Below are 288,358 nucleotides of genomic sequence, written 5' to 3'. Positions count from 1 at the left end.
CAGTGCCTTTTGTGCCCTACATCCTGCACGAAGATTGATCTCTTGCAAGCCACTCCAAGCGCCTTGGAGGTTGCAAAGTACTGGGCACATGTAATATAAATAGAATTTGTATACAGGGTGAGTCACCTAACATTACCGCTGGATATATTTCGTAGACCACATCAAATACTGACGAATCGATTCCACAGACCGAACGTGAGGAGAGGGGCTAGTGTAATTGGTTAATACAAACCATAAAAAATGCACGGAAGTATGTTTTTTTAACACAAAATTACGTTTTTTTAAATGGAACTCCGTTAGTTTTGTTAGCACATCTGAACATATAAACAAATACGTAATCAGTGCCGTTTGTTGCATTGTAAAATGTTGACTACATCCATAATTACTGTAACCTAAAGTTGACGTTTGAGTACCACTCCTCCGCTGTTCGATCGTGTGTATCGGAGAGCACCGAATTACGTAGGGATCCAAAGGGAACGGTGATGGACCTTAGGTACAGAAGAGAGTCGAACAGCACATTACGTCCACATGCTAACACCTTTTTATTGGTCTTTTTCACCGACGCACATGTACATTACCATGAGGGGTGAGGTACACGTACACACATAGTTCCCGTTTTCAATTACGGAGTGGAATAGTGTGTGTCCTGACATGTCAGGCCAATAGATGTTCAATGTGGTGGCCATATTTTGCTGCACACAATTGCAATCTCTGGTGTAATGAATGTCGTACACGCCGCAGGACATCTGGTGTAATGTCGCCGCAGGCTGCCGCAATACGTAGTTTCATATCCTCTGGGGTTGTCGGCACATCACGGTACACATTCTCCTTTAACGTACCCCACAGCCGGCCGGAGTGGCCGAGCGGTCCTAGGCGCTACAGTCAGGAACCGTGAGACCGCTGCGGTCGCAGCTTCGAATCCTGCCTCGGGCATGGATGTGTGTGATGTCCCTAGGTTAGTTAGGTTTAAGTAGTTCTAAGTTTTAGGGGACTGATGACCTCAGAAGTTGAGTCCCATAATGCTCAGAGCAATTTGAACCATTTGAACGTATACCACGGAAATAAGTCCAGAGGTGTAAGATCAGGAGAACGGGCTGGCCAATTTATGCGTCCTCCACGTCCTATGAAACGCCCGTCGAACATCCTGTCAAGGGTCAGTCTAGTGTTAATTGCGGAATGTGCAGTTGCACCATCATGCTGATACCACATACGTCGACGCGTTTCCAGTGGGACATTTTCGAGCAACGTTGGCAGATCATTCTGTAGAAATGCGATGTATGTTGCAGCTGTTTGGGCCCCTGCAATGAAGTGAGGACCAATGAGGTGGTCGCCAATGATTCCACACCATACATTTACAGTCCACAGTCGCTGTCGCTCTACCTGTCTGAGCCAGCGAGGATTGTCCACGGACCAGTAATGCATGTTCCGTATGTGGTGTCACCGCCAGACACCACACTTGCTAGGTGGTAGCCTTTAAATCGGCTGCGGTCCGTTAGTATACGTCGGACCCGCGTGTCGCCACTGTCAGTGATTGCAGACCGAGCGCCGCCACACGGCAGGTCTAGAAAGACTTCCTAGCACTCGCCCCAGTTGTACAGCCGACTTTGCTAGCGATGGTTGACTGACAAATTACGCTCTCATTTGCCGAGACGATAGTTAGCATAGCCTTCAGCTACGTCATTTGCTATGACCTAGCAAGGCGCCATTATCATTTGCTATTTATCTTGTGATGCAAGTACCGTCAGACCGATGTTCACCAATTATGGATTAAAGTTAAGTATTCCAGAAGCTACGTACCTTTTTTGCTAGTCTCTATTCCTTTAACTGTTCCAGAGCTCACGCCAGCCTGCGTGAGCTTAAACGCGTGCCTTTCGGCTACCTCATAGTGGCTTGGCTGTCTTGCCAAGTCACAACAGTTTGGCGACGAGGATTGGCGACGAGCCAATTCGCGTTTGTACCAATACTCCCCTGATTTACTTGTGTAATGGCTTCGCCACCATCTCCAGATGTACTGTCCGAATTTTACCGCTTACAGAATCAGCAGACGGAGGCCTTACTGGATGCCCTTGGACAGCTCGTCCAGGGTCAACTTGCACTGCAAAACGATGCGGCAGCCGCCGCTTCACCGCTACCGCCACCACAACACACAGTTGCACCACCTTTTCGTCCTTTTGATGCGGCACTGGAAAGCTGGACGGAGTGGTCACGCCAATTTGGATTCCATCTCGCCGCCTACGGAATTCAAGGTAACGAGCGGCAGCATTTTTTGTTGGCATCCGTCGGCGTCCAAACGTACCATGTGATAGTCAAATTGTTTCCCCGACGCGATGTAGCAACTCTGTCCTACGAAGAAATTTTGTCTGCATTAGATGCATATTTCAAAGAATCAGTCAATTTAGTTGCCAAACGGTATGCGTTCTTTCGTACAAAACGTACGGCCGGTCAGACTAATCGGGAGTGGGTTGCAACCTTGCAAGGCCTTACTAGGGATTGTGCTTTTGAGTGTCAATGTTGACTCCCTTATTCAGATACTATGGTACGTGATGCAATTGCACAGAATGTTTCTGATGTTCGTATATGGGAACAGATTTTGAAACTAGTAAATCCCTCCCTTCAACAAGTGATGGACATATTGGATCGGCAGGACACACTTGACTTTGCTCAGGCATCACTTGAAACTTCGCCACCCGTGTGTCACGTTAACCGGCCAGCCGGTCGAGCTGCACGGAACAGTAAACAGTACTCGCGCCCGGACACGCCAAAGCCGCCTGGCTCTCAGCCACGTGTCCCCCGTCGGCAAGCAAATGCAGTGAAATCATGCCCGTGGTGTGCTACTAGACATTCGCGTGAGAATTGCCCATCACGCCAGGCTATTTGCTTTTTCTGTAATAAAAAAGGACATGTTCAAAGTGTTTGCCAGAAAAAGCTCCGATCGGAAGCTGAAAACCATTCCAGGCCCTTTGCTTCGCGCCGGAATCGGAATCGAACCAAGGATACTCAGGCTCGTGAGACTTCACCCATGGAAATTCATGTAGTTCATTCCACTCCGCCCAGTGCCACTCTCTCTAACAGTGACTGTGTTCGTCCCACAAATAGTGTGCGTCGCCATCGCCGGAAATCCCGTCAAATCGCAAGTGATTCTGTACCAGAGTCAGTTCACGTTGCACGAGACAGTCGCTCTTGTCGTCAGCAGGACAATAAACTTTTTGTAGATTTGGACATTAACGGCACAGTGATACCTTTCCAGCTCGATACCGGAGCTGCAGTTTCACTGATCAATCAAGACACGTACAAACAGCTGGGCACACCTCCGTTGCGTGCCGCAAATGTTAAGCTAACTACATATTCAGGTCACGGGCTCCCTGTGTTAGGACAATGCAGCCTTCTTGCAACATACAAGGGACAAACAAAACTTGTGTCATTGTACGTCCTTCGTTCTTCTTCTGCAGTGAACTAGTTTGGTTTCGATTTATTTCAGTTGTTTAAGGGGCCCCGGAAAGGCTCAAAATCGTGAAAAGTTCAATTTTTACTTTTTTGCGTTTTCTGAATCTACAGACTATTACCTTTTAATAGATATATAATTTATTCAATTCCGAAGACTACAACTATTTTTAAAAAAATTTTAAATGTGTTCTACATGGGCGTGACCCACTGTGGCGCTGTTAAACTGCTGTCAAATGGTGTTATTATTAACGTCCGTGTTAATCAGGTACATTTTAGTGATGTGAGATAAAGTATGTGTTGTGGCTAACCTGTGATGGTTCAATATATATCGCTGGTGTGATTGTCGATTGTTTCATGTTTATTTACTCTGTCGTTATCTCGAAAATATTCGTAATTAATTCTGTTTCTTGAGTCTCTGTTTTGTTGAAGTATAATAATGAGTAAAAGTAAAGTTATTAGAAATCCTCTGAAGGCTTTTAAGAAAAGGAGAAATGTTGGAAAGCCAAAGGTATGTGTTATTACTGTAAACAATAAAGGGGACTAGTGCAGCAGGGGATACAACCCGTCGGCTTTGAACAATGACGTCACAAGTCGCCAGAGAGCATGTATTACAGAGATGAAAGAGCTGAGGAGAATGTTGAGAAACAAAGGAATGCGAGAGAGATAAACATTGATCTTGTCAAAAGCATAAGTGTTTTTTGACTTTTAAAAAAAAAAATCTCTCGAGATAGAATAAACTGATCCTACTTTATTAAGCAATATCTTGTCAAAAGCCGAGAAGCGATTGTTCTTAATGTTCTAGCTCCCTTCAGTACGTAATAAGTGTTTTTTGACTTTAAAAAAAAAATCTCACGAGATAGAATAAACTGATCCTACTTTATTAAGCAGCTCCCTTCAGTACCTAATAACTGTTTTTTGCCTTTTAAAAAAAAATCTCACGAGATAGAATAAACTGATCCTACTTTATTAAGCAATATCTTGTCAAAAGCCGAGAAGCGATTCTTCTTAGTGTTCTAGCTCCCTTCAGTACGTAATAAGAGTTTTTTGGCTTTTTAAAAAAAAAAATCTCACGAGATAGAATAAACTGATCCTACTTTATTAAGCAATAGTGTTATTTGGCTTTTAAAAAAAAAAATCTCACGAGATAGAATAAACTGATCCTACTTTATTAAGCAATATCTTGTCAGAAGCCGAGAAGCGATTCTTCGTAGTGTTGTAGCTGCCTTCAGTAGCTGATAAGTGTTTTTTGGCTTTAAAAAAAAAATCTCACGAGATAGAATAAACTGATCCTACTTTATTAAGCAATCAGTAAAAAAAACGAAATGGAAAGATAACAGCAAAAGCTGTTATGTTTTAGTTTAGTTTTTTTTATTGATTGCTGAATAAAGTAGGATCAGTTTATTCTATCTTGTGAGATTTTTTTAAAAAAAAAAGCCAAAAAACACAATCCACATTACCTCAATATCATTACGAAAAATATTAAGTACCGGACGAATAAAAAACAAACAATTAAGTTAATTAAATCACACATTTAATGATGCACCGAATATCAAGCGATCGCTTTTAGATTAACATTCAATTATTGTAATGATAGTGCTTATTAGAACACAGAACTGCTTTATTATCTATGCCTCGAAGTGAAGACATTACGATCTATGACTAAGGAATGACGTCATTGTTCAAAGCCGACGGGTTGTATCCCCTGCTGCACTAGACCCCAATAAAGACGATAACCAAGTGAGTGAACCTAACCTCTCAAGTACACCTGCCCATAGCAGTCAAAGTGGGGAAGAAAATACTTCACAGAAGAAGCTTGGTTCAATGAGTGAAAACTATGAATGTTTTATGGGCGAATCGGATGTGAATGAAATATTTGATATGTCGGTTCTCAAAGGAATTTTTTCAAACTGTGTAAGATGTATTCATTGTAGTGAAGTTGGTCTGGAACTCTCCATAATAAAGCACGTAGGACTTGCTAGTGAAATACAACTGAAATGTGATAAGTATTCATACATGACCACCTTTTGGAACAGTGTTGCAGTAACTGCAACTGAAGAAAATGGTAGCAAAATCTACGAACACAACATTAGATTTGTTTATTCCTTGCGTTCAGTTGGTAAGGGTGCTATTGCAGGTGCAATTCTCTGTGGCATCATGAATCTTCCAAATCCCCCAACCAAGTTTACGACCTATAATAAATTAATAGGGTCTAAAGTAGAAGATGTCTATATAGAATCTATGAAGAACGCTGTGGAAGAGGCAGTAATGGAAAATAATGGTAACAGGGATTTGACTGCAGCGTTCGATGGTACCTGGCATAAACGGGGACACACATCTCTTCATGGTGTAGTATCTGCCACCAGTATGTATACAGGGAAAGTTTTAGATGTAGCAGTAATATCAAAGTATTGTAGATGTCCACAAAAATATAAAGGTACACATGAAAATAATTGCAAAGCTAACTATAGTGGCAGTAGTGGAGGAATGGAAGTGGCTGGTGTTGCTAGTATATTCCAGCGTTCTGAGGCGTGTGATAAAGTGCGATATGTTAATTACCTTGATGACGGTGATTCTAAAAGTTTCAAACATGTTCAAGGACTGAAGCCCTATGGTGATGATGTTGTAGTGCAGAAATTTGAGTGTATTGGACACGTAGAGAAGCGAATGGGAACAAGACTTCGGCGACTGAAAGCTTCGTACAAAAAACAAAAACTCAGTGATGGTAAAGGGTTGGATGGGAAGGGAAGGTTAACTGACAGTGTAATTGACAAAATACAGAACTATTATGGAATGGCTATTAGGCAAAATACACAAAGTGTCGACGAAATGAAGAAGGCTGTTTGGGCTCTTTTTTTTTTTCATACTTCTTCAACCGATGAAAATCCCCAACATAGCTTGTGTCCCAAAGAAGAAGACAGTTGGTGTAAATATAACAAAGGATTGCTAACTGGTGAAGTGTACACTCATAAGCATAGTCTGCCTCATGCAATAATGGAGGTGATAAAACCTATTTTCAGAGACTTAGCAGCACCTGAACTGTTGAAAAAGTGTATTCACGGAAAAACTCAAAACCCCAATGAAAGTGTAAATAGTGTTATATGGTCGAGAATCCCCAAGACTGTATTTGTTGGAATAGAAACACTTCACTTTGGTGTGTATGATGCTGTTGCGACTTTCAATGATGGCAACATTGTAAGGTGCAAGGTATTTAGAAATATGGAAATGAAGATAGGTTCTAACAAGGTACGAGCGATGCTTGCTTTAGACAAGGAACGCCTTCGGGCTGCAGACAGGGCTGTAAAGAGTCTAGAAATACAAGCAAGAGTAAACAGGAGGAGGAACAAGAGGAAGCTGGAGGAGGAGTTTGCAGAGGATGAAGATAATCCATCCTATGGACCTGGAATGCACTAAAAAGTTAATCCAATCTTTGTCGCTCGATTCCCAAAACTTTTATTTTCTCATACTAATTACATGTTTTCTAAGGATCTTCCAAACATATTTGTTTCAAACTTTCAGTAAATGTTACACAGTACCTTCTGCATAATTTAACACAGCCTTTTTTCCAAAAAACTATATATTTTTGAATATATAAATAAAAAATTGCAAAAAATGTTGTGAATTTTCATTACAATTGAAAAAAAATCATCTTTAATAACTGAACTAAAATTTTGCAAAATCTCTGTGTTAAGTTGTAGCCCATATTCCAATAAATAATCTGTAAAAAGTTCAACTTCCTACCTCAAATACTTTGTGAGGAAAGATGTAATTTATAAGCGTTATTTTAACATTGCAAGTATAGGGCGTTCCGGAGCCCCTTAACTTGTCTATAGTAAATCAGGTCCTATCAGTGAACCAGACTGTGCCTTGAGACAGTGTTTCTCATCTATGTGAAGAGTTTGCAGACATTTTTGCACCGGGCCTTGGTTGCGCTAAGAACTATGAAGCACATTTGGAACTGAAAGTGAACGCGCAACCGAAATTTTTCAGAGCGCGCAATGTTCCCCACGCATTGCGTGATGAGGTCACAAGAACATTACACGATTTGGAATCACAAAGTGTAATTGAACGTGTGCAGGCTTCTCTCTGGGCATCACCCTTAGTAATTTTGCAAAAGCCTTCCGGAAAATTGAGATTTTGTGTGTACTTCAAGGCAACAGTGAATCCCCAACTAGAGACTGCAACTTTTCCTTTACCCCGCCCGGAAGATCTTTTTGACAAACTGTGCCCGGGTAAATATTTTTCGAAGTTGGACCTAGCAGATGCGTACTTGCAAATACCGGTGGACGAAGAATCCCAGCGCGTGTTGGTGGTTAACACGCATCTTGGTTTGTACCGATTCAAACGACTGCCATTCGGGTGTGCATCCGCCCCTGCATTGTTTCAGCAATATCTACAAACTGTTCGTGCGTCGGTCCCTACTGCAGCAAACTATCTGGACGATATTGTGATCTCCGGAAAGACGGAAGAAGAACATTTAGTCAATCTCAGAACATTATTTCAGGTCTTGCGACAAAATGGTCTTCGCTTGCGGAAGGACGGCAGGTCTAGAGAGACTTCCTAGCACTCGTCCCAGTTGTACAGCCGACTTTGCTAGCGATGGTTCACTGACAAATTACGCTCTCATTTGCCGAGACGATAGTTAGCATAGCCTTCAGCTACGTCATTTGCTACGACCTAGCAAGGCGCCATTATCATTTGCTATTTATCTTGTGATGCATGTACCGTCAGACCGATATTCACCAATTATGGATTAAAGTTACGTATTCCAGAAGCTACGTACCTTTTTTGCTAGTCTCTATTCCTTTAACTGTTCCAGAGCTCACGCCAGCCTGCGTGAGCTTAAACGCGTGCCTTTCGGCTACCTCATAGTGGCTTGGCTGTCTTGCCAAGTCACAACACCGTAGATTCACTTCCCCGTGGTTTGTGAAACCCGCTTCATCGGTAAACAGGTAGAACTGCAACGCATTCTCTGTTAATGCCCATTGACAGAATTGCACTCGATGATTAAACTCATCACCATGTAATTGCTGATGTAGCGACACATGAAACGGGTGAAAGCGGTGACGATGTAGTATGCGCATGGCACTACTTTGATTCAGTCCATCGGCTCTCGCAATGTCCCGTGTACTCATGTGTGGGTTCATGGCAACAGCAGGTAACACACCAACTGCACCCGCTTCTCCTCTGACGGGCCTGTTACGGACCCGTTTGCGTGCTACGACCATACCTGTTGCATACAGTTGGCGGTAGATGTTTTGCAATGTGCGGCACGTTGGGTGCTCTCTGTCCGGGTACCGTTCTGCATACACCCTGCAGGCTTCAGCTGCATTTCGTCGACACTCGCCATAGATGAGTATCATCTCCGCCTTTTCAGGGTTGGAATACACCATGGTCACAGGTCCTACAACACTACACTATCACAGACGTCTGGTAACACGGTGTAGTACAGTTGGTCTGCGTGCGGAGACGAACGCAGAATAAGAATAGCAGCAAGCGCTACATGCGGACACTGCGACAGCTAGACCAAACCACAACAGTGCACTACAGCCACACTCGTAAACACGGTCGTCATCGTAAACATGTCCCTGCAGATGCTGCTCGCCGACCGTGGCCCGTGTTTGTTACAACACGCAACTGTACGTCGGAGGTTTCAAGCGTCAAATTTAGGTTACAATATCTCCGGATGTAATTAACATTTTACAATTGAACAAACGGCACTGATTACGTATTTCTTTATATGTTCAGATGTGCTAACAAAACTAACGTGGTTCCATTTAAAAAAACGTAGGTTTGTGTTAAAAAAACATACTTCCGTGCATTTTTGTGTGGCTTGTATTAAACAATTACACTAGCCCCTCTCCTCACGTTAGGTCTGTGGAATCGGTTCGTCAGTATTTGATGTGGTTTACGAAATATATCCAGCGGTAACGTTAGGTGATTTACCCATATAACCCTATATATATATATATATATATATATATATATATATATATATATATATATATATATATATATATATATATATATTGCTGTGTATGGCTTCTGTAAATTTGTATGTTTCTGAGTCGAGAGTAATAAAGCAGACAGACGTGGAGAGACAAAGAAAAGAACTGTAAATAGTGGATGTGTGTATTAATGGTTATATATATTGAAAGCACGCACAGAAACTACGGTGAGGAACATAATTGTCCGTTAGCATAAATTAACAAAAGATTTGTTACTGGGTGTTTCTGTCTTGAAGCAATTTGCTACATTACCATTTCACTGGAATTACACTAAATATCTAGTAATTCAAAGAATTGTTCTCTACGAAGGTAACATATTTTAACTCTTATACCGTGGGGACCAAGACAGCAATGTTTCAGCCAATAATTACGTGTTTGTTCCGTTAAGAAGAACTGCAGTTAATTTCGCACTATGATAACCAATTTCCGGATTACGTAATGGACGTTCTTTACCGAATTGACTTCAGGATGAAGCTTGAAGAGTACCATTTGTAAGAAGACTAAAATGAAATATGATCTATCTGTTATTACACTTCATACAGTATGACCCACAGAGTGCTTACAAGTCGTTAATTCGAAAACCAATACTATTCACTCAGAACAGAGTATACTACCTAGTCTCCTTATTCAAAAAACATATTTTGCGACTCTGTTGAAATTCAAACAATAATTAACAATTAGGATTGTTCTTGGGGAAGCCATTTCACATAAAATAAAACTAAGAAAAACAAACACCGTCCGAACACGCCTTGGAGTGCGGCCTTACCGACCGGCCGCCGTCTCATCCTCAAACCTTAGGCGCCACCAGATGCGGATGCGGGTGGGGAGGGGGTGGAGATGGGGGGGGGGGGCATGTGGCCAGCATACAACTATCACGGCCGTTGTCAGCTTTCGTGACTGGTGCCGCAATTTCTCAATCAAGTAGCTCCTCAATTGGATTCACAAGGGCTGAGTGCACCCTGCTTGCCAACAGGACTCGGCAGACCTGGACGATGACCCAGCCAAGTTCTAGCCAAGCCCTACAGCGGTGACCTGACGAGAACGGTTCTACCAGTGCAGCAAGGCCTTTCCACATAAAATCCATGTACAGATAAATGCCTATACATTTCATATTGACTCGTTTAACAAATTATCACAGACGCTGAAATAAGAGAGATCGCGTTCAATTCTAAAAGTCGTTGATTATTCGTCTGACTTTCTATGCTGTACTCATGTCGATTAATAGCGTGAAGGTTACAATCACATTGTAATTAAAACTTAGTATAATAACAGTTGCCAGATTCTGCGGCACGCAACCACTATCGAGCATCAAACGTCAGTCATTTCTTCCATCAGAGTTAGCAACTGTTGAAAGCAAATTTCCTGACCTCTTTCGCGGTCCAGTGTTCCATCAGCCAAGAGATCGGCCCTGCTGCATGTCCACAAGCAAGACAACAGAGAACAGTCCATGGTTCTTGAGCTTATAATAATGGTCCGTCCATATTACCTACTGAACTCATTCGAAACACTCATGTAGACTTAAGAAAGGGAAAGACAAGCGGTAACTATCACATAATCAGCTCAACAACTCATTAATCGAAGACAAGATTAATGTAGAAAAAAATGGAAAATAAAAATCGAGAATGTATTAGATGACGATCAGTTGGGCTTTAGGAAAGATAAAGGGAACAGAGAGGTAGTTCTGACATTGCGCTTGATAATAAAGACTTATGAAAAATTAAGAGAAGTTTGTGGAATTTGTCGACCTGGAGAAAGCCTTAGACAATGGAAAGTGTTCCAAAACCGTAATTCTGAGAAAAATAGCTGTACGCTCTAGAAAAAGACGGGAATATACAATATGTACAAGAACCAAGACGGGAGAATAATGGTGGGAGACGAAGAACGAAGTACTCGGATTAAAAAGGGTGTAAGGCAGTTACATTAAACCTATACGTCGAAGAAGCAATAACGGAAATAAAAGGGAAGTTCAACAACGGAACTGAAATTCAGGGTGAAAGGATATCAGTGATAGGATTCGATGACTACATTGCTATCTTCAGTGAAAATGAAGAAGAATTATAGGTCAACTAAATCTCTCGTCGGTTCTTGGTAGGACACCGGTCAGTCAGGCAGTGACGTAGCAACTAGGCTGGCTGAACATGAGCGCAGCTGGAGGTTGCAGAATTCTGACTTCGCATTGGCTGAGCATGTACTGAGTGAGGGCCAGGGTCCCATGTCCTTCACTTAGCAAACAAAGGACATAAACTCAACCTGCTGGAAGTCCTGGAAGTCAAAAATCAACTAGCTCAGAGTCCGTATCTAAACTTAAATGACCAGACACAACTTACTACCTTTCCTCTCCTAAACTTCACATAATCCTCTCTGTTTCTCATTACTTCTCACATTGTCTGTTCCCACATACTCCCTCATTTTCCTGTATTCATTCAGTTATTTTATTTTAATAAAATTGTCTATGTAATATATATTGGCTGCAGTTACAATTTTTAAGTGTTTCTTTTAACTGGTACTTGTATTACTTTCCATATTTAATACCTCTTGAAGTTGTTTCATGATGTACTGTTTTTGTTTAACCTGATTCAGTTATTCAGTGCAAACTGTTACATAGATGCAATTTTGAGTATAATGTTAATGTTTTTCATGTTTGCTTCTTTTATATTCGTATATTGTTCAACTTTTTAATTTGAAAAATGCAGTACTGCCACACTCTCAAAGATGGAATTTACTGTATGTTCCCTCACACTCCTCCATTTTCCTGCATTTTTTCATCTCTGTTTATATTAAGTACTGCTTAAGTTCCTATTTTCTGTAGTTACATTGATAATTCATTCTTTTAATTCGTTTGTATATCGCTCTCCATGTTTTATACTTCCTGAAGTAGCCTTATCAACGACTAATTTTATTTTATTTTATTGGTTTTATATATTTATATAATCTGCTATGCAGGCTTACTGTTCCAGTCTTCTGTTAAAGTTTTTCTGTTTAATCTCTTTGTATATATTTATTGTCCGACTTCATACTTTTTACGTTGCATTACCACCACACTCTCAAAGATGTTATGCACTGCACGTTTCAGTTTCAGTCTAAATATGCAACTTCTTTTCCAACGTCGTTTATAAACACACTAACTTCTTTGGAGACAATGCCAGTAGACGTCTCAAGATGGCCGAAAACCGGTTAACAGAATAAAAGTTATACTGTAGAACAAAAGCAAACTAGCGCTTTTCATTTATTAAGAATAACGAGATCTGCTGAATGGAATGAGCAGTATAATGAGCACAGAATATGGATGAAGAGTGAAACAAAGGAAGATTAATGGGAATAATTTGAAACCGAAATAAGCAATAAATTTAACGTCATAACCACGTTGTTGGCAGAATGAAGGAATTCTCGTACCTTAGAAGCAAAGTAACGTCCTGCTAGTCGACCCAAAGCAGGCCAAAGAGGGCATTCATCGATAAAAGAGGTCCACTAGAGTCAAACAAGCCGACCGATGTGGCCGAGCGGTTCCAGGCGCTTCAGTCCGGAACCGCGCGACCGCTACGGTCGCAGGTTCGAATTCTGCCTCGGACATGGATGTTTGTGATGTCCTTACGTTAGTTAGGTTTAAGTAGTTCTAAGTTCTAGGGGACTGAAGACCTCAGATGTTAAGTCCCATAGTGCTCAGAGCCATTTAGAATCAAACATGGGCCTTAATTTGTGGTAGAAATTTTGTGGAACAGAATTGTATAGATGTGAATCATGGGCTGTGAGAAATCCAGAAGGCAAGAGAATCGAAACGTTTGAGATGTTTTGTTATAAAAGAATAGCGATAATTAATGACACTAAAGAGATAACAAACTAAGTTATTCGCAGAATCGGTGAGGAGAGAAAACGAGGGAAACACTGACAAGAGGAAGGGACAAGATGACAGGATATGTGTTAACACATCACCAAGTGACTTCCACGGTATTAGAGACGAAAGCTGTACGTTATGATTCGAATATACCAAACAAATAAGTGAGGAAGTTGGGTGAAAAGCTGCGCTGTAATGAATAGGCAGCAGTCTGATGACTTATACAGGGTGGAGCAAATAAAAGTGGCCCTGAGAACAGAGTTTCAGGGTACAAAGATACACAGCAGAGGGAAGGAAACGCAGTACTAACCTAATTATAGGAAATGCTGAAAGTGACCACCATTCATCTCTTAGCACTTTTGGGCCCTGGTCAGCAAGTTGCTGAAGGCGATTCGAAGGTGGACTGCTGGAAATGGTGCAGTCTTACCCGAAATGTTCTGCTGCAGTTCTCAAAGACAATGAGGGTTGTTGCGATACTCTTTAGACTTGAGGCCTCTCCAGACAAAGTAATTTGCACACTGACAAATCAGTTATCTGGGTGGTAGGGCCACGACCACACTGACCTCTGCTAACAACTCGGTCAGGCGTGAAGATTATGTAAATATGCTCCAAATTTCGGCCTGCTGTATGGGTTCTCATTTCATCCTATTGCAAGTAACTGTAGGTCTGTTCTTTCTCCATTAACGCTGCCACCCGGCTGAGCCACTTTTATTTGCGGCATTCTGTAAAAAGAGTGATTTAAATGAAATATTTTCATTGATAATCAGCTGCAGAATAGCGCAACAAAGGAGAGATGCTGCTTGGTGAGGATTCGACAAATCCTTGGTAGATTTCCGTATTTATGTGGCACCAGATGTCTACATACAGGTCAGCAGATTGCCATACGTTACTTGTCGATAGGTTCTCTGCGAGGAGCAAGCGCCAGATAACGTCCTGCATCTATCGGGTTCAAATCAGGAAAATTTGGTGGTCGAGATATTGGCGTGAATTCACTGTAATATTCCTCAGATTACTGTATCACTATTTGACCTTGTGACACGGACAGTTATCCTGCTGGAAGATGGCATCCGTAATAATGTTCATGTCGACCACAGCAGTCCTGGTGTTTCCTATTATAACCAAGGGTCCCATGGCAGCCCAGGTGAGGGTCCCCATAGCATGCGGCCTGCGACCGTGGTGCAGTGAGTGTTCCGAATAGCCGTTCGCTCGGATGACGGCGTATCAGGACGCGGCTGTCCATCTGATGTAACAAGAAGCATGACTCATCGGAAGAGGTGACAAGTTTCCAAAGATCCACTGTCCTATCTCGATATTCTCCGGCCCACTGCGATCGTAGCTGACGAAGTCGTTGGGTCAACATGCGAGTACTTGAGATGCGCCTGTTGTGAAGCACCATGTTTAATAATGTGCGGCGAACGGTGTGCATCGAAACGCTTGTGCCCGCGCCAGCATCATTCACACATCGCCGTCCACACCGCGTTACTGAGAGGACAAGTTTCGTAGCCGCATATTCTCTGCTGAGCCGTGGACGCTGTGTTCCTCACTAGCGTCGTCTGCACTATCATATATATTATATCAGCCCTCGGGAACTCAGTGATAGTGATAGCAGACTGTACCATAAATGTTACAGACTCTACACAGAAATTACGAAACATTCATTTTCCACAAGCAATACACTGAAGTGACAAATGTCATGGGATAACGATGTGCACATATACAGAGGGCGTTATTATAGCGTACACCAGGAATAAAACGGCTGCGCATTCGGAAAGTTGCCACTTGTATTCAGGTGGTTCATGTGAATCGGTTTCCGAGGTGATTATGGCTGCAGCACGGGAATTACTACACTTTGAACACGGATGGCTAGATGGAGCTAGACGCATGGACGACCATTCTTCGCCCACTATTATTTTCGATTATTCCCTTTTGAGGGAGCGATTGAACTTGAGTAGTCATTATTTCTTCTCCTTTCTTCGTTCTTCCCAAACTCTCTTCATACATTCACTGTGTTCTCTCTTGGGTTCTTCCGACCATCTTTTTCCCGTTCTGTTCTCCGTATGTTCTTGTTTAAGTGTGTGTTTCTGTATATGTTTCTAGCCTGTTGTCTATTGTTTATGTTGCCTTGTATGATCCCCAGTTATTTAATGTCTTCTTCTGCTTCAGTGATCCACTTTGTCTTGTTTTTGCTCTGGTTTACTATCTCAAAGATTTGTCTTGTGAGCCTGATTTTATTCATCCCGCTGATATGTCCATAAAATTTCATCCTTCTCTTTCTAATGGTGTCTGGTATCGTTTCTATGTCTTTGTAAATCTCTCTAGTTGGCTTCTTCATCCAAATTCCTTCCCGAAACACTGGTCCATATACTTTCCTCAGAATTTTTCTTTCCTACTTTTCAGTCTCTCTGATCTTCGTATGACAATGAATCACTGTAGACTCTGCAACATAAAGTGCTTCTGGTAGGACTACTGTGTTGTAATGCCTTAGTGTCGCACTGACAGAAATAGATTTCTTATTATAGTGATTCCAAGTTTGCTTTTTGTAATCTGGAGATTCTATGTTATTGACTATTGAGTTCAGTCCCGATGGTTGGATTATTTCTCCCAGATATCTGAAGTGGGCAACTTGTGCCACTTTCCTTTATTGAGTAGTAAAGGGGAGATTATCTACAGGTTTGTTTTCCATATACTGTAATTTGGCGTAGGACATTAGTAGCCCAGTTTTCTGTGAGATTTCGTGTAGTTTTTCCAATGCAAGTTTGGCTTCCTCTCCATTGTTCGCTAGAATGGCAAGATCATCCGCGAAAGCCAGACACTTCACCCTAATTCTCTGCTTTTCTAATCCCAAGCTGAATATATATATATATATATATATATATATATATATATATATATATGGCCACATGATTTTACAGCAGCCTAGACGTTTCCTTCCGTGATGACTAGGTGTTGTGTGATGTCCTTAGGTTAGTTAGGTTTAAGTAGTTCTAAGTTCTAGGGGACTGATGACCATAGATGTTAAGTCCCATAGTGCTCAGAGCCATTTGAACCATTTGAACGTTTCCTCCAGATCAGTTGCCTCATTCATCAATCCACTCTGACAAGCTGGGAGATCCTTCCTCGCCCATGTACTTCTATAATATATTAAACAAATCGAATTAATTCGCACTGTATAAAATTAGTCACAGTTCATCTAATTTAAACAAAGAAATTACACATTGGTAGTCAGCGTGACATTTAGTTTTACGTAAGTTGGTGATATATCTTTCCTATATGATGCATTACGCTTACTTTGGCCTCCACAGTGTCCAACATCTTATCATCTATTCGTCATTTCATCGTACTTCAACCACATTCTAGTAGATTCTTACGACAATAGCACACGAACAGATGAGTAGCTTCACCGTTGCCTAGACGCTTATATCCATAACAACTACTCTTTTGGTGCGTGCAGTCTACTGAGCCTTGCTCATTACCGACTGCGCTGTTTGTTCGGGCACGAGTTAAGTAGCCATGCGGGTTAATACTGAGCGATGCATCCGGCTAGGAGTGATGTCAGCTCTCTGCACGACTGGTGCATAGGACGAGGCGGGACGGAGCCGCGTGGCCGTTGCTGGTAGCCTCTGAGAAAGGCCGCTGGCTTCAACCTAATGTAGACCAGGCCCTCGAGCTGCTGTGACGGAAGGGTAGATCACTTGGCAGGGGTAATAGTATGGGATAGATCCCTCCAGGTAAGGGAGAGAGGAGAAACATCTTCTTCTTCTACTACTACTTCTTCTTTGCCTGCTACAGAACCGGAGAACGATTCCACTTCTGTTCCCGCCTCTGAGCCATCCCCAATTGGCTCTGCCACCATCGATTCAGGTTGTGACAGAGTGTTGGCGATGGTAAACTCCTTTGGTTCTGTGACTACCTCCTTCCCTTCCAGGGAAAACGCAATGACATCACCTGAAACTGAAGCGAAGCATAAATTGGTGAAGGAAAAATGTTTCCACAGGTGCTCATAACTGATCCAAATATTCGCATCGACTATCCTTGTCTGCCTTCAGTACAACATACAACATATTGCCCAGTCGACACTACATCTACATCTACATGACTACTCTGCAATTCACATTTAAGTGCTTGGCAGAGGGTTCATCGAACCACATTCATACTATCTCTCTACCATTCCACTCCCGAACAGCGCGCGGGAAAAACGAACACCTAAACCTTTCTGTTCGAGCTCTGATTTCTCTTATTTTATTTTGATGATCATTCCTACCTATGTAGGTTGGGCTCAACAAAATATTTTCGCATTCGGAAGAGAAAGTTGGTGACTGAAATTTCGTAAATAGATCTCGCCGCGGCGAAAAACGTCTTTGGTTTAATTAATGACTTCCATCCCAACTCGCGTATCATATCTGCCACATTCTCTCACCTATTACGTGATAATATAAAACGAGCTGCCCTTTTTTGCACCCTTTCGATGTCCTCCGTCAATCCCACCTGGTAAGGATCCCACACCGCGCAGCAATATTCTAACAGAGGACGAACGAGTGTAGTGTAAGCTGTCTCTTTAGTGGACTTGTTGCATCTTCTAAGTGTCCTGCCAATGAAACGCAACCTTTGGCTCGCCTTCCCCACAATATTATCTATGTGGTCTTTCCAACTGAAGTTGTTCGTAATTTTAACACCCAGGTACTTAGTTGAATTGTCAGCTTTGAGAATTGTACTATTTATCGAGTAATCGAATTCCAACAGATTTCTTTTGGAACTCATGTGGATCACCTCACACGTTTCGTTATTTAGGTTCAACTGCCACCTGCCACACCATACAGCAATCTTTTCTAAATCGCTTTGCAACTGATACTGGTCTTCGGATGACCTTACTGGACGGCAAATTACAGCATCATCTGCGAACAACCTAAGAGAACTGCTCACCCAGGTCATTTATATAGATCAGGAACAGCTGAGGTCCCAGGTCGCTTCCCTGGGGAGCACCTGATATCACTTCTGTTTTACTCGATGATTTGTCGTCTATTACTGCAATCTGCGACCTTCCTGACAGGAAATCACGAATCCAGTCGCACAACTGAGACGATAACCCATAGGCCCGCAGCTTGATTAGAAGTCGCTTGTGCGGAACGGTGTCAAAATCTTTCCGAAAATCTAGAAATACGGAATCAACTTGAGATCCCCTGTCGATAGCGGCCATTACTTCGTGCGAATAAAGAGCTAGCTGCGTTGCACAAGAACGATGTTTTCTGAAACCATGCTGATTACGTATCAATAGATGGTTCCCTTCGAGGGGATTCATAATGTTTGAATACAGTATATGTTCCAAAACCCTACTGCAAACCGACGTCAATGATATAGGTCTGTAGTTCGATGGATTACTCCTACTACCCTTCTTAAATACTGGTGCGACCTGCGCAATTTTCCAATCTGTAGGTACAGATCTATCGGTGAGCGAGCGGTTGTATATGATTGCTAAGTAGGGAGCTATTTTATCAGCGTAATCTGAAAGGAACCTAATCGGTATACAATCTGGACTTGAAGACTTGCCCGTATCAAGCGATTTGAGTTGCTTCGCAATCCGTAAGGTATCTACTTCTAAGAAACTCATGCTAGCAGCTGTTCGTGTTTCAAATTCTGGAACATTATATTCGTCTTCCCTGGTGAAGGAATTTCGGAAAACGGCGTTCAATAACTCCGCTTTAGCGGCACAGTCGTCGGTAACAGTACCATCGGCACTGCGCAGCGAGGGTATTGACTGCGTCTTGCCGCTTGTATACTTTACATACGACCAGAATTTCTTCGGGTTTTCTACCAAATTTCGAGACAATGTTTCGTTGTGGAACCTATTAAAGGCATCTCGCATTGAAGTCCGTGCCAAATTTCGCTCGTCTGTAAATTTTAGCCAGTCTTCGGGATTTCGCGTTCTTCTGAACTTCGCATGCTTTTTCCGTTGCCTCTGCAACAGCGTTCGGACCTGTTTTGTGTACCATGGGGGATCAGTTCCATTTCTTACCAATTTATGAGGTATGAATCTCTCAATTGCTGTTGCTACTCCATCCCTTCGTGCCGTACTGTACCTCAGTATAGGAAACCTCAGTAATTTGGCTCAAAGTCAGCAATCTTCTGAATGGTGTGACGTGGCCCATCATGAATTTCATTTCATGCCAAACTCCATATCTCAGAGTAGCACTTGCACCCTTAGTCCTCAATTACATATTCCAATGTCCTCCCACAACTCCTCTAATACCATGGTAGTTATTCCGCGATGTCTTAACACATGTCTTATCATACTGTCCCTTCTTCTTGTGAGTGTTTTACACATCTACTTTCTTAGCAGAGTGTGTGGAGAACCTCTTCATTACTTATAGGCCCACCTTATTTTCAACATTCTTCTGTAGCAGCACATCTCAAACGCTTCGATTTCCTTGTGTTTCAGTTTTCTTACCGTCCATGATACATCATTCAATGATGAGCTACAAAAGTATAATCTCAGAAGTTTCCTCCACAGATTAATGCCTTCGTTTGATTCCTGTAGACTTCTTGCTACCAGGAATGCCCTCTTTGCCCGTGATAGTCTGCTTTTTAAGTCCTCCTTGCTTCATCTGTCAGGGTTTATTTTGTTTCCAATATAGCTGAATCAGTTCCCTTTGTCAACTTTGTGATCAACAATTTTGACGTTAAGTTTCTCGCTATTTCTGCTATTTCTCATTAGATTTGCTTTTTCTAGTTATATTATCAACCCATACTCTATCTCTCTATTTCCAAGCAATTATCCCGACTAGCGGGGTCTGTTGTTATGGTCAACCGGATTGGCGTGTTAATTTTAAGGGGCGGCCGGATGCCCGTCCTGTGGCCACCTGTACACCACCCCCCCCTCCCCCGGGACAAAATGTGTCTACCTCAACTCCCCAACTGCCTGCATCTAATGTAATTCATGGAATAGTGCGAATGTGTTACAAGTGTCTGCGAGTCGTGTAACTGAGGTTAACTGAGGTGGTAAGTGGGTACCAGCCCAGTATTCACCTAGCAGGATATAGAAAACCGCCTAAAAACCACATCCATGCTGGCCAGCACACCGGCTCTCATCGTTAGTCCGCCAGGCGGATTCGATCCGGGGCCGGCGCGCTTACTCGAGTCCAGGAAGCAGTGCTCTCGGCTATCCTGCTATCCTGGCGGGTATCAACCCATACTCTATACTGCCGGCCGGAGTGGCCAGGAGGTTCTAGGCGCTACAGTCTGGAGCCGAGCGACGGCTACGGTCGCAGGTTCGAATCCTGCCTCGGGCATGGATGTGTGTGATGTCCTTAGGTTAGTTAGGTTTATTAGTTCTAAGTTTTAGGCGACTGATGACCTCAGAAGTTAAGTCGCATAGTGCTCAGAACCATTTGAACCATATACTCTGTACTCATTAGGTAACTATTTTCCATAGATCCTGCAATTCTTCTTCACTTTCATTGAGAATAGCAATATAATCATTGGATCTAATCACTGATACACTTTCACCCCGAATTGCAAGCCCCCTCTTGAATCTTTCTTTTATATTCGTCAAAGTTTCTTCGGTGTACAGTTTGAACAGTCGGGGTGAAAGAATACATCCCTGTCTTACACCCTATCTGATCCGAGCACTTCAGTCTTGGTCATCCATTGTTATTGTTCTCTCTATGTTCTTGTATTCTTGCATATTACTCGTCTTTCCCTACTCCTTACTCCTATATTTTATCAGAATTTCGAACGTCTTTCACCGTTTTACAGTGTCGAACGATTTTCGTAGGTCGACAAATCCTGTCACCGTGTCTAGACTTTTTCCACAGAAAAGCAGAACTGCTTGTCTGGTGTCTTTATCCATCCTAAAGCCAACCTGATCGTCATCTAACAGATCCTCAACTTTATTTTCCATTCTTGTATATACTACTGTTGTCAGCAGCTTGGTTGCAAGAGCTCTTAAGCTGAATGTGCGGTAGTTCTCGCACTTATCAGCCCTTTCCATCTTCGGAATTTTGTTGATGATATTTTTCCGAAAATGTGATGGTACGTTGCCAGCCTTATAGCTTCTACATGCCAACTTGGACAGTCGTTTAGTTGCCACTTTCTCCTATTATTTTAGGAATTCCTATGGCATGTTATCTACCCCTTCTGCCTTTTTTTACCTTGCGATTACAAAGCTTTTCTTACTCTAATACTCAATCTCCTATATCTCCCACATCGACTCCAATTTCTTATTCTGTCACATCTTAGGACAAGTCATCCCCGTCATTGAGGCATTTAAGGTACTCGTTTACCGAGGCTGTTATGATTTTGCTACACGCTGAACCAATCCGTCCGACGGTCTTTTTTTTTTCAATTTGTTCACATTGTTCCTGCATTCCTTTCGCCTTGCTTGCCTTGCACTGTATTTATTACATACTAAGTGATTTATATTGGTGTATTCCCGTCTTTCCCTGAACACTGTAGTACTTCTTCTGTCGTTGATGAATTGAAGTATTTCTTGTGTTACCTTCCTTCTACCTACGTTCGCCTGGCAACATCTGTCATTGCCGTTGTTACAAATCTCCATTTCTTTTCACCTAAACTGCGTCATCTGGTATTCATTTTCGCAGTATCCACATTCTTAGCGAACTTGAAACGTTTCTCATCAGTCCTTGGTATTTCACGATCCCATTTTCTTCTGCAATGATGATCCTAGACTATTCTATTATTCTGCAGTCTACTCTTCATCAGTACTACATTGTGATCTGAGTCTATATCTGCTCCTGCAAACGCCTTACAATCAATATCTGACTGCGGAATCTCTGTCTCATTATGCTGTAAACCACCTGGAATCTTTCTGTGTCTCCAGGTCTTATCCAAGTTTACCTCCTCCTCTTCTTAACCTCGAACAGAATATTTGTTAATAGCAGCTAAAATTTATTGCAGACGCAATTAGCCTTTCTCCTCTCTCATTCCTAATTCCAAGTCATACTCTTTCGTAACATTTCTTTTATTCTTTCTTCTACAATACTGTTCCAATCTCTTATCAATATTAGACTTTCATCTCCATTTATATACTGAATTACCTACTTAATACTCTCATATACTTTTTTCGTATTCTGCTTGTAACATCGGCATGTATTACTGAACTATTGTTGTCGGCGTTGGTTTGTCGAATCTGATAACAACCTTTTCACTTAACTGCTCGTAGTAGCTCATTCTCTGACCTACGTTACTATTCACGCCACTTTCTGCTGCTATTGATATTACTCGTATATTCGTGTGGCCTGAAATCCTTATCTTCTTTCCATTTTAATACACTCACACTCACTAAATCTGGACTGAACCTTCTTTTTTTACATTACTTTACGACACTGGATTTTTCTGTCTTTGCTAAATTTATTTCTCATTGTTCTATTGGTTGCTCCCCACACTTGATATCTCTGTAGTTTGTTGTGAAAGTTGAGTTCATTCTGGTAACTTGTAATATTTCCCAGGTAACTGAAGTGATTTACTTGTTCAATTGTTTTTTTCCTTGCTCCTTAGCGGTTTTATCCCTTTGAAAGAATCACTTTCTTTAGAATGGATACTTACATATTATGCATATTATTTTGAAATTTGGTTAATCTATACATAGATCTTTGTAGTGAAGTGTAGGTGCTCTGTACGACTGCAGGGTCATCAGCAACATGTGATAATATCAAGCATAGATCAATTTATTGCCTCCATGCCTCACTCATATAGCTATTGCATGCATTAAAAAGTCTGGATGATAAACTATACCTTGGTGGCCGCTTTGGTATAAAGGTAATTCGATAAATCGTGGTTAGTCTTCATTCTCACTTTTGCCCTCCTGTTTGTGCTTCCTATCACCTTTATTATGTGCTGAGGATATGCTTTCCTACCTAACATGTTTCATAAGATTTTCCTATGTACGTGGTCGAAGGATTTCTCTATGTTTTTCAGGTAATAGATTTTCAGCAATAATCTGTGGATATCGATTTATTATCTAAGCGTAAATCTTATACGGTGTGAACGCAAATTTTTTATAGCACGCTTATTTCTCTATTCACTTCATTTATCTTTTTTAAATACTAACATGAGATCTGCAAATACCCCTGGGTATGGGATTAGATGTGTTTTCCAGCACATATTGTATAAGTGTAAATAATCACCCATATTCAAGTAACTCTACATTCATGCTGTCAACTTCTGTCGCTTTTCGTTTTTCTGTTTCATTCAGGGCCTCGTTTAGGTCTTGGATAGTTTTGACATCGCCGTTGTATGGTGTATAGTTTATCCATCATTTCAGAATCGGAAGGGTTGGGGGGGGGGAGAGGGGGGATCGTCCTCTAACGCTTGGTTTTCATTATACACGAACAGACCAGACCTCATCGCCGGTGTCAGTGTTGACACAGGGATTAGTGATCATGATGTTGTCATTACGACTATGGTTACAAAAGTTAAAAAGTCGGTCAAGAAGGCTAGGAGAGTATTCATACTGGAAAGAGCAGATAAGCAGTTGTTAGTATTCCACTTAGTAAATGAATCGACTTCATTTACTTACGCTACGATGGACGTGGAAGAATTATGGGCAAATTTCAAACACATAGTAAATCACGCATTGGACAAGTATGTGCCGTAAAAGTGGGTTACGGACGGAAAAGACGCACCGTGGTTCAACGGCACAATTCGGAGATTGCTCAGGAAGCAAAGGCAGTTGAACTCGCGGTACAAGAAAGATCGGGAGGATGAGGACAGGCAAAAGTTAGTAGAGATTCGTGCTGCTGTAAAAAGAGCGATGCGCGAACCATTCAACCACAACCACCGTCATACCTTAGCAAAAGATCTTGCTGAAAACCCAAGGAAATTCTGGTCTTACGTAAAATCGGTAAGCGGATCGAAGGCTTCCATCTAGTCACTCACTGATCAGTCTGGCCTGGCAACGGAAGACAGCAAAACGAAAGCTGAAATTTTAAATTTAGCATTTGAGAAATCTTTCACGCAGCAGGATCGTACAAACATACCGCCGTGTGAGTCTCGTACAGATTCCCGTATGGAGGACATAGTGATAGACATCCCTGGGATTGTGAAGCAGCTGAATCGGTTGAAAATAAATAAATCGTCAGATCCTGATGGGATTCAATTCGGTGTTACAGAGAGTACTCTACTGCATGGGCTCCTTACTTAGCTTGCATTTATCTCGAATCTCTTGCACAACGTAAAGTCCCGAGCGACTGGAAAAAAAGCGCAGGTGACGCCTGTATATAAGAAGGGTAGAAGGACGGATCCTCAAAATTACAGACCAATATCCTTAACATCGGTTTGTTGCAGGATTTTCGAACATATTCTCAGTTCGAATATAATGAATTTCCTTGAGACAGAGAAGTTGCTGTCAATGCATCAGCACGGCTTTAGAAAGCATCGCTCCTGCGAAACGCAACTCGCCCTTTTTTCACATGATATCTTGCGAACCATGGATGAAGGGTATCAGACGGATGCCATATTCCTTGACTTCCGGAAAGCGTTTGACTCGGTGCCCCACTGCAGACTCCTAACTAAGGTACGAGCATATGGGATTGGTTCCCAAGTATGTGAGTGGCTCGAAGACTTCTTAAGTAATAGAACTCCTCGATGGTGAGTGTTTATCGGAGGTGATGGTATCATCTGGAGTGCCCCAGGGAAGTGTGGTAGGTCCGCTGTTGTTTTCTCTATACATAAATAATCTTTTGGATAGGTTGGATAACAAAGTGCTTCTGTTTGCTGATGATGCTGTGGTGTATGGGAAGGTGTCGTCGTTGAGTGACTGTAGGAGGATACAAGATGACTTGGACAGGATTTGTGATTCGTGTAAAGAATGGCAGCTAACTCTAAATATAGATAAATGTAAATTAATGCAGATGAATAGGAAAAAGAATCCCGTAATGTTTGAATACTCCATTAGTAGTGTAGCGCTTGACACAGACACGTCGATTAAATATTTGGGCGCAACATTGCAGAGCGATATGAAGTGGGACAAGCATGTAATGGCAGTTGTGGGGAAGGCGGAAAGTCGTCTTCGGTTCATTGGTAGAATTTTGGGAAGATGTGGTTCATCTGTAAAGGAGACCGCTTATAAAACGCTAATACGACCTATTCTTGAGTACTGCTGGAGCGTTTGGGATCCCTATGAGGTCGGATTGAGGGAGGACATAGAAGCAATTCAGAGGCGGGCTGCTAGATTTATTACTGGTAGGTTCGATCATCACGCGAGTGTTACGGAAATGCTTCAGGATCTCGGGTGGGAGTCTCTAGAGGAAAGGAGGCGTTCTTTTCGTGAATCTCTACTGAGCAAATTTAGAGAACTAGCATCTGAGGCCCACTACAGTACAATTTTACTGCCGTCAACTTACATTTCGCGGAAAGACTACAAAGATAAGATAAGAGAGATTAGGGCTCGTACAGAGGCATATAGGCAGTCATTTTTCCCTCGTTCTGTTTGGGAGTGGAACAGGGAGAGAAGATGCTAGTTGTGGTACGAGGTACCCTCCGCCACGCACCGTATGGTGGATTGCGGAATATGTATGTAGATGTAGATACCAGGTCTGTTTGTAGCGTACTATCTATTTACCTTCTGCTTCAGTGTCATATAAGCTATAGACTATAAGATATCGTGTTCAATTACGATCAAAAAATTGTCCAAGATACGTTATTTATTTTCCTGACAATGGTTTAACCTCTTTTGTTTCTTGTTTATATTCTCGTTTGGCTGGATCTGTTATATACTAGTCTCTTTCCCTCATCTGCTCTAGCGGTATCTTCGTTCTATACAGTAAGTCCCTTCTCATTTCTTCTCTTTTTCTGTTTACCTAGTGACTCATTTGTAATTTGTTCAAATACATACCTTTATGAAACTTTCTGGCAGATTAAAACTGTGTGCCGGACCGAGACTCGAACTCGGGACGTTTGCCTTTCACGGGCAAGTGCTCTACCAACTGAGCTACCCAAGCATGACTCACGATTCCTCCTCACAGCTTTACTTCTGCCAGTACCTCGTCTCCTACCTTCCAAACATTACAGAAGCTCTCCTGCGAACCTTTTTTGTTAGCAGCAGAGCTTCTGTAAAATTTTGAAGGTAGGAGACGAGGTACTGGCAGAAGTAAAGCTTTGAGGACGGGGCGTGAGACGTGCTTGGGTAGCTCAGTTATTAGAGCACTTGCCCGCGAAAGGCAAAGGTCCAGAGTTCGAGTCTCGGTCCGTCACACAGTTTTAATCTGCCAGGAAGTTTCATATCAGCGCACACTCCGCTGCAGAGTGAAAATCTCATTCTGGCATACCTTTATGCTTTGCCATTCGGTTTCTAAATTTTCAGTTGTGCCCGTGTCGTAAGAGCAAAGATTCAGTCTGTTTTGTTATAGATGCTTTTCATTCTCGTCCTGTAATAAGTAGATCTTAAACTCTCAACTCTTTTTGTTTTCTTCCGCCTAGCAAGCATAGCTATTGTTGACAAACTGCCTATTGGCTTCTGTCTCGGGTTCTTCGGCCGACGTTCATCTAATGATTTTTCTGACGTTTCGCCAGCACGAGTGGCTGGCATTGTCAAAGCTTCACCCTCCATTGCCGGTGGTGAACTGAGGGCGAGCTCGCGGCCGCAGACTATATGTACCTGGCGCGCCAACGTCCGAGGGGTTCTCCGCGGTCATTTCCGGTGCGGTTCTCCTCTTGCTACCTGCGACGGTCGTTCGCTGCAGTACGGGAAGCCAGGATCCGTTTACCTTAAGGCTTTCCTCTTTCTTGTTGAAACTGTTCGCGTGTTTTTGGATTTCTACAGCTTCTCTGAACAAGCGCGTGTGATAGTGCTTCTCTACAGCCAGAACTTCCGTGTCGGCGAATTTTATTACGTGGTCGGTCTCATTCAGTGCGTGCTCTGCCACGGCCGATATCTCCACCTGCCCCAACCTGCAATGTCGCTTATGCTCTTTGATCCTGGTGTTAATGGATCGTCCAGTCATTCCGACATAAACTTTTCCGCATGTGCAAGGTATACGGTATATTCCCGACATTGCAAGTGGGTCTCTTTTCTGCTTCGCCGATCTAAGACACTCTTTGATCTTCCTTGTCGGTTTGAAAATCGTCTTTACGCCGTGTTTGCGCAATATACGGCCGATTCTGTCCGTCACTCTGGAAATGAATGGCAGAAAGGCCGTACCCGACATTTCTTTTTCTGGTTCCTTGCTTCGCCGAGTGTTTGGCTCTGTTACACTTCTAATGTAATTTGTGGAGTACCCATTGCTCCTCAGAACGGTTTCCAGGTGTTGCATTTCTCGATTGAGGTGTTGAGGCTCACATATTCGTCCTGCTCTCGTTACGAGCGTACTAATCATGCCTCTTTTCTGGCTCGGGTGGTGGTTTGACAGTTTGTGCAGGTATCGGTCCGTGTGTGTCGGTTTTCGATACACGCTGTGTCCCAGGTTTTCGCCGTCCCTTGTGACCAACACATAGAAAAATCATTAGATGAACGTCGGCCGAAGAACCCGAGACAGAAGCCAATAGGCAGTTTGTCAACAAGTGGCCACGAAAGCCTTAACAATTTTGTATTACGCCTCTACGGGGAGGAGATTTGCAGATTGTACCGACGCCTTGACCAACGACGGAAGAAGAAAGCGCGACTGATGTCCTCTCTCGCCTTTCTGTCACGGTGCCGAGATGAATGTGCTACACCGAAGTTCTTGAGATGCAAGCGCTTATTCACCACCGCCCAAGCACATCGTATCTACGACAGAATGGAACGAGCTTTTCTTCGTGAGCGAATACATACAACACGGAGAGACTTGACAAGAACGGATCAGGAACTTCTGGACATTTTCTATCAACTAAGTAGCAGAATGCATCGAGACGACTGGGACAAGATCGACAGCATCACTCACAGGAGCATGCAGAACGAACTCGAGCGCTGCACCGAGCGGCAAAAGAAAAAGTTTGAAAGATGCCGGAAGCAGACCGACAAGGCGATTCCCGACATGTCACACACAGTGGTCAACCTCACTGAACGACAATTGACCGAAGAGGAAGTGTCAGTTCTTCAAAAAGGAGGGAATTTCGCTATCATACCGAGAACTATACCTATGGAGGACATCATTGCCAACACCGAAGCAGCCATTCGGACCCTTCCTTGTGAAAGGGCAGAGGAAATACGCACTGAAACAGCCAGGATACTGCGCCGAGCAAAACCACCAGCTTGCAACCTGAAGAAAGAAGAGGTACAAGCCATTAAGAACCTCAACGCCGACAAGAGTATATTGGCACTGCCTGCCGATAAGGGGAATGCGACCGTCGTAATGAAGACCGAAGATTATGAGCAAAAGATCCGAGACCTATTAGATCCGACGACGTACCGAAAACTAAGCGCAGATCCGACGCAGCGTATCACTCGGAATACGAATCGATTAATCAAGGCGTCTTCTCTGCCGGCGGACATACAGAGAAACCTGCGCAACACAGAAGCCCCACCACCTCGGCTGTATGGATTACCCAAGATCCATAAGAACAACGTTCCACTGAGACCGATCGTTAGCGCTCCTGGCTCACCAACGTATAAACTGGCGAAACACGTGGCCTCTCTGCTCCAGCCACACGTGGGAAAGACCGACACATACATTAAGGACTCAGGACATTTCATTGAGAAGCTGAAGAAACTGAAACTTGCGCCAAACGACATCCTGGTCAGTTTTGATGTTGTTTCGTTATTTACGAAAGTGCCACTCAGCGACGCTCTGGAGCACATCGGTTCCATGTTCCCGCAAGACATCAAAAAGCTCTTCCATGCATGTCTCACCACGAGCTATTTCACGTGGAATGGCGATTTCTACGAACAGCTGGAAGGCGTCGCCATGGGAAGTCCTCTCAGTCCAGTGGTGGCCAACTTCTTCATGGAACAATTCGAAGCACAGGCACTGGACTCGGCGACTTGCAAACCTAAGGTGTGGTACAGGTACGTCGATGATACTTTCGTGGTGTGGAGCCATGGTGAAGAACAGCTCGGTGAATTCCTGAGACACTTGAACAGCCTCCACGCCAACATAACATTTACCATGGAAGTAGAAAAGGATAAGAAACTGCCATTTCTAGATGTGCTGGTCACAAGAGGCATGGTCACAAGAGGCTGGTCACAAGAGGCATGATTAGTACGCTCGTAACGAGAGCAGGACGAATATGTGAGCCTCAACACCTCAATCGAGAAATGCAACACCTGGAAACCGTTCTGAGGAGCAATGGGTACTCCACAAATTACATTAGAAGTGTAACAGAGCCAAACACTCGGCGAAGCAAGGAACCAGAAAAAGAAATGTCGGGTACGGCCTTTCTGCCATTCATTTCCAGAGTGACGGACAGAATCGGCCGTATATTGCGCAAACACGGCGTAAAGACGATTTTCAAACCGACAAGGAAGATCAAAGAGTGTCTTAGATCGGCGAAGCAGAAAAGAGACCCACTTGCAATGTCGGGAATATACCGTATACCTTGCACATGCGGAAAAGTTTATGTCGGAATGACTGGACGATCCATTAACACCAGGATCAAAGAGCATAAGCGACATTGCAGGTTGGGGCAGGTGGAGATATCGGCCGTGGCAGAGCACGCACTGAATGAGACCGACCACGTAATAAAATTCGCCGACACGGAAGTTCTGGCTGTAGAGAAGCACTATCACACGCGCTTGTTCAGAGAAGCTGTAGAAATCCAAAAACACGCGAACAGTTTCAACAAGAAAGAGGAAAGCCTTAAGGTAAACGGATCCTGGCTTCCCGTACTGCAGCGAACGACCGTCGCAGGTAGCAAGAGGAGAACCGCACCGGAAATGACCGCGGAGAACCCCTCGGACGTTGGCGCGCCAGGTACATATAGTCTGCGGCCGCGAGCTCGCCTCCAGTTCACCACCGGCAATGGAGGGTGAAGCTTTGACAATGCCAGCCACTCGTGCTGGCGAAACGTCAGAAAAATCATTAGATGAACGTCGGCCGAAGAACCCGAGACAGAAGCCAATAGGCAGTTTGTCAACAAGTGGCCACGAAAGCCTTAACAATTTTGTATAGCTATTGTTGCTACCACTAAGTAGTGATCCGAGTAAATGCCACTACCTTTGAAAACACGAATGTCCTGAGCCTGTCGACACATTTTATTGTTGGCAGTGACATAATCTGTCTCCTCGATCTCCAAATGTATTCGTATATATCCACTCCTTAAAAACAGAATTAGTGATTTTCAGTCCGTTACTTGAGGTACAGTGTATAACAGAATGTTCATTATCATTTACGTATTGCTCACAAAAAGTTCCCACTATCAGAGGCAACCAGTTATTTCCTACTCTGGTATTTAATAGGTGGTGCGTGTTGGTGTATTATCTACATCTGTTTGTGCGTTTAGATGAAAAATCCTCAGTCTCTTCTTTTTTCCCATTTTAAAGAGGGTACACTCAAATCACTATTAGATGCCCTCGATGTAATTTGAATCTCGGTGTCATGACTGTGTCACTTTTCCGATTTTATATGTCAGTTTATTATTTACTAGTAACTAATTTCCTATGGAGTTGTAAATAATTATGTATCCACCTACACCTACAATTCCTCTCAGCTTTTTCTTTATTTCTGTGATTGTTGCAATATCAATATTTCTTTGTTTCAGTTCTTTAAATTTTTCTGTTTCTTTTAAACATAGGCTTCTCGCTTTCCAAGTCACAATGTTGAGCTTTTCCATTATGGAAACCGTTTATCATTTATTTGCTTGGGCATCTTCTATATAATCCACGTGGCTAGGTCCTTCGAACATTATGAGTGAATTAAAGTTCCCGGTACGGAACGCCACCTTATAGCGAAGCTGGACGTGTGGTGGGGCAACCTCCTTTTGGCCTATCTCTTACCAGTAATTTTTGTCCGAGGTTTACTTCCTCTAGCGTGTGATAAGCCAGTCACCTAACTCAAGGCAAGAGTTGCTTAATTATTCTTCACGATTAGTTGCTATAGGAACGTTGACTTCAGCAATTCTAAGAGCACTTCCTGTCCCATATCTGAGTCATCCTGAAAGCAATTTAAACTGAAGCCTTTATGGGTCTCGTTGTGCACTGCTCTTTGTCTAGGATTAAACCTTCGATCTGTCTTCCTTGAGTGTCCCTGCAAGGATCTTAAACTCCCACCAGTATATCTGTCAGGATGTAATGGCACACTCAAACCTCTTCACCATGGTAAGGTGACAGTCCTTGAGGCGCCTCTTGATTTTCACATTTGAATTTGCAATCCCTAGTGAGACCTTGCAACATGGCCCCGCATTCGATAAGCGACTGTCAAGGTACTTAATGTGTCCTATAGAATATATGGCGCACCTTTGCGACTAGAGTCACACTTTCAAAATATTCAATTAACTTGTCCTTCAGTTTCCCTATAGTCTGGCAGACATGGATCCTTACCCAGAAATAAGTGTTGCCCCAGTTAATAGATACTAGCACCAGCACTGAATAATAAGAAATCACGTTTGATAACACCAGATGTTGTCCTGTGTGCTGTAAGGTGTTCCTCCAGCCTAACTACGTAGCTCAACAAAAGGATCCTTCGCCAGGTCAAGTTTATGCAACGCCGGTGGCGTCTGCCTGGTATCATCTTCCCGTTGTCCCCTTCCACTTGCTTTTGTAGTAGCTTTTCCTGGGTAGCTCCAACGCCAAGCGATAGAGGGCACGAATGACAGTTACAACAAGAAAAACAGCACAGATTTCCAGAGCTCGTGAAAGATAATGATATCGAGATCCACGATGACCGCTAAATGACTTGCAGTCAACACTCTCAATCAGCAAAAGTAGAATAATCCACTGTATTGTGCACCATCGAAAATTTGAAATACCCCGTCGACATGACACGTGTCGAGCACCACCGAACTATGTGTTCGTCAAACCCTGCTGGGCAGTATGCTAGACGGTTGCAAGAACCTGACAGAAGGTGTTGCGTGGGCTTGAAATTCCGAACGACTGCTCCAGTATCGCGTTGTGTGCAGTCGGCTGAATCATGTTCGTAAACGACTGTGCCACTGTTGCATAGCAGCTTGTTTCCCGTCACCGCCACAGATGTGTCACTGGATCCTGGGACATGTAATGAAACTGGTCTGACTACTTCATGTTCTATGTACCAGGTGTAATTTCCGATGCAACATATTTTATCACGCATTTTCGATACCCTTTGTTTATTGTCATACATTTTTTAAATATTTCTTATAAAAAATTGTGTTGATTATTTTGATGAATGTAAATGTCAGAGAGGTATGTAAGCATGGAAAAATTTAATAATATCAGTAGTTCTTCCAATTAGGCATTGCTTTATTTTACTTCGTACACAACCTCAAGGAGAGGTGGGTTACAGAGTGGTGGGGCAGGCTATCTTCGTAGGGAAGCTGGGCAGGAGGAGAAGTGATTAGCGACGAATATACACTATGTGATCAAAAGTATCCGGACACCTGGCTGAAAACGACTTACAAGTTCGCGGCGCCCTCCATCTGTAATACTAGAGTTCAATGTGGTGCTGGCTCACCGTTAGCCTTGATGACAGCTTCCACTCTCGCAGGCATACGTTCAGTCAGGTGCTGGAAGGTTTCTTGGGGAATGGCAGCTCAGTCTTCACTGAATTCTGCACTGAGGAGAGGTGTTGATGTCGGTCGGTGAGGCCTAGCACGAAGTCGGCGTGCCAAAACATCCCAAAGGTGTTGTATAAGATTCAGGTCAGGAATATGCGCACGCCAGTCCATTACAGGAATGTTACTGTCGTGTAACCACTCCGCGACAGGCAGTGCACTATGAACAGGTGCTCAATCGTGTTGAAGGATGCAGTCTCCAACCCCCTAATTGATTTTCAATAGTGGGAAGCAAGAGCCGGCCGTGGTAGCCAAGCGGTTAAAGGCGCTACAGTCTGGAACCGCGCGGCCGCTACGGTCGCAGGTTCGAATCCTGCCTCGGGCATGGATGTGTGTGATGTCCTTAGGTTAGTTAGGTTTAAGTAGTTCTAAGTTCTAGGGGACTGATGACCTTAGAAGGTAAGTCCCATAGTGCTCAGAGCCATTTGAACCTTTCTGGGAAGCAAGAAAGTGCTTAAAACATCAATGTAGGCCTGTGCAGTGATAGTGGCACGCAAAACAACTAGGGGTGCAAGCCCCCTGCATGAAAAACACGACCACACCATAACAACACCCTCCGAATTTTATTGTTGGCAATACACACGCTGGCAGATGACGTTCACCGGGCATTTGCCATACCATGCCCTCTGCTCGCCACATTGTGTACCGTGATGCATCACTCCACACAAGGTTTTTCCACTGTTCAATAATCTAGTGTTTACGCTCCTTCCACTAAGCGAGGCGTGCTGCGTGGCTTATGAGCATCAGCTCGACCATGAAATCCTAGTTTTCTCACCTCCCGCCTAACTGTCGTAGTACTTGCAGTGGATCCTGATGCAGTTTGGAATTCCTGTGTGATGGTCTGGATAGACGTCTGCCTATTACACATTACGAGCCTTTGCGACTGTAGGCGATCTCTGTCGGTCAACAGACGAGATCGGCCTGTACGCTTTTGTGCTGTGTGTCCCTCCACGTTTCCACTTCACTATCACATCGGAAAGAGTGAAACTAGACATGTTTAGGAGTGTAGAAATCTCGCGTACAGACATATGACCCAAGTGACACCCAATCACCTGACCACGTTCGAAGACCGTGAGTTCCATGGAACGCCCCATTCTGCTCTCTCACGATGTAAAATGAGTACTGAGGTTGCTGATCTGGAGTACCTGGCAGCAGGTGGCAGCACAATGCGCCTAATATTTTGGGGTGTCCGGATACTTTTGATCACATAGTGTATCAGATTAAACAGAAGATTTAATTAAGTTGTATTTCTCCAAACAGACGATGAATTGTTACAGATAATGCGACAAGAAACATAGTCCAGTTATCATAGTGTCAACAACGGGAAGTCTCTGTGTACTACAGCACGATAGATGAAGATGGGGCCGCGACCAAGCAGCAACTGTGTAGCAACCCGTGGTGTCGTGGCTTCGAGCGCGCATGGAGTGATTCGCAGCCGCCAGCCGTCCTATATCGCGACAGCAGAGGGTATCCTTGGTACAGAGCCGCTGGAGATGTTGTTCAGTCGCGCACCATTGAGTCCGCCAGATCCAGCGCGTCCGATACCGACGTCAGATGGAATCTTGCTATTCCGTTGCTCTGACGCCCGTGCGGGTGGTATTGATATGTGATACCACACAAATTAGCATTTATCAAACACTACATAAAAAACTGACAAAAACATTTACTTTAGGTTTAGTGTGTACTAGAGGCTGTGCCGTTATAACGTCTGCTGAGTGACGTAACGGGTCGTCATGTGGGTCACACGCCATCATTTTCCTTTATTCTTCACCTCTAACATCCAAAGTGTTCTAGTGAAGAGTTGCTATTTGCTGGCTGGGTCTTGACGTACATCATTCCTCTTGAGGATCTCACCTGTCTGCCACATACACGGCCTAAATTTGAGGCAGTTAGTGCCTGTAAGACATGGGCTGTCTTGGAATAGAGATTTTTCTCTTCTTTGGAAATAATACCTGCCTTTCGTCATACAGCACATTGTCTCACTTGCAAAATTACCGGGTGGTGATGTGGAATAGGAGAATTTTGTCGAGATCTTTCGAGGTAAGTTTTCTTAATAAAATTTTAAGGAAATGATGAAGATGAAGGGCTTAAGTTACTTTAATAGGTCTCTGACATATTTGGCGCATTAAGATGTAATTCATAACGAAATTAATGCCCAGTCCAACCATTACCATTAATGTTGAAGCGAATTTCAGCGTTTCAGAATAGACGTGGCAATAAATGACTTATACAAATAAGTATTGCTGAAGTATCTACTTTAGCTAGATTGTGATGTTATTTAAGAAAACTTATTGCAGGAATAAGGAAGCTAATACTGTCATCAACACAGCAGGTGAAGACACAGTGTATTACATACTTTATTATATTCCTTTCGCTGTTCTGATGGCTGTTGTAATGTCAGATTTGATCTGAGATTGGCTAGCACGCAGTGCATTTCGTGGCTCTGTCTTGCGGGATAACAGTTATTCCCTCCAAGTGGTAAACTGACTGAAACCATACTAGACGAAGCAGAACGCAGTATCCCGCCATACTGTACGTTAGCCCCGGAGTGGATGTTCTTAAGACGTTTACATTATAGCCAAAGACGCACGAAAGAGTGATGAGAAGATTTCATTAATTCAGCACGTGACGATGGCTGCGGCGTACTCAGCCGCAAGATTTGGGAAAATTAATCACTTGATGTTGCTGGAAACCCGACTGGATTTTACAGATAACTGCAGTTATTCAACTGCTCTTTTATCCATTGCATATAGGATCTGTGCGATATTGTTCGGTCCAAAGACAATCCTAAAGTTTTCGTGCCATAAAAACTAGTCAAAGAAAGGCTTGCGGCTCCTGAAAATGTGCCAAGCGTGTTTGGGCAAAGATTGGAGTGGAACAGGATATGAAACATGATTATGATGGCGAGTAATCTATTCTCTACGACATCACCAAAGGGTTCGTTCTTCACGTCCCCAGCTAGTAAGGGGTCGGCACCGAAAACATCAAATTATCCCAACGGCTACCTGCTGCAGTGATGCCACAAATCCAATACTTCAGGTTTCCCCTCCCTTTCTTCCACACGCATTATCAAGAACTATTGAAACTGCAGAGTACAAGACGAATACTAGTCATATGCAGTAACACGATACACTATCACATCTTTCATATCATAGAATGCTAGTGGCAAACTATTAGTGTAAATCAAATATTTTATAATGTCAGTGACCATTTCTTTCCAAGTTCACAAGCAAATTACAGTTTCCACGCGTTTTCGACCTGTCTATTCTGGTACGTAAGACGGCGCGTTTCATTGAACCGTGTCACAACCTACTAATTTTTACCCTGTTGATTCTGTACTGAGTAACTGGTCTTCATGATTTGCACATTCTTTCATCATCTGGAAGTTCCATAGGATTTTCACACGTTATGAACGTGCTGCATCTTCAAATCCACGTTTTCTCAGGAAATGCACCATCTGGATTATGTTGCTACTCGATAGGCGACCAACAGGTCAGGTTATAGTGTTGGTTCAAACAGCTGCTGGCAGTGAAGTACTTATTGGAGTTCCTGCAAATACAGAATTTACGAGACAAATGACAAAAATAAGTTATTTATTTGCAGTTAACAGTTTTAGACATCACCCAATGAAATAATAATGACTCATGAAAACGTCTCCTGCCAGCATCATTATGAACATATTTTTATTACTTATATGCATTATGTTTGTACGAGGTGTCATTAAGCTAGGCAGCGTTACGCAAGTACGTCATAGCCTACGCATTTTGCTCACATGAGTGTGGAATATGACTTGTACCTTAAACATGAGGCAATGTGATTGTATGAGGATAAGGTCAAGAATTTTTCGTATGCTGTGGATTGCATGGTTGTAAAGAATAAAGCCAATAAATAATTAAAAAACATCTTCAGCGTCTGTGACTCTAATTCATCAACGGAGCTGCGTCTGCTATATTTTATTCTTATTGCTGGCCCGTATGTACTAAAGAAGGAAATACGCTGTTTGCTAGAAGACTTTTTCCGACTGACTTGGCCAATAAGGGTCGGTGAGTGATTGGGGGGGGGGGGGGAGGAGGGTGGAGGATGTGTTTGTCGAGAAATCCTGTAGAAAAAGTGAAGGGGACATCTTTCATAGTCACCCTCATGCCACCATATTATTTGTCGCCAGTATAACATATACTGATCGTAAGTGAATTGGTAAGTCTACACTACAGAGATGAAGTCGACAGTTTGACCTCAGAATATTTATCTTTGTGAATATACCTATTATTTACTAAATTCTGAGTCGCAGACAGGAACAACGAAACACTGCTATATATTTAAGCTTTCCGCTAAAACTCACACACACACACAAACACTGTCTCGCTACGGCAGCCGGAACAGTGGTCACGTGTGTGTGAGTTCTGTGAAAGTTAGTGTATGTTTTCTATTTCGGAAGAAAGCGTTTTGGCCGAAAGCTTAAATGTGTAGCATCATTTCATTGTGTCTGTCCGCGACATAGCGTCTCATCTCCATACTGAGAAGCAACCTAACATCTTTGCAATATTTTTCTTATTCGACCCTCGACTTACCGTTGTTTTGCTTGGTAGATTTGGTGGATTTAACTAACAAAGCAGTCTGTTTACTGGACGAAGTTGCTGCTGTTGACTGATTTCCGACAGCTCAGCTCAAGCTGGTTACCCCAACGATGTCGGCAAATCGTCAGTCGAAGGTGAAGTGCCCTCTATAGTCCGGCTAAAATTACTTGATAGTTGACATCCTGTCACTTACCGCTACAGTGTTGACACATAGGCAGCCTGCTACCGCTCGGTTACAGACGACACACAAACACGGCAGGTCACTTCACAAATGCCGATAACGTCGAAATTCCGAGATGTCCCGTCGACAGCTAATTTTAAGTGACCAGTGACTGAATAGTGGCAGAAGACGCGTTTTGTAGCCCTAAATTTAAAGTCGTGTCCTGAACTAATCACAATGTATCCGAGAAAACAGCGGTCACCATTCTGCGGCAATCGCTTTGGCCATGGCGATTAAAGTTCAGCTCTACCAGCACACTCAAAACAGAAAAGAATCCGTTTTAGAGCTAAAAGCAAATTGTAATTTCTCACTACCATTGGTCACCTGAAAATATCCTCACACTGACTACGGGAGCTGCCGCGATTTCAACCGAAGAGCCGTACACAATGGCACATGGTTACAGATTATAGGCGACACATGCAGATTTCAAACGAAAAAAGAATGTTCCGAAGAAAAATGAGCAAATAAAAAACTCAATACGATGATGGAGATGACACGGCAAATAATTAGAAATAAAAAAAATTCGATTTATGACAGTTAACTGAACAAAGATAATAATCAAATTTCTTTGCAAACTTAAAAATAAAAAAAAATCGCTACACTTGACGAGATTCGAACCCATGGCTTTCTACACGTTATGCTGACTTGCTAACCGTTGTGCTATGTCACAACAGTTCGTAAAATAGTTATATTAATGACTGTGGTGACTCAATCGCCAGGATGAATCAATCGCCTTCAAAAATGCATCTTCATGTAAAGTCGTGCGAAACTTACCCAATGTAAGTCGATCTCTGAGATTGTGTTAGGTTTATATGTAACACTGAAGCGCGTCTTGTGCAGAAGTATCCAGCTCCAGCTGTTTGTGTATGTATGTATTTATGTATGTATGTGTGCGTGTGTGTGTGTGTGTGTGTGTGTGTGTGTGTGTGTGTGTGTGTGAGAGAGAGAGACAGAGACAGAGAGAGAGAGAGACAGAGAGAGAGAGAGAGAGCGTGTAGTTTCTGGTGTGATTATCATGTGTGATGAAATACGAAACAAAATTGGCAGACCCATGATTTTGGATCCAAATGCATCAAGATGGAATGCAAGACAAGGCATTGGAAATGAACTGACCACTTGTGGTGGTATTTTGGCAACGGTGAACGGTTCGGACGTGACGTTGAGCGCTCTGACTGGAGGAAACCAGCTTCAACCGGTGAAGTTTACACTGTCAAGTAATTCTACCAGTAAACCGAAGTTTACTATCTGCTTTACCCACGGCTGTACCTAGGTGATCATTCCATTTCGTATTCCTACAGAGTGTTATACCAAGGTATTTGTACGGGTTGGCCGTTTTCAACAGTGATTCATTGATGTTATAATCATAGGATACTATGTTTTTTCGTTTTGTGAAGTGCAAAATTTAACATTTCTGAACATTTAGAGCAAGTTGAAAATCTCTACATCACTTTCCAATCTGATCAAGGTCTGACTGGATATTTATGCAGCTTCTTTCAGGTAGTACTTCGTTATAGATCTGCAAAAAGCCTGATTTTACTGTCAATATTAATATTGTCTGCAAGGTCATTGTCCATCAATGTAGTTTTAACCTGTTTCATGACCATGAATTGTACTAGCCGATGAAAATGTTCTGAAAGTATTTATATCGCGAGAAACGGGGAACATAATAAACATTCCATACAACTACCTCATAGTTGTTAAAAAGTGGTCAAAGTATGTTACATAACGTACTAGAAAGGACTAGCAGGCGATATTGAACGTATACAGAGAAGGATAGCACGAACGGTCACAGGTTTGTTTAATCCGTGGGACAGTGTCACAGAGATACTGCACTGGAAGACTCTTGAAGATAGACGTAAACTAATCCTAGAAAGCCTATTAACGAAGTTCCAAGAACCTGCTATAAATGATTACTCAAGGAATATACTACAATCCCCTAAGTATCGTTCACATAGAGATTGTGAGGATAAGATTAGAATAATTACTGCCCGCACAGAGGCATTCAAACAATCATTCTTCCTGCACTCCATACGTGAATGGAACAGGAAGACACCCTAATAGCTGGTACAATCGGACGTATCCTTTGCCATGCATCTGAAGTTGGTTTGCAGAGTATAGATTTAGATGTAGACAATGGCAGGACCATTTTATTACCATATTAATTATAGATCTATTCCTGACAGTGATTCATATGCTATACAAAAAATTATTAACTACAAATTTTAATTTAAATCCGAAAACACACAGTTGCTACCACTAATACAAAAAGGTAATTATCTCTTTCGTCTGAAATAACAAATCTTATTTGTTCCTCACTCAGTCGGTCCCCTCCTTATTTCCGACCCTAGTTTACAACATCGCTTATACTAACACAGGCGCACCTCCAAACTTGTATCGTGTACCTACATACGCTGCAAATCCAGTGTCTAAATTTTCCCTTCTTACCACTCCCAATAAAGCCGTCCCCATCCTTTCTTACATCAGTTTTTCCTCTTGGTATTTCGTTTTCTGTCCTCTCCATGGTTCGGTCTTCATCAAAGTTACATCTGCCTCAAATATGACATTTTTCTACCATTGAACTATCCACATTACACGATGTTTTTGTTGTGGTCTTCAGTCCTGAGACTGGTTTGATGCAGCTCTCTATGCTACTCCATCCTGTGCAAGCTTCTTCATCTCCCAGTACCTACTGCAACCTACATCCTTCTGAATCTGCTTAGTGTATTCATCTCTTGGTCTCCCTCTACGATTTTTACCCTCCACGCTGCCCTCCAATGCTAAATTTGTGATCCCTTGATGCCTCAAAACATGTCCTACCAACCGATCCCTTCTTCTAGTCAAGTTGTGCCACAAACTCCTCTTCTCCCCAATCCTATTCAGTACCTCCTCATTAGTTATGTGATCTACCCATCTAATCTTCAGCATTCTTCTGTAGCACCACATTTCGAAAACTTCTATTCTCTTCTTCTCCAAACTATTTACCATCCATGTTTCACTTCCATACATGGCTACACTCCATACAAATACTTTCAGAAATGACTTCCTGACACTTAAATCTATACTCGATGTTAACAAATTTCTCTTCTTCAGAAACGCTTTCTTTGCCATTGCCAGTCTACATTTTATATCCTCTCTACTTCGACCATCATCAGTTATTTTGCTCCCCAAATAGCAAAACTCCTTTACTACTTTAAGTGTCTCATTTCCTAATCTAATACCCTCAGCATCACCCGACTTAATTAGACTACATTTCATTAACCTCGTTTTGCTTTTGTTGATGTTCATCTTATATCCTCCCTTCAAGACACCATCCATTCCATTCAATTGCTCTTCCAAGTCCTTTGGAGTCTCTGACAGAATTACAATGTCATCGGCGAACCTCAAAGTTTTTATTTCTTCTCCATGGATTTTAATACCTACTCCGAATTTCTCTTTTGTTTCTTTTACTGCTTGCTCAATATACAGATTGAATAACATCGGGGAGAGGCTACAACCCTGTCTCACTCCCTTCCCAACCACTGCTTCCCTTTCATGTCCCTCGACTCTTATAACTGCCATCTGGTTTCTGTACAAATTGTAAATAGCCTTTCGCTCCCTGTATTTTATCCCTGCCACCTTTAGAATTTGAAACAGAGTATTCCAGTCAACATTTTCAAAAGCTTCCTCTAAGTCTACAAATGCTAGAAACGTAGGTTTGCCTTTCCTTAATCTTTCTTCTAAGATAAGTCGTAAGGTCAGTATTGCCTCACGTGTTCCAGTATTTCTACGGAATCTGTCCCCATATCCCAAACCAACATTTCGCTTTCAACCTCTCTGCTCTTCCTAGTATAGTTCCTTCCTATTCAGTCTTGCGTAGTTCTTTTCTCCAATTTTATCAGCTTGATTGTTCTCTAAAGACAATAGAAAATTTATACAGTTCTCAATCTTATTAATGTAAATCACCATTTTTAGAGCACGCATATACTAGAACCTCCTTACTAATGTTTAGAATGCGTCTTTGTTACTTAATCTACTTATGTCAGGAAAGAGGCATGCTGTACTATTCCCAGGTCTCCCTTGTGAGGGAATGAAACAAGGAGAACAACCTCTCTGGCCGCACGTATTGTCTTACTCGAACGAGACAGCCGACTACAGCTTATCCACTGATCTTCGCACTGCTTGACCGCAGAACGAAACAGTTACTCGTATAATTAAGGTTTCGAAAGCAGCTTGCAGAGAACGAAGGAGGAAGAGGTACTGCAATCGAGGACGACTATGAATGTTTTCCTGTTGCGCGAAACTGCTGTGAAATGCTTCTGGGAAGTGTTGCGTAACAGGGGAACCACATACATTTTTTGCTTGAGCTCCGTTCGCCGTCATCAGAGATGTTACGAATTCTGTTCTGAGAATCATGTTGAGGGATGGGCTGGTAATCACACTGCATTTCTGCTGCGGTGACTCAAGAACCATACCAAACAGCAAATCACAATGAATACTGTGGCGTTTTAACTCACATCCGTGAGACCTTCTTGTAATGTCATAAGTCTCTGAGGCTCGATGGTCTTAAATACGTAGAAGGGCAAAGTGAAGAAAATTCGCATCATAGTCCGCATCATCTCTAGATTCTCCGTTGAAGTTTCTCTGACTCATGGACATCATTTCCATCCACGAAAGCTTCGGCAAATTTACGTGTAGTCAATGCTCCTAATATCTGCTGGTTAGAACCAAGCACATGTCCTGAAGCACAATTTAAGAAACAAGATGAAACAAGAATATCTACAATTGGAAGCTGGTAGATCATCGACTAGAAAGCTAAGGATGGAACCTGTTACACTGCTTTGGATTCCATGCAGCAATAGTAATAACATCACTCGATCACAATAACATGTTTTTCGTATAATACTGAATATAAAACATATCGGTTTCTTCCCAATTTTCAAGCAACTTTATCAAATGCATCTTTGTTCGTATGAACAAACAGACAATTTATGTTACCTTAATGTAGGAATTTTATTTTCTCGACTAATTCTACCTTAGCATAAATAATTCTTTCGTGAATTTCTGTTCGTTCAAAATTTATCCATATTTGTACCACACACACACATACACACACACACTACACACCTCGCCTAAGCAAGGATTACTCAGTACAATAAACTATCCTTAGCTTTTCGTTACAATCATACTCTGCAATATTTTGGAGGTTCTGGGTATCGTTATGAAACTCCCAATATAGTGCGCAGTCCCTGTTAAGCGACCACTTTCCGAAAAACACACAGCTGCTACTTATTGCCGTCTCCGGAGTACTAATACAGTTCCTTATCATCGCCCATCAATATTCATGACTCCCTCGAGCAGTCACTTCCACCATTTCTTTCATAAACGTCAGCAACACAGTGAGAACTCTCACTTATCCTCTTCCACATACACTTCATGCTTCATTAATTCCTTTCTATCGACATTCATTATTTCTGCAAAGCAACAAAATACTCGAATTCATTGATACTTTTCTCCAATCTCATACAACCTAAATTGAAATTACGCATATGTCGCACACTACCATAGCAGTTTTGCACTTTATCAAAGTATTGGAAATTCTTACACTGAGCTGTTCACAAATGTATATGTTATTCTTGCTATTTTCTAACCCATTAACTTTTCATTTTGTCGTAAGCACGAATTATGTCACCTCTAGGGATGTTGTCCAGGTCCCGATTTTTCAGATATGCACACCTCATAGATTGATATTTGAAGAGCGATGCTCAGGAGGATGTCCAACAAGTTTGTCAGTCAATCCCAAGCCGAATAACTGTTTGCATAACTGCCAGAGGTGGACCAGCGCGTTATTGACTTTCTTAGTTTTTGAAGCTCTTTCTCTTGAACATATAATACAATTTCTGTGAAATTGTTATCATTTGTTTTTACATGTACACCACATCTACTGATTTCTGCCCCTTTTGGATAATTCCGTAGTAGGAACGAAACTTGTGTAGCTTCAAGAGGGAAACTATATATATATATATATATATATATATATATATATATATATATATATATATATATAGTCAAACGAAAAACTACTAAGAACGAAACTTGTCTAGCTTCAAGAGGGAAACAAGATGGCGATATGGTTGACCCGCTAGATGGCGCTGCCATAGGACAAACGTATATCAACAGCGTTTTTTTTAAATACGAAACCCCATTTTTATTACACATTCGTGTAGTACGTAAAGAAATATGAATGTTTTTGTTGGACCACTTTTTTCGCTTTGTGATAGTTGGCGCCGTAATAGTCACAAACATATGGCTCACAATTTTAGACGAGCAGTTCGTAACAGGTAGGTTTTTTAAATTACAATACAGAACGTAGGTACGTTTGAACATTTTATTTCGGTTGTTCCAATGTGATACATGTACCTTTGTGAACTTATCATTTCTGAGAACGCATGCTGTTACAGCGTGATTACCTGTAAATACCACATTAATGCAATGAATGCTCAAAATTATGTCCGGCAACCTCAATGCATTTGGCAATACGTGTAACGACGTGATACCACGTACTTACGCGTTTGTGACTATTACAGCGCCATCTATCACAAAGCGAAAAAAGTGGTCCAACTAAAACATTCATATTTTTTTACGTACTACACGAATATGTAATAAAAATGGGGGTTCCTATTTTTAAAAAACGCAGTTGATATCCATTTGACCTATGGCAGCGCCATCTAGCGGGCCTACCATAGCGCCATCTGGTTTCCCCCTTCCAGATAGGCAAGTTTCCTTTTTTGTAGTGTTTTCGTTGAGGCTTATTTCGTGAGATATTTGGCACGGTCACGATCAATGGACCACCATATATACAGGGTGTTTCAAAAATGGCCGGTATATTTGAAACAGCAATAAAAACTAAACGAGCAGCGATATAAATACACCGTTTTTTGCAATATGCTTGGGACAACAGTACATTTTCAGGCAGACAAACTTTCGAAATTACAGTACTTACAATTTACAACAACAGATGGCGCTGCGGTCTGGGAAACTCTATAGTACGATATTTTCCACATATCCACCATGCGTAGCAATAATACGGCGTAGTCTCTGAATGAAATTACCCGAAACCTTTGACAACGTGTCTGGCGGAATGGCTTCACATGCAGATGAGATGTACTGCTTCAGCTGTTCAATTGTTTCTGGATTCTGGCGGTACACCTGGTCTTTCAAGTGTCCCCACAGAAAGGAGTCACAGGGGTTCATGTCTGGCGAATAGGGAGGCCAATCCACGCCGCCTCCTGTATGTTTCGGATAGCCCAAAGCAATCACACGATCATCGAAATATTCATTCAGGAAATTAAAGACGTCGGCCGTGCGATGTGGCCGGGCACCATCTTGCATAAACCACGAGGTGTTCGCAGTGTCGTCTAAGGCAGTTTGTACCGCCACAAATTCACGAAGAATGTCCAGATAGCGTGATGCAGTAATCGTTTCAGATCTGAAAAATGGGCCAATGATTCCTTTGGAAGAGATGGCGGCCCAGACCAGTACTTTTTGAGGATGCAGGGACGATGGGACTGCAACATGGGGCTTTTCGGTTCCCCATATGCGCCAGTTCTGTTTATTGACGAAGCCGACCAGGTAGAAATAAGCTTCGTCAGTAAACCAAATGCTGCCCACATGCATATCGCCGTCATCAATCCTGTGCACTATATCGTTAGCGAATGTCTCTCGTGCAGCAATGGTAGCGGCGCTGAGGGGTTGCCACGTTTGAATTTTGTATGGATAGAGGTGTAAACTCTGGCGCATGAGACGATACGTGGACGTTGGCGTCATTTGGACCGCAGCTGCAACACGGCGAACGGAAACCCGAGGCCGCTGTTGGATCACCTGCTGCACTAGCTGCGCGTTGCCCTCTGTGGTTGCCGTACGCGATCGCCCTACCTTTCCAGCACGTTCATCCGTCACGTTCCCAGTCCGTTGAAATTTTTCAAACAGATCCTTTATTGTATCGCTTTTCGGTCCTTTGGTTACATTAAACCTCCGTTGAAAACTTCGTCTTGTTGCAACAACACTGTGTTCTAGGCGGTGGAATTCCAACACCAGAAAAATCCTCTGTTCTAAGGAATAAACCATGTTGTCTACAGCACACTTGCACGTTGTGAACAGCACACGCTTACAGCAGAAAGACGACGTACAGAATGGCGCACCCACAGACTGCGTTGTCTTCTATATCTTTCACATCACTTGCAGCGCCATCTGTTGTTGAAAATTGTAACTACTGTAATTTCGAAAGTTAGTCCGCCTGAAAATGTACTGTTGTCCCAAGCGTATTTCTATCGCTGCTCGTTTAGTTTTTATTGCCGTTTCAAATATACCGGTCATTTTTTAAACACCCTGTATATCCCCACAGGATGCAGGTAGCCAACAACAACGATTACGTAGTCAACAGGTGTCATGCTGCCTCTGATGCGTGCTAAGCAAACCTAGGTGACTGCCCCTCATATCATAATACTGCACCCATCGGCCTGTGGCAGTCGTACGGTACATGTTTCGAGCAACAGTTCATCTGGATGATAGAATGTCCGCACACTTCCATCGACCTGGTGTAACTATAAACGTGAATCACCTTAATAGTCGACATGTTTCCATTCTTCCAACACGTATCGATTCCGTGTTCGTTGGATGCTTAACTAATGAGTAGTTAGACAACTTGGAAAGACGGAGAATCGTCTCTTCCGGAGCCTCGTGTTCAACAACATGCGCCGAATGGCGCGGACTGAAGTACTCGTGCCTGCTGCAGCACTGTGCTCGGCTCAGTTGTCAGATCTGCCGCAGATAACTGTCCTGCTTCACGCAAGTGTCAAGCCTACTCCCACTTTGTGTGACGATGTACAACATCTTGTTGCCTACTCGTGGTTTAGTCGATTCTCAACCACTATCTACAGAGGGCCTCAACAGCAGCACACGAGAAGCGAATCAGCTTTAGCGTTCCCGACATGCACGTTCCAGGGATGTGGAACTTAACAATCTTACCTCCCTAAAAGTCTCTTATGTCAGTGGATTTCCCCATATGCGGCCTGGTCGTCGTTAGCAAATTCCCACTAGGTCCTACTGCACTTATGTGTAGGGGATTGACAAAAATACAGAGACACCAAAATCACTCTACGCTACCCTTCTTGGTACTGTGTACGAAACCAAATGACGTCGAAAACCCAATCGTCAAGGGATGGATAAATACAGATCATTTATAGTTTTGAATGGTATGTTAAACCATTCTTCCTGCACAGCAGTGGCAAGTTCACTTAACGATGATGGTGGTGAAAAGCTATCACGCAACACAATGGCTCAATAATATTGACATCTCGTGACTGTTGTGGCCAGGGAAGATGCGACAATTCATACTGGTGATCACAAAACCAATCAACTGCGCCATTTTGTTCTATCAACATAACACGAAGGGAGCTCCTTTACAAAGCTGTGTGAATTGGGACGCTGACGTCTTGGAACACAGCATCATCATTGGAGAACAAGTACTGTACCATGGTATGGACCTTATGAGCCAAAATGATGACATAACCTCTAGCAGTAATAAGACTTTACAGAGTTAGCATTGAGCCAGTAAGTTCCACAATATGACTGCCCAAAACATCACCGAAACCCCGCCATAATTCTATCTTGGGAGGTAAACTCGGTCAGGAGTTCTAAACAATGTGCAACAAATTCATTTGACCAGATTACTTTCTTCCCTTCCTCCGTAATACAGTTTTATGGCTTCGGCACCACGTTTTTCTGTTACGGGCGTTTCCATTGCTGGCGAGTGTTTTCGGAATTCCAGTTCATATTGCAATTCTGTACTTCTTCAGGTCCCTTTGAGTCACTTTGGAGCTGACAGAATTCGCAAGTGCGACACTATTCTGCAGTGACTTTTGCAGGTGTCGTTCTCTTACTTGTAGTGACAACGTTCTTCAATAACATTCCGTCACGATCTCTCAACATACAAATTCGTCTGCATTGTGAGCTGATGGATGATGTTTTCCCGCTTTCTCCGTAAGCAGTATAAATCTTCCAACTGTGGCTCATGTAACGCCAAACACAGCGGCAACCTTGATCATAGAAGCATCCAATATACGAGCACCAACAATTTGCCACTTTCGATTTCACTTAGCTCCCGCGTAGTGCAGTCACACCTACACAGAACCCTGTTCTGACCACGACTTGCAACGTAATCTGGGTATTGTACGGGTGCCATTCGCGGTCAAATACAACAGAACCACCTGCAGGTTTTGCTAGCATCTGCTTCCATGTGCAAAAATACGTTTGTAATTGGTTTCATATTTTTGTCCAGTCTCCGGTTGTGAATTCGACTATAAAGGGATAACGACATTCTGTTCATGCTGTTCTGGCTGAATTTAATGTAACACACTTCAGTACTGTAGAGATGAAACGGAAACTCCAAGAGATTAACAGAGAAGCAAGTGACTACCACGCGTCGTGAAATCACGTAGTAATTTCAGGAGTGTAGCTGGCGTTCGGAGGGACGACACTGCTTGCGCCATTCATTGTTTTGCGATTCGTTTAACTGTCTCCATAGGAAGGCAGTTTCGGATTATTCTACTGAGAATAATGGTGGAATGCAGGTTGGCACAGAACTATACGACAATCGAAAAACGTTATGTTGAACAGGCGTTTGGCGTGCTATGGGATAGCGAATGGCCTGTGTAGATCTCTTTGGAGTAGAATTAGTGTAAATATTTCGGCTGAGGCATTGTGATCTTAAGCCAGCGGCTTTGCTGTTGTGGTAACACTGGTTCCCATCAGATCACCAAAGTTAAGCGCTGTCGAACTGGGCTAGAACTTGGATGGGTGACAATCCGGTCTGCAGAGCGCTGTTGGCAAGCGGGGTGAGGGAAGCTGAGGAGCACCTGATTGAGCAGTTGCGGCTCCGGTCTCGTAAACGGACAGACGGCCGGGAGAGCGGTGTGCCGACCACATGCCTCTCCATATCCGTATCCAGTGACGTCTGTGGGCTGAGGGTGACACGGCGGCCGGTCGTTACCGTTGAGCCATCATGGCCTCATCGGGCGGAGTTAGCCTGCCCAATGGTTTGGCGAAGTATGATGACCAACCTGAAGCAATGAGGTTTAACCATTTCATGGTTGATAGGACACGCATGACCCACTACGGAAATACGTATTTTTCTGCGTTGGCACGTCTGTATCTCATATCTGTCTAGTGCCAACAAGTAGCGAGATGCTTTTGGTACTTGGAGAAAAATTCTACGGACCATGGGTTGAGGTACACAGGGTGTTACAAAAAGGTGTGAGGAATGTTTCCTGAAAGTTTGGCCGTACCTTTTTGTAACACCCTGTATAGAAGGCTCTGAGTGATAAAATGGAGCAGCGTGTGTTTGTAGTGTGTATGATGAAAATCAAATCGAATCACCACCTTCTCCATCCCAAGAATGTGCGAAATAACTAATTGTATTTTCTTATAAATTATAGACATTGTTTTGAAATAACAATGCACACCTTAGTAATTTTGCTGTTCGTACGTAACTTACATGATGTGGGAGAATACTTCAAACACTGTACCAAACAGTGGTGTGGGGTATGAAAAGCCATATTCAATGTTATGTTGAAAACTTGTACGCGGTATTTTTCGGTACTGATATGTTTTACTTTCTGACGTAATTACCATCCTGATAAAATCATTCTATAATTAAAAATTTAACTCTGAAAATCCTAGATTCACATTAAATCATGGATCTAGGTAGATTCGTGGATCCCATATGTCCCACTTTACCGATTTTTAAAACAGGTCAGCTTAAAAGGTATTTTGGGAGTGAACGTGTATTATTTACCACAAAGGAAGGCAGTTTTGGACCTCTTATTTGTCAAATTATTCGTATTAAATTTTAACAATTGGAGGGTTAAATCCCAGTCCACATCTAAATTAATCTCTCAATTGTTTCCGCAAATCGCTTCTAAAAAATGCGGGGATGGTTCCCTCATTTACGCCGACCACTTTGCTCATCCTTGCCATCTGAGTTACTGGTACATTTCTAATGATTTTAGTATCTACAAAATGCTAAATTGCAACCTTTCTCGATACTACCCTCGAAGCACAAATACCATTCATAATCTGCTAGTAATACGGATTTGGCCATTTTCAACAGCAATACCATATAGGCATTCTCCTTGACACATGATACCGACATAACAGGACTGAAAGAAAAGCGCTGATGAACCAACAACCCTCAACTTAAGGATACTAGCAGTTGGATGCAGCGCTTGGTGGCGATACTAGATATCCCCATTGTTTACATAGCTTCTCGTTATCCTACAGAAGAAGTGGGAGAAAATATTCCGGGTATTCCGGGACATTCACAGAACATAGTGAACTTCAATCTGAACTACGAGACTTGATAGAAATTGAATTCGCAGAAGTTGATACAGATCCGCACTGAGAGAATATGTTTGTGCTAAGCAGACGGAAAAGATAAATTACGCTCAAATGCGTATGCGTGTCAAAGTCTGATTATGGAAAGAGAATTAATTAAGATACACTGAAGAAAAATAAAATAAAATAAAACACTGCTTTGCGTCAATGAATGTTGTATCTAGAGAGCACAAAACATGAAATACTACTATATAAACACTCTCACTAGGTCAAAGATTTCGCTATGATTTAATCGCACCATGATTCGCATACTATCTGAATACTTAGTAATCATAGCTGAGATATCGTAAACACTATAGAAAAAGATGAGACGCAAATAACGTCAGAGTTTCCAGATATAATTTTTATGTAGTAAGGAATTATGCAAGATTCCTCGTACACTTTTGAGACCTCTGAGACATAACTGATATTTTATGAACTTCATTTGCCTGAAAAATGCCGTGTCTTTCAAAGAAATTCTAAAATGTTATTTCATAAATGCATCCGGTCGTCACAGTTGTCAAGATTACATATAAGGTCAGCGATAAGAGCATCTTAAACTTACAAGACAAATGCAAAATTACATACTTCACAGCCGGCGTGTTACGCCTGCAGAATAACTTATGATAGCTTTATTTATCTTCGTTGAGACTTTGGTACTGCATGACGTCAATGCCCAACCACTCCCGCCAAGACATCTCTAGGGATCGTCCGCCATGTTGCGAGAGTCCCTTCCCTACCCACTGTCGCCACAGTGCAGGTAGTTCCTAAGATTCTCTGTGGATATTCAAATTAGAGTACTTTGCGTGCCAATCCACAAAGGCGACACCTACACCATCATGAGTGCTCGGTAAGCCTCTGTGTAAGTAATACATAGTTACTTCTGGTGATATGTATAGCACTTTCTTAGGACCTGCACTCGGCGTTACCTTACCTTGTTGTTCCATAAGTAATGACCAGTCATTGTAAAAGTTTTCGTCAAGATGCCTCGCCGTCGTTCTGTTCATCTCGTGTATAGGCGGGGTCCTACAATTTCTAAATAACATTATTATGTTGAAATTGACTGTAGTATTTCTACAGACGCTGTTAAATACTAGCAAATTCCTCAGGGAGACGTCGTATCTTACAAGACCTTAATGTTGTCCGAGACTGTGTGTTTGTTTTCTCCCGGTGCTAGTACATCCGCTGCTATTGATGGACCTTTGTTGTATTCTCTCTCAGGGTATGTGATGCAGAGCCTACCAGAGGAAATTTTGTAACGACCAATACGCAAAAGTTACATTTTAGAGCCCTTTTCCAATTCGAAATCTACAACGCAGCTTTTGTGCATTGCGTAATTTAAGATTGAGGGGGCAGAAAGGAGAGGTACTAGTAATGTCAGCTGCATCGGGACTCTATGCAGAATCAGCTGCCACGGGTGAAAATACGTGCTGGGCCGGGATTCGACCCCGGAACCTTGTGCTTAGATGGCAGGTGCGTCAGCCACTGCGCCACACGGACGCAATGTTTATTGGAATCACAGACTATCTCGGTAGCCTCTCGGCTGACCCACATTCCCAGCCAGCGCCACCTATTCGCAGTCCTTGTCCACGACCACCAAGCGATTACTTGTGCTGCTCTGCAGTGTGGGGTGCAGCCCGCATGCTAGTGTAATAGTTATGTTTTGATTAACTTTTTGAAGTTGTTTCCAGTTGGTAGTACTACAGTTTATTATAACGACTTAAAAAGTTTCACACACACACGCACGCACACACACACACACACAGATGGTAACATACACTGTTTTTTGAAACACATTTGCTTATCGGAATTCTCAATATCCCGCTAAATCTTTCGCGGATGTTCTCGGAGGTTGCTCGAACGGAAAGACTTTGTTGTTCCTTTTACCTACGCGCCATTCGGGAGTGGAATGGTAGAGAAGTAGTATGAAAATTATGAAAATGGTTCGAAGAACCCTCTGCCAGGCACTTAAGTGTGAATTGCAGAGTAACCATGTAGACGTAGATGTAAATGTAGATGTACATCATGAGTCACCCAACTGTCTGGCAGACATCTAGTACCTTGTACATTTCCTACAATATCTCATTAAACAAACAAACAGGTTCAAGAAAAGGATCCACGTCCAGCGAGAGTAAATGAAGACAATTATGGAACCTACTTCGGATGAAATAAGGTACGAAAAGAGTCAGACATTCGCGAAATAGAACATGCTTCAAACTGCCAAATGTACACTTGACAGCAAAAAAAGTGGGTCACTGCTGAATACAACCAACATAACGTAGCTGTGTTGCAGGTCCTCTAAACACCAAAACCCCGTGGGGTACAGTCGTTTGACTACACACAATGGGCACTGCAAGAGACTACTAGAGACCAAAGGTCTTTATGGCAATCTAAGTGTCAACTAATATCGTCATACGAAACCTATTAGAAAACACGTTCTTAGCGATGAGACACCCCATAACACTCATAAACTAACCTTAATTACAACAAGTGACATTCCAAAAGTGCTGAGAAAACCGATTATTTTACACATATCGTACAGTAATCCTTAGTCAAAATTAAATACTTGAGACAATATATGGAGTTACAAAGTTGTACGGCAATTGGAAAAAAGTTTTTCGCTCTCAAAAAGGTTTTCCATCCACTTGCTGAACGTCGCTCAACGGCGAGTGGTTCTGGAAACTGGATATTCGACGAACCAGTAAAAAAAACGCGATTAACAGCAACAAGCACACTACGAAAATCTCAACATTGACAACGAATCACCAGTAATATCATTGTTCTTGTAACACATAAACAGCTACGTGTACACAAATTTGAACTTTAAATGACATGACCAACCTCGTTGTTCTGGACCTGGATTCAAACCCAGCATCTACAGCCATTGCTAACTAAGCTAAGATTTGTTTGTGCCTTATTGAGACTCTATCACTAGGCATAAAGAGACGTGTAGTATAGCCGTATGCACCAGTATCAGTTATCAATTCAGATACTGAAAATAAATGACGAAAATGTTTATACTGAAGTGGGAATCCTGTCATAACAGTTACCTTCGTGGGAACTGTCCCCAACGACGTTTAATATGGCGTAATTCACATGGAACAAGGTATGCTAATGTTTAAAATTGAAATGCCACCATGTAAAGCTTGTGACAGGGATGCGAACCCAGCGCCTAATCGGATTGTTAACAAAGCACGTAAAATCAGAAGTCAAATATCAAATGTTTTCACCAACAGCGAGATGTTGGAACCTTAAATGACGATAGAATTATTTTTGCCTGTCTGGGATTCGAACCTAGCATCTAGCGCAGTCGTTTTCTAGCCAGGAACAGACGATAAATAGCTATTGTTGGTTCACCAGTAGCGAGACGTGCGCATCTTTAGCTAGACATCAGGCGACGAAAAGTTCTTTGCTGAATGGAATTCAAACCCCGCACACATGGTCATGAAGACACTTTAACTATCAAATTCTTTTCCAATAATAGCTAGGAGTGGCATGTTTGTGCTTTCAATGATGTGATGGAAAATACTCTGCTGGCTAGAAGTTGAATCGACAACATATCGTCTCTTCTCAACAGCACTTTGCAAGGCATCCCAGGAATGCTCAATAACGTTCACGTCTGGGCAGTTTGGTGGCCAGCGGAAGGGTCAAAACTCATAAGAGTGCTCCTGGAGCCACTCTGTAGCAGTTCTGGACGTGTGGGGTGTCGCATTGTCCTGATGGAACTATACAAGTCCGTGGGAATGCACAATGCACATGAATGGATGCAGGTGATCAGTCAGCATGCTTACGTACGTATCACCTGTCAGAGTCGTATTGAGACGTATCAGGAGTCCCATATCACTTCAACTGCACATGCCTCACACCATTATAGAGCATCCACCAGCTTGAACAGTCCCCTGCTGACATGCAGGGTCCATGGACTCATGAGGTTGTCTCCACACACGTCAATCCAATCGATACAATTTGAAACGAGACTCGTCCAACCAGGCAACTTGTTTCCATTCGGTATTCACGGGGAGAGACGAGGCGTAAACCTTTATATCGCGCAGTAATCAAGGATACAAAAGTGGGCCTTCGGCTCCGAAAGCCCATACCGATGATGTTTCGTTAAATGGTTTGCTCGCTGACATTTGTTGATGGCCTAGAAATCTGCAGCAATTTGCGGAAGGGTTGCACTTCGGTCACGTAGAATAATTCTCTTCAGTCGTCGTTGGTCCCGTTCTTGCAGGATCTTCTTCCGGCCGCAGCGATGTTGGAGATTTGATGTTTTACTGGATACCTGATATTCACGGTACACGTCTCGTGAAATGGCCGCAAGGGAAAATCCCCACTTCATCGCTACCTCCGAGATGCTGTCTCCCATCGCCAGTGCGCTCACTAAAACACCACGTCCAAACTCACTTAAATCTTGATTTCCTGCCATTGTAGGAGCAGTAACCGATCTAACAAAGGTACCATACACTTGTTGTCTTATATAGGCATTGCCGACAGCAGCGCCGTATTCTGTCTCTTTACATATCTCTGTATTTGAATACGCTTGTGGCTCAAAATGGCTCTGAGCACTAAGGTACTTAACATATGAGGTCATTAGTCCCCTAGAACTTAGAACTACTTAAACCTAACTAACTAAGGACATTGCACACATCCATGCCCAAGGCAGGATTCGAACCTGCGACCGTAGAGGTCGCGCAGTTCCAGACTGAAGCGCCTAGAACCGCTCGGCCAATACGCTTGTGTATATAAGTTTCTTTGGCGCTTCAGTGTATTTAGCAAATCTTTCCATCATTTCAACTGGAATTCTACTTGGTGTTAGTAACTTTTCAAATCATCTCTTGCCCATAAATATTCTCTTCCTTATTTCTTCCGTACAGCTTCTGTTCCATGTCATTAAGCTTCCTAGCGATGTAAATGAATGTATTTTTACTATCTCCTTTCCGCCTAAGAATATGTAAACTGGAGGTTATTCTCGCCAATTTCGTCTTTCCTGTGTACGAGGGTAATCCCAAAAGTAAGATCTCCTATATTTTTATAAGTACACAGACCTATTTATTTCTACAACGGTTTACATCAGTTTACGGCTTGAACATTTAGCTACTTTTGACATAATCAACATTTCTATCGATGCAGGTACTGTGAGACCCTGACAAAACTTAAACGGGCAATTCAGATCCGGAGAAGAGGTATGTTGAGCATGGGCGTACACATTCTCCATGACAACGCTCGTCCACACATCGCTCGGCAAACCGTTGCTCTCTTGCAACAGTTTCAGTGGAACATAATCACCCACCCAACCTATAGTCCTGACTTGGCGCCCAGTGACTTGTTCCCTAGGTTAAAAGAAAGCAATTCAGCTCCGGGGACGAGGTGAAAGAAGAGGTTCATAACTTTCTGAACAGCATGGCGGCGAGCTGGTATGACATGGGTATACAAAAACTGCCACAGCGTCTACAAAAATGCATCGACAGAAATGGTGATTATGTCAAAAATAGCTAAATGTTCAAGCTGTAAACCGATATAAACCATTGTAGAAATAAGCAGGTCTATGTAATTATAAAAAAATAGGAGTTCTTACTTTTTGGATTACCCTCGTATTCACTGCAGACTTCTCGCAATACTCTTCAATATCCTCTGCAGTTCCTTTTCTGATTCTCTCAGTACTGCTCAAGCATCCACGTATTTTGTAGCTTTTAACCATTCTCCTCCTATTACAATGCCTCTTTCATTCTTTACGGTCTTACCTATCAATTCCTCCTCGTATATTTTGAATATCTTCAATTACAGTGAGCATCCGCGTCTTAAATCCCTTCCAATACTCATATCTTGCGTCTCTTCATTCCGTACTCTGTCACTTTTTGCTGTGTACAATCCTCCTTTATTAAACTTCTTTCTTTCCAGTTTATATCAATATCTTTTACAATTCTCAGCAGTGTACTCCATCTGACTCTATCGAAAGCCTTCTTCTAGTCGATAAAACAAATATACACCTCGTTATTCATTTCTATCATTCTTCCTCCAGTCATCCTCAGACAACCAATAGCATCTCTTCTTCCTTTACCCTTTCCGAACCCGAAGTAGTCTTCCCCAGTATTTTCCTAAATTTTATTTTCGGTTCTCCTTGGCATGGCTCTCGTTACAGCCTTTTTAACATGACTGATGAATCTATTTGTCCTATAGTCTTCGCGTTCTTTTGCGTTGCTCTTTTTAGGTAAAGGTATGAGAAAGATCTTGAGTAGATCTTGAAGGCAATTTACTATGTCATAAATTACATTTACTGTCTCAGTCAATCTGACTATTGAATTAGACCTAAGACTTTCAGTGCCTCAGAGACTTTCTCTGTAACCGGACGAGTTTGAAAGAAAGAAGGAACAACGGTTCAAAAAAACAAAAAAAAGAGGTTCAAATGGCTCTGAGCACTATGGGACTTAACATCTATGGTCATCAGTCCCCTAGAACTTAGAACTACTTAAGCCTAACTAACCTAAGGACAACACACAACACCCAATCATCACGAGGCAGAGAAAATCCCTGACCCCGCCGGGAATCGAACCCGGGAACCCGGGCGTAGGAAGCGAGAACGCTACCGCACGACCACGAGCTGCTGACGAACAACGGTTCAGAGACAAAATTAGAAAATATTTATTTGCAATGCGAGTCCATCTAAAAGATGCGTTTCAAAAAGAACTGAGCAGAGCGTGCAATGAACTTGTGATGCAAACACTACTACGTTGAAAGATGAATTATTATTAGAACTGACACATTACATTGCTACCTGTTGTGACTTCCTTGTTGGCCAGGATGTCAACCACTTCCCCGATATCTGAAGAATAATACACGTGCATCTACACACCGCTTCCTGTATGTGGTTCTGGTATCGCTATAGTTTCCTTCGTTTCCTCTTCGCGGAATCGTGCGGTATGAAATCCCATTAAGCATCCGTATTAGCTCCAATTTCCGTGATTTTCTCGTCGTGGTATTTCCAGAGGTTTGTGTGGGAGAAAGTAATACACTGCCTGACAAAAAAAGTGAAGAACACTGGAAGGGAGGAGGAAACGAGACGAAACTGCACCGGGTGAGAGGGTACGTGATTTGGATGCAGAGATAACGAAATCCAATCAAATTTTCAAGAAGCTTCTCAATATGTGCAGAAGTTACTCCTCTTCTGGCCTTGTTGGATGGACTGATTGGATTGGTGAGGTGGTCTTAAAGCCGCTGTATCCCCTCCTGAGGCAAGCTGGCCCACAGCTGTTGTAACTGGACCTCGATGTCCTGGACACTGAGAGTGGGATGGAATTGACGTACGAGCTACTCCCAACATTTTATATGAGGGCAAAATCTGGTGCTCTTGAGGGCAACGGAAGTACGTCACCATCACGCAGACAGATTATAGTGATATCGGAGACAAATCTTGTGGTCTTGAGGGCTACGGAAGTACCTGAACATCATGCAGACAGATTACAGAGATACAAGCTGTTTGGACGAACATTGTCCTGTTGAAAATGGCAACACGATACTGTCGCATGAGAGGTAACACACGGATGTACGTGACGTACTGTTGTGACGTCAGGATTCTCTCAATCACTGTCAGAGGTGAATTGAATCATACATCCCCACACTAAGGCACCAGGAGTAATAGCGTTCTGATCCACCGAAACATTGGAAGAATGGAAGCTCTCCCCTGATTGTCGCCGTAATCGCTGACGATGGTCATCCAGGACAGTGCTGGACCGCAAATCATCGCTGAACGCAACGCGACGCCATTCATCGACGTCTGTGCTTTCTGGTCATGGTTGGTTGGTTGGTTGGTGGAGGGGGAGCCGCGCGGAGTGGCCGCACGGTCAGAGGCACCATGTCACGAATTACGCTGCCCCTCCCGCCGGAGGTTCGAGTCCTCCCTCGTGCATAGGTGTGTGTTGTTCTTAACATAAGTTAGTTAAAGTTAGTTTCAGTAGTGTGTAAGTCTAGGAACCGATGACGTCAGCAGTTTGGTCCCTTAGCAATTCACACACATCTGAACATTTGAACATTGAGAACACTTGAGGGCCGCGAGGGAGGGGGCCAAACAGCAAGGTCATCGGTCCCATGGAATTGGGGAAGGAAGTCCACCGCGCGCTTTCAAAGGAACCATCTCAGCATTTGCCTTAAACGAATCAAGGAAATCACGGAAAACCTAAATCAGGATAGCTGGACACGAGTTGGAACCGCCGTCCTCCCGAATGCGAGTCTAGTGTCCTAACCACTGCGCCACCTCCGTCGCTTCCGGTCATGAGACCACTCCAAACGGAGCCATCTGTTCTGTGTGTTAACGGCAGCCTATGTCTGGGATGGTAATTCCCTAGTCTGTGTGCTTGGTTCACAAAACGGCGGCCCTCCTCCGTAGTTTTCAGAGGTAGCCGAAAGTAATCATGACGGCGAGTGTGCCAGACCTCTCGTTCTCACGCAGTCCAACATCGGACCGCAGTCACTTTCGAATGCCCCATAAATCTGGATATAGCACAATTCGACAAGGCGGCTGAATGAAGACCCACAATGAGGGTCCTTTCAGACTCTGTTAGGTACTGATAACGCCGTCTCACAAGAGAACGCGGCATGTCTGTGTAGTTCGCAGTGGTTACTCCACATCTAACACCGTTCATGCCCATTATATACCCAACCGGGCCTGATAACAACAGTAAACACAAACAACATTAAAGCACACTGCTAGCCGCTTTAAGGGACACAGAAAATTTCATTTCTAAGTCATTTACACACCAGTCGATGGCGCGTATTTGTACGAAGTTACATTGATATCCGACCATTTCTTTTGGGTGCTACACCTTTTCTGTCAGGTAGAGTATGTTTACAGATGCATTTAGGAAGTACGCTCTCGGAATAGTAACAGTAAACTCTCTGTGATGCACAATACCTTTCTCGTAGCGTCAGCAACTGCCGTGTGATGGGCACATCCGTAACGATCTCGCCGTTAGTGGTAGAACCCCTAACGAAACTGGCCGCTCTTCGTTGGATACTCCATATTAGACCAACCTGCAAGGGTCATCCACTGAAGACGAACACTCAAGAAGCACTCACACATTTTTTTTTTACTTTGTATATTTTCCTGTAAATTAAACTATATCGCCGGCCGCCGTAGCCGAGCGGTTCTAGGCGCTTCAGTGTGGAACCGCGCGACCGCTACGGTAGCAGGTTCGAATCTTGCCTCGGGCATGGATGTGTGTGATGTCCTTAGGTTAGTTAGGTTTAAGTAGTTCTAAGTTCTAGGGGACTAATGACCTCAGATGTTAAATCCCATAGTGCTCAGAGCCATTTGAAACAATTTAAACTATACAAGTTCTTGCAAACACTGGGATTTGGATGCTCTCTGTTTACGCTGATAATCACAAGGAGGTGTTTACACAGCAACTGTGTGACTACAACAGTAACTACATCTACACTGACATGATTAATCTGCAATTTACGCTTCAGTGTTTGGCAGATGGTTCATAGAATTACTTTGAGACTATTTCTCGACCATTCCACTCTCGAACAGCGCTTGGGAAAAATGAATATATTTCCATGGGAGCTCTGATTCCTCTTCTTTTATTACGTTGGCCATTTCTCCCTACGTAGTTGTGAATCAAGAAAATGGAAGTTGGTGACTGAAATTCCGTGAAAAGATCTTGTGTGACGAATGTCTTTGTTGTAATTGTTGCTTCCCGAACGTACTTACCATATCGTAGTGGATCTTTTCTCCGACACAGGGCATTTTCACTGATTAAATGCACTTGTAATGATAACTGTATATATTTTGTACACCCTTGATCATTTATTTTTATTATTTTGTACTTCAGTGTAAATGAAACTTAACGTTTCCTATTAATTTTATGTACTGCTTCATGTACCTTCAGTTGCATGCAGATTATATGTATGCATGATCATGTTTTATCTGTAGAAAATTTTGTTAACAGTGGGGTGATACGTGGAAGGTGTTCCTTGGTGCAGCGGCTTGGTAACATAATGACGGGCGGACGAGTATGTGCGTTTAACAGGTGATAAGAGCGGAAATTTCGTGGAGAGAAGGGCGGTTTTGTTTCTGGCGAAAGTCAGATGGTTGTATATGGAAGGCATAATTATAGTAATCAGTCTCAGGAAGCAGTCTGAATACGGAGAATGAAGCGAACGCGGAACTTTCTAGAAAATCATCATCACAGTATTACTGCAGTAAAAGGTGAGGTTTCGGGAATAAATACGACTTTTATAGTTACGACGAAGAAGAGGATTTCCAAAAGGAGAAGTTTACAAGAAGAGAAGACGCAAGAGGCAAGATTTCGAGACCTTATAATCTGGCTGAGGACGGACACAGAAGGTCAAAAGATTTTCGAGGTATCAAAGGTAAAGAAGAACAATTCATCGTCATAGATGGGTACATGGTGACTTCGCTGAGTCAATGTCTGTAACAGACATCAGCTTCATTATTCTTGGACAGGAACTGCGAACTACGGGGCAATAATACAGATGGAGGTGTGAAAAGTGATTATTATTCATTATTTGGCATTCGGAAGAATGCGCTGTGAACAGATTTGCAATTGTTAAATTATTTCATGAGAGTACCAAAGTGCATGTTACCTGAAAACCGAGATACGCAGATAAAACTGACGCTACACTGCTAAAATACATATTTGCGCGGGTGCCATTGTTGTGTGCATACAATAGTGTCTATACTTTAACCGCAGCACATTCTAGTAACACACCCCTTCTACAACAACTTAAAATTTTTCGCCTTGAGAATTCTATGAGGGGGTAGCGCATCAGAGAGGCAGCGGGAACTACTTTAGAGCAATTTTCTAAAATAATTGATTCATTGACAAGATAGCAACCTGCCACCTTGTCTTTTTCCTGTGGACCACCGGACGTCTACCACATGACAACTCCAGCAATAGTCAGATACAGTGGTAGCATCCCAGGAGAGCCAAAAAAAAAAAAAAAAAAAATTCTGATTCATATTCGGGGCCAGACATTGTTTTCCACATCTCCATAAACAATTATCTAACAACAGACTTCTCTTGCGAGGGAAGGTATGGCATTCCAGGTGACTGTTATTGGTAGTGGCATCGGGTAGTCATTCTGGCATACATCTGAGGTATTCTAGCGTATGAATGTGGTATTGCAGGGTGCATAGGCGACGTTAGTAGCAGTAAAATACCTTATCATCATGGTTTAAAATTTTTATTTGCTATCAATAATGACAGAGTAGTAAGTGGCCCTTTTTTACGAGAGTCATTTAGTCGGACTTTTAAGACATAATTTGGTCACGGTGTTTTTAAGATAGACAATGATGATATTTCATTACAATGGATACGTATATATGAATTGTTTTAATACGTGTGACACTGTATTCCCTATTTCCGGATTGGAAAAAAAATGATCTTCCATTTTTTGAACTTTTTCGGTGTCCTCGTGAACCCTATGCGATATGTCTGTTGTTAACGCTGTGAGCTTACTCCCTAGAACTAGCACATTAATACTATTCAGAAAACCAGTCTGCATTTGGATCGCACCTCCTTGACCCCTGGGCACAAAAGCGCATAATATTATGTTGTATGTTTGTACGTATGTATTAAAAACCGAGGACCTAGACACGACGGAGAAGCTTCGTCCCGCCGTAGCCCTCAGTGGCCCCAACTCCACAACAGCCCACAGCAGTCCACCCACCCCACCGCCGACCCACACCGAACCTGGCGTTATTGTGCGGTTCTATCCCCAGTGGATCCCCCGGGATCGTCTCTCACCAGAACAGTGTAACCCCAAATGTTTGCGTGGTAATTGTGATGCACGCGTGCGTGGAAACGGCGCAGCAATAGCCGATACAGTGTAACTGAGGCGGAATAAGGGGAACCAGCCCGCATTCGCCGAGGTGGATGGAAAACCACCTGAAAAACCATCCACAGGCTGGCTGGAGCACCGGGCCTCGACGCTAGTCCGCCGTGCGGATTCGTGCCGGGGACCGGCACGCCTTACCTCTCTGGAAGCAGCGCGTTAGACCGTGCGGCTAGCCGAGCGGGCAATATTCTGTTGCTTTAATTTTCAGTAAGCTATCACAAGAATTAAAATGTTTTAGCAGTCTAAACTTGAGGTTTTCCTCGTCCTAGTAGGAATGACCAATAGTCAGGGATATGACAGAAACGATAGAAACAAAAATTCTAGTAAACGTGGGCTTTAAAATGCGTACCTAGATAGCTATGAGCACTTGTTCAACTTCGAAATAGCCGTAAAATAAATCTCTTGTACTGCAAGCTGTTTGCTTTCCATATTTTGGGATAGATAATATGAACCAAAATAAGAAAAAAAGTCTGGTCTACATGTCTCTAAAATGCCTGCCTTAAGTGCTACGAGCATTCGTTCAATAGAAGAGACGTTTTTCACAGATGAGCAAGAGCCCTTAGCTCTTGAAGTACGCATTTTAGAGCATATGTTTACTGGATATTGTTCTTTCGTTTTAGTCCAAAGTGCTTGCAGTAAAAGAGACATGTTTCACAGTATCTTTGATGTCGTCATAGCTCTTAAGGTATGCATTTTACAGCCGATGTTTACTTGACTTTTCGCTTCAAGTGATCGTTCCTGTCATGCCGTTGAATATTGACCATTGCTACTGGAGCACCCTGTTTACTCAGGAGCTTGTTGTCTGCATACGACTCGTGTAAATTTTATTTTATCTATTATTAGCTTTTGCAATATTAATTCCATGTACTGACTTGTTCCGTGACCATGGACATTTGCTCCTCAACTTGGTCATACGGTACTAGTCTAGTAAAAAAAAGAAAAAAATCCCATACTGCTACCAATATTGCTGAAGAGGATTAAAAGCCGCAGAGTAGACAGTCCCTCCAGAAGCTTTGTTATATCTTGTACATGTGTACCTGGCAATGAAAAGCCGTCTTTAGTTCGACTTCCCCACAACATTTTGCTTGTGATGGGACAGATTTACGTTGTTCGCAATCGTTCTTAGTTATTTAGCTGAATCAATAACTTATATGTTTGTTTGATTTATCGTATAACTGAAATTCATCGCCATTTTGTTTTGTATTCATGTATAAGATCAGAGGCTGTTTATTGTTTAAGGTCAAATCTTACTTTCTCGCATCATCCAAGCACCTTGTCTGAAACATTTCTCAGTTCATTTTGACCTTCTTATGACTATACCAGGCTATACACAGAAACGTCATCTGCAAACACTGTAAGACGGCTGCTCAGTTTGTACCCTAAATCGTTTGTATAGCTAAGAGAACAGCAGAGTCTATAACATTTCCTTGAGGAACAGCAGATATCACTTTCGTTTCAGTACGAACAGTGACGTTTCTGACAGGAGTCTACGAATCGAGTCGCACGATTCGGAGGCTACTCCATAAACATGCTGTTTGATTGGACGCCGCTTGTGAGGAACTGTGCCAAAAGCCTCCTAAAAATTTGGAAATGTTGAATCAACCTGAGATTTTCTGTTCATAGCACTCATTTCGTCGGGCGAATAAAGAGACAGTTGCGTTTCGCATGAACGGTACACAGAGTGTACCAGTTCCGTTGCGACTGCTTGTGTGAAATTCCAAACTGCAATGCTGTCTCGTGGCGATTTGTGGCGTTACGATCCTCCAAGTTTCTACAGCAGCTGTATGGATGGTTGAAATACAGCAGGCGTCCTAACCGCAGATGTAGCGGTAGGAGTCTGATATTGGTCAGAAAAAGGCGGTGGAGCAGTGAGGCAACATCAAGCTTTCTCCATCCGTTGTGGGCGAGAATTCGTTGAATTCGACCCAAACATTGAGAGCCAGGTTCCTCCACGACAGTTACCTAGTTCACAAAGCGAAGATTGTCATTTATTTCCCAGCAAATGGATAACAGCCCTAGATCACCCTCCATATACGCCGGATCTGGCCCCAGCCAACTTCTGGTTGTTCCCCGGCTTGAAGCTAGGAATCTTCTTGTTGTTGTCTTCAGTCCTAAGACTGGTTTGATGCAGTCCTCAATGCCACTCCATCCAGTGCAAGCCTCTTCATCTCCGAGTAATTACTGCAACCTACATCCTCCTGAATCTGCTTATTGTATTCATCTCTGTGTCTCGCTCTACGATTTTACTCCTCCCCACTTCCCTCCAGTACTAAACTGGTGATCCCTTGATGTCTCAGAATGTGTGCTACCAATCGAACCCTTATTGTAGTCAGGTTGTGCCACAAATTTCTCTTCTTCCCAACTATATACAGTACCTCATTAACGACGTGACCTATCCATTTAATCTTCAGCCATTTCTTCTGTAGCACCATATTTCAAAAGCTTCTATTCTCTTCTTGTCTAATGCTTGACTTCCGTGCATGACTGCACTCCATACAAATATTTTTAGGAAAGACATCCTGACACCTAAATTTATTTTCGATGTTTACAAATTTCTCTTCTTCAGAAACGTTTTTCTTGCTATTGTCTGTCTACATTTTATATCCTCGCAATTCAAACATCATCAGCTATCTTCCTGTCCAAGTAGCAAAACTAACCTACTACTTTAACTGTCTCAATTCCTAATCTAGTTCCCTCAACATCACCTGATTTGATTAGACTACTTTCCATTACCCTCGTTTTGCTTTTGTTAACGTTCATCTTATATCCTCCCTTCAAGTTACTGACCATATCGTTCAACTGCTCTTCCAAGTACTTTGCCGTCTCTGACAGAAGTACAGTGTCATCGTCAAACGTAAAGGTTTTTATTTCTTCTCCCTGATCTTGGATTCCTACTCCAAATTTCACTTTTGTTTCCTTCACTGCTTGCTCAATATACAGATTTAACAACACTGTGTATAGGCTACAACCCTGTCTCAACCCCTTCTCAAACACTGCTTCCCTTTCATGCCCCTCGATTCTTATACTTGCCACCTGGTTTCTTTACAAACAGTAAATAGTCTTCCGTCCCCTGTACTTTTCCCTTGCCACCTTTAGAATTTGAATGGGAGTATTCCAGTTAACGTTGTCAAAACCTGTCTCCAAGTTTACAAATGCTCTAAACGTAGGTTTGTCTTTCCTTAAACTATCTTCTATGACAAGTCGTACAACTGTATTGTCTCGCGTCTTCTTAGATTTCTCTGAAATCCAAACTGATCTTCGTCGAGGTTGGCTTCTTCCTGTATTCCCATTCTTCTGTAAAGAATTTGTGTTAGTATTTAGCAGCCGTGACTTATTCAACGGATAGTTCGATAATTTTCACACCTGCTTTGTTTGGAATTGGAAGCAAGCAATAAGGGACACCGTTACGATTGAACTGAGGACATCCAGCGAAATTATACTGCAGTACTAAATGCAGTTCCAAAAATATGCTGTAGGGTCTGCTTCAAAAGACTTTTAAGACGTTGTAGCTGTGTATTGATTCAGGGGGAGACTAATAGAGTGATTTTGTTCACATAATCAATGACTTTTATTTTTGATAGCCGCAGTTTTAATGAAACTGGGATGCACTGTGTATTATTTGAATCCATGCTGGTTAGATGTCGATCCATCGTTTTCTGTCGTGTGCTTGAAAATAGGGTTGAAACCTAAAGTTAGCAGCGACCGAAAAGAAGTGAATATCGGTCAGCTACTGCGCCGGGTGTCTCGTCAGAGTGAACAGTTGATACAGCGGCGCTTGGCCGCAGATTGGTGGGCGTTCGGGCGTGCAGTGGCCCACAGCCCGCAGCTGATGGTGAGGGTCAGGGTCAGAGCGAGGCGCGCGATGAGGGGAGTGGTGGGGAGCAGCAGCTGGCTCGTCGCCACGCCGGCGAGCCCGCACTAGCGCCCAGGCGTTGCGCGCGAGCGGCTGACGCCAGCGATTTATCTCGCGCCCTCGCCTACTTAAGGCTGCAACGCCGCACGTCACTCCCTCACGTCCGGCCACGCGCAGACATGAGGACCGCGGCGGCGCTGTGCATCCTGCTGGCCGTCGTGGCCGCCGCAGCTGCGGCGCCCAACCCGGAAGGTGAGTCTCTGTCTCAGTCCCCGTACCCTGCTGTCACCACCTCCACTATCAGTGGCCGCCATCGTCCGACTGTTTTGCTCCTGTGGACTGCAGTTCGATAAGTGGCCTCTGACGTCACAAGTTGCGACACTGTCGTGACAAAGAGGTTGCTGTCTGGAGGCAGAAGCCACAGAGCTACCTTCTCTGCGGAATACGAAATCTGTTGAAAGTCCCTACCTTCTACTAAACAAGGGAGCAAAAAATCTATAATTCATTTATGGTCCAGGCATGATAAAAATCACTTTAACTGGTTCTTCGGTCGCTTGTTGGTAGAATAACCCCACAATTATAAACTAAAATCACATTATGAATGTTCCATAGTACTCAACTATTTAGTTATCTTGTTTTCGGTTACAAGGCCATCATCGGACTTTAATTATTTTATTGTGGTTTTCTGTGTGATCCGCATATTCTGTTTCATATAATGTGTACCTCTTCCCTACAGTAAGACAACTTACTCATACTACTGATATTAATTCATCTTACGTATTTCATTTAACAGTTGTCAATTATTTTACTTTTTAACGTGTTTCTGCATCACTTTAACAGTGAAATAGCTTTACATGCTACTCTTCAGTAGTCTCGTATTAACTTGTTGTGAATGTCAGTTTAATTTAAATTCTTTAGCGCTATTGTGGTGTTCAGTCCGAAGACAGGTTTGATGCAGCTCTACGTGATACTCGATCCTGTGAAAGCTCCTTCATCTCCGAGTAACTACTGCAAGCTACATCCTTCTGAATCTGTTTAGCGTATTCATGCCTTGGCCTCCCTCTTCAATTTTTACCCTCTGCGATTCCCTCCAATACAAAACTGATGATCCCCTGATGCCTCAAAACGAGTCCTACCGATCGATCCATTCTTCTAGTCAAGTTGTGCCACAAATTCATCTTGTCCCCAATTCTATTCAATACCTCCTCATTAGTTATGTGATCTACCCATTTTATCTTCAGCATTTCAGCATTTCAAAAGCTTCTATTCTCTTCTTGTCCAAACTATTTATCGTCCATGTTTCACTTCCATACATGGCTACACTACATACAAATACTTTCAGAAATGACTTCCTGACACCTAAATCTATACTCAATGTTAACAAATTTCTCTTCTTCAGAAACGCTTTCCTTGTCATTGCCAGTCTACATTTTATATCCTCTCTACTTCCACCATCATCAGTTATTTTGCTCCCCGAATAGCAAAACTCATCTACTACTTTACGTCTTTCATTTCCTGATCTAATTCCCTCAGCATCATCTGGTTTAATTCGACTATTCTTATATAGGCTGTTACATTCTTTCACCATATAACATCCCTTCCTCGGCTGAATGTTCGAACTGATCTTCGCCCCCACCCCCCCAGCCCACCCTCACATACACTCACACTGTTGCATGAGGTTCAGTGTTATGTAATTCTACTTTGCCCCCTTTATTTACTGTGTAGCTTTGTCATTTCTAATTACGTTACCACTGCACCGGCAACGATGGCATTTATTCAGCCTTTCTACCTCATCTCGATGTTTTTCATTTTTTTTCGCCAGTACTGTACTATTTTTGACAAAGATAGTCCTTTAAATTCGGTTGATTGCCTGTTGTTGTTGTGGTCTTCAGTCCTGAGACTGGTTTGATGCAGCTCTCCATGCTAATCTATCCCGTGCAAGCTCCTTCATCTCCCAGTACCTACTGCAACCTACATCCTTCTGAATCTGCTTAGTGTATTCATCTCTTGGTCTCCCTCTACGATTTTTACCCTCCACGCTGCCCTCCAATGCTAAATTTGTGATCCCTTGATGCCTCAGGACATGTCCTACCAACCGATCCCTTCTTCTAGTCAAGTTGTGCCACAAACTCCTCTTCTCCCCAATCCTATTCAGTACCTCCTCATTAGTTATGTGATCTACCCACCTAATCTTTAACATTCTTCTGTAGCACCACATTTCGAAAGCTTCTATTCTCTTCTTGTCCAAACTATTTATTGTCCATGTTTCACTTCCATACATGGCTACACTCCACACAAATACTTTCAGAAATGACTTCCTGACACTTAAATCTATACTCGATGTTAACAAATTTCTCTTCTTCAGAAACGCTTTCTTTGCCATTGCCAGTCTACATTTTATATCCTCTCTACTTCGACCATCATCAGTTATTTTGCTCCCCAAATAGCAAAACTCCTTTACTACTTTAAGTGTCTCATTTCCTAATCTAATTCCCTCAGTATCACCCGACTTAATTCGACTACATTCCATTATCCTCGTTTTACTTTTGTTGATGTTCATCTTATATCCTCCTTTCAAGACACTGTCCATTCCGTTCAACTGCTCTTCCAAATCCTTTGGAGTCTCTGACAGAATTACAATGTCATCGGCGAACCTCAAAGTTTTTGTATCTTCTCCATGGATATTAATACCTACTCCAAATTTCTCTTTTGTTTCCTTTACTGCTTGCTCAATATACAGATTGAATAACATCGGGGAGAGGCTACAACCCTGTCTCACTCCCTTCCCAACCACTGCTTCCCTTTCATGCCCCTCGACTCTTATAACTGCCATCTGGTTTCTGTACAAATTGTAAATAGCCTTTCGCTCCCTGTATTTTACCCCTGCCACCTTCAGAATTTGAAAGAGAGTATTCCAGTCAACATTGTCAAAAGCTTTCTCTAAGTCTACAGCCGGCCGCGGTGGCCGTGCGGTTCTGGCGCTGCAGTCCGGAACCGCGGGACTGCTACGGTCGCAGGTTCGAATCCTGCCTCGGGCATGGGTGTGTGTGATGTCCTTAGGTTAGTTAGGTTTAAGTAGTTCTAAGTTCTAGGGGACTTATGACCTAAGATGTTGAGTCCCATAGTGCTCAGAGCCATTTGAACCATCTAAGTCTACAAATGCTAGAAACGTAGGTTTGCCTTTCCTTAATCTTTCTTCTAAGAAAAGCGTAATGTCAGTATTGCCTCACGTGTTCCAACATTTCTACGGAATCCAAACTGATCTTCCCCGAGGTCCGCTTCTACCAGTTTTTCCATTCGTCTGTAAATAATTCGCGTTAGTATTTTGCAGCTGTGACTTATTAAACTGATAGTTCGGTAATTTTCACATCTGTCAACACCTGCTTTCTTTGGGATTGGATTTATTATATTCTTCTTGACGTCTGAGGGTATTTCGCCTGTCTTGTACATCTTGCTCAGCAGGTGGTAGAGTTTTGTCAGGACTGGCTCTCCCAAGGCCGTCAGTAGTTCTAATGGAATGTTGTCTACTCCCAGGGCCTTGTTTCGACTCAGGTCTTTCAGTGCTCTGTCAAACTCTTCACGCAGTATCATATCTCGCATTTCATCTTCATCTACAGCCTCTTCCATTTCCATAATATTGTCCTCAAGTACATCGCCCTTGTATAAACCCTCTATATACTCCTTCCACCTTTCTGCTTTTCCTTCTTTGCTTTGAACTTGGTTTCCATCTGAGCTCTTGATATTCATACAAGTGGCTCTCTTTTCTCCAAAGGTCTCTTTGATTTTCCTGTGGGCAGTATCTATCTTACCCCTAGTGAGGTAAGCCTCTACATCCTTACATTTGTCCTCTAGCCATGCCTGCTTAGCCATTTTGCACTTCTTGTCGATATCATTTTTGAGACGTTTGTTCATTGCCTAGTAAGCCGAAACTCTCTCAACGAAAGATATTAACCGTAGCATTAGAAATGTTATTTTTGTTACCGAGAAGGAAAGTGTCAATTTAATTTGTCGTAATGCAAGTTCATTTACTTCTGATAACAGTGGGCACACTTAAATCTGCTTAGACATTGTTACTGTGTACCGGTACTGCATGATAAAATATTAAATTATGATTTGAAAAAAATCGAAAATCATAAAATTCACGTTGTATAATTTTCTTCAGTAACGTTCATAGCTGTGTTCTCTTATATAAATCAACTATTTAATATCAGTCCACTCCATGAAGCAAACGCAATTTACTATCTCACTGTGAAACACATTTTTCACACAACACTGTCTTCTTGCTGGGTTTTCCACAGACGTGTTTGCAGCACTGAGACCAGGTAACAGTTGATTTTCCCGAGTTTACTTGATCGTTTTAGACGCAGTTCCTTGGCAGCATAGGTTAAACGATCCAAGAGTTCCTGGCTCTGCTGTTGATGGTCAAGCTTCCATAGTGCAGCTAAGCTTCCGTTCGGTGATGCGTTCCATTGCCATTCTTACTGACTTCCGAAACCCACACAAATTTCGGGCCGTTTGTCTGCATGAGGCGTTATTAGTTCAGGACATAGGTTAGTGAGAAAAACTAGCAAATTCTTTTTCCAATTTGGAAAGCAGATAAGGAAGATTGAATATGCATTTATTGCTGATACATCAGTGAGGGTGTAGAAGACCTACGTACGTCATCTTCTTGATCCTCTCTTTGTACTGTAATGTTTGTTCTGCGATGTCTACGCCTCCCTTTGTAGAATTATAAAAAAGATTTATGATGGCCTTTTTGACTAATCACTACTTCTGAGTGATACGTCGAAAGCATCAACAGCAGTCGCTTTGGTTTCTCACGGACTAGAGTTTATGCGAGAATAGCTGATGGCGTCTGTGTCCGTTAAATGCCGATTAATTTGACTTTGGGAAAGATAAAGACAACAGAGAGGCAGTTCTCACGTTACGTTTGATAATGGAAGGAAGAACGAAGAAAAATCAAAGTGAGGGATTGTAGACCCAGAAGAAGCGTTCGAAAATGTGAGAAATTCGAAATTCTCAGAAACGTAGGGATAAACTGTCAGGAAAAGACGTATAGTATACAATGTCTAAGAGAAACAAGACGTGAGAGGACCAAAAATGATGATCACGCATTAAAAAGTGTTTAAGACGAGGAAAAAATCCTTTACATCTACTGTTCAATCTACACATCGAAAAAACAACGAGGAAACAAAAGAAAATTTCGGAGGCGGGATGAAAACACGGGGTGGATATCAACATCAATTATAAAGCTCGCTGATGACAGTGCTAATCTCAGAGAATGTGAGAACTTCCCCGGCTGGGGCCTCCCAGCCAACAACGCCATACGCTCATTTCATTTCATTCCACAGCCATGACTACTACAATCAAGTTTTTGTTTATTATTTTACTGATTAAATCAGAACTTGTTCTTCTGTCGAAATTCTGGTTTTATTATACTTTAACTCTCAGTTTCTTACGTTGTTCATATCTACTGCACACAAAAGATTCTTACTTGTGCATTTTAATTGGAGATAAAACGTTCAACAATGCCGGCCGGAGTGGCCGAGCGGTTCTAGGCGCTACAGTTTGGAACCGCGCGATCGCTACGGTCGCAGGTTCGAATCCTGCCTCGGGCATGGATGTGTGTGATGTCCTTAGGTTAGTTAGGTTTAAGTAGTTCTAAGTTCTAGGGGACTTATGACCTCAGCAGTTGAGTCCCATAGTGCTCAGAGCCATTTGAACCATTCGTTCAACAATGTGATAATGTTACATTCCTGATGGTTCGTCATGTGACCGCAACGGGAGGGAAAACTATAAACCGATTATCCAACGTGTGCTCTTCCCGATGAGGGCAGCGGTATGCCATGTTGTGTTTCGCATGAAAATAAGTGGACTTATTCCTCTAATACCGGCAGATGAAAATTTGATCACTAAGCGTATTAGTATTATTTCCTTGTATGGAACAAAGATTGCGGAATAGTCCCCCATTGGGATATCCGGGAGGGGACTGACGAGCGGTAGGTGACCATAAGAAAAAGATTGAATAACTAACGAAAGGATAAGGTTCTACGGGTGGGGACGTGGAATGTCAGAAACTTGACATGGTAGGATGACTAGAAAATTTGAAAAGAGAAATGCAAAGGTTCAATCTAAATATAATAGGAGTCAGTGAAGTGGAGCGGAAAGAAGACAAAGATTTATGGTCAGATGAGTATAAGGTTATATCAACAGCAGCAGAAAATGGTATAGCGCGTGTGGGGGAGTGGGATTCGTTACTAATAAGAGGGTACGGCAGAGAGTGTGTTGCTGTGAACAGTTCAGTGACACGGTTGTTTTTACCAGAATCGGCAGCAAACAAACACCGACAACGACAATTCATTGATATATGCTGACGTCGCAAGCTGAAGATGAAGAGGCAGAGAAAGTATATGAGGATTCTGAAAGTGTAATACAGTACGTAAAGGGAGATAGAAATCTAATAGCCATGGAGGACTAGAATGGAGTTGTACGGGAAGGAGTAGAAGTAAAGATTACAGGACAATACGGGATTGGAACAAGGAATGAGAGAGGAGAAAGAATAATTGAGTTCTGTAATAAATTTCAGCTAGTAATAGCGAATACTCCGACCAAGAATCACAACAGGAGGAGGTATACTTGGGAAAGGCCAGGTGATCCGGAAGATTTCATTTGGATTACATCGTAGTCAGGCAGAGATTCCGAAATCAGATACTGGATTGTAAGGCGTACCCAGGAGTGGACGTAGACTCAGATCACAATGTAGTGGTGATGAAGAGTAGGTTGAAGTTTAAGACATTACTCAGGAAGAGTCAATACTCTAAGAGGTTGGATACGGAGGTACTAAGGAATGACGAAATACGCAAGAAGTTCTCTAAGCCTACAGATACAGCACTAAGGAATAGCTCAGTATGTAGAACAGTTGAAGAGTAATGGAAATTTCTAAAAAGTGCACTTACAGAAGTTGGCAATCACGGATCTTGGAAAGTAAAACACTGGTACAAAAAAGGTAACTGCGAAGAAACCATGGGTAACAGGTGACATACTTCAGCTGATCGATGAAAGAAGGAAGTACAAAAATGTTCAGGGAAATTCAGGAATACAGAAATACAATCGCTGAGAATGAAATAAATAGGAAGTGCAGGTAAACTAAGACGAAATGGCTGCGTGAAAAATGTGATGAAATCAAAAAGGAATTGTTGGTCGGAAGGACTGACTCGGCATATACTAAAGCCAAAACAATCTTCGATGAAATTAAAAGCTCGGGTGGTAACATTAAGGGTCCAACTGGAAATCCACGTTAAATGCAGAGAAGAGAGCAGATAGCTGGAAAGATCACATTGATGACCTCTATAAGGGGGAAGTTTTGTCTGACGTGATAGAAGAAGAAATAAGAGTCGATTTAGAAGAGATATGGGATCCAGTATTAGAATCAGAATTTAAGAGAGCTTTGGAGGATTTAAGATCAAATAAGGCAGAAGGGATCGATAGCATTCCATCAGAATTTCTAAAATCTTTTGGGAAGTGGCAACAAAACGACTATTCACGTTGGTATATAGAATGTATGAGCCTGGTGACATACCATCTAAGTTGCTTACAAGAATAATATACAGAAGAATGGAAAAGAAAATTGAGGATCTGTTAGATGACGATCAGTTTGCCTTTAGGAAAAGTAAAAGCACGAGAGAGGCAATTCTGACGTTGCGGTTGAGAGTGGAAGCAAGCCAAAAAAAGTCAAGACGCGTTCATAGGATTTGACCTGAAAAAACCTTTGACAGTCTGCAAGATGTTAGAAATTCTGAGAAAAATAGGGGTAAGCTATAGGGAGATACGATTAATATACAATATGTATGAATACAAGCGCCAAGAGGGGATAATAAGAGTGGACGACCAAAAACGAAGAGCACTGGACTAAAAGGGATGTAAGTCAGGTATGTAGTCTTTTGCCCCCATTGTTTAATCTGCACATCGGAGAAGCAATGATGGAAATAAAAGAAAGGTTCACGAGTGGAATTAAAATTCAGGATGGAGGAATATCAATGATACGATTCGCTAATGACCTTGCTAATCTGGGTGAAAGTGAAGAAGAGTTACATGATCTGCTGAATGGAATGAACAGTCTAACGAGTAGAGATTAAGCATTGAGAGTAAATCAAAGAAAGACAAAAGTAATGAGAAGCATCAGATATAAAACAACGGGAAGTTGATGGTCACGAAGTAGATGAAGTTAAAGAATTCTTCTAGCTACGCAGCAAAATAGCTAATGACGGACGGAGCAAGGAGGATATCAAAAGCAGACCACTGGCAAAAAGAGCATTCTTGGCCAAGAGAAGTTTACTAGTAACGAACATACGCTTTAATTTGAGAAAGAAATTTATGAGAAGGTACGTCTGGAGCACAGCATTGCATGGTAGTGAAACATCTGTGGAAAACCGGAACAGAAGAAAATGGAAGCATTTGAGATGTGGTGCTACAGACAAATGTGGAAAATTAGGTGGACTGATTAGGTAAGGAATGGGGATGTACTGCGCAGAATGGGAGAGGATAGGAATACGTGGACAACACTGACAGAGGGGACAAGATTATAGGACATCTGGTAAGGCATTGTGGAATGACTTCCATGGTACCAGAGAGAGAGGTAGAGGGCAGAAACTGTAGAGGAAGACAGAGATTACATCCAGCAAATCCAGCAAATAATTGAGGACGTGGGTTGCAAGTGCTCCTCTAAGATGAAGAAGTTGGCAAAGGAGAGGAATTCATGGCGTGCCCCATCAGTAGACTGCAAATGTCTTGTGTGTTGGAGTTAGGTCCCATAAGCCCTATGTGTGCTTGATATACAGTTGTTATGAAATGCACTACTATCCATTGAGAAGCATACTTCACTTGTTGTAATTGTAGTTCTGTAGGTATAAAACGGATCTAATTTGATTCTTCAGCTGCATTTTGTTTTCAGAAAAACTAGTGGCTGACATTTTTTTAAAATCTACTTGTCTGTCTTTTTGTGTGCGATATCAGCAATTTTGTTTTTCTTGGGAGGGAAGTGGTATTTACGTGGTAGCCCATCTGTATGGGAGTTTCCAAAGGTGTTAATCACCACAATTAATAAGGGAACTAGGAGAAAGCAGTTTGTGAGGGTGGGGGGAGGGTGGTGCTAATCGATCAGGTTCTCAGTGTTTTGCTCGAGAGTTCCTATGGTTAAAAAAACGGCTCGGGCAATGTTAATGTTGTAATTTATCACAAAGCCGATTTATTTTCTTTCTATCTGTGTATCACAGTCCCTTTGCTATCTTAGGATACGCTGCATAATTTTCTGCGATAGCTTATCGTCTCAACGTGCTTCCTTTATTACCTACATATGGCAATGTCATTACGAAAGGGCAATCATTAATCGCTGCTTCCCCATAACACAATAATAGAATAACACGTTCCCTACGTCTTAAAATCGGGTTTAATGTCTCCTTGAATTCTGCTATCCTCGTTTTGTGTCGCAAGCGACAGATGTCTTTCGAGCTGGAATTCTTAAGTGTAACTACAAAGAGGTACATTCCTACGAAGGCGATAAGGGATTGCAAAGGAAAATGGACGATAACGGCTATCTTAAGCCAGCCTAATTTTGGCGGCGCATAACCCGAAAACAGATCTGCTGGTTATGACCAGAGAATTACCGACCCGACGCCAGAGGTTACGTGTCAGCCCACTTGAAGGTCACGCACGGAGTTCATGATGACTTCATTATCATCAGGTCGTTTACTGTCTCGCTCTGAAGGAAACGTGGCACGACACGCGCAGCTCCTTTCCTCGGAAAAGGACGTCTTTGTTCTGGTATCGAAACTTACAAGCCATCAGTGCCAACAGATAACAGACATCCTTACATGAGCGTGAGTCATTAATTATAGCCTGCATTTTTGTTCTTTCACTTTGACAGTTCTAGATTTGTTTGTCGTTATCGTAGGTTGGAAATTCCTTCTGAAAAGAGAAAACCAGAGAAAATTTTTTTGACGTTTCTTGCATTTCTTTCCAGAAGAAACTTCAGGGTTCCTTCACTCCACAGTGGTACTTACTTCATGAGAAGTGATACTGATAAAAATGATTTTTTCTCTCATTGACAGACAAAACACCTTACGCGGGGTAAACTTTAAATGAGTTCTGATTGTAAATTATTAATAGCATCTTCTACTACCGTCAAGTGACAATATATTCGGCTCCAATTTAATTTGAAAATGAATATTCTTTCTTTTTTCTTTGGTTCTGAAAGAAGTTGGCAGACGTTTGTTATGGAAAATCGGTCTGTAGTTTCAGCGGCTCAGGTGAACTGACTGTTATAGACAACACCAACCTCAGGTGATGGAACTATTCTGAAGATGGCCTATGACTAGGCCAAAACCGGTCATTTTAACATAAACGACCATCGAGATTTAGACTGTTTTTTCGCTGGTATTACATAGCTTACAAGATCGCTGTTTTCCAAAAATATTATCAAAAATTTTGTTTCTTGTTATCACTACTATCTTCCAAACTCAATTTCTACAGCTTGTCGAAGATTAGTGTACGTATCTGCTCATCACATACACTACTGGCCATTAAAATTGGTAACCCATGAAGATGACGTGCTACAGACGCGAAATTTAACCAACAGGAAGAAGAGGCTATGACATGCAAATGATTAGCTTTTCAGAGCATTCACACAAGGTTGGCGCCGTGCTGATATGAGGAAAGTTTCCAACCGATTTCTCATACACAATCAGCAGTTGATCGGCGTTGCCTGGTGAAACGTTGTTGTGATGCCTCGTGTAAGGAGGAGAAATACGTACCATCACCTTTCCGACTTTGAGAAAGGTCGGATTGTAGCCTATCGCGATTGCGGGTTATCGTATCATGACATTGCTGCTCGCGTTGGTCGAGATCCAATGACTGTTAGCAGAATATGGAATCGGTGGGTTCAGGAGGGTAATACGGAACACCGTTCAGGATCCCAACGGCCTTGTCTCACTAGCAGTCGAGATGACAGGCATCTTATCCGCATGGCTGTAACGGATCGTGCAGAGACGTCTCGATCCCTGAGTCAACAGATGGCGACATTTGGAAGACAACAACCATCAGCAAGAACAGTTCGACGACGTTTGCAGCAGCGTGGACTATCAGCTCGGAGACAACGGCTGCGGTTATCCTTGACGCTGCATCACAGACAGGAGCGCCTGCGATGGTGTACTCAACGACGAACCTGGGTGCACGAATGGCAAAACGTCATTTTTTCGGATGAATTCACGTTCTGTCTACAGCATCATGATGGTCGCATCCGTGTTTGGCGACATCGCGGTGAACGCACATTGGAAGCGTGTATTCGTCGTCCCCATACTGGCGTATCACCCGGCGTGATGGTATGGGGTGCCATTGGTTACACGTCTCGGTCACCTCTTGTTCGCATTGACGGCACTTTCAACAGTGGACGTTACATTTCAGATGTGTTACGACCCGTGGCTCTACCCTTCATTCGATCCCTGCGAAACCCTACATTTCAGCAGGATAATGCACGACCGCATGTCGCAGGTCCTGTACGGGCCTTTCTGGATACAGAAAATGTTCGACTGCTGCCCTGGCCAGCACTTTCTCCAGATCTCTCACCAATTGAAAACGTCTGCTCAATGGTGGCCGAGCCACTGGGTCGACACAATACGCCAGTCACTACTCTTGATGAACTGTGGTATCGTGTTGAAGCTGCATGGGCAGCTGTACCTTTACACACCATCCAAGCTCTGACTCAATGCCCAGGCGCATCAAGGCCGTTATTACGGCCAGAGGTGGTTGTTCTGGGTACTGATTTCTTAGGATCTAAACATCCAAATTGCGTGAAAATGTAATCACATGTCAGTTCTAGTATAATATATTGGTCAAATGAATACCCGTTTATCATCTACATTTCTTCTTGGTGTAGCAATTTTAATGGCCAGTCGTGAGGCAATACTGACCTTACGACTTATCTTGGAAGAAAGATTAAGAAAAGGCAAACCTACGTTTCTAGCATTTGTAGACTTAGAGAAAGCTTTTGACAATGTCGACTGGAATACTCTCTTTCAAATTCTGAAGGTGGCAGGGGTAAAATACAGGGAGCGAAAGGCTATTTACAATTTGTACAGAAACCAGATGGCAGTTATAAGAGTCGAGGGGCATGAAAGGGAAGCAGTGGTTGGGAAAGGAGTGAGACAGGGTTGTAGCCTCTCCCCGATGTTATTCAATCTGTATATTGAGCAAGCAGTAAAGGAAACAAAAGAAAAATTCGGAGTAGGTATTAAAATTCATGGAGAAGAAGTAAAAACTTTGAGGTTCGCCGATGACATTGTAATTCTGTCAGAGACAGCAAAGGACTTGGAAGAGCAGTTGAACGGAATGGACAGTGTCTTGAAAGGAGGATATAAGATGAACATCAACAAAAGCAAAACAAGGATAATGGAATGTGGTCGAATTAAGTCGGGTGATGCTGAGGGAATCAGATTAGGAAATGAGACACTTAAAGTAGTAAAGGAGTTTTGCTATTTAGGGAGTAAAATAACCGATGATGGTCGAAGTAGAGAGGATATAAAATGTAGACTGGCAATGGCAAGGAAAGCGTTTCTCAAGAAGAGAAATTTGTTAACATCGAGTATAGATTTAGGTGTCAGGAAGTCGTTTCTGAAAGTATTTGTATGGAGTGTAGCCATGTATGGAAGTGAGACATGGACGATAACTAGTTTGGACAAGAAGAGAATAGAAGCTTTCGAAATGTGGTGCTACAGAAGAATGCTGAAGATAAGGTGGGTAGATCACGTAACTAATGAGGAGGTATTGAATAGGATTGGGGAGAAGAGAAGTTTGTGGCACAACTTGACTAGAAGAAGGGATCGGTTGGTAGGACATGTTTTGAGGCATCAAGGCATCACAAATTTAGCATTGGAGGGCAGCGTGGAGGGTAAAAATCGTAGAGGGAGACCAAGAGATGAATACACTAAGCAGATTCAGAAGGATGTAGGCTGCAGTAGGTACTGGGAGATGAAGAAGCTTGCACAGGATAGAGTAGCATGGAGAGCTGCATCAAACCAGTCTCAGGACTGAAGACCACAACAACAACAGTCGTGCATATGGCCTGGTGTCACTTTCCATTGGTTTGGCCTATAAGTTGTTGAGTTGGAATTCTTTAGCGATGTGTTTTGTTTCAGAATCGCCATTTCGGCATTTAGTTTATCAATACCACATGGAAAATCCTTCTGGAGTGACTCGAGTATCTCTTTACCTTTCAGCTTTCATGACATGGCTTGTCAGGCAGAAACATAGAGCTATAGGCGTGACTGGACTTGCAAATACAGAATTTTTTTACAGGAGAAGTGTGCAAACATTTTAAATATTATGCGCTTCAAATAAATCGGTTTCCCACAAAATGGGGAAAAACTATGAAGGCGGATTTTAACACGGTAAACACTCAAAGTCAAACACTAAGTCACTCACTTCCAACTCCACGCAAGCAAACAAGGCGAAGCCTGCGCGTGCTGAATTTCAAACTGCTACGAGATGGACTGTCCACTGTACGTCAACAGTCTGTGCAGAGGCGACCGCAGTAGTGGGGAGCCAATACGCTGGTACGTGTTCGCATTAATCAGAGACACGACCGCGCCTGTGTCCAACTGGAACTCCGCCGTTGTTCCATTAATTTGCAGCAGAAACGTGAGCTCCTGCATCCCGTCTGGTGCCGCTGTTCACACCGCCAAGGCAGCGTACTGGGAGATGGCGGGTGTCGCTGTCACTCGTCAGCCGGGCCACACGCCTGTTCCAGGCCTCGCTTTGCGGCGTACAAAACAGGTGAAATCACGGGACAGCCACTGACGGTGTTGATGCCTTGGGCCGCCATCTGTACACAGTTTCATTAGACCTTTTGTGGGAATCTTTGACAACGAGTTGGAGGAAACTTTGGTATCAGTTTCTGCTCGCATTTGCGACACATGAATGGCGAACAACGTACTCTTTTTGTACGCGTTTGACTGTGCTAACTTTTCTCGGACGCTTTGACAAAGATTTGGAGTAAACTTTTTTATTCGTTTCCACTCACGTTGGGACCCTCGAACGGCGCACAATCTCTCTGTTTGCGAGCTTCTACCAACGATGAGGTCGGTGAACCGTTAACTACTGTTCCAACTACTGAATCCCCCTTCCCACAGTAAATAGTATGATGAAGCTGATCGGCTGACATCAACTGATCATAGAACACAACGATGACGACTACTTCTAGAGAAGTTGGCACCAGAGAAGTTCGAACTACTGGTATCCGTGAGTGGGTGTCATTTTAGCACCTCTGCATACCATTTATTATTAGAAAACAAAGAGGTGAACTCTGACGATCAAGGTAAGTTATTTGACTTGCCTTCTAGTGAAGAACAAGGTCACGTAAATGTTACTGTTGTGGTCTCCAGTCCTAAGACTGGTTTGATTCAACTCTCCATGCTACTCTATCCCGTGCAACCCTCTTCATCTCCCAATAACTACTATAACGTACATAATTCTGAATGTGCTAACTGTATTCATCTCTTGGTCTCCCTCTACAATTTTTACCCCTTCACACTTCCTTCGGCCGCGGAAGCTTAGCGTGGATACTAGAAATCATCACGAAGTATAATACGTATTTTCGTACATATTATCACAAAGTTAGTTTACCAACATTTTTATTTCTCCTTAAACACGAAGTAGTTCAGATTAGTAGAACCTGCCCTGAGAAAACATTTTATGTACACTTGCAATGTTTTACGCTGGAATAAAATCATAAATGAGTGGAAATTTTGCAAAAACTCAGTCATTCGTTTTGGTCCATTCGTCGCTTCATCGATGTTTTATAAACATTGCTTTAAGTTTGAATTTGATCAGATCTGTCTCACCTCCATTTCTAATTTTGTGGATTATTTTGAGACAATTTTGAATGATGGTGGGCAGATAGTCTTTTTCTGGCAATCCACAAACTTTGTATGGCAATTAAGAGGCATAAATTAATGTGTTCTTGCAGACTTGGTGAATGATTGCCGTTTTTAGTCTGTGTAATAGAATTCGCCCAGAAAAAGTCAAATAGACAGCATACCTACACAAAGACAATGCGGAACGATCTCAAAATTGCCTCTTCAGAAAAAGCATTTTCAGTCTATCTATAAGTTGCCGTGATAGAGCATTATTTGAATGGCTCTGTGTATACTGCACATCTATGTTTGAAATACAACAGCCTACTTTTTTTTCAGTTGGGCTTGCAGCGTGTGAATTTAGTCAAAAGTCCAGCAGCTGCAATATAATCTTTATTTGCTTGTATTTAGAGATTTCTGCACAACGGTCTTACCTGTTTCACCTTACAATGCCATTTGAAAGTTCACTTGTGGGTGTAGTGAATAGTAAATCTTATTTACGTCTTAATTATGATCAATAATGTCATCTTTATAAACTACATTTTTATTTGCGTCTAGATTGCGTTGACGAGCATGTGGCATCCTGGGCCAACTGTGAGCTGTCTGTTATGAAATAATATTACTATAAACAAGTAGTTTTTACAACATCATATTTTTCGTGGTAATTGACAGCTATTTGAGATCTGGGATCCTTAGATGGATGTTTACAGATTTCCCATCTTTGAGAGTCAGGGGTGGTGTGTTTGTTATATAGATATTATTTGGTTAAAATTGTTTGTGTATGTGTTATCTGTGGTTTCAAATGTTCATCATTTCAATGATTTCAATAATGTATTCTAAATAGGGCTTGTGTTTAAGGTCAGTTTCTTCATCGAGTAAGTCGTCTGGGAAATTTTTCATATTGATTGGCGACTCCATGTTGTCTTGTGCACAACGACCAGATAACAGGTATACTTGAAAAAAGAGACAGCATTGGTCGTATATTTTTACTATTGCAGAATCGATTTTCTGTCACTGAGTGACCATCTTCAGTGCTATATTGTATAACTTAAATTGGGATGCACTGTTGACACTATGCATTACGGCGATCACATAGACTCTATAGAGTCTATGTGATCGCCGTAATGCATAGTGTCAACAGTGCATCCCAATTTAAGTTATACAATATAGCACTGAAGATGGTCACTCAGTGACAGAAAATCGATTCTGCAATAGTAAAAATATACGACCATTGCTGTCTCTTTTTTCAAATTTTTCATATGTATGTATATATCTAATTCTTCCAAAATATTCAGAGTACGTCCTTTAGATATCTAGTGCAAAATTGGTACAGGGCAGCTTTCATTTTTAAGATATAGGTACATCTTTGGAAGAGTTAGAGATGCACACACATACAGGAAATTTCGCGAACGACTTACTCAGCGCACAAACATAGCCCCTAATTAGACAATTTTATCGAAATTTTCTTCCACAAGAAAGGATGAACATATGAAATAACTGATAACACAAACATAAAAATTTTAACCAAATAATATCTGTGTAACAAACAGACCATTTCTGACTTTCAAAGATGCAAAATCTGTAAACGTACAACATCCAAGGATGCCATCTCTCAACTAGCTGTCAAACAACTACCAAGATAATTTCATGCAATAAAACCCACGTGAGTTTTGTAAGATGATTTTATAACAGACAGCTCACAGTTGCTGCTGGATGCCATGTCGTCGTCAACTCAGCCTAGACATAAGTAGAATGTAAATTATAAAAATTATGTTATTGATCATAAATAAGAAGTAAATAAGATGCACTATTCGCATACCCTCAGGTGCACTTTCAAATGGCATTGTAAGCCGAAACAGGCAAGCTTGTTGTGTAAAAATCTATAGATACATTGCGGCTACTGGAAACGACTTCTTACAGCAGAAGATAATACGCAAATATGGAGTTATTCTGAACAATATTTTCAAATGTAGTTTTCAGAGGGGCATATTTGTCAGAAGGAACAAAAATTACATTTTAATAACGGCAATTCCAGTTGTATGTTACTGTAATAGATTTCAGATAATATTTATACACATTCTTAATGTAAGCCTATTAGTATGCATACATGTGTTATTTTGCAGGTGAAAAAGCATTTTTGACGCGGCAGAGGGACATATTGAGATTATTTGTTAAGATACAGCAGCCTGCTATTATCCCAGAACACATCGATATCATCAAGTCATTCAAATGGGAAGAAATCATACCAAAACTTCAGGTATGAAACATTTATACAACTATTGGGCGAATATCTTAAGTTTGACAGAAGATCGCTGAGAGATGATGTCCTTATTCCAAAGGATAAAGCACCAGTGGAGCGCTTCCTGCAGCTGCGCAAAGAAAATGTCCTGCTGCCACGTAAAGAGGACTTCTCCATCCTGTACAGCAAGCACCTGTGGCAGGCCGTACAACTGTTCAAGGTCCTCTACCACATCCCAGACTACGACACTTTCCACAAGGTAAGGGAAACGTTGAGCTTCTTCTAGCATATTGCATATAACGTCAACGTTATGCTATGTTATGAAAATCGGTTGAAAGTTGGGCGCCTGCACCTGCCTCTGAAATAGATTTGTGCTCTAAAGGTGTAAAAATGTTCGGCTCTTTTAACAATTTGACGTCAACTTCAAGATTCCGTTTTCGACAAGATAATTGGAACGTTTCTCTATACAGGGTGAGAAGGAGCAACAGTTAATGTTTTAGGACATGGTAGTACAGACTAATCCGAATGAAACATTCCATGCAACGTGTGTCCCTAGTTTCTCTATTATTACAGAGTCGCCGCTGGTTAAGGTATCATTTCGCATGTTGGCCCACCATTGCTATGGGTTTATTTGTCGACTATCATTCTTGTTTTGAAATTGAAGTATTCAGTTTGTTCATCATTTGGATTTGCAGCTCAAGACCGCCATAGTAGCAGTTTAGACAGAGAGTTGCACCTGACGAAGGCGATGGATGCAATCGTCGAAAGCTCGAGGTTTTACCCTTAACTGACGTAGCAAGAAGTCCGAGGGTGTTTTTAAAACAGTGCTGTCGCTAAAGAATTCGTTCTCACATCAAATATGTACTATTCCTCCTGAAACAGCCGGAATACACTGATGAGCTTTTTTCTGCATCTGGTTTGTAAATGGGCGGATTTAGCTAATTTTGGGGTGCTGAATACACTGCTAAAATCAGTTTTTCTCTATGACGTCACATGTCCTAGATATAAAGCAGAATAAAAAACTATAATAGCGAAACCATCCCCCAGGCTGTGGCTAAGCCATGTCTCCGCAATATCCTTACTTTCAGGAGTGCTAGTTCTGCAAGGTTCGCAGGAGAGCTTCTGTAAAGTTTGGAAGGTGGGAGACGAGATACTGGCAGAAGTAAAGCTGTGAGTACCGGGCGTGAGTCGTGCTTCGGTCGCTCAGTTGGTAGAGCACTTGCCCGCGAAAGGCAAAGGTCCCGAGTTCGAGTCTCGGTCGGGCACACAGTTTTAATCTGCCAGGAAGTTTCTTTGTAATAGCGAAAATTGACACAATTAGGTCAAACAAAAATACACATTCAGAATGTTTGAAATCAATAATGTTTTCTTTGCATATATGGGCATGATGCCAATAAAAGGTCCAAATTAGTTCATAAGATATTTTCACCTTTAATCGTCTTTGGTTTTTGAAAAATACGACGACAGAGCTCTTCTTTTGTTTGCCGTTTAATCTCCCTAACAAGACTCCAGTGGCAGTCACTCATCATTGAATGGTTCCAATGGTCTTGGTAATGGTGTTCCATGGTAAAAATGTCTTGGTGAAAGCGTTCATCTGCTCATCGCTTACGGCTTCCAAATTTTCAGGGAAGAAATCAAGGTGAGAATGTAAAAAGTTAATTTTAAGAAACATTCTACACCCCATGTTCTTATAGTTGTCCAACAGATCATTCACAATGCTAACATAGTTTTTGTCTTTTCTGTTACCCAAAAAGTCCTTCACGGTTGCTTTAAAAGAAGACCAACCAACTAATTGGATAGCTCTGAGTTTGGTATCAAAGTTTAGATCTTTCAGCAATTTTCTTATTTGTGGTCCAACAAATATACCTTCTTTCAGCTTTCCCTCATTTAATTCGGGAAACTTTTCTTTTAAATGACTGAAGATCTCACCTTCTTTATCCAGAGGTTTTACAAAATTCTTGATAAGGTCGAAGTTGATATGAAGGGGAGGCAACATGATTTTATTGGGCTGAACCAATGAGGGATTGTTCGCATTTACGTTTCCAGGAACAAATGACTTCCTTGTAGGCCGTTCCTTGACTGTATAGTGGTTCTTCGTGTCACGGCTGTCCCAAAAGCACAAAAAGCAGCAGTATTTCGTGAATCCAGCCTGTAAACCTGTAAGGAGTGCAACAACTTTTAAATCACAGCAAATCTGCCATTCATGATCCTTCATTTGATTGCCACTAGCAGCATGGTTTCATAAGTTTCTTTCATGTCTACTGCGTAAGCCAAAGGTACCGATGGAAATGCTTTGCCATTACGCAGTAGTACGGCTTTCAAGCTGGTTTTACTGGAATCAATAAATAGTCTCCACTCCCGTGGATTATGTTTTACACCTAGCTGCATCATCAGACCATTGAATTCCGTATGTCGAAATATTGAGCGAAGGAAGCACCTCTTGATCGGAAACAGGAAATTTTTGTCCCTGGAGCTAGAAGGTTCCGTTGTTGCAGTCTCGACCCCAAGAGTTCAGCTCATTGGTTCGAAAGTTTTAGATCGCAAACCAAATCGTTCAATTCCTTTTAATTAAAGAGATGACGCGAAGTGTCATGTTACTGAGGGCAGCACTCTTCTATATGTTCAATACTTTCTGATTCACTTGACATGGTGTCTGGTTCCATGGCTTTCAAAATACAGACAGGAACACGCAACCCCTCATCATGGGGCACAGGCAAATGCACGTTTGGATTATGTTCTGTCTAGTTTTTCTTGAACGTCCCGAAATGTTTGTAAGATAGAAGTAACAGTCTGAATAATAGTCTTTAGGCTCACACCGCAGCATCGGGCCATCGGAACAGCGAATGGCAAGGCTCGGCTTTTTCCTTTCAACCACTTGGTTAAGGTTGTAGTACAGGTTATGCAGGCAAAATGACGTGCAAAATTTTTACCTCGATGAAAAACAGGACAATCACAATACAAGTGTATATGCCTTCTGAACCATATCAGTGATTGGATTTCTTTGGCCTTTTGGGGTGAATTTCGCACACATAACAAAAGTTGTTGGGGTGTCTCAGACAGCAACGAGAATTACTAGTTGCCATTTTTCGTAGTGTAAGTTTTAAAAACAAAAAGTTTGAACTATCTTTCAAAGGAAACACTCACTGAGGATCACTTTCACACCACTGGATTACCACACCAAACATTTACTGACGATTTATAGATCTTATAGCTCTCCTCTGCAAATCAAAAACAAACAATTAAACATAAAAACAGAAGAACAGTGAAACGCGAAATACTGAATACGAACAATAAAAACCTTTAAAAACTCAAAAATGGTACTTGCTAGAACATTATAAAATGTATATTCGGATTCTACACACCAAAATAAACACTAGTTGATGTGTTACATCCCAGATGCAAAATGGCTGTTGACTAGTGTTATAATAGTGTGTTGGTGTGTCTTTGGAACACTATACAGCAGCCATTCTGGGTGACATAGTCTCAAAAAGTCTTTGGCAAGTTTTCGGAGGTGTGTGAAGACGCATGTTTATCTACATCTGACACTTCTCGTAAATTATTAAGTGGTGGTTTTGGGCGCGGAGTTGACAAACGGCAGCTTTCCAGTTATGTTCCATCAGGCTCACACGTGGCGAATTTCGTGGCAAGGACATCAACATGAGATTAGATTAGATTCAGTTTTCGTTCCATAGACCCAAAAATTAGATGATTCTCGCAGATGTGGCACATGTCAGAAAGTATAACATAGAAAACATAAAACATTTGAATATAATACTTACTACCCTGATCATTTGTTAGGAGATTGTCGAAATAGGTGAATACATTACAATAAACTGTAAATTCTAATGTGTACCCAATTAATGTATTGTCAGAATGAAACATTTTTATGCACTTTTAATAAATGTATTATATACAAAATAACTAATCTTTACTGTTGTGATCAAGTGCTGTCAAAACTGAAATATAATAGACATTTTTACTGAAGCTTGTGTAATAGCCTATTTTAAGATATTCATCTATAGAGTAGTAGGAGTTGTCAATCAAAGAGTCTTTCAAACGCTGTTCAAATCTTGCTTTATCTGAAACCAAGTTTTTAATGGTTGCTGGAAATTTGGGTTCTCTCAATGCTGCTGGACCCCTTTTTGGACCAAGGTAAGTGATTTTAGGTCTTTATGTAGATTGTTCTTATCCCTAGGATTGATGCTATGTATTGAGCTATTGATTGGAAATATATATTACTTGCAAGAAATTACATTAGGGATTAACTATACTGAGAAACAGTGGTTGGAAACAAAGTTCCTTGAACAGGTTTCTACATGATGTTCTCGAATTTACAGCGCAAATGATTCTTGTTATACGCTTTTTACGCTAAAAACTTTTGCTCAGTTTGATGAATTACTCCAGAATATGATCCCGTATAACATAGAATGAACGGAGGCAAGGTATGCAAGTTTTTTATATTTATATCTCCTACATCTGACATCATGCCCTTCCCAACTGAATTTTTTATAGAGCTGTAATCCCAGAAATTTAACTCTTTCAATCTCTTCGATCCGCGCCGGCCGGTGTGGCCGAGCGGTTCTAGGCGCTTAAATCTGGAACCGAGCGACCGCTACGGTCGCAGGTTCGAATCCTGCCTCGGGCATGGATGTCTGTGATGTCCTTAGGTTAGTTAGGTTTAAGTAGTTCAAAGTTCTAGGGGACTGATGACCTCAGAAGTTAAGTCCCATAGTGCTCAGAGCAGCCAGCCAGCCAGTCTTCGATCCGCATCTCTTCATATGTTATACATGCTGGAACGAATTCTCTTACAGATTGTGGGTCATTTCACAGTTTAATAACAGCTAATTAGCTTTAAATTATTTACTAAAGTTAGTGAAAATTTGATTAGCAGCTATTTCTAGATCTATACTTGACTTGCTACTTATTGCGATGTTTATATCATCTACAAACGAAACAAACTTAGCATCTGACAATGTAACAGTCGACAGGTCATTAAGTACAAGAGAAAAAGCAACTGACCCAAGATGGAACTTTGAGGAACACCACATTACTTAATTCCCAATTAGATGACGACTGACATTACTGCAGAGATATTTCGCAACGATGACCTTCGTTTCCTGTTAGTTAGATAAGACTCAAACCATTTTGCAGCATTACCAGTCACGCTAATTTACTTAACATAAGGCTGTGATTCACACAGTCAAAGGCTCTAATTTATTAGCTAATGAATTACGTATATTCTCACTGTAACTCGGACAGTATATTGTTTGCAGTCAGATGCTTAAGGAGGCGTTTGAACACAACCTTTTCAATTTTTTTGAAAAAGCCGGCGAAAGTCGATAGTTTGATAGTATCTCTTTATCCCCCTTCTTGTAAGGAGGCTTAACTTCAGCATATTTTAGCCCGTCTGGAAATGTTCCGCTGGCAATAGATTGACTACACGAATAACGTAAGACAGAACTTAACTCGCATGAGCAATCTTTGATTAACTTCTTTAATATGTTGTGATACCCATTAGAATATTTATATTTTAAGGATTTTATGATGGATGATACTTCTTTGGAAGACGTGTCATTGGCATTTCAGTGAATTTATTTTCAAAGACTGGTCTCAGATTGCACTGCTCACCGAACCTGATAACCCCATGCTGTCAGTAACAGAAACAAAGTACTTGTTTAAGAGGTTTGCAACACTACATGCGCTTGTTACCAACGTCTCATTTATTTTTAGAACTATCTGTTCATCTTCCTTTTTGGCCACACGTGCCTCTGTCTTCACTATATCCCATACAATTTTTATTTTGTTGCCTGATGTAAGTATCTCTTTCTCACCATAAAGCTGCTTGGATTTCTGGAGTTGACTGTCGTCTTTCTCAAACCACTGTAGCACATTTCTGCCCTTGTAGCAGGGAGGACTGCAAACATGAAGAGAACTAGGTAGTCCGCAATAGCGTTCACTTAGTCCACAGCTGTCATAGTGGTTTCGGTTAATCAGATGTCCCGCGGAAGCCGAAATGAAGGTCGTCCACAGCATAATGCTGGCGTACGTGGCACGGAGCAAGTTTCGAGGAGCCGTTCGCCTCGATGACTGCGTATCCGGAGAGGACATCGACCTAGTGTAACAAGAAAAGTGATTCAGCTGACCAGGCAAACACGTTTCCATTGATACACTCTCCACTCTAGATGAACCCGTGCGGCTTGAGTTGGTACGTGTGACTATCTATTTGCCTAACTTCAATGATAAATAATTCGGAAATGACCGCACGGTATCGATTTCTTTCTTAACAATTATCTCTCACCAGAGCCTTACAAGCTTCAAGGCTGTTTTTGAATACCCTGTATATACGGACGAACACTGCAAAAGGCAGAAGACTAGTGAATCAAACTCGATAAATATTGTGATTTAGGAGTCACAATTTTACGCGCAATTAGGAATAAAAAAGCAGAAATAGAGACGGCCCACAGCCTAATAATTTGGCAAAGGAAGAAAGATACTTTACGCGCAATTAGGAATAAAAAAGCAGAAATAGAGGTGGCCCACAGCCTAATAATTCGCAAAGGAAGAAAGATACTAAGACAGACTATACTCATTGCTACGTAATATGAACGCATGAGTATATTAGGTAATGAATTTTTGTAGAACAGTAAATAATCAATGACATTTGTCCACTAAAGATAGCTCTCCTTAATACCACGAACAAAGTAGGACATTTATATTAGCGTTATTGACATCTATTTCTCTGTCATTTGCATACAGAGACCATAAGTTGGATAAGGTACCACAATTTCGGTTAAATTATTTTATAGTGTACCACAATTTAAATTTTACCTATGCAACTCAAGTAGTGCTCAGCGTATAGTGACTGCTCGATAAAGCGATACAACGGTCTCTGCTTCATTAATTCTTGCTGTTACATTTTATTGTATACAATCTAAATTAATGAAAATTTTCACATTTCCGTAGTACGCTAGCTTCTGTGAGAGTAAGATGAACCAAAGCATTGTCAAATCCATATCCCGTCGATGTCGTGATCCTTAGAAATGGAGCACAAGCTCGAACTGTGTCGAGGATGTGGAAGGAAATCGGTCGTGCCCTTTTCAAAGGAACCATCTCGACGGATTAACGACCGTTGCACTGATATACCGACCAGCCTGAGATTTTTAGACGGCTTTTCGCGCTTCTTTAGAAAAACTGGGATGATTCTCAATGTGTGCGTCATAAAATACGATACAGAAGGTGTTAAAATACCATGATACAGGGCAATTTTACACTGTTCACAGATACAAAGGGCATCCGGTCAGAAAATTAAAATAATATACGTTTGTCAAATCACGAAAAGAGCATAAAAAGTCAGACGGGTAAAGACTAAAAAAGAAAGAGAAAGAGAGAGAGAGAGATGGGGGGGGGGGACTTATATTAGCGAGCGATTATTTACAATACATTCTAACTTCAGCTGTATATGCCCTGTGGTTAAACTTAAACTGACAGTTCCGACTGCTGCAGTGCCGGCTGTATACATCGCAGGATACTGAAACATTTGATTTTCATTAAGGAGCGAGCTGAAAATAATAGTTCCGCCGTCTGCCACCAGGTGAAAATATGGCGCTGTAAGTAGTCGGAATGTGAAATATTTCCTTTTTTGATATCAGTTGTTGTTTGTCTCTAGGCGGCATATGTTGACTTCTTTTGTGAAGTGACTCTTGGGTTAAATGGTTAAGAAGGTCGAACTTATTCGTAATAAAATCAATGGTTATTAAGAAGAAAGACCGTGCGCTGCTGGTGAAGCTGTTTTATCAGGACGGCAGCAGCTGCAGTGCTGCAGTGCAGAAGGGAGAGGCAGGCGGTCCATTCCTATGGCAGTTGTTGATCAAGTTGCTGTAGCTATAGCCGACCGTACGACACATGTCTCAGATTCTGTAGCCAGTGATTGAGCTGGGTCTTGGCAGTTGTCTCTCTCCTGTTCAACGTTTCAAAAGATTTTGCAGAGCATTGGTATCCCTACAAGATGTGCTCCAAGTGAAGCCCTATGATAGACTACTCCGCCGTCACTTTTCCCTTCGTTTTTTGGCACTCATGGACGGACGAGGCACATTTTATTCTGTACGGCGCCGTAAATGCACAGAACTGTTGCATAAGGGGTTCTTCTACGCCCACATGTTGTGCTGGAACATCCACTGCACACTGGCAATGTGACTGGACTGTGTGGTGTCGTTTCACCAGCTAATTCGTTCTCGGTCCGTTTTTCTTCGCGGAGATGACACCTCGCGGGCCCGTTGGGTGTCAGTTACATCTGTACGTTATCTGGACCCCTTTCTACTACAAGTGATTCCAAACGTGCAAGAATGTAACTGTGTCCACACTATTACTTTCATGCAAGAGAGGGCGACAGATGTCGCTAGCCAGGTGAAAGTTTTGCTTTAGTATCTAGCTCATCATCTCTGGGTGATTTCAGGATGTGTGTGTCCTTCCAGATCCCCCGTAATGAATCCATGCAACTTCTGGTTGTGGGTGAGTTTCTTTGTTTTTTTTTTTGGGGGGGGGGGAGACCAGACAGCGAGGTCATCGATCTCATGGGATTAGGGAAGAACGGGGAAGGAAGTCGGCCGCGACCTTTCAAAGGAACCATCACGGCATTTGCCTGGAGCGATTTAGGGAAATCACGGAAAACGTAAATCAGGATGGCCGGACGTGGGATTGAACCGCCGTCCTCCCGAATGCGAGTCCAGTGTGCTCACTGCGCCATCTCACTCGGTGTGTGGGTGAGGCTGAAGGATCGAGCCTATCATGGATGTAACAGGCCTCTTTCTCAGCTGAAGGATACCACACGAAGAGTATCGCTCTAATTACCGCGAATATACCGCAACGAACTGTCGACCACACCTTGTTATAGGGTGTAGCATATTACTGAGTCGGGAGAGCATACTCAACACTTCCTATGACTTGTGACCATACACTAATAAACTAGAATCAACGTTACCATTTGTTTAATCGTATCTCATTTTTACTGCAAACACACAAAATTCTAGCTGCATAAAGCGCCATGTTTTCACCTGGTGACAGAAAGTGGAACTGCTGTGTTATAACGTTCTCAGCGGGGGTACGTAATAATTAACACACCTATAGTGTTTCAGTGTGCTACGATGTACATAGCCGGCACTAGAGCACTCGGAACAGCTTCAGTTTAATTATACCCACACCGTGTAAATTGAAATCGGTTTCTCTGCCTCGTGATGACTGGGTGTTGTGTGCTGTGCTTAGGTTACTTAGGTTTAAGTAGTTCTAAGTTCTAGGGGACTGATGACCATAGATGTTAAGTCCCATAATGCTCAGAGCCATTTGAACCATTTGAAATCGGCGATAAGCTGTTGTGGGCGTCTCTTTCGTTCTCCCACAGCAACTACAGAATCTGGAATCAATGTGAACACAGAATACTCGGAAATATCCATAATAAACTTCAGGTACTTGTAGAGTAAGTACATGATATATTAAATAGGAACCTTTGTCGGGAAACTATCGATTCCATGCTATAGCCGTTTGAAAACATGCTTGCTAGGTAGGTATGCAATACGGTAGTCATGGTAGGGGATGCTTACGTCGGATTGGCTGATGTCCTGTGATATCTGTCCCACCCCTCTAACCTGGTTTGTGCGTCATTCACGTATCTGTGAGTGTTAGAGCAACATGCCTTTTCGCCACAATTACGCAACGGCATCGAGAAAGGGGCACTGCACCGACAGCAGGTGTGGCCGTAGTGCTCCAAGGAGACGACTCATACCCGAAATGGAAGAGGCTGTACTGGGTTATGTTGAAGAGAACCCGTCAGCTAGTACTCGAGCAGATGCGTGAGGCGTGGGCGTGGTATGGAGTGTTGGAAGTGGTACGGATGTAGTCCACAACATACTAGACAGCGCTGGGAGCAACATCCATGTTCTCGTTGGCACGTTCTCTTCGACATGATTCAGTATGGCTTACTCCAGATCGGATGTGCGGGATCTCCTTGGAGAACCATTGTCACGCGTGACCCTTTCTTGAAGCCGTTGCGTAATTGCGGGGAAACGGCTATGCGATGGGGTCATACGTTGTACATGACGATCTTGATAAAGGCGACAAGCAGCTCTTCCATTACAGTGAGTTACGCCATTCAGAAGAGTCACAACGGTATACTCTGCAAAGGAGTACTCAACCGTGTTGCTCTAACACTCACAGACACTTGAATGAGCCTTGAACCAGGTCTGAGAGGTAGGACAGACGTCAAATGACACCAGCAGATCCGAAGTAAACGCCTCCCACAATGACCACCCTGTTGTAAACCTACCAAGCAAACATGTTTTCAGCACGGAAACGGTACGTTTACGGACGTGGGTTCGTATTAAAAATATTATGTACTCCCCTCCCCTCTACAAGTTCTAAAAGTCTGTAATGGGGAATTCCGAAAACTGCATTATGTGCGGTGAAACGCCCGCTAAACCTGCTGGGCACAGCAGGTGATTAGGACTTTGGAAAGGGCCAAATAAGGCTGGGATCAATTTCACCTTACGTCGTAATTTATTGTAATTTAATAACACATTTACAACCAAAGCCGCACATAACCGAACTTTTACAAAGACTGAAAGCCCCCAAACAAGAAATCTTAAAAAATCAACAATGTAGATTTAAAGTGACGGAAAACAGGCAGTTACAATTACAAATAGTATACATGACCGCTAGGCTGAAAGCCTCAAGGCAAGGGTGGATAGACAAACATAAACAAGATGCAATGCAAACGGCTGAAGGCCCACAATAAAATTTTCAAGATTTTAAAATAAATTATCATAACCTTTCAAGGGCAGAAGGCCGCAATGTTTAAGCTTGAAAGGTAATTTTAAGAATAAGTTTCCAAAGCTGAAGGCCCACAATTAATTTTCCAAAATTTTAAAATAATATAACCATAAACCTTAAGTTTCAAGTAACTCAAACCTGACTAAAAGAAAAGACCACACAACGGCAATAACCTTTCAGCAAATATCCACTTGCCAGAATTCAAACTTACTTACATAAAACATTGGCTGTGACTGATTACAAAGAGACAGTTAAACACCGGTAAGAAAGACAGTGAAGACAACAGCACTCAGAAGCTTCCAGGGGGTCGGTCTGCCCTCGTTCACTTAGGTGAGATAGGTGGTGAGCCCAACTACACTTGATGCGTCGGAACCTAACCAAGGGACAGCCACGGAACGACCGACAAACGACTTGCTTGCCACCAATGGTACATGAGAATTCAAAAAACACCAAAATGTTACGGGCGTGATTATCCACAATCAACTATGTGTATGTATGAAGTTGTCAAAACTACCCACCGTGTTGGACAGCGACAACAGGTGAGGAAAAGACACTGCCTGAAATTACGTTAGTGGCCGGGGCAGGTACCGGAACACTAACGGCCACAAGACAGAAAATTCCGCTGGTGCACTCGAATTGTAGTCAACCAATATAGTTAATTCCACCACATGGCGGCTAAATTTCAGCAATACAAACACTCGATGTTGGTCACAGGAAAACCTCCCCAACAGCGAACCACCGAAAAGGATCACACAACATGAATGGACGTGGCTTAGGTACTTCAAACCACTCGACTTTGACGTCCTGGGTCGTAAACCACGAAGCTCGTAGCTATCAGACAGCTCCACACACGCTCCGACACTGCACTAGGACCCCCAGCAGACCAAGCCGACTGCACCGCGCAGAGGTATCTTCCCTGGCCTACAGCAGCCGACCGATTCACGCAGACCCCCTAGCCGGAAATAACGGCAACTATACATACAACCTGATAAACACTTGCACGAAGACATGAACGATACCCAACAGTAACTAAGCACACACGAAGACAAATCGGGAGTCGATGAACACACACACACACACAACCGACTAATGAACGATCGGCGAGCCAAGACGCGTCGTCCGGTAGGTAGACCGACCGACGATCCACAAAGACCGTGGCCCGGGTCAAGTGATGAGTGGCAGCAATGGTCGGGAGAGCCATGTCAATGCAGACCGCGACTGCACCAGTGCCGCATTGCAACTCTCCGACTGGCAGGTCAGGACTGCGCTCCAGACCCGTTCCAATTGACTGGCAGCCCGAGCTCGCGACCGGAAATCGCTTACGACAGACAACGACCGGGAAGTAATAGCAGTCGAGCAAAGATACTACGAGAGGGGATACATCAATACGCGCTGCTAGCGCCGGCCATAGTCAGACAATGCAGCTACTCAGTGACAGTAGTGATTTAAATTGACGTAGTGAGGGGGAAGTACGTTAAAAGCAGGGTGTAAAACACCTGATGGCGGGAACACGAGCCACGCACGGCTCATGCGGTGTCAATGCAGATAACGTACCCACAGTTCTGTACTCTCTCGTGTTTTTGTATGCGTAACGGACGGTGACGTAGAGTTAACTACACTCCTGGAAATTGAAATAAGAACACCGTGAATTCATTGTCCCAGGAAGGGGAAACTTTATTGACACATTCCTGGGGTCAGATACATCACATGATCACACTGACAGAACCACAGGCACATAGACACAGGCAACAGAGCATGCACAATGTCGTCACTAGTACAGTGTATATCCACCTTTCGCAGCAATGCAGGCTGCTATTCTCCCATGGAGACGATCGTAGAGATGCTGGATGTAGTCCTGTGGAACGGCTTGCCATGCCATTTCCACCTGGCGCCTCAGTTGGACCAGCGTTCGTGCTGGACGTGCAGACCGCGTGAGACGACGCTTCATCCAGTCCCAAACATGCTCAATGGGGGACAGATCCGGAGATCTTGCTGGCCAGGGTAGTTGACTTACACCTTCTAGAGCACGTTGGGTGGCACGGGATACATGCGGACGTGCATTGTCCTGTTGGAACAGCAAGTTCCCTTGCCGGTCTAGGAATGGTAGAACGATGGGTTCGATGACGGTTTGGATGTACCGTGCACTATTCAGTGTCCCCTCGACGATCACCAGTGGTGTACGGCCAGTGTAGGAGATCGCTCCCCACACCATGATGCCGGGTGTTGGCCCTGTGTGCCTCGGTCGTATGCAGTCCTGATTGTGGCGCTCACCTGCACGGCGCCAAACACGCATACGACCATCATTGGCACCAAGGCAGAAGCGACTCTCATCGCTGAAGACGACACGTCTCCATTCGTCCCTCCATTCACGCCTGTCGCGACACCACTGTAGGCGGGCTGCACGATGTTGGGGCGTGAGCGGAAGACGGCCTAACGGTGTGCGGGACCGTAGCCCAGCTTCATGGAGACGGTTGCGAATGGTCCTCGCCGATACCCCAGGAGCAACAGTGTCCCTAATTTGCTGGGAAGTGGCGGTGCGGTCCCCTACGGCACTGCGTAGGATCCTACGGAGCCGGCCGAAGTGGCCGCGCGGTTCTGGCGCTGCAGTCTGGAACCGCGAGACCGCTACGGTCGCAGGTTCGAATCCTGCCTCGGGCATGGATGTGTGTGATGTCCTTAGGTTAGTTAGGTTTAACTAGTTCTAAGTTCTAGGGGACTAATGACCTCAGCAGTTGAGTCCCATAGTGCTCAGAGCCATTTGAACCATTTTTGATCCTACGGTCTTGGCGTGCATCCGTGCGTCGCTGCGGTCCGGTCCCAGGTCGACGGGCACGTGCACCTTCCGCCGACCACTGGCGACAACATCGATGTACTGTGGAGACCTCACGCCCCACGTGTTGAGCAATTCGGCGGTACGTCCACCCGGCCTCCCGCATGCCCACTATACGCCCTCGCTCAAAGTCCGTCAACTGCACATACGGTTCACGTCCACGCTGTCGCGGCATGCTACCAGTGTTAAAGACTGCGATGGAGCTCCGTATGCCACGGCAAACTGGCTGACACTGACGACGGCGGGGCACAAATGCTGCGCAGCTAGCGCCATTCGACGGCCAACACCGCGGTTCCTGGTGTGTCCGCTGCGCCGTGCGTGTGATCATTGCTTGTACAGCCCTCTCGCAGTGTCCGGAGCAAGTATGGTGGGTCTGACACACCGGTGTCAATGTGTTCTTTTTTCCATTTCCAGGAGTGTATGTTGATGGAGAGCAATGTCGGTCAGTGGGGATAGCCTGTATGGTATGACTACGTTTCCTGCATACGGCAGTGATGGCAGCACCTGTCCCGTTGCTGCAGGTGGCCGTGTGGCTGCGGTACAACGTGAACGAGGGCCTGTACGAGTACGTGCTGCGCGTGGTGCTGCTGCACCGCGACGACACCAAGGACCTGCTGCTGCCGCCGCCGCACGAGGTGCTGCCGCAGTTCTTCGTCACCGCAGACGTCCTGCAGGAGGCCTACGACGCCTGCCTCAGAGGTACAGTGCGTCCTCGCGCGCTGTTCCGCATTTGATTCCAAATAGCCTTCCCGCGAAATGGCAGCCAGTTTGCAATCAGGAGCTAATATAATGTGGATGAACTCTTTTCAGTGAGGACTGCTATCCCGTATGTCCACTGACTCTGCATTGGCTGCCTCCTACGCTCTGCTAACGCCATGAAGTAAGAAAACAGCAGTCATTCCTTTCTTCTCTCTCTCTCTCTCTCTATTCGTTTAGTCGGTTCCGACACTTCGTGACCCCATGAACCAAATCACGCCACTTTTTCCTGTCTTGCACTTTCTCCCGTAGACCTTCCAGGTTGGAACACATTGCTTCTGTGATGCCATCGATCCATCTCATCTTTTGACGTCCTCTTCTTCTAGTTCCTTCAATCTTCCCCAGCCTTAATGTTTTTGCCAGCGAGGCATGCCTTCGCATTGTGTGTCCAAAGTAGGTCAACTTTTGTTTTAACATTAGGCCTTCTAAGGAGAAGTCTGGTTTTATTTGCTCCAATATTGATCTGTTGGTTCTCTTTGCAGTCCATGGAACTCTAAGAAGTTTCCTCCAACACCACAATTCGAAGGAGTCAATTCTTCGCCGTTCAGCCTTTATAATAGTCCAGGTCTCACATCCATACATCACAACTGGAAAGACCATAGCCCTCACAATACGGATCTTTGTTACTAGTGTTATATCTCTTGACCTTATAACCTTGTCAAGGTTTGACATCGCCTGTCTACCGAGCAACAGGCGTCTCCGGATTTCATGGCTGCAGTCGCCATCAGCAGAGATCTGGGAACCGAGATAACTGAATGTGGTCACTACCTCCACGGTTTCTCCTGCTATATCCCACGAATTGGTAGGTGTAGTTGCCATAATTTTCGTTTTCTTCACATTCAGCATAAGACCAGCCTTTTCACTTTCGTCTTTCACCTTCAGTACGAGTGTTCTCAATTCTCTTTCTGCCAACAGGATCGTATCATCCGCGTACCTGAGGTTGTTTACATTTATTCCAGCTATTTTAATTCCTGTTTCTTCTTCATCTAGCTTTATTTAAACCTACATGCAGAGATTATTAGAACAGGTGCAAAAAATAGCTGCTTATACGAGGGTCACTCCAAAAGAAATGCACACTCTTTTTGTAAAAATACAGTTTTCATTCCGCATGTGTGAAAGTTTTTCAGTGTGTAGATACATCCTTCCCGCTTGTTTTCAAACTTAGTTCAACCTGTTCCCGTGAGTGGCGCCGTCACAGCATGTCTTCAAGATGGCTGCAACACTTGTCGTTCGTCAGAAGCAACGTGCTGTCATAGAATTCCTGTGCTGTGAAAACGAGACACTGGGAAACATGCACAAGAGGTTGAAAAAGGTGTATGGAGATGCTGCTGTCGATCGAAGTACAGTTAGTCGGTGGGCAAGAAGGTTACGTGATGAAAGCGGGCACGGCAATGTTGAGGATTGTCCTCGCAGCGGCAGGCCTCGTACTGCACACATTCCAGACAATGAGCAAAGTGTTAACGAAATGGTGACTGCTCACAGACGCACCACAGTGAACCAATTGTCACGCTAAGTTGGAATAGGGGAAGGAAGTGTTTGCAGAATACCGAAAGTGTTGGCGCTAAGAAAGGTTTGTGCCAGGTGGGTTCCCAGGATGTTGACAGTGGCTCACAAAGAAACAAGAAAAACGGTATGCAGCGAACTATTGGAACACTACGAGAATGGTGGGAATGAATTTCATGGAAGAATTGTGACAGGTGATCATTTTTCACCAGAGACGAAGAGGCAATCAATGGACTCCCATCATGCAAATTCACCCAAGAAAAAAAATTCAAAACCACACCTTCTGCTGGAAAAGTGATGGCTACGGTTTTTCTATTCCGAAGGACTGTTGCTTGTGGACAGTATGCCAAGTGGAACCACCATAAATTCTGATGCATATGTGACGACACTGAAGAGACATCAAGCTCGACTGAGTCGTGTTCGACTAAATCGGCAAAAGCAGGATGTTTTGCTGTTGCACGACAATGCATGGCCACATGTCAGTCAAAAAACCATGGAAGCGATCACAAAACTCGGATGGATAACGCTGAAACATCCGCCTTGCAGTCCTGACCTGGCTCCATGTGACTATCATCTGTTTGGGAAACTGAAAGACTCTCTTCGTGGAAGAAGGTTTGAAGATGATGACTCCCTTGTGCACGCTGCCAAACAGTGAATCCAACAGGTTGGTCCAGAATTTTACTGTGCGGGTATACAGGCGCTGGTTCCAAGATGGCGTAAGGCAGTTGAGAGGGATACAAATTATGAGGAGAATTGAAAATATTGTTCCTCAAGGATGTACCTACACACTGTAAAACTTTCAAACATGTAGAATAAAATATGGATTTAAAAAAAATAGTGTACATTTCCTTTGGAGTGACCCTCGTGATAAGTAATCTTTACTCACCTCAGACTGTTTCGGTCTTTATCGCTATTGTCAAGTATTTGCGATTACAATTTTAGTGATTTATTTTAAACTGGCTATAATGTACTCATACCTGTAGTGATGTGACGTTCATATTACGTCGTTAGTTAACATTCACTCTTTTAATAATGTGGTCAGTGATGTAAATATATTCAAAATGAAATGTTAATTATGGTGTGACAGTAGTTTAACAGTTCCACTCTTTCGACGCTGTATGTTTACAAACATTCTGCAGATGAACAGGGATATTATTTTAACAACGAAAATCTGTTACGACTCTCTTTGGTTATTGCATATGTTACTTCCAATTTATCCAGTTTCGCCTCCTAAATGTTCAATAAAAGTTTTGAGGTAGCACTTGTGCCTAAATTCTGTATGTTCGTTTAATATTTCTTGTCAATATTTTGTCGTGTATATATAGATTTCTAATTGTTCAAGAATGTTCATTGCAAAACGTTTTGGTATTCTGAGCGGAATCTGGAATGTATTTTTGATCATTTCCGCAGTTATAAGACAGTTAACTAACGACATAATATGGACATCACATCAATCTAAACGTGAGTACAATATAGCTGCTTCAGTATAAATGACATCCACATTGATACGTATTCCCAACGAAATCGTAATCGCAGGTACATGACACGGGCAATAAAGGCCGAAACAGTCCGTCGTGAATAAAGATTTCTTATTAGAAGCAGCTGTTTGGTACATCTGTTCTAATACTCGAGTCGTTATCAGACATACATTATGCTGCTGGCCTTAAAGAAGAAAAACTGTTGACTATATATAGATGGTTCAAATGGCTCTGAGCACTATGGGACTCAACTGCTGTGGTCATTAGTCCCCTAGAACTTAGAACTACTTAAACCTAACTAACCTAAGGACATCACACACATCCATGCCCGAGGCAGGATTCGAACCTGCGACCGTAGCAGTCGCACGGTTCCGGACTGCGCGCCTAGAACCGTGAGACCACCGCGGCCGGCGACTATATATAGATGATTGCGCTTCATCGTTCATCATCTTTTGGATCGTCTAATGTTACTCCAACTGCATATCTGGCTAAAATACTTCCCATTACGAGAGATTCGTTGTAGTATGAAAGCGACGTAATTTTTTCAGGGGAATACTTAGCTGTGAACCTGCTGAATCTCATCCACCAATAATGTCCATTAGGGACTGCATATTATAAATTTGCCTGGATTTTGGACGTGATGAAAACATGGATGTTAAAAATAATATTTTTCGACACACTCATTAATCGTTTTATCAACAGATGTATTTTTCGTCAATATTTACAAAGATATTAACACTACACTGTTTTCTACCAAAATGATTGACAAAACAACAACTAGTACAGACTCTGCGTCATTACATTGGCCAAAATACTACTGGCTTCAAGTGCTTTGCACCGCTCAGTACATAATTTATCTTAACAATGTACGTTCTTTGGCCTATTGTGCACAGAGAAGTTAATGATTTACAACAAACTGATAGTACTGTTTTAAACACAATAAATGATGATTTACCCTGAATACATTTCTAAATGTTGTTCTTTGAACTTTTGTGTGGAAATTTCTTTATGAAGTTACAAAAACAGTTCCTATCGTAAAATCATTAGTTACATCTTGATTTCATGTTGAATTTCAGTCCTAAAATTAACTGACGTACAGTAAAAATGCCAAAGCGGAGTTTTAGGTTAATGTTCTGTATGATAATTTCCTAATATCAGAAGGACTGAAAATGAATAGTGTTTACATCAGAATATTCAAAAATCGTTAGTAAAAAAGTTAATTACAACTGATCTAATGAGATTTTGGTTACTAACATGATACAGAAAGTGCACAAATCACGTGTAATATATCATACGACTGATAAACGTTCCAGAAGTCTGTTTCTTAGGTAAGTTGATATTCACGAATTTTGCTAATTAATTATTGGTTTTATTACTACGTAGATAATTCTCCTAAAATTTCTATGGAAATGTAATTACGCAATCACGAGACTGAAACTATAAATTTTGCTGATGTTTAAGGCGTATGTTAATTCATGACAGCCGGCCGCGGTGGTCTAGCGTTTCTAGGCGCTCAGTCAGGAACCGCGCGACTGCTACGGTCGCAGGTTCGAATCCTGCCTCGGGCATGGATGTGTGTGATGTCCTCAGGTTAGTTAGGTTTAAGTAGTTCTAAGTTCTAGGGGACTTATGACCACAGATGTTGAGTCCCATAGTGCTCAGAGCCATTTGAACCATTTTTGAATTCATGACATCATGTTTTTTAATTAATTATAACTTTCTCTTAGTTACAGTTAAATGGTCTGAAATAATATTAATGATGTTGATTCGGTATACTGTATAACCATACAGTTTAATTCGCTGATAGAAAGTAAGAAAAACAATACTTTCTAACTTTTGTTCATTAAATGCTGTAGATCGGGGAATATACAAGCTGCGGCCGGCAGGGGTGGCCGCTACAGTCTGGAACATCGCGACCGCTACGGTCGCAGGTTCGAATCCTGCCTCGGGCATTGATGTGTGTGATGTCCTTAGGTTACTTAGGTTTAAGTAGTTCTAATTTATAGGGGACTGATGACCTCAGAAGTTAAGTCCCATTGTGCTCAGAGCAATTTGGACCAATATACAAGCTGCTAAACTTTTAGTGGTATCCAAGCATTCATTAATTACACTATAACTAGTCCTATTGCAACCGCCATTATAACATAATGTAGAATGTGAGAGACAAAACTTCATGAGTATTAATTAAAAGTTTTGCGAATGAGATAAAGTAAGGGACCTCATTTCTGATGCCGAGAGACGTTGGATGTTATTTTAATTTGCTTTACACATGAGTAGAGGTAGTCAATCTCGTTTACCTACTGCCCATTTTTGTATCTCTGTTAACAGAAAACTTTGCAACCGCCTACTGGTTCCACAGTAATGGCGATTTATAAAATAGGGAAGTAACTTTACTTTAGAAAATTTATAAAGCAGAGTCACAGCAAATGAAACCATGTAATAATAATTACTTACCCAGTACTCAATGTCAAACTTTTTTGAAAACTTATTGAAAATGTTCTTCAAATGTCAACTGCTTACCGCCAACCATAAAAGCTGGAACGCCTAGTAATGGGCGGTACAGTCCAGGTTGACTAACACTGATGTAAACCAGTGCAGCAAAATGGGTTTTATTCTGCCATTAATCATACGTATACTTGCATCTACATTGCCTTAATTGCATACAAAACTTCTAGATTTACGTTGCACTGCATTACGACAAAAACAATAAGCTTCTTTTTTTTCAGCCTCTTGTAGGGACGGAAAATGAAAGAGAAGTGAGTATTCCAAATTGCTTATGTACAAATACTTCATTTCTGTGGTAAATGTTTTTCAACATAAGCACAAATCTTCTAATAACAGGGTACCAAACCCTATCCCTAAAGCAAACTAACAAAAAAGTCTCCGATATTTTCATCCAGAAACCCTACAATTTCCTTTTGTGTGCTTGAGGTTCACCCTACTCGTTTAGCCTTTAACTTTTACCATTCAGACTACCATTATATCCATCCCATACGCCTCTGAACTTGTTTCATCGACACACACAGAGCTGTTGAGAAATATGTATGCATTTACATCACTCGTAACTATCTTGATCATAAACAAGAGTCTCATCATCATTTCCACTTCCAAAGTCAGTCTTCACATCACCATCGCCTTACCATAAGTCAATTTTCACATCAAGATTATATTTTAAATTTAAGAATTCATTTATCTCTTCATTTTTTATCATTTCTACCAAGATTTCAAAAGTGTTTGTATACATAATTTTCCATATGTCTTACATTGCTCCGCATGTAAGCCTCTTTTCTTTCCTTTGTTGAGGGAACTCTGTATGACAGACGGTGTGGTATCGTCCAGTCCTTCGTTTTGATAGCTGTCATACATGACCAGTATGTGAATGAATGGGGTTGTGTATTACGCTCCTTATTTCGTATATTATGTGTCTATTTTCTTCTGCTCCCCCGTATCATGTGTTTATTTCTTCTCAAACTTTCATATTCATTGTTGTGGAATAGATTTTAAATTCTTCCTCATAATTCCTTATTAGATCCTTTAAGTCTTCTGTTCGTATTCTTGACTTTCATGCTCATATTCTGTGACGCGTATACAATCTCTGGCCCTACAAGTGCCTGGCAATGTACTAGTTTAGTCCTCAACTAATAATACTCTCATATTACACAGGGTGAAACAAAATTCGCACGCCACCGTGCGATTCCTTACATACCAACAGTGCAAAAAAGTATGTAACAAAATTTCGTCCTGCGTGTATTTTCGGTTAACAGCAACGATAACAGCGTCTCTTGTGCGTCCATTCTCTACATAAAATACACACTGGACGAACTGTTGTTACAGACATTCTTGTGCTGTCGCCACGAAAGGAATCGCGCTGAGGCGTCCGAGTGCGTGAATTTTGGTTCATCCTACAGATATAGGGGATATTCCATGAAGCATACTCAGGTTCCTTTTTCTCTTATGAAAATACATTATACAGCAAAAGAGCAGCTGGCCAAGAGGTGACTGAATGTAACCTTGAAAAAGAAAAGCCCGACATAATGTCTGTAATGCTATACAATTATAAAGAAATAATACTGATACGTGTTTGAAAAGGAATTGATTTACTACCTGAAATACAATTCTAAAATGTCTTGGCCTCCAAATCGGCAACATACTAAAATGGGAACTATACTTCCATAAATTGATCCACAAAGTCACTCCATCCTTCTCTCGGTTCAAAATTATTTATTACTTTCTTGTCCTAAAGACACAAATGCCACCTTGTCTTGGGTATTGCAATTAAGGTTACTGACTGTTCAAAAATAACCCAAAGGAATTGCATATTACCTAATGACTCCTTCTACAAATTATTGGAAGTTATTGACTTCCTGCTGGTAAGTGCTGCCACCATGGAAAGCAACGGCTGTTTTAAAGAAGTCTCCATTGTATGGTATATTATGTTATAATATATTGTATTATAATTATAGCAATAATAATAAGAGTTACAGATAAAAATAAAGAAAATAGAAACTGCAAATTAGTTAAAATAAACGAAGTTTGTTAAGTGAAGCTATTAGTAATGTAAAAGAGAATAAAAGAATGATAGGAAGAGGAATGGAGTAACTGGGCTAATTGTGTGCAATATATTTTACAATACTTCAAAATTGATTAATTAGATGTTATACTTCATAAAATATGCATACCAGTCAGTCTTATTTTATTCAAACTGAGAATTCAACAGTCAAACAAATCGAAGTTTGTAACCCTGAGAAAATGGTAAATTACATTCAACAATAATAAACTCAATGACACTAAAACCATTCCGAAAATCCAAATTAACTTTGCAACATTTAAAACACAAAAATACAAAAATATATCAGTGCCTTAAATATTAGACTTGCCTTTCATAACATCCGATTAAGGTTATGCAGATGATGAGCTAGAAAAATATCTTAACTGGAAGTGTTATAATAAATATCAGCTAGGACATGAACAAGATTCCATTAGTAGAATATTAGGGCAAGCAACGGTTGTTCCTTAAGGCTGCGCCGTAAATGGTGACTGTGCTAATACAACATCATTGACTTAATCACATTATTTCGAAAAGCACCCACCCGAACTACGTATAACTGCGGCGGGAGGAATCCAACAATACTCTATGGCAGAATCGTCGACAGTCGTATGTCCGCAGCGTCATATCAGTGTGTGCCCCGGGCAGTACAGTTGCGCCCAATGTAGCACTATTGCTTTCTGTTTGCAGTCCAGTTTAGGAGAAGTAGAAACAATTAAAATAATTAAACATGCGCAACAAAAGACACTAAGGGATGTCTTAGAGGAAAAGAGCGATCGCCGAATAATTTCCATGTGTGTGTGTGTGTGTGTGTGTGTGTGCATTCCTAAGGGACCAATCTGTTGAGGTCATCGGTCCGTAGACTACATACTACTGAGACTAACTTAAACCTAAGTTATGCTAAGAACAACACACACACACACACATGCCCGATAGAGGACTTGAACCACCGGCGGGAGCGGCCGCGTAATCCGTGACATGGCGCCTCAAACCAGGCGGCCACTCCGCGCGGTGACTTTCCGTGGAGGCACATATTCGTCCACCTTGACTAAGGCGAGGACAAGAGTGCCCTCGATTTCGGTGAATTGTTTTGATACGCACCGTCACCGGGGAAGTCGTGTTGAACTGTGCCGTGTCCATTACGGTGCAAATTAAATAATGCTTGACCATTACAGTACGTGTTTCCTGTCTTATGAGTGTTTGTGGTACCGCCAAATTGTAATTGACAATATGTCAGAAGTGTCATCTTGGAGAACAGGTGGATGGTCTGCATGCTTTCCCGTCGTTTTTACTGCTGAATACTGATAAATCATTTGATGTCGGTCACATTGTTGTTGTTGCTGTTGTTGCTACAGACCTCAGCCAAAACATTGGTTTGGTGTTGGACTCACATCAGTCTATCCTGTGCAACTCTCTTCGTCTCTGAATAGCTGTCACAACCTATACTCATTTGAAACTTCTTTCTGTATTCCTGTCTAGGTCTTCTTCTGTAATTTTTACCCCAAATACTTCCCTCCATTACCAAACTGATGATTCCTTGATGCCTCAGGATGTATCGTATCAACAGATACCTATTTTTAGTCAGGATGTACCCGAATATTTTCCCCAGAATTCGATTCAATACTTCCGTCATTCGTTACTCGCTCTTCCCATCCAATCACCATTCGTCTCTAGCACAACAATTTAAAAGCTTCTATTTCTTCTTGTCTCAACCGTTTACCGTTCACATTTCACTTCCATACAAAGCTACACTCCAGAAAAATACCTCCAGAAAAGCTTTCCTAACATTCGATGATACGAAATTTCTCTCTTTCAGAAATGATTTCCTTGTTGTTTCCAGTCTGCATTTTCTATCCTCTCCACTTCTGTCACCATCAGTTATGCTACCGCCCAAATAGGGAAACTCGTCTACTACTTTTATTGTCTCAGCTCCTAATCTAATTCCATTAGCGTCGCCTGATTTAATATGACTGCATTCCATTACCTCTGTTGCACTTTTGCTGAAATTCATCTTATAAGCTCTTTTCAAGACACTATACACTCAGTTCAGCTGCTCTTCCAAGTCTAGTGCTGTGTGAGGGAGAATTACAATGTCATCGGCTAGCCTTAAAAATCTTTATTTCTTCTATCTGAACTTCAGTTCCCTCTCCAAATTTTACTTTGGTTTCCTTCACTTCTTGTTTATTATGCAGATTGAATAACATCATGGGGACGCTACAACATTTTCCCACTCCCTTCTCTACTGCTGAATTCTGTTCAGTTCCTTCGATTCTTACTGTAATGTAGTATGGTATCTTTAGGAGCTCCAAATAACCACTCCCCCACTGTATTTTATCCTTGCTAGCTTCAGAATTTGCCAACGGCCTTGCCGCAATTGAAACGCGAGTTCTCGACGGATCACTGAAGCTAAGCGCTGTCGGACTTGGCTACCACGTGATGGCAAGTGGCGTGAACTCAGCCCTTATAAAGCCAGCTGAGGATCTACTTGACTGAGAAGTCGCGTCTCCGGTCACAAAAACTGCCAACGGCCAGGAGATGGGTGTGCTGACCACTTACGCCTCCATATCCGCAACCAGTGATTCCTATCGCTTGAGGACGGCTCGGCGATCGGTCGGTAACAATGGGGTTACGGGACCTGTTCAGACGGAGTTTTGTTTAGGTTCAGAATTTCAAAGATTCTAGTTGAATCAGCATTGTTAGCACCTTTCAATTGTGTATTACAAAAGTACGTTTCACTTTGCTTTAACCTAAATTCTTAAGATAACTTAGAGGTTTTAGCATTTCCCCGCGTGTTCCTAAATCTCTTCGGAACCCAAACTGATCTGCCCTGACGTCAGCTTCTACCAGTTTTCTTCCATTCTTCTTTAAATATTTCAGCCTACTGCAGTCATGGTTCATTAAACTGATGGTTCGATACTATTCACTAGGGCTGGGCAAACGATACTCGATATTTCCTGATACACCACAGCGTTCGATACAGTATCGATCATATCCGAACAACGACGTGACAGTTGATTCACGCACTGCGAGTGCAAGGGACAGGGATGCGCAAGAAGTAACTAACTAGCCACAAGAATAAGCTATGGCTCTGTTTAAAATTTTACAGTTTCGTGCAACACTGGAGGAAGTAGCATTAGATCCTACCACTGCACAAACTCCTATTGTCTTTGAACGAATTTACAGTACGAGTTCTCACACAGTAGCGGTACGTACCGATATACGAACACTTATGCTGGTTTTTGAGTAAAGGTGACAAAGACGAAAATGTCGTCCTCCAAAAAATATTGCTTGACTGAACCCAGTACAATATTGTGTTTGTTAATGAGGCTTGGTAATGATTTTCCGAGTACACTGCAATTCAGTGATTCAATCCTTGTCGACATATTAGAATAACAGCTACAAAAGTAACCAGATGTTAATAAGTTTGAAAACAAGACGGAAAAATTCAGATGAATGACACGAGAATTAAACGCTGAACAAACGAAATACATCATAATAAAGTGACTGATATTTTTATCGCGAGAATGAGTTAAGCGGCAAGATCCGTATTGGAGACTGTACCAAGAGACGTCTTTAGATCGCGGGACGACCGAAAGCTCAAGAATATGAAGGAACCATTATTGCAATCTTTTATTTATTTATTAGTTGCCGTTGTACCGCATTACCTGCAACCTGGAAGGTTCTTTTAGTCCGCTTTTCATAGTTATTTTCATTATTACAATTAATACTGCATTAAAACACTCAGACAAGTCGTTGTGACAGTACCTACAGAAGTTGAAACTTTCCCCTTCAAAAATTAAGAATGACTGTGCTGGTAAACTTCTATGTTATGTGACACCTGAGTAAAACTGAACGTACTCAGACAATTCTCTTTACTTATTCTGATCATAACTAAACTGAAACACAATATTTTTTAGCGCAACGCAATCTGATTTTCAATAATCCCTACAAAAGAATGGCCCTGACTAACAATAACCTACATCTTTCGTGAATCACTTACCTCGCAAAAATCTTCGTTACTCTCATTACTGCAATACAGCGAGCGCCAATACTGCCAGCTAAATAAAAGATTCTAACTACTTAAGGCACTAACTACTGACAGGCATAGTTAGTAAATGAAAGATTTTGATAGTGAACAGACAATGTATTTACCTTAATAGTGTTCAAAAGTCATTATATATATATATATATATATATATATATATATATATATATATATATATATATATATATATATATATATACTCCTGGAAATTGAAATAAGAACACCGTGAATTCATTGTCCCAGGAAGGGGAAACTTTATTGACACATTCCTGGGGTCAAATACATCACATGATCACACTGACAGAACCACAGGCACATAGACACAGGCAACAGAGCATGCACAATGTCGTCACTAGTACAGTGTATATCCACCTTTCGCAGCAATGCAGGCTGCTATTCTCCCATGGAGACGATCGTAGAGATGCTGGATGTAGTCCTGTGGAACGGCTTGCCATGCCATTTCCACCTGGCGCCTCAGTTAGACCAGCGTTCGTGCTGGACGTGCAGACCGCGTGAGACGACGCTTCATCCAGTCCCAAACATGCTCAATGGGGGACAGATCCGGAGATCTTGCTGGCCAGGGTAGTTGACTTACACCTTCTAGAACACGTTGGGTGGCACGGGATACATGCGGACGTGCATTGTCCTGTTGGAACAGCAAGTTCCCTTGCCGGTCTAGGAATGGTAGAACGATGGGTTCGATGACGGTTTGGATGTACCGTGCACTATTCAGTGTCCCCTCGACGATCACCAGTGGTGTACGGCCAGTGTAGGAGATCGCTCCCCACACCATGATGCCGGGTGTTGGCCCTGTGTGCCTCGGTCGTATGCAGTCCTGATTGTGGCGCTCACCTGCACGGCGCCAAACACGCATACGACCATCATTGGCACCAAGGCAGAAGCGACTCTCATCGCTGAAGACGACACGTCTCCATTCGTCCCTCCATTCACGCCTGTCGCGACACCACTGGAGGCGGGCTGCACGATGTTGGGGCGTGAGCGGAAGACGGCCTAACGGTGTTTGGGACCGTAGCCCAGCTTCATGGAGACGGTTGCGAATGGTCCTCGCCGATACCCCAGGAGCAACAGTGTCCCTAATTTGCTGGGAAGTGGCGGTGCGGTCCCGTACGGCACTGCGTAGGATCCTACGGTCTTGGCGTGCATCCGTGCGTCGCTGCGGTCCGGTCCCAGGTCGACGGGCACGTGCACCTTCCGCCGACCACTGGCGACAACATCGATGTACTGTGGAGACCTCACGCCCCACGTGTTGAGCAATTCGGCGGTACGTCCACCCGGCCTCCCGCATGCCCACTATACGCCCTCGCTCAAAGTCCGTCAACTGCACATACGGTTCACGTCCACGCTGTCGCGGCATGCTACCAGTGTTAAAGACTGCGATGGAGCTCCGTATGCCACGGCAAACTGGCTGACACTGACGGCGGCGGTGCACAAATGCTGCGCAGCTAGCGCCATTCGACGGCCAACACCGCGGTTCCTGGTGTGTCCGCTGTGCCGTGCGTGTGATCATTGCTTGTACAGCCCTCTCGCAGTGTCCGGAGCAAGTATGGTGGGTCTGACACACCGGTGTCAATGTGTTCTTTTTTCCATTTCCAGGAGTGTATATATATATCAGTTCTTACAAATTTCCTTTTTCTGACGGATAGGCGTCCAGATCGTCCGCTCTAAATCTCTGGCATCTCTCTCCCCACATCCACCACTGCTGGCGGCTCACCTCCAACGCTACGTGCTGTTCACATCCTACTGCCCAACACTACACAAGCGAATATTCCAATAATGAGTCCAACCAGCCACAGACCGCACACAGCGCAGTCAACGATTTTCATACAGAGCACTACGTGGCGTTACCAACATAAAAACCTAAACAGCCTACTTACGAAGTCACTAGATCGCAGGCCATTCAAAAGATGGAACAGGACACGAGATTGCCCGAACAGTGACGTACTCTGTCCGAACAGTTCAAGTCATTTTACAACACAGCCCTAGTATTCTCTACTGACAAAACTTGCCTTCTCTTGGTTGACACAGGGCTGTGCGCTGAGGAGGACCGCCCGTACGTGATTAGGGCCAACTACACGGGGTCGCACGCGTCTCGCAACCCCGAGGCGCGGCTGTCCTACTTCAGAGAGGACGTGGGGCTGTCGTCGTACATGGCGTTCATGGGCCTGCAGTATATCGTGCCCTGGGTGAACGCCACTGAGTGTCCATGGCCCGTGCTTCGGATGCGCGGAGACCTCTACTACTTCCTGCTGCGCAACCTGCTGGCGCGCTACGACCTGGAGAGGCTGTCGCATCACCTGCTGCCCGTCAGGCCAGTCGAGCTGTGGGAGCCGGTCTCGGTAAGCACGCGGCGCCTTACTCGTGCTACTACACTTAAAAACTAGACTTTCTTTACTGGCTACCAGTTATTAAGTAGAAATTCGTCAATGTAATAGAAGGAGTTGTACAGGAGAATTGCTTTTAATTTACAATTATAACCTGCTTCGCTACCTGTCAGACATTTTATGTTATTGAGCAACTGATCAAAAAATTTTTTTGCTGCATATTGAATTCCTATCTCAGCCATTGACCCCATTAACAATTGATGATGGAGGTCATTTTTCCCTCTAGTGTTGTAGGTATTGACATAGCTCTTCTCAAATTTTGATGGATCTAAGCAAATTATGTATTGTAACGGCACAGTTGAAATCATAGCTCCTTGAAGAGGTACCTGCATCACTCGAACACAACATAATATTCTTGCTGCTAGCTTTTGTGCAATGAAAACTTTCTTTCGAGTGATCAGTCACCCAGAAAATTATTCTGTATTGTTGAATGGAAATATGCAAATACGTCAGGAGGCTGATAATTTGTTTCCAAGATTAGCAATTCTATGAAGAGTAAAAGTGGATGAACTTAACGGTTTGAGAAGGTCATGTTTAAATCTTCTTGTCACTTTTCTTGTGAAGTGGTCTAATAATACAATATTTTAACCTGTCTGTAAAAATTCCCTGTACCAGTGATGCATTACATGTGTCAGTAAGAACATTACTTATTAAGTTGCTACTAGTTTTCATAATTGTGATTGAAATTTCTTCAATGAAATAAGAGCTTTTATTTTTTAGAATTTTTATATCAGTATTAATTTCATTGAATAATGTTGGTGCTGCTTCTAGTTGCTTAATGTTTTGGGCAATGACGTTTTTAACAGAGTCTCTTGTTTCTTTGGTTGAACTATTTAATCCTGTGTTTGCTGCTACGTTCAGAAAGTGATGGTTGAATGTACTTGCAGCTTGTGGTTTATCAGCCACAACAATGTCATTTAGTTTAATTGTTACGGAATATTGTACTACACTGACTGGCTGTCCTGTCTCCAAATTCTGACATTTTAGTGACTTTGCTTACAATATTATAGTATTTTTTTATTATGCAAGTAAACTCACATGTTGACTTACTCTGGCTTTACAAAGATTTTCCCTTTTCTTCTTACATGAGCTTTTAATTCCTTTAGTTATCCACCATTTACTTGTAGTTTTTTTTTCTTTTATCGATCTTTTGGATGACTTTTTAAGAAAGCAACTTTAAAACATTGACAGAAATTTACCATGAAACAAATTCTGCTTGACATCAGCATCTCTTTCTATATATATCTCATCCCACACAACCCCTTTGAGCTTACTCTTAAAACACTGTATACTGTTGTCATTAACAAGCCTCCCAGCTTTGTATGAAATTGCTTCCGCCTTGTAAGATGCACACTGTTTATTTCCCTTAATTGTGCAAGGTGATCAGATAGTCAGTTAGCAATTGGGTACACATTAATTGTTTCAGTCTGAGCACTGTCTATAAAAATGTTATGAATCAGTGTCCAACTATTTTGCTGCACACAAGTTGGAAAACTGGCTACTGAAATTAGGTTGAAACACTCAAATAATAAGTTCATTTTCATTTCGCTCTCTCTTCCAAACAGACCCAGAAATTTTATATGAGGTTAATATCGGGGGATTTACTGGACCAGTCGACCTGTCTGAAACTTCGTCAAACATGGAACATGTGAACATGGCCGTTATCGTTGGAAAAGATAGCGTCAACATCACACGTAGCATGACGATGTCGAAGAAAGGGCAACGCTGAGTAATCGATAATGTGGACTAGACGTCCTGGCTCTTGTTCAGTAAACGTGATTGAATGAGTCTAAATCATGGTAAGAAACCCGCAAAACGTCATATCCGTCTGACGCTCACACACACACGCTGCGGATTAAATAGTTCATTAGACTGAATCATTAAACTAAGAGACAAAATCGCGTCTCCTCCGTTCACACTACACGCCTTCAGGCGGCTAACGGTAAGTTTAGATGCTGTTTGGCCCATTGATGGCACGAAGGTTTGAGTGCGACTGTGAGTAATGTTCATTTTACACAGTTCCCTTTGCACTGTTTTCCTGTAAAATGGTTGTGGTGGTCTTGCATTCACTGACAGCACCAATTCCTTCGAAACCAAATTGGATTGACAAGACATAGCATACGTCTTTCATTCCTGTCGTTTAAGATCGTTTTACTACCACAGTTCTTGAAACTTGGGATTAGGGAGCGAGATCCATTTGACAGTTCGCGTTGATGAACCAAAGAATAGGGGAACCTCATCCATGGTGTGGTCGCGAGCACACCGAAACGAGGTAGGTCCTGTTTGACGTTCTGTCACTTTCCCACGTACACTATCGAAGCAGCAGTGGCTCTGAACACTATGAGACTTAACATCTATGGTCATCAGTCCCCTAGAACTTAGAACTACTTAAACCTAACTAACCTAAGGACATCACACAACACCCAGCCATCACGAGGCAGAGAAAATCCCTGACCCCGCCGGGAATCGAACCCGGGAACCCGGGCGTGGGAAGCGAGAACGCTACCGCACGACCACGAGATGCGGGCGAAGCAGCAGTATCGGGACACACATATGTAAGGCGGAATTGATCACTACATATCACGAGAGGAGGACTCGACGGTGTAAAAGAAGGTGTGGAGTGTCGTATTGTCAGTAGAGGAACAGTAATCGAACTGGGTCAGTGGCTTCGAACGTCGACTAAAGACGACCTGAATAACAAAAGCATCGCGGGGTATTTCAACGACTCTCAAGCTGCATAGGTCGACTGTTGGGGATGTGATTGTGAAATGGAAACCCGAAGGAAGAACCGCAGCAAAACCAAGAGCAGGCAGACCCCGTGTACTGACAGAGAGCGACAGTCCAACATTGCGAAGAGTATCTGTAGAAATCAGCGGGAGGAGTCACTTGTGAGTTCCGAAGTGCTACCACCAGTTCAGGTAGCACAATGGCCGTGCGTAGGGTAGAAAAAAAGAATGGGTTTACAAAGGTCGAGCAGCTTCTCGTAAGCCACAAACACTGAAGCGCCAAAGAAGCAGGTATTGGCATAAAAACTTAACTCCTCCCGAACAGGCCATGAAGGCCCAATGGTACTGACCGGCCGCCTTGGCATCCTCAACCATAGGCGTCACCGGATACGAATATGGAGGGGCAGCGCTCCCCCTGCAGTATATCAGTTTCCGACACCGGAGACGCTACTTCCCAATCAAGTAGCTCCTCATTTCGCTTCAGAAGGACTGAGGGCGCCCCGCTTGCCAACAGCCCTCGGCAGCCCGGATAATCACCCATCCACGTGCTGGTCCAACCCGACAGCGCTTAACTTCGGTGATCTGACGGGATCTGGTGTTAACCACTGCAGCAAGGGCGTTGGCTCTGGTATAGGCATGCCTATTCAAATACAGATATATGTAAACAGGCAGAATGCTGCACTGCGGTCGGCAATGACTATATAACACAAGTTTCTGGGGCACTTGTTAGATCGGTTACTGCTGCTACAATGGCATGTTATCAAGTTTTAAGTAAGTTTGAACGTGGTGTCCTAGCCGTCGCACGAGCGATGGGACACAGCACCCAGGAGGTAGCGATGAAGTGAGGATTTTCCCGTACGACTATTTCAAGAATTTACCGTGAATATCAGGAATTCGGTAAAACATAAAATCTCCGACATCGCTGTGGCCGGAAAAAGGTCCTGCAAGAACAGGACCAACGACGACTGAAGAGAACCGATGAACGTGACAGAATGCCATCCCTTCCACAAACTGCTGCACATTTCAATGCTGGGTCGTCAGTAAGTGTCAGCGTGCGAATACGTCTAGATACGACTCTGACAAAGAAATGGTTCAAATGGCTCTGAGCACTATGGGACTCAACTTCTGAGGTTATCAGTCCCCTAGAACCTAAGGACATCACACACATCCATGCCCGGGGCAGGATTCGAACCTGCGACCGTAGCAGTCGCACGGTTCCAGACTGCAGCACCTAGAACCGCTCGGCCACCACGGCCGGCACGACTCTGACAGGTGACACGTATGTAAGAATCCTGTCTGATCACCTGCCATCATTCAGGTCCATTGTGCATTCCGACGGAATTGGGCAATTCCAGTAGGAGAATCCGACAAAATTTTTTTTATCCTTTTAATGGAATAAATGGCGCTAAGCACTATGGGCCTTAACATCTGAGTCCCCTAGACTTAGAACTACTTAAACCTAACTAACCTAAGGACATCACACACATCCATGCCCGAGGCAGGATTCGAACCTGCGACCGTAGCAGCAGCGCGCTTCCGGACTGAAGCCGGCGAGAACTCGACACCCCACACGTCCAGAATTGCTATTGAGTGGCGCCAGGAACACACTTCTGAGTTTAAATTCCCCAGACATGACATTATTGCCTTGCAACGCGCTGTTTAGAAGAGATTTCCACCCCAACGTTCTCTTACGGATTTATGCACAACCCTGCAGGATTCGAGGTGTCAATTCCTTCCAGCATTACTTCAGATATAAGTCGATTTCATAAAAAGTTGTGTTGCGGCACTTCTGCGTGCTAGCGGGTGCCCTACGCGATATTAGGCAGTGTACCAGTTTCTTTGGTTCTTCAGTGTACTTCCATAGTCAATGCTAAGCGACGCTCTAGGTGGTGTAAACAGCGATGCAACTAGGCACTGTATGACTGGAAACGACTAACATTGCGATATGAATCTTGCTATATGTTGCTGCAGTCCGGTTTAAGGGTTTGGGTTTGGTGAACGCCAGCAGAAGTTATCCTCCATCATGTGCAGTACTAAAATCGAAGCACGGAGAAGATGATGGTATGGTATGGGGGTATTTTTTGTGGTTTTTCCGCAGCTCGTCTTTTCGCGGTAGCGCTCTCGCTTCCCGGGTTCGATTCCCGGCGGGATCAAGGATTTTCACCTGCCTGGAGATGACTGGGTGTTGCTGTGTCGTCCTCATCATCATCGTTCATCCCCATTACGGTCGGAGGAAGGCAATGGCCTTGCCTAGTACGGCGGTGCGGTTCTCACAAATAATCCCCTTCGCTCTGTGAAGGAGTATGGGACCTCATCTTCATCATCAGTTTGTGGTCCCCTCTTCACGCTTAAAAACGCTAAATTCTGAACGACTCGACAACATCTTACAGTCATGTGCACTGCGTGCAGTTGAGGATCAGATGGGAGACGACAACTGTGTGTATCAGGATACCAATGCGCGCTGTCACAAAACAGCATCTACGAGGCAAGCACTTGTGGACAGCAACATTTCTGGAATGAACTACTGTGCTTAGATCCCCGACCTGAACATAGTGGAACACCTTTGAGATCAGTGAGAACGTCGACTTTTCTCCACACCCCAGCGTGCACCCGCATTATCTTCTTTTGCGTCGGCTCATTGCTTCACAGATATGTCAGTTCACCGAAGGTGGCGCCAGCAGAGTTCCATCCGTCATAAAGGCGAAGAGCGGATACACCCCACATTAGTGTCCACTATTAACTGTCTGCGTTCTTATGATCAGGCAGTGTAGATCCGTGTTACTGCGCTGATTCCACACAAACAACAGGCACATGCAGGCCACTCCATTGCCATTATTTGCACCATCGACGGAGGATCGTGTGGCTGCGTGGTACAAGATGTCCACAGAGATCATTGTGCTCCTTCGCCTCGCTATTTTACTACTCAGTTGTACACATCCATGTTGCTCCTCCCCCTGTTACAAGATATCATTTACTGGCTTTCGCGAGGACATCGGTTCAAAAAATGGTTCAAATGGCTCTGAGCACTATGGGACTCAACTGCTGTGGTCATAAGTCCCCTAGAACTTAGAACTACTTAAACCTAACTAACTTAAGGACAGCACACAACACCCAGCCATCACGAGGCAGAGAAAATCGCTGACCCCGCCGGGAATCGAACCCGGGAACCCGGGCGTGGGAAGCGAGAACGCTACCGCACGACCACGAGATGCGGGCATCGGTTCAAATTCCAGCCCACCAATCCTGATTTAGGTTTTCCGTAATTAGGTTTTCCTTAATTATCCCAATTCGCTTAAGAAAGAAGCCGGAATCGTTCCTTGAAAATGGGCACGGCCGATTTTCTTCTCCATCCTTTCCTAATGTGAACTGGCGCTCCGTCTCTGATGATCTAGCTCTCAACGGGATATTAAACACTACTCTTTCTTCCCCTTTTCCTTACCTTATCTCTTTGAATCCGGTAAAGAACTTCTTAGGTCCATCTCTTATTGATTCATCTCGCTTTCATATTCCACCCATTTCCATTCCAATTTCATCATAGTCATAATTATTTCTTCCACTCTTTCCCAGTGAATTTCTTGTTTTTATGGTCCGTTAGTAAATGTCTACCCATTGCCCGCTGATCATGTCTTAGTTTTCGAACTGGTTTTGCATTGAAGTCGATGTAACATTGCTATAACTGAAAACTGCTGATGCACACTGTAAACTATCCCTCTCACATTCAACCACACTTACATATGGAAATACAATTTAGTTTCTCAGAATGACTCCAGGTCATACTCTGCTCATTTCCTTTCCTTTCCATCGAACGCTTGGATTCACTTTCCGTAAATGCAGTTATTCTTCTGCGCCTTCACTCAAACTTCGTACTGTTTTCTTTGACATACTGGTTTACATTATTTTATTGTGTCGCATGCAGCTGCTCCAGTTTCTGTAATAACATAAATTTTAGTAGCCTGAAAAAAGGCTTGTTGCGTACAGGTTCCAAAGCATCAGCTGAGCTGGATACAGAAACCAACGTCCCTACCAATTCACACCCAAAGAAACCCAAATTATGACGACATAGGGTACTCTGGCCTTGCCTACTATTCAAACACCCCTGTTATGGTATTCCATTACGTAACATCTGATTTCCTGCTTCCTCACATACTCTTCTCTCATAATTTCCACTGAATTGCGGGCATCCTACAGAGATCCATCCTGACACCAGCTGCAACCGACGCAGCATCATAACCAAACGAAGAGGCTCTGCTGAGTACCTGTAGTTCTTCTCACCGGCTGGGGCCAGCTGCAACCTACTATACACAATTAACACATTCAATAATTTATCGGAAGTCCAGACATCGCATTAAATGCCTCTTACTTTTCTCTACAGATGAAGAAGTGGTCGAGCGGGCAACCACAAGGGGTTCATAAGGGTGTTATTACGACGTGGACTGGCAAGCATGTTTTATAGAAGGGGTACGAAAGCCGAAACACCATCACTAGAAACCTCGCGGTCACGAAAGCAGTTTTAGTCAAGTGCAGTCTATGCATAAATCTACACTCATAAATTAAGGATAATTGGTGATACATGGTGAAACAACGCTCTGGTAGGCGGTTTGCGGGTTTAAATCACCTACTGGTATGACCACGCGGTGCATTTGACCTGCGGTCGTCGCACGGTGGCGGTGGCAGCGGTCCACATACGCAGAGGTGTGTTAGTGCATGTCAGAGTACGGTGCAGCGAGTAAATGTGCAGGCGTTTTCAGACGTGCTAATGGTGACTGTGTGTTGAAAATGGCTCAAAGAACACATATTGATGTTATGAGGGGTAGAATACTAGGGCGACTGGAGGCTGGTCAAACACAGCAGGTCGTAGCACGGGCCCTCCGTGTGCCACAAAGAGTGATCTCAATATTATGGCAACGATTCCAGCAGTCATGAAACGTGTCCAGGCGCTACAGTACGGGACGTCGACAGTGTACAACACCACAAGAAGACCGATTTCTCACCATCAGTGGCCGCAGACGGCCACGGAGTACTGTAGGTAGCCTTGCTCGGTACCTTACCTCACTGAAACAGTTGTCTCCAGACACAAAGTCTACAGATGACTGAACAGACGTGATTTATTCGCCCGGAGACCTGCAAGGTGCATTCCACTGGCCCCTGGTCACAGGAGAGTCCGTAAAGCCTGGTGTCAAGAACACAGTACATGGTCATTGGAACAGTGGTCCCAGGTTATGTTTCACGGACGAGTCCAGGTATAGTCTGAACAGTGATTCTCGCCAGGTTTTCATCTGCCGTGAAGCAGGAACTAGATACTAACCCCTTAATGTCCTTGAAAGGGACCTGTATGGAGGTCGTGGTTTGATGGTGTGGGGTGGGATTATGATTGGTGCACGTACACCCCTGCATGTCTTTCACAAAGGAACTGTAACAGGTCAGGCGTATCGGGACGTCATTTTGCACCAGTGTGTCCACCTTTCCAGGGGTGCAGTGGGTTCCACCTTCCTCCTAATGGATGATAACACACGGACCCACAGATATGCCATCGTGGAGGAGTACCTTGAAATAGAAGATATCAGGCTAATAGAGTGGCCTGCCTTTTCTCCAGACCTAAACCCCATCGAGCACGTCTCTCGGTCGACGTATCGCTGCACGTCTTCAAACCCCTACGGTACTTCAGGAGCTCCGACAGGCACTGGTGCAAGAATGGGAAGCTATACCCCAGCAGCTGCTCGGCCATCTGATACAGAGTATGCCAACTCGTTGTGCGGTCTGTGTACGTGTGCATAGTGACACGCGCAGGAAACAGTGACCTTTTGTAGCACATGTGTTTCGGGACGGTTTCCTTATCTTGTCAGCAATACCGTGGCCTTACAGATCTGTGTCGTTTGTGATCCCTATGTGACTATGCTAAAGCGCCAGTTTTGTGTAGTGCCACGTTGTGTGGCGCCGCAATCTGCAATTATCCCCATTTTATGAGCATGAGTGTAGTTATACGTCGCGCGTAATGAGAACACTGCCCAGGTAAATATTGTAGAATGGTTTTATTGAAGCATTAAAGAACGTAAGTCTCTCTGTGGAGTTTTGAGTTATGTACTAGGAACAGAAATAATCATTCAGTTGCGGAAAGACAAAAAAATGAAAAATCATTCAAGTCTAGCTCAGCCAATAACAAGCTTGTGCAAATTCCGTACAGATTACTGTCGGTTCCCGCCAACTCGTCTCTCATAGTATGCCTAATGGATGCTGCTTTCTCGGATAGCTACACAGCAGTTCAAGCAAATCACATTAAGAGTTTTAATGACAATAAAGTTGATTGAAAATACTTAACTTCGGTTTACAAGGACGTGCCACAAGCGATGGGCAACCTGTATCCTTTCCTATATACAATCTCCATGCAAATGATTAATATGAGACACAAGTCTCAGTATAGTTGTTAGTCTGGAAGGAGCGGCACTTACATTCCCTTCGTATAGAGACCTCTCCTGTCGTGGTGCGGTCCTAGTCAGCGAACTATTGGCTGACGTCGTCTCACAGCCTTCTCTGCTCTTGCGTTCTTCATCTTCGTGCCAGCGCTTGTGGTTACGCCGGAACAAATACCACTTGAGATGAAACTTCCTGGCAGATTAAAACTGTGTGCCGGACCGAGACACGAACTCGGGACCTTTGCCTTTCGTGGGCAAAGGTCCCGAGTTCGAGTCTAGGTCAGGCACACAGTTTTAATCTGCCAGGAAGTTTCATATCAGCGCACACTCCGCTGCAGAGTGAAAATCGCATTCTGACCACTTGGGATATTCGGAAGTTAATAACACAATCAATACTTAGGAGGCATAAGGCAACATTCTGAAGAAATAGAGCTGCTAGGCTTAGTTAGGCAGGGATTAGAAGATAATCATTGCACGGCGACTGTTCGACGATGATTCCTTAGTGAGCTTCTGATTTGTGGGCTGCAGTTGTAGCCGGCTCCTGGCGCAGAGGGCTCGACGGAATAACGGATCCAGTAGCTGACACTGAACTGCCGATTCGGCTGAAATCCTGTGACGATGCACGGATACAGGATGAGCTGTTGGCGAGCACTTCACACGTTGTAGGAAACAGTGCCCGCTGTCGCAGCGGCGATGTGTGCTGGCGGTGCACTTCGCACCTCTCATGGCGGCTGCAAGAGCTAATAATCGTCGTGTTGCTGTCGTTGTTGATGTTGTTGTCCGAAATATTCATGATCACGAAGGACGAGCGCGGATCCTTATTCGGCACGCAGGCGCGTGTTCCTGTCACGGTGGGCGACGCCTAAAGCGTGGCCACCCCCGGGACGCGAGTGTTTTGCACGGTTGCAGGTTGCTGTCATTTAGGAGGTACACCACGTCTGCTCTGGGCAACAAAATTAAAGGATCACTTTTTCAGAATCCCATAACTCTCTCCCATTCAGACGCATAAGTATGGAATTCAGATCAAAATACCAATAATCTTCCTCTGTAAGAGTGGAAAAGCGTGGCGCACTGTGGTCACTAACAGGTTCGGCCACCCCTCAAGCAGCAGGGTGACTACACATACGAGAAAAAGGCCTCAGATCAGAATATCACATGAGCTCTAAGGTCGGTTAATGATGGGCACTGAACATCACCACAAATCTGTCCTACCCCACCATGAACATGTCACGCGATGGGAAGCCGTCACATCCCCCTCTTACCCACATTTCGCCTGACGCTTCAGCGATAGGGATCAGAAACGTTGCAATCATCACTGAAATCAGGCGGTTTTTTTGTGAGTGGCCGAGGAAAACCTTTGCGACAGAATCGACGCAAAAACGTCACAGGGGGCGGATTGTGGCGCTGATTCCCAGACATTTCGCCGTCGATAACGACAGTTCTCAGTGCGATGAGCAACATGGTAATGTTCTTCACATTTTCGAGACGGGGTGCCAGCCCCTAGTCGTTTCAAACCACTCTAAGGGCACTGGAGGGGCTGCAACCCCACTAACGAGATCTGACCCCTTTGGATTGTAGCGCGACCGTAATTTTTGCTCTGATGTACAGCCTGGAATCACTAGGGACTGTTAAAAACCATTCGACGAAATCTGAACATGAGAAGCAGCAGCAATGGGTTCATATTCTTTTTCATCCCCCCTTTCTTGTCTAGCACCCTCCGATGGTGTTATTCCTGCGGGGGTGAATAAAATGACAAAGGGTCCCTTTAAGATCCCTCAGTTCGGCAACATCCTCGGTGCCATCCACGCAAATCATATTACAAATGTAACTGTCAGAAACCTCGACACACGCTCAGCCTCCTGGCTACTCTAGCGCCTGAGCGTTAGATAACCGCTTCTACACCACTCAAGTGGTGTTTGCCTGCCAAGATAGGCTACAATGCCATGAAATACCACTTAGTTTTCCGGCAAGCATGAAAATGTGGTCGGTGAATACTCTTCGGACGGCGAGGCACATTTCACTCTGGACGGTCCAATGAATGCACGGGTTGACATGGGGTTTTATTCCGCAGCACATTGTGCTGAAACATCGCTGCACTCAGCTTATCTGACTGTGTGATGTAGTTTCACAAGCTCCGCCATTCTGGGTCCGTTTTTCATCGAGGTGATGACACTTGTGCAACACGTGATTCCAGGATTGCAAGAATGCAACTGTGTTCACACCAGTATTTTCATGCATAGAGGGCGATGGTAGATATTGAAGATCCTGTACTGGTCCGTGACTGGCAGTACCCAAGATCGATTGACAACGACAAGGGATCGTACTGTACCAACGTCTCTATGCCGTTACTGCAGAATATCCTGTTGTGCAAAGTACTTAGGCCACCAGTCGACCACCACACCTTTAATTAGGTACAGTTTCTTAGCAATACTGACCTTACGACTTATCTTAGAAGGAAGATTAAGGAAAGCAAACCTACGTTTCTAGCATTTGTAGACTTAGAGAAAGCTTTTGACAATGTTGACTGAAATACTCTCTTTCAAATTCTAAAGGTGGCAGGAGTAAAATACAGGGAGCGAAAGGATATTTACAATTTGTACAGAAACCAGATGGCAGTTACAAGAGACGAGGGGCATTAAAAGGGAAGCAGTGGTTGGGAAGGGCGTGAGACAGGGTTGTAGCCTCTCCCCGATGTTATTGAATCTGTATATTGAGTTAGCAGTAAATGAAACATAAAAAAAATTTGGATTAGGTATTAAAATCCAGGGAGAAGAAATAAAAGCTTTGAGGTTCGCCGATGACATTGTAATTCTGTCAGAGACAGCAAAGGATTTGGAAGAGCAGTTGAACGGAATGGACAGTGTCTTGAAAGGAGGATATAAGATGAACATCAACAAAAGTAAAACGAGGATAATGGAATGTAGTCGAATTAAGTCGGGTGATACTGAGGGAATTAGATTAGGAAATGAGACACTTAAAGTAGTAAAGGAGTTTTGCTATTTGGGGAGCAAAATAACTGATGATGGTCGAAGTAGAGAGGATATAAAATGTAGACTGGCAATGGCAAAGAAAGCGTTTCTGAAGAAGAGAAATTTGTTAACATCGAGTATAGATTTAAGTGTCAGGAAGTCATTTCTGAAAGTATTTGTGTGGAGTGTAGCCATGTATGGAAGTGAAACATGGACAATAAATAGTTTGGACAAGAAGAGAATAGAAGCTTTCGAAATGTGGTGCTACAGAAGAATGTTGAAGATTAGGTGGGTAGATCACGTAACTAATGAATTGATTAGGATTGGGGAGAAGAGAAGTTTGTGGCACAACTTGACTAGAAGAAGGGATCGGTTGGTAGGACATGTCCTGAGGCATCAAGGGATCACTAATTTAGCACTGGAGGGCTGTGTGGAGGGTAAAAATCGTCGAGGGAGATCAAGAGATGAATACACTAAGCGGATTCAGAAGGATGTAGGTTGCAGTAAGTACTGGGAGATGAAGGAGCTTGCACAGGATAGATTAGCATGGAGAGCTGCATCAAACCAGTCTCAGGACTGAAGACCACAACAACAACAACTAGATGTTAAGACTGCAGAACGCTAATTGCAGAAGATTCCAGTTGGAGATGAGCCTCTGATGACGACAAGAATCTAGCCCGCGCCGCAATCACACTGGCAATGAACCAATCGGACACGAAATCAGCCTTAGTACAATTAATATTGCAGCCACCTCAACCGTTCAACATGGAAACAGCCTGTCTGTCACATAATGGGAACAACAGTGCCTAGACACGGCGCCGAAATCGTTCCAAGTCACGACAGAACTGCGAATAATCACTTAGCAATATTCACACGCCAATGATTGCTGAAGTTAAGCAGTAGTGAAAATATGGGCCTATTTAATGAATCACTCTCGTTGTCTACGATACTGATCTCGTCAGAGCAACAAATTACTTTAATTTCAGTACCTGATTATCTTGCGTGATGATAAATGTGACATCCAACTAGCAATTGTTATCTTTCGCAACGAGCTTTTCACACCGCAGTACGTACTCTCTGACATAAACTCGGAACTATTTGATTACTTGTACTCAAATACAAATCTGTCTACCATCTTGAAATGATTATTCTGTTTATGGACACTTCCATCACTACTGTTAGGAATTAAAACATTTTTAATTCTCCCTTAAATATTTTTCCAACTCGACACAGAGGTAATATGTAAGTGATGAGAGTTCGCATGCGTCACGGAATAACGAATCTTTGTTAGTAGCAAAATCTTTGGCCTTTTCGTGAATAATTCAATTACTTCAATTAAACTTATTCATCATTTAGAAAACTTTTTCCCTTAATTGAAATCTTTTCTTTAATATTGAGATCTACTTTCAGTAGATTATTTATAATTCCATTCGTTCAAGAACCTTTTACTAAACACATTTAAAAACACCACATTATACGTGATATCGACTCCAATGTATCAATATCTCTAAATTACAATCTTTTATACTTCCGAAAATGAAATGGATATATTCACACTAGATACCAATTGAATAGACTGGGAAATTTCCTTTAACCCCAATAAAATTGGATTTATTTTCCTTCTAGGTATCTCAGTACACGTTGGTTATCACCAATGAACGAGTGCCAGCGAATATATTATCAGTCTCCACAATACGGAAACAGGTCATAAAAAAAATCAAACAAAAATCCTAAATGTCACCGCCACTTTTCAACTAACCTTAAGTTACAATTTAAAAGCAAATCTTGACCTCTTCAGGCGTTGACCACACGCGACCCGCTAAATTCCATAACATTTAAATCGGCCACTCGTCACCTTGATGAATCAAGTTTTGGTTTAGCTACGTGTAGCTCGTTAAATGGTTCCTTCAATTTACTATCGCTTGTCTACTCAGTGATACGTGCAGACCATCGCCGTATAGTGAAACAGTTCGTCGTTCTATGAGCCAATTCGCTGTCTGTTGCAAGCTAGTGGTCTTGAAAATGCAACTACCAACACGTGTTCGAGGCTTTCCCTTCTCGATACACACACCCACAATACCCAAACCACCTCAATAAAAACGACAAGCAACCCAATTACCTCTGGGCGCGTCGCGACCACTCAACATACAATGCAGACGGGATATCGGTCACACCGATTCTACAAAACTCAGCACCTAACAAAGCAATCTCTCAATTAAATCAGGCTCACGCGGGACTCACCCCATCAAATTTTACGAACGAAACTGTTCCCACAACCATAATCAACAAAATGCCGTGCACTCTCCCAAGACTTAGGTGTCAACTGAGTAGCCTCACTACACCACGCAGTGAAACGCTATAAGATCAGACCTGATATACACCACTACCACCAGTTGGTCGGTGAGAGGTCTATCCGGGAACTAACTAACCCTTTTCGTTGTACAATAGGAACCATTTAAAACGAACAAACACGCAAAGCCACGCCAACTTTTAACAATTAATGTAATAATCATCGATGCTGTCGATCCTTCGCAATAGCGGCCGACTCAGGCAGCATCTCTGGACGCAGCGGGGGCGATATGGTATATCGCTGCAGTCGCGCATGCTCGCCACCTGCTATTCCGTAGACGCTCTCATATCATCTAGAACACAATTTGATTTTGGTTTTACCACATCATACACGTATATTATCGTGACCACCAGGTGTTATCACTGATTTATCACGCCGGACGCTCAGCACCAGTAAGGGCGAACGTACCCCGTGCGTTTTGACACAGCACAAGCCAAAGAAACCGGTACACCTGCCTAATGTCGTGTATGGTCTCCGCGGGCAGGCAGAAGTCCTGCAACATGGTGTGTCATGGACTCGACTAATATCTGAAGTAGTAATGGAGGGAATTGACACCATGAATCCTGCAGAGTTGTCCATAAATCCTTAAGAGTACGAGGGGGAGTATGGTGGCCAGCGGAAGTGTTTAAACTCAGAAGAGTGTTCCTGGAGCCACTCTGTAGCAATTCTGGACGTATGGGGTGTCGCACTGTCCTGCTGGAATTGCCCAAGTCCGTCGGAATACACAATGGACACGAATGGATGCAGGTGACCAGAGAGGATGCTTACGTACGTGCCACCGGTCAGGGTCTTATCTAGACGTATCGTGGGTCCCATATCACTCGAACAGCACACGCTCCACACCGTTGCGGAGTCTCCACCAGTTGTACAGTCTCCTGCTGACGTGCGAGGTCCATGGATTCATGAGGTTGTCTGCATACAAGTCCATCCGCTCGATACAATTCGAAACGAGACTCCTCCAACCAAGCAGCATGTTTCCAGTCATCAACAGTCTGTGTTGACGGGCCCAGGATAGGCGTAAAGCTTTGTGAAGTGCAGCTATCAAGGGAACACGAGTAGGCCTTCGACTCTGAAAACTCATATGGATGATGTTTCGTTGAATGGTTCGCACGCTGACGCTTATTGATAGCCCAGCATTGAAATGTGCAGCAATTTGCGGAATGTAACACTTCTGTCATGTTGAACGATTCTCTTCAGTTGTCTATTCTCCCGTTCTTGCAGGATATTTTTCCGGCCGCAGCGATGCTGCAGATTTGAAATTTTACCGGAGTCCTGATATTCAGCGTACACTCGTGAAATGGTCGTACTGAAAAATCTCCACTTCATCGCTACCCCGGAGATGCTGTGTCCCATCGCTCCTGCGCCGACTATAGCACCACGTTCAAAGTCACTTAAATCTTCTTAACCTGGAATTGTAGCGGCAGTATCCGATCTAACAACTGCGCCAGCCACTTGTTTTATATTGGCGTTGCCGACTTCAGCGCCGTATACTGCCTGTTTACATATCTCTGTATTTGAATACGCATGCCTATATCAGTTTCTTTGGCGCTTCAGTGTATATTACACTTCCGTAGTTGTGTCTTACCCAGATTTTGTGTTTATGATTTCACTACGCATCGCACCAGCTTTTGTAGCTTTTCCATTTGTTCTGCTTGTTCTTAATGGCAAGTGTGTGCATGTCTTACCTCACTTGTTTGTTAATTTTTCAGATTTCTTACCTTCAGTCACAGCTTTAAATGTAGATTATTTTCTGTCTGTTTATATTTTGTGTGCAAGTCAAGATTTTGAATAATGTATTCTACATTTTATAGTTGAAGACTGTCTAAACCACACAATAATTATTTTATTAAAAACACCTAAAGTCGTCGCGGTTTTTGCTGGCGATTTTCAATGGGGTCAATTATCATCAGTTATTTGTAGCATTTTATACATCTTCAGCAACTGCAGTTGTATACATGGAAGTAATCAGTGAACAGCTGCATAAAAGAAATTCAGTTTTCTTAATCGGTTTCAGCCACTTAGTACCTTTCCTCAGTAGGTTATAAACATCGCATTTTGTACGGGAGCTATGAACCACATGAACACAGCAATATGCTGCAAGCATCTTATTGTTGAAACTCGCAAATAATGCAATAGTGTTGACACTCGCAAATAATGCTATAGAAGAAGGCCTCTAAGTGCCTAAAAAAGGCGTAAGAAAATTACATTTTTTGTATGCAACCGATTACTGACATTTTCGATGTATCATTATTTATGTGTTATTGTTCCAATAAAAGCAGGATCGGGCAATAATCTGTGTCGCAGTATTTGTATTTCACTCGAGTATTCCAGGATACACTATTTATAATAAGTAAAACTTCGTGATTTGAGTGTTAACAGTATTCTTTGTTTCTACAGATCGCCGTATCCTCGTGTAAGTCTGTCGCATATTTCGGAAAAGCGCTTAGTAAATGTGAAGCAATGTCCGTCTGCAACTATAAAGTGTTTTGCACACAGTAGGTGGAGGACTGGCTGCTACCCCCTTCGGCTGTTGCAGGAGGGCTACGACCCGCAGCTGCGTCTGCTGAGCGGCCGGGAGGCGGCGGCACGTCCGGAAGGCCTGCGGCCCAGCCATGCTGACGTCGTCTCCGTGGATGACGTCATCTCGTGGGAGCGGCGCGTGCGCGACGCCGCCGCCACCGCGCTCTTCCTGAAAGTGAGTCCCAACTGCCCGGTACGGCTCGCCCTGTACACAGTACTCGCACTGCTGTTCGACGTTCTGTGTTGCTTCACGACTGATCGCGTTTCGCCAGCACTTCTACTATACGAACGTCCGCAACCGGCGCCCTTAAGACATGCTAAAGCAGGGCTTAACAACTGGCCGCTTTTGAGCGCGAGTACTCGCGTCTGCTCAGGCACGTGCTCGCGAGCAGGTGCAAGCTCGCCGAGTAGGGAGGGTGGGGAGGGAGGGGAAATGCGCGCGCACATATGAATAGGACCGCAGTGTGCCTATTGAATTCGAGCCGACTGTGTAACGTTTTAAGTACTACGATCAGCTCTAACAGTCACTTCGCTGGTTAAGAATCATGTCAAGTGGCCGTTCTGTAACCCCATCCATGCTTTCGCAGTTCAACCCCCATTGGGAGGAATTGTGTCTGTTTACAGAAAAAGATTCAAAATGTTTGGTATGTCACAAAACGCTAAATTCTTTTAGGAAATTTAATTTTCAGCGACATTATATGTCGTACCACGCGAAAGACTACGGAAGGGGAAAATGTGATGGACCAGATCGTGCACAGGAAGTTATTAAACTTAAAAGGAAGCTATCCGAAGAAGTTCTGGACGACGAAGAAAAATCAACTGAGGCAGCTCTCAGAGTGAGTTACAAAACTGCTTTGCTTTTAGCAAAATCCCTGCGCCCCTTCACTGATGGCGATTTAATAAAAGAATGTTTGGTAGTTGCAGCGGAACATTTGTGTCCATCTCAAGTTGAACAGTTTCGGATTGTGCCATTATCTAACATGATCATTATGCGTCGCATACAGGACATGGGAGACGACGTCCAGAGCCAGCTTGCAAATAACTGTAACGATTTTATAGCGTATTCTCTAGCTCTGGGCGAAAGTGTTGATATCACTGGAACAGCGCAGCTTGCCATATTTATTAGGGGTGTTAATTGAGATCTTCAGGTGAGGGAGGAGCTCCACGATGTAGTAGCCATGAAGAACACTACAACCGGAGGTGATATTTTAAGTAGTGTTGAAGAAAGTGTTGAAAATATACGATTGTCGTGGAATTCTTTAGTTTCAGTGTCTACAGACGGTGCACCAGCGATTACAGGGAAAAAATCAGGTTTCGTTGCGCTGTTGAAGGAGAAAATGCAAAAACTGACCGTGCCGAATGAAATAAGGGGTGTTCACTGTGTCATCCAACAGGAAAACTTACGTGCAAAGAGTATCACTCTAAGAAATGTGATGAGTGTTGTTGTTCGTACAACCAATTATATAAGGAAGCATGGGCTACAACACAGACAACTTAAAAGTTTTCTTGAGGATGTAAAAAGCCAGTATGGTCCGCTGGCTTAGTCGTGGCGAATTATTAAATCGATTTGTTTGCCTATTAGATGAGATAAATATGTTCATGGAAATAAATAACATGTGTGTTCCTGAATTGAAAGAGCCTTCATGGAACTGTGATCTCGCGTTCTTAGCAGATTTAACTAGCCATGTGTATGCTTTGAACATTTCACTAGAAGGTAAAGATCTGCTAATTACTCATTTCATAGATCGAATACGAGCTTTTAAAATGAAATTTACACTTTGGGTGAGTCAGCTGGAAACAGGAAATCTAGCTCATTTTCCTAAATTATCATCCATGCAAGATGTTCATAAAGACTGTGAACGTTATTCACATAGTTTAGTTGCCCTTAAGCAAGAATCTGATAAATGCTTTCAAGATCTGACAGCACTAGACAGTGATTTTTATCTGTTCCCCTCTCTATATTCAGCGAATATTGAAGAGATTCGTCCTGAGCTGCAACTAGAAATTATTGACCTGCAGTGTGACAGAGAATACAGGGACAAATTTCACAACAAGAAAAACATTTTGGGATCCTACAGACACTTCCCTCAGAATAGATTTCCTCGTTTGCACAAACTGGCGGCTACAATAATATCAATGTTCGGTTCCACGTATGTTTGTGAACAACTGTTCTCTGCAATGAAATGTAACAAGACGCGCCTGAGAAACGCATTGTCTGATCGAAATTTAAACTGCACGCTGCGCCTACAATGCACAAGAACAATTACTCCGAACATAGTCGCAATTGTAAAGGGCAAAAAGTACAAGATAACCGAGAATCCCACACTTCAGTGACACCTTTTATTGTGTAACAGTTCACAAATTAATACGAATGTAGAGGCATACACTAAGCTACTAAAATTATGTGGCACGTGTACATTCTCCTTTATTTGTTTCATTTGTCGCAGTAATAATTCTTGAGTGACATCCCTGCAGGTGGCCGCGGATTTACATTGCCTGGCGTCAGCTGTTCTTTGCCCCACGCGACTCTCCCCACTCTCCGCTCTGGTCCGGTAGTGGCGGTAGCGTGCTCGCACTGCTCCGTGCTCGCGCCTTGCTGTTCACAGCTTGCTCCGCGAGCACGTATGTTGTGAAGCCCTGTGCTAAAGAGACTGTGTACAACGTTGAGATAATTACTCAGAATCCTTGAGGCCAGGAAGGGTTGGAAAGTAGGAAACGCACGCTTCCTGATGATTAGACTCTGCGCCAGTGTACTCGGGTAAATCTCAAACCTATAGACAGTGCTTCAACTAACGATGACACACATGATGACAAAATTTCAAGTTTCATCGTCTGCCCCTACTTTTACAGTTATAAACGAAAGAAGCTATAAGTATCACAGGCCCTCACATAACGCAGAGACTAAGTAATGACACACGAAAACACTACTTATTTATTTGCTATTTTCTGTTATAGTTCAATTCTTTTATTTTGGCGGTTCGCGCATGCCTGCCCAGACGCGGGAGATTGCTGCGTTGCCAGTTGCACGCGCCAAGCAAACTTATGTTTAGGAGGGAGCGCGCAGTTTATGAAGTAAAGCCACCTTGCCGCGTTAACCCTTTCGCTGCTACAGGGACGTGCTCCCCGCATTCCGCGCTGTGCGTGATTTTGTCATCACTGCACTGCTCGCCTGTACGGACACTGCTGTTCCGACTGCTTTGGCACACTTATCATTCGATTTCACAAAAACTATTTGGCCCAAAAATTGGATTTTTACACATCTTCTTGACTGATACCTTCCCCCCATAAATGACTGAATTTTGTTTCGATGTTCAATGCAGTTATTGCACAGCATTAAATGTTGTAAACCACTGCACGAAATTTTGAAGAGTTTGCAGAGGTAGAAGTCCATAGCGTATACTTTCCGTATGGTTGATTTCAGTTGCCATTAGAAATTTCAAAAAATTACTTTCAAACGAATAAAATTCATGAAGTAAGACACTTCGATATTGTTTTTAAATAAAGAAAACGTTAATCACAGAACAAGATTTGAATTCCGAACCTTTCGCTTAGCAGCCAAACACTTTAACCATTACGCTAACGCTGCTCATTGTTAGATATTGTTCCTGGAGGACTTTTAAACTAGGGCGCAAAATACCGACAAACACTGTTGTTATGACTATGAATTACTCACGTTTCGTCGAAGTACAGTAGAAAACAAACAATTACCGCAGTTCTTTATTGCGAAAAAGCGGTTAATGAGAATGATACAAACACCTTTCCTTGCTATCGCTTGATTTAGGAGGCTTATTGCTTGTTTGGTTTAATTAATTAATAGAATATGAAGCAGTTGGTATAAAGAATGCTTTTTCCAAACTTTCTATAAAAGAAATTCTGCTATCAAGACACTGCTTTCGTTCAGTTACTTTATTTATGACTGAACGTTTGTAAAACTGAAGACACTCGTCCGCGCTCTGTACTGTAGTCGAGCTCTGGAAACGTCGTTCTCTGTTCATTGGCTGACTGTGTTTTGTGATGTCAGATGCGCAGAACGAACCTAAACTCGGCCGCCGTCATAAATGACGCTCACTTTAGTCTATTATCCAGACACAAGAACAGACCAAACGTTATACACAAATTGGCATGAATATAACAAATAATGTTTCAACATACACTGATCCTCCAGAACACTACGACCGCCTACCCAGTAGGCCATATGTCAATCTTTCGCACGCATAATACAGGGGCGCCGCGTCCTGGCGTGGAAGCAGTGAGGCTTTGGTAGGTCGCTCGAGGGACATGGCACCACATCTCCACACACAAGTCACCTAATTCCCATAAATTCCGGGAAGGGGAGCTTGCCGCCACGTTCAGTCACATCCCAGACATATTCGACAGGGTTCAGACATGGCGAGTTGGGGGGCCAGCACATCAATTGGGACTCGCCACTGCGTTCCTCAAAACGCTCCATCATACTCCTGGTCTTGCGACATGGTGCATTATCTTGTTGAACAATGCCAGTAATGTCGGGAAACATGGTCGTCATGAAGGGGTGTACATGGTCTGAAACCAGATTTTTTTATTACATATGAACATTTTAATACATACATACAAAAATAAGCACCGAATGCAAACACAATTAACATTTTAACTGAAAAGGTGCTAGATTCACAAACGAAATATTTTTGTACTGTATCCAGTAGTTAATGTGCAAACTGAACGTTAAGTTTACTTTATATGAAACTTTACTTTACATGTTAACACATAAATATGCACTTAATGCAAATGCAGTTAACATTTTATAAGAATTAAGTACATGCTTCACCAAAATTACGTTTGCACTGTATCCAGTTTTTATGTTCAAACAGTACTTTAAGTAAAGAATTGCTTTCCTTGTAGTAACTGTTCCATTTCCGTCACTGAACCACAGGAGACATTAATCACTTGTATGCAGATGGCAACACATGGATCTTATGAAACAGTCTTTTATAATGCTTAATATTCCTCACGCCAGTGCACTAATCCACAATCAGCTGGTTAAATTTCAAATCTTGAAAATATTATTGTTGAAAGTTATTTTAGCCGTGCACATAGACATAACATGTTGATATTTGTAATGGTTGTTACAGGAGCTATAAAATTTCAAGAGATACCCTGCTGTCGTTCACAAAACAGCCTTCTTCTGGATAGTTGTGAAACAGAAATTTTCTTTCTTGTCTCCTTGTATTTTCCTTAACCTTTTCCGTAACTAAAAAGAATTGTGCCACGTTAGTATGGCAGCTGTATTTGGAGAGGAGTCAATATTACTTCTACAAGAAGATATTTTAAATCAGAATCATCAGAAGATTACTTTCGTCTACCTGAACGCACAATTTTCAACATGTTACCATACCTGTCAACGTAATCTCTTTGTGCTCTTATCTTTGCATGTTCGTATTTCATATATGCACAATATTCTTCAAGTGGTGTTTGACGATGGTTGATAATATAAGCAGCGTTGTGAATTAAAATCTTAATGGCGGGATTTTGCTTCCTGCGGTAGTATCGAATTTTTTCTCGTCTAGTTAATCCCATGATGTCAACGTTGTACGGAATCGTGCGGTCGATTTCGCCAGTCTACTTCGCATGTGTCCCGTGATCAGTCCAGCTGTACCACAGGTCAACCTGTGAGTTAAGGTGTCCACGTGACAGCCTATCGTACAGGAAGATGACGGGCTCACGTGGATGTTGTGGAGTTTCTCATTGGTTGGAACTTTGTCGCTGATGAGTAGATACCTTGTAGACCGGACGCGTTATGTCAGTAGAGAGCTATAGCGCTTGCGGCTATTTTTGAATGACTTTGTTTTCTCTACCATCTGTCGTGAGAAAACTATCGATTTTCGCATTGGTATAAAGTGGATGGGTGTTATCTTGTCGTATATAATTTAACTCCCAATAATAGAGTCTAATGGCGAAAGGTTATTGGTATCATGTTGTTGTTGTGGTCTTCAATCCAGAGACTGGTTTGATGCAGCTCTCCATGCTACTCTATCCTGTGCAAGCTTCTTCATCTCCCAGTACCTACTGCAACCTACATCCCTCTGAATCTGTTTAGTGTATTCATCGCTTGGTCTCTCTCTACGATTTTTAGCCTCCACGCTGCCCCCCAATACTAAATTGGTGCTCCCTTGATGCCTCAGAATATGCCCTACCAACCGGTCCCTTCTTCTTGTCACGTTGTGCCACAAACTCCTCTTCTCCCCAATTCTATTCAGTACCTCCTCATTAGTTATGTGATCTACTCATCTAATCTTCAGCATTCTTCTGTAGCACCAAATTTCGAAAGCTTCTATTCTCTTCTTGTCCAAACTATTTATCGTCCACGTTTCACTGCCATACATGCCTACACTCCATACAAATATTTTCAGAAACGACTTCCGGACACTTAAATCTACACTCGATTTTAACAAATTTCTCTTCTTCAGAAACACTTTCCTTGCCATTGCCAGTCTACATTTTATATCCTCTCTACTTCGACCATCATCAGTTATTTTGCTCCCCAAATAGCAAAACTCATTTACTACTTTAAGCCCTCATTTCCTAATCTAATTCCCTCAGCATCACCAGATTTAATTCGACTACATTCCATTATCCTCGTTTTGCTTCTGTTGATGTTCATCGTATATCCTCCCTTCAAGACACTGTCCATTCCGTTCAACTGCGTTTAATACCTACTCCAAATTTCTCTTTTGTTTCCTTTACTGCTTGCTCAATATACAGATTGAATAACATCGGGGATAGGCTACAATCCTGTCTCACTCCCTTCCCAACCACTGCTTCCCTTTCATGCCGCTCGACTCTTATAACTACCATTTGGTTTCTGTACAAATTGTAAATAGCCTTCCGCTCCCTGTATTTTACCCCTGCCACCTTCAGAATTTGAAACAGAGTATTCCAGTCAATATTGTCAAAAGCTGTCTCTAAGTCTACAAAAGATAGAAACGTAGGTTTGCCTTTCCTTAATCTATTTTCTAAGGTAAGCCGTAGGGTCAGTATTGCCCCACGTGTTCCAACATTTCTACGGAATCCAAACCGATTTTCCCCGAGGTCGGCTTCTACCAGTTTTTCCATTCGTCTGTAAAGAATTCGTGTTAGTATTTTGCAGCCGTGGCTGATTAAACTGATAGTTCGGGAATTTTCACATGTGACAACACCTGCTTTCTTTGGGATTGGAATTAATATATTCTTCTTGAAGTCTGAGGGTATTTCGCCTGTCTCATACATCTTGCTCACCAGATGGTAGAGTTTTGTCAGGACTGGCTCTCCCAAGGCTGTCATTAGTTCGAATGGGATGTTGTCTAATCCTGGGGCCTTGATTCGACCTTTCAGTGCTCTGTCAAACTCTTCACGCAGTATCATATCTCTCATTTCATCTTCATCTACATTCTCTTCCATTTCTATAATATTGTCCTCAAGAACATCGCCCATCTATAGACCCTCTGTGTACTCCTTCCACCTTTCTGCTTTCCCTTCTTTGCTTAGAACTGCGTTTCCATCTGAGCTCTTGATATTCATACAAGTGGTTCTCTTTTCTCCAAAGGTCTCTTTAATTTTCCTGTAGGCAGTATCTATCTTACCCCTAGTGAGAGAAGCATCTACATCTTTACATTTGTCCTCTAGCCATCCCTGCTTAGCCATTTTGCACTTCCTGTCGATCTCATTTTTGCGACATTTGTATTCTTTTTTGTCTGCTTCATTTACTGCATTTTTGTATCTTCTCCTTTCATCAATGAAATTCAATATCTCTTCTGTCACCCAATGATTTCTGTTAGACCTCGCCTTTTTACCTACTTGATACTCTGCTGCCTTCACTATTTCTCTCGCTACCCATTCTTCTTCTACTGTATTTCTTTCCTCAATTCTTGTCAAACGTTCCCTAATGCTCTTCCTGAAGCTGTCTACAACCTCTGGTTCTTTCAGTTTATCCAGGTCCCATCTCCTCAATTTACTACCTTTTTGCAGTTTCTTCAGTTTTAATCTACAGTTCATAGCCAATAGATTGTGGTCAGAGTCCGCATCTGCCCCTGGAAATGTCTTACAGTTTAAAACCTGGTTCCTGAATCTCTTTCTGACCATTATATAATCTATCTGATACCTTTTAGTATCTCCAGGCTTCTTCCATGTAAACAACCTTCTTTCATGATTCTTGAACCATTCCTCATTAATTGGTAGCATTACACTGCATGGCTTCTAATTTAGCGTTAAGTTCTTAATTACACTTGGTGTGTCATTGGTGATAGTTTTATGCGTGCAGTTGATTACTAATGTCCCACACGTATGTCTGGCACTGATGAGACCAATACCTAATCGTGAGGTTGGTAAGGTCAACGTTTCAAAGGTTACTTTGAAAATGTAACCTCTGAGAACATATCAATAAGATGCCTTCTATATGCTATCTGCTAGGTATTTTGAGACTGGTAGGATTTGGCCCAGATAGTACATTCTGCTAGCTATAGATATTCTGACTGTGTGCACTCTTTGCAGAAGATCTAGTTCCCTGTCAGAACAAATGCATGTTGTGGGTCTGATATTGTGCTGCATGTCTGTCCAGTTTTTTATCGCCATCGCGTCTGGTACTGCAGCCCAGTAGACTCCGAGAGATTTATATTCTCCCCTCGTTGCACGCCAGTCGAGTTGGGTAGCATCAACAATGCCTCCTCCTACATGGAGCAACGTCGTCTGTCTCTTGTTTAGTTTTGTACCGGTGACCGTGTTGTAGTCGCTGACTATGTTCTCCACTTCCGTCAGATTTGCTATGGATCGTACTGCTGAGCAGAAGTCGTCAGCACAAGCAGTGCAAGCCACTTTCTCCGTTCTGAAGTGATCACTAGGTTACGCGTACAAGTAAGGGTTGTATCGCGATGGCATACAACGCCACTGATAGAGGACAGCCATGCCTGATATATCTCCTAGTTACAAATTTGTCGGAGAGGTGGCCAGTTATGCAACAGTCTGACGAAACGTCGGCCGAAAACCGATATACGTCAGTACCTTAATCAGTCATTCATGGTTTTTGCGGTCATGTGCCTTTCCAAAGTCTAAAAATAGCAGTGCACCGTAATCTTTACTGTCCGCCAGACTACAGATGACATCCCGTAGATCGCAGGTAGCTGATATTACATTGCGTCCAGGTACCGCACAATATTGGTGATTTCCTAGTATTTTGTGTAACGCCGGGTCGCATTGACTGTTTCACAGTCCGTGTTTTGATTTTAGAGTCTGAGTTACGTAAGTGATAGGTCGCTTTTCATGTATCTTTTTGCTGTTTCCTTTTTTGGTTAAAGGCCCAATGAACACTTCTTTCAGTTCCTCTGGTACAGATACGAACTGCCACAGGTCATTAGCAAGTTGAATTAATGTTGTGGCCAAGGTATTCCAGTACTGTTGATATAATTCCGCGCCGAGACCGTCGGGTCCAGGAGATTATCGTTTCGTGGCGCTGAACACGAAATGTTAAATATCGTCTTTATTGAATGGGGCCTCTAGGGTAAACGGTATGCACTGGACCTCAAGGATTCCCACGTATATGTTCCCCAGAGCATAAAGGAGCCGTCGATAGCTCGTCTCTGCCCCACAGTAGAGATGTCAAGAAGCTGTTCCCCTGGAAGACGACGGATTTGCGCCCTCCGAACGGCATGAACTCATCAGGACATGCAACGCTTTGCCACTGCGCTGACGTCCAGTGCCGATGGTTACACGCCAGTTTCAGTTCTAATTGCCGATGTCGTTGTGTTAACATTGGCACATGCATGGGGCGTCGGCTGCGGAGGCCCATCGTTTTCAGTGTTCGGTGCACCGTGTGTTCAGACGCACTTGCACCCCGCTCGGCATTAAAAACGGATGTTAGTTCCGCCACAGTTCGTCACCTTTCCTGATTTACCTGTCTGCCCAGATGTCCGACAACTCTGATGAGGAGTGGCCGCCCAACACCACGATGTCTGGACGTGGTTTCACCTTTGTTTCGTCACTTATCGCAGCACTACCCGTCCACCCGGCAAGTCGTGCAGTTTCTGAAATGGTCGTACCGAGAGCCTCCGGGCCGTCACAGTCTGCCCTCGGTCAAACTCAAACAGATCGTGGGCCTTCCCCATTCTACATATGGACAGCACACTCTGATACTACATGCATCGTGCGTGTGTCTGACCAGCAGTCATTCCTCGCCGGATGAGGCTGCTATATCCTGGACGGGTTTATATCGATAGTAGGTCCGTGGTCATAAAGTCCTGGATGATCAGTGTAATTTCAAATATGTTAGTATAAATAAACATTATGGTTAAGGGGGAGGGGGGGAATTGCCTCAAAAAGTTGTAATAATTTTTTAGGGAAAAAAAATTCTTTGGCGCACAGATCTACGTTCATCCGGAATTCAGGAGGCACATGCAATTGCTCTACTATACTATGCTGCATTGTCGGACCGCCAATTTCGTAGTTGTTAATTCTGGACTACACTACTACACAACATCCCACGGCACTACACTACAGCAGTGTAGTAACTACTGTACTTGGTGTTAGAACCTAGGTAGATTCTGCATTTCGCCTGATGGTTGTCCCTCAGGGCGCTGGAGCACAACTCAGGATTCACAGGTACTGTGCTGCTGTGCCATCCAAGGTGTGGAGATTGGGAGATGGCTGTCGCGGTCTCATGAAGTCCCTCCCGGTCCTGTCCCACGCTGATCTCCCGACTGCTTCCGAAAGGCAGTTGTAGGTGGATGTTCTGCCGTGATGGGTCTCTTTGTCATACCTCGTCTTACTTGTCTCTGAACCATGTAGGCGTGCAGTTCAAAAACTAGTATTTTAAGTGTCAGCGCGTTCGGCTTACGCCACAGTTGCTCATTCCTTATTATGGTATAAACAGTTGTATTACCAAACACACTGCACTATTACTCCTACACCTTTATCTACAACTATACCCGGCCAGCCTCCTTATAGCATGTGACGGTGGGTCCTCTGTGTACCACTGTCACAACGCCGCTTTTGCTGCTCCAGTCGCGAATGGTAGAGTGGGAAGAACGATTGTTGGCTAGCCTCTTGAATATCTCTAACATTACCTTAACGGTCTTCCCAGGAGATATACATAGCAAACAATATCTCTAATATTACCTTAATGGTCTTTCCAGGAAATAAACACAGAAAGCAATATCTCGGGAGACTCTTCTAGGAATGTACGCTCTCGGAACTTCGACAGCGAATCACTCTGTGATATGCAACACCTCTCTTGTAGACTCTGCCCATTGAGTTGTAAGACCATCTTCATGATAATTTCGCACTTACTGATCGAACCTGTTACGAAATGTGTTGCTCTTATTTGGATCTTCTGCGTTTCGTCTATGAGTTGCATCTGCTAATGGTCCCAAACTAACGCTCTAACTAAAGCCTCCTTAAAACGTGAATTCAGGACGCCACCTGTTTTTGTGGTTGACTATACTTCAATTGAAAGTTCTTCCAATGAATTTCACTCCGGCGGGTTCTACAACTAGTTTAATGTGGTCTTTCTAAATTAAATAGTCGGGAAGACGTACACCCAGATATTTTATGGACGTGACTGCTTCCAACGAATGTTTGGCAATCGTGTTACCGTAGAATACATGGGCAAAACATTATATTTCTTTATGTTGATGGTTAACTGCCAATCCTTTCACCTGTTGTCGATTCTCTGTTCGTCTTTCTGGACCTCACTACAATTTTCTTGCATTGCGGCCTCTCTATATACAGCAGCATCGCCCGACAACAGCCTCCAATATTCTCCACAAGGTTATTTGTGTGTGATGTTAACAATAACGGTGTTATTCGCTGGGGGTATGTCTGAAATTACTTTCAGCCTAAAGACTTCTCGTAACTGCGAATCACAAGCTGTCTTCTATTTAGGATGAACTCTGCAGCTACTATGATGGAGTGACATTCCATACGCTAGTGTTTAGTACATTAGCCGACAGTGCAGAACTGCATCAAATGCTTTGCGGAATTCAGGGAACACGGAATCAAGTAGGATGCAGGTATCTACTGTCTGCTGGGTGTTTTCTTATCTTACGCGATGCGAAGACAGACGGTATAAAGGTATAGTTCCTGCGGTGGATGACGGCGGAGTCGACGAAGTGAAATACTAGCCAGAACCAAAGTCCAGAAAGCCGTTGTAAGCATGTACAAACAATTCAGGGAGCGAACTGAATCTAAAAACATGAGCGTAGGCAGGGTCAGTTTACTTCAGACGGCGTGCATCAAAGGCTTGAGGGAATAGCGAGACCCTTCGACAATAACTGGGCCGCGGTATTTTCGAGCGGACACTCGTGACATGCGTGCAGCGCTGGTAGCGCACCTTGCAGGAGCTAGCTGCGGCCGTGGTATGCAGCCCGAGTATATCTCACCTTTCCTCGGGCTGGGAGGAGAATCCGAATAACTGTACGATGTCAAAGGTCTTGTACTGGGTGGTTATAATTAAAGTGCAGCTACTCACAGATGTCCACTGTAGGCACTAAGTATCATAAGGCAGTGAAATATGTTAGATAATCTAATGCGTTAATGTGGAACCGATTTACTCTGGAAAGAAAGTAATTCCACTTTTGACCACCAGGTGCATAATTCCACTTTTGGCCACCAGGTGCAAATCTAGCGCTGTGAAATGCAAGATAGACGTACAGAAACTTTTACATATGTAACTAATTAGGATCAGGACGTGGGAAGAAAAGGTCAAACAAGTAAGAAAGGCGTAATGTTGATTTTATTATTAATTGCCACATACCCATATTTGTTGAGTATGAGCACCGGAGACGTCGATGAGATGCTGTACAGCGCTAGATTATCACCTGATGGCCAAAGTTGGAAATAATTTTTTCGAGCGTAAATATGTTCCTCACTAAAATATTAGCATAACTACCAAATTTCGCTGCCATGCGACTAATACAGCCCACACTTGCCCTCTTGGAGTAATTGCACTTTAATTATAGCCAGCTGGTATACGAGCAGAGCAAGCTGAGTTTCTCACGATCTTTATTTGCAGAATCGATGTTAATTCCTGCACAGTTGAACTATGTTATGAGCACTTCCTTAAATGTGTTGGCCCAGCAGGAACATCTTCAAGAGTACTTTAGGTATTGCGAGAAATATTACCTTTTTGGGAGATCGGGTACCGAATGAATTAATAATGTCATCAAAGTCTCCGGTCTGCTAAATATTTGCAAAGCATTAGCAATCCTACAGACGTTATAGATTATCTCTTTTCACGCCATGATCCTCGAAACTGTATCTCTATTTCAGTATATTGCCGCTCCTTTAGCTGATGTTCCAACTCTGGCGCTCTAATTGCACCAAGGCTGCTCTTCCCTATAAACTCAGCTCTGAGCCGTTCAATCGTCTATTGCATCTTTAACTAGACCATATGTGATTGGATTCACAGTGATGAGTTATACGGGGAAGGTTAACGATTGGTCATTTTGTTCACAGCTTGGCTCCCAGTAAACGAGTCCAGAGGTACGTAATAAAACCATGTTGCAATTACCATACTATTAGCAAAGTGAGACAGTATACGCCGCTACTGACTTGATCAAGAATTGCAAACAGCTCCATCTTCATTGGACCGCTAGCATCAGATGTGTCGGTGTACTTTGCGCCCAACGAATTTGGGTATTGTCCATAGCTGAAACTTCAGCTACAGTCGTACAAAATTTTTATTATTGAACTCTTGTACAACCCGCTTTCTGGGTCTCAGACCAATCTTCAGGAGCAACTAAAGTCACTACTAAGTGTACATGTCCAAGTTAAAAGGCAGCACATCTGCCGTACATGATTCATCAGGATTATGGAAATGTGACCGTGCTAAAACCACCTTTCAAATGCGCCTGACGTAAATATTGGCTTATTCTTCGGAACGATCATCACACAATAACATTGTTAACAGCAACACTGTATACTCAGATGCATAATAACAAAAACGATGCTCCAAGTAATAAACGCCTACTTTAATAAAGTATTCTGTTTGTTGTGGCCTGGCGTCAACTTGATCAGACGCTGGTCTGTCTACAGCGTTTAGAATGAATGCCCTAGATCAATACGAAGTTTCTGGGTCAGGCATTTCAGATACGTTTTCTTTTTATAATTTCTCACCTGTGTATATAGGAGCAGAGCGTTGGACATATTACACTGAAGTCACAAATGTCATGAGGGACCTCCTTTTGCCCTCGTAGTGCAGCAGCTCGACGTGACATGGACTGAACAGGTCGTTGGATGTCCGCTGTAGAAATATTCAACTGTTATGCCTTTAAAGCCATCCATAATTGCGATAGTGTTGCGGTGCATAATTTTGTGCACGAACTGGCCTCTTGATTATGTTCCATAAATATTGGATTGGATTCATGTCTGGCGAAATGGATGGCCAAATTATTCTCTCAAATTGTTCAAAATGTTCTTGAGACCTGTCGTGAATAATTGTGGCCCGGTGACGTGGTGCATTGTCGTCCATAAACATTCCCTCGTGCTTTGGGAAAATGAAGTCCATGAATGGCTGTAAATGGTCTCCAGATAGCCGAAGATAACCATTTCCCGTCAATGATCGCTTCAGCTGAACCAGAGAAGCCAGTCAATCCTATGTAAACACAGCTCACACCATCATGGAGCCACCACAAGCTTGCACAGTGCTTCTTGACAACTTGAGTGCAAGGCTTCGTGGGGTCTGCGCCACGCTATCACCCTACCATCAGTTATTACCATTTGAAAACAGGACTCATCTGACTAGGCCACGGTGCTTTAGTCCTAGGAACGAACCAATATGGTCACTAGCCCAGGAGGGGCGCTGCAGGCGATGTCGTGCTGTTTGCAAAGGCAGTCGCGTCGGTCTCCTGCTGTCATAGACCATTAACACCCAATTTCGTCGTACTGTCCTAACGGATACGTTCCTCGTACGTCCCACATTGATCTCTGTAGTTACTTCACGCAGTGTTGCTCGTCTGTTAGTAGTGACAACTCAAGGCAACCGCCTCTGCTCTTCGGTCGTTAAGGGGACCACACCCTGCCTATCTAACACACGTTAATTTAAGCAAGTATTTGACCCATTTCTGAAAAAACTATTTGATGCAGGAACTTAATATTTTTACTGTATGTTACATGATGCTAATAGAGTCATCTGCACTAAAAGTTACTTTACCCATTTTATAGTTTTTAATAAATACTTTTTTAAATTTATTAACAAAAATATTAAGTTCTTTCTGCAGAAAATATTTTTGTGAACTTCCTAACGGAGGAATATTAATGATTGTAGTACCAGAGGTGGCTTTGTATGTTATGCAGAGTCTCTGAAAATTTCATTCATTTATCTCTGATAGTTTCAGATATATGATGGCCCTTCTTTGGCCTCTAGGAGGTCCTTCAGCTTCTTTTCCACCTTCCTGGATGTTTGTCTTGCTTTCTTGGGCATTTTAGATGCAGACCCATCTGCATCGGCTATTCTCATTTTATCACAGTGTTGCAGCCCAGTGATCATATTTTCACCAGGATTAATTCCCAGCTTTTTCTATACACAACACTCTCCAATATTACCACAACTGAATGTAATAACAGCACCGTGAACTCCTAGTTTCATTGTATGCATGACTACAAATACAGATTTAGGAAAGCGGTTCCAAATTATGCTGTTGAAACATTCATTTCGGTTCTGTGTCTGTCCATGCAGACGTTTCCTTAGAAGGTCGGGATGAGCCAAGTCTCTGAAAATAGGTTTAATTGCTGCAATAACAGCAGCAGGAAGAGAATGCTGCTTAGAATAAGATTCTCCAATTGCCTGAGCCCTATTGTATTTGCACCACGAATTTTCTGCTGATGGACACAATCCACGACATGGCTTTTCATCACTAGAAGACGTTTGGAAGAATATGGCCCAAACGTGACACTTCATTTAGTCCAGATTTTCTTTATTCCTCCTAATTTCCTGCCCATAGTATACCTGCAAGTTTTCTATAACAACTACCCGCGATCACACTTAAACAAAATCAACCGCGTGTTTGAAAGCGTGTTGTTTACAAACAGCAGAAACAAAATAATTCCAACCGTTGCATTCCAAGGATAGCCAACACAATCGGGAGTAAAAAATATCCCTAACGTGCAATGTAGGGTATATAAAGATCTAAAATATATGCAGAAAAGTGGGTGACAGAAAAGTGGGCGCGGCACATAAACACACGTGGGAGGAACATGCTCTTTAAATGTTCGAAAAAAAAAATTTCCAGCAAAATTCTTTTCAGAGTACTTGAATAAAACCTTAATCTATGAAAATATGACGAAAACTGAAAATTGATTTTTTTCGACCTGAAACCACGCTGTGGTCTCCTTGTGATGGAAAAAAATGGAGGTGTGTCACCTCGGGGGTTGCTGAGTGCCAGCCTTCAAAGGCTCATTGCTACAGGGCGCAGAGGCTAGAGGGTCCTACTCTGTCAGATCTACATAGGCGTTAGCATTGGCCACTGTCAATCAGCGGAGTCGAGGGCAGAGAAATGGTTGAGTGGTGCGCTCCAGTGACACGGAAGTCCGCTGGGCAAAGGTATCAAGTGGTGACACTGTCGAAGAGAATCTTCAAGTCGGCGAAGGAGAAGATCATTTGCCTCTGACTTCTTTGTTCTTTTCCAGTTGGCAGAAGAAGACTCAGATGTTTGTTGGCTGGAGGGACGCAGGAATTCTTCGCGGGATTATTCCTTCTATCCTTTCCAGCTTGCCAGTTTTGTAGCATGCAACTTCGCCCCAGGGGGCAAATGCTTGGCGGCTTGTTGCACAGCTGGACGAGCAGACAATGGTGCTACCATGATACTGGGCGTTGAATACCTGAAATTTGATATTCTCTGCACAGCCTTCACACTGTGGATGTCGGAATATTGAAATACTTAATGATCTCCTAGATGGAATGTTCCAAGCGTCGAGCTCAAATTACCATTCGGCGTTCAAGCCATGTTAATTCCCGTCTTTCGGTCACAATCACTTCGGAAACTTTTCACATGATTCGACTGAGTACGAGTGACAGCTCCGCCAATGCAATACTGCCGCAGTCTGTATATGTGCATATCGCTGTCCCATGATTTTTGTCAGCTCAGTGTATGTAGAAAAACGAAGCGATGTACTGAACATTTTTAGTTGGTTTAGTCTTTTCTATTGTTATTTCATATTTTGCAATCGACAGTTTATCGCTGAAATGTGTTGCTAAAATTATTCTTCACTCAAAGTTAATATCTTGCTTGAATTACACTACTGGCCATTAAAATTGCTACACTAAGAAGAAATGCAGATGATAAACGAATATTCATTGGACAAATATATTATAGTAGAACTGACATGTGATTACATTTTCACGCAATTTGGGTGTATAGATCCTGAGAAATCAGTACCCACAACAACCACCTCTGGCCGTAATAACGGCCTTGATACGCCTGGGCATTGAGTAAAACAGATCTTGGATGGCGTGTACAGGTAGAGCTGCCCACGCAGTTTCAACACGATGCCACAGTTCATCAAGAGTAGTGACTGGCGTATTGTGACGAGAAAGTTGCTCGGCCACCACTGACCAGACTTTTTCAATTGGTGAGAGATATGGAGAATGTACTGGCCAGGGCAGCAGTCGAACATTTTCTGTATCCAGAAAGGCCCATACAGGACCTGCAACATGCGGTCGTGCATTATCCTGCTGAAATGCAGGGTTTCGCAGGGATCGAATGAAGGGTAGAGCCACGGCTCGTAACACATCTCAAATGTAACGTCCACTGTTCAAAGTGCCGTCAATGCGAACAAGAGGTGACCGAGACGTGTAACCAATGGCACCGCATGCCATCACGGCGGGTGATACGCCAGTATGGCGGTGACGAATACACGCTTCCAATGTGCGTTCACCGCGATGTCCCACACACGGATGCGACCATCATGATGCTGTAAACAGAACCTGGATTCATCCGGAAAAATGACATTTTGCCATTCGTGCACCCAGGTTCGTCGTTGAGTACACCATCACAGGTGCTCCTGTCTGTGATGCAGCGTCAAGGGTAACCGCAGCCATGGTCTCCGAGCTGATAGTCCGTGCTGCTGCAAACGTCGTCGAACTGTTCTTGCAGATGGTTGTTGTCTTGCAAACGTCCTCATCTGTTGACTCAGGGATCGAGACGTGGCTGCACTATCCGTTACAGCCATGCGGATGAGATGCCTGTCATCACAACTGCTAGTGATACGAGGCCGTTGGGATCCATCACGGCGTTCCGTATTATCTTCCTGAACCCACCGATTCCATGTACTGCTAACAGTCATTGGATCTCGACCAACGCGAGCAGCAATGTCGCGATATGATAAACCGCAATCGCGATAGGCTACAATCCGACCTTTATCAAAGTCGGAAACGCGATGGTACGCATTTCACCTCCCTACACGAGGCATCACAACAACGTTTCGCCAGGCAACGCCGGTCAACTGCTGTTTGCGTATGAGAAATCAGTTGGAAACTTTCCTCATGTCAGCACGTTGTAGGTGTCGCCACCGGCGCCAACCTTATGTGAATGCTCTGAAAAGCTTATTATTTGCGTATCACAGCATCTTCTTCGAGTCAGTTATATTTGGCGTCTGTAGCACGTCATCTTCGTGGTGTAGCAATTTTAATGGCCGGTAGTGTATAATGTTTCATGAATATCTGTATTTAATGAACTGTATAAGGAACAGTACCCTTGTCTTGCCGCACTGTTAAATATAATTGGCCTCACTATGCCTTGTCCTGTGTTTATTTTGATCTATGTGCCTCTGCAATGTTCCGTATTCTATGCCTCGGACGACTTCATCTTTTCATAATTATTCCCAAGCCACTTGTTGATACCGCCTGATATCTTAAACGGCGATGAAGCAACATATGACGAGACTTACTGCTAACTCTAACCTGGAGGCTGATCCAACAGGAGAAGAAGCTGGAGGACCTGGAGGAGAGCGACGCGGTCAACAGGCTGGCGTCTATCGTGATGGGCGGTCCCAGCTCGCCGGCGCCCAACTACTACCGGTCGGTGTCGTGGGGCCTGCAGGCTCTCTACGGCCACATCGCGGACCCGCTGCACGAGTACGGGGTGAGTGGCGGGCTGGCGCGCTGCCGCTGCCGCTGCCGGACTGCTCCCACACCCCCACTGAACGCCTCGCCTCTGCCTTCTGCCCGCAGATGGCGCCCAGCGCACTCGACCATCACCTCACCATGTACCGCGACCCGCTCTATTACCGGATCATCAAGCGCGTCTACGGCATCTTCGAGGTCTACAAGAATAACCTGCCACCGTACCGCATCCAGGACGTAAGTTTCTATCTGTTCGATTCCCTGTTGGATCGCAGATGTTCCCCGCTCAGGGACTGGGTATTGTACTTACGTTCGTATCGTCATAACCGATTTTACGCTATGGCTGTATGGCATGACCCGAAAGCCACTAAATTAAAAAATGTTCCTATGAACGTTTACATCATCAACACGTTGCTAAAATTTCTTCCTCACACCTTGCTGCCTTTCTTCTAAAAGCCGGCCACGGTGGTCGAGCGGTTCTAGACGCTTCAGTCAGGAACAGCGCGACTGCTACGGTCGCAGGTTCGAATCCTGCCTCGGGCATGGCTGTGTGTGATGTCCTTAGGTTAGTTAGGTTTAAGTAGTTCTAAGCTCTAGGGGACTGATGACTTAAGATGTTAACTCCCATAGTGCTCAGAGCCATTTCAACCATTTCTTCTAAAACTTTCGAGCAGTTTCAGCTTTTTTTAACAAAAAACAACAAAAATGATAATACATATTGCGGCTGCATCGCAACAGAAGCTACACATTCTTAGTCACCATAATAAAACACGCGACATCTTCATGATGATCAGACGTAAGTGCGCGGCATGTTTCATCGTGATCCGTTTATTCTTCACTCTCTTGCGTTAAAAACTCTCAAGTGACGATGGATGGCCCTTAGTAGCACAAAATATTTGTCCGTTACAACTGTGCTATTATCTGTGATAGCACTCCAAATGTTTGATAGGTAGTGGCAAAGAAGTAACCACTTAGATTAAATCAGAACAGATTGTAAGTACTTTTTGTTCCACACATCCACAATGAGGAGATCCCCAAAGCTGTAGAACATGTCAGAAAATGAGGATACACAATTCATACTAATAAACCAAAAAAAATGCTAACACATCGTCCATACATTCCAAATAAAACGGTCCTATGAATGAGAAATAAGTAAAAACAATTCTAAAAGTATTTACATTTAAAAAGTAATCAACACGTGTCATAAATGGTTTAAATACACAGTACACGGATGTGCGTATGATACTTCCTAGTCCACTGTAGCCTTCAGCAGTCAAAGACAAATTCTGCTCATTACACTTATTTTAACTTATCACATTACTATGCTGCAGATGTACGGAAGTCATATTTTACGTGACACATTATCTGATACTGTTAATAATTTCTTACTGTCAATCAAGACATCATTTGTAGATTTTTCGAAAACTATCTTTGATTCGCTATTCATTGCAGTGTTTCTACAGTCTCCGAACAAAACAAACTCGGCGTCTGGTAATGTTACTGATCAAACGTCATTAATGTACAGAATAAAAACTGTGTGACCTAAGGTGGTGATTTTGTGGGATGTCCCACGTAGTTAGTTCCCAGTTGTATGATGCCTGATAGCTTAACACAGGACTCTTTCCTACTGAAACCGTTCCCTTACTGTCTGAGAGATATAATTTGAAAAATTTTGCTGCGTTTCCTGTTGAGCCGTAATATTCATTCCCTTTAAAGTACGTTGTGACTTACACAATAAAAAGTCTGCGGAAGATGACAGAGGATACCAACTAATGTCTACTGAATTGTTCACTGAATTAAGTACGTTTTCGATATATGTGTAAATAAAACGATACTCCGCCCGAACAGGCCATCACGGCCCGTCCGGCCGCTGTGTCATCCTCAGCCCACAGGCGTCGCTGGACGCGGATATGATGGAGCAAGTGGTGATCACACAGCTCACCTGGCCGTATATCAGTTTACGAGACCGGAGCCGCTACTTCCTCCATCAAGAAGCTCCTGAGTTTGCATCGTAAGGGCAGAGTTCACCCCGCTTGCTAACAACGCTCGGCAGACCGGATGGCCTCCCATCCAAGTACTAGCCCAGCCCGAAAGCGCTTAACTTCGGTGATCTGACGGGAACCGGTGTTACCACTGCGGCAAGGCCGTTGGCAGTATGTGTAAATAGTTTTCCCAAATTTGGAATCCTCTAGAAATGCGAACTGTGGCTATGGTAATATATCACTCTTCCTAATATAAGTAACAAACACGGGGATGTTTTGTGATGTTATTGCAGTGATTAGAAAGTCGAGTCAAATTTAAAAAGAACTTGGCGGTATCTGCGCATTTGTCAGCGTGATCTTCCACTCCCTGAGGACTAAATATACGCACTGATTCACCTGGGAAGGGTATCCAAAAAGCTTTGTATCATATTAAATAAAAAATTTTAAAAGTTAAACTTTTAATGCCTAGACCACGATTTTTCTATCACAATTAAAGTTCGATAACTAGTTTCGGTTGCTATCTGCAGACATCTTCAGATCGTTCAAAATTTGAAGAGGCGGTGAACCTGCTCTGGAAAGCATCGTTAGCTGTAATCATGAAACAACATGCATTCATAAGTACCAAAACAATGACAGTAAAGAGTTGAAAACTTCACCGTGTGCAAGCCAGGTTGTAGACGGTAATCCGCAAGTTGACCGTCATGTGGAAAATTGCCCAGTTACATGAGTAGAAGTTGGATCGATAGGTCATTACTTGCAATAGTATAATGGGTATTATCGTGAGAGGCAAGCTGACCCACAGCTGTTGTAACTGATGCTTGTCGTCCCGATACAGTTGACTTCCGGGCTGGTCCCACGTGTGTTCTATAGGGGAAAAATATGTTGGCCACGGGAGTACCTCACCACCACTCAGGCAATTCATAGGGACAAGTGGCAAATGTTTGCGAGTATTGTCCTGTTGATAAGTGACACCACTATACCGTCGCATGTAAGGTAACACATGAGGAAGCAGGAAGTCCGTGTCGTCCCGTTGTGTCCTCACATTTCCTTCAACCATTACCAGCAGCGACCTGAAATCATATCCCAAACCGTGAGTACCACCTCTATGCCTCTCTAGAATATTGGAAGAAATGGACTTCTTCCCAGTTTCCCCCTTACGTCCGGGGCAGTCCCCAACACTCATTCTTTGCTGAGCAGAGTGAGACGCTGTTCATTCGTTCTCTATATATCCATCTTTTCAGAGATGGATGCGGAACTTGGCTGTTCAGTACAGAATCAAACACCTCCTAATTTCCAAACAGTTATTTTACTGGGCTATCAGTTTCGGCGATTGATTATGCTCTCTTCAAGCCCGTGACAGACGTGTAGTAAGATTTTGACCAGAGGTTGGAATCTTCCTACACGTCGGTCAGGGGGCCTGAAGATGGCGTAATAAATCGCCGAAACTGGTAGCCAAATAAAATAGCGGCTTGGAAACTAGACGGCTGAAAGGTGTTTGATTTGACACTCTATTTATCCACAGTCCACGTTTCACCGGCGACCGCACAACCCCAAACGTAGCCGTTTTCGTATTAAAGGGGTAGCCTACGCGTGGGACAGCAGTTCCAGAGTCCGGCTGCTGTTAGTCTCCGACCGACGATGCGGGATGATGCCAAATGTTACAAGGAGTCCATCACTTGTTTTCGTATGGCAGGCGCGGATGTGACGTGGTTATTACGTGCTTGGTGCACAATACGGCGATCCTACTTTGCACTGATCAGACGAAGTCGAGTGAAACCGTTGTTACGAGTATGTTTGCCCCCGTGTTCCCATGCACTCCTACACAGTGTCATTATCACATCCGAACGCTCCACAAACATGAGAATCTCACAATTCGACCACCCGACCAAATGGAGATCCACAATTATGCCACTTTAAAATTCTGTCAGGTACTGATAACGCTGTCTCACACGCCTGTGCGGCATCTCCGTCTCCTTCACTGTGATAACATCTGGCACTAGAATCAAATTTTCACTCTGCAGCGGAGTGTGCGCTGATATGAAACTTCCTGGCAGATTAAAACTGTATTCGAGACCGAGATTCGAACTCGGGACCCTTGCATTTCGCGGGCGAGTACCCTACCATTTGAGCTACCCAAGCACGACTTAACATCTGTGGTCATCAGTCCCCTAGAACTTAGAACTACTTAAACCTATCTAACCTAAGGACATCACACACATCCATGCCCGAGACAGGATTCGAACCTGCGACCGTAGCAGTCGCGCGGCTCCGGACTGAGCGCCTAGAACCGCGAGACCACCGCGGCCGGCTCTGCAGGAGAGCTTCTGTGACCTTTGCAAGATAGGAGACGAGGTAATGGCGGAAGTGAGGCTCCGCAATATCCTTTCTTTCAGGAGTGCTAGTTCTGCATGTTTCGCAGGAGAGCTTCTGTAAAGTTTGGAAGGTAGGAGACGAGGTACTGGCAGAAGTAAAGCTGTGAGTACCGGGCGTGACTCGTGCTTCGGTAGCTCAGTTGGTAGAGCACTTGCCCGCGAAAGGCAAAGGTCCCGAGTTCGAGTCTCGGTCTGGCACACAGTTTTAATCTGCCAGGAAGTTTCATATCAGCGCACACTCCGCTGCAGAGTGAAAATCTCATTCTGGAAACATCCCCCAGGCTGTGGCTAAGCCATGTCTCCGCAATATCCTTTCTTTCAGGAGTGCTAGTTCTGCATGGTTCGCAGGAGAGCTTCTGTAAAGTTTGGAAGGTAGGAGACGAGGTACTGGCAGAAGTAAAGCTGTGAGTACCGGGCGTGAGCCGTGCTTCGGTAGCTCAGTTGGTAGAGCACTTGCCCGCGAAAGGCAAAGGTCCCGAGTTCGAGTCTCGGTCGGGCACACAGTTTTAATGTGCCAGGAAGTTTCATATCAGCGCACACTCCGCTGCAGAGTGAAAATCTCATTCTGGAAACAAATTAATTAGCTGTACATTTATTTGTGTCCCTATATACGTATTTACTCAGGATAACTTGGATCGGATGTAATGGTATTCATCTTTTTTCCATAATATTCCATAATTTTATTCTATGCACATTACCAAAAGCTATATTTTGTTTATTTACTTTTTATTTATTTATTTATTTATTTATTTATCGTTCCGTGGGACCACATTAAGGAGAAGTCTCCATGGTCATGGAACGAGTCAATACATGAAATTATAACACGATTGGAGAAACAGATAAAATGAAATATAAGAAACATATTCAGTTGTAGATTGTAGAAACAGATAAAATGAAATATAAGAAACATATTCAGGCGACACGTCGTTAGTTTAAATAAAGAAAATCAAGAATGTAACACTGGAATTTGCTTAATTTTTTAGCTCTTCCAGGAGCTCCTCGACAGAATAGAAGGAGTGAGCCATGAGGAAACTCTTCAGTTTAGACTTAAAAGCGTTTGGGCTACTGCTAAGATTTTTGAGTTCTTGTGGTAGCTTATTGAAAATGGATGCAGCAGAATACTGCACTCCTTTCTGCACAAGAGTCAAGGAAGTGCATTCCACATGCAGATTTGATTTCTGCCTAGTATTAAGTGAGTGAAAGCTGCTAACTCTTGGGAATAAGCTAAAATTGCAAACAACAAACGACATTAAAGAAAATATATACTGTGAGGGCAATATCAAAATTCCCAGACTATTGAACAGGGGTCGACAAGAAGTTTTCGAACTTACACCACACATAGCTCGAACAGCCCGTTTTTGAGCCAAAAATACTCTTTTTCAATCAGAAGAATTACCCCAAAAAATAATACCATATGACATAAGCGTATGAAAATATGCGAAGTAGACTACTTTTCGTGTTGAAATGTCACTTATCTCAGATACTTTTCTAATGGTAAAGAAAGCGGCATTTAGTTTCTGAACAAGATCCTGAACAATGACTTTCCACAACAGCTTACTATCTATCCGTACGCCTAGGAACTTGAACTGTTCCGTCTCGCTTATAACATGCCCATTCTGTCTGATTAAAATATCAGTTCTTGTTGAATTGTGAGTTAGAAACTGTAAAAACTGAGTCTTACTGTGATTTAGCATCAAATTATTTTCCACATGCCACGAACTTATTTCATGAACTACATTATTTGATAATGTTTCAATATTACACACAAGATCCTTCACTACCAAGCTGGTGTCATCAGCAAACAGAAATATTTTTGAATCACCTGTAATACTAGAAGGCATATCATTTATATAAATAAGAAACAGCAGTGGCCCCAGCACCGATCCTTGGGGAACGCCCCATTTAACAGTGCCCCATTGGGACTGAACATCATTACCATTCTCAATATTGCGGAGAATTAGCTTCTGCTTTCTGTTCTTAAAGTAAGAGGCGAACCAATTGTAAGCTACTCCCCTTACTCCATAATGTTGCAACTTCTGCAGTAATATTTTGTGGTCAACACAGTCAAAAGCCTTCGTTAAATCAAATAAAACACCTAACGTAAGCAACCTTTTATTTAATCCGTCCAAAACCTGCAAGGACTATGAGCAATCAGGTTTTTATACTGTATTTTCTCCATTGTATTTTTTCTGTTATTTGTTCAAAAGAAAAATTGTTATCTGAACAGGATCTTACTTTCTGAAAATATGTTTGTCCTTAGTTTAACTAATTTCCAGCACCGTGGAAGGCATGACGTCAGCAATTGTATTGTTTACTAAACTATTCAGTAAGATGAAGAGAACCGTTGAAGTTGCAATATTAATTTTCTTTGTTAGTGGATGACTAGATTCGAGGCCAAGCTCATTACTGGATGGTGTGATGATAATCTAAGGCTCGAAACAAGTCATCGAGTAATAAAGAAAATTAATATTGCATGTTTGACAGTTCGCTGCAATTTATTTGGTGGTATGTTGTCTATCACGTTTCTTATTCTGTTTACTATATCTTCCATTCATTTTGTGTGCCATATTTAAGAGATTTATACTTCTATAATATCCACAGCCCTCTCTTGATTCCGTTTGAAACGGGCATTACTATTGGTGTATCCATTGGTATTATTCTTTGTTGCCAAAGCTGAGTTACGGAATGTAGAAGCCTATACTTAGCCACTTCTGGTAGATATTTGAAAAGTTCTACATTTAGTTTCTCACATTCAGGAGTTTTCGGTTCTCACAGGCTTCTTGAAAATCCTTACTATCTATTTTATCGATTTCCGAAGACCATGCGTTTATTTATTCAACTTTGTCAATCTCCTCTTCTACCGACCACATATTTTTACAGAACTTAATCCAGTCTTTTCTGTTTAGAAAGTTTAAATTTGCCTTTTCTTCTTTGTTTAAATATTTCATTATTTGGAAATCACAGTTGTGCGCATCTATTTCTTTATTAACTATACATCTTTCCCAGTTGTCTACACGTGCGGCCCTTGCTAACTTCTTTGTTTCTTGTCTTTGTGTTTTATAGTCTTCCAATATGTGAGGAGTTTTCTCGTAAACCCCAGTAAATATAGCTCTTTTTTCTGTTGAACAGCGTAATTTAATTCCTCATTCCTAATACTATGTTCGCTTTTTACTATTGTATTTATTTCTTTTCCGCAGGGTTTCGAAAGCTACCCTTTGAATCTGTTGAGTCAGTTTCTGTGAGGGATTTTAGTACGTTGCACAGTGGCAGAGTCATCCATCATTTTAATTAATCACCCTGCCACACCAATTTGGCCTCTTAATGGTTTTGTATTGGCGTTTTATAGTTGATTATATCTACAGTTATTCTCCTACATTTTATCTGCATTTCATGGATTGCGTTTTATGACCCTCCATATGTCAATAGCTTGCTTTAAATTCTTGTTTATTGTGCAGTATTTGCTGATGAAACAGCTTGATTTTAGAATTTACTGTCCTTTCAATACATTCTCACCATCCTCATCTCTATTTATTTCATGCAAGTTCCCTGATAACCTTCTATTTATCATCCTGAAACATCTAAACACACACACACACAGACACAGACACACACACACACACACACACACACACACACACACACGGGGGAAGGGCGTGTAATAACTACCTATGTTTTCAAAATGTGACGGAACTTCCCAAGTGTCAAAGCAATAATTTTCATGATGTTACGTTTGTCTTTAGCTGTATGACTTCAACCTTTGTTGCATGAATAGTTAGATATTTAGTCATTATGAGTTCACTAATAGATTTCAGAAACTCAGGGATAGGGACTGATTATCCCCAATCAGCATCTTGCACTGTGTCCTTGTCTTCAATTCGCCTAATTCTTGCTAGTGACTACATGGTTTCTCCCAGTATTGTTCCCATCATCTTGCGTTATAGTCTTCTTCCGTTACTAAGTTACCTTCATCAGCTAAGTACTCCTTGTTTTGTGCACCCTAAAGTGATTGAACGTGCGAATTGGAGAGTGGCCGATGGTTTACACACCGCCTTCCGGTAATTCAGTCTACATTTTCTGTAAATTCGCTAAATATCTTAAAGGGAGTTCTAAGATTTTTCTTCTGTAAATGCACAGATGGTTTCTGTCCACGTACTTACCCTGTCCTAGGATGCCTACATCTGTAGTGGCCACGTTGCCGACGGTTCGTTAAACACTAATATTCCTTTTCCTGAAGTTGTTGTTTATTTTGTCTGTGTGCATTATCTACATTACCATGTTTAAGTTTTGTGCCTATCTCATAAGATGTATCTTCTTGGACTTTTCATTTCTGATTAATTTTCGGTGTCGATTTCCACACACAACATGTTTCCTTCTTTATTCGTACTTTTTGTTAATGAAATTATATGTGTTATTCGCAGCTATCTCTTTCCGCATTCAAATTCTAATATTTTTCTGCTGTATTTACTATACTCCTTTTATTCATTCAGTCGCTTTTCTACACTATAACGATTCTAGTTCCTCAGACTGTCTTTGCGTTATAAACAATTTGGGTTCTTACCTTAATTGCTGTTGGGTCCTTGTAGAGTAGCTTCTCCTATGTGAGACTATGTTGTCGTCCGAATATTTTTATCCAGCATAAAAAACCATCATGACCCATTTAGCAGAAAACTGCATGTTCTACGGATACATAACATTATAGTGTAACCAATGCCTTCGAAGTCGCGGTACTGCATACATAAACTTGTCCTGTCCACGCCTATAGGTAGCATGAGATTTGTTGTTCCTATCTCTTAGATTTCTGCAATTGTGACCACAGGAGGAGCCGCTGCTTCCTCCAGGGAAAAGGGGCTCTATGAACCAACTTAACAGAGAAAGCTATTGACTCCATTCTTTGAGCTGTACTGGTCAGCTCCCAATCGCAACGCAGACCGTTATAGAGCTTACCTCAGCTACGGCAAGTGACCCTTACATGATACAATGAACAGGGTGAGCTGGTCCAAGGTTTTCTAACTGTGATTACTCTCCCACATTCCTCAGATATCCTAGCAGGAGACAGGAAGAACCTGTCCTCTCAAGACAGACATCAATGTAATGATACTGAAGACCTGATACTAGTCAAGTAAGTTCAGTGTTTCCTTCCATTCAGTATTACCATTACGTGTCGCAGAGATACAGAAAATACGACTAGCATCAAGCGCACATTTTCTCCTCACATTTTACTTCATTTTTTACCACTAGTTACCACTATACAGATATTCTCCGTACATGCACAAAAGTAATTTTGTATGACTTGATATCCTGCATGCGAAACTAACGATCACCACGATACAAACTGAAAAAAATCTAAGGCTCAAAAATAGCTACGTTGGGGCCGATAGCTAACCGGAGCAAAACGATTAAGAAACTTTATTTGCGGTGTTTTTAACTGCTCCACCGTCGGTGGAGTCAATATAACTAACTACACAAGAACGCACTGTAGGTTACAGTTTCAAATCAAAATGCTCATTAAAAACACAAGCCCTTCTGCGGCTGATAACTGTGCAGATAGTAACGCAAGCTGGCAAGTGATGCAAAACGTACTCCTCTAATGTGTCACTAAATGAAACATGTTCCTCTCCATCTCCTTTACTCCTTCTGAAACGACATCTGATGGAAACTTTGGTTTAAAAAATAAAATGATTTGCGAAAACGTCTAAATTCCACACTGGCTTCTTTCGCAGAATTTATGATTTTCGACTATGCTACCGCACCTCCACCATTTCCGAGCGCGAACCGACCTTTCCCATCCCCAAGCAACAACTCTCGTACAACCCTTACCCTTCGATGCTGTGTCTTGCACCGCTGACACAGATATACAGCCTGTCACTGGCTGTCGCTTTTTCTGCCTTTATTCTTGCTATTTCCGCATCTTAGTACAATATAAAATTTACAATATTCGTGCCTGTTAACAATTTACAGAAATAATGTCTTATACGAAACGTGCAAAGAAGCTAGTTAATCTTATGTTATACACCATATGAATATTCAGCTATTTCTTACTTAATGTTTTAACTTGTAATATCGCTGATTTAGGATTTTCACTTCTAGTAAACCAAACCACAAGAAATTACTACTAAGGAGCAATATATGATACAACAGATCATTTATTGCACCTAGACCATGTCCTTGACTTGCAAATATGGTTCGATATTAATGCAGAAATTCTGCACAGGTCTTACTTTTATACGATGGATATAATGAGATTTCAATTTTTGCAAATGATATTTAGTGTACCTGAGCGGAATTTTCATCTGATTGTGGTAGCATGGAGTATTAAGTTTAGCTGTTTCTGTAACTGCTCAATATATGTTTGTGTGGGTCTTCCTCCCTTCCTTCCCCCTCACCACCACCCCCACCTCGCAGCATACCAGAATTGATTGCTACGTACTTCTGTCTCATCGCAGTACAACAGGCCGCTCTCACCTCCCCACAGTTGGGCATTCCTGTTTCCATTCATACACCCGCAAGCAACTTTTCCAAAGCCTTTACTGCGTGAAAACGGCCTCACTCAACACGCTAACGCCTTATAGGCGGGCTGGGCGTTGGCCGCTACGTGAGACGAATATATAATCTGTGCCCAATTCCTCGCTAGAATTTCATAGTATGCTCGAAGAAGACGCAGGTGTCAATGGTGGTAAATCTTCTCATAGGTCAAAGTTTCCGATAATACGTTACAGCATTGTTCTGCATTTAGATTCAAATTTGGAGAAGCTACCACTTATTTATTTTATTCCTGGTTCAGTACTGGCATCCCATTTTATGACTGTGCGAATTTGAACCATTGTGCAGATCTGTATTGATGTTAGATGTGAACGACTGATGCGACATTATCTCTGAAGAGTGCGTCGTAAGTTGTAGAATCCTGCGATAGTGAAAAAGTTGCCACACTGGGTGTCATCGAATGATCAAGCTTCATGAGTTCATGTAGGACACCAGTAGTCCAAAGTAAGGGTATCTGCCACATTGTTTTCTCGAGAAGAACACAAAGGACTCCCCAAGGCGATTGTGAAAAGGCATTTGACCGAATTGGATTGTAACTGTTAAAGAAGATAATTGCCTAGAGACCGTTGTAGACTGAACATCACTGTGGAGTTATCTTATGGATTGCAGCATATGTACCTCCTCACTGTATTTTTTTCTATCTGAAATGTAGGCCGAATTTTCTTTCACTCTATAAAAGTCTACGTATTACCAAAATTACATATTCACTAACTGTTATCTACCTTGTACTCATATGGTAACCTTTGATTAAACAGAACCCAATTTTGGACTGAAATGTAACTTACCTGAATGCAGCTTGTCTTTGTATTAAATGCACAACGGACGTAAAACAATTATCTGGCCGTAATCAAACTTTCCACATACCTAGCGTCTTGACAACATTGTTGTAGATTTCTCGAAAGCACAACAGGAAAAGCAAGCAGCCAGCGCCTAAGCTAGATTTCTATTTCTAAATACGTGTTCGCATGTGGTAATGCGTAATGCGTAATGACAAACAGTGTGATGGGAAGAGTAATTATTCCTATGAAATGATATTCCAGGACAACGATTTTAGAATGAAGTATACATTCGAAAGACACAGTAAAAATTCGCTTGATCTTCACACCTAACATTGGTCTGGACAATACTTTGCTTAGCAAAGGGAACGATGATTTAAAGAGGATACAATGTTAACAGAGAATTGCTTTAAAAATGAAACAGCTTAATCAATTGATATATTAATCCATGATTCAGGGAAGTGGTGTGAGCTTTCTCTCAGCTCTGAGCAAGTTGATTAACTGATAAAAATCATTCCTGGCTGCGCAATGCTGCAGTCTTACCTCAAACTTCTTCTCTTCAAAAATAATAACATTATTCAAAATATATTTTCCTTTCACTTTCCATTGAATACATCATATTCATCTTTGCTGTCCTTTCTTCACCTAACAGATACAATCACAAGACCACACAGCACTACCAAATCCGTCCATCAACTACCACACATTCACACATTCAACTAAGAATTCATCAGACTGCGCAGAGACAAAGACTCTGTCACGAGAAGATCAAAGATTTTTGAACAGTTACGTAAGTTAGTCTCTCTGACGTGAACATATATGACATACAAAAATCAAAATGGTATGATCACCTTTCACATGGTCGTTGCTTTTTTATCTCAATGTTGCCTGCTTCCACAGTCATTACTGGAAGAGCTGATAGTGCAGTGAGCTGTACCCAACCCCTGCACTAACTGTCAGCACTTAACATCGACAAATAGAGCACACTGTTTTAGGTGCAAGTGATACATTCAACTGTAGCAATAGCATTCAATGTGTTCCTACAACATGCATTATAATTCATTGTAAAATGTAAACAAAGCATCGACAGGTCCCAGTACTTTCTTGAAATGCGCTCCTCCTCAGCCTTCACCACCCCTGCCTCGTCTACAAGAATCCTGTATTAGCTATGGAAGCCCTCGCCTATCCTAAAGTCGTAGAGTAGTTCTGGATATCTTTATTTGTCCTGAAAGCCCCAGCGGAAAAATCAGATCGTATAATAATTTAGAGAACACTTCCAATATATACTTACTCCCCTCATCCCAACCCTTGTCTCAATGTAACTGCAGCCTACTGCCGCTACTTCAAGCATAAACACGTACAAAATATATATCTTCCTGATAGGAAATAGTTCACTTTTAAGCGAATCTATTTGCCATTGTAATACTTGTCTGCTCAACGGAAAAAGACAGCTCCTTGTGAAATCAACTTGTTTACCTTTAGCGCAAATCTGTCCTCTGTGATGCTGCTATACTGTGAAATTTCGTACCTGATACTACAAACTAAGCCACATATGGGAAATAATAAGGATCAGATCAAAAAGGATGTTCTAAGGGGGGCAACTGGCGTTAATACCCGTCCTTTTGAATCATAAAGGGTGAAACTCTGAGCGTACAGTTGGTTTTACTCGTAAAACGTTGAACAATATGAGCATATCTGGCGAAAAGGTAGATACCCTACTTTGCAGACTTCCATCAAAGTGCCTGCTGGTTACAATAAAGTATGTAAAGCCCCCACTTACTAATAACATAGTCAATAACCTATCCAGAAATTTATTTAAATAAACTCCTGTGCCCCCTATCAGCCACGCAACATGTCGAGGTGGGGTGGCTTGCGGGACTCAACGATACAAATAACCGCAACGTGGGTGAAACCATAACGGAGGATTATCTGTTGATATGCCAGAAAAATATGTGGTTCCTAAAGAGAGGCAGTAGCCTTTTCAGTAGTTGCAGAGGCAACACAGCCGAAGTGGTCTTATCAGGAAAAAACAAAAGTGGCATACCACAGTTCGAAGAGTGGGTTCGGGTAAGTAGGTAAGAAAATTTAAAAAGGGAAATGGATAGGTTAAAATTAGATGTAGTGAGAATTTATGAAGTTCGGCAGCAGGATGAACAGGTCTTGTGGTCAGGTTACTAGTGAGTTCTAAACACAAAACGGATTAGGAGTAACGCAGGAGTAGACTTAAAAATGAGTAAGAAAATAGGAATGCAGGGAAGCTGCTATGAACAGCATATTGAAACTATTATCGTAACCAAGATAGACACGAATCCAGCATCCGCCATAACAGTACAAGTTTATGTGTCGAGTAGTTTCGCAGATGAAGAAGAAATTGTAGGAGTTCATAATGAGATTAAAGATAATTATGGAGATAAATCAGATAAAAATTGAACTGTGATGGGTGACTGCAATTCGACTGCAGGAAAACGAAGAGAAATAGTAAGAGAACATGGACTTGAGGAAAGGAACGAAAGAGGAAGCTACCTGGTAGTTTTGCACAAAGTGTAATTTAATCCATTTGGTTTAAGAATCATGAAAAAAAATTGTGCTCGTGGAAGAGCCCTTGGGACAATGGAAGGTTTCACATTAATTGTATAATGGTAAGACCGATTTAGAAACCAGATTTATGAACTGTAAGACGTTTCCAAGGACAGGTGAAGATTCTGACCATAATTTATTGTTTAGGAACTGAAGGCTGGAGAAACTGTAGAAGGGTAGAAAATTATGGACGAACAGGAGCAACCAGAGGTTGTTGAGAGATTCAGAGGGAGAATTGGGAAAAGTTAGACTTGATCAGGGGAAATAAATACAATAGAAGACGAATTGGTAGCTTTGGTAGATGAAACAATGAAGGAATCACAGGATGACATAGATAAAATGACAAGGTCTATCAGATACCTTTCAATAGCTCAGATGTTATTACACCTGTCGTGTAAAATGGAACAGGTGTAACATAGCCTACAGGTGGCACTAGTTAACTGCTCGTCACGTACACCCCTCGTTGCTGCAGTACCTCGGAAAAGTATCTCAATTATGAGAACGTCGATGCACTGTGCACAGGAAATCCAGCCGTCAGATCATCAGATCATGTGAGAACACAGATAAAACGATTCCTTGTCCGGAGTACACACTAGATATGTCAAAAACATCAATAATCTCCTTTTATTAGACGCAGTTACTCAATTAACATTATAAACACAGCCACATGACACTGTGTACACCATAACAGCTACGTGATGCATTTTATGTATCAAAAATCGCTATATTATAAAAACTTATTTAAAAAATACCAAACAGGTTTAAGAACGCCAGTGTAGTTAATGGTTACACTCCCTCTATCGGTGGAATTAAGATAACAATTTAAAAAGTTAAAGTGTGGAGGTAATAACGAATGGTATCCAAACGTCTGACAAGCTATAACTCTCTGCTACCTTCTTTGTACTACTACACACCTGTTACATTTTATGTCAACGTCTAAATACAATTCCCTCTGAGGTGGCGATGCCACAGCCAAGTGAGCGGTTAGTCAGTTTTCCGCTTTTGTGACATGTACCACATATTCAGTACTGATGGTACGTATGTCTCAATGGATATTTTATTTTCCCAAGTAATATAAAACCTATAAGAAACTTATTTCCACAGCTTTGTAATTAAACTGTTCGCTGCTAGAAATGTAGAAGATAATACAATTTTGCAACTGCTATTTCAGACTAAATTACTTCACAGCACATTTAACTTTAAATGTACATCCACCATTAATCCAACGCAGTCACCGCAATTACTGCCCTATCATGCAATCATACATCCGTGTATAGCATTTATTAGTGATTACGTGTAATGCAGTAGTTACCTGTTCCACGGAGCTTTGATCGGCAATTAGTTTGTCCTAATGTCTCACCACACGTGTTTGCTCTGCCACATCTATGTGTCACATTGAATATTGACTTTTACGAGGAGAGGAAGTCACTGTCATAGCTCCCTGTGGGATTTCTGAATTATAAACTATGTTTTAGATGATATTTTTGGTAACACTTTTCGATGGTTAATGGTTTTCATCGGGACACTAGCAGCGAAAACAATTAACAGGAAATAAAGTGTATGCTAACAATGCAGTTAATAAATTAGACTCATATACAAATATCCAGAGAATGCAGAAGGGAACAAGCCAGTTCTAAGGGAACGGGTTTTAGAGTAGTAATGAAATGACGAGTTTGGGACAAATATGAGCAATGAACTGCCGGCTCTGCTTCTCCCAATCACAGCCCAGTATTTTGCAGTCATATAAAATGAAACAAACAGTCATTATGCATCCCAGAGTGGGACAACTTGTTCTCTTGAACCACGTTGCGACTAAATATGAGTACAGTTACGTAAGAGATGGGCGAGGGGCATAATGTCGTTCTAGTCGAGTGGCATGGCAGTTGTGTAACATCTGCATTTGGTTATCTGCAATGCATCTACTTTCCTTGACTGTTCTGAGGCAAGTCCTTGCTCGTGACTCTCCGAAAGCTGCCTACGGCAGGTGGTGGCAAGGAGAGCGATGGCGGGATCTTTTGTCAACAAGATCCAAACAGCTTCAGCGGCATCCACAGAATCCACAAAATACCGTCAGCAGCGCACGCACGTGCGCAAACACACACACACACTCACTCACACACAAATACTTGCAAACACACGCACAATTTGTCACTATGTCTTGTTCTCTGTACTTCTCTTGGCATCAACTGAATTTCGATATGTAACCACATTTGGTGCAAGGTACAATGGACTCTCAAATTAAATATTCCCATGTTATTTTCACGTCTTATACTCTCTGTATTACTTATCGAAATGTACAAAGATTTGACACTACTCGTGTAACTTACAAGCCTAAAATTCGGCCGGAGACTAAATTTAACTGTCACGACCTTTTTCCATGTCCAAAAGCTCTGTATTACGGTAGTGTAACAGTAGAAACACTTGTGGCTGACATAATAAGCTAAGCAGGAAAATAGTAGTACTTGACAGTTTTTCTTAGGCCTACCTGAATTTATGTCCAATCAACGTGATACAAAAAACGTTTCGAGAAAGACTGAGACACTTATCACTCACACTATGATGCGAAAGCTGTGTGTAAAGTTTAAAGTCTCCTTTCCTGTTCATAATCAGCTGCTGAACAACACTAATAGCTAACGTGAAGAAAGAATCCATAGAATGTTTAATAGCAGATGTCATTTTTTCTGACGCTTTTGTACCACAAACCATACTAAAAATCACGCATCTTGGAGAGGTCTTTAATGCAGTGTGTCGTCCAAGCTGCATCATTTTCTAATACGCATGAGTAGCTACAGAAAGCACAAATACTATATATTAACTCTGAAAACCCTTAGATCCACATGGTGCCAGCTCAGATTGATTGAAAAGAGTAGCTCTGAGAAGTTGTAATGTCTTGGAACACAGTTTCACACATGAAGTTCAATCTCTGATCACAGACGAAAATTACATCCTTGCATCTAATTTAGAATTGCAGTTGAAAGAAGTAAACAAAATTCTGTATTATTTATCAAAATACATAAAGATATCTTCTATGGCGTTACAAAACAAATGTAATCTCATATGAGCATGGGTGGCGATGACTGACTTATACCAACCTGCACTGGTAACTACATGACTCTGATGAAAACAAAATACTGAACGATAGTTTTAACATTTGAATTTAATGTGCATCCGTAGAAGCAGAAAGCGAGAGTTCCTATGCTTTCAGCTACCCACTTGCAGCTAGTTCCTCAAAGTCAGACAAGCATTGTACCGACCCCATTCTAGGGTATTTCCTTTATACTTCAGTACAAAATATTTTTATCTTCTGCTGATGATGCTAACTTACGCCGTCATACAGTGGAAGTTGGTGTTTAAAAAGCTTGGACAGCCTTCTACAGTATCAAACTACACCATCCATTCCGAAATTATGAATCACAGTTTAGATTCTGGTTATAGCATGTTCTTTAGCTACGAAAGAAATAAAAATTTCTCAAAGACACTCCTCAGAGACACTTTATAAAATCTATGAGGTGGTTAGCGATATTAGCGTTCGCTCCTCGACTTGTAATTTTATACATAAATTTGTTAAATCTGTATATCTTTATTCTGCAGCTGGAGCTCTTTCACATTAACCTATTCCGACTTTGTTATCATTGTTTAACTGATAGTGTCGCTACATTGATAGTCTTCTTGCATATAGAACTTAAGGTTTGATGTTAAGTAATCACGCCCTGCCACTTTTCTTAAATCCCAGCAAAATAATTTTCACTTATTCTAGACCCAAATGGCAATAGAAATTTATACAAAATTTTTATAGTATTCCAGGTAGCTCATCCTGGAGCATTACCATGTACTTAACTGTTTAACACACCGCACGTTTGCTTCTTTAACATTATGAGATGCCCGTTCCATAATTGTGTTTGGTAGTCCACTAGCACCCAAGTGTGTCGACGACCTCATACATGTGCAGCCTGCGCGTCAGTAAGACGGTAAATAAGACATGTACAAGTCTGAAAACATTAGTAAGTCCTGACGTGTCTGAGGCTTTGCTGATTAAGCATATGTACAAACCTAAGCACAGTTCCACTGGCATAACACACACATGTAGCAAGGCGGATGGGGCGCAACTTGGTTGCATATCATTTCAGGGGGACTGTCCTAAGTTGTGTATTAATGCTTAATATGCGAGATCTCTGACAAGCTCAGATACTGTGATGTGTTCAAATTTACACATGTCTTATGACCCATATTACAGAGATGCGGGCGGCAAGTGTGTGAGGTACTGGACAGAGGGGACACCGTTGTCCTAGTGGAGTGCCAAGCTAAGTTGTGGGAGGAATGGTCTGTAATATTCAGAAAACATATGCCTCGTGCATTTAACGGTTATCTACTTGATAAATTCTCCAGGATCAAATGCCTGGGACGTAGCAGCAGCTACGTGTAGAAAATTACTACCTTATGGACCTGGACCTAACGCAGAATTTTGCTAGGATTTTCATCAAATTGAAAATGTGAAACTTATCATCAAATAATAATTTATGCATGCAAATTGACTACCAACGAAATATGAATATGATTGTGAATAACGATAAGATAGTATCAATAGACAGTTTAATGTGGAAGAACTTCATTTGTAGAATAAATATGCGTAAGAAGTTCGTACGTCACACACGAGCCCAGGAATGAATAATACTATGGATAACAATCTTATCGTCTTCGTAAAGAGTTCCTGATGGGAGTTTAAGAGAAACATTTATTTCTTCCTTAGCTAAACGACATGCTGTTACCAGACTAGAAGCTATGATCTATAACGACAGAATAGATGGTACGTTTGACTCTGTGGAAGATTATCTAAGTGTATTAAACACCAACATCCACTGTGCAACAGCATAAGTAAATGTTATCAGCAGAAGATGACAAACATTTTATACTGTAACATCATACTGTAGGATAGGATCCCTGCACCCCAATAGGTATGGGATGGGGAGGCTGGCTAAGCTTATAGGTGACAGTGTAGTGGGTGGTGGTGGTGGTGGTAGAGTCACTCATAGAAAATTTCCGGTAGTAGTTGGTGTTAGAGCTGCACCTTTTTTAGATTGAAGTCAGCTGAGAGGTATACCTGATTAAAGGAAGTCCCTCTAACTAAGGGCTCACCTTCTGAGGATGTAATGTTTCCAAGTAGAGAAGGGATTAGCATATTTCATAAAAAATACGTATTAGAGATAAAGTTAGTGAACTGCTTATAGATGTTGATTCTGCAATTATTGGTATATCAGAGCACCACTTAAATAATTTGATAATTCAGAGACTTCCTTTACCAGGATACAGATTAGTTGGCTGTTTCTCAAGGAGTTCCTTGCAGGTTGGGGAGTGGCTATGTACGTAAAAAACAGTATTCCATTGAGTCCACAGACATATCATGAGACTGCACTGAACAGATATTTGAATGCTGTGCACGGGCAGTTGAATTTAATGAAACTAAACTTCTAATTGTTGTTGTTTGTAGGTCACCTAACTCCGACATTAGAGCATTTCTGCTCAAGCTAGAGGGGGTTCTTGATTCACTTTGTAGGATGTAACAGAAAGTAGTTATATTTGGTGACTTCAGTATAAATTTTCTATATTATGGTGCAAGAAAAAGGATGGTGGTAGATTTCCTAAATTCATATGATCTGATGCAGACTGTGGTTCTTCCAACTAGGGTGCAAGGGAATAGTAGCACAGCCATAGACCATATTTTTATTCATTCTTCATTACTAGATGGGCATTCTGTTAGTGAAAGCGTGAATCGCCTTTCAGACCATGATACACAAATTTTAACGATAAAAGGCTCCTGTATTCAAACCAATGTCATATTTAATTAAAAACTATGTAGGAAAGTTACACCAACAGCAATAGAGAGTTTTTTAAACCTTGGCAAGGAACAAGAGTGGGAGGATGTTTATAGTGCTGATAACATAGACGATAAATACAATGCATTCCTTGACACATTTTTCATGCTCTTTGAGAGTTGCTTTTGATTAGAACGTTGTAAACGGGTTACTAGCAGTAATAGACAGCCCGGGTGGCTGACTAGTGGCGTAAGGATATCTTGTAGAACAAAGTGGGAATTATATCAAAATGTTAGAAGTAGTCCCAATGAAGTTACAGTAGCCCATTACAAACAGTATTGTAAGGTACTTAAAATGTTATTAGGAAGGCAAAGAGTATGTGCTATGCAAATAGAATAGCTAATTCACAGTATAAAATTAAAACCATATGGTCAGTTGTGAAGGAAGTGCCTGGTCAGCAGCACAAGCCTGACGATATAAAGTCAGTTTGCAGTATAAATATTTCTGTTACTAATAAATCAGATATATGTACAGTATTTAACAATCATTTTCTGAGTATTGCTGATGAATTAAATAAAAATTTAGTTTCTAAAGGAAATCACACAACTTTCTTGGCAAATGCCTTTCCAAGATTGATGTCTGAAATACTCCTCTGTGATACAGACAAGAGGAAGATTGAGTCAATAATTAAATCACTGAAGACTAAGGACTCTCATGGTTATTATGGAGTGTCTAGCAGAATATTCATGTACTCTGCTGCACATCTTAGCCCTGTATTTAGCCATATTTGTAATTTTTCCTTTAGGAATGGTCAGTTTCCTGAGCGATTAATGTACTCAGTAGTAAAGCCGCTTTATAAAAAGGGAGAAAGGGATAATGTAGATAATTTTATACCTATTTCTATGCCATCAGTGTTTGCTAATGTTATTGAAAAGGCTGTGTATGTAAGGATAATTGATCATTTTATATCACACGATTTGCTATGAAAGGTACAGTTTGGCTTTAGAAGTCGTTTAACAACTGAAAATTCTATATTCTCTTTTCTCTGCAGGTAATGGATGGGCTAATCAAAAGGTTTCGAACGCTTGGTATATTTTTTTTGTTTAACTATGGCATTTGATTGTGTTGATCACAAAATATTGAAATATTGCTCCAGAAGTTGGATCATTATGGAATATGGGGAGTAGCTGACAATTGGTTCACCTCTTACTTTAGCAAGAGGCAGCAAAAGGTTATTATTCATAATGTTGATAATGGATGTGATGTGGGGTCTTAATGGGGTACTGTCAAGTGGTGGGTGCCCCAGGGATCAGTGTTGGGGCCACTACTTTTCCTTATTTATATAAATGAAAACGGGTAACTCCAAAATATTTCTGTTTGCTGATGACACTAGCTTGGTAGTAAAGAATGTTGTGTACAACATTGGCTCGATTTCAAATAGTGCAGTACATGACCTAATTTCATGGCTTGTAGAAAATAAACTAACGCTAAACCACATTAAGACAGTTTTTACAGTTCCTAACAAACAATTCAATTTCACAATTTTAATTTCACAGAATGGGCATATGATTAGTGAAACTGAAAAGTTAAAATTTCTAGGTGTTCAGATAGATAGTAAGCTGTCGTGGAAAGCCCACGTTAAGGATCTTGTTCAAAGACTTTTTACTATTCGAACGGTATCGGAAGGGTGTGATCGTTCGACGTGAAAATTAGTCTACTTTGCTTATTTTCATTCGCTTATTTCGTATGCTATTATATTTTGGGGTAACTCTTTCCATTCTAAAAGGATATTTTTGGCTCAGAAACGGGCGGTTTGGTCAATAAGTGTTGGAAGTTCACTAACCTCTTGTCGACCCTTGTTCACCAGTCTGGGTATTTTGACATTGGCCTCTCAATATATATATTCCTTACTGTCATTTCTTGTTAACGATATCAGCTTATTCCCAAGAATAGGCAGCTTTCACTTAGTTAATACTCGGCAGCAATCAAACCTGCATTTGCATCGGACTTCCTTAACTCTTGTGCAAAGAGGTGTGCAGTATACTGCTGCATCCATTTTCAATAAGCTACCACTCGAATTCAAAAATCTTGGGAGTAATCCACGCGCTTTAAAATCGAAACCGAAGAGTCTCCTCATGGGTCACTCCTTCTATTCTGTCTAGGAGTTCCTTGAAAAATTAGGCTGATTCTTATTGTATTGTTGTTTGCGTTTGCTTAAACTCATGGACTGACTTTTTCGGGTTCATGAACATTTATGTTTATCTGTTATTACTTTTACGTTGTAATTTCATGTACTGACACGTTCCATGACCTTGGAGATTCGCTCTTCAATTTGGTCCTACAGAACTTAACGTGTAAATAAATAAATAGATCAAAAAATACTTCGCTAACTTTGAAAAGCAGTTGAAAGTTAGTAGATTACAGCATAGCAATTCTCGTTTCTTACCTATACAAATGTGTGTTAAATTCAGATGTTAAAACTAGTGTTTAGTATATTATTTCATTGAAATTTCATGATGTTTCCACTCTTAAGTTAGCATTTTCAGCAGACGAAAATGAACATTTTGTTCTACAAGATAAATTTAATACCCCACCATCGGGAGGGGGGGGGGCGGCACTATAGTATTTGGGTGACTCTGACAAGTAGTTGCAAGAGATTGTTGACAACATGGAAACCCTCGTTTCTTACCTATAAGAATGAGCATTAAATTCAAAAGCTGAAACTACAGTTCAGTATTTCGTTTCATCATAGTGCCACAACAACAACAATGTAGAGCATGATCTGTTAATTTCTTGCTCCCAAAGATTTTGGTGGGGTGAATCGTTACAGAAAAACTTCTAAAAACGTTAGCTGATGAAAGTTCTATCTATAGTTCTACCGATAGTCTCAAGTAGGACTAAGAGGAACTGTTAACTATCTCTGCCTTGCATGTTTTGCATTTAATTTTTTTATAGTCATATGTTCTTTATAGTGTTACAGAGCATTAACACAAGCAATTTCGACCCGGAAATAACATTGTGGAGTGCACTGTCGTGTTTTAAGCTTACTTTAACCGTAAGTTACATCAGTAGTTTCAATAAAGTGAGCCATTTATGTTTTGTACTGTTTTGAAAGATAACAGACTATATAGACGTGGAGATAACGTTGTGAAAATAACATTTGATAGTCCATCGTGCCTTGAACCATATGGGGTACAAAGATTGAATCTGGTTGCTACCAAGTGTGATATAGAGAACAAGATGACCAACTCTGGGTGGCCGGAAAATGGTGTGCTGTGAGTGGCTGTTTCAGAGTAATGTCCAGTAAAATAATGGGATGAGAGTGGGAGAACAAAATGTGTATGTGTGTGAGCAAAATTTGTGTGGGTGTGTCTTACAAGAGGAGAGGGGAGGGGTGAGAGGGGAGGGGTGAGAGGGGAGGGGGATGCGTGGTGGGGCGAGGTGGATCGGAGATGCAATGGGGTGGGGCATGAGGCTATCACATGAGTACCTATGATCATACATGTAGACAAGCCGACAGTTATATCTCATATGTGTCACAAAAATGCCACTGCATTCTTAGTTATTAGCAATATTCAGAGTTTATATCTGCTTAAAATCGCCGATCTTTTGGCTGGTTTAATACACTCTGTTCCATTCTAATTGCATTTCTGGGCACATGTAACACTGAAAAGAGGCGGTATGACTGCTGTATTTCATAATATTTTATATACATTATAGCTGATCGTACAGACCCTGCTTGTGCCCATGAAAAAGTTTGATATGTATATCTGACTAGCCAACGTGTGTCACGATAATATAAAACAAGGTGCCTTGCCTTGTACTTTTTCAGTGAACTCCATCAACCCTATGCAGTAAGGTTCCCATATCGAAAAGGAATACTCCAAAAGAGGTTGGACAATTTTAGAGTAGACAGTCTCTTTAACAGCATTGTAGTGCATATCTAAGTGTATTGCTTATGAACACAAACTTTGATTCTCCTTCTGCACAAAATTTTCTTTGTGATCGTCCAAAAATAAAATGACTGTAGTTCTATACCCTAGGTGATTAGTTGAAGCGATCCTCTTTAAATTTGTATGATTTCTCTTGTACACAAAATTTATTGAATTTTTAAGCGCTCATGTGGAGAATCATGTAATTTTTATTATTTAGAATCAATTACCGTTTGTCCACCACACATACATGCGTTTTACAAATCGTTTTGGGTTCGTTCTCGACTTACATAGACGGCAAACAACAGCTTCGTCTGCAAACAATCCACATCATTTATATGGATTAAGAAGAACAGAGATACTATAACACTTCACTTAGGAACATCGGATATCACTTGTGTGTCACCAGACGATTTTCTGTGAATTACTGCCACTGTCAGCTTATCACTTAAATTTAAAAATTATGTTATCGCCTGTATCTGACAGGTATCTGCAAATCAAGCAGTTTTATTAAAACTTCTGGATACCTTATTGATAATATGACTCTTGTTACGGTTGAAACGTGTTTACTTCCGGATATACTTTAAATCAAAAGGCTGTACTAATCCGCTTTTCACGTTTCCAGCTGACATGGGAAGGAGTGAAAATAACGGAAGTGAAGGTCGAGAAATTGGTCACATTCTTCGACGATTTCGACATCCGACTGGACAACGCCATTGACGTGGCGAAGATCGAGGACATCAGGAAGACGAATGTGGTGGCGCGCCAGCACCGGCTCAACCACAAGCCCTTCTCGTACTCCCTGAAGGTGTCCAGCGACAAGGAGCAGCTGGGCCTGCTGCGCGTCTTCCTGGGGCCCTCTGGGGCGTGGGAGGGCGGCTCGCTGTCGCTGGACGACATGCGCCACAAGTTCCTCGTCATCGACGGCTTCCACATCAAGCGTGAGTACACGGGGGCTCGTCGCACTCCTGTTGTTCACTTGTACGCTGTTGTTGTTGTTGTTGTTGTTCTTGTCTTGTTGTGGTCTTCAGTCCAGAGACTGGTTTGATGCAGCTCTCCATGCTACTCTATCCTGTGCAAGCTTCTTCATCTCCCAGTACCTACTGCAACCTACATCTTTCTGAATTTGCTTAGTGTATTCATCTCTTGGTCTCTCTCTACGATTTTTACCCTCCACGCTGCCCTCCAATACTAAATTGGTGATCCCTTGATACTTCAGAACATGTCCTACCAACCGATCCCTTCTTCTAGTCAAGTTGTGCCACAAATTTCTCTTCTGCCCAATTCTATTCAATACCTCCTCGTTATTTATATGACCCACCCATTTAATCTTCAGTGTTGCACCACATTTCAAAAGCTTCTATTCTCTTCTTGTCCAAACTATTTACCGTCCATGTTTCGCTTCTGTACATGGCTACACTCCATACAAATACTTTCAGCAGCGACTTCCTGACGCTTATATCTATACTCGATGTTAACAGATTTCTCTTCTTCAGAAACTCTTTCCTCGCCATTGCCATTATACCTGTACACTATCTGATCAAAAATATCTGGGCGCCTATCAGTGGCCATTATTATGGGAAGTGTGCACTTCCCCTTTATCACGACTTGAACTCTGCTGAGAACACTTTGAGTGAGACGCCACAATGTCTGTGGAGGAATGGTAAGCCACGTAGAAATGGTAATGCATTCTTCCTCAAGCGCTGAAACCAGAGAATGTGGTGATTTGGACTCCACGGTCCGGGGCGAAGTCAATGTTCTAAACCATCTCAGAGATTCTCCATTGTGTTTGGGCTTCGGCTATGGCCAGTTAAGTCCATTTCAGAAATGTTACTGTCCACAGATCATTGCCTCACAGACGCTGCTTTATGACAGGGTGTACTGAGAGTCTAATACAGTTATCGTCCCCGAACTTTTCCTTTACTGTAAGCACTGCAAAGTGTTGAGAAATTTGTTCTTAACCTTCCGCAATGAAAGTTTTCTGAAGCACAGTAGGAAGCAGACAACCTACTGATTAAAAACACCGTCATACCCATAACGCAACCTGCTCCGTACTTCACTGTTGAAACCACCTGGGGTGGTAGGTAATGTTATCTAAGCAATCGCCAGATCCAAATCCTTTCATCGGATCAACGCAGTATTTAGCGTGAGTCACCACTCCGAAGAACTCGTTTCCAGCTATGCACTATAAAGTGGCATCGCGCTTTACACCATCTCAAGTGCCACTTAGCAGGGACCACAGAAATGTTTGGCTTATGAGGAGCTGTTCACCATTCTAAACCCATTCTTTTTAACTTCCAACGCACAGTTCTTATGTTAGCTAGACTGTTGTAACACTTTATAACTCAGTAGCGATTCCTTCCGCTGAATTCATGCGGTTTCTTACAGCAACCGTTCTTGTCCGTCAGAACATGAAGTCTGTCTTGTCTTGATTTAGCTGTGGCTGTGGTTAAACCATCGTGTTTCACAATCACACTATAAACAGCCGACTTGCGAACCTTTGGAAGGGTTGAAATGTCTCTGATTGATTTGTTGCTCACGTGACATCCAAAGAGTAGTGCACTTTCGAAGTCAATGGGTTCTCATGATTGACTCTTTCTGCTGTTACTGTCTCTCTACTGCCAATACGGTCCTCGCCTCCATTTATACTACCGCATCCATCGATCGTGACATCTCAATGTAAGCATACACGTGGCAAAATACTAAAGGCACACCGTGTTCTACACTGAAGCTCCAAAGAAACTGTATTCAAATATGTGAACAGGCAGAAAATGGCACTCCGATCGGCAACGCCTATATAAGACATCAAGTGTCTGTCGCAATTGTTAAAGCGGATACTGCTGCTTCAATGACAGGTTATCAAGATTTAAGTGAGTTTGAACCTGCTGTTACAGTCGGCTCACGAGCGATGGGACACAGCATCTCCGAGGTATTGGGGATTTTCCCATACGACCACTTCACGAGTGTACGGTGAATATCAGGAATCTCGTAAAACACCAAATCTTCGAAATGGCTGAGGCCGGTAAAAGATTCTACAAGAAAGGGACCAAGGACGACTGAAGAGACTCGTTCAACGTGACGGTAGTGTAATCCTTCTCCAGACTGCTCAACATTTCAATGCTGGGCCATCAACAAGTGTCAGCGTGCGTACCATTCAGCGAAACATCAACGATATGGACTTTCGGAACCCAAGGCCCAGTCGTGTACCCTCGATGACTGCACGAAACAAAGCTTTACGCCTCGCTTGGGCCTGTCAACAGCGTCATTGGACTATTGATGAATGGAAACATGTTGCCGGGTCACACGAGTCTCGTTTCAAGTTGAATCGAGAGGATGGACGTGTACGGACAACCTCATGAATCCCTGGGCCCTGCATGTCAGCAGGGGACTGTTGAAGCTGCTGCAGGGTATGTAACGGTGTGGGGCGTGTGCTGTTCGAGTGATATGGGATCCCTGATACGTCTAGATACGACTCTGACGGGTGACACGTACGTAAGCATCCTGCCTGATTACCTGCATCCATTCATTTCCATTATGCATTTCGACGGAATGGGCAATTCCAGCAGGACAAAGCGACACACCAAACGTCCATAACTGATACACAGTGGCTCCAGGAAACTCTTCTGAGTGTAAACACTTCCACTGGCCACCAAACTCCCCAGACATCATCATATCTGGTATCCTTTGCAACGTGCTTTTCGGAAGAGACATCCACCCCCTTGTAGTCTTACGGATTCATGGTGTCAGTTCCCTCTAGCACTACTTCAGACATTGGTCGAGTCCATGCCACGTCATGTTGCGCTCTTCTGCATGCTCGCGTGGGCCCTACACGATATTAGGCAGGTGTACCAGTTTCTTTGGTTCTTTAGTGTACAACACTTTACCGAAAGTGCAAGTCTCACGAACTCCTACAGTAATTATGGTTATAAAAAAGCAGTGAACAATTCATTGAGGATTTCATAAGAGACTATAAAGAAAGAATATTGTAAGCAACAATTTCTATGAGAGATAGAAAGCGTGTTGAGTTACCAGTTGGCCGTTATGTACACACATCAAAAAAAGTTTTGGATCATCCCGGTTCCCAGAACTCCTGTAGATAGACGTTGACTATGGATATTGTATTGCAGACGCAGTCCCTTTGACTGTTCAGAGATGTCACTAAACCCTCCAGCGCCCATTAGACTGAGGGGTCCGACAGCCGATCGTTCCAGTCATTCCACCAGGAAGGAGGTACACGGCTCGTGTTGTCTGTAGTTCAACCATGCCTAGACGGTCAATATCGCGGGTCGTTCGCGTCCGAATTGTTACTTTGTGCCAGGAAAGGCTCTCAACAAGGGAATTTTCCAGGGGTCTCGGAGTGAACCAAATCGATGTTGTCCAAACATAGAGAATATACCGCTACATACGGATTATGACTCAGACGAACCCTAACAGCAACGGCACCATGTTGAATAATGCTTTGCTTGCAGCCACAGGACGTCGTGCTACGACACAAACTGTGCGCAATAGGCTGCACAATGTATAAATTCACTCCCGATGTCCATGGCGAGGTCCATCTTTGCAACCACGACACCATGCAGCGCGGTACAGATGGGCCCAACAACATGCCGAACGGACCGCTCAGGATTGGCATCACTTTCTCTTCATATGAGTGTCGCATATGCATTCAACCTGACAATCGTCGGAGGCGTGTTTGGAGGCAACCCAGTCAGGCTGAACGCTTTAGACACACTGTCCAGCGAGTGCAGCAAGGTGGAGGTTCCCTGCTGTTTTGTGGTCGCCTTATGTGGGGCCGACGTACGCCGCTGGTGGTCATGGAAGGCGCCGTAACGGCTGTACGATACGTGAATGCCATCCTCCGACCGATAGTGCAACCATATCGGCAGCATATTAATGAGGCATTCATCTCCATAGCCGACATTTCGCGCCATCATCATGCACATCTTATTGGTGACTTCCTTAAGGATAATGACATCGCTCGACTAGTGTGGCCAGCATATTCTCCAGTCATGAACCCTATCGAACATACCTGGGATAGATTGAAAAGGGCTGTTTATGGACGACGTGACCCACCAACCACTCTGAGGGGTCCACGCCGAATCGCCGTTGAGGAGTGGGACAATCTGGACCAACAGTGTCTTGTTGAACTTGTGGATAGTATGCCACGACGAATACAGGCATACATCAATGCAAGAGGACGTGCTACTGGGTATTAGAGGTACCGGTGTGGATCACCACTTCTGAAAGTCTCGCTCTATGGTGGTACAACATGCAATGTGTGATTTTCATGAGCAATGAAAAGGGCGGAAATAATGTTTATGTTGATCTATATTCCAATTTTCTGTACAGGTTCCGGAACTCTCGCAACTGAGGCGATGGAAAACTTTTTTTGATGTGTGTACATTAAGTTTCCCGTAAACCACTAATCGGAATTCTGCGACTGTAATACTGTGACTTTAGTTCTGATTGAAAACACTAATAAAAAACCTTTCGCAAAACAAGTATGAGAATAACGTAAGTTTCCATACCCACAGTCTACAGTGCAGTCCATCCGGTATAGCTCTTGTTTCCCACGTTCTGCAGAGAAGTAAGGGCTGGCTCAAAGAATTATACCGTCGCTTCAGCGCAACCGGAAATTTGCGACATATTTTGTAAATATATTAATCAAGTCGCATGTGTTTCTAGCGCCCAGAAAGTTTTCCGTTCCAGGAATATCGACAGTGATAAAGTATCTTTGCTTCAGTAGGTATTCCGTCTGCTGAAGACTGACATAGAACTTGAAGCGTGATGAAACTGTGATGAAAGTTTATTGGCACACATACAAGCTGTATAGCCAAATTTCACTCTTTGGACAGCATTCTGATGTTTTTTTTTCTTATTGCAACTTGGTTGCTGGTGAAAACTGATGAGAAAAGCTTTTCCACAACGTATTCTTTCCGCAGCCGACGTGGCATTTAACATTAATGGGTGTGTCTGTTGACATAAATGTCGCATTTTTGGATCACAGTAACCAACGAAAACCCATCCGTTGCTCCCACAAATTGGAAAATCAGTCCCAGGAGATTAGGCTGCTTTAATGCAGGACCGGTTTCGTCCATATTTCTCCATATCTTTGCTTGCAACTTCAAATGACACTGGACGGTACGCTCTTGTCCAGTGGCCTCTGCTAAGTCCGTCTTACACTTCTAGATTTCTTCTTCTGGGGTTTTATTAAGCCAATTGCATACACAGAAAAACTATTATGTCAGTGATTTAAAAGATCAAAACCTACATGTAACTGAATGTGTAATTCCGAAGACATGGTTTTGGCGTATCTCAGACAACTAACAACGCCCATATCAAATCATACTGTTATAAATAGTATAGCATTCATTGGATACGTGGATAGTACTTTGCATAATACCGTGTTGTAATTTACGAACGATCATTGGTATGTTAACCGGACACTATGTACCACATATAACTCCCACCATGTATAGGCGATCATCATGGGGCTATCTCTTGCAGGATGTAAAGAAAAGAATCTACATACGCAGAGAACGCAATGGTTGCTGCAGTAACAGCACGTTATTATTGACCTAAGATGAATTAGTAATGTGGTAACCCAAAACGTGTGGAGATTTAAATGGATTCCGATTTTTTGAACTTTTATTTACCTTTCACTACTTGACAATATAGTTATTGCACCTGTGGCTGTAGTCATACCCATCTATCGCATTCACTGTGTAATTTGAGTTCATTACGTACACAATCTATGCAACGCAGGAGCATCACATTTAAAACCCACACCCACGCCCACAAGCACGAGTCTAGCCCACGATCTCCGCTTTGAAGTAACGGTGAGGTAACCACGACACCAAGGAAATGGAGGTTTCAACACTCTAGGGATGAAAGGATGACGACGAGTGGCCCACACACAGCGATGAAATCAGTTCCATTCCCAAATTTTATGTCTGCAGTGGGAAGTCTGCAGAATTTAAAACTGTATAACAATCCTATGGTTCTAAATTTCTGCGTTTTACTGGCTACGCTTTACCACTGAAACATTCGAATACATTTGACTCGCCATAGTTCAGCAAGGTGGAAGAGACGAAGTAACGTTTCAAAACATTGAGAAATACAGCGAAAGAGTTATTATCACTGTTGAAATCTGTTTGCTTCTTGATGCATGTGCAATGGCACACTTCAAGTTCGGAAAAATCATTGCCAGTACCACGAATCGGATCCGGTTCCCTGTGTGGTACGCGAGTTCTTCACAAAGCTACGAAGGCGGGTCCTTTGAGAAACTGCGTTCGAGTATTTCAGTGTGACATTCGTTTTTACCGTCTGTTGTCCAGTCTGTTTGGTTGATAAATTTGTGATTTTATCATGAACATTTGTACGAATTCCCTGTGGCACTAAACTAATAAATACTCCACTCGACTTCACCGAAATGAAAACGAAGAACAGTGAGAAGTAAAGCGCTTTAGAGTGAATGTAACCTGTTTATTGGACAGGAATTCTGGCTTAAAGCATAGATTTTTTACTTACTAAGCTGCTTGAAAATTTTATAAAAGAAATATGTTAACGTCAGGTGTGACAGACACCGTACAATAGAGTGAGAGAGAGTATGTACAACAAAATCCCTTATTACCTAAACAGGTGTGATCAAAGTTGACATCAGACAATGAAGAGAAGATTCACACTCTCTATTGTTAAAGGACAATTGAAAAATAATCACAATTTGTGGAGGGAATTGAGAAATTAATGCACTAATGATAGCCATGTGAAATCGGAATCTACATCCACATTCATACATTCACGAGTATAAAGCTGATGATAAAGGCAGCTTTTCATTGTACCAAAAATTAAGATTTGTTCTTGTGCAAATCACGGACGGACAAAAATAACTGCTTATGTGCCTCTGAACCAATTGTTTTTCGTGCAAAATGGTTCAAATGGCACATCTGAAGTCATCAGTCCCCTAGACTTAGAACTACTTAAACCGAACTAACTTAAGAACATCACACACATCGATGCCCAAGGCAGGATTCGAACCTGCAACCGTAGCAGCTGCGCGGTTCCGGACTGAAGCGCCTAGAACCTCTCGGGCGCAACGGCCAGCTTGTTTTTCGTGCAGTTTCGTCTTCGCCGTCAGTACTGGAACTGACAAATACTTGCAGGTTCTCCCATAATAAAGACATATTTTCTCCAGTTGTACGGGAGATATAAAAATTTCTGAGTTCATAGTTTTATGGCAATGAATGTCAGAGAAAAGCCGTTTTCTGGATATGTGATGTGTTTCAACTAGTCACAACATGCGTAAAATAAAGTAAGATAAGGTAAACTATAAGATGACTCCAGTAATGAGACACATCAAATGAATCTATATGATTCCCGGATTCGAGAGACCTTCTCAAGTCTCAGACATCTATGATGTATACAGGGTGTAGCAAAAAGGTAGGGCGAAACTTTCAGGAAACATTCCTCACACACAAAGAAAGAAAATATGTTATGTGGACATGTGTCCGGAAACGCTTACTTTCCATGTTAGAGCTCATTTTATTACTTCTCTTCAAATCACATTAATCATGGAATGGAAACACACAGCAACAGAACGTACCAGCGTGACTTCAAACACTTTGTTACAGGAAATGTTCAAAATGTCCTCCGTTAGCGAGGATACAAGCATCCACCCTCCGTCGCATGGAATCCAGATGCGCTGATGCAGCCCTGGAGAATGGCGTATTGTATCACAGCCGTCCACGATACTAGCACGAAGAGTCTCTACATTTGGTACCGGGGTTGCGTAGACAAGCGCTTTCAAATGCCCCAATAAATGAAAGTCAAGAGGATTGAGGTCAGGAGAGCGTGGAGGCCATAGAATTGGTCCGCCTCTACCAATCCATCGGTCACCGAATCTGTTGTTGAGAAGCGTACGAACACTTCGACTGAAATGTGCAGGAGCTCCATCGTGCATGAACCACATGCTGTGTCGTACTTGTAAAGGCACATGTTCTAGCAGCACAGGGAGTATCCCGTTCCCAATCAAGACATCACCAACAATGCCTGCCCAAACGTTCACAGTAAATCTGTGTTGACGACGTGATTGCACAATTGCGTGTTGATTCTCGTCAGCCCACACATGTTGATTGCGAAAATTTATGATTTGATCACGTTTGGAATGAAGCCTCATCCGTAAAGAGAACATTTGCACTGAAATGAGGATTGACACATTGTTGGATGAACCATTCTTAGAAGTGTACCCGTGGAGGATAATCAGCTGCTGATAGTGCCTGCACACGCTGTACATGGTACGGAAACAACTGGTTCTCCCGTAGCACTCTCCATACAGTGACGTGGTCAACGTTACCTTGTACAGCGGCAATGTCTCCGACGCTGACATTAGGGTTATCGCCAACTACACGAAGAATTGCCTCGTCCATTGCAGGTGTCCTCGTCGTTCTAGGTCTTCCCCAGTCGCGAGTCATAGGCTGGAATGTTCCGTGCTCCCTGAGACGCCGATCAATTGCTTCGAACGTCTTCCTATCGGGACATCTTCGTTCTGGAAATCTGTCTCGATACAAACGTACCGCCCCACGGTTATTGCCACGTGCTAATCCATACATCATATGGGCATCTGCGAACTCCGCATTTGTAAACATTGCACTGACTGTAAAACCACGTTCGTGATGAACAATAACCTGTTGATGCTACGTACTGATGTGCTTGATGCTAGTACTGTAGAGCAATGAGTCGCATGCCAACACAGGCACCGAAGTCAACATTACCTTCCTTCAATTGGGCCAACTGGTGGTGAATCGAGGAAGTACAGTAAATACTGACGAAACTAAAATGAGCTCTAACATGGAAATTAAGCGTTTCCGGACACATGTCCACATAACATCTTTTCTTTATTTGTGTGTGAGGAATGTTTCCTGAAAGTTTGGCAGTACCTTTTTGTGACACCCTGTATATGCAGACTGAAACGATGAATGAAAGTTTTACCAAGACTAGAATTTGGACAACCTGTGTCTGCTACTTGCTAGGGAAGTGCGCTAACGACTACTCCAATCTGTCACAGTGGTCGTGCAAAACTGGACAGACCACCATAGCACACCTCCCTCCTCAATCGAAACCCCTATTCAGCCCACTTGGTATCCCTCTAGACTCGAACAGCATTGCAGAGACTCTCCAACGTTATTGGTATAGCACCTCACGATCGACTGAAACGGGAAATGCTGCCTGGAGCCCAGGCAAAGGTGTGTTAATCAAATGAAAGTATGCGATTCCATAGACCTTTTCAAGTCTCAAACACCTTTGCCGTATGTATGCAGACTGAAGCGACAAATGAAAATTTCTACCAAGGCCGGTGCTGACGTTCTGTTCCAGTACAGTTGGAGAGGCTCTGCGATGCTGTCCGAGTTTAGGTGGTGTATCAAGTGAGCTGAGGCGTGAGTGGAAGTTCGGACTGGGGAGGGTAGTCCATGCAGTCGTGGAAGGCACCTGTGCCAGGGTGGGGTAGTGGTTAGCACATCTGCTTATTGAGCAGGAGACCCGGGTTCGAATCCCTGTCTTGACACAAATTTTTATTCGTTGCTTAAGTTTGCGTATGAAATGAGATGTATGTTAACGAAGAACGTTGTACGTCCCTCAAGGAAATGGCGTGAACGGTTCTGCGCCAGGCCTGGCCAAACGGCCTAATCCTTGAAGACGATGATGTTGGTGATAAGAATATACAGGGTGCATCAAGAAGAACCATCCGATTTACAATAATCATAACTGTATTGTTATATGAGACATATGCGTGACCGACGTACTGTTGGAAATAGCACACTGTCGAGTTTTACATGGTTTCCACTAGGTAGCAGCAGTACGCGCCCACTTCAGTTCTAGTAAAAATAGCGTCGGGACATCAGGAAGCGTTTTGTGCACTACAAAGTGCGGGTCAATAATAACCGTTCAGCGCGACTTTCGTACTAGGTACGGTGTGGGTCCTCCTAGAGCACAGAGCATTAGACGATGACCCGAACAATTCCGAGAAATAGGTTGTTCGTGTAAAGGCAAATCACCTGGCCGTCCCCAAGTGTCTGACACATTCGCCATAGTTTCACAAGAAGTCCGCCGAAATTCGTTCGCCGGGCAGCTCACAGGCCAACACGCCCCCGATGTTCGTCTGACGCGTGTTGCGTCAAGATTTACACACGAAACCATACAAAATTCTATCTGTAGAAAAAATCTACATAATTGAAATCTAAATTCAGCACATCTGTCAAAATAGTAAATAATTAATATTAATGAATAATGCAAAAAATAGTTTACGCAAGCTCCTCGTGAAGGTGGCAAACAACAACGTGTGGAGTTCTGTAACCTCGTTCTTGGCAAAGTGGAGCATGACAGGTCGACCGTCATAATATGAAAATACTGGATACGGAACGACCACATGAATTTGTACAATATGGAACGGACTCTCCAAAATTTAATGTGTTTTGTGCAGTTTCACAGGTAAAGGTGTATGGCCCATTTTTCTTTGCCGAGGACACTGTTACATGAAGCAGATATCTCGATATGCTTGAGGACTTTCTTTTCCCACGGTTGGAGACTGATTCGAACGACTTCATTTACCAACAGGATGGGACGCCGCCACACTGGCATCTGAAAGTGCTGGAATTTTTAAATCAAAGTATTACTGAACGATGGATAGGTCGCACTGGACCAAAAATGGTTCAGCCTTACAATACTGGCCTCCAAGATCACCGGACCTGACTGTATGTGTTTATTTCTTGAGGGGCTTTATAAAAGACTCTGCTTATGTGCCTCCGATACCTATAACAATGAATGAACTGAGACATCACAATAACAGCAGCTGTGGAAACTGCACTCAAGACATGCTCTCTGCAGCGTGGGAACAATTTGAACACTGCACTGACATATGCCGTGCATCTGAAGGGGGGCGTATTAAACACGCATGAAAAAGTATGAAAAAAAGCTTTAGAGTTTCCCGTTCATCATTAGTTTGATGAATATAGACGTGCCAAATCGGATGATTCTTTTTGATACACCCTGAACACTGGACTCCAAAAGTCTACTCATATGTACATGCACACTCCAACATAATTTACTAAAAATTATACTAACTAGTCTAAAATCCAATACAATGAAGATTTTTTGTGGCATGTAAATACAGAAGAATTATTCGAAATATATATAAATATAAAGGAAATGGAAATGGAGAAACTTAAAATGTAGGCAGTCGACATCGGATTACTAAATAATATTACAAGACAGCGTTCGAATGTACCACCTATTTCAATGGTACATCGAAGAAGGTCTTTCAGAACAGGAATATAGATGTGTGTGTAAGAGGGAGCAGTGAAAAGCTGCCATAATAGTATTGTCTTTCTTGGGAAATCTGGGAAACTTTAAGTAGAGGCGGTGAATGAAATCGACATTATTTTAGGCACTGTTAAATAGTCAGAGCTGTGATAAATGGGACGATGAGAATCTGTAATAAGAATAGTCATAACATAATTGTTGGAATTAACAGGCTGTGGCAAAAAACTCAGATAGTGCGTGAATGTATGTAGGCAGGTAACTACATTCATTATGATGGATGAGACAATGACGACATAAAGAACACTCCTGTACAATGTACAGAGTCATTTGGTTTCTAATGTCACCCAGCACATGAAAAGTACTCTAATGTCGAAAAACTGTAAAGGATACCTAAGATTTCAATAAGTGTTTCAAATTAGTAAACGAGTTATATATCTATAGCTGGAGTCAACAGGTGAAAAGTTTTTCACAGTATCTTGCTCACTACTGTTGTGCTATTCGTGTGAGGTCTTGATGTCTTTCTTTCTGTAGCTGTGACTTCCATATTGTTATTTTTTGATTCACTTGCGGTTTTCAACCTTGGTCTTCCCACTGTCAAATATCCGCTTTCGTATTCTCACAACCCCAGCTACCTTCTCTGTCTCTCTCTCTCTGTCTCTCTCACTCCAGATCTACATCCATTCGTATTCTCTGGTTCATACTTGTTAATGTTTAAAATAAGACGCAACTGATTTCTACGTCTGCAAGCACAGTACGATATATGTCACTGCATGAATGAAAGTGGTTTATGGTTTCCTGAAATACACCCTATTTCAGATTAGCTTTCTCTAGACAGATATGCTGAATCAAATTTTCTCGACCATTCCCCTTTATTCTTCAAGGCCACAATAAGTAATTCGGAGAATGTCTCTTTCCGCCAATATGTGTTAATCTATGCAGTAATACAGTATTTTGCTTCTATGTTATTCACTGTCTTCTTCTTTTTAGTTATACATTTCGTTGTTATAGCCATGACTGTACGTAAATACAACAGGAAGCGCTATCCGGACACATGACGTTTGTCTACATTATGTTTGTCTCTCCAAAAATCACAGTTCAAATATCTGTGAGAAAATATGGACTTATTATTTAAAAAAAGGTTAAATTTATGGTCGATTCACACACCATAAATTTTTGCATCCGGTTGTTGTGCTCTGCAAGCTTTGAACTATGAAATAACCTGTCTTAATACAAGAGTTAAGCGACACATTTAACTATTTTTAACCATAAACCAATTACCTGCTCCTTGATATTAGCCTTTACTTATCAGTGAGCCCCTTCGTGCTATCATCTTTCATTTATTATAGTAGTTAATTAAAGTCTTATACGTTTTCCGGATTTCCTTCCCCTTTCTTCGTTTTCTGTTTAACCTAATCTTCTTTCAGTTCCTTGTTTTTAGTCAACCCATAATTTCCTTCTCATTACTATTTCGCTTTTCCCAATTTTTCTTATTATTCCGTGTCGTAGGTTTCGATTTTCCATTACTTTGATACTGAAATATTACTAACACACTCTTGTGTATTCCCATTGTCGCTGAAAAGAGGTATGTACGTCTACGCCGTAAAATACGAGTATAACGTTCGTGCACGATTTCGGAAATGAACTGAAGGTCATTATGTAGCCCTTAGAATAAAACAAATAGCTCTGCGCTCGCCAAAGAAGACATATCCACGAATTTTGAACATAGAAATTCATAAAAAAATAGTTATGTTATTACAGAGACAGAGTGAAACCCACTACTAGCATTATTAATAGTAACAAATTGTACCCAATAAACAATGTCTACAGTAAATGGCCTCAGCTAGGAAATTTAGCAGGTACTCGCTATCGCTGATTCAAATACTAAAATTTAGATGTTAATTTTTAAAGAATGAAATATGTTCACTGAATTGATAGTTTATTTATTTATTTTTGTAGTTAGTTAGTTTAATGTTCGTAATAATGTGTAAAGAGTCTTTTACATTTACATCACAAATTAATTTGTAAGTATGGTTACACCCTCAACATTTGTAAGTCTTTTATTATTATTAAATATACAGATGTCAGGTAGTTGTTCCTACCTACCACTTTTTACACATTACTACAAAATTTCTGTTACGGAATAGAATGATATGTTAACTTTCTCAGTCTGTCTTCATAATTTATTTTGCTGTCTGTCCGACATTTCATACCACTGGATGAGTGATTAAACGGTTTTGTTACAACGTTGAGCACGATTTTTGTGTAATGATAAACTTAATGTGTTGTAATGAATGTCATTTTTCCTTCTGGAATTGTAATTTCGTACATCTTTGTTTCTTCTGAGGTATAGGGGATTATTTAGAACAAAGTTCATGAAGGAATGTTCTGCACCTCTTCATACATGTCCTAATTTGATCATTTTTACGTACTTGTCATACATAATATCCTGCAATACGCTTTTCTCGCTCCTGTTTTCATCTTCTCCTACAACTTTTCGCACTCATCGATCTTTCCAGTGTCAGGTCAACGATTCCTGGATGTCACTGCAGATCTCTCATTAATGTATATGTCCTGCTAAGGATCTTTCATAGATTTATATTAGTTCCTTCTTTTAAGCATCTCTTGCCTATGTTCTTATCTGTCAAGTTATTCTTTGACATCCTTTTGCCACACCATATTTGGATTGCTTTGTTTCCTTGCCTCTCTCGTTTCCACGTTACGCGATTCACCTTCATAATGTTTCAGGAACATCTCCTTCAAGCCCACGCTAAAATTTAAAATCGGTAGAGCTCTTTAACTGGATAAAGCTTTAGCTGCCTGAGTCACTCTACTTCTGCTGTTTACCTTACCTGGAAGTCGAGTGCAGTTCGTTTCATAACAGGATTTTATTTCGTCTTCTGTTACTGTCTCTTCCAGTTCTTACCAAGTCGACATTTCAGTCCTATTTGTGTGTCATTTACACAGCGGATGACTTCCCGTCAGTTACCATAAACTGTGACCTTTACGACAGAAAACAGCGAATCGAGTCAGATAGCTGAGCCGATACTCCAAGAGCATGCAATGTGATTAGAAGCCTCTTGCGAGGAACGGAGTCAAAACCTCTTTGAAACTCTAGAAATGTGAAATAAACCTGAGATCCGCTGTCGATATCACTCATTTGATGTTTTACCGGATTCCTGATATCCATGTTAGACTCCTGAAGTGGTCGTATGGGAAAATCTCCACTTCATCACTACCTCGGAGATGCTGTGTCCCATCGCTCGTGCGCCGACTGTAGCACCACGTTCAGACTCACTTAGATCTTGATAACCTGCCAGTGAAGCAGCAGTAACCCATCAAACAACTGCGCCAGATACATGTTGTCTTATATTGGCATTGCAGACCGCAGCACCGTATTCTGCCTGTTTACAAATCTCTGTATTTGAGTACGCATGCCTATATCAGTTTCTTTGGCGCTTCAGTGTAAAATTCAGTGAGACGAGAGCTTTGGAAAGGACATCGTATTATCATGCTCGCATGTATGAAGAAGTAATAGAAATTATTGAACATCATGACAATTTCAGCAGAAAAGAAGAAAATTTGAAATGAGATAAAATATGGATGTCGATTTTGCGCCACAATCGATTATTTTTAATCGAGAATTATGAAGCCATACAAAGACAGTCATAGAGTCGATATAATTGCAAGAAACCTTAAGCTTTAATGGCAGTACCCATTTTACCTCGGAAGATGTCTCCCGCAGTTGGAGATGAAAAGTTAGGAAGCAGAAGAGGTTGAAAAAAATCGACCGACCAGTTGCAAATCAATGTTTACTGTCCCTTCACCATGGTTCCGATATTTGTAAAAATATCTTCTTCAGATGTGATGTAATAAGGCCACTACTTCTGAAAAACAAATTTTTACAAATATGTCGGACAGGGGCTAACAAACCTTTACTTGCAACTGGTTGGCTAATTTTTCTACCTCTTATTCTTCCCAACTTTTTAAGTGCGGGAGACATTTTCCGAGGTAAAATGGGTACTGTCATTAAGGCTTAAGGGCTCTTGCACTTATATCTACTCTACGACTACGTTTTCATGGCGTCATCATTCTCGATTTAAAAAATCGATTGTGGCGCAAAATCGACATCCATATTTTATCTAATTACAAATTTTCTTCTTTTCTGCTGAAATTGTCATGATGTTCAATAATTTATATTACTTCTGCATACATGTGAGCTTGATAATACGATGTCCTTTCGCTGTAGTCATGGAATCTGCGGCTGGTCCCGGCGGAGGTTCGAGTCCTCCCTCGGGCATGGGTGTGTGTGTTTCTCCTTAGGATAATTTAGGTTATGTAGTGTGTAAGCTTAGGGACTGATGACCTTAGCAGTTAAGTCCCCATAAGATTTCACATACACGTAATGTCCTTTACAAAACTCTCGTCTCACTGAATTTTACACTGAAGCGTCAAAAAAACTGGTATAGGCATGTGTAATCAAATACAGAGACTTATAAAGAGGCAGAATACGGCGCTGCGGTCGGCAATGGCTCAGTTGTTAGATCGGTTACTGCTGCTTCACTGGCAGGTTATCAAGATTTAAGTGAGTCTGAACGCTGTGCTACAGTCGGCGCACGAGCGATGGGACATAGTATCTCCGAGGTAGTGGAGATTTTCCTGTACGACCATTTCACGAGTGTACTGTGAATATCAGGAATCCGGTAAAACATCAAATCTCTGACACCTTCAGATTTACAGAGTTAATGTTTCGCAGCCATGTTTAAGATTTTCAGTTAGGCTGCAGTTTTGTTGATTGCCCCGGCCTCTCAGCCTGGAAGTTTTAACTAAAGAATTGATATCTTTTCTTTTCGAGTCACCCAGTGCAGTATAGGTGTGATGTTTTTGGGCCAAATGCTGATCCACTGTACGTGACGTTCTGTTTGCAGTGAAGCCAGGAGACAACACGATCGTGCGGAAGTCGCGGGAGATGCTGAGCGTGTCCGGCGACCCGTCGGGCTTCCGGGAGCTGTACCAGCGCGTGGAGGCGGCGCTCGGGGGCGGCGAGCGGCTGTCGGCGGCCGAGGAGCGGCTGCGCCTCGACGGCTACCCGAACCGCCTGCTGCTGCCGCGGGGGCGGCCCGCGGGCCTGCCACTCGACTTCTTCGTCGTCCTCACCGACGCCCGCGAGCCTGCGTGGCCCGGACAGGTCTTCAGCGACGGCCGCGACCCCTTCTTCCCCTTCGACAGGAGGGTCCCCTTCTGGGAGCTCAAAACCGTCCCCAACGCGCACTTCGAGCCCGTCACCGTATTCCACCGCCTCACCAAGGACGGCAAGAGCTCGGAGAAGTAGGGCCGACATCAGTACATCCCGAGATTATTCGAGGCACCCATTCTACGTACAGCACAGCAACCCTCTCGAGTAAGTACTCGAGAGGGTTGCAGTATCCCATGTCGTGCTCCAGTGCCATACCCAGAGGTAGTTTTCCAAGTAGTGACCGAGACACGAATCACTAACGAAACCTAACACAGTCGACATTACGCTCCTTCAAACAACATGTGAAAGAAGTAAGCAAGTCTCTGGAATATTCGATACAGCAATTTATTCACTAAATTTTTAATCCTTTACGCGCGGCGGTTGTTCTGCACAGTTGACTAGTGCACCGTTGTCACTGTGACCCCACACTTCACTTGGCCGAGCCGTGGCCGGCACTGTTTACATAAACTGTTTTGCGCAGTTCAGTTTCAACCCCTCCCGAAACAAAGTTTAGCAGTGATGGGATCCACAACCGAGCGTACTGGCTAGCTGGATTAAAACATTATTTTACTATCCAATCTCTGTACGTAAAGTTTCTCACATTGTAACTTCTGTCGCAACTCATAATCATAATACAAAGAAGTTCGTTATTATTTTCTTTACATTTTTAAATGGAATTTACAGTATTCCTACGGTTTTCGTCTCACTGACATTCATTCACTGTACTTGATCGAAAAGAAATTTTATATACCCTTTTTTTTATAATGCCTGAAAAATAAACCATATTGTGTGTCTTAGTGTTTCTTATTTTCATTATCATCTCTCTTGCTAATAATAATTAACGTACTGCTTTCAGTACACAACTAAAGCGATTGCAGGACGTAAAGGATCTACAGAGACAATGAGCAGCCAGTATCTGAGCTTCATATGTAATGACCTAGTGTTGTTTCTGTTTGTGCTTACAAGGGACCCTCCCCATCGCACCCCCCTCAGATTTAGTTATAAGTTGGCACAGTAGATAGGCCTTGAAAAACTGAACACAGATCAATCGAGAAAACAGGAAGCAATTGTGTGGAACTATGAAAAAAATAAGGAAAACATACAAACTGAGTAGTCCATGCGCAACATAGGCAACATCAAGGATTGTCTGAGCTAAGGAGCGCCGTGGTCGCGTGGTTGGCGTGAGCGGTTGCGTTACAAGAGGTCCTTGGTTCAAGTCTTCCCTCGAGTGTAGAGTTTAATTTTTTATTTTCAGACAATTATCATCTGTCCGTCCGTCCGATGCGAGGTAACTGCGCCGTAGTATGGGGACGCTACACCTAAACGGAAAAATCTGATAACGTTAAAAACATATGTTTTGACAGAGCACAGGGGAAACTGCGACTGTGAAACTGTTCCATTCATTTGTTGCAGTTTATGTGACAAACTCTTACGTTTTCAGCACTGGACTCGCATTCGGGAGGACGACGGTTCAATCCCGTCTCCGCCCATCCTGATTTAGGTTTTCCGTGATTTCCCTAAATCGCTTCAGGCAAATGCCGGGATGGCTCCTTTGAAAGGGCACGGCCGATTACCTTCCCCATCATTCCCTCACCCGAGCTTGCGCTCCGTCTCTAATGACCTCGTTGTCGACGGGACGTTAAACACTAATCTCCTCCTCCTCTTATGTTTTCATCACTTTTCGGAGTGATTATCACATCCACAAGAAAACCTAAATCGGGCAAGGTAGAAGAATAGTTTTACCCATTCGCCGAGTGTACAAGTTAGGTGGGTGTCATGTGACGCACATGCCGTCACCAGTGTCGTATAGAATTTCCTGTTTTCCTGTGGAGGAATCGGTTGACATATGGCCTTGCGATCAAATGTTTTCGGTTCCCGTTGGAGAGGCACGTCCTTTCGTCTACTAATCGCACGGTTTTGCGGTGCGGTCGCAAAACACAGACACTAAACTTATTAAAGTGAACAGAGACGTCAATGAACGAACGGACAGATCATAACTTTGCGAAAATAAAAAAAAGTAGACTTTTCACTCGAGGGAAGACTTGAGCCAAGGACCTCTCGTTCCGCAATCGCTCACGCTAACCACGGGACCACGGCGCTTCTGAGTTCGGACAATCCTTGATGTTGCCTACGTTCCGCATGGACTACTCAGTTTGTATATTTTGCTTATTTTTTTTCATAGTTCCACACAACCTCTTCCTGTTTTCTCGATTGATCTGTGTTCAGTTTTTCAAGGCCTATCCACTGTGCCAACTTGTAACTAAATCTGAGGGGGTTGCGATGGGGAGGTTCCCTTGTTAGGAAAGCTCTATACGAGCACTTCAGAGTGTTAACAATATCAAAATAAAAAGAAAAAAATGCTGCTCTACTTAAAACTAAGTAGCTACTGTTTATCTGCTAGCACTTCTTTCATGTTTGTAAAACAGGCTGATAACTGTCAAAGGATGATAGCTGACTGCAAGATACAAAACTGGACACATTTTTACAATTGACATTATACTTATCGTACTAGAAATTGTAATAATAATAATATCACTGCAGGTAATCAGATAATCAGAAGACAGACTGTGTAGTAAGATATTAGATTACTTAAGAATTTGGAAGAAGTCATCATCATCATTGGCGCAACCCCTCTGTAGAATTTGGAAGGAGTCATCGTCATCATTGGCGCAACCCCCCTGTGAGCCTCGGCCTTCTGTAGGACGTTATTCCATTCTTTCCTGTTTAGTGCTGAAGTCCTCCAATTTTGAGTTACAATTTTTCTTATCTCCTCTCTGACATCTCCCTCCCATCTTAGCTTTGGTCTGCCTACTCCTCTGATTCCTTCAACCAATGTGCTGAATATCTTCATAATCTTTCTGTCGTTTCCTCTCAGTTCATGTCCTACCCATTCCAGCCTTATAATCTTAATTTACCCGACAATTCAAAATAGTTCAAATGGCTCTGAGCACTATGGGACTTAACATCTGAGGTCATCAGTCCCCTAGAACTTAGAACTACTTAAACCTAACTAACCTAAGGACATCACACACATCCATGCCCGAGGCAGGATTCGAACCTGCGGCCGTAGCGGTCGCGCAGTACCAGACTGAAGCGCCTACAACTGCTCGGCCACCCCAGCCGGCCTACCCGACAATGTCTGGTTCAGTATACGGATTAGATAGTCCATAGTCGAATCTCCTCCTCCAGGTACGATTTTCTTCCACTGGGCAAAGAATGTGTCTGAAGATCTTTCTTTCAAATTTGCCCTGTTTCCTCTCATAAAACTTTGTTAATGTCCACGTTCTAGCATCATTTGGTATCACTTTATACATCATAACTTTAGTTTTCTTGAAGAGCACCTTAGGTTTAAAATATTTTCTGAGGGTGTGGTAGCACTTGTTGGTGGACAATATCCGTTTTCGAATTTCAGAGCTGATACTGTTCTTACGTCTGATCTGAGGTAAGTGAAACTAAGCACGACTTCAAACTTATATTAACCAATTTCTATGGATGGGGGCTCATTTGGACAATTTTTTTTATTTACAGGTATGTACTTAGAGTTCCCTTCATTTATTTCTAGATTCATGTTTCTAGCAGCTCTTTCAAGACTTCTAAAGGCTTTTCTCATTGCTCTTAGCGTTCTTACAATTATATTAATATCATCTGCATATACCACCACGTGAATCGATTTATACAGGATAGTCCCTCTTTTACTGGTGCCCACATCTCTCATATACTTTTCCACGCCTGCATTAAATAGAAGACAGGATAATGCGTCTGTCTTACTCCATGTTTTGTGATCACAGTATCTGATAACATATTCCGTATTTTAATTTGCCTCCACGCGTTTCACACAGTAGCTTTCACTAACGCAATTAGTTTATTAGGAATATCTAGCTCTTCCAATTCTGTATACAGCTCCCATCTGTCAGTATCGTCGTAGGCTGATATGAAGTCTAAAAGAGGTGATTTGTGTCAACCCCAAATTCTTTGTATTTTCCTAGTAGTTGGCAAATTGTGAAGATCTGATCAACGGTAGATCTTCCCTCACGAAATCCTCATTGATAGTCACCAACAGCATTTTCAACAAAGGGTGTAAGCCTATTAAAAAGGATGTTGGAGAATATTTTATGTTGTGTAGGTAGACCTAATATGCAATATCCCCTGTAGTTAGAGCACACCACAATATCACCTTTCCTCTGTACCGGGAATATGAAACCTGCGTTCCAATCATCAGTGATACTTTCATCTATCCAAATATTGACTACAGGCTTCTGGAAATGTTTGACAAATTCCTTTCGCGCCCTTTTAATTAGTTCTGTTTGTATTACATCCATTCCTGGGGTCCTAGTACTCTTCAGCTCCTTGACGGCTGCCTCTGCTTTCTCTGTATCCGAGTTCGTTGTATTTATAGAGGGTAAGGTTCCTTATTTCTCAGCTGTACCATCATTCAGCAGTTCATCTAAGTGTTGAGCCCATCTTCTACATATTGCTTCATCATTACTCAAAATTGAACCATCTGTATTTCTACATAAATTCATCCTTGGCTGGAAATACTTCCAACTCTTATTTCACCTGTGATAAAAAGTTCTTACTTCGTTCATCCGTCTCATTGTTCCACTTCTTCCAGTGTTTTCCTTTCATGCTCTCGCTTTTTATTTTTGAGCAGCCCCTTCTTTCTGTTCCTGCTCTTCTATAATCTTCTATAGATCTCTGGGTATGGTTTACTAGATGCATTATGCTGTAGGCCTCATTTACAGTTCCTGTTACTAGTGCACACTCTTCCTCAAACCAGTCATTGTGCACGGTCCGATCCACTCTTTCTAGACCCTCATCAGCAGCTTTTGTGAGGGTGTTTTAGGTTCTTCCATACTTCCTCATTACTATCAGTGTCATAAAAGTGTTCCAGGTCTTCCTTGAGTAAGTCAGAGAATCTCTGAGCAGACTCGGAGTTCTTGACCTTATCAATATGGAATTTCCTTGCACAAAATCCACGTACCTTCCTTGGATTACATATTTGACTTCTGATATATTCGACATCTGGCTGTTGCTGTTACAAGGTAATGGTCACAGTCAACATCAGCACGACTATAACTTCTTACCGACATTAAATTGGACAGATGTCTTGGATCCATTAGAAGATGGTAAGTTTGATTAAAATTATTCACATATGAAGATTTCTATATGATTTATGTATGTCATTGTGTGTTAAAAGTTGTACTGCCCACTACCATATTTCTTGAAGAAGCAAAACGGATAAGTCTAATCCCATTGTCATATGAGTCATCATGTATGCTGTATTTTCCAATACAAGACTGGCATTCATATATACCTTCTGAAGAAGGCTCAATTATTTGGGCTGAAACCTAGGTAAAGTTTGGTTTCATTACCGCAATCTTACATATTACATTATCACGATTGCTGACTGGGCTGTAGTGTTGAAAGTACTGATATTCATCTTCTTTTCCTATTTCAGCATTCATATCTCGAAAAATTATATTGAAATGAGTGCCATTACCTTTTTGGACTATGTTTGTACCTACCTTGTTACAGTCTGTTATGAGGGCATACAGGCCCCTAGTGTTTATTTCATTTATTTATAACATTATAGCCTGTTATCTATAATTCAAAATACAAGCTGTTTTCATTCTCACACAAATTATTACACCCCTTAATCTACATATCGGCAACTAGTGGTGTATTATATATGGGGCGATCAAAAATCTTGCGTTCTGTGGCCGTACAGGCCAGAATCGATATACCGATCAGGCAAGATCGCTGTGACCACTGAGGGAATCATATCACCGACGCACCAAGTTGAAAATAAGCCTCTGGTAGAAAACCGTATCCTGCTGAGTGAAGACGTCCGTAACTGCCTGTTACACATCCTCGTCCGACAGGAATCATCGACCATTCAAGGTCTTCTCTAAGGGACGGTTGGTGCTATAATCGCCTGGGGAGAGATCAGTACCGTAAGGCGTGTACTCGAGTGCCTCCCACTTGACTTGGCGTAACTTCTGCGCTACGACATTTGCCATGTGCGGACGCGCGATACTACGAAGCAGCAGCTCCCCTTATCGCGCACCATTCCGCAACGGTGATTTTCGACAGACAGACCTGCTGCTCCATACACTTTCCTCATTCTCCGACGGATGCCTACCACTGTTTGTCCTTCGGCAGTCAAGGAAAGAGTAACAGCACATTGGTTCTGTTTGGAAGCATCTGGTAATAACGTCGCTATGGTTCACATTTCTGCGTCGCCGGAAGACGCGAATACCACACTAATCCGTTGCCTACATATCGATGCTCACATACCCGCATCGGAGTCGCGCTATGCTTCATGTACGCTGCAGCAGTGCCCTCAAACTGAAACTTTCTGATCGCCCCTCGTAAATTATTACAACCAGTACAATACTACTTCCTACAATATGGCATCTTACATGTACGCTTCACTGAAGTTGTTTTCGCATTTTAAAGTGAAACAGTGTACGGTACAATCATCTAACACTGAGTTCTATCATTAGCCACAGTAGTGAGAGTATTTGAAAGTGCTACAAGAATTCCGAGATCTTTGAGATGCGTCTGGAAGACTTATTGCTCCTTTATTTAGACCAAAAAACCGTGTCACTTTCGCAAAATAAATAATTTATCCACTTTTCTTGCGATATTCCCAGGATATTCCGTTGGAAGCTAATGAGTTTAAGTGTAAAAAAATTAATTAGCTTCGTACTTCTACAAATCAACAAATTTATAGACTCATCTAAGTGAAAATGTGCTGATTTAAGGTTTGTTATTAGCCTGGCAGTGGATGACTAGTCAGCTGAAGAACAGCATTTTTATGTTTGTGGTTCCATTTAGTGCAGGGTATTTAATAAGTATCAGTAACCTGTACCAGTAGGCCAATTTCATGATGTGAGGGAGGTGACACAGTGGTTATCAGCCTGGTCTCCCAGTCGAGAGGATAATGTCCACATTCTGATCTGGCCATCCAATGTAAGGTTTTTCCTGGCTTTTCTGACTCGACGGAAAGGAATGTCGAGATGGCTCCTATGAGAAATACAAGAACGATTTCCTTGATATTTGTTCTGCCCAAACTTGTGTTCTGTTTGTAATGAGCTTCCCGTGGACCAGACGCTGAATCCCAGTTTTCTTTCTTTCACCCTTATTTAATAATAGAAAATGTTTTTTTTTTTTCAAATGTTAGCAGCACGACATGCAGTCTCAACCGAATATCTTAGACTAATGTGTCATATTTTTCTTAATTCTGATTACGACAAAAGAAGAGGGCAGGAAAAACATTTTTACTGACGTTATCTGTACTGTCACAAAGCATCAAGTGGATACAGTATGAAAATATTTATGTAAGTCTGCAGGCTTTCGGGGCCGTTGTCACTGAAGTTAAACTCTCCTGGGATCTTCTTCAGGATCATCCGGTGTCCACTGCTTCTAGAACACTTCACAACGTTGATTATTTTAGAGGGAACATGACGCGGCCTAATGGCCCAGAAGGTTTTAACATTAGTGAATATATTTAGTTGATAGGTTTTCATTCACAATATGGCAATCAAAGAAAGTAATGAGGTAGTACTGAGACCAGACACGGGTAATTATCATAATGATTCTGAGTCGAACTCAACAAAGCCTTCAAAATTCATCAATAAATAATACGAAATGCTAAATTAACTTAATTTCTCTCAACATGTAATGCAAATGTTCAGAAATTTTGTGATACGACAGCTATGAGTTTGCTACTTTCATAAGATATTTAGTTCGTACGTGTAACCAGCATAGCACTATTTCAGGTGAATAGCTTGTGCCAATACATGACACAATTGCTACAATTGAGCACAAATTACACACATAGATGTCATTCGGTCTTCCTGTAGTGTATGAGTTACGAAAACACAATTTACATACAGGAACATAGTGATTTTTGAACGGTTGACTTCAGCCAACATATGTATCAACAAATCGCCGAAATCGAAATTATTTAGAAATGGTACATACCTGATAGATCAATATTTATAGTAAGATTTATGTAACTGGATCTCTGCTTCATTTCATTGTTCGTAAGAGAAATCACAACTGTATACAGGAAGAATGGAAAAGAATGCTTTAGATGACAGTCACGATTGGTGATGAGGCTGAGAACGCAGCACTGACTCTCATAAGTTTAACAGCGAAATGAAGAACGTACACAGAAAACTACCGACCACATAAATGGCGGTCAGCCATCCAAACAAACATGTGTCTGAGCCCCTTAGCCAGTGCAATTGCCTGCAACAATGTCTACGTACCTGCATCACATGATGAAATGCATAACAGCATTTGAAGACAATTGCGTAAACGCTACACTAATAAATATACTATATTTCGTCAAATACGTCCAACATATTAATAATTTGTACGAACTGCATCAGATACGATGCTACAACCAGAATAAAAATAAATGCCGACATCAGTGATACACTTGGGATTACACCTGCTATAAGGTCACTTCAATTAACAAAACACAGAATAATTGAAGTGTAATCGAGAATAATGCTAAAACACCCAATGGACACGCATATAAAACTAGAGAACATTCCACTAGACGATACATGTAACACGTGGATAGACTACAACAAAAACTTTGAAACTATGGTTGCACAGGCAGGGAAGAGAAGTTTTTTAAAAAAATGAACCTCAGTATCCAAAACATCGAAAACATCCAAATTTAATATCCTTTAACCTCTCTATTTTATAGCTGTTAAGATTTCATAGGATTTCAATGACTTCCTGGTCACGTGTGGCTGTTGTTGTGCAGTTCCAATATTTATAGTAAGATTTATGTAACTGGATCTCTGCTTCATTTCATTGTTCGTAAGAGAAATCACAACTGTATACAGGAAGAATGGAATGTGACAAGTGGATGTGGGCTTGAGGAACAAATCTCAAACACCTTCCACCGTTATCCTCAGAAACGAACAGAATGACCATAAAGTTGCACTGATGAAACTGAAAGTTTTGTGCAAAAAATGGCTCTGAGCACTATGGGACTTAACTGCTGAGGTCATCAGTCCCCTAGAACGTAGAACTACTTAACCCTAACTAACCTAAGGACATCTCACACATCCCGGCCCGAGGCAGGATTCGAACCTGCGACCGTAGCGGTGGTGCAGTTCCAAACAGTAGCACCTAGAACCGCTCGGCCACTCCGGCCAGCAGTTTTCTGAAATTTTAAATGAATACATGTTATGATTTCTTCTTTGGTTATGCTCGACGTTTTTCAATCTATGGAATTCACTAGTCCATGCACTACACACCTACACCATTACTGATGTGACAGTGCCGGCCGAAGTGGCCGTGCGGGTAAAGGCGCTGCAGTCTAGAACCGCAAGACCGCTACGGTCGCAGGTTCGAATCCTGCCTCGGGCATGGATGTTTGTGATGTCCTTAGGTTAGTTAGGTTTAACTAGTTCTAAGTTCTAGGGGACTAATGACCTCAGCAGTTGAGTCCCATAGTGCTCAGAGCCATTTTTTGATGTGACAGTTTTCCGTCATTGTCCAAATGCGAATTAAATTTCTCGAAACGAACTGACAAAATGCTCCTTCCATGAGATATTTACTTCTGTACTTATAATCCTAGGTGACGATGTTTTGATGAACACTGCTTTAGAATCAGATATCAGATTGATATACACATTAGTAAACAGAATACACCTTAAAACGAACAAATATCCGTGTTGTTTGGAATAGACATCCTTTCTGATAAATAATTGCCGATTTTGAAACACAACATTTAATTATATCTCGCCAGCGGCAATCTAACTACGAGAAAATTTCGAAGTTGGTTCATGTCAAATATTTGTCGAGTTTGCGCCAAGAGTTTACAATACGTCATTTACAAGGATTCAGTGTATCGTTTTTTTTCCGTAAAGCAATTGCGATAACGAAGTGTTAATATCCCGTCGATCTCCATACATCGTGACTGGTTCAACTGTGTTGGGCGATATAGATCTTTTAAGTTTCGTTCAAGTAGTTTATAATTAATTATGCGGAACGTTACACTATAGCCTCATACAATGAAAATCTAAAATTCTTACAATTGTATCTCAGTTACACTGCAGCATTTGGTTTAAAACGTAGTCCAGTATAAGAGTCCCTACAACATTCCATGGTATTCATTTCTCCCGACCCACACTTAATTTGTAAAATAGAAAAAAACCTGAAATTTATAGACGTGCAGCGGGTCTATACACTGATTCAGTCTCACGAAACTAGCTAATGTTTTACTTTCTAGCACTTTTAAGTCCACTGGCATGCAACTGTGATGGCCACAGATGGTACAGTTTTGCAAGACGTACCTGTAGCTGTCGCTTACATGCATATGGTTATTTAATGAGCTTGTTTTACCTTGAATCACTGTCAGTTTTTGCACCTTCCTGACTTCTGTAATAGCGCGATCTTCTTTTTCGCTTCAAAGTTGCGAACTGATATCAGCTCTTTTGTTTTTATCACAGATAAAAACATTCTTATAACACAGATATCATTTTCATAACTAATTCCCGTTTATGTGGCTTTCGGCGTTTTCAATATTGATAAAATTTTAAATATACCGTCATATACTTCACGAATGGTATACGTATTTCAGATTAGTTACGTTTCGCACAAAAGAAGAAAAAAGTTCTGAGATACACGAAAAGAAGACATTTACAGGAATTCTGTACGAACACTATGTATAAGAATGAGAGTTTGTTTGAATAGACTGAAGTTTACACAATGAATCGTGCATCCAAACATGACTTCTGTAGGAACTAGGAAACGAGGCTTTTTCACAAAATTATGATCTTTACCTATTGCAGAAAAGTCAGTTACCTTCAATGCAATGTGTCAACCAACAGAAACACATTACGAGCGGTCCAGTTTCTTCTTACATGGTCTTCATATATATGGCAGACAGAGGAAGTGATATTAGTTTCTGGGTTGTTAGGTCAGATGGTATGTAACAGAAATTCGCAGTGAACGGTGGTGACATACATTACAAGAAATGTGTTGTGCCTGTGCATCGTTGAGACCTTTAGCCACAAAATTACAAGAGTCCACGTAGCGAAATGAGTCCAGGAACATGAGAATACCAACTTTGTATTACAAGGGATATCGCCTCTGGCCACGACACGAAAAATATCGAAATTGAGGATCACACAGCAGAGCAAAAATAATTTCGTTCCGCTATACCTTCTCCAAAGGGAATTAGATGGGAAGCAAATAATATGCCAGACTGTATAATTATCACCCTCGCTTACACGCCCTACGGCAGTTTTTGCAGTACACATGTAGATGTAAATGTGGAAGGTAAAATACTGTACTTACAGGGCTTTAGGTAGGAGTTAAATTATTGTCACCAGCCTTCCACATACAAATAAACCTGAGCAATACTATCTAACTGTCTTACACATAAACTATCTGCAGAAGACTGTCGTGATTCTTTGTTAGTCTGAAACTGCGGATGAGGCTAGTATTGTAATCCAAGCATACATGCAGAAACAGAAGAAACGGTAAACAACGTTCATACCAGCGTCATTGACTGGTCTGCTGCGAATTGTCTCGTTTTCAGTTTTAAAACGACATAACACAATCAGTTCTGCACATGTAAAGATACTATACCAACCACACGGTGAGGAAATAATGAACAGGGTCGAAACTTCAAACTCTTTAGGTGTCCATGTTGATGAGAATTTAGGACGGAAAGAGCACATTTTGGAACTCCTAAAACAACTTAGTTCAGCCACATTTGCTCTTAGAATCATTGCAAATCTTGGGGAAAGATAAATCATCAAGCTGACATATTTTGCACAGATTCATTCAATAATACTATGTCGAATGATATTCTGGGGCACCTCATTTTTAAGAACGGCAGTCTTCATTGCCCAAGAATGTGCTGTAAGAACCATATGTGGTGCTCACTCAAAATCGTCTTGCAGACATATGTTTAAGAAGTTGGGCCTTCTGAGCACTGCTTCAGAGCACATTTTTTTCCCTCATGAAGTTTATTGTAAATAATCGACTGATGTTTGTAAGGAACAACGATGTACATAATTAAAATATTTGAAGGAAAAATGGCATTGATCAATCCACATTAAGTTTGACATCAGCAAAAAGAAGGGTGCACAGTACTGCAGCTAAAATTTATGATCACTCATCCAGTAATATAAAATGTATGACAGACACCAAAGTAAAATAAAAAAAAACTAAAAGAGTTTCTTCTTATCAACTTCTTTAATTCCTTAGAAGAGTTTCTTTTATTGTAAAGTGTAAAAGGTGCTGAGCAGGAACTACAAACTCACATCTGTATTCTTCACAATAATAACAATTCATCATGTAGCTATATTTACAAATGAATTTTTGATATGAATGTAAAATGACCCGTTCCACATTATTACTAGTTCTCACCCAAATGATCCATGAGGGATACAGCTAACCAGCTAACACTGGCAAGCAAATTTATCTAATGACCACACCTAAAATGATTCATTTACCCTTAGCAGAACTGCTTAATTACTTGCTCTGAAGAGTTTAAACGAAATCAAGTAGTATCTTTCCGTCACACACTAAAATTAAAACAAAATAATACCAATTCTTGGTATTATTTTGGGATTGGCTTTATTGTCTTAGTACATGTCATTACACGCGAATGCATGGTCAGAGGTTTGAAAATGAGCAACTCGTAGATTTCAGACTGTTTGTATAAGATGGGACCATAACTGGGTGGCGTGTGTCATTCAATTGATGGCTTCGGCATAGTCTGACGAAGTTATATGTCATTCAGCGATGACTGTCTGATCATCAGCACGTAACGCTCATGACTAGAATCTTGAGCGACCTAGTGCCTCACATCAAGCGTACCAGCAAAAGTGTACCACTACAGGCGTTACTACATTTTCTTGTCGTGGAGTGACGCCTTTTCTCACACTAAAACGCATATTTGCAAAAAGATGTTCCTTTAGAAACTATTTCCGAATAATGCATAACTGACCAATATCTCTTGGTGTATCAATACTCTCAATGTTCAATTGAGTCGTAAATCTTCTGTTCTTTAGGCACTTTGCAACCTAACGCCCCTTTTTGAAAGCAAACTATTTCTTGGTAGCGAGCTTGGGGGTGTGGAAATGAATGCCAATCTGTGTATTAGTAAAGGTCAAATCGTACTACCTACAGGAGTTGCTGCGAAAAAAATGTGTCTACTAAGCTATTCAAGTTCAATCTGATTAGATTAAAATTTAAAAAAAAAAACTGTATTAGATGCTCATTAATATGCTGAGCATTTTTATTTGTTTAAGGACAATCTTGTTCATGAAACTATATATTTAATATTATTGTAAGCTCGAGGTCACGTATATCCCTTGAGAGATTCTCCATAAAATTAAGCTAGAGGAGGTCTAATTGAAGCCTTGGAATATAAAAGGGGTTAAGTATCATTTTAATCGACAACATACATTTCATACATTTTCACACGTACAAAGTACCAAAGCACATTTAATTTCAACCGGGCTAAGTACCATGACCCTCGTAACCAGTTCACACCTGCAGGAATAGAGCAGCGGGAGTTTAATTTGTTACAGGTTTTATATTAACCGACTAGATGTTCTTCTGACTGTCGTGGATTTGAACGGCTAGACAAACTGCAGCTGTGTACCGCTTTTCGTCGTCACACTTTTTTCCAGCGTCCTAGGATAAAACAACAGTCGTGTAGATCGGAGATACCTCTGATACTGTTCCCTAGGAGTAGCTTTCATTTCGTTCCAGAGACATCGACAAGACGCAGTCAAAACGCTATCCTTCATGATGCCCCGTCACGCTACAGAGGCACATTTACCAATTCAGAGGTAAGATCGGAGAAAGGCAAAGGAAACCACAACCCTGATGATCTTGATCATGATAACACTTTTTTTTTGGTTGCCGTTATTGAGGGTCTTCTGCGTGTTTGTGGACCTAGTCCTTATTCCCAAAACTTGTGGACGGATTGTGGTTCACTGTGACTCAATATTAAGTGCCAATTACGGAAAAAAATGGTTCAAATGGCTCTGAGCACTATGGACTTAACGTCTGAGGTCATCAGTCCGCTACAACTAACCTAAGGACATCACACACATCCATGCCCGAAGCAGGATTCGAACCTGCGACCGTAGCGGTCGCGCCGTTACAGACTGTATCGCCTAGAACCGCTTGGCCACACCGACCGGTGTCATGTACGAGGTCACCCTAAATGCAAAGAACACTTTGAACTGACTAGCTGTCATAGTGTCGTAGATCTTTCTAATCGTTTATGACGAACTTAACTATCCCGCCATGTGTTAGGTTTGTATTGTAATAGTGTTTCTGAAGTCCGCACTATCGACATTTATGGTTTATGGAAATCTGATGAATTAAGATCCAGTTCGAAAATTGTGTATCATGTTTAATGGTTTAATTAAAGATGACGAACAATTAGAATGACCCTCGATATTCAAGATCTGGAACGGAAAACAGTCAAATTGAAAATCAGATATTTGTCAGAAGAATGGAAAACCAACGTATCTCTATTTGTACAAATGTCATTTGCATCCAAAGAACTGAGAATGTATTCCGATACCAAAGAATTATGCTTCTCAACGCACCATCGCCAAAAGAGGAGCGGCAGATTAGAAAATAAATACCTCATTAAGAATTTTCTAAATGCCTTATCAGGAAACTGACTGATTCTAAGTGATCATAAGAAAGGTTTTACTAATTTATGCTTGCAAAGCAGAAAACAGAAACCAGCCAAAGTTAATAATGCTACTTATTTACACAAATAGCGCCAATAGCGATTTATAACGGGCTTATTCATCTTCAGACGGCTGTTCACGTTGTAATTCTTCGCGTGAAGTAAGTTTTAGAATCTAAATAAAACGTTAATTATTTTGAAACTGGACATATCACTAACGCCACAGTGGGATTAAAAATGCTCAAGTTTAATTCAGAGTTAATGGGAGATTCAAATAAAACTTCTCACACTGCCGAAATATGCTCTGTGTTCCCTTAGATCTTTCCGTTGTGGTGAAACACGCGCAGAAATCACTGAAGGGGAGCGGTAAGTTTGTTGTTAAAATGTAATGCAATGGTACGAAATATGTCGTAGTGCCCAACACTTAATCGGACTAATGCAGATCCTGAAAGACAGGACTCAAATACGCCTCTGGTAACACGTGGAGGGCGTGTAATCGTCACATACCCAAACTTCTGCTTCCCAGCGAAATTTATCAGCCAAAACACGTAAAAAAGGTTGTACATACAATTATCGATATATAAAGGAAATATTTAACAAACAATACGTCATTAATGCATCAGAAAATTCATTATCCACAATTAACTTCAAATTTCGAATATGCCTCTCTTATAGGTGTCTATATGCCAGAAGGAGAGGGGCTTATTAACGATTCTGTCAAGAGTTACAGTATTTATACGAATAGTTTCGAACTTCACAGATTCATTTTCAAGCCGGGTTTACTGAGGCTGCACTGAGAGTGCCTAATCGTAACAACAGACATCAAAGGGGCAACACATGCTTCACAAATATGATTTTTACTTGGTAAGAGTCACGTGTGGATAGTGGTATTCATTCAGAAAAAATGTGTAAAGCAAGTGTTGCCACTTTGATGTTTCTTATTGAGATAAGGCACTGCCAGATCAGACCCAGCAGGCCAGGTTTGAAAATGAACCTGTGAGTTCGGAAACTGGTCGCCTAATATCAATACTACAACTGTTGACAGAATCGTTAAAAAACGCTTTAATAAATTTAATGAATTTGCAGGTTCCCTGTTAACAAGATGTTGAAACTGAAAAAAAGAAGTACTTTCAGTGAGCATTCTTCGTTTTTTAGAAAAGAAAATCGAAAACACTACATCGACTTAAGTATTTTGAGTCCAATGATATACATACTTTTTCATTACGTTATTTAAATAAGAAACATAATTTAATGTATTACAACGCTTTTGTTACATTTGTTATTTTTTAGACTAGTTGTTGGGTGCTTTTTGTGCAACAATCAATTTAAACAACAACAGATGTAGTTGTAAACAGCCGCCTGATAACATACCCGTCTGTTCAAAGCCGGTAACGGAGCTGTTTGTTTGTTGTAGTCGTCTTAGTAGGCATCAGTTTGTATTTTGTACACCGCCGCATTCTCAATAATGTCACTCATCGACCCAACAGTGGGAAGAAAGTATGTGTTCCAAGTATCATTAATACTAAGGTAGTACTGTTGCTTTATGACGGTACAAGTACAGAAATGCAGTATTACGTTTTTAAGTGGTAGAACTGGAAGTCAACAAAAACCACTTATCATTTATTTATAATTTTGGACGTCTAGAGGGCAGTGCAGCTTGGCACAAAGGCTATGCGCTACCTACAAGCGAGTGTTGGAAAAACTTTCTCCATTGTTTGGCAACAGTATCAAGTTTAGGGACGAACAATAGAGCAATAGCACGGAAAACGTGATTTGTGAAAAAACTGCGCTTTCAAAGTTTTCCATTTCCACTCTTCAACTGTGACTGACACACTCAAATCAAGAATTGAGGAATAAAATTCGACAGAATAGACTTTGACTATTGGTATACTGAACTTCTGTTTTCCTGAAATTTCACAACAGCTGTTTATCAAATTGTTAGCGATGGTATGCGTTATAGAAAAGCAAATGAGTTCCCCGACTTTTGACAAATGATCCGATAAGACATGAATGGCGGGGAGCGTTTGAAACAAATTCTTGCTGGTGATGGGACACGGTATTCTGACAAAAGTGCATGAACAACGAACCAGTCAGTGGAATGGCATTATTGACGATCCCCAACAAAATTAAAAAAGCCAGACAAATTGTGAGTACCAAAACGGTTATGGACACAGTCTTTTGATACAGGAAGGGTATCCTAACCTTCGACTTACGCCTATAGGAGCACCATAAATACAGTGGTCCATCGCCAGACCCTTGATCTACTACTCCGCACTTTCAAGGCAAAAGGCGTAGATTTTTACCCATTGACATTATGCTTCTTCATGATAACCCCTGTCCGCATTCTGCTGCGTTAATGGCGTACTTGTCTTCGGAAACTAAGTCGGAAGTATTATAGTATCCACCCCATAGCCCGGACTTAACTGCTGGTGAGTATCATCTTTTTCGCAAATTGAAGGATGTTTTGGGCGAGAAGCGCTATGGAAATGACTACGAACTGAAAAGGGACGGTAGTGACAGGTTAAACAAACTGGCTGCTATACAGCAACGTGTAAAACAGCTAATATATCAAAAATGTTGTAAAAATGTTTGAAGAAACAATTAGATTTAATATTAGAAACCGTTTACGAGGGCCGTTCAGAAAGTAACCTCCGGTTGATTTAAAAAAATACACCAAGTTAAATAAAAATATTTTAATATATACATCTTACAACTACATCTTTGCACTATTTTTCTACATAGTCTCCATAGCGATTGAGGCACTTATCGTATCTCTTCACAAGCTTTGAAATTCCTTCTGCATAAAAATCACCCGCTTGTGCCTGGAGCCAGCCTGTGACCGCATCTTTGAGCTCTTCGTCGTCATCAAACCGCTGTGACCCGAGCCATTTCTTCAAATGCATGAAGAGGTGATAATCACTTGGCGCCAGGTCTGGGCTGTAAGGTGGATGGTTGATAACGTCCCACTTGAAGGACTCAAGAAGGGCCGTTGTTCTGCGAGCAGAGTGAGGATGGGCGTTGTCGTGCAAAAAAAACTATACCGGAAGTCAGCATACCACAGCGTTTATTCTGTATAGCCCGTCGTAACTTTTTTATTGTTTCACAGTACACGTCTTGATTAATGGTCGTACCACGTTCCATGAATTCAATCAACAACACCCCTTTGGCATCCCAAAACACCGTTGCCATCAGTTTTCTGGCAGAAAAATCTTGCGAGGCTTTTCTTGGTTTGGTAGGCGAATTTGAATGTGCCCACATCTTTGATTGTTCTTTTGTCTCAGGGTTCACGTACTTAATCCAGGTTTCGTAATCGGTCACGATTCTGTTTAACAATGGTTCTCCTTCGTCCTCATAACGTGACAGAAATTCTAATGCAGAGGCCATTCTTTGAGTTTTGTGGTGGTCGGTAAGAATTTTGGGCACCCATCGTGCACAGAACTTACGGTAACCCAATCTTGCTGTCACTATCTCGTACAAGAGAGTCTTAGAAATCTGTGGAAAACCAGTAGACAACTCCGACATTGAGAAACGTCGATTTTCACGAACTTTTGCATCAACTGTCTGAACGAGTTCGTCAGTCACCAATGATGGTCTACCACTCCTTCTCTTCATCATGAACGTTTTCTCGTCCACTTTTAAATAAACGTACCCATTCACGGACAACTCCTTCACTCATAACTCTCGGTCCGTACACGGCACAAAGCTCACGATGAATAGCTGCTGCAGAATATCCTTTGGCTGTAAAAAACCTTACGACAGCACGCACTTCACATTTGGCGGGGTTTTCTATTGCAGCACACATTTCAAACTGCCACAAAAACTAAACTAGCGCAGGTACGACGTTCACTCGACCACGGCTTGATGCCGACTGACCTGTTGAGTGCGTGAACGCACAGATGGCGTCGCTACTCCCCCCACAACCCGCACTGTGACCAATCGGAGGTTACTTTCTGAACCGCCCTCGTATAAAGGAAATTTGTTTATGAAGGGCGTCAGCAGAACATATCAAGGGCATCATAGCGTTGTACAGCCCTGGATTAGGGGAACACTGCTATACACTGAGGTAACAAAAGTCATGGGATACCTCCCAACATCGTATCGGACCACCTTTTACCCGAAGTCGTGCAGCAACTAGGCTTGCCATGGACTCAACAAGTCGTTGGAAGTTCGCTGCAGAAATATTCAGCCATACTGCCTCTGTAGCCGTCCATAATTGCAGAAGTGTAGCCGATGCAGGATTTTAGGCACGAACTGACCATTTGCTTATGTGCCGTAAATGTTCGGTGGGATTCATGCCGGGCAATCTGGGTGGCCAAATCATTCACTCGAATTGTGCAGAAAGTTCTTCAATTGTGGCACAGTGACATGGCGCTCGTTGTTTGGTAACTTGAAGTCCGCGAATGGCTGCAAATGGTCTCCAAGTAGCCGAACATGACCATTTCCAGTTAACGATCGGTTCAGTTGTATCGGAGGACGCAGGCCACGCGCTGTAAACACAGCCCAGACCATTATGGAACCACCACCAGCTTTCACAGTGCCTGGTTGACAATTTGGGTCCATACCTTCGTGAGCTGCGTGCCACACTCGAGCCCTACCATCAGCTCGTACCAACTAAAACTGAGACTCGTCTGAACAGGTCGAAGTTTTCTAGTCGTGTAGAATCCGACCGATGTGGTCTAGAGCCCAAGCGAGGCGCTGCAGGCGTTGGTCATCTGCTGCCATAGCTCATTAACGCCAAATTTCGTCATACGTTCCACATTGATTTCTACGGATACTTCACGCAGTGTTGCTTGTCTGTTATCACTGACAACTATAAGCAAACGCCACTGCTCCCGGGCGTTACGTGAAGGGCGTCGCCCACTGCGTTGTCCGTGGTGAGAGATAATTCCTGAAATGTGGTATTGTCGGCATAGTCTTGACAATGTTGATAGCGGGGAATGTCCCATGTGTCTTCCATTCCGCGCTGAAAGTGTCCTAATTCCAGCCGTGCGACAGTAAACACGTCGGAAACCTCTTCACAGATACCATCTGAGTACAAATGACAGTTTTGCCGCTACGGTCGCAGGTTCGAATCCTGCCTCGGGCATGGATGTTTGTGTTGTCCTTAGGTTAGTTAGGTTTAACTAGTTCTAAGTTCTAGGGGACTAATGACCTCAGCAGTTGAGTCCCATAGTGCTCAGAGCCATTTGAACCATTTTTTTGTCACAAACTTTTCATGCACAAGGACTTACAGTTAATCTTAGCAAATCGCACTTTGGTAAAACTTCCATAAAATTTCTTGGACATGTAATTTCAGCACAAGGCATTGCGCCTGACCCGGAAAAACTTCAAGCTTTACGTTACATTACTGTTCCTACGATGAAGAAACAACTACACAGCTTTCTGGGATTAATTAACTTTTTTCGTAAATGTATTCATTACTCTGCTTTAGACACCCCTAGATTATGTCAATTGACGGATAAAAACACTATTTGGTCCTGGGATAGCCAGGCACATTCTGAATTTGTGAATCTGAAAGAAACTTTGTTGAATGCACCACTTTTATCACATCCACATCTTACTAGAAATTTTTCCATTGCCACCGACAGTTCTAACACCGCTTTAAGCGTACACATTTTTCAGAAAATTGAAGAAGATGACACTACAGTAATTAAAAACATCGCCTTTGCGAGTCGCATTCTGTCACCTGCCGAACGCAATTCTGTTACAGAACTTGAAACATTATGTGTTGTATGGGCATTTACGAGATTTAGGCATTTTCTTTATGGAAGACACACTACCGTTTACACAGATTATAGAGCTATACAGTTTTTACTTTCCGCAAAATTTACACACGACAGGTTAAGCAGATGGAAACTTTATTTACAGGAATTTAATTTAACAATTGTTCACATTCCCGGTACACAAAATATTGTAGCAGACGCACTATCCCGTTCTCTCAGCAACAATCAGCAAGACATCGCAAACCAACTTCTGCAAATCAAATTTCAGCGTCATGTATATTCAACAAGTTGCATTTGAAAATTTCATTTCGTCGTCATTACGAGACATAGCACAAGAGCAGAGTAAAGACAACGTATGGAAAGAAATTAAACACCTTTGGCAAGATAGGAATAATGTTACCATCAGAAACCATTACACTGTACGCAATAATATTCTGTTTCGCCGCTCTCACCCTGACAGCAACAATTGGTTATTATGTATTCCTGACGGGCTCGTTAACAAATTAATTTGGTATACTCATTTAAGTTACGCACATTATGGAGCCAGAAAATGTTTTCTTATACTGAGACAGAACTGTTATTTTGCCAATATGGAGAAACGTATTCGACGAGTTTAGCGTCATGTAAAATCTGCCAGAAAGCTAAGTCAGATACGACTTCACATATTCTCCATTACATACCATTGTAACTGCTAAATTGAGACACATGGCCGCTGTAGACATTTTTGGTCCGATTCCTAGAATTAATAGAGGTTTTTGCTACATCTTTGTCGCTGTTGAACTCACTTCGAAATTTGTTACCTTCACTCCGTTACGCAAAGCTACTGCTAAATCTGTTTCGAATGCATTTGTAAAACATTTTCTATTTCATGTAGGACATGTATTGAAAGTAATTTCCGACAATGGATCACAGTTTCGATCTGCTATATGGACACGTATGTTACAAACAAGAAACATTTCTCAGATTTATATATCCAAGTATCACGCTTCTTCGAACCCTTGTGAACGACTAATGAAAGAAATTGGTAAACTGTGTAGAATATACTGCCATAAAAGACATTTTGATTGGGACACACACATACTCTCATTCCAGGATGTAATTAATTCCATACCAAATGAACCATTTTTGACAGTTTTGCCAGTGCACTGACCTTTCATACCTTTTGTACGCGATAGTACCACCGTCTCTATATGTGAATATCGCTAGCCCATGACTTTGACCTCTCAGTGTATGATACGAATTTCATGAGGCATAGTTGACACTAGGTCCGTAGCGATTGAATTTCCTGCCCACAATAATTTCAGTGCTGTGTTCTTTGTACGAGAGCACCCTTAACGCTCCAATCTACTCGTCACCGTAACTTCAGAAGTCTTAAAAATGCTGCCAACAGTAGCCTAGGCGTCACATAGTCTTTACTTTCCCTTCTGCAGTTCAGCAATCTACTCATTTCTAACAAACCGCCAGTCTCAATTACCTCTCTGCCTGCGGCGGTGCTTACCCGGGCGGTTCTTCGCCTGCCAGTCTGGGGCTGTGCAGACGTCTCCCTTCTCCGGGAACCCGTCTCCGTGACAACTGAGAGACAGCGAGGATCGGATGGGAGCGTCGGCGTTTTTGCTGGGCTGCAGGTTTCCGGGTGGCCGAACCCTTTAATGAAATTCTGCGGTTCTTCCCCCGGCGTTTCGCAAGAACGGGGCTGCGGCAGGTTTAGCACTTCGCTGCTGGATGCGGAGTCAGCCTTCTTTTTATATTCACCCTTCAGCACACTGCCGCTTCCGTTAAACTTTATTGCGGAAGTCGCCGTGTGAACTCACGCGTCGTCACCTGCATGCATTCGTAAGACGCCTCTCGCCAACGTTACCTAGTAATCTTTGCTTCCTCTGGAAACAGATGTCACTCGAAAACTTGGGTTGAATTCTGCTTTTTAAATGTTATACCCACTTATGGTACACAGTTTGGTGTGATCAACGTGATGTAGAAGTAAAACAGACGCTTAATCGGATAGAAGAAGTGACAAATTCGACTCAGCCCCCAGCTACTAATTATCCAAGATACAGCTAATAAGAAATTGAAGCTGCAACTTAAATACAGCTAATAAGAAACTGAAGCTGCTACTTAAAGACTACAACGGTAAGGATTGAAGCACTATTGTCAGACAGCCAGGTGCCAGCAGTCGAAGATAAGTGGGGAATGATTATGTTACTTCACGTAACCCCCGTGAAATACAGTAAGGCATACAAGCCAATTTCATATGTCACTGTAGATCTGGATCTACATCTACATCTACATCCATACTCCGCAAGCCACCTGACGGTGTGTGGCGGAGGGTACCTTCATTACCTCTATCGGTTCTCCCTTCTATTCCAGTCTCGTATCGTTCGTGGAAAGAAGGATTGTCGGTATGCCTCTGTGTGAGCTCTAATCTCTCTGATTTTATCCTCATGGTCTCTTCGCGAGGTATACGTAGGAGGGAGCAATATATTGCTTGACTCCTCGGTGAAGGTATGTTCTCGAAACTTCAACAAAAGCCCGTACCGAGCTACTGAGCGTCTCTCCTGCAGAGTCTTCCACTGGAGTTTATCATCTCCGTAACGCTTTCGCGACTACTAAATGATCCTGTAACGAAGCGCGCTCTTCTACGTTGGATCTTCTCTATCTCTTCTATCAACCCTATCTGGTACGGATCCCACACTGCTGAGCAGTATTCAAGCAGTTGGCGAACAAGCGCACTGTAAGCTATTTCCTTTGTTTTCGGATTGCATTTCCTTAGGATTCTTCCAATGAATCTCAGTCTGGCATCTGCTTTACCGACGATCAACTTGATATGATCATTCCATTTTAAATCACTCCTAATGCGTTCTCCCAGATAATTTATGGAATTAACTGCTTCCAGTTGCTGACCTGCTATATTGTAGCTAAATAATAAGGGATCTTTCTTTCTATGTATTCGCAGCACATTACACTTGTGTACTTTGAGATTCAATTGCCATTCCCTGCAGCGTTCTCGCTTCCCGCGCCCGGGTTCCCGGGTTCGATACCCGGCGGGGCCACGGATTTTCTCTGCCTCGTGATGACTGGGTGTTGAGTGATGTCCTTAGGTTAGTTAGGTTTAAGTAGTTCTAAGTTCTAGGGGACTGATGACCATAGATGTTAAGTCCCATAGTGCTCACAGCCATTTGAATCATTCCCTGCACCATGCGTCAATTCGCTGCAGATACTCCTGCATTTCAGTACAGTTTTCCGTTGTTACAAACTCTCGATATACCACAGCAACATCCGCAAAAAGCGTCAGTGAACTTCCGATGTCATCCACAAGGTCATTTATGTATATTGTGAATAGCAACGGTCCTACGACACTCCCCGGCGGCACATCTAAAATCACTCATACTTCGGAAGACTTCTCTCCATTGAAAATGACATGCTGTGTTCTGTTATCTAGGAACTCTTCAATCCAATCACACAATTGGTCTGATAGTCCATATGTTCTTACTTTGTGGGGAACTGTATCGAACGCCTTGCAGAAGTGAAGAAACACGGCATCTACCTGGGAACACGTGCCTATGGCCCTCTGAGCCTCGTGGACGAATAGCGCGAGATGGGTTTCACACGATCGTCTTTTTCGAAACCCATGCTGATTCTTACAGAGTAGATTTCTATGAACAGACTCTCTGTCGGGTACAACAGCAGCATCTAGAGGTAACTTTGTATTATGTGTCTACAAAATAGAAATTAATTACGAAATAGCGGAAGGTAGAAACTATTGGCTTTCCCTCTCAACCGTGTTGAAAGACGCAGTTGCGCCTACTTCTCCATCAAGACATACACGGTCGAGACACATTAATTTGGCCACCAGCTATGTTGACGTCAGTGTGCGGCAACCACTCACACACGGCGGGGTAGCAGAAATCACCAGCAGTGGAGGGTAAATAAAGCGTTTCGGGGGATGCAGAAGACACCGCAGTCCTTGCCGTAATGCGGAGAAATTTTTTTTACAGAAGAGCAAAATGTAAAGCACTTCAGAAACGGCTACGCTTCTAAACTGTTCGCGAGTCACCGTAGGTAAAGTATTCTGTGCAGGGAAAACGGCGCCATCTAAAATCAGCTCTGAGACAACTTTGGTGCACCACTAGCCATAGATTGCAGTCGTGAATGACGACTGCAGGGATGTGTGTTGGCAAAGCCGGCCGTGGTGGCCAAGCGGTTAAAGGCGCTACTGTCTGGAACCGCGCGACCGCTACGGTCGCAGGTTCGAATCCTGCCTCGGGAATGGATGTGTGTGATGTCCTTAGGTTAGTTAGGTTTAAGTAGTTCTAAGTTCTAGGAGACTGATGACCTTAGAAGTTAAGTCCCATAGTGCTCAGAGCCATTTGAACCATTTTTTTGTGTTGGCAAATAAACGTGCAATTTGTGCAGCAACTGACCGCCCAGGTATACCTAGGAGCCACCAACAGCATTCCTCAACGACCGTTCAGCGAACGTTACTTCATATTGCCTCTGCAGCAGGCACCTCGCTCATACACTATACTTCAATTCTTTTATGTTGGCGGTTCGCGCATGCCCGCCCAGACGCGGGAGATTGCTGCGTTGCCAGTTGTACGCGCCAAGAGAAGCAGCGCCATAGTATAGTTCGGAAACTTACGTTTAGGGGGGACCGCGCAGTTTCTGAAGTAAAGCCACCACGGCCGCATTAACCCTTTCGCTGCTACAGAAACATGCATTCCGCGGCGTGCGCGATTTTGTCATCATTGCACTGCTCGCCTGTGCAGACACATGGTGTTTTGACTGCTTTGACACACTTTATCATTCGATTTCACAAAAACTATTTGGCCCAAAAATTTGATTTTTACCCATCTTCTTGACTGATACGTTCCCCCCATAAATGACTTAATTTTGTTTCGATGTTCAACGCAGTTATTGTGCAGCATTAGATGTAGTAAACCATTGCACGAAATTTTGCAGAGTTTGCAGATGTAAAAGTCCATAGCGTATACTTTCCGTATGGTCGATTTTAGTTGCCACTAGAAATTTCAAAAAATTACATTCAAATGAATAAAATTCATGAAGTAAGACACTTCGATATTGTTTTTAAAATAATGAAAATATTAAGCACCAATCGAGACTTGAACTCAGAACCTTTCGCTTAGCAGCCACACACTTCATCCATTACACTAACGTAACTCGCGGTTCTGTATCTTTCCCAGAGGACTTTAAGATATAACGCAAAATACCGACAAACACTGTTGGTATGATTATGAATTACTCACGTTTCGTCGAAGTACAATAGGAAATGAACAATTACCGCTGTTCTTTATTGCGAAAAAGCGGTTAGTGAGAATGATTCAAACACCTTTCCTTGCAATCGCCTGAATTAGGAGACTTATTGCTTGTTTGGTTTAATTAATTAATAGAATAAGAAGCAATTGGTATGAAGACTGATTTTTCCAAACTTTCTATACAAGAAAGTCTGCTATCAAGACACTGCTTTTGTTGAATTACTTTGTTTATGACTGAACGTTTCTAAAACTGAAGACACTCGTCTGTGCTCTGCACTGCAGTCGAGCTCTGGCAACGTCGTTTTTGTTCATTGGCTGATTGTATTTTGTGACATCAGATGAGCAAAACGAACCTAAACTCGGCCGCCGTCATAAATGACGCGCACTTTAACAGTGACTGCTGTTCATCAGCGACGAAGAATGGATTTCACCCGCCAGTACCGCAACTGGACGCCCGCTGAAGGTGTTTCCCTTTTTCACTTCTTTTTTTCTGGTGACCGCATTTGAGGCTCCATAGCAAAGATGGCCGTTGGCATGTGCAGCGTTAAACATTTGAAAGCAAACCGCCTGCAACAATCGTCATTAGGGTGTAAGTAGGCTGTTTAGTTTTTTATGTTGGTAATGCCACATAGTGCTCTGTATGAAAATAGCTGACTGCACTGTGTGCAGTCTGTGGCTGGTTGGACTCATTGCTGGAATAATCGCTAGTGTAGTGTTGGGCAGTTGGATGTGAACAGCGCGTAGCTTTGGGCAGTTGGAGGTGAGCCGCCAGCAGTGATGGATGTGCGGAGAGAGATGCCAGGTTACTACGAGGTTACTATGAGTGGGCGATCTGGATGTGTGTCCGTCAGAAAAAGGAAATTTGTTTAATTTGATATCACAAAATTATATATATATATATATATATAGCCGGCCGAAGTGGCCGTGCGGTTAAAGGCGCTGCAGTCTGGAACCGCAGGACCGCTACGGTCGCAGGTTCGAATCCTGCCTCGGGCATGGATGTTTGTGATGTCCTTAGGTTAGTTAGGTTTAACTAGTTCTAAGTTCTAGGGGACTAATAACCTCAGAAGTTGAGTCCCATAGTGCTCAGAGCCATTTGAACCATTTTATATATATATATATATATATATATATATATATATATATATATATATATACTCCTGGAAATTGAAATAAGAACACCGTGAATTCATTGTCCCAGGAAGGAGAAACTTTATTGACACATTCCTGGGGTCAGATACATCACATGATCACACTGACAGAACCACAGGCACATAGACACAGGCAACAGAGCATGCACAATGTCGGCACTAGTACAGTGTATATCCACCTTTCGCAGCAATGCAGGCTGCTATTCTCCCATGGAGATGATCGTAGAGATGCTGGATGTAGTCCTGTGGAACGGCTTGCCATACCATTTCCACCTGGCGCCTCAGTTGGACCAGCGTTCGTGCTGGACGTGCAGACCGCGTGAGACGACGCTTCATCCAGTCCCAAACATGCTCAATGGGGGACAGATCCGGAGATCTTGCTGGCCAGGGTAGTTGACTTACACCTTCTAGAGCACGTTGGGTGGCACGGGATACATGCGGACGTGCATTGTCCTGTTGGAACAGCACGTTACCTTGCCGGTCTATGAATGGTAGAACGATGGGTTCGATGACGGTTTGGATGTTCCGTGCACTATTCAGTGTCCCCTCGACGATCACCAGTGGTGTACGGCCAGTGTAGGAGATCGCTCCCCACACCATGATGCCGGGTGTTGGCCCTGTGTGCCTCGGTCGTATGCAGTCCTGATTGTGGCGCTCACCTGCACGGCGCCAAACACGCATACGACCATCATTGGCACCAAGGCAGAAGCGACTCTCATCGCTGAAGACGACACGTCTCCATTCGTCCCTCCATTCACGCCTGTCGCGACACCACTGGAGACGGGCTGCACGATGTTGGGGCGTGAGCGGAAGACGGCCTAACGGTGTGCGGGACCGTAGCCCAGCTTCATGGAGACGGTTGCGAATGGTCCTCGCCGATACCCCAGGAGCAACAGTGTCCCTAATTTGCTGGGAAGTGGCGGTGCGGTCCCCTACGGCACTGCGTAGGATCCTACGGTCTTGGCGTGCATCTGTGCGTCGCTGCGGTCCGGTCCCAGGTCGACGGGCACGTGCACCTTCCGCCGACCACTGGCGACAACATCGATGTACTGTGGAGACCTAACGCCCCACGTGTTGAGCAATTCGGCGGTACGTCCACTCGGCCTCCCGCATGCCCACTATACGCCCTCGCTCAAAGTCCGTCAACTGCACATACGGTTCACGTCCACGCTGTCGCGGTATGCTACCAGTGTTAAAGACTGCGATGGAGCTCCGTATGCCACGGCAAACTGGCTGACACTGACGGCGGCGGTGCACAAATGCTGCGCAGCTAGCGCCATTCGACGGCCAACACCGCGGTTCCTGGTGTGTCCGCTGTGCCGTGCGTGTGATCATTGCTTGTACAGCCCTCTCGCAGTGTCCGGAGCAAGTATGGTGGGTCTGACACACCGGTGTCAATGTGTTCTTTTTTCCATTTCCAGGAGTATATATATATATATATATATATATATATATATATATATATATATATATATATATATATATTATAGGGTGCGTCAAACAAATGTATACACACTTTGAAACGTCATAGAAAATTTATTTCCTGTTCTACAATGTTAAATTTCTGGAAATGGAAAGCTTAAAGTCAAATTGGAAAAATAAATGTACTTTGCAAATGTGATTAATGTTCAAGCTGGTGGCCTTCAGCATCAATACATTTCTGAGTATGAGTCACCACTGATTCCGTGCATCGTACCAAAGTGTCCAATGAGATTTCAGCGCACACCGCCTGAATCTCATGCCAAAGTGTGTGCAGGTTACGTAGTTCATGTTTGTACACCTCATCTTTTACTGTGCCCCATAAGAAGAAATCCAGCGGCGTGAGGTCTGCAGAGCGCGCAGGAAACTCGATTGGTCCCCTGCGTCCTATCCACTGGCCTGGCACATTGTGATCCAGGTACGCTCGTACGTCCCTATGATAGTGCGGCGGGGTGCCATCTTGTTGGAAATAAAACTCATCATTACCGTATAATGCACGAATGGCAGGGAATATGGAGTAAGCAAGCATTGTTAGGTACGTTTCTCCCGTAATAGTACCTTCAAAGAGGAATGGCCCAATGAGTCTCCTTGCAGACAAACCACACCACACATTTACACCAGGCAAATTCACAGCCTGTTCAACTGTAATGTGAGGACTATTTTCAGCCCAGTACACACAATTCTGCCTATTGACAGTTCCAGTGAGTTTGAAATGGGCTTCATCCGACCAAATTATGCTACCCATAAATCCTGGTTCACGTCTACCATCTCCTGAACCCATTCACAAAATTTTAACCTTTGATCTGGATCGTCGTCACTTAGCTGTTGCACCAGCCTTGGAATGAACACACGAAACTTCCCTTTCTTCAGAATGCGTAGCACACTATTAGCACTTACATTACTCTCACATGCCGCTTGCCTTGAAGATTTTTGAGGCGAACGCTGAAACAGTTCCAAGAACGCAGTTGTGGAATCATCACTTGTAGCTGTACGAAGGCGCCCTGATCGACCTTTATGCACATCACACACTGTTCCATGAATTTCGAATTTGTCTCGTAGACGTGTATCTGTTAACCTTGAAGGTAATTCTGCACCACACTCATTTCTCCACTGTCTTCGAACCGCAGCTACATTCTCAAACTTCCAATACCACTTAATTATCTGCTTCCGCGCTTCAAAGCTCAAACGCACGTCCGCCATGTTGCAGTTACTTCCTTGCCACTGTTGAAGAAACAAAACATTACTTTCTCACAGATATTTAACCTTGTAGAACGGGAAATAAATTGTCTGACAGTTCAAAGTGTATATACATTTTTTGACGAAACGTATATATATATATATATATATATATATATATATATATATATATATATATATAATGACTTTTGAACACTATTAAGGTAAATACATTGTTTTTTCTCTATCAAAATCTTTCATGTGCCACCTATGCCTATCAGTCGTAAGTGCCTTCACTAGTTAGAAACTTTTATTTAGCTGGCAGTATTGGCGCTCGCTATATTGCAGTAGTTCGAGTAACGAAGATTTTTGTGACGTAAGTGATTAATGAAAGGTATAAGTTATTGTTAGTCAGGGCTATTCTTTGGTAGGGATTATTGAAAGTCAGATTGCGTTGGGCTAAAAAATATTATGTGTCAATTCAGTGATGATCAGAATAAGTAAAGAAAAAACTGTCTGAGTACGTTGAGTTTTGCTCAGTTGTTTGAAAATCAAATAATTCAGAGTTTTTCCAGCACTGTCCTTCTTAATTTTCTAAGGGGAAGTTTCAGAGTTCAGGTCGAAGGTCGAGCGTTATGGTCTCAGGGATGTTTGCGTAGCGTTTTCTGGGTGATCTCGTCATTCTGAAAGGCTCAATGCATCAACATACACGTATGCATATATTCCTGCGGTTCTTGACCGCCACTACAGGCTGTTGAATACTGCCTAGTCGTCAACTATGGGGAGTCTAGGAAACCTGCTTTCTCGGATTGCTAGATAACATTCAAGACAACCGTATTAATGAGTTCTAGTAGAAGAGGAAAAATTCAATATACTTAACTTTGTGTTAAACAGATGTGTCGCAAGAAATGGCGACAGACAAAATAAGCGAGGTTCTTAAGCATAACATTTCCAAGTTCGAGCTACATGGAATGTACAAACAAAGTAACGAGTGTAGACAGTTCTGTCCTACGTGCTAGTATCCAGCGCCCAGCCATCCTGATTTAGGTTTTCTTTATTTCCCCAAATCGCTCCAGGCAAATGCTGGGATAGTTCCTTTGAAAGGGCACGGCCGAGTTCCTTCCCTGTCCTTCCCGAATCCGATGAGACCGATGACCTTGCTGTCTGGTCTCCTCCCCCAAACAACCCAATCCAACCTCAACCCTAATTGCTAGTCTTGACGCTGCTGTAGAACTGGTCCGCGACCAGTCGGCGCGGCGCTTACGTCCTGTTCGCATAGAGTCCGCTGCCGTCGCGTTGTCGTCCTGGAGAGTGGTCGATCAGCGTGTAGTTGGCTGACGTCTTCTGCACAGCCCTCTCTGCTCCCTCTTTTCGACTGGCAAGCCGATGCTTCACTTTACGCCGTAACATATGCGTTTTGTTTTTTCCTGGGCAAAATGGCATCTGCCAGCAGGACAATGAAACGTTCCAAACTATTAGTAGCGAACGTGCGTGGTTCGAAGAATACCAGGATAAGATCAACGCACTCGCCTATCACCAAGCTCCACGGATTAAAACCCAGTCGAGAATCTGTGGGAACACCTCAATCGGGCTGTTCGCGTCATGGATCCTTGCCTGAGAAACCTCGCGTAGCTGGCCACAGCACTGGAGTCGATATGTCTCCACATCTCTTTAGGTACCTTTCGGAACCTCATCGGATTTCTTTCTGCCCGTCTCACAGTGGCCCGCACTGCAAAAGGTGGCTTTTGAGGCTTTTGAGAAGAGGTTACATTAACGTGATGGGACGATGTAGAAGACATGGGGCTATTTTTAAGTACCTCCATCTACATCTACATTTGCGTCTAAATTTCGCTCGCCTCCTTGCGGTGTGTGACGGAGGTTACTTCATGTACCAGTGTCACTCCCCCCCCCCCCCCTTCCTACTCCAGTCGCCAGTGGTTCGCAGGAAGAGCCTCGTACCTTTCTAATTCCACCTCCACGGTTCTTTCGTGAGATATACGTCGGAGAAAGCAATATATTGGTTGACTCTTCTAGAAACTAAACCACACCACCCTTTCACCGTCTGGCACTGGAACCTCAGTGATTCTTTCACGCTTGTTAAAGGAACCTGTATCGAAACAACCTGCTCTTCTTTGAAACATCTCTATTTCCTCTACCCAACCTACATGGTACAGATCGAAGACTGACGAACAATATTCAAGTATTGGTCGAACGTGGACTTTTTTTAGCTATCTCCTATTTCGTGTTTCATAAGACGATAGTGCAAAAACCACAAGACATTCAGAAAATAGACACTTACCAGTGGATACGGCACCTCTCCAACTGTTTAACACACATTACACATCCTCAGCACTGTACGGCCACAGTCTGTGATTCTGCAGACGTCAGTAACACACACGCCCCTACACTGCATGGTAATCAGCTCCCACATTACTCATCCTTTATTGAAAGAAATTAAATGGCAATGGAGGCAGGAACATATGATATTTGACGTTATACCACAAGAAGAAATTAAATGCAGTTAAATCAGGTGACCGTGGTGCCACTGAAGAAGAGGAAAGTCATGATGAGAAACACGACGAATCCAACAATGAGGCATTTCTGCATTGAGGTAAACAGAAACATCAAGAAGAAAGTGTGGTAGATCACCGTCTACGTTCCAAGATGAAGTCTACACTTTCTTGCTGCAATATGCGTCGTATTCTCAAATGCCTGCCCCACAGTAGTATGTTATGAAACTACAGCATGATGCGTACTGCAAGCCAAAATCTGGGGAGATGCTCCATCCATCGGTGTGCGTCATTTTTATATGTCTTACAGTTTTCGCACAGTCGTCTTGTGAAACCTCGGAGGCGCTTTAGAATAATTCTGTAACCTGCCAACACTAAGCTGTGCATTGCCCAGAGTGTGTGTATATTGTGTACTGTGTTTTGAACCGGGGACCCACAAACGACGGAGAGGCTTCGTCCCGCCGTACCCTTAGTGGTTCAAAACCCCACAACAGGCCACCACACCGCCGCCCGACACCGAACCCAGAGATTTTGTGCGGTTCAGCCCCCAGTGCCCCCCGGCCCCCCCCCTCCTCCTCCCCGGGAATGTCACATATCAGACGAGTGTAACCCCAACTGTTTGCGTGGTAGAGTAATTATGGTGTGCCAACAGCTGTGGCCGAGCGGTTCTAGGCGCTTCAGTCCGGAACCGCGTGCCTGCTACGGTCACAGGTTCGAATCCTGCCTCGGGCATGGATCTGTGTGATATCCTTAGGTTAGTTAGGTTTAAGAAGTTCTAAGTCTAGGGGACTGATAACCTCAGATGTTAAGTCCCATAGTACTTAGAGCCATTGGAACCATTTTTGAATTATGGTGTACGCGTACGTGGAGACAGTGTTTGCGCAGTAATCACCGATATATTGTAACTGAGGCGGAATAGGGGGAAGCAGCCCACATTCGCCGAGGCAGATCGAAAACCGCATTAAAAACTATTCACAGGCCGGTCGGGACACCGGACCTCGACACTAATCAGCCGGGCGGATTCGTGCTGGGGACTGGCACGCCTTCCCGTTCGGGAAGCAACGCGTTAGACCGCACGGCTAGGTGGGCGGGCTGGTCCAGAGTACATTGAACCATTTTTAGTCATTGCCTCTTCCCTTCCGATTGGAACTTGCAATTAGAGAAAAATTATGTCTAGTTGGCTCCAAATCCCCCGTGATGTCTTTTGTTTCCTTGAATCACACAGCACGCAATACGGCTGCTACACCTCAAATACCAGCTCTCCAAATTAGCTCACTAAGGTTTCATGAGGACTGTAGCAGCTTTCTTTATACGAAAATCCAGTTATTGTCTGTGTTATAACTTTTTTTTTAGGTTCAAAATGGCTCTGAGCACTATGGGACTCAACTGCTGTGGTTATCAGTACCCTAGAACTTAGAACTACTTAAACCTAACTAACCTAAGGACATCAAACACATCCATGCCCGAGGCAGGATTCGAACCTGCGACCGTAGCAGTCGCACGGTTCCAGACTGCGCGCCTAGAACCGCGAGACCACCGCGGTCGGCTTTTTTTTTTTTTTTTTTAGGTCTACCGGCCTGCTACGACGTTATCAGGATATCTCTGAACACCTTCTACTTCTATTTTGTAGATCTTCTAACAATCCCAGGTAACTTAGCAGTATTCGAGAATGAAAATCTAGGGAGATGTAACCAACCTACGGGCCTCAATTTGCTGTTTGGAAGGTATCGTGAGCGGGAAATAAAATGAGATGTGTTTCACTGTATACTGATATGCCATAAGCCATGGGATAACGATATTCACATACACAGACGGCGGCAGTATCATGTACACAAGGTATAAAAGAGCAATGCATTGGCGGAGCTCTCAACTGTACTCAGCTGATTCATGTGAACAGATTCCCGATATGACTATGGACGCACGGCGCGACTTAACATACTCTAAACGTCCAGTGGTAGTTGGTGCTAGGGTTGTGGAGCATTCCATTTCAGAGAACGGTAGGGAATTCAATATACCGAGATCTACAGTGTCAAGACTGTGCCGAGGATAACAGATGTCAGGCATTATACACTCCTGGAAATGGAAAAAAGAACACATTGACACCGGTATGTCAGACCCACTATACTTGCTCCGGACACTGCGAGAGGGCTGTACAAGCAATGATCACACACACGGCACAGCGGACACACCAGGAACCGCGGTGTTGGCCGTCGAATGGCGCTAGCTGCGCCGCATTTGTGCACCGCCGCCGTCAGTGTCAGCCAGTTTGCCGTGGCATACGGAGCTCCATCGCAGTCTTTAACACTGGTAGCATGCCGCGACAGCGTGGACGTGAACCGTATTTGCAGTTGACGGACTTTGAGCGAGGGCGTATAGTTGGCATGCGGGAGGCCGGGTGGACGTACCGCCGAATTGCTCAACACGTGGGGCGTGAGGTCTCCACAGTACATCGATGTTGTCGACAGTGGTCGGCGGAAGGTGCACGTGCCCGTCGACCTGGGACCGGACCGCAGCGACGCACGGATGCACGCCAAGACCGTAGGATCCTACGCAGTGCCGTAGGGGACCGCACCGCCACTTCCCAGCAAATTAGGGACACTGTTGCTCCTGGGGTATCGGCGAGGACCATTCGCAACCGTCTCCATGAAGCTGGGCTACGGTCCCGCACACCGTTAGGCCGTCTTCCGCTCACGCCCCAACATCATGCAGCCCGCCTCCAGTGGTGTCGCGACAGGCGTGAATGGAGGGACGAATGGAGACGTGTCGTCTTCAGCGATGAGAGTCGCTTCTGCCTTGGTGCCAATGATGGTCGTATGCATGTTTGGCGCCGTGCAGGTGAGCGCCACAATCAGGACTGCATACGACCGAGGCACACAGGGCCAACACCCGGCATCATGGTGTGGGGAGCGATCTCCTACACTGGCCGTACACCACTGGTGATCGTCGAGGGGACACTGAATAGTGCACGGAACATCCAAACCGTCGTCGAACCCATCGTTCTACCATTCCTAGACCGGCAAGGGAACTTGCTGTTCCAACAGGACAATGCACGTCCGCATGTATCCCGTGCCACCCAACGTGCTCTAGAAGGTGTAAGTCAACTACCCTGGCCAGCAAGATCTCCGGATCTGTCCCCCATTGAGCATGTTTGGGACTGGATGAAGCGTCGTCTCACGCGGTCTGCACGTCCAGCACGAACGCTGGTCCAACTGAGGCGCCAGGTGGAAATGGCATGGCAAGCCGTTCCACAGGACTACATCCAGCATCTCTACGATCGTCTCCATGGGAGAATAGCAGCCTGCATTGCTGCGAAAGGTGGATATACACTGTACTAGTGCCGACATTGTGCATGCTCTGTTGCCTGTGTCTATGTGCCTGTGGTTCTGTCAGTGTGATCATGTGATGTATCTGACCCCAGGAATGTGTCAATAAAGTTTCCCCTTCCTGGGACAATGAATTCACGGTGTTCTTATTTCAATTTCCAGGAGTGTACTTCACTACTAGACACCAGTGGAGAAGGGCTAGCGTCATTGACTAATTATCAAAACGTCCTCAGTCCTGGGTTTGAACCCCGCCGCCGTTTAAAGTTTGAATAATAATCGGCTATGGGGGTCGAACTCTTCCTGTACAAGATGTCACCCCCATTCTACAAAAGGCCTTGTCAAAGAGGGAGGAGGATCGGACCGACGTTCAAGAGCACTCTCTTGCACTTGGGGTGGGAAACTGCCCCTAAAGCGGAAGAATCAGTAATGATCAACAGCATAATGATGCAGAAGGCAATGGAAACTACTGCATTAAAGACGCATAATAAGTAACCATAGAACATGTGGTCTGTAACTGAAAAAAATTCATGGTGACCGCTCAGGTGGCAAAATATTTCGGAATAGATTCCATTCGAATCTCTGCGAGGGGACTGCCAAAGGGAAGGTGGCCATAAGGAAAAGACTGGATAACCAACGAAAGGATAGCGTTCTACACGTCAGGGTGTGGAATGTCAGACGCATGAACGTGGCACGGAAGCTAGAACATCTGTAAAAGGAAATGCAAAGGCTCAGTCTAGATACAGTTGGGGTCAATGAAGTGAAATGGAAAGAAGACAAGGATTTCTGGTGAGATAAATGTAGGGTGGTATCAATAGCAACAGAAAATAATATAACAAGAGAAGGATACCTTCTAAATAGGAAGCTAGGGCAGAGAGTGTGTTACTGAGAACAAATCAGTGATAGAGTTGTTCTAATCAGAATTAACAGCAAACCAACACCGACAATGATAGTTCATGTCGCAAGTTGAAGATGAACAGGTAGAGAAAGTGTATGAGGATACTGAACGGGCAACACGGCACGTGAAGGGAGATGAAAATCTAACAGTCATGGGCCATTGGAACTCGGTTGTCGGGGAAGGAGCACAGGATAGTGTTACAGGAGAATATGAGTTTCTTACTAGGAATGAGAGAGGAGCAAGATTAATTTCAGCTAGTAATAGCGAGTACTCTGCTCAAGATACACAAGAGCAGGAGGTATACTAGGAAAAGGTCCGGAGATACGGAAAGATTTTAGTTAGGTTGCGTCGTGATCAGAGGAGGATTCCGAAATCAGGTACTGGATAGTAAGGCGCACCCGGGAGCAGATATAGGCTCGCATCACAATGAAGTAGTTGTGAAAAGTAGGCTCAAGTTTAAGAGATTGTCACAAAGAACCAACACCCAAAGAAATGGGATACGAAAGTACTAACGAATGACGAGAAAAGCTTGAAGTTCTCTAAGGCTAGAGATAAAGCAATAAGCTATAGCGCAGTAGGCAGTACAGTTGAAGAGGAATGGACATCTCTAAAAAGGGCAATCACTGAAGTTGGAAAGAAAAGCATACCTACAAAGAATGTAACTGTGAAGGAACCACTACTAACGAAAGGAATACTTCAATTGATCGACGAAAGAAGGAAGTACAAAAATGTTCAGGGAAATTCAGGAATATAGAAATACAAGTCGGCGAGGAACGGAATAACAGGAAGTGCATGGATGCTAAGACGAAATGGCTGCAAGAAAAATGTGAAGAAATCGAAAAAGCAATGATAGTTGGAAAGACTGACTCAGTAAGTCAAAACAACCTTTTGTAAAATTAAAAGCCAAGGTGGTAACACGAAGAGAGCAACGGGAATGCAGAGGAGAGAGCTGATGGGTGGAAGGAGTACATTGAAGGAGTTTATGAGGGGGAAAATTGTCTGATGCGATAGAAGAAGAAACAGGAGTCGACTTAGAAGAGATAGGAGACTCTTTATTATAACCAGATTTTAAAAGAGCTTTGGAAGACTTAGGATCAAATAAGGCAGAAAGGATAACTAACATTCCAACAGAATTTCTAAAATCAATGGGGGAAGTGGTAACAAAACGTCTATTCTCGTTGGTGTATAGAATGTACGAGTCTGTCGATATGCCATCTGACTTTCACCACAATGCCATCCTCACATATCCGAAGACTGCAAGAGCTGATAGTTGCGAGAATTATCGCAGTCAGCTTAGAAGCTCATGGATCCATGGTGCTGACAAGAATAATATACAAAGAATGGAAAAGATAATTGGGGATGTGTTAGATGACGTTAGTTTGGCTTTAGAAAAGGTGAAAACACCAGAGACGAAATTTTGACGTTGCTGTTGATAATGGAAGCAAGACTAAAGAAACATCAAGAATCGTTCATAGGCTTTGTCATCCTGGAAAAAGGTTTCGACGATGTCAGATGGTTGGTGATGCAGGAAAATTGAGTGTAAGTTATAGGGAGAGACGGGTAATATACAACTGTACATGAGCCATGAGAGAATGATTAAATTGGAAGACCATGAACGAAATACTCGGTTTAAAAAGAGCGTAACACACGGATGTATAGTCTTTCGCCCCTACTGTTCAGTCTATACATCGAAGAAGCAATGATGAAAATAAAAGAAAGATTAGGGATTAGAATTAGAATTCATGGTGGAAGGATATCAATGATACGATTCGCTGATGACATTGCTATCCTGAGAAAAGTAAAGAAAAATTACTTAATCTGCTGAATGGAATGATAAGTCTAATGAGTACAGAATGTGGACTGAGAACCAATCAAAGAAATACGAAAATAATGAGAAGTATCAGAAATGAGAACAGCGAGAAATTTGACATCAGTATTGATGGTGACGAAGGAGATGAAGTTTAGCAGTTCTACTATCTACGCAGGAAAATAGCGGAGCGAGGAGGATATCAAAAACAGACTAGGACTGTCAAAATTGGAATTCGTTTCCAAGAGAAGTCTACTGGTATCAAATATCGGCCTTTATTTGAGGAAGAAATTTCTGAGAATGTGCGTTTGGAGCACAGCATTGTATGGTAGTGAAAGAAGGTCTCTGTGAAAACCGGAGCAGAACAGAATCGAGCATTTGAGATATGGTGCTGCAGACGAAGCTCGAAAATTAGATGAAGTTAAGCAATGAGGAGGTTCTGCGCAGAATATGAGAGGAAAGGAATATGTGGTTCAAATGGCTCTGAGCACTATGGGACTCAACATCTTAGGTCATAAGTCCCCTAGAACTTAGAACTACTTAAACCGAACTAACCTAAGGACATCACACACACCCATGCCCGAGGCAGGATTCGAACCTGCGACCGTAGCAGTCCCGCGGTTCCGGACTGCAGCGCCAGAACCGCTAGACCACCGCGGCCGGCAAGGAATATGTGGAAACGCTGACAAGAGCAAGGGACAGGACGACAAGACATCTATTAAAACATCATGGAATGACTTCGATGATACTAGAGGGAGCTGTAGAGAGCAAAAACTGTAGAGGAAGACAGGAAGACGCCCAGTGTTAACAGACAACACTGCGTGAAATAACCGCAGAAATCAATAGGGGACGTGCGACGAAAGTATCAGTTAGGACAGTGTGGCGAAATTTGACGTTAATGGGTTATGGGAGCAGACGACCGACGCGAGCCTTCAATGCCTCTCGTGGGCTCGTAACCATGTGGGTCGGACTTTAGGCGACTGGAAAACCGTGGCCTCGTCAGATGTGGTTCAAATGCTTCAAATGTCTCTAAGCACTATGGGATTTAACATCTGAGGTCATCAGTCCCCTAGACTTAGAACTGTTTAAACCTAAGTAACGTAAAGGCATCTCACACATCCAAGCCTGAGGTAGGATTCGAACCTGGGACCGTAGCAGCAACGCGGTTCCGAACTGAAGCGCCTAGAACCTCTCGGCCACGCGGCCGGCTGTGAGATGTGTCCCGATTTCAGATGGTAACAGATGATGGTTGGGTTCGATTGTGGTGCAGACCTCACGAAGTCATGGACCCAAGTTGTCATCAACGCACTGCGGAAGCTGGTTGTAATTTAGTAATGGTGTGGTCCACGTTACATGAAATAGGCTGGGTCTTGCGGTCCATGTGAAGGGATCATTAACTGGAAGCAGTTATGTTCGGCTACTTGCAGCCCATTTGTAGCCATTCATGGACTTCATGTTACCAAACAAAGAACTTTTATGAATATTCCATAAGATTTCGGGATTGCAGCCGTCACAAACTATGGGTGTTCTTCGAACGTTGGTGCATAGGGCACATGTCGGGTCTGATAAAGACAGCCTTGCAGACGAATTAGAGCACTTGAAATCGGTATTTCAACATAATGGATATTCTGCACATCAGGTCAGTACTGCTTTAAGGAGGAAAAATCGTGACCACCCACAAGATCAAGATGATAAGGAGGTGTTTAAGTCCAGAGCATTTCTCCCATATGTCGGGAATATTTCATCGAAAGTAGGCAGAATTTTAAAGAAACATCGTGTGAAAGCAATCTTCCGGCCACCTACAAAGACTCGTGCTCTTCTGGGCTCAGCCAAGGATGATCTGGGATTACGGAAGGCTGGAATTTATAAAATACCTTGCGAGTGTGGGAAAGCCTACATTGGTCAAACCACACGCACGGTACACGACCGCTGCGTTGAACATGAGCGTCACACTCGCCTTTTACAGCCCAGTAAGTCGGCCATAGCCGAACATTGTATATCCACAGGACATACTATGGATTATTCGGCCACGAAAATCTTGGCCCCATCGAGATCCTTCTGGGATTCAGTTGTGAAGGAATCCGTCGAAATACGTTTAGCGGAAAATCTCATTAATCGTGATGGCGGCTTTTTATTGAATAAGGCCTGGGACCCGTTGATTTCTTTAATTTCAACCAAAAGAAAACTTTTTATGGCTTCTGACATGTCGAGCGACAAGTAATTTTAAATTTAATATTAAAATTTTCCTTTTATTGTTTTGGACACATCTGTGTGCATGTTTTACTTTTTTCATGCATTCGTTGGCGCTCCATAGATGCAGTAATATTGTAGAAGGCCTTGGAATCGATAGGTGGCGCGCATGCTACGGTAACTTGCGCATGCGCGCCTGCGGCACTTTTAAGTATAAATAGAGCGACTTGCACTAGCAATCTCCAGTGTCAAACACTCGCCTGAAGATGGCTGTAAGGTTGGCAGCCGAAATATCGTGGAAAGAAGTCGATGAGATCCGGCTGTAATCCCGAAATCTTATGGAATATTCGATACGCCGGGAAAATTTCAAGAGTCACAACTTTTATGAATGACAATGCGTCATGTCACCGGGCCACAATTGTTCGCGATTGGTTTGAAGAGTGTTCTGGACAAATCGAGTAAAAGGTTTGGCCACCCAAATCGCCCGACGTGAAACTCATCGAACATTTGTGGGACATAATCGAGAAGTGACCTCGAGCGCAAAATCCGACACCAACAGCACTTTCGAATTATGAACGGCTATAGAGTCCGCATGGCTCAGTATTTCTGCAGGGGACTTCCAAAGACTTGTTGAGTCCACGGGACGTCGAGTTGGTGCAAAACCCCGGGCAAAAATCCTTTGTATTTATTGTTGTGTGCTAGTGAGCTTAACACCTTAAATAAAATGAGTGTAGGACGGTAACGCTGTTTCCTCACGTGCGTTTGTTGTGTACTCACCCCTCTCTACAAGTGCTAGAAATTTGTAACTATAATTTGCTAACACCCTGTATGTGATGTGTCTTATAACAGTCGACCTAATTAATAACGGAGCCCAGGGTGTATGTGTGTTTTTGGGGTGTGGGGGGGGAGATGGAGGGGGGGGGAGAAGGGGTAGGTAGGCGGGTGGGTGCGCGTGAGACGGTTCCTCTGGACTGCTGATGAAACAGGAATGAAGACGACCGGTGGACCGCCCTACCAATGTTAGCGCCTTATCGTCTCAGCGTCAGCAACGGCTTATCCACGGCAGCTCCGTCGCTGGCGGTGCTGTCTCACTGTGGCGAGGAAGCTGTCCTCGTATGTCAGTTAATCCAGCTGAAGACGATATCTGTTTCACTGCGATGCAAATGAATGAAAACGTTTTCTTCTGCTTCAGATCACGTTCAAACTCATCGAATGTTTAAACGGCTCCTATTGGCTCCACTCCGTATACCGGAGCAAGAATGGTGGTCGCACTACACTTCAAAGGAGTCAGACACGTTTAATGATGTAATAGAGACATGATGTTCTTAGAGCAGGTTGAAACACTCAGGGGTTGGTAGAAGTGTTGAGCGTTGTCACGAGCGTCGTCCTGTTGGTGATGACACTGCCAACTGTCGTTTTCGACCGCGTAATGTGTGGCAGTCAACGCCACAAGGGAGGAAGTGCTTTCATTGAAGGGCTTTGTGCCACCTTCGAAAGCCTTTTCATGTCGATTCTGACTGGCGGTGAAATGTTTTCTCAAGCCACACGTAAGAAAACCTTGTGATTTCAAAGCCGAATATCGAGGATCTGTCCTCCAACGCAGAGACATCAAAAGAGGGGGTGAAATGTGGGAAAGAGGGGCTGTGACGACCTCCCCAACGTGTGACATGTCCACGGTAGCTTTGGGCAGAATTGTAGAATTTTTTGGTGCTAATGTGAGGTCATTAACCTACCTTCCACCTCACATGAACTTCTGAGCACCGGCCTCCTTTTTTTTCACGTGTTAGTGACGTCGCAGGGCGCCAAGTTTTTTGCACCGTTACAGAAGAAGGTCGTAAGTCACTCTGAGCCATCGTACGCTGCTGAATGAACGACAATTTTAATTTTGTCGTGCTGTGTAATTTCCGTTGAATCATAGCTAAGGACGCGCATTCGAACATAACATATCTACACATAAACCGTGATTTTTATTATAAAAGGTATCTTTCTGGCAAAAGAATTGCAAGAAAATTATCTACCCAATTTCTAGAAATTGCGAACTTGTGGTATGAAATTACAGAACAAATTAACAAAAACAAGTTAGTCGAATAGTCCAAACGAGTGAATTACAGGTGAAAAACCTGCAAATGAAACATTACCAAGGTCGTCGAAGTGCCGCAGATTTATTCGTTCACTCGGTATGTTGCACGCATAGCTGTCATTTAATTGTTGGCTTGTTCGTGGTCGCGCGTTCAGTAGTTACGTCTTGGTACCAAATCATGTGACTAAAATCCTGTGTAAAAATCAAAAATGTAATAAATCGTTTTATGATCTTTCGACAAGACATCTGCTGTAATATATTGGTATGAGTAAGAATATCAATTGAAAAGTTTCGAGTAGAAAACTAGCGGAATTCAAATGAAAGTACTCGATATCAAACATTGTCGATACTTTTTCCATGTCCCTATGTGTACCATCAGAAAACTCCTCATCAAGAGTTCAAATACTGAGGCGAAGAAACTGAAAATTGGCGGTAAGTGTGTGTGTGTGTGTGTGTGTGTGTGTGTGTGTGTGTAGGAAACCAGAATACTGGTTCTACTAATTGTAGAGTCCCCATGGCGGTCTAGTGGGTAAAGCCCTAGACTCCATGCATCCTTGGGCTTGGATTCAATCCCATGTATAGGATGCAATTTTTACCTTATTCCAGTCCGTCCAGGACGGTTCCAGATCCAACCAGCCTGCTTTCGAATGAGTGTGAGTGTCTTTCCCTGGTGTTAAAGGCGAACGGGACGATAGGTTCGCCACCCTCCTCCATTTTAGTGCTGCGGCGAGACAAGGCCTGACTCTCCCCACAGCTCAGAAACTAGACTGGTCACAAGACTTGAAGTTTACCTTTAACTAAACGAAGAATTATTTCAGGTCGGTGAATGTGGTGTGATCTCTGACTTTGTTGTACGCATGTGTGAAAACAATTGCGAACAAATGACGATTACATCGACCGTAATATGTTGCGTACGCCATTTAACCCTTAACATACCAAGTTGTGTCTTCCAAGGTACCCAGAGAATGATCTTTTGTGATACTGATGCAGCTGTAAGAACAAATTTGTTGTTTCTATATATTCCATGCGTCTGTTTAGGGTTCATGTATTACGTAATGAGACATATGATATGTTTATAAAAAGTATTTAAGAATGAAAACACGCTATGGATCCTGGCAGCACCCCGATTTGTGTGCTATGTTACATATTACTATACCCCATGTGATCAAAAGTATCCGGACACCGGGCAGAAAACAGTTCGTCGCGCCCTCCATCGGTGATGCTCCAATTCAGTACGGTGTTCGCCCACCCTTAGCCTTGATGACAGCTTCCACTCTCGCAGGCATACGTTCAAACCGTTGCTGGTAAGTTTCTTGGGGAATGGCAGCCCATTCTTCACGGAGTGCTGTAATGAGGAGAGGTATTAATGTCGGTCGGTGAGGCCTGGTACGAAGTCGGCGTTGCAAACCATCCCAAAGCTGTTCTATAGCATTCAGATCAGGACCCTGTGCAGACCAGTCCATTAGAGGGATGTTATTGTTGTGTAACCACATCGCCACACTCCGTGCATTATGAACAGATGCTCGAACGTGTTGAAAGATGCAATAGGCATAATTGAATTTCCCTTCCACGGTGGGAAACAAGAAGGTGCTTAAAACATAAATGTAGGGCTGTGCTGTGATAGTGCCACGCAAAACAACAAGGGGCGCAAGCCCCATCCATGAAAAACACGACCACACCATAACACCACGGCCTCTGAATTTTATTGTTCGCACTACACACGCTGGCAGATGACGTTCACCGGGCATTCGACATACCCACACCCTACCATAGCAATGCCACATTCGTCACTCCACACAACGTTTTTCCACTTCACTCGTCCATTGTTTACGCTGCTTACACGAAGCGAGGCGTTGTGTGGCTTATGAGGAGCCACTCGACCATGGAATCCTAATTTTCTCACCTGCCGTCTAACCGTCATAGTACTTGCAGTGGCTCCTGATGGAGTTTGGAATTCCTGTGTGATGGTCTGGATAGATGTCTGCCTATTACTCAATACGACCCTCTTCAACAATCGGCGGTCTCTGCCAATCAACAGACGAGATCGCCTGTACGCTTTTGTGCTGTACGTGTGGACCTAGAGATGTTTAGGAGTGTGGAAACCTCGCGTACAGGCGTATGACACAAGTGACACCCAATCACCTGACCACGTTCGAAGTCCGTGAGTTCCGCGGAGCGCTCTGCTCTTCTCTCTCACGTTGTCTAATGACTACTGAGGTCGCTGATGTGGATTGCCTGGCAGTAGGAGGCAGCACAATGCCCCTAATACTAAAAAAGTATGTTTTTGGGGGTGTCCGGATACTTTTGATCACATACTGTACTTTTATTTTATTTTCTTCACTATGTGAACGTTGTTGTTTTTAAAAATTGCCCCGCTAGCAAATCACAGTTTTTTAAATTCTTTGGATCCTGAATGAATGTGAAGTCAGTGACCTGGAAGAAGTCTTGAGCGAATGTGAAGAGGATTTTATTCCACCATGAGTTGCGTCAGAATCGGAAGGTAACCTTGAAGTGAATACAAAAGAAAGTGACACTGCCAGCGATAATTCGGATGAGAATTCCGATGAAGGATATTAAGTCCACTGTAAAGTCAGGACAAAACAGGACAAGTTCAGTACCCCAATGAATTGCTGCCGTCAGTATGACATTGCCAACGAATCTAACGGGCCAACGCAAGCAAATGATCTTGAAACCACAGTGTTAGAAGTTTTGAACATGTTGTTTGATGAGCAGATTGTAGGTACTATTCCACCTTCACCCAAGCTGAAGCGTCACGTGCTGTTCAGCATTACAATACAAATACTGTTCCAAACAGAATGGGAATATGGACAGATGTAGATTACTTCGAACTGAGAGCGTTCTTTGGTGTGCTTCTGATTGTTGGATCTCTTCGGTGCCGAAAGAACTCAATTTCTGTAAAGTGCACAACAGTCTAAAACACTCACCGTGTAGTTTTCTCTATTGCCATGGCACGCGATCGGTTTGTGCGTACCTTTCAGTTTATCAGGGTTGACAATAAGCAACACATGCTCAACGAAAAGAAAAAGATAAACTTGCAGCCATACGCGGTGTTTGGATTGGAAATGAAGGAAATTGTAAGAGTTTTCCAAACCATTTGATGACGGATGATGAGGATTAGTCACATTTCGTGGCGTGTGCCCAATGAAACAGGGTATGAAATCAAAAACCACAAAATAATGGAACTAGGTTTTGGCAGCTGCAGACTTGAATACGTATATTTGTTCAACATGCAAGTCTACACCGAGAAGCTTCCGGGGAAAGGGTGAGAGAAAAGTCAGGGACACCGTAAACTTTGTGAATTGGATCTGGAGGAGGTGCAACTATTGACAATTTTTTTGCCTCCCTGCCAACTGCAGAATTTTTGCTCAAGAAGAACATTACCACGGCAGGAACTTTGATAGCAATAAAACTCGCCATTATTCATCAAAATATGTAATCTCAGACGGGGTAGCAGTGGTGAGCTACGTCTAAAATTGTTTGAAACACTGAATAGAGTTGAAATAAACATGATACTCTATGTAAACAATGCTTGTTGTATTTAATTATACTTGTGGATATACAAAGAACCTAATTTGAGTAAACCCCTAAATTACTATGTTGAGAAATTTAAAAAAAGGACTTGGGATGCCCAGAAGACAACGTTGATTACTTAAACTTGGTATGTTGAGGGTTAAAACGAAGACGTGACCTTGAACTTTGTCGTCTGCTGTTCCTCTGCCCTTTTCCTATGGCGTACAGATTCGGTACACTTTGAGCTCTGTGGACATTAGCCACTTAATGATGGTTGATAATGGGAGCATCGTTGTAGGTGGTTTTGTTTGAGTTTCGTAGCAGTTCACAGATAGCTAAAAGTGAATGTCACCGTTCTTAGACGGCTTGTTAGCTGCAAACTGAGTACTCTTCTATTTTAACGACGATGGGTAGATGTGTCTGTAGGATCCATTCAGGATTTTTCCTGTAATGATTTGAAAAAAATTGGGATGGTGACAGCAAGACTTAAAATGGCGTCGCACAACCAGAGTAAGAACGGACAGACTACATAGAAAAAAGTGAGCATTTTTCACATATATAAGCGTTTCAAATGTCTGTAATGAATCAGTCAGTAATTCAAAGAAACTAACTCACATGCCGTTTGTAAAATGTAGACTCTAAAATGGGTTGGGATGTAATTAATGATGATTGGCTAAACAAAGGTTATAGCACTACACGAAAACAAAGCGAACCTTTTGCCTACTGACTGACTCTACCGAAGAGTAGATTTCGTGTCGCCGCTTTCAGCTGCGCTGGTTAACGAAAACGACAGGAAGAGGGATACGCAATGGTCCGATTCCTCTTATCATTGAACTTGGCAGCAAACCAGACCTCCGTTGTATAAGAAAGCGTCCTTGGCCTTTTATGCAACGGTTATCGCTTCTGCGTCTCTCTCAAAGAAGACCAAGTATTATTTTTAACGAATTGAAGATGGAGAACCTTATTTGGTATATTCACATGGAGATTTTGTCCGTAAAACGAGATATATACATTGTACTACATTAAATTCGAAATACAGGGTGATTCAAAAAGAATACCGCAACTTTAAAAATGTGTATTTAATGAAAGAAACATAATATAACCTTCTGTTATACATCATTACTAAGAGTATTTAAAAAGGTTTTTTTTCACTCAAAAACAAGTTCAGAGATGTTCAATATGGCCCCCTCCAGACACACGAGCAATATCAACCCGATACTCCAACTCGTTCCACACTCTCTGTAGCATATCAGGCATAACAGTTTGGATAGCTGCTGTTATTTCTCGTTTCAAATCATCAATGGTGGCTGGGAGAGGTGGCCGAAACACCATATCCTTAACATACCCCCATAAGAAAAAATCGCAGGGGGTAAGATCAGGGCTTCTTGGAGGCCAGTGATGAAGTGCTCTGTCACGGGCTGCCTGGCGGCCGATCCATCGCCTCGGGTAGTTGACGTTCAGGTTTCATAACTAACCTTTTTCGTAGGACTCTCCATACAGTTGATTGTGGAATTTGCAGCTCTCTGCTAGCTCTGCGAGTCGATTTTCCTGGGCTGCGAACAAATACTTCCTGGATGCGTGCTACATTTTCATCACTCGTTCTCGGCCGTCCAGAACTTTTCCCTTTGCACAAACACCCATTCTCTGTAAACTGTTTATACCAACGTTTAATACACCATCTATCAGGAGGTTTAACACCATACTTCGTTCGAAATGCACGCTGAACAACTGTCGTCGATTCACTTCTGCCGTACTCAATACCACAAAAAGCTTTCTGTTGAGCGGTCGCCATCTTAGAATCAACTGACGCTGACGCCTAGTCAACAGCGCCTCAAGCGAACAAATGTACAACTAAATGAAACTTTATAGCTCCCTTAATTCGCCGACAGATAGTGCTTAGCTCTGTCTTTTGTCGTTGCAGAGTTTTAAATTCCTAAAGTTGTGGTATTCTTTTTGAATCACCCTGTATATGTGAGCGTGTACATACTTCAGATTCCAGCAGTTCTTTGTAAAGAATATCCTCACGAATCTCAATGTTTTGTGTATATCGTACTACAGATAAAGAATTCGAGAACTCCTTTCCTCATAATTTTCTGTATTTAGTGCTACGTGTATTAGAGAGACAACTAAAAAGGAAATTAATCTGCCTCCGTGTTCGAGTAACAATTCAGTGTCACACCATTTCCTCAACATGTAAGTCATATTAACAACAATATCAATAAATCTTTTCTAAGGCCGTGACTGCGGTAATATGTTATATTTATCAGACAAAGTAGCTGAAGGTGTATTCTTCAAAAAACACTACCTGTACTTTTATTTGTTTTGTGTATGTGTGTTACAGAGTGCACCGGCTCATTCGTCTTGTGTTTCCGCCTTGCGGAAATGTTTTCAGTGTCAAAGTGAATTGTAGACATTTTAGTGTAATAACAATAACAGTTTTGTAAGGCAATGTTAATTATGAATGTGGATACAATGCGTTGAATGATGAACGGCAGAAGAGCCCCTCTTTAGCTGTTCTTTTTTTTTGTTTTTTTTTTTTTTTCTGATACAGCTCAGCCGTGTCGTTTATGCAAGACGTCACTACGGCGTCACCCAAACACTGATTTATGCCACTGTGATCTCAATAAGAAAAATAGCTGTCGATGCCATCTTCAGTCGAGAACTACCATTAAATCTCGTGTCAGTCATGTAGGAGTAAGGCTATTCTGGATTCTCCCCTACTGTCAAACAATGAGTTTTTCGCTCCGTTGTGGTTTTGTTTCAGCTTCATATCAGTCCATTTCTTTCCACCAATTACAGTCTCTCTTCACATACGATTAACATTTAGTACAAAATATCATAGCCCGCAATTGGTAACGTTATATCTGCTTGTAATAAATCAAGTAACTCCTTTGTAGCACAGGTGTCCACATACTGATCAACACCCTTGCAGGTCACTACTCTGGCTATATAAAGACACCCAGTATACAACTAAAATAGAACGTATCGATAGAGAGAGGCTTTTGCCCTTTCTCTTTCCTCCCCCCCCCCCCCCCCCCACTCCCTCATTCCCACCTCCCTACCCATTACTGATAGAGAACGTTATTTTGTAGAAAAACGACTCCGATGATGGAAGGCAATGAAGCAACATAATAAAGCAACAGATAGTAAGAGTGACGTGAACTCCTCCCCGAAAAGGTCGCAGAGATATACACTGTTAGTTCACAGTGCTGCCTTTCAAACGTTTGGGTGCCCTAAAATAAGTCTACCTAAAATAGGCCTGCTGCAGCAATGAAGATATAACTCTCACATAGAAATAATTATTTGAGGCACAAGTTAAGACGCCAACTATTTCATGAATTATTTAAAACCTCAAAACACTGCTACTGATGCATCAGCAACAAAATTTTGTACACTTCGTTACTGGAAAATTCCTTCTTAAATAACTCTTGGTTGATCTGGTGAAGGATACAAACTCGTTTCAACGAATCATACTGATAGCGTCACTGCGGTCAGTACATGGTAAACAATCAGCACACACTAAACTAAAAACACAGACCTGATTTATCATCTTTTATCATTTCGAGCACTTCCTTTCGTGATTCATAACTGAGAACCGATTTGACCATCAGATACCTTGTTTTAAATGAGTTTGTGATACAATATCCGACGGACCTCCGGTTTTCAAAAATCTCCAGCGATACTTTTAGTTCTAGAGCAACTTTTGTAGTGCTATAGTAGGAACCTCTTCATACTTACCGCTTTCAGAGACTCTTAACATAATTATTCTGTTTTCCAGTTTCCTGACTACATACTACGAGCAGCAGTATTGTTTTACACAGATAGCTGTGCGTACTGGTTTGAGGTTCCACGTGCTTTTCTTCAGTTTCTCCTGTTTGAAGTAATGCTAACATTAATGAGACTGGAAAAAGATAGAAACAGTGACATGAATGAATAAAAACTCGAAGAATATGTAAAATGTACACCAGCAAAAAGTGATGAAGACCGTAAAGGTTTGTCGTACCTACTCAGGAGTGCAGCTCGACCCTCATAAATACGACCAGAAAGTGAAGAGCCGCCACAGAAATACAGTCGTGAAAACAAGTGGCAGTACATAATTTGAACGCCAAAGGGGCACAATTTCTCTAGTCGGGGTGAGTTGGAAGAGGGGAGAAGTGTCGGTAACTGGGGAACAGGTTCGTCGTACTGTGATGTACGGATTCGTACTGAGCATGCAGCAGCGACATTCTATGGAAACGTTATACGGGGTCATTGTAATTAAACGGATGGTGTACCGAGCTCTGCAGTGTGAGCTACATACATCGCGGGACGCTGGAACATTGTAGATATGTTCATTAATCAGTGCTCTCGCGGAGTATGCTTAGAAAAATATATGATGTGGCAAAAGTCACGGGATACCTCGAAATATCGAGTCGGACCTCCTTTATCCCGACGTTCAGCAAATCGATGTGGCATCAGCTCAACAAGTCTTTGGAAGCCCCCTGCAGAAATACACTGCTGGCCACCGTAAATGCAACACCAAGAAAGACAAGAGGTAGCTCAACAAAATTTATTTTGTAGATAACATGTTGACCAAGTATCAAATGATTACGTTTACAGAAGTCTGTGACATGTGGTTCCTGCCAGAATCAGTATCCAGAGTAGCCGCCATTGTTGGAGATCACAGCTGCCACACGTCTTGGCATTGAGTCAATGAGACGTTGGATGTGTTCCTGGGGTACAGCAGCCCAAGCAGCTTCCACACGTTGCCAAAGATCATCTGGTGTGGCAGCTGGGGATGTAATCTGGGTCACTCGTTGAGCAACCATGGACCACATGTTTTCTATCGGCGAAAGATCCGGAGAGCGAACCGGCCATGAAAGCAATTCAATCTGGTTATTGACGAAGAACCTTTGGACAATGCGTGCCACGTGTGGTCGCACATTATCCTGTTGAAATATGGCTGTGGCCGAGCCCTAAAGGTAAGGAAGGACAACTGGCTCCAGCACCTCGGATATGTAGCGCCGGCTATTTAAAGTACCGGCAATGCGTACTAGAGGCGTGCGAGAGTAATATCCAATACCGCCCCATACCATAATACCCGGTGCATGACCAGTGTGGCGGTGCATAATGCAGCTGTCCAGCATCCTCTCTCCACAGTGTCTCCACACTCGAATCCGACCATCGTGGTGCTGCAGACAGAAGCGTGCCTCGTCAGTAAAGACAACGTCATTCCATTCTGCCGTCCACATCCGTCTGTCATCACACCATTGGCGACGGAGACGTCTGTGGTTCTGCGTCAATGGTAGACGAAGCAATGGACGTCTTGCGGACAGACCACTCTGCTGTAAACGGCGTCGAATGGTATGCGCAGACACTGGATGATGCGTTATAGACGCAATGTGCTGTGCTACGGTTCGGGATGTCACTGAGCGATCCGTCACTGCCACGCGCACAATTTGCCTATCAGCACGTGCAGTGGTGCACCGAGGTGAATGCGATCGACCACGTCGGTCCGTCGTACCCTCCTGCATCCAACTGTCACATGTTCGCATTACAGTTGTTTGGTTTCGTCCAACACGACTAGCGATTTCTCTGTGTGATAATCCACAATCTCGGTAAGCCACTATCCTTCCTCTGTCGAACTCGGATACTTGATCAAAAGATGTTCACTGTTGTCTACGAGGCATAACTGATCGTCTTGTGAAACAACCACAAGGTAAACACACGTGCCGAACGTACACTCGTCGAAATCGCCAAGCCTTAAATGGCGCTATGAGGTGGCGCCACAGGCGCGCGTGATGTGCGTCTGTGCTGAAACTCTAATCAATTGCATATCTCATCGCTGCAAACTCATGGTGTAATTTTCACATGATTCGGATGCTTCCTTCAGGGTGTTGCATTTACGGTGGCCAGCAGTGTACTAAGTCACGCCACCTCTATAGCTGCCCATGATTGCAAAAGTGTTGCCGATGCAGGAATTTGTGCACAAACTGATCTCTCGACTACGTCGCATAAATGTTCGATGGGATTCATATAGGATGATCTGAGTGCAAAATCATTTGCTCGAATTGTCCAGAATTTTTTCTAACCAATTTCGAACAATTGTGGTCCAGTCACATGGTGCATTGTTATCCATAGAAATTCCATCGTTGTTTGGGGACGTGATGTTCATGAATGGTTGAAAATGGTCTCCGGATAGCCGAGGATAAACATTTCCATTCAATGATTGGTTGAGTTCGACCAGAGGACCCAGTACATCCCATGTTAACACGGGCCACACCGTTCTGAAGCAACCACCTTCTTGCACAGTGCTTTGTGATAACTCGGGTCCATGGCCTCGTTGTGTCTGCGCCATACTCCAACCATACCACCGGCCATTTACAACTCAAATCGGGACTCATCTGACCCCGCAACGAGTATCCACTCGTCTAGAGGCAAGCCGGTGTGCTTACGAGCCCAGAACAGACGATGCAGGCGATTTCGTGATGAGAGCGACGGCACTCGTGTCAATCTTCTGCTGCCGTAGCCCCTTAATACCTAATTTCGCCGCACTGTCCTAACGGATACTTTCGTCGTGCGTTCCACATTGATTTTTGGGGTTATTCCATGCAGTGTTGCTTGTCTGTTAGCACCGACAACACTAAGCAAATGCCGCTGTCCTCTGTTGTTAAGTGAAGGCCGTCTTGACTCTTTGTTGTCAGTGGTGAGAGGTAATGCCTGAAATCTGGAATTATCGGCACACTCTTGACACTGTGGATTTCGGAATATAGAATTCTCTAATGATTTCCGAAATGAAGTGTCCGAAGCGTCTGGCTGCAACCCATTTCGGGTTTAAAGCGTGTTCCTTGCCGTCGTGCGGCCGTAATGAAGTTAGAAACCATTTCACACGAATCACACGAGTGTAAAGGACGGCTTCGCCAATGCACTGCCGCTTTATACCTTACTACCGCCAGTTGTATATGTGCATATGACTTTTGTTACGTCAGGGTAATTATTTCACTTTATGCCACCAGGCGAAAATATGGTCCTATAAGCAGTAAGAACGCGACGTCGGTGCAGGAGAAGGGAGGGACGATCAGAATATGATAAGGGTCGTTCTGACACGTTTATTAGGTCAACAGTTATAACATGTGCTCAGTTTGATCTCACGACTCTGCAACATGCTTCATCCGTTATAATTAGAACGTTGTGTCGTCGTATGCTATCCTTGAGATCAGGAAGAGTCATGATATATCCCATATAGACACGATCTTACAGATATCCCCAGGACCATAAGCTGCACGGATTTAGGTCTGGCGAATTTGAAAGGCCCACACCTTGAAACTACCTACAGATGATGCCGTCATTACCAAAGATATCTCGAAACAAATCTTTCACCTGGCAAGTGACATGTGCTGTGGAGACAGCTGCATTTTTGCAAGCTGGGACGGCGTGTTGCGCGACGAGCTCATAACGTGCAGCTGCCACTGTACAACTAAAAGGCCCATAAGATAAGCAGGAGCTTGTGGAACCACATCACACTGCCAAATAAGCTGAGTGCAGTGGATGTTCTGAACGATATGTGGCAGACTAAATCCCCATATGCGACGGTACTGTGCATTCACTTCAACGTGCAGAAGTAAAATGTGCCTCGTCCATCCAAAGAATATTCCCCGGCTTCTTGCCATCCATTTCGATGTGAGCCAAAAAGAATGTCGAACTCACGGCGTTGAAGCTTATCTTGTGGGAGCTTATCTTGAGGCTACATTTGGTGCACATTCTGAATTGTGTAAGGTTACCGGTGTAATATGCGCCACAAAATCTTTTGAACTATTGAATAGGGGAGAGACAATCGAGGACGGGCCGCAGAATTTGAAGCGTGAACTGCACTGCCGGCTACAGGTACAGCAACTTCATCAACAGCTCCCATGGGACTGTGCCGCCTCTGCCTCCCTGCTGCACCATCTGATTCACCTATTTATTCAAATTTCTTGATCGTATTCCTTAGCCCATTTATTAACATGGGCCTTTTCGCAACTGTATCTGTCTGCGATATTCCCGCAATGCAGCGTTGCTATTGCTGTCGTTTTGATGGAACAACTTAAGCAGCAGTGCAGGATCTTTCTTAACACCTGTTGCGTTTCATAGGCAGAACCTCACAATCGTTAACCCTTAACGAACACCATTGACATGTGACAAACAGCAAACTGTCGTCAAAACAAGGAACATTTCACATTCTGACATCTTGTTTTTTTTCAGTTTTTTGAGTAGTCAGTATTCTCACTGGTTGGATGTGGCCCACCACGAATTCCTCTCCTGTGCCAATATCTTCATCCCAGAGTAGCACTTGCAGATTACATTCTCAATTATATGCTGGATGTCTTCCAGTCTCTATCTTTCTTTACAGTTTTTACCATTCTGCGGCTCCCTCTACTACCGTGGAAGTCTTTCCCTGACGTTTCAACAGATGTCCTATCATCCTGTCCCTTCTCCTTGTCTGTGTTTTCCACATATTCTTTTCTTCTCCAATTCTGCGCAGAACTTCCTCATTCCTTACCTTAGCATTCCACACAATTTTCAACATTCGTCTGTAGCACCACATCTTAAATGCTTCGATTCCCTTCTGCCAATTTTCCCACAGTCAATGTTTCACTACCATACAATGCCATGCTCCAGACAGACATTCTCAGAAACTTGTTCCTCAAATTAAGGCCTATGTTTGATACTAGTAGTGTTCTCTTGGCCAGGAATTCCCTTTTTGCCACTGCTAGTCTGCCTTAGATGTCCTCCTTACTGCGTCAGTCACTGATTATTTTGCTGCGTATGTATTAGAGTTCCTTAACTTCATCTATTTCGTGAACATCAACCCTGATGTTAAGTTTCTCGCTGTTCTCATTTCTGCTACTACTCATTAGGTTCGTCTTCAATAAACTCTCGATCCATATTCTATACTTATTAGACTGTTCATCGCATTCAGCAGATCGTGTAATTCTTCTTCGATTTCATTCATGATAGCAATGTCATCAGTGAATCGTATCATTCATATCCTTTCGCTTGAATTTTAATTCCCCTCCTGAACATTTTTTTTATTTTCATTGCCGCTTCTTCGATGCATAGACTGAACAGGAGTGAAAGATTACATCCTTGTCTTACACACTTATTAGTCCGAGCACTTCATTTATGGCCGTCTACTCTTATTATTCCCTCTTGGCTCTCGTACAAATTGTGTATTACCCGTCTCTCCCTATAGCTTACCCCTACTCTTCTCAGGATTTCGAACATCTTGCAGCATTTTACATTGTCGAACGCTTTTTCCAGGTTGACAGATCCTATGAACGTCTTCATTTTTCTTTAGTCTTGCTTCCATTATTAGGCGCAACGTCAGAATTGCCTCTCTAGTGCCTTTAGCCAAACTAATCGTCATCTAACACATCCTCAATTTTCTTTTCAATTCTTCTGCATATTATCCTTGTAAGCAACTTGGATGCATGAGCTGTTAAACAGATTGTACGATAATTCTCGCACTTGTCGGCTCTTGCAGTCTTCGGAATTGTGCGGATGTTATTTTTCCGAAAGTCAGATGGTATGTCGCAAGACTCATGCATTCTACACATCAACGTGAATAGTCGTTTTGTTGCCACTTCCCCCAGTGATTTTAGAAATTCTCGTGGAATGTTATCTATCCCTTATTTCTTACAGCGCCATATTTTTACCTGGTATCTGAAAGTTGAACTATTATTTTCTTCAGCATACTATCGGAGTGCACCGATTAAAATTATTAATTGTACATTTTATTGATCACATTTAATATCTCTTGCTACGGCGCCGAATAACTCCGTTTTACAATCGTAGTATGCTTCATCTCCTCTAAAACATGGCAAAATACTGACCATATACGTGATGGTTTCTACTTATACTACATCTTCCCTCCCTCCCTCCCTCCCTCCCACCCTCCCTCTCTCCCTCCCTCCCTCCAAACCACATCTCTCTAAGACACACAAAATCTATATATCATTAACACATTCAGAAATTCTCCTACTTTTACGTAGGTGACCGAAGAATTAATGACTGAATACTTCAGTTCCTTCCGTGCTGCGCAAAGTGTCAGTAAAAGATAGTGTAAGCCATTTCTCCTTCTAGTATAATTTTTGTGAATGTTGCCTTTACATTAGAACGGCCTTGGTTGTTGACAAGAAAGTAAGGAGGGGGGGGGGGAGATTGAAAAAGATGGGGGAAGAGGTGATGGACAACGAAAATGGGTAGGAGGAGTTGGTCAGAAAGTAGTGGGGAAGAGATGGATAGAGTGAGGGTAGAAGGAGATGGAATTAGAGGAAGGAGCAAATGGACAGAGGAGGGAGGGGCAGATGGACAGAGAGTAGGGAAAGAGCACTTGGACATGGACTGAGAGAGAGGTAGGAGGAGCTGCACAAGGAAGAAGATATGGCCAGAGAGAGGCGAGAGGAGTAGATAGACAACAAAAGGAAAGGGAGGAGATGAATGGGGAGAGGATGCAGGAGGAGATGGATGTAGAGTGGAAGTTGAGGAGATGGGTTGTGACCTTAACGTTGATCAGGCCCTGAGCAGTTCGGAATTGCATGTACTATGTTTCATGTAAGTTCAGTGACATTAAATTTGCAGATGACTACTTACTAATTTTAAGAAAATATTAGTTACATTTTCAAGTGTTGGAATTGTTTAGTTACCCCTGATCATAATACGCACATCGTCAATAAAATAAATTACGTTTGCTTCTTGGATTATGATGCCTGATAATTTACGTATAACAAGATGTAGACCACATCCTACATCGATCCCTGTGGTTGCCCTGTGTGGGTTATACCCTACAATCTAAAAATGCGATCTCGTTGAGTTTTCTCTATGTATTTTGTTACTGTGACAATTTGCATACTTTTAATTATATTGGATGAAACCTAGGTTCCATCAAGGCCAAGGCCATTGAAAATGCAATAGTTGATTTTCAGTATGAGAATCTTAAAAATGATGGAGGGACACTAAGGCTGACTGAAGTGAGCAGCTTCAAATCTACGTAGTTAGCAGTATCTCAGTGTAAGTAGGCTGTTTAGGTTTTTTAATTGGTAACGCCACCTCTGTATGAAAATCACTGGCTGTGCTGTGTGCAGTCTGTGGCTGCTTTGCATTGTTGTAATACTCGCCATTGTAGTATTAGGCCGCTGGATGTGAACAGCGCGTAGCGTTGCGCAGTTGGAGGTGAGCCGCCAGCAGTGGTGGATGTGGGGAGGGAGATGGCTGAGTTATGAAATTTGTCATGAACTGCTACATATATTATGACTATTGAGATAAATACATTGGTTGTTCTCTATCAAAATCTTTCATTTGCTAACTATGCCTATCAGTAGTTAGTGCCTTCAGTAGTTTGAATCTTTTATTTAGCTGGCAGTAGTGGCGCTCGCTGTATTGCAGTAGCTTGAGAAGCGAAGATTTTTGTGAGGTAAGTGATTTGTGAAAGGTATAGTTTAATGTTAGTCATGGGCCATTCTTTTGTAGGGATTTTTGAAAGTCAGATTGCGTTGCGCTAAAAAAAGTACTGTGTGTCAGTTTAAGGACAGTCTCGTGTAAAATTGTTCAAAGGGGACGTTTCATATGGCGACCCTGCCAGGATACCTCACTGGAATCTTCTGATTTTTTTCTTGTAGTTTGTGTAATTAGTGTAGCTTTTGTTTATTGCTAGCGCGTAATTGTAGAGAAAATCTCCTTTGTAGTTGCAGTCTTTCATTGTTGTACAGTAAAACAGTTGTGGCATGCATGTAGATTTGCACCAAGTATTTCGCAGCTGCAGTTAACTAGATATTATTTTCAGTGTTATGTTAATGTGTTCTCTTATTTTTGCTATTCAAATTGTGTTTTTCTGTGTTGTCGTGTGAAATACTGTGACAATAATGGCGTGTGAAAAACATAATACTAGGCTCCAAAGTAAACTGAGAAATGACAGTGAAGACGAAAGCAGTGTGTTAGCGCCACCGTGTAATGAATTAACTGATGTTCAAAGTAGTAATTTGGTAATTGTGCATAGGGAAATGGAGCGGGCGGCAAACAATGGCGTGGACAGTGAAACAATTAGTGAAGAGGGAAGCATTATCGATCGATCGGTCGGCAACAGCTCGCCTCAGGAATCGGGAATGACAGGACACAATTTTGCAGATATTGTAGACTCAGGTTTTGGGTTCACACCGTTTTCTCAAATGAGTCAAGACACATTTTCCACTTGTCAAAATGTGAATGTTGCCGGTGCAAATTCACTGCCGAAAAGCACTGAGGAACATGTTTCAGACACCAGTGCATTGTTATTACAATTAATGCAACAAATGGGACAAAAGCTTGAAAAGTTAGACACAATGGAACAACACCAGAGACAAACACAGCAACAGTTAGACACAGTGGAACAAAATCTCAAAAAGTTAGACACAATGGAACAAAATCAGAGACAAACACAGCAACAGTTAGACACAATGGAACAAAATCAGAGACAAACACAGCAAAAGCTTCAAAAGTTAGACTCATTGGAACAAACTCTTGAACAAACACGTGAAGATTTAACTACTGAGTTACATAACATTGAATCGAAATGTCAAAAAGTCTGTAATGACGTAAAAACTCAAATTTGTGAGCATTTTCAACCTATTTTTTCGCGGCATGAAAATGCATTACAGAATCACGAAGCAGCCATAAAAGAAGTGCAAACTATTGTTCATGAAAATCATGAGACCTTGCAAGCTAAAATTGACTCAGTTGCATCTACTGATTCGGTTACGCAACTTGCAAAAACTCAAGAAAACTTAAAGGACACAGTATATTCGATTTCAACACAAATGGACACTCTGAAACTTGGTTCAGAAAAACACACTGAGGAAATGTGTTCACTATCGGAGAAAGTAGCCGAACTTTCGGATCAGTTCACTAACTTATCTACGAAGGTAGATGATAATCTGAACGACACAAAACCGGTAGTCTTTAATGACACAGAAGAGTATGAAGAAATTAGAAAATTCAAACAAAATCAAATCAATACACAGTACAAAAGAGAAATCCGCGTAGTACAAGATCAGCTGACACAGGTAATACAAGAATTACGTATTTCAGAGGACGCTCGCGCCCCAATACGGGAAGAGGGACATAGAAATACGGAACAACCACAAAATAATAACATAGGACGATTCGGAAATTATGAAAGAAATTGGCAAGGCACACCGAATTTTGAGATGGAACCGCCGACACGACGTAACAATGACCGATATGCTACTCGCCGACACGATGATTTTGACTATAAGCTGTTCATTACTGCACGTAAATTCAAAACGTATAAGAATTCTGCCAACGACATTCATCCACAAGCGTGGCTCCATCAATTCTCTCATTGTTTTCCTCCCAACTGGTCGTTAGAACACAGATTAGAATTTATGTGTGGCTATTTAGAGAATGAACCAGCTGTAAGAATGCGATCGGTCATTCACGATTGTCACAGTGAAGGAGAATTTTACCATGCCTTCCTCTCAGCATATTGGTCTCAAGCTACACAAGACCGAGTAAAACACAGCATCATAATGATGAAACATTTCGAACAATCTGAATTCTCCAGTCTTGTGAAATAGTTTGAAGACATGTTGCACAAGAATCAGTACCTGTCAAACCCATACAGCCCCTCAGAACTCATCCGCATTTACTTAATCAAATTACCTGAACATTTACGACATATTATTTTGGCAGGACGTTGCAAAGACGACATTGAAGCTTTTCAGGGACTGTTACAAGAACTGGAAATTGACACTGACAATCACGGAACGCAGGAGCACAACAATTACAGATCACATCCGTCGCAATTCCGCGATGAAAGAAATAATAACTGGACGCGACAAGGCTATTCTCACAACACAAATCGTGACCGAAACAGACACCACCCGTATAACAACCGTTGGCAGAGCACTAATAATTACAGGGAAAGATCACCTCTCCGCAGTAATGACTATCACAGAGACAATCAGAGAAACAGACAATTTGGGAACCAAAACAATTATTATTACGAGAGACAGTGTAACTTTAGACGCAACGGTCCAGCGCGCAGTTACGATTCAAGGAGAAATTCCCCACCACGTGACCGACAAGAAAGAAACTATGGCAGCTACCGACATGACGACAGACCTAAATTTCATCAGAACTGGCGGGATTCAAACAGAACAGGGCCCTCTCGAGGAGGTGAATTTGTACGCACCAACAAAGAGATAATGACTCGCACAAGCAGGCAGCCGCGTGCGCCCGCTGGCTCCGAGAAAAATAACATAAGACGCTAGCCTTGAGAAAAATTTTAGCATTCTTTACCGACGTATACCGCATGATAATTGCAATCAAGTTCAAGCTCTGAGTACTATGAAGAGTAAAGGATTGCACCACACTTCACATCTAAAACCGCTTACTGAGAGATAATCTGTTTTTTAACTTAGTCTTTGCCATAAAATTTTTCACTACACGCTACTAGTACAATTTGTCACACTGAGAAACTGTTAACATGCAACAATGTTTGAAGTTAAATATCCAGTCAAGAACCAAGAGAACTTATTTAAACAGAAATTACGTATGCATTGTTATAGCGAACAGACGACACAGTGTTGTATTTGTGCATTCTTGCTTGTTAGTTGCACGATTACGTAACGACTATAAGGCTCACATACTTAGAACATATACTGGTACTGCTAATGAGATTTTAATGCAACATTTTGGTTTACTTGAAAATACATCCTTTATTTGAAGTACTTTCTGTGGGATTAAAGATGACTTAGCATTTGGTTTCTTTGACAGATACACGATTATATCACGACGCTACTAATGAGTGACAATTTACAATGTTGCTTTTGCGGTGTATCTGTTTTATAACTGTACAGTTTTTCTGAATTCTTCTGGAAAGTAAAACATGTTTTAGTAGTAACTTTTGTGGTATAGCAACAATGAGACAGCCTTTTTCGTGGCACAACAATACGTTACTGTACAGTACTTTCTTCACCACGCCAATAAGCATAATAACTACGATATCTATACGCAAAGCATTTCACTTTTGTTTATCATGAGGTAAGTACATTGACTTCTGCAGAACTTAGCTTTCGGAGGACGATAACTACGACACTTCCACAGTGATTATGTTGTGACAAGACGCACAGTTTAGCGCTACAGTACACACATTTGAGTGATTAATCTTATACTTAAAACACTGATTTTTAAAGATTTTTGAATTACAAAGAAAGTTTTCCGTGATACATTTCATTCCATTGCTGTAATTTGTAACACCTGAGGGTATAATTACATTTATCCTCAGGGGGGTACACGCCTACTTTGTGTACCATGTGTTTGGCAAGCACAAGGAGCCCTATCTAAAATGGTATTTGCTTATACAACTTTACACATCGGTACCATATTTCTCCAACACAAAATACACAGCTATCTGATCATTTAACTGAGACAGACAAACTTTTTTACTACGGCAGTGACAGATGTTTACGTAATTATACCGTTGGATAACTTCACACTTACGAAATTGTATTTTGTCTGTACTTAGTGAACTGTTCATATTTTTTTGGAACCATTGTGATACTATGAGAGCTTTGAATGATGTATTTGGTAAGGGAGCATGATTTTTAAACTACGTTTGAGGTAGAGGACACCATTGAAATGAGCAGAGAATTTTTTTTAGGTTTTGATATTATTGCAGAAAGCTACGACGATTTTGAGATTTGACTGAGGTGTTATGATGTTATTTTTACGACGACGATGTGTATTATGCTGGTGAGGTATGTTTATGATCAATAAGATGATGCTACCGTATATGAGGAATAAGAAGTATGTTGGAAACCAAGAATCGTACTTTAAGAGTTATGACATGTGTGTAAATGCGTGACTGTATCACAATGCTGACGAATATTTTTTTTTTTTGGACACTTATATTTATAGGATTTTGTTTCTACGGATTTGCAACGCAAATTCTCGAACTGTGGAATTTTTATATGAGACTGTCACTGTAGCGGAAACTGGTATCGTAAATATTTCGGTAAGAAAGTTAAGTGACCACCTGCACGTAATGTGTCGTGGGCACCCAGCTGAGCGACAGCCGCCCGAAAAAAAAGCCATTAGCGTGTGCCTTCCAGCGGCACAGGTAGAAAAAAAAAAAGGGAGGCCATTATCCTCGCTATTGACGTTTCTTTGTAGAAAGCATTGCAAAAACGACACAGTCGAATTTGAAAACATATGATTATACTGTGGAGCTCTTAATTTATGATATTTACTAAAATGCCTAATGAAACGATGAGAAACATTTCACGGCTATTGTCGTGCTAATTGAGAGAAATGCCATATGGCTTGCTTTATGTATTTATTAACTCATTTTGTTTAATATCTAGTTTCTAGCTGCACTGCAGCATTGGTTAAAATAAAATTTAATAGATGTACTAATATAAATATTTTAAGCCTACAGATCCAGTAAATAATTTTATGATCTATTCAAAAAAACGAAGGAGCATAAAAAGATATTTCCCTTCACAGGAATTGCATACGGAATTTTTTTTTCAACTACTGGGTAACTTTTTGGTAGAATAACTTCTTGTGGTGCACCACTTTAATTACATAGACATTAAGATGTGAATATAAATTTCCCTTGTCTGCATTGTTGTCTTTAGTGTAATATTTTTTTCTGCTTGATCTTTGCCATGCTTAGGTATTAGTTACAGAATTTGCTGCTGCTGTTTGCCATGCATAGTGCTACTAAATTTCACTTTGTATTACTCTGTTAAGCTAGTTTTACTACTGATTTATTTTTCTTGTCTGCTGCTCGTTGCCTTGTATTAGTTGTAATATTGATGCTTGCTTTGTCATTTGAATATTTTGTCATTGCTGTTTGTGTTAATTGTTTTGTGCTGCTGCATTGCCTCGTCCCTTAGTTTAGCATCTGAGCTCAGTAGATTTAAGTTAACTTAAGAGGGGGTAGACTACATAAGAAACTGACTATGGACAATAGGAAAAAATGCATTGAGAAGTTATACGAAAAAAGTACAGAAAGCAGGTATAGGTAGGATTTTCTTGGAAATAAATAATGAGGTAAGAAATATGTGAAATAAATACAGAAAGCATGCTTGGATAGGATTGTTTTGGTGGAAGCAAAGGTTGAAATAAGACTAAAGACCTATGGAAGAAGTTTTCGGTTGGACTGCAGTACCAAATGTTACACTGAAAACAAACCCTGTCCTTTCCTTTTGTGTTATCCCACTATGTGTTTGTGTACCCTTGTGTATTTGTTTTTTTCCTGTCTCTGTGTAGTTTCATAGAATTTTTTCTTCTTCTAATACTAAGCTACATTCACTATGATGAGGAATACTGTTATCCTCAAATATAATTGACATTAATAATATGTTATTTACCTTGTAAATATGCTTTAGACATTATTTATTCTGTTTTGTTTTAATGCTCATATGTGAAGGTGATGTTTCAAAAGTTATTCTGATCCTTATGTATGTACTTATGTCATTATTTTTGTAAGACTGATGTATATGTTTATTTTATTCTTTTGTAAAGCCCCTATTACTACGAATGTTATCCGTACTATTATGTTTTTAATGATGTATTCTGTATCTTTGTAATTGTATTCTTATGTTATAAAATTGTAATTGACACCAGTTCATCATATTCTTAACTTGTAAGTTACATTTCACTGCACACGTTTCTGTTGGTCATAGTATATGGACAATATGTGAGAAGTAGGGACTGTTAGTGTTTGCATGTGGGTTAAAAAATTTAGCAAGGGACTGGATAACAGCATTGCTGGTTCTAAGGATAATTCCAAAAACTTTGTGACTGCACAAGTGGTGGTTATGGACTTGATATATTGTCTGCAAGACTCTTCTGTGGTGATTGTGCACCTGCACAGTCGCAGCAGATGGCTGCTGGCCATCTCTACAAGGACTACAGTGGGTCTACACCTTTGATGATCCACCAATACCATTATTTCTACAAGGACTGCAGTGGGTCTGGACCTCTGGTGGCCCACCAATACCGTAATCTCTACCAGGACTACAGTGGGTCTGCTCTGTGATGACCTACCCACCAATACTCTTCACAACTTCGACTGACTCCGCTGTGGGTTTGCTCTGTTGTGGCCCATTACCTGTCAGCATGTCAAGAGTCAGCACTGTCTTTCCGTTGGAAGGACAACACTACTTCTTCAAGACTGCATGGAAATCCACTACTTCTGTGTGCAATTTCTTTTACTAATGAGACTTTGTGAAAAAAACTGTAATTACTATTATGATGAATGATCAGGACTATCTTTATGGACTGTGAGAAAATTTTAGCTTTTGACCAACATTGTATCAATAAGTGTGTGCATTTGATTTCTTTGTTATTGTAATTACGATTATGAAAAATTTTAACAAATATGTATTGCCCAGTGCACAAAACAATTTGTAAATTATTTGTGGGATGCATGGGGGCTATGTAAGTAGGCTGTTTAGGTTTTTTTATTGGTAACGCCACCTCTGTATGAAAATCACTGGCTGTGCTGTGTGCAGTCTGTGGCTGCTTTGCATTGTTGTAATACTCGCCATTGTAGTGTTAGGCAGCTGGCTGTGAACAGCGCGTAGTGTTGCGCAGTTGGAGGTGAGCCGCCAGCAGTGGTGGATGTGGGGAGAGAGATGGCGGAGTTATGAAATTTGTCATGAACTGCTACATATATTATGACTATTGAGGTAAATACATTGGTTGTTCTCTATCAAAATCTTTCATTTGCTAACTATGCCTATCAGTAGTTAGTGCCTTCAGTAGTTTGAATATTTTATTTAGCTGGCAGTAGTGGCGCTCGCTGTATTACAGTGGCTTGAGTAGCGAAGATTTTTGTGAGGTAAGTGATTTGTGAAAGGTATAGTTTAATGTTAGTCATGGGCCATTCTTTTGTAGGGAGTTTTGAAAGTCAGATTGCGTTGCGCTAAAAAAAATACTGTGTGTCAGTTTAAGGACAGTCTCGTGTAAAATTGTTCAAAGGGGACGTTTCATATCAGTATCTAGTACATATCATTAGGACTGCACAGGATCGACTAGGATGCAGAGCTGAATCAAAAAAGTCCGTATATTCAACATCACAACAGCAACAATGATAATACGAGTACTGTGAAATGCGTTAAAATGGAGCACTGCCACCAGATGGCAATATATTGTCAGTCAAGTATCGCTTAATTTGATCTGTTAATCGGTGAAACCCATCTGAAAATCAAACTGAGACTGAGTGAGAATCTTATTTTCATGTAGTGAGAGTGGCCCGTTCATTTAGCAATATCGTTTTTACCCACTATACTTTGCTTTAAATAGATCGTGGCAGCTGTCTTTTCCAAACTTTGTATAGCTCTGCTACATTTACCTTCGACTGACCGAAATAAAATGCGAGAAACAATTTGCTATAACATTGAGGCATTTTTGCGGGTTTGGGAAGTCAGTTTGTTTATTAGCGAAGAGAAAGTTTCCGCGGTTTTGAGGTCACGAGGCCTTCCTTGTTTGCACGTGCTTCCGCCATTTTTGTTATGTGTCGTTCTCTGTCCAGTTCTTGTAATGGTGAGGGTCCTCTCTCGGCAGGAAGACTGGCCAAATTTGTTATCGATCTGCGCTGGTCTGGAGGTTCCACAAAGACGAAGAAATGGGGCTACATTATTTCAGTTACTTGCGATGGTTAAATTCAGGCGAATTGGTTAGGCTGCACAGTTTACTCGCGATTGTCCCGCATTTTAGGGTTCTTGTTCACTTCTGAGCAATGGCAAAAAATGAAACAAAATGACTTCATTTTTCACAAATGCAAGAGAGAGTTTCTTTGTGTCGTCTTTGTATGGTATTAGGAACGGAAAGTTGGTTAAAACCGGAAGTGAACAGTAACGAAATCCTAGACACAGAATGGAATATATACCGCAAGGATAGGATAAACGCCAATGGTGGAGGAGTATTTATAGCAGTAAAGAATTCAATAATATCCAGTGAAGTTATTAGCGAATGCGAATGTGAAATAATCTGGGTTAAGTTAAGTATCAAAGGTGGGTCAGATATGATAGTCGGATGCTTCTATAGACCACCTGCATCAGCAACCGTAGTAGTTGAGCGCCTCAGAGAGAACCTGCAGAACGTCGTGAAGAAGTTTCGTGATCGTACTATTGTAATAGGGGGAGACTTCAATCTACCAGGTATAGAATGGGATAGTCACACAATCAGAACTGGAGCCAGGGACAGAGACTCTTGTGACATTATCCTGACTGCCTTGTCCGAGAATTACTTCGAGCAGATAGTTAGAGAACCAACTCGTGAAGCTAACGTTTTAGACCTCATAGCAACAAATAGACCGGAACTTTTCGACTCCGTGAATGTAGAAGAGGGTATCAGTGATCATAAGTCAGTGGTTGCATCAATGACTACAAGTGTAATAAGAAATGCCAAGAAAGGAAGGAAAATATATTTGCTTAACAAGAGTGATAGGGCACAAATCGCAGAATATCTGAGTGACCACCATCAAACGTTCATTTCTGAGGAAGAGGATGTGGAACAAAAATGGAAAAAATTCAGAAACATCGTCCAGTACGCCTTAGATAAGTTCGTACCGACTAAGGTCCAAAGCGAGGGGAAAGATCCACCGTGGTATAACAATCATGTACGAAAGGTACTACGGAAACAAAGAAAGCTTCATCATAGGTTTAAGAGTAGTCGAATCATAGCTGATAAGGAAAAGCTGAACGAAGCGAAAAAGAGCGTAAAGAGAGCAATGAGAGAAGCATTCAACGAATTCGAACATAAAACATTGGCAAACAATCTAAACAAGAACCCTAAAAAGTTTTGGTCATATGTAAAATCGGTAAGCGGATCTAAATCCCCTATTCAGTCACTCGTTGACCACGATGGCACCGAAACAGAGGACGACCGAAGAAAGGCAGAAATACTGAATTCAGTGTTCCGAAACTGTTTCACTGCGGAAAATCGTAACACGGTCCCTGACTTCAGCCGTCGCACGGACGCCAAAATGGAAAATATTGAAATAAACGATATCGGAATTGAAAAACAACTGCTATCACTTAGTAGCGGAAAAGCATCCGGACCAGACGAGATACCCGTAAGATTCTACAGTGATTATGCTAAAGAACTTGCCCCCTTTCTATCAGCAATTTATCGTAGATCTCTGGAAGAACGTAAAATACCTAGCGACTGGAAGAAAGCGCAGGTCGTTCCCATTTTCAAGAAGGGTCATAAATCAGATGCGAATAATTATAGGCCTATTTCGCTTACGTCAATCTGTTGTAGAATAATGGAACATGTTTTATGTTCTCGTATTATGACGTTCTTAGATAATACAAATCTCCTTCATCATAACCAACATGGATTCCGCAAACAGAGATCATGTGAAACCCAGCTCGCCCTATTTGTCCAAGAAATTCACAGTGCCGTAGACACTGGCGAGCAGATTGATGCCGTATTCCTGGACTTCAGGAAGGCATTTGATACGGTTCCGCACTTACGTTTAGTGAAAAAAATACGAGCTTACGGAATATCGGACCAGGTTTGTGATTGGATTCAGGATTTCCTAGAAGAAAGAACACAACATGTCATTCTTAACGGTTCAAAATCTGCAGATGTAGAGGTAATTTCGGGAGTACCGCAAGGAAGCGTGATAGGACCTTTATTGTTTACAATATACATAAATGACTTAGTTGACAACATCGGTAGCTCCGTGAGGCTATTTGCAGATGACACGGTTGTCTACAAGAAAGTAGCAACATCAGAAGACTCGTACGTACTCCAGGAAGACCTGCAGAGGATTAATGAATGGTGCGACAGCTGGCAGCTTTCCCTAAACGTAGATAAATGTAATATAATGCGCATACATAGGGGCAGAAATCCATTCCAGTACGATTATGCCATAGGTGGTAAATCATTGGAAGCGGTAACGACCGTAAAGTACTTAGGAGTTACTATCCGGAGCGATCTGAAGTGGAATGATCACATAAAACAAATAGTGGGAAAAGCAGGCGCCAGGTTGAGATTCATAGGAAGAATTCTAAGAAAATGTGACTCATCGACGAAAGAAGTAGCTTACAAAACGCTTGTTCGTCCGATTCTTGAGTATTGCTCATCAGTATGGGACCCTTACCAGGTTGGATTAATAGAAGAGATAGACATGATCCAGCGAAAAGCAGCGCGATTCGTCATGGGGACATTTAGTCAGCGCGAGAGCGTTACGGAGATGCTGAACAAGCTCCAGTGGCGGACACTTCAAGAAAGGCGTTACGCAATACGGAGAGGTTTATTATCGAAATTACGAGAGAGCACATTCCGGGAAGAGATGGGCAACATATTACTACCGCCCACATATATCTCGCGTAATGATCACAACGAAAAGATCCGAGAAATTAGAGCAAATACGGAGACTTACAAGCAGTCGTTCTTCCCACGCACAATTCGTGAATGGAACAGGGAAGGGGGGATCAGATAGTGGTACAATAAGTACCCTCCGCCACACACCGTAAGGTGGCTCGCGGAGTATAGATGTAGATGTAGATGTAAACCAAGTGAAGTGTAAGATCTCTGAGGTAGAGCCACATAATCAGTTGATGGTCCCTAGGATTCTAGCAACACGAATAAGTTCGACAACAAAACGTGGCAACAGATAAACAACAAATATTTCGCGTTCATTTCGAATAACGAGGAATTACTACGCTGGAATACGAAATCGTGTTGGTGCTAAAGAAGAGAGTGGCTATTGACGTAGTATGTCACAGCTGCGCTGGAGGCTTGTGAAATTTGCGTTGGCTCATAAATTACGGGTCATCACACTCGACATACATAATGTCTCTCGGTACAGCAACCCCGCACTAAAGTTTCCTGATATTCTAGGCCTGTCAGTAGAAGACCTCCGCTGCAAACAGTGGTACTAGACAGTCGCTGAGAAGCAGAGTTATATAATGTAAAACATGATAAGTGATGTTTTTCGTTCTCATGAGTTGACAGTTTATAACACTCCCGTCTGCTACTACTGTACCATAACCTTAACACTGGAAACAGGTTGTGAAATAAAACTATTTTGTTAAAGCAATTATGGTATATAGCAACAGAGCAGTGTTACCCTCTGAGAGGAATTTTGCTATGTTGACCGTGTTGTACCTAACGGAGGTGGCTTATCGGAAATGAAAGTCAGAATTACGTAAATATTTGAACAGTAAGAAACGAAATTTTGCCTATCTGCACTGTTTAATGGATAAAGAAAACGGTCGCCAGCCTAACTAGGCAAGAGAATTATTAACATTCTCGTTCAAGAAAATAGTTATTAGTAATTTTAGTGGATAAACACAACCTATACTTTGTCACACGGGAGTGCAGTGAACTCTGACACATACATTTGTTTACGTTAAGATTGAAGCTAGCAGCTAGAGCAGCACAAACTATTTGCAAAATTATAACAGATACCGAAACACACTATTACTTTCAGGGCTTATACAAACTGAATGGTCTTTATAACGTTATTATTACTATTCACTGCAGAATCATTAATTGGATATAGGTTAAGCCTCTCTCAATTAAATACTTTACTATTTAAAATGAAAGTTAATTGGAATCCACTGACAGGTTGCTTCTCACTATCATTTGAATAAAGAAATTATGGTTTTTATAATTAGTGGTCTTCCCATTACTTGTTACCCAGCATTAATACAATAGACAAACTGTGGATCCTGTTATATTATTAATATGCACTAATATACACAAGAGAAACATACACTTAGCAAACATGAGTATATAACGTTTCACAACTGCAGTTTTCCATTTTTACTAAAGTGAAACACAATGTTGGCAAAATTGCAAGAAACTGACTCACCTTTTAGAATTTACTACAGACAGCAATGTGATCATTTACTAAGCAAAACTTCATAAGCCTCAGTCTTGAGAACTTTTACTTTGAAGTTGGCAACAACACATTAATAAGCAGTTTTAATAGGAAAATTATTGTCAGCAAGCATCATTAACTTTAATCCACTCTCTTGCCACATTAACTTTCTTTTTACTATGCTCAAGAGGCATCAATTAGCAAATTGGGTTTTAATGTACTTTCAGTAAGGACACTCGGAAATCACTTTAGTTCAAACGGAGAGGAACCTGAGAGGTGTTATGATGAGGAGAAAAATCAAGGTTGGTACATAAATTCAGATATAAATTACCTTATATTTGAGCACACTAACACATCCATTAAGCTGATCCTTCACTGTACATCATTGTAACATTCCGATGCAATGATTGCGCAATGTGGTGGCAACTGCAGGTGGGTAGGTGGAATTGCAGGTAGAATTGCTGGACTCTGTCAGTTCTTGGTGGCGATGATAGATACAAATTCCAGAATAGTTCCAGCTATTTACCCATCCATCCGAGGCACTGGAAAGTAGCAGAAAAAGCCTCTCTCGGAACCAGCACGATATGCAATATTTACATGACAGTGCACAGTCTGGTAGCTCGTCCCCGACTCGTAGCTCGTCCCCGACTGACTATTGTTCCACCTTTCCTACATAGGCCAACCACAATTTGCGCGCGCTACACAGTTCCGTTCCCGAGGGGAACCACTACACCTTTTACATACAAACTAACTAAGAACCCTAAGTGAGGATCAGCAGTTTACATAACAGTAAACAAACATTAATTACAACAGAGCATTTGCACATATTATCATTTCTACAAAAAATTATTCACACAGAATTACAATTATATACAGTAAGTTTTGTTCCCTCCAAATGGGACAAAGAATTTAAATGACAGATACACTACTTTGCATATAATCAAATCATGACATCAAAGTTTTAACAAAGAAAGGAGTATACAGTTTTGTGTTATCGTTCAATCATACAATATTTACAGAAGCTTAACGATGTAATATTAAATGAAACAAAAGCAAAATAAATCAGTACAGCATTAGAGCTATGGTGTTACAAGTTCTGCGATAAAACGAGGGATAGAAGTCGTATGCCTATTTTCAAATTCCGGGCACTGGCAACTTTGTCAGGATGTGTGCATCTAAACAGTGGTCAGTGCCGCAATCATGGCCGAGACTAGTAAAAATGTGTGAGGTGTCCGTAAAAAAAAAATGTTTGTTAGAGAGGGTTCGTGCGAATCTGCGGACGATGTAGGCAATTACGACTAAGACGAAAATTCAGAATATGTTCCTGAACGCTAATACGCTTCAAAAGTTGTTGCTAATCAGAAGAATGTATTTATTTAATCAAGTAATGAATGTTGTGTCCCTTACGAAAGTTGGTGTGCATTTACGTAACAGGTTGGCGGCATAAATGTGAAACGTTATCCTTAATGTTTCTACGTGACGTAGTTAAATGCTTGCTAAAATTAATTTTCTATTGTGCTGAATCATCATCAACTTTTAGATTCTTTTACTTTATTATTGCAAACATTGTTTTCGCATTTATGCTTCGGTCATCCGTCCAGGAAGTAAACAGCTGTAAATCAACAATGTTAAGTACCAAGGGGCGAATCCATACATGTCTGCACGTGCCACATCTCATGCTAAACCACTGCCTCTATTTCAACCAAAGTTGCTACATGTATCACTTGCGGTGAAGAAGCGCTGTCTGGATAAAAACCACCCACCTATCAAATGGGCGGGGATAAAAAAGCATTGTATCCCACTACGCCCAAACATTCATACTTTACTCATCCTGTATTTGAGACTGAGAGCACTTACTGACTTGGACCAGTCTACACGTAATCTCATACCGTTACGAAACTTTTCCCGCTGACAACCTACATTACGAGGTGCATTCAAGTTCTAAGGCCTCCGATTTTTTTTCTAATCAACTACTCACCCGAAATCGATGAAACTGGCGTTACTTCTCGACGTAATCGCCCTGCAGACGTACACATTTTTCACAACGCTGACGCCATGATTCCATGGCACCGGCGAAGGCATCTTTAGGAGTCTGTTTTGGCCACTGGAAAATCGCTGAGGCAATAGCAGCACGGCTGGTGAATGTGCGGCCATGGAGAGTGTCTTTCATTATTGGAAAAAGCCAAAAGTCACTAGGAGCTAGGTCAGGTGAGTTGGAAGCATGGGGAATCACTTCAAAGTTGTTATCACGAAGAAACTGTTGCGTAAAGTTAGCTCGATGTGCGGGTGCGTTGTCTTGGTGAAACAGCACACGCGCAGCCCTTCCCGGACGTTTTTGTTGCAGTGCAGGAAGGAATTTGTTCTTCAAAACATTTTCGTAGGGTGCACCTGTTACCGTAGTGCCCTTTGGAACGCAATGGGTAAGGATTACGCCATCACTGTCCCAGAACATGGACACCATCATTTTTTCAGCACTGGCGGTTACCCGAAAATTTTTTGGTGGCAGGGAATCTGTGTGCTTCCATTGAGCTGACTGGCGCTTTGTTTCTGGATTGAAAAATGGCATCCACGTCTCATCCATTGTCACAACCGACGAAAAGAAATTCCCATTCATGCTGTCGTTGCGCGTCAACATTGCTTGGCAACATGCCACACGGGCAGCCGTGTGGTCATCCGTCAGCATTCGTGGCACCCACCTGGATGACACTTTTCGCATTTTCAGGTCGTCATGCAGGATTGTGTGCACAGAACCCACAGAAATGCCAACTGTGGAGGCGATCTGTTCAACAATCATTCGGCGATCCCCCAAAACAATTCTCTCCACTTTCTCGATCGTGTCGTCAGACCGGCTTGTGCGAGCCCGAGGTTGTTTTGGTTTGTTGTCACACGATGTTTTGCCTTCATTAAACTGTCGCACCCACGAATGCACTTTCGACACATCCATAAATCCATCACCACATGTCTCCTTCAACTGTCGATGAATTTCAATTGGTTTCACACCACGCAAATTCAGAAAACGAATGATTGTATGCTGTTCAAGTAAGGAAAACGTCGCCATTTTAAGTATTTAAAACAGTTCTCATTCACGCCGCTGGCGGTAAAATTCCATCTTCCGTACGGTGCTGCCATCTCTGGGACGTATTGACAATGAACGTGGCCTCATTTTATAACAATGCAGATGTTTCTATCTCTTTCCAGTCCGGAGAAAAAAAAATCGGAGGCCTTAGAACTTGAATGCACCTTGTAGATGACGGAAGGAAAATAGTTTATTCCCTGCTTCATTTTCTTTGTTCATGCAGTAAAACTGACGCATCAGGCATGACATTTTAATTTAGTTCTTGTTTACTATTAACTGAATTCACCACACTTTTTGCAGACAGCATTATCATATACCACTGAATTTACCTGGAAAATTATATGATTGTACGACACATAGTTCAGGAGACATGTGATAAAAACGCGTGAAAGTCTACTGCATTATGCATGACATTCGAATTTCTTACTTCTTTGCTCTATTCGCAATATATTTAGTAGACAGTACCTACATATGCCGCTACACAAATTTATATCATTGCACAACACATAGTTCAGTAGATACGACGACATAAACATTGAGCTACACTAGCGACAATAAGTACACTACCGGTCATTAAAATTGCTACACCGTGAAGATGACGTGCTACAGATGCGAAATCTAACCGATAGGAAGAAGATGCTGTGATATGCAAATAATTAGCTTTTCAGAGCATTCACAAAGGTTGGGGCCGGTGGTGACACCTACAACGTGCTGACATGAGGAAAGTTTCCAACCGATTTCTCATACACGAACAGCAGTTGACCGGTGTTGCCTGGTGAAACGTTGTTGTGATGCTTCGTGTAAGGAGGAGAAATGCGTACCATCACGTTTCCGACTTTGTCGGAATGTAGCCTATCGCGATTGTGGTTTATCGTATCGCGACATAGCTGCACGCGTTGATCGAGATCCAATGACTGTTAGCAGAATATGGAATCGGTGGGTTGAGGAGGGTAATACGGAACGCCGCGCTGGATCCCAACGCCCTCGTATAACTACCACTCGAGATGACAGGCATGTTATCCGCATGTGCGGCTGATCCCGGCGGAGGTTCGAGTCCTCCCTCGGGCATGGGTGTGTATGTTTGTCCTTAGGATAATTTAGGTTAAGTAGTGTGTAAGCTTATGGACTGATGACATTAGCAGTTAAGTCTCATAAGATTTCACACACACGCAATCTTATCCGAATGGCTATAACGGGCCGTGGAGCCACGTCTCGGTCCCCGAGTCAACGGATGGAGACGTTTGCAAGACAACAACCATCTGCACGAACAGTTCGACGACGTTTGTAGCAGCATGGACTATCAGCTCGGAGACCATGGCTGCGGTTACCCTTGACGCTGCATTACAGACAGGAGAGCCTGCGATGGTGTACTCAACGACGAACCTGAGTGCACGAATGGCAAAACATCATTTTTTCGGATGAACCCTGTTTAAAGCATCATGATCGTCGCATCCGTTTTTGGTGACATCGTGGTGAATTCACATTGGAATCGTGTATTCATCATCGTCATACTGGCGTATAACCCGGCGTGATGGTATGGGGTGCCATTGGTTACACGTCTCGGTCACCTCTTGTTCACAATGACGGCACTTTGAACAGTGGACGTTACATTTCAGATTTGTTACGACCCGTGGCTCTACCCTTCATTCGATCCATGCGGGACCCTACATTTCAGCAGAATAATGCACTACGGCATGTTGCAGGTCCTGTACGGGCCTTTCTGGATACAGAAAATGTTTGACTACTGCCCTGGCCAGCTCATTCTCCAGATCTCTCACCACCTGAAAACTTATGGTCAATGGTGGCCGAGCAACTGGCTCGTCACAATACGCCAGTCACTACTCTTGATGAACTGTGGTATCGTGTTGAAGCTGCATGGTCAGCTGTACCTGTACACGCCATCTAAGCTCTGTTTAACTCAATGCCCAGGTGTATCAAGGCCGTTATTACGGCCAGAGGAGGTTATTCTGGATACTGATTTCTCAGGGTCTATGCACCCAAATTGCGTGAAAATGTAATCACATGTCAGTTCTAGTATAATATATTTGTCCAATGAATACGCGTTTATCATCTGCATCTCTTCTTGATGTAGCAATTTTAATGGCCAGTAGTGTATTCTGACAGCGCCAACTGATTTAATATCATAAATTAAAGAACATTATATTCCATAAATAGCAACACAGTTTTACAAAATTACTGTAGTTTGAAAAAAGTCATGTTACAGCTTGAAAGACTTTCGGAACTTGAACAAGTGTACATAGAACAGCCTTTCACCCTAATTACAGAGTGAAGGCACGGGGTGAACGAGAGCAGCCAAACGATACAGGGGAATTTTCTGGCATTCTTTAATCAAAGACTGCAATAACTGGTGGCGGCTGGAGAGTTTTCGTCGCCTTAGCCTTCGATCAAGTTTCTCGGATGTTCAATGAGATTGAGATAAGTGCTTTGGCAGGGCCACTTAAACGTCATTACTTGTATCCTTCTCAAAAAGTCTATGACACATCCAGAGGTGTGTCTAGGATCACTGCCGTGCTGAAATTTCCAGTTTCGTCCCGTTTTATCTTTTGCATGGTGCAACATGAACATTTTCAATATTTCACAATATGTGGAACGATCTATATCGCCTACAACAGGCACCAGAGGGTCGACACTTGAACGGGAATAGCATCCCGACACCAAGACGTTCTCTCCACCATGCTTAACAGTACGTGTTTGGTACCGGACATCGTTTTTTACATTGATCGGCCTTCAAACATATCAAATCGCATCGGATGAAAATAAATTAAACTTATTTGAAGACTAACTGTTCTCGTAAGAACAGATACCACTGATGACCGTGCAGCTTCTCTAGAATAAATGATAATTAATTGAAAGCTTCAGCTGGCGACGGGTGTTGGTGATATACCTCGATGGGGACAGCTGAAAATGTGTGCCCCGACCGGAACTCGAACCCGGGATCTCCTGCTTGCATGGCAGACGAGGACACAGAGACGGCCGGAGTGGCCGAGTGGTTCTAGGCGCTACAGTCTGTAACAGCGCGACCGCTACGGGTCGCTTGTTCGAATCCTGCCTTGGGCTTGGATGTGTGTGATGTCCTTAGGTTAGTTAGGTTTAAGTAGTTCTACGTTGTAGGGGACTGATGACCTCAGCAGTTAAGTCCCATAGTGCTCAGAGCCATTTGAACCATTTGAGGACACAGATGAATAGCGCGACTGCAGGGAGTTATCCCTTGCACGCTTCTCGTGAAACCCACGCTCCCAACTATCCGCAATCTATTAGGTACGTAACATATGTAGGGTCGTGCTATTCATCTGAGTCCTCGGTGGCTGATATGGATAGAGTGTATGCTATGTAAGCAGGAGATCCCGGGTTCGAGTCCCGATAGGGGCACACATTTTCAGCTGTCCCCATCGAGGTATATCAACAACACTGTCGGAAACTGAGGGTTTCAATTAATTATCATATAAATTAAACTTACTCTCAGCGCTCCAGAGAACACGCGACCACTGCTGAGGTGTCCAGTCCTTACGCGCTCCGCAAACTCAAGTCGGGCTTTCCTTTTTCTTTGCCAATATTAATGGCGTTTTGATTGCGCGCCGGTTATGAAGAGTAGACTCTCCAAGGATACGTTTTAATGTGCTGTTCGATATTCACGAAATTCTCTGCTTATGTCAACAGCAGTCTTCTTTTGGTCGCCGTTTGCAATCGTCCTTATAAGATTCTTCGTTAGGGGTATGACTTTGGTGGGCCAACCTGTTGCTTTGTTTCTTATGTGTGCTGCCTGTTAATTGTTTCATCTTATTCTAAATACACACAAGTCGTCTGAAATAGCCAAAATCCCGAACAACACCTGCCTTGAGACTTGCCTCGCTGTAGGGCATCGATTACCGCATTTTTGAACTCTGCTTAAAGCTCTTTGATCTTTGGCATGTTGCGAACTGCGTAAAAACAAAACAAAAGCTGGTATAAGCCAAAGTATTCGACGTAATACTGGCGTATGCATTTGTTTTCCGACAATAAACCACAATAGCAAAATACCGCTCGCGACAGCATTATCAGTGTTGTACTTGCCGCCTACACCCTGAATCCTGGTGCATCTTTTTGTATGGACGCGTGCCGCGTGCACGGTGACCCAAGACGGGCTGGCTAGGCAGGGAAGAGCACTACTCAGACCCTAGCGGCGAAAATGTGTTTGTCTAAGTATAATTCTTGCTACTGTACGTGAAAACGAAACATCAGGATTCGAGATATAAGTGAAATATGAGTACAAATATGGGTGAAATATATTAAATACATGTGAAATATTTGTGGCTCGTGCGTGTGTGGTCAAAGCCATGGGTAAAATGCTGCTTTAAAAGCTCCTCCTAAACCTCTCGATCGATTTCAACAAGTGTACTCATACAAGTTAATATGCGGAAAGAAATACTGTCGGGGTAAGAAACAGCAAACTCCGATTGGGGTTGACGTGATAAACTGCAGACAAAAGAGGGAACGATGAGATGAACAAACAGAGAGGGGAAAAGATGGGATGGATACAGATAGGGAGGGAAGGACTGACAGGGGAAGGGGAAGGGGAATTGGTTAGAAAGAGGAGGAGATGGACGGAGAGAGGGAAGAGCAGGAAAAGGGCAGGAATGGAAAGAGGAGGAGAGGGGGAGGAGGAAGAGATGGAGAGAGGGGAGGGGGAGGACGAAATGGACAGAAGCAAGAGGAGGAGGAAATGAACAGGGAAAGGGAAGAGGAGAAGTGGCGCAGATAAATGAAAGGAGATAAACAGAGAGGAGGGGGAAGTAGAGATAGAGGGGGCGGGGTGGAAGAGACGGCCTCCGAGACGGTAGAGGAGAAGATGACAAAGAGAGGCGGAGGAGACGGACCGAGAGAGGGTGCAAAAGGAGATGGACAAATAGAAGATTGCAATAAACACATACACGGGCAATGCCAGTTAATATCCTACTTTTTAAGAATAAAATTTTCGTTGGAATTTTTTTTGGAAACATGTCGCTACTGGCGAGGTATTTGAAGACAATGACTTACATGAAAACAAAAAGCACAATGTATGTAACAGAAATAAATTATTTATTAGATTTTATTGAAACTTTACTGTGCAGCTTCTGAAAACTACGAGCTTGTCCCTTTATCACTCGACATTTCCATGATTATTTCCACCTTTGGGATTCCATGAGCTTACTGCCTTTTTTGTGGTTTCCTTCTTATGTGTAAAGTGTGAAGAAAAATTTGTGCCCTCAGACTTCACAGCGCGACTCGTTACATACTAGATACTGAAAGGTCTCTCGTCAAATTTCGTCTTGTACATATTTCGGGCAGTCAATCGACATTAAAGACTGACAATCTGCAACACTACGTGGGTATCTCTGGCAGAACGTAGCAGCAGCGCTGTTCAGTTAGCCAGAGCATAGCGTTCTGGGTTAGCACGCAGGAGGTAGAGGGTTCGTTTGTGAGTTGAGGCAAATTTGTTTTTATTTCAGAAATGTAGTCTGCGTGGTACGGTCACACACAGATGACGGTGAGTCGTCTCCAGAACATTTGCAGTTACGGATACAGAAATGGAAGTAAAATCGTTTCCATTGTTCAGCTATTATAGAAGCCTGTTGCACTTCGTGGATGCGAATTGTTTCGAGTCACTGCACCTACCAGATTCCACACCTGTTTTATGTGTACCCTCCCTCAATGGACCCATCTAAATTATTTGCAAAGCACGTTGCTAAGTCTGGCGTTGACGTAAGACCCTGACGGAATGTAATGGACCTAAATGTGGCAGGAATAATAGTTTATATTAATTAATGTGACCATTGAGGGAGGGTACACACAAAACAAGTTTGGAATCTAGTAAACGCAATGATGCGAAACGATCAGCGTTCCGACGTACAAAAGGCTTTTTTAAAAGCTGACCAATAAAACGACTTTACTTCCATTACTATGTTCGTGGTACGTAAATTCAAATGTCTTATAGAAACCCACTGTGATCGCCTATGACGATTAACACGCCAGATACCGTACCACGCAGACTAAATTTAGCAAATAGAAACAAATATGCCTCAAAGCACAATCGAAGTCTCGACCTCCTGCATGGTAACCCAAAACGCTGCTCACTGCAGCAACTGCACAGCACTATTACTATATGCTCACAAAGACTGTTACATTACACATGATCACAATTTTGTCAGACTATTAATCGTTAACGTTCTTTTATGGCCCGAAATATGCTGGTTCAAATGGCTCTGAGCACTATGGGACTCAACATCTGAGGTCATCAGTCCCCTAGAACTTAGAACTACTTAAACCTAACTAACCTAAGGACATCACACACGTCCATGCCCGAGGCAGGATTCGAACCTGCAACCGTAGCGGTTTCGCGGTTCCAGAGTGTAGCACCTAGAACCGCTCGGCCACTTCGTCCGGCCCGAAATATGCTCAAGACGAAATTTTTGACAGACATTTCTGTAACAAAATCCTGAATTATTACGTTTATGTACTAGTTTTTGTTTTGAATATTGATATTCCGGTTCCTATGGGTTTATTTATCGACTGCCATTTTTTATTTGTAGTTCACTGTCGCTGTCTGAGTTTGCATGTTGTCATTTTTTTACTTGGAGATAGCATGTGCAGCTGTACACGCTAGAAAATGGAATGCCAAGTGAAGAAATCGGAACATTTCCGACATATTCTTCCGTCTGAATTCAATAGAGGAGTGATAACAGGCAGAGACACGAGCGCCGCGTTTGGAAATAACACCATTGTTCAGAGCACAGCAAGAAAATGGTTTCCTCGTTTTAAGGAGGATAGTTTTGATATTAGTGACCCTCCACTTTCGGGAATGCATCCGGGATTTTATGGAGATCGTGTAAATGCATTAATACAGAATGATCCACGTCACTGAACTCGACAACTGGCAAATGTATTGATCTTTGGGCATTTCAACACTGTGCGACATTTGCATGCAATGGGGAAGATTCAAATATCGGGTGAAAGTGTACAGCATTCTCTAAGCCAAGAGCACAGAAATCAGAGGGTTCCACATGCGCACCTCTACTTGCTCATCATCGATTGACTCGTGAAAAACGCCTATCACTGCTATCTTCTAGCGTTACTTGTGGCGAAAAGTGGCATCTTTGTGCCACTATAAGTAAAAAGGGATTGTTGAGACGAAACGAAGCAACTCCCCGTACAAAGTTGTGCGCGCATCCACAAAAGATCGCATATGGTGGAAGAGCGACGGTGTGATGTTCTTCGAATTGCTTCCCCGAGGTGCAACCATCACTGCTGACATTTATTGCCGACAACTCAGACATCTAACAAACGCAGTCCAAGAACAATTGCCAGGAAGACTGCGTGAAGTGGTGATACTCCACGAAAACGCCCGCCCGCATTCTGCTATATTGACAAAAAACACTTCACAGGAATTGGATTCGGAAGTCGCTGCGCACGTACCTTATTTGCCTTATCTTGCGTCCTCGGATTTTCACCATTTCCACTCCATCGAATAACCTTCAAGGAAATTCTCTTCCGGATGAAAATGCACTCAAAACATGGGTCGACGACTTCTTCTCCTCAAAACCAAGTGATTTCTACAGTCGGGAATCGAAAAGTTACCCCAGCGTTGCAGACTGTTCTAAATAGTGAGGCAGAATATGTAAATAGTGAAAGAGAATATATTTTTCATGACTAAAGTCTCTGTCATGTCTGTCTGTTGTGCTTATTAAACTTATGGAAAAACTCGATGAAATTATGCTCCAACCTAGTACTTCTCGGCGGGATGGGTGGGGGGGTCATGAAACGCGGACGTCGATGTTTACTTTTCCTATTAATATCGGACAGCCAACATCCTGTTACAACAGAAATTTCCAGCAGCCATACTATGGGTACAGTATAAGAAATTTCAGCATTCCATTTACTCAGTAAATGACTTATCATAGCCACATACACACACAGAAACACAAATACCCACAAACACTCTCACACATACACACAAACGAACACACATTGACGCACACATTGTTAACACGAACGAAAATAATAGTGCAAAATTAAAAATAATGTGCCGTCGAAAACATTGCGCAGCCAGTGCAATAATATGAAATTAATGTGATGACTTAAATACGTAATGTTATCAGACTATTTAATGAAGCATATTTATAGTAATGAACTTCAATGATGCTGATTGGAATTATCATTTGATATAAATGCAGCTAGTAATTCTTTGAATCACTGTTGTAAAATTTCACCCAGATATAGTTTTATCATGATGGCTAACTAAGTCATTCACCCTCCGAAATTAATCACAAATGTTTATTTTCAAAACAAAAATTGCTCAAGAAAAGTCGACAGTTGTACTTGACAGAGCCTTTACCACTTACCTGTACTGTTGTCAAAATATGGTATCTTCATTTTAGTGATGTACTGGCATTTTCCTCTCCCTCTAAGTGCATCTTGCGTAATTTTGAGTCTCGTATTCCGTAGCGTTCAACGGCTTCCTCCATCCTCTCAAAGTATTGCCTCTTTTATTTATGGGGAACTACAGTTGTTTGTAGAACAATAATTCTCAAATGATAAGAAAAGGTTTACAGTTAGATATTGTCTTTCATGCTATATATTCTAGTATTTGTACTAGCTGCTATGAAGAGCTTCAAAACCAAACGATGATGATCGGAAAATAGGTTACATATCTTATCCACCGAAGACCCTAGATAGTTTGAAAGCCGTAGGCCCGCAATTAAGAAGAAACGTTATACCGGAATCACCATGCAATTTTTGAACACCTACATTATTTCGTTTGTTAGGGAGCGCTTTCATCCGCATGAGGCTATGTGTTCGTCAACATGAACTTTGGTGCGCGGGCTGTTCAGGGTGTTAATACAATGTGTGTTTCATATTGACGTGGGAAGAGAAATTCAGTCTCTTTTTTGATGGGATCCACTTAGGGGCCAAAACTGCACGTCTCTCATAAAGTCAAGAAATAACACGTATCCTCCCGCATTCCTACTACAGCCCTCCTCCTAATAACGCAAAGATGACCTAATTCAGTGTCCCTAATTCCCATCCTCCTTATTCGTTCTTCTCCATCACGAGACCTCAGTATTACTCGGCCGTTACAGAGTTCGTGAAACAGTACATTTATTCATACCTGAAATGGCCCCTCACTCAGACGATCCATCAATGATTATTTCAATAAAGCCATAGTTCGATTCACCAACATACTTGGATTTATTGTTTTTTATTTTTTTTTATTTTTCCAAACCTTGTATTGAGATGGAGAAACTCATCCGAATGCAAGTTTAAAAAACCAGGAGAGCAGGTAGATTCATTTTCGTGGAAGATGAAATTGAATGGGCTTGAAAAGCAAGCAAACATTGGACAAACTAGGAAGGCAAACATTTGGTGCGAAACTGGTATAAGAAAAGGAGAAACTCATCTAGATTAGACGCTAAACCCCAGATGTTACATCAGAAGCAATTTGCAGTTCAGTATGAGTGCTTGATTCCTGCACGTATAGGGCTTAGGATGTGGGAGGACTGGACGAGGAGGGGCGGGGGAATTGAACATCATTCGCTACGGACTAAAAAACTGAACAGCATTTATTTACAACAAAAGTCAGCTTTAAAACAGACGCAGACAAGAACTAACACAATTTTCTTTAGGATTGCAGGAACAGCCAGTAGAAATTAAAACTAACTAGTGAATATTTAAATATCAAGAAGAAACTTCTTGTTTAAGATGGGTTAGATTTTTAATTTTAAGCTGAAAAGAGATTAGATTTAAATCAACTTTCGACTATTAAATGGGAAAAATCGCAGCATAATTAAAATTTCTAATCTCAACTCGGCAATACAAACAGCAATACAAACAGTCAAGTTTCAACAGAGTAGCAGTACTTCAAATACCCTGACGAAAACACATTAATAATGCCTAACAAACTTCTCAAAATGACGTACTAAATTGTCAGATCGATTCCGGAGCCGTGGAGCGTAAAGAAGATTGGCCCTGACGTCACCGAAAGCTGGAACGCCTCACAACACCCAAAACAGCTGCTTCTAAAACACACAAAATACAAATTTTAAAACAAAGCACAGATACATACGATCATACTGCAGAGAAGTATGCCGACCTCAGTGACCCGCAGGGTAAGCCTGGCAATTTATTCTGCTTTAGATAGTTGAAAGGAAAAAGCCAGTATGTATACTAAATACAGTGTCCACAATTCTATCAACACTCCCACCCTTGTGCAAGAATTCTACAACCATTAGAGTACCCAAAACATATGACAAATCTGCAATTACTGATCCATGATCAACAGAACGCTTCTTATATACGAAGCAAACAGAAAGTTATTTAATAACCAGTAAACAACATTCAGACGAGTGCTAAGAAGAGAACAATTTCAACGCTAAGTGCTAAGACATCCAATAAGAAACATTAATTTGTAAAGCAGCAAAATGTTAATATACACACACGTCAAGGTGAAAACAGTAAATGAATGTCCAATCAACACACTAGGAGGAACTTCCTCAAGGGAGACTGAGATTAGTCAAACGCGACGACAGTTTCCAGTAGCAATTATAATGGCTTGCCGTCAGAAAAGATCACTTCTCAAAAACTAGACATTAGTAAGCTCGCATGAGGACAAACTCAAAGGCGGAGACGCACAGGGAGGATTGAGTGACTAGAAAACCACGCTATAACTGAATTCCAGCGTAACGTTCCGGAAGTTGTTCATCCGGTCTTTTAAATGTAGGCTGCTTTCGTCCACAAGTTGTTGGTAATTATAGTTCCTAAAGGCGCCAGGTAACCGTAAAACGCACTCCTCGACCTGCAGCGGCCCACCTGCGGCCATTTATCGTTCCCCGGCTCAATACGGTCGCACTGTACTGGTCTTCTAACTCGTTCTATTCCAACTACAGCCAAAGACACACCCCGCGTATCCGACGGCCCAGCACAGTACTCCTGGAACGGTCCACGCCGCCAGCCCACGTATCAGAGACCGGACACACCGGACCGCTTGCTTGCCACGTGACTTTGTAAGAGGTATGCGCTGCCTGCGATATGTAAGCTATAAGAGAATCTCAGACCAGAGAGCAGTGTTGTATGCAGTAGGAACTGTATAGCAGTAGCAGTAAGTTGTTGCTAGCGGGCAGTCTGGTGTATCGTGTTGGCTGGGCCGGTCCTGGTGCAGCGATGACGGAGCCTGAGCGTTATAGTATAAGGTAAAAGCAGCCTCGCGCATATCTAGTAATGTTATGTGAACTCCCATGTAAATCTTTTAAAAATGTCCTAATATTAATCTTTGTGATATAAAGTAATTTTTAACAAGTATTCATTTCAATTTAAAGAATTTACTAATTTCTTCAATCCATGATCATTCCTATTGTTGCAAAAGAAAAATCAGTTGCTTCCTTTCATAAACGACAAATCTATAGGCCAGCATTGCACAGAGCTGTGCCGGAAAAAGGTATTGTAAGAGCAGATAGTTGGCAACTTTATTGAGGTAAGAGTTTTTGCTTTTTATTCAGGATGATCTTACAGGGCCATGACGCAGCACTGCTGTCGTCCAAAATTTACCAGGTTACTGAATTTATTTTTTATTACTAGGTTTAGGAATTTTTTTGTTTCGAGCTTACATTAAATGGGAAACAAATTCTGTGTGGAGGTTAGATGTAAATGAATTTCTGTAGGGAGGTTATAAATGGGAATCAATTTTGTTCTGAGGTTACAAAAAAATTAGAATTATATTCGTATTATTATTTATGTAGTTTTGTGGGGAGGTTACACTTGGCGACAACCGGCCAGGATCGTATTTCTTTGTGAATCTCTGAGAAGTAGTCATATATCTGTTCTTATTTACTTAAATGTAGTTTGCATCTGACGCAACGTATTTACTAATTTGTCACTCTTTCTTTCACAGATCATCGGCAATTTATTGCTCTTTGTTGTAATTGTGCCGGCCGGAGTGGCCGAGCGGTTAAAGGCGCTACAGTCTGGAACCGCACGACCGCTACGGTCGCAGGTTCGAATCCTGCCTCGGGCATGGATGTGTGTGATGTCCTTAGGTTAGTTAGGTTTAAGTAGTTCTAAGTTCTAGGGGACTTATGACCACAGCAGTTGAGTCACACAGTGCTCAGAGCCATTTGAACCATTTTTTTTGTTGTAATTGTGTTTGTTCCATTTTTGCTTTGTCTTTGTTTCATTTTGTGGTTAATTTTGATTTGTGAAAAATGCCGCGAATAACTGTTAACAGTACATCGCGATGTGCAATGAGTGAAATAGCCGACTCAAATAATTTGACCGATAATAATTGCGACACACAGTGTAATAGTGATAATCGTCTAGTTACAGATAATCAGTGCCTGCCGATTACTAGTATTGAGTCAAATCCTAATGATGGGCAAATAAATTCAATTATGTCCACAGTAAATTTAACAATTGATGACGCGGCACGTTCCGATACAATAAACGCTGCCCAGTTTGACATACCAGATTTGCAAAATTTTCGTAACGAACAGATAATTGTTTCTAACGAAGGTGAACAATGTAGTCAGAATACGTCAGATTTATTTGATTCCGATGTAGTGACCAACAGTGCACGTCCGATTGGCAAACCTTTTCGCGAGTCAGACAATGACCAAATGGTTACACAAAACGTGACACATGCAGATACACCATCATCATACAGCACAGAAAATACAGCAACTAATTTTGGCTGGGATTAAGTTGTAGCATTATTACTACAACTCAAGAAAGAACAAGACGACCATTTCAAACAACTTAATGAATCGTACAAACAACTTAATGAATCGTACAAACAACGTAATGAAAATCTCAAACAGTGGAATGAAAAAATAAACAACAATTTCAGACAACTTAATGAAAAATACGACAACGATTTCAAACAACTTACTGAATCGTGCAAACAACTTAATGAAAGTTTCAAACAGTCGAATGAAAAACACGACAACCTTAATGAACAGAACAAACAACTTAGTGAACAGATTACAGCCGTTGCCGTGCAACGTCATGATACTAAAGAACAATCACGTGAGGAAATTAACGCTTGTGCTAGGAACAGTAGTGAAGAAATTAGATCTGCTGCACAAGAATTAAGTAATACACATGCAGCCACAACTAAATTACTTAGAGATGGAAGTAGTGTAGTCACTGAACAATGTTCTGAAAAAGCAACACAGTTACGAGACGAGTTTAATTTAATGTCACCAGAAGTTTCACGCACTCTGGATACGGAAGTCGATAAGAAATTTGAACAACAGATCAGCCAAATTGACGAACGTTTTAAAGTGACAGAAATGAAAAATATTTCAGTCACTAACACGTCACAGCATATGCCAGATTCCGAACATTTGTCACACTCACACAGCCAGTGTAACTTAGGTAATTTACAGAGACCACGCGACTGAGAATCCGAAGAGACAGAGACAAACAGATTCTCATGCAATCCTGAACCTGTTCAAACATTCAGAGACGATAACGTTGATTATAAGCAATTTTTATCCGTAAAAAATCTAAGGTATTTAAAAATGACAGAACACAGATTCACGCTTTGGACTGGATACGACGATTTGCTTTTGTGTTTTTATCAGCTTAGCCTGTAATGCAGAAACTAGCATTGGCCTGGATACAACAATTTGTTTTTGAATTTTCACCGGCATTGCCTGTAACACAGAAACCAAAATTTATTTGCAGCGCGTAATTGACCTCAGGGGATTCATTACACTTCGATGAATATGTGCCGTAGCGTGCACAGGGCCCCGAGCTGTAGTAGTGCTATTTCATCTTTAGTTTTCTGCACTGCTGCCTTCTCTTCTACTGTCCTATATATCTATCAAAACAGCTCTTCAACTATCGATCTATCTAGAATTAGGAATGAGTAAAGAAAACCAGATATGATAAGTTTTACCGAAAGAGTTTTCGTTAGACACTCCTGAAATGACGAGAATTACCAGCATAATTTTAATGACAGTTAAGATTTTAATCAGCAGTATTCTCATAATTATCAACAACGGCAAACACAGTTTGGTAACAATAGAGGCTTTTGCCCACAACATAACAGCAACAAAACCAACCGGTTAGCATACCTAACCAACAACGTAATGTGCAAGGTCAACGAAGCTTTAATGTTTCGCCGCCTACACTATAGCGTCGGCTCCGCCAAATAGTAACGCACCGCAACAAGGAAATCACTACGTGCAGAAAGCACACCATTTCAAGTCATACCGCAATGCACCGTATAGAAATGACTATCATGACAGACGTAAAAGTAATGAGCACAATTTTCAGCGTACGTTTAATAACAGTCGGTCTTACCAGCAGCAAAATCATCCGCAACAACAGATTATCATGAATGAACCAGACAGTAGATATCATCCCGAACGTAATACGTCAGGACGAAATAACAGAACAGTTCAAATAGTCGAAATGCCACAGTATCCTCCCGCAAATAATAGCACGTCAGATAGAATGTGACTAGATACAGTACAGGTTGCATCTTCCAGCAACGCAAGCAATACTTTTGACACGCAGAATCTTGTTCACGAAAATGTTATTACTTTTGACGACATCCGAGACACTCTTTTGCAGGAAAGACCAGTTATTCAAAAAACCATTTCCCACCCTGTCATTGAGGTAAGGATTGGATCATCCAAATTTTCAGCAGTAATCGATTCTGGATCACCTATGTCAGTTATAAATGAGGAAACTTTCAACGAATTTAACAAAGAGAATACCTATCCTACGCTACCATTAGGCAAAGTTAAAGTAAAAAGAGCAGTATCTGGTTATGGAGTAGATGTAAAATTACAGACACATTTATCATTTTGTATTGCAGGTCATACATTTCACTCAAATTTTTGGATTGTTCCCTTATTGACAACAGACGTTATTTTAGGTACGAATTTTCTGGTAGAATACGACGCAATTATTGACTTTCAAAATTCGTATTTAATGTTAAAGGACGAAAATGTACAACTGGCTTTAGAATTTCAGCACTCTTTATCTGCAGAAGAACAAACAATTAATCGTACAGAGGTCATTTCCGCATCACGTAACATAGAGTGTCATTCCACATTGTTCACAGATACGTACGTACACAATTATAATACTCCAGACGAAGCCGACTATGACGTTATGCAGATGATTTCTGATAAAGTTAAACAGAGCAGTGCAAATACAGACGACGAACGCACGCAACTACGCAAAATTCTTTTACAGCAAGCTCCAGTTTTTGACAACGTCCCTGGTACTATGTCCGGTTTTATGTATGAATTTCAAGTTAAACAGCACGACACGTTTAAAGCCAAACATTATCCCATTCCGTATATTCACAGAGAACAAGTTAAGAAAGAATTGCAAGCTATGCTTGACCAAGGAGTTATTGAACCGGCAGTTAGTCCGTACATAAACCCACTCCATATTGTTAAGAAAAAGGACGGTTCACTTCGTCTCGTACTTGATTCGCGTCACATCAATGACATTACTATTAATGAAACAGATCGCCCTCAAACACTAGAAGAACTTCTACAGAAATTCCATGGTTACTGCTATTTATTTCACATTAGATTTGAAATCGGGATTTTGGCAAATTCAGCTGCATCCGGACTGCAGAAAGTACACGGATTTTCTCTGTTTTGGTGACTGTTATCAATTTTGTAAATTACCGTTCGGTTTAACTATTTCCTCAGCAGCATTTATTCGCGGTTTGAATACTGTACTTCCGACAGAATTAAAAGACAGAATCACAACGTATGTAGACGACATTCTCATTGCAGAAGCTAACTATTCTGAACACAATCTATTTCTTAAACAACTGTTACAAACTTTTCATGCACAAGGACTTACAGTTAATCTTAGCAAATCGCACTTTGGTAAAACTTCCATAAAATTTCTTGGACATGTAATTTCAGCACAAGGCATTGCGCCTGACCCGGAAAAACTTCAAGCTTTACGTGACATTACTGTTCCTACGATGAAGAAACAACTACACAGCTTTCTGGGATTAATTAACTTTTTTCGTAAATATATTCATTACTCTGCTTTAGACACCCCTAGATTATGTCAATTGACGGATAAAAACACTATTTGGTCCTGGGATAGCCAGGCACATTCTGAATTTGTGAATCTGAAAGAAACTTTGTTGAATGCACCACTTTTATCACATCCACATCTTACTAGAAATTTTTCCATTGCCACCGACAGTTCTAACACCGCTTTAAGCGTACACATTTTTCAGAAAATTGAAGAAGATGACACTACAGTAATTAAAAACATCGCCTTTGCGAGTCGCATTCTGTCACCTACTGAACGCAATTATTCTGTTACAGAACTTGAAACATTATGTGTTGTATGGGCATTTACGAGATTTAGGCATTTTCTTTATGGAAGACACACTACCGTTTACACAGATCATAGAGCTATACAGTTTTTACTTTCCGCAAAATTTACACACGACAGGTTAAGCAGATGGAAACTTTATTTACAGGAATTTAATTTTACAATTGTTCACATTCCCGGTACACAAAATATTGTAGCAGACGCACTATCCCGTTCTCTCAGCAACAATCAGCAAGACATCGCAACCAACTTCTGCAAAGCAAATTTCAGCGTCATGTATATTCAACAAGTTGCATTTGAAAATTTCATTTCGTCGTCATTACGAGACATAGCACAAGAGCAGAGTAAAGGCAACGTATGGAAAGAAATTAAACACCTTTGGCAAGATAGGAATAATGTTACCATCAGAAACCATTACACTGTACGCAATAATATTCTGTTTCGCCGCTCTCCACCTGACAGCAACAATTGGTTATTATGTATTCCTGACGGGCTCGTTAACAAATTAATTTGGTATACTGATTTAAGTTACACACATTATGGAGCCAGAAAATGTTTTCTTATACTGAGACAGAACTGTTATTTTGCCAATATGGAGAAACGTATTCGACGAGTTTAGCGTCATGTAAAATCTGCCAGGAAGCTAAGTCAGATACGACTTCACATATTCCTCCATTACATACCATTGTAACTGCTAAATTCAGACACATGGCCGCTGTAGACATTTTTGGTCCGATTCCTAGAATTAATAGAGGTTTTTGCTACATCTTTGTCGCTGTTGAACTCACTTCGAAATTTGTTACCTTCACTTCGTTACGCAAAGCTACTGCTAAATCTGTTTCGAATGCATTTGTAAAACATTTTCTATTTCATGTAGGACATGTATTGAAAGTAATTTCCGACAATGGATCACAGTTTCGATCTGCTATATGGACACGTATGTTACAAACAAGAAACATTTCTCAGATTTATATATCCAAGTATCACGCTTCTTCGAACCCTTGTGAACGACTAATGAAAGAAATTGGTAAACTGTGTAGAATATACTGCCATAAAAGACATATTGATTGGGACACACACATATTCTCATTCCAGGATGTAATTAATTCCATACCAAATGAATCTACTATGCTATCTCCGACTGTTATACTGAAAAATGTTGAACCACCTAACAAAATTAAAGAATCAGTATCCTTTCCTACATCTCGTCGACTACGACACCATGAAATAATTGACATTGCGCTGAGCAACATCAAACGTGACGCAGAGCGCCGGAGAAGACAGCAAAAACAGGTTTGTACACGCCGTGACTTTCACATTGGACAGAAGATATTAGTACGTACACACTATCTATCCAACAGAGGAGAGAATATATACAGTAAATTTGAGTTTCTATACGCAGGTCCATACCATACCGAATTCGCAGCATTCCTCACCCCAATGTAGTACACGTCGAAACTTTGAGAACCAGAAAAAGCAAAGGCAATCACCATGTCTCCAATATTAAACCCTTTATTGAATGAACATTCTTTATGATTTATCACACTGTAATGCCATTTCCTGTTTTTTATATGACCAATGATGCAATTATATTTATGTGACTACTTACTGATGATTATCATATTTTTTCTTGGCAAGTGCCCGGCAAGGAAAGGTTAGCAGGTCGCTTTTCTTGTCGTTACACATCAGACCGTGCACATTTTCCATTTTTCATGTATGTATGATTGTTTTCCTGTTTTGTTTGTATGCACTACGAAATCTTTAAGATGTAACAAACACCAGTTGACTTTGACATTTTGCCTTATGATATCTCAACATCGTGACTATTTTACATTTTTTTGCTACTACATTATGATACTCTGTGTACATTTTTGCCCCTGAACACTGTCTATGTTTTTGACATAATACGTTTTCTGTCATGCTATGCTGTATGCTTAATTATATCACTAGAAACCAGTTTTTATTTAATGGGTATATGATTTAAATGCAAGATTTTAATTCTTATTCAACATTTTCAGAAAGCAATAACGTGTAAAAGAAATAAATTAAACAAACCACAGTGGATTACTATGAAATGGGAATTTCACCTGTGGAATGAACGAAAGACGATGCAATACCTCGTCACGAAGAGTAAATGGATCTGAATTAACAAGCGTTAACAAGAATATACTATACACATCGTATGATAACAGTCTTAACTAATTTTTTCTTTCAGAATACGAGGCGATTGATGCAGGCTGTCAGACAGAACTATACATCTTAGTTTTAGTGATGAAATATGCTAGAAATAAGAAACTCTATACTATGAATAGTTGTATGAAGTAAATGGTAATTTGAATAATGAATAATGAAGTGTCTTTTTTGCAGATGATAATGAATGATGATGAATAGTTATATGAAGAATATGCTAATAGGAATAATGAAGTTTTTCTTTGCAGGTGATGATAGTAATGAAGTTATGGTAATATGATTAATGAAGTTTTTCTTTGCAGATGAGAATAATGATGAAGTTTATATATTTACTGTTAGTTAAGAAATGCTATGTAGTTACTTAAGTATTTGTTACAGTTCGTTTTGACAGTATGTCTTATGTCACATGGTATAATGACTGAATGTTTTGGAAAGGACAGCTAGAGTACATACATATTGAGTACACGTTTCATTACCTGTTAATTCGAAGTTCACTACTTTTCAGCATAATATGCGTTTCTTCTTTCAGCTCAATAATCCATTTTGTATTTTTTCCAGATTAAGCTTTTCATGCTATTAATATGGTATAAACACTTTGTTATGAAACCTGTTCCCGTAATTGCATTTTTTCACCCAGTTGCGTCTATCATTGATGAATGTGATCACATATACTCCACTTGTTTCATAACCTTGCTACAGCTGACTCATGACGAATGACGTTACTAATCGTTATTTGCAGCAATAAGTCAAAAGCAAATATTTTCATGCCCCAGCAATTAATTATCGATCCCAACGCAATGCATCGCTAGCACAAAAAAAAAGTATTACCAGTCCCAAATAATGCTACCAGTTTAAGAGAGTTCTGAGTAATACAGAATGATGTTTTCTAACCACAGACCTTGAGTAATATAGTGTGTTGCATTTGAAATATGTCCTATGACACTTGAATGAGGAGTTCTGAGTAACACTGAATGATGTTTTGTAATAATGCATAAATACTATGCCAATAATTTCTGTAAATAATATTTTTGTTATACTCTATAAATGCTATGCCAATAATTAACTCTCATTTTGAATGATGACTTCTGAATAATACTGAATAATGTTTTATAAAAATATAAGAATACTTTGTAACTGGCCAATGAGTGCAAATAATTATTTTAAATATGTCGTCTGTCACTTGAATGATGAAAAATGTTTTGTAATATTCGATAATTGCTATATGTTTAGTAACTGGCCAATGAATGCCACTGTTTCTTATATTTTGAATTTGTATTATGTCACTTACATGCTATTATATATGAATACCAGTAGCTTGATGCTACACTCATTAGCTCCTGTTTTGAATGATGACTTCTGATGGTTTGTAACTGGCCAATGAATGCCAATGATTACTATAACTAGATGAATTATGTAAATGGTATGCCATTAATTAACTTTTGTTTTGAATGATCACTTTTGAATAATGCATAAAAATGGTTTGTAACTGGCCAATGAGTGCCAATATTCACTGTAATCAGATGACTTATGAATATTATTCTGTAATACTTAATACATAGTACAGAAATGTTTAGTAACTAGGCGATGCGTGCCACCAATCACTCAAATCGGTTGATAGATTAGTGTAATTCTCAATGATGACTAGCATAAGACTTAATGTCCTTCACCTTCTGGCCTAATTACCAGAAATTACTGCAATATCCGTTTGTCCTGTCCATCCTTATGATCATGGAGCACCATATTTGGTTTTTTGCACTAACTCTACGTTGGTGAAAGAGTGTGGTGTTGACACATCATGCTGTCCACCACCTTGAACAATGGAGATGTTATTATGGTTATACTATTTGGTGTACCAAATGTACTACCAAAATGATAACATACAATATTAATACAATATTTCAGTGTCTTGGCTACACTGATAAATACTTCAGGAAGAGAACTTCAGATTGTCTCACTTGGTGTTGTGCTTCTGTAGAAAGATATGGACTTTCAGTGCAGCTACGTGCAGCCTACTGTGCTACAACCATGATGCAATCCTTCCTATTCCTTTCCTAGTTCTTGTAAAATGGTAAAGACTTACACAGTGCGTTTAAATTCTCGTATAATGATAAAGACATATACACTGCGTGTGCACTGCATTTCATTTGTTAGCAAGATCAGTTGGCCTAAATATGCTAAAGACTTTTACAGTGCGTGTGCACTTTATTTCACTCCATGATATGTTATGTAAAAATGCTAAAGACTTCTACAGTGCGTGTACACTTTATTTCACTCCATGAAATGTTATGTAAAAATGCTAAAGACTTCTACAGTGTGTGTGCACTTTATTTCACTCCATGATATGTTATGTAAAAATGCTAAAGACTTCTACACTGCGTGTGCACTTTATATCACTCCATCATATGTTATGTAAAAATGCTAAAGACTTCTACAGTGCGTGTGCGCTTTATTTCACTCCTTGATATGTTTATTAGTTGTAAAAAAGGTAGAGATATATACAGTGCATGTGCACTTTATGTCATTTGTTAATATGTTTTGTACTCACTGCACATACATTTTGTCTTTCTTAATATGTTCTGCACTTATATATATATATGTATATGTATATAATCTGTGACTGTCAACTTAGTTAATTAAGTAGATTTTAGAAAAATTTGTTGCTCATGGCAAGTCCAATTGACTCACCATCGCTGCCAAATTTTTGCCCCCCCCCCCCCCCAAGTGGAGGGTTATGTAGGAGGTATGTGCTGCCTGCGATATGTAAGCTATAAGAGAATCTCAGACCAGAGAGCAGTGTTGTATGCAGTAGGAACTGTATAGCAGTAGCAGTAAGTTGTTGCTAGCAGGCAGTCTGGTGTATCGTGTTGGCTGGGCCGGTCGTGGTGCAGCGATGGCGAAGCCTGAGCGTTATAGTATAAGGTAAAAGCAGCCTCGCGCATATCTAGTAATGTTATGTGAACTGCCATGTAAATCTTTTAAAAATGTCCTAATAATAATCTTTATGATATAAAGTAACTTTTAACAAGCATTCATTTCAATTTAAAGAATTTACTAATTTCTTCAATCCATGATCATTCCTATTGTTACAAAAGAAAAATCAGTTGCTTCCTTTCATAAACGACAAATCTATAGGCCAGCATTGCACAGAGCTGTGCCGGAAAAAGGTATTGTAAGAGCAGATAGTTGGCGACTTTATTGAGGTAAGAGTTTTTGCTTTTTATTCAGAATGATCTTACAGGGCCATGACGCAGCACTGCTGTCGTCCAAAATTTACCAGGTTACTGAATTTATTTTTTATTACTAGGTTTAGGAATTTTTCTGTTTCGATCTTACATTAAATGGGAAACAAATTTTGGGTGGTGGTTAAATGTGAATGAATTTCTGTAGGGAGGTTTCACTAAATTAGAATCACATTCATTATTCATATTAATTATTTATTACTTTTTGTGGGGAGGTTACAACTTCTGTCCTGCTCGCCAGTCGGACTCCAAGAGAGCGAGAGCGTGCGCGCGCGCGTGCGTCAGAGACTTGGTACGGTACCCGTGTCCCCTCTGGCCAAAGATCATACTACTTGCAAGCCAGAAGCGACCTATCGACTCGCATCACGGCTCACTGAATAAGATAGGGGGGATGGAAGAGCAAAATGAGGAGGAAAGAAAATCTTAGGAGGATTCCCGGACTTCCAAAAGGAAACGTTAGTACATGGAAGAAGAGGAGAAATGAAAATCTGTGTAAACAGGCGGAGAAAATCTCTGACACCGTACACAAGAGAATGAATGAATGCAAACTGACACTGAAAATCTTCAATTTAATCACCAAAATAAAGACCATCACAAATTGGTTTGAGAAAATATGAAAGGACATGGAAAAATTTGGGATCAATCAGAAAGAAATCTGAGATGAAGAGGTATTTCGAAGCAAGGTTGACAAATTCGAGGGGTTCCAGGAAATGCAGAGTATTCGTACGAGGACCAATATCAGCTGGAGAGGAAAGGAGGAGCAACCTCAGCTAATGAGTGAAGATTCTGGGAGGTGAGTAAAAGACTAACCAACAAACCAAATCAAAATTGTTAAGGCTTTCGTGGTCACTTGTTGACAAACTGCATATTGACTTCTGTTTCGGGTTCTTCGGCTGACGTTTGTCTGATGACTCATCTGGCATTTCGCCAGCACGAGTGGCTGGCATTGTCGAAGTTTCACCTTCCATTGCTGTCCACCACCAGCAATGGAGGGTGAACTTTGACAATGCCAGCCACTCGTGCTGGCGATACGTCAGAAAAATCATCAGATGGACGTCAGCCAAAGAAATAATATCACTAAAATAAATATTTAAAAAATAAAAGTTAAAAGATAAATCTTAAAACTGCGACAGTAGCCAACAGGCAGTTTGTCAACAAACCAATTGTTTCCCGTGGTCCACAACAGGCAGAAATTGGAAAAAGAAAATAAGAAGAAAACAAAAGACTGGGACTAAATGTCTTCCACATTCTGATCCGTCTGATTTAGCACCCAGTCTCTAAAGAACTAAATATACTCGGGAATAAGTATACCCTTCATTTAACTATCGATATATTCCCACATGTCCACAGCTTGTGATCATGCAGTAGCGTCTTCCCTTGCCGCGCGCTGGGTCCCGGGTTCGATTCCGTGCAGGATCAGGGATTTTCCCTGCGTCGAGATGACTGGATGTCGTTGCCTGGTCTTCATCATCTTCATTCATCTTCATTACGGTCGGAGGAAGGCAATGGCAATCCACCTCCGTTAGGACCTTGCCTAGTCAGCGGTGCGGGTCTCCCGCATCGTTCCCTACGCTCTTCGGAGTACGGGACCTGATCGTCATCATCATATTCCCATATCCACTTTACAACAAAGTGGTGATGAATGTGAGCATTTGTAATCAGCGCAATAATTTGTGTGTACGTAGCTGTTTTAAAACTGACACGCCGGCTTCTAGAGTAGCTCACCATACGAACATGAGCATGCATTGTACACCACCATTTACTGACTCCATGGAGGAGATTATGTAATGATGTAAACATAGATCATAAGATGGTAACAGAGAATTGCCGAAACTGGTCATGTTTATGAATAAATATGATTTTAGTAATCTTGTTGAAAATTTATTCAGTGTTGATAATACTACAGATCGCACCACTGTGGCGTTCTCAGAAGTGTACTTATCTATATTGCTGGACGTTACATTGTCGAAAATGGTTGTATTTCATATTTCGTTAACAACTTTGTACCTTTTAATACAGGTAATGGTTTGGGAATAAACGAAAATTTTCGCAAATATTCTCTAATAAACATACTATCTTGAACTCTGACGGAAACGTTAATTAGTAAACAGTTTTTGATGTTGCTGAGCAAAAGTCATACAATAATTTGTAAATGAACACATCGCCATTTGACTGTATTGTTGTTTATTTAACTATGATCCAGGTGTTCGCTTTGTTCTTGTTACGCCTGTGTTTAGCTGTAAGCTAATCCCAACAGCGCAACATCCTCAAGCAATTCAGCACAAGTATGAAAAGTTCCAAGTGACTGAGATTATGTCATTGCACCTCAAAATTAGTCTTAAATTACGGAAATATGACGTCCTTCCACTGTTATTTATTGATCTTTTTACAAGACGATGATTTTATATCTTGCATTTCGTGTGGTGCGAATATTTTTCTTAATTTATGGCCAAATTTGTGCTTGATGTCCTGCAATATATGTTAATGACATGAACTCAGTCACTTGAAAATGGCATAAAGCGCCGCAACCTGGGTCGTAATTCAATAAACAACAATACAGTCAAATGGCGCTGTGTTCATTTAAAAACTTAATTAATAAATTTCAAGGTAATTTCTTGTAAATGAACAGATAGAGACGTAAGACTTGCACAAAACAATCGACATAAATATATAATTTCTGTTTGCCCTTTGCCAATAAACTTTTCAATTGACACAGAGCGCTGATCTAGATAAAGGTGTAACGAAACTATAATTATCACTGTCCAAAGCTAAGCAGCGTTATACACGAGACCCCATACTGTATTTCGCCGAACGAACATGGGATTTCGCGAATGGAAACGACCTTTTAGATCCTTAAGGTACACGTAACGTGCTCGCTTTGTTCTTGTTACGCCTGTGTTTAGCTGTAAGCTAATTCCAACAGCGCAGCATCCTCAAGCAATTCAGCACAAGTATGAAACGTGCCAACTCCAAAGACGCAAACCAGCGACCATGAAGGCACAGGGAAGCGATGATTCTGCAATTGTCCTAAGTACACAGTTTCCACAGCCACTGATGACATGATGGATCGGATCTCCGACCTCAGTGAGCGGTCCTAGTTACTCTACTGAACCGCAGACAAAAATTCAGAGTAGTAGCAGTTAAGTGAGCTCTGCTAGGGACTCTGCATCCTGTCGTGAGATGCCGACCAACCCCTCACTTGGAAATATCGAGCAAAAAGTTTTGTGAGCGACAGTAGTCCAATGTAACACGCGCATGACTCAGGAATACGTAAAAAATATAAAGAGTAGATGTCCAGATGGTGGTGGTGGTGGTAAATTCCTATGGGACCCAACTGCTGAGGTCATCGGTCCCTAGGCTTACACACTACTTTATCTAACTTACGCTAAGGACAACACACACACACCCATGCCCGAGGGAGGACTCGAACCTCCGACGGGGGCTGTCAAGGCGCCTAGACCGCGCAGCTACCCCAGAAATGTCAAGACACTGCCCGCGAAATTGTATGGCATCCTTAAAGCACTGTTCTGCCGGTTAATCTGAAGCCTTTTATTTCAGGTTTATGGCGAACTCATAGAGTAGCAGACAAAAGGAAGGAAGAGAGTTAAGGGTTTAATGATCCGTCGACAACGAGGTCAGAAGCTGGTAACAATGTAAACAGAGCCATAGAATGACGCCGCCGTACATAGTGGCACCTGTCGAGAGCGGTATTGACACGGCATTTGACGCTGGGCGACCGAACAGTATAGCGACTCCCTGCAGGCAGCCTTTGATACGGTAAAGGTCAGACAGCGAACGAACACGTACGTCACTGTAAAGCAAAGAGCGAGGCAGTCGCTGCGCGCCGACGCCATCGCCGCCCTCGCAACATAACGGTGCCTTGGGGACCCTGCGCTCCGCGTTTGTTACCGGGTGCAGGACCGAAAATAGCCGACCCGATAGCACACGGCAACGCGCTAGCACGTGTGACGTGTCGAGCCAGAGAACCAAGTGCGGCAAACGCTTGACGTACGTAGCGACGTGCTGAAAGGCCACCTTTTTGACGCGAGCGGCTCATATAAATCGCGCACGCGCGTCCCATGCGTAAGTCACTTGTCTACTCAGAGAGCATGAGCCACTAGCTGACTGTGTCCGGTGGAGCGGAACCTCTCTGCATACAGGAAAGGGCAGCCGTCTCTGGTGGAAACGACAGAGCTTTGACCGTGCTGCCCAATGCATTTTTGCCTCGTACATGTAACAACAAAGCAATGTCGTCTATCCCTCCCATCCTGGGCAACAGACGAAGCAGATGTGACTGAAACTCTTATCTGGCGTATGTGATATGGGTGCATTCGACCAGCCACGTTCAGCGTAATGGTTAGATTGCAGCAAGCTGTGAGAATTATGATTGTATTCGTATGATATAGCGGGAGTGTTAACACAGATATAAAATTGCGCCATATTGGCATTGCATTCTGCATTAGAACTTGACGTAGAAATGTTATGACTTTGTTACCGCTTCTGACTTTATTCAAACGTGGTGTGATCAGAAACCGCTTCTGAATAAATCATAGTAAATTGAACACACTTACAGAATCTATCATTCACAAAGTAATTTTTGAAAAGTTGGTAAATTTACTTTTTCGTATTTTTGGTCTATGGTGTTGGGAGGTGTTGTTAAGTGTTCTAACCCAATGGTCGTCTCCATGCATGATGGCTGACCTTGTGCACATTATACTGGATTTATCATAAAACTGGTCTTCGTGAAATACATTAGCTTACGCCTTTCCTTTATTAACAAATGCTACCATGTGTACCTTGCCTCCCAGAGTGAGTATTTCAGATTGGCTTGGCCGCACGGGGTAGCCGCGTGGTGTAAAGGACCTAGCTACGGTTTGCGCGGCTTCCCCCGTCG

The 288,358-nt window shown here is 42.3% G+C and overlaps 1 protein-coding gene and 1 pseudogene across 1 annotated transcript; one reads left to right on the top strand and one right to left on the bottom strand.

Moving 5' to 3' along the window:
- The first annotated feature begins 65,876 nt into the window (after window positions 1-65,876).
- LOC126237420 (allergen Cr-PI-like) lies at window positions 65,877-189,692 on the top strand. Its single transcript, XM_049947528.1, has 10 exons — window positions 65,877-66,055; window positions 82,830-82,963; window positions 83,046-83,204; window positions 97,115-97,292; window positions 110,968-111,278; window positions 128,315-128,473; window positions 147,216-147,377; window positions 147,467-147,595; window positions 171,973-172,288; window positions 188,588-189,692. The coding sequence occupies exons 1-10, from the start codon at window positions 65,983-65,985 to the stop codon at window positions 188,989-188,991; spliced, it is 2,025 nt and encodes a 674-aa protein (XP_049803485.1). The 5' UTR covers window positions 65,877-65,982; the 3' UTR covers window positions 188,992-189,692.
- Window positions 149,393-149,510, bottom strand: LOC126238166 (5S ribosomal RNA; annotated as a pseudogene).
- Window positions 189,693-288,358: the final 98,666 nt, after the last annotated feature.

The sequence above is a fragment of the Schistocerca nitens genome, chromosome 2 (assembly GCF_023898315.1).
Source record: "Schistocerca nitens isolate TAMUIC-IGC-003100 chromosome 2, iqSchNite1.1, whole genome shotgun sequence".
NCBI classification, from domain to species: Eukaryota; Metazoa; Arthropoda; class Insecta; order Orthoptera; family Acrididae; genus Schistocerca; species Schistocerca nitens.
The sequence above is the reverse complement of the archived record's forward strand: the minus strand, read 5'-3'. Positions and strand labels throughout refer to the sequence as shown.

Excerpts from the sequence above, each read along its gene's own strand:
- LOC126237420 (XM_049947528.1), top strand. The coding sequence starts at position 65,983 with ATGAGGACCGCGGCGGCGCTGTGCATCCTGCTGGCCGTCGTGGCCGCC. Across the intron at positions 83,205-97,114 it reads ACTACGACACTTTCCACAAG|GTGGCCGTGTGGCTGCGGTA; the intron begins GTAAGGGAAACG and ends CCGTTGCTGCAG. Across the intron at positions 147,596-171,972 it reads CACCGTACCGCATCCAGGAC|CTGACATGGGAAGGAGTGAA; the intron begins GTAAGTTTCTAT and ends TCACGTTTCCAG.